The following is a 215,540-nucleotide window of genomic DNA, read 5'->3' on the forward strand; positions in this document are numbered from 1 at the left end:
GACTACATTTTAATGTTACGTTCACCATTTAAAATTAGATATCACATTAATATAATTATCGTAAAGTGTAATATTAATTAATGCATATTTTATTTCAGACATTATTGCCCAGGGGTCAAAACCCAAACCCAGTGAGAGAAAAAATATCCAGAGTTAACAAACTTCTTAAAGCATCACTAGACAGTCAATTTAAAATAGAACTGGTAACTATCGATAATGGATTTATTCGTACGGATGGAACGATTAGTCATCATGATATGTATGATTATTTATTGTTGACAAATTCTGGTTGCAAAAAAGCATTTGAACCAGTCCATGACCTCTTGTTGCAGCTATTAAGTGACGGTGAGCCAGAAAACGACCTTACCCCCTCAGAGTAAGAAAACTGCGATATTGTCAAATTGTTAGGCAAGAAAAATTACTTTCTTAAAATATATTTTTATAAACAAATAGATCTTTGAAGTTGAAGTTATAATACTGATTCATAGCATTCTGAAAACAAATGATTTTAGAAATAGTTTAATTTTGCAGCAAATTTTTGATCCATATACTGTCACCAGCCCTTATCGTTACTTAGAATCATAGTGGGTTGATACAACAGAGTACATTACACTTTATAAATCAAATTTCATTTTATAAATGCTAGGAAATCCTTACTGCATTTTTAGAATTGTTTGATTTTTTATTTAAGTATAGAGGGTGTTGTTATTTCTTGTTGAATTCGGATATATGTAAAGGTCTTTTTTATTAAAAAAATTATACATCCAATAAAGATAAGTGCCAACAAACTTCCATTCGACTCCAATTACTGCCCAGTGAGTGACTTTTTCAAATTTGAAAACAAAAAAAGTCGCATGGGCCCAAATCTGGAGAATACGGTGGATGAGGCAGCAGTTAGTAGCCATTATGAATGAATCCATTATTACAGAGCACCAGAAACAAAAAAAATTACTACTCTTCCCAAGAAATTATAAGACATCATAACAGTTAGCCCTCTTTCGTCCAGTGTATCTCACAAGATACATGACTTTATAATTGATTTTTTAAATGTTGCGGGCTCTTTTAAAAGTTCAAACCTTTGTTGTCACAATCAGCTGTTCTTACTCTATTACGTTGGCTATCTTTGTTTGATTTAAACATTTTAAAAGTATTAAGTTATGTTGATTTTATTTTCTTGTTCTTCGAGTGTGAGCATTTTTCAAGCCATCAACACAAGCGGTAAATTCAGTTTACCTACTGTTATTCACAAGTTTTAGGCACTAATATTTTCTGGTTTATTTGCAATATACTTTTATAAAATGTATCGTCCAGTACACATCGGGTGGTATATGTGGAAGGGGGGGAGGGGCGGAAATAATTTTAAATATGATTTTTGTTTAATTGGGCCCTTAAACAATAAAATGCAAAAAGGAAATTATCATGGGCTGAGGATTTCTTCGTTTGGGCAAAAGAGGGTTAAGAAGTGACACATATGTAAAGTAAACATGCTTGAAATACATACAAAGGTCGATTGAGCAGGGATCAAGAATTGAGAACGGAATTTTGTTGGTTCTTCCCCGGCAGCATACAAAATACATGGCTTTTTCGTTCATGCAATATTTTCTCTTTTTTTTTGTGACATTTGATCTGGTTTTGATATTTTCCTCTGTAGTCTTCAATTTGTAATATATATTCCTCTCCGGAGTTTTTTTCATCAGGCAGGGTTATTTCATGATCCATACACTACCACTTAGCCATACAGAAATATGTATAGGTACACCATAAAAACATAAATAGCTGCAAAACTTAAATCTATAACTGTAAATCATTTCCATGTTGAATCAGTCATTGATACTTAAAAATATATTTTAGAGAAAGTTATTATGGTCAGGTCAATATGATGCCTTGTACTTTTCTTTATATTTTCAAATATAAAAATGCAGGTACAAAGTTCAGAACCAAAAAATATGTGAGAAAAATGGTTATTGCAGATTGACGTATGTTTTTAAAATGGATTGTTGTTTTATCCGAATTATTAGCTTTTAAAAATCACCATTAATGTTGAAACTCATGATAAAATAATGTTTTCATTCTCCTTTTTACAAGTCGATAGTAAATAAATATATTAGGAAGTTACAATAAATAAAATAGGCATTTAAAATACGGGCATATTTTATTTTTGTGTAATATTCTTTTTCGTTTTACTTTTGCTACGATTCTCCTTTCTGTGATAAACATTTATTGTTCTTTTACTTTAACTGTTCTCCATTCGACACCATATGACTGATTTTAAAGTCATGTTACAGAATGTGCTTTTAAATCGTATTGGTATTTTTCGTAACATTTCACATACTTCGTACAATTTTAGGCATCCTACTATAACTATATAGGCGTGCGTCCGCTTTCTTATTGCTCAGTAATACTAATCTAGATGTCTAAATAAGGATTTCAATACCTAATAGGTTTCCGTCTGTTAAGAATGTGTGTCTATAGCGTATTTCAAACATGTAATGCAGTGTACAAGGATAGCCCCATGCGAATTGAATGAGAATTTTCTGACAACGTTGCCGCTCTTGACGACAGCGGCCGTGAAAGGTAGTATTAGGCAGGTACTTGTAGAGGATTATCGCTGTTAACTGCTTTGGAATACTAAAGGAGGATTTATTTATGATAATTTACAGAATGGCAAACCAGCTTGCAATATACAACGATACTGATTCTACCGTTTGAAATGGAGGCTAGTTTTTAATTTCTGCTCTAATTTTTCTATAACAGTTTCTGTCAAATCAACAGCATTTTCTTAAAGCCCTCTTTTTATCTGAACCAACCTACACTTTATTTAGTATTGTCAGAAATTTATAAACTCCAATAATATAGGGTGTCCCAAAAGTAGCGAGACGGTCGAATATCTCGCGAAATATACATCGGATCAAAAAACTGAAAAATACGTTTCCAATGTGTTTCAGAAATCTACCGAATGACACCAAACACGACACACTCCTCCACACCTTGGAGGTGGAGTGGGGGTAACTTTAAAATCTTAAATACGAACCCACTTTTTTATTGCAAATTCGGATTGCTTACGCAAAAATAAGCAACTTATTTTTTCAGACATTTTTTCGAATTGTGGATAGATGGCGCTATAATCGGAAAAAACTATTTATCCTGATACCCTAGGTAAATTATAGAAATAGTCTAATATATCGAGAAATACACTTCCAAATGAAAAACCAAAAAACACGTATTTAATATTTTTCAAAAACCTATCGAATAACACTAAACACGACCCCCATTCCATCTCATGGCAGTGGGGTGGGGATAACTTTAAAATCTTAAATTGTTTTTATTACAGATTTGAATACGTCATAAAAAAGTAAGTAACATTTATTCGAGACATTTTTTAGATTTGTTGATAAAAACGTGTTTTTTGGTTTTTTATTTGGAAGTGTATTTCTCGAGATATTAGACCGATTCTATAATTTACTGAGTGTATCAGAATAAATCGTTTTTTCCGATTATAGCGCCATCTATCCAAATTTCAAAAAAATGTCTCGAATAAAAGTTTCTTATTTTTACATAAAGAATTAAAATCTGTAGTTAAAAGTGTGCGTTCCTATTTAATATTTGAAATTACTCTCCACCCCACCTCCAGGGGCTGGAGGTGGGTCGTGTTTAGTGTTATTCCATTGATTTTTGAAAAATGAAGGGTCTGGTCGTAAATCTTGTTAAGTGACAAAATAAAAAAATTGATATATCACATTTTGAATCTAAAGACTAACAATATATTTTTTTTTTTGAAATCACCCGTCAAATAAAATATTTTAGAAATATAATGCTCTCATATTAAAATAAAAAGACATTGTTTTTTATCAAATTAAATTCTTTTTCAAATTTTAACAAGAAGAAATTTAGAAAAAAATGCTACTTAACAAGTTTTTTATGCGTCTTAGTTAAGGAAATAAAAATCTGTTAAGAAACTATAAAGACACTTAACAGGTTATTAATCACTGCGTCAAGTTAGCATAAAATTGTTTAGTTGATAACTTTATTTGAGCAAAGTTTATAAGAAAACAAGATATGAACAGAATTTAACAACAAATGAACATAAAAAATAATTTTAAACTGTTAAATCTTGGGATTTCAGTGAATAGTAGAAATAATGATGTACTGGTGGAATCCATTGGAGGCATGACATCACATGGCCTAGTTTTGACTCTTCTATGGGCAACGCTTCTGGATACTTTTGAGTCAAGTTTCTATTAAAATCTTCTTCCAGTGAGAGACTAGGTCTACGCCTTTTTCTTTTAAGACTAATGGATTGTGGAATTCCATTGTATGTGTCATAAGAAAGCATGACATAAGGATTATTAATATTAAACTCCATCTTCACGGAGTTGCTTATTCCAAAATTCGATTTGCTGAAATTTTCTCTTAATTCAGAAAAATTTTAAAAATCTTCTCGCTTAAGAGGTGTTACAATAAATGGCCTTTTCTTTTTGGCTCCTTTCAGAACTTCTTCCCATTCACTAGGAGACTACACTGCATTCTTAGTTTTTGCGAATTTTTTCACTAATGCAAAATCTCTATCACTAGGTAGCATAGTGTGCCCTACTTGTGGAAAAACGTGAATTATTTTTTAAACCTTTTAGATGCCAGGAGTTGTAGCCAAAATCCTACGATAGTCCAATTCTTGTTTAGGTGTAGGAAGGGTGGTAAATTTAGGTGTAGGAAGAGCTTGTTGCAGATCAAACGTTATCACATGTACGTCATTTTCCTTAGATTCTTCCACTGCTTTTTCAAGAACGTTCTTGCAGCTTTTGCTTTTCTTAAGTGTAACTCTTTAGAAGTTTCTAGTTCCTTAAGTTTTTCATTATTACCAATTTCTTTAGAATGGTTTATATTAATTTGGAACTCATCGCACTTTGCACAAGTGTCAGATTTAGGAGTTTTAAAAGAAATATCTCTGTATAAATTCTTCTGAACTTGTCTGAAGAAACAAATTAAAATTTTTGTGCTTGACGACTTTCTATGTACTTTTCATATAAAATTTCAATATTGTAAACAAGGCTCATATACTCTTTATCCGTTTTATCAGGTCGGCTGTAATGGCTTTCATATCGACGTAAAGAGTCTATGAAACGATGAACTGCGTCAATGTCGTTTTGCAAATACTTTCTTTTTTGGTTTCCATGTCTACATCTGCAGTCTTTTTCAGGAACAATAACACCCTTCTTAAGCTTACTCACAATATATTCCACTCGACCTCTACCGATTCCATGCAAAAAAATAAATGCATTTTTGCAAATTTTTAAACTTTTGTTGTTTGATTGAATAGAGTATTCAAAAGTAGAAGTGAGGTAGTGACATCTATGAGTCAAATACCCAATTTTGAAAATTGAAATCTGTAATATGGTTACTTAACAACTTTTTCATGCAAAAACATTTAAATCTTAGCTAATGTTACTTAACATGTTTTACGACCAGACCCTTCAAATATTGAACACGTCTTTTTACACCCTGTATATTATACATAATTATTTACGCGAAAAAGTTTTATTAATAATTTTTACCTGAAATGGAAAATCTGATGAACTGTTTTTTTCATCTAAGTTAATAATAACTGTTTGGACGATTTTTCCTTTAAAGTATCTAATTCTCATATTTTTTGCTCGTCATTAATAGTAACATATTCAATTCTACATTTCTGCCAATTCTCCGCAATGATTTCTCTAAGTATTTGTTCAAAATATTTCCTTATCACAGGACTGTAGGAGAATAGGATCAACATGGGTAGCTGGAAAACTGAGGGAAGTATTTCGATCAGATATTCACATGTGCTTGAAAAGAAAGGTCTTTGATCAGTGTGTGCTTCCGGTTCTGCTTGTGTAATCGTATTTGTTCATTTACAAGTTCATTTATACACTCTGGGGCAAAATTAACCGGCCTCCTTAAAAATAGGTCATTTTTGATGTCTCGAAGTTCCTAAACCTGATTTCCGATTTAAGTGATTTTTTAATATGTTAGATATAGTCTCATAGGCATAACAGAGGCCCCCGCAGCATGAAGCTTGCGGGGGGGGGGGGGCATCTTGTCGTCTAATATAATATGTAAAAATGTGTTATTGTGATGTTAGAATAATAAATAATACTATGTAATAATGTAATCATTTATTAATTTTTGTTCTATTTTATTCTACATCAATAAAGATGAAATATATAAGTTGTCATAAACAGTACTTGAATATACCTACTAATAGCAAAGTAAATGGCCGTTTTAGAGTGTAATTATTAGCGTCACGACGGATTTGCTTGACATTTTGGACTTATATTATTAGGTTCTACTTACCCTCCACTTCAAAGTTGGAATTGTGCTGTTCGTTGCTTTTACTTAATAGGTGAGAGTTACCCCTTGTCGGGGGTAAAACACATACGTTAAAATGAGTCCATGTGCCCAAGTTCCGTTATCCGCAAATGGATAAATTGACTAATTATAAGCAACTTTTATCGTATAGAGTTTCTTTATCTATGTCAATACTTTTTGAGTTATTTTCAAGTGAAATTGTTTATTTTTCAACAAAAAAAAAACAAACACGTCTTTTGGCAGTTTTTCGATAATAACTCAACAAATAAGTATTTTATCGAAATAAATATTAGGTATCGAAAAATTATCGAAAAAATATTTTTAGCAAAAATGTCATGAAGTCTATCGACACAGTAAAAGCAAAGTTGAAGCTCATGAAAAACTGTTCTTATTACAGTACTATTCTTCTTTATAGTAAAAAGTTTTTTTATTTTGGAAAAATACCCTTTCTTTCAAAATACCTAATAAGTTAAAACGTATTAGTGATACGAAAAATCTCAAATAGTAAAGAAATGTAGGTTTTGTTTTGTAAGATATGACTGTTCAAAGTTTGGATACACTCGTGATCAGTGGCTCGTTCAAGCCCTTTCAACTATAACTCTTTTAAAAATAAGCACTTGAACCGGTGAAACTTACAAGTCAAATAAAAAAAGTTAAGTAATTTGTAAAGCGGTAATGATTAGTTTCATTTGAGGTGCTGAAAAGGGGAAGATTTTCATGATTTTTTTTACAAAAAAAAGGGGTTAATGTTAATTCGAGCGTAACTCGCTTAGTTTTGACGCTAGAAATTTTTATAACAAATAAAAATAAAGCTTTGTTTAAACACTTTAAAAAAGTTTTAATGAGTTTCCCTCGAAAAGTACTTAATTTTTTGGTTATTTCACGTTTAAATATTTGATTTCGAATTTGACGAATAAGAACAATTATTGTTCATGAGCTACAACTTTGCTTTTGCTGGGTCGATATATTTCATATTTTTTTCATTTTTCTATTAGACGATCAAATAATTACTTTTTGAGTTATTTGCGAAAAACTACCTGACAGCGTGCTTTTTTTGTTGAAGTTGAACAATAAACAGTTTCTCACTCGCAAATAACTCGAAAAGTATGACCACTTCGGTGGTGACACTGAAAATTACTTGGCCGTATTTCACGTTCACTTACTGGGCTATGCTATAACATACAAGTTTTTGTTACACACGTCGCATTTAGTAATTTTTTAAAGGGGGCACCATTTCCATTTCTGCGGGGGGCCCCCGCAGCAATATTCTAGCATTTATAAAATATTGAAATTAAAACACAACTATAGCCTCATGTTTTTTCAACATCCTGTTTTTTTACTCATTCGCTTTTGCTGGGCCATAAAAAGTTAGGTACTTTACCAACTAGCCATGCTTTTCATCAATACAGGGTATTTTTAAATAAGTATGACAAACTTTAAGGGGTAATTCTGCATGAAAAAATAACGACAGTTTACTTTATAAACGTATATCTGCAAATACTTCGATTCAGAGATAGGAGTTGAAATTTTTTTTACAAACAGACTATTTATTTATGGCTTAAAACCGGTTGAGATATGCAAATGAAATTTGGTGGGTTTTAAGACGTAGTTATTGCACATTTTTTGCATACAATTAAGAATTTAATATTCACCATTGGCGCCCATATAAGTAATATGACACGTATATGCGAATGAATAAAAAAAAACAGAATGTTAAGAAAACCTTAGTTAAGAAAACCTGAGGCTATAGTTGTGTTTTAATTTCAGTATTTTATAAATGCTCTATAGAATATTGCAGACGGTGTGGTGAACTTTGAGAAAAAACACCGTTTGATTCGTACACCCGGTATACAATGAAAATTTACCTGTTTAGCAACAATATTATTACAGCGATATTGTTAAAGAATAAGGCTATAACATATTGAAAAAATCATTTAAATCGGACAACAAGTTTAGGAAATTCGAAACATCAAAATGGCCCATTTTTAAGATGAGCAGTTAATTTTGCCCCAGAGTGTATGTGGTCTAATGTTTCTATCGGTGTTTTTGACCTTTTTTGAAGCAATTTGAAGATACAGAAAAACGAAAATACTTCAATTAATATGTACTGATAATAATTATTGCCTTCACGTATTTAATGAAACATTATGAAACTGAGTATGTCAAATATTTTATAATATTTTTATCTCGCAACCATTTTTCTTTCATCCTTAATATGTACTTGCAAAGTTAGTTTCGTTTTATTGATCTCTTTATACTTGAATTTCAGTCTATAAAACATATGTCAGATTAGTGGCGGATCTAGATATTTGCCTTGGGGGGGGGGGGGGGACTTCCAATGAAACACCAACCAAAAGACCAAGAAGATAAACCCAAACTACATAAAAGACAAATAATATCTTATACGCATTAAGTTCCCGTAATTTTCCTAACTTCTTCTTCTTTTTGTGTAGACATGATCCTCTGTTTTTCAATGTGCCTCCAGTAAGTTGTCATTCCATCATTTTCGTGGCCTTCCCACTGATCGTTTTCCTATTGGGAAACCGTCTCTCGCCGTCCTTACTATTCTATTTGTTGTCATTCGGCTTATGTGGTCATACCATTCTACTCTTCTGTTTTTCACCCAGTTATTAATATTGTCCACCTTGCAGCTCTGTCGTATATCTGCACTTCTAGCTCTATCCCATAGTGTCTTACCATCGATTTTCCGAAGTGTTTTTATCTCTGCTGTTTCTAGCATTCTTTTTGTCCTTTCTATATCAGGCCCTGTCTGCCGCGTGTGTCATTATTGGTCTGATGACTGTTTTGTAAATTCTGCCTTTCACTTCTTTTCCGATATTTTTATTTCTCCATATTGTGTCATTCAGGCAGCCTTTTACTAACTAGCGGGTTTATTCGGTTGAATTTGGCTGTTACGCCAGTCAATGGGAGCAAGAATAGGATATTACCTCCGAATTGTATCCTATTGCATGGATTTTAATGAAATTTTGGGCCTAGCCTCTACTTATCTCCTAATTCAAAGTCTACCCTATGCCGATGTGTGCTTTTTATCTTGGGGGGTTGTTCCCAATCGTTCTCAAGGGTGGACAATTTTTTTTGTATAAATTATCACGGAATTCGCTAGAGAACCTAATTCTAAGCAAAAACTGTTCTATAATTTTTTGTTGAAAACTCAATACTTTTTGAGATATTCGTGGTTGAAAATTGGCCATTTTCATTGAAACATAGTACCTTTTCGAACGGTTTTTGGCGAATACCTTAAAAACTATGCATCTAACTAAAAAACTATATTCAACATTTTTGTAAGTTATAAAAAAAAACAGAGACACTTGCCTCCATAACTCTACTAGTTATTATACAAAAAGAGATATGGTAGGTGAAAATAGTTTGTTTTGTGGTACATTCTCAAATTGGTGTATTCAACTTGAAATAACAGAGAAACAGTCGATTTTAGGTGTATATTGCTACCAATACCTTTTGTAGTGCTTGAAAAGACTAAAACTAAGCAAGATATGTTGCAAACAAAATTGATAACTAATGTGTTTTAAGAAAAAATGAGAAGTAATTTAACCTCCATCCACCAAAATGTAAATGCATCGTTTTCCTTCTACAATACCTTTTACTAGAGTGTTATTTCTATGTTCAGAAAGTTAGACGGGTTTAAAATTAATGGTTTTTGAAAAAAATTGAGTTGGAAACATATGGGAAACTTTTTTATTATTAATTTTACGAAAAAAAGTTATTCTTTATAAAAAGTTCTGCATGCCCCAAAACCTAAGATTCAATTATCAGATATCAAATTTTCTCAATATTATACGAGGTATGTCAAAAAATATGAATTTCGGCTAAGGGTAAAGTACCTTTATTTCTCTCAATATCGAAAATTCTTATGATAAAAAGTTGTTTGGAATTAAAAACTAAGATGAAATATGCAATTACATGCTTCTTATTGAAAAAAAAAAATATTTTTCTCAAATTTATGGATACCCAACATCGTTTTTAATTATTACAAATATCATAACTCGTTTATTATTCATTTTACGAAAAAAAGTTATTCTTCATAAAAAACTTTGCATGGTCTAAAATCTAAGACACAACCATGATATATCAACTTTTATTAATTTTATACGAGGTGTGTCAAAAAATATGAAATTCGCTCAATATTATAGCATCTTTATATTTCACAGTATTTCAATTAGAAGGATGTAATTGCATATTGACACATAGTTTTTAATTCTAAACAACTTTTTTAATAACCGTTTTCAATATTGTGAAAAATAAAGGTACTTTACTCTTGAGTGAAATTCATATTTTTTGACATAACTCGTATAAAATTAATAAAATGTCATATCTGTTGGTTGAATCTTCGGTCTTAGGACATACAGAGATTTTTATAAAGAATACCTTTTTTTCGTAAAAGTAATAATAAAAGAGTTATCGTATGTGTAATGAATAAAAACGAAGCTAGTATCAATAAATTTGAGAAAAATTTGGAAAATATTTTTTTCCAATTAGAAGCATGTAGTTACATATTTGAGCTTGGTTTTTATTTCCAAACAACTTTTCATAATAAGAATTTTCGATATTGAGAGAAATAAAGGTACTTTACCCTTAGCCGAAATTCATATTTTTTGACATACCTCGTATAATATTGAGAAAATTTGATATCTGATAATTGAATCTTAGGTTTTGGGGCATGCAGAACTTTTTATAAAGAATAACTTTTTTTCGTAAAATTAATAATAAAAAAGTTTCCCATATGTTTCCAACTCAAGTAGACACGCTGTAGAGAGCATTTTTAAATTTTCTTAAAAATCTTCCTTTTTCTCCATGTAACTTGAAAATGATAAGAGATACAGTAATGAAAAATAAAAAGGATATTTTTATCTGAAAATACCCTACATTTTTGTGTGTTATCTTTTTTTCGTATCTCTTATCATTTTCGAGTTACATGGAGAAAATGGAAGATTTTTAAGAAAATTTAAAAATGCGCTCTATAATTTGATCTTATTTTTTCAAAAACCATTCATTTTAAACTAGTCCAACTTTTTGAACATATAAATAACACTATAATAAAAAGTATTCTAGAAGGAAAACGATGTATTTAAATTCTGATGGATGAGGAGTTAAATATACTTCTCATTTCATCCTAAAATAGTCATCAACTTTTTTGCAGAATATCTCGCTTAGTTTGAATGTAATCGACATTTGGTATTGCTCGTTTTAAAGGTCTTTTTAAGCACTTTAAAAGTTGTAAGTATCATTATACACCTAAAATCGACTGTTTCTCTGTTATTTCAAGTTGAATACACCGATTTGAGTATGTAGCAAAAAAACAAACTCTTCTTACCTACCATATCCCTCTTTCTATTTTAACTAGAAGATTTATGAAGGAGCGAATTCCTTTGTTTTTTTTATAACCTACAGAAATATTTTATATAGTTTTTTTGGTAGATGCATAGTTTTTAAGGTATTCACGAAAATCCGTCAGAAAAGGTGTCATTTTTCAATGAAAATGGCCAATTTTCAACCACGAATAACTCAAAAAGTATTGAATGTTAAAAAAAAAAATTAGAACAGTTTATGTTTAAAATTAGATTCTCTAGCCTCTTCCGTGGCTATTTTAACGAAAACATTTTTCACTCCCGAGAAGGGTTGGGAACCACCCCCAAGATAAAAGCGCACATCGGCATAGGGTAGACTTTGTTTCTTGAGCTATTCCCTACTTACTGTGAAAATATCAAGTAAATCGATGTAGTAGGATGGAATTCGGAGCCAAATAACCTCATTGACTGCCGTAGGTCTATGGTTTAAGTTTCTTATCAGCTAATATATTTTTATATTTCAACAATTTTTTGTTTAATTTTTGACCTTGTGGGAGAAAATTTCCCCTACCCCCCACGTAGATCTGCCACTGTGTCAAATAGTCAGTGGCGTATAAATGAAAATAAGTAAGAAATGTTAATTTGTAATAAAATGTGTTTTAAGCAATTTACAATGATACAGTTTACTGTATCATTGTTAGAGATATATGTAAAATATTATCGAAAACTAACAAAACCTTGATAATATAATGTGATTATTTGTCAAAAGGTGACTTATGAAGAAAACTCGAGTTCAAATGTAAAAGTACTTGAATCATTAATAATAATTGTGATATATGTACTACCAGAGTTGTACGCTGCTGACCTCTTTAGTACGATTACATAACTTATAACTGATTTAAGAATCCGTAGCAAACACCAAACCATCATTATAGTTGAGTCCCTGAATCTTTACCCGTGGATCATCATTTAAAGCATACGAAATAAGTCGATGATAAGTCGGAAATTGAAATTTACTAAACGCAACAGCAAGTCATTTACTGTCACTTGCTGTTGCGTTTAGTGAATTTCAATCTCCGACTTATCATCCCACTTTAAATGATGACCACGGGTAAAGATTCAGTGACTCAACTGTAAACATGTCAATTTAATTAATACAGATTGTTTAATGTTTGATTGGATATACACCAATGAAGGAAGCGCTAAAATCGGCAACATGGCTTATGAGAATGAGTTGCATTGCCACTGTAGAATGACTGAATGAATTCGGCGCGAATCAGGTGTGGGAAGCTGGGAAGCACTGTTGCCACGTATAGAGTGTACTCGTATATCTAATTTAAAAATAAACAGTCTGTATAAGGTTTGTAAAGATGTGAAAGAATGAATAACATTTGAAACAAGATATGCTAGGAAGCAATTCCGTTGCTTACTTTTCAATTTTAATGTCATCTAGCAACTATGTTTAGATTTACGTGGTAGCTATCTATGAATGAATACACTTGCACTTTTTTTTGAAAACTTCGAAATCTATGGTTTCAAATCCTGTTCAAAATTATAACGTCACAAATACTAATAGTATATTTGCGTTATTGTAATTATTTTTAGCGATTTGAGGATAATGTGAATGGGGATAAGAAAGACAACACATTTTAGCGATAAAATTTTAATATTAATCTTATATAGGTAATCTAACACAGGTCTTGCATTATCTTAAATAAATATATACATTGTTTTCGAGAAAACCTGACAAAAAAAAGTCGAAGGGCGTAAGGTCTGATGATCTAGCTGACCACTCAATACCTTTTCCTCCAATCCATTTATTGGGGAGGATCTCTTTCGAAAAAATCAAATTTTTACCAATTAAGGTATTTTTGACATTAAAGCAAGTTGTTGCCCCATCCTGTTGGAACTAGACATTCTTATTCGCTAGGCTCGGATCTATTGCTTTAGGATATTAATTGGCCAACGTAGGAACAACTTCGTCTGTAATTATGCTTAAATATTTTTCGGCTGTCACATTTCAATCTACAAATATAGGACCAATATTATGATCACTTATATCTGCCCAAAAGTTCACTTTTTGAGGATACTGAATATGCCTGTCACGCATTCAATGAAGATTTTCCGCTGACCAATCATCATCATCAGTGGAGCTGAAGCCCTATAAAAGAGCCTCGATCTTAACTCTATTAGGCCAGTCAATTCTATCCATTGCCAACTGTTGCCAGTTTGCTGCGTCTATTTTTTCTACTATCCTCATCTACACCATCCTTCCATCTGAGTTTGGCCTACCTCTATTTCTACTTCCCACAGGTCGTGATAAGAATTCTTTTAGGAGGGTCGTTCTGCTGTGATCTTGCTAGTTGGCCTGCCCATCTTAGTCTTTCTATTTTTACCACCAAATATATGTTTATATCTGTGGTGTATCTCGTAGTTGTACCTAGGCCCCGGGCTTAGGTGACTGGCGCCCTGGGCAAATGGTCTACTGTCTATTACTATAATGTAAAAGCAAATAATCTATGTTACTTATATTTTATGAAGTAAAGTAAATAACAAGAAAACACGTCTTTCATAGACAAAACTGTAGACATTTATTTCTACATAATTCACACTTCCAGCAAAGATTACAACTTAAAATTATATTTTTAAGATCCTACTTTGTACAAAGCATTTTAAGTGACAGATTTTTTCTAGCCTTCAATTTGGCAAACTTGTTTACTACATCAGAAAAATCTGTGCTTAGGGTTAAGTCTTTTTCACAACACAGTAACATGAGACAATTTAACTTGCTGTCTGAAAGAGCAGGTCTCTTAACATTCTTCAGAAGATTCAAAGCGGAAGATCCTCTCTCTGCAGAGCAGTTGGTGACAGGTAAGGTCAGAAAAATTCTAACAGCTAGTTCAAGATTTGGGAAAGTACTCTTCAATTCATTTTTATTATGTATTCATACACGTCATCTTAACTTATCATTATTATGTTTCTTACTATTTTTATTTTACATTTCCGGTAGCCTGTATTATATTTACTTGTTCTGTTCTATATATTTTTGAAAATTTTGTGTCAGATATTTTTTAGTGGGCAATTTGTTTCTCTAAATTTTGGCGCCCTGGGTAAATGCCCAATCTGCCCATTTATAGCCTAGGGCCCAGTTGTACCTCCTCCTACGAACGCCATTTTCACAGATGCCACCGACTATTCCTCTCAGGATCCTTCGTTCAAATACATATAAGCAGACGGTTTTCATCTGCCTTGTAGATGGTTCATATTTCCGATCCATATGTCAACACTGGGTGTATAAGGATTTTGTATATGGTTATTTTTGTTTTTTGGCTCAAGTTTCTGCTTTTCATATGTTTACTCAGTCCAAATTAGCATTTATTTGCTAGAATTATCCTTCGCTTGATTTCTTCCGTCATGCCGTTCTTCTTGGTGATCAGGGAGCCTAAGTATATGAATTTGCCCACCACGTCAAAGGTAGAGTTATCAACCGTGAATTGGTGATCGATGTTTATGGCTCTATTATAGAGTGTTGATCCCATCATCTTAGTTTTCTCCTCATTTACTTGCAGGTCCATATTTTGAGGCATTTGAGAAGGTGGTATACATTTCTTCTAGCTTGCATGTTGTGCAGGCAACTAGGTTCACATAATCTGCATATGCCAAAATTTGGGATGATTTATTAAAAATATTTCCTTTGTTGTCTATTCGGGCATCTCTGGCCGCCTTTTTCACAGCTATGTTGAAAAGGAGACACGCCAGCGCATCTCCCTGTCGCAGCCCAACATGCGTTTCATAACTTTACGCATTGTAGTCCTAACCAATCTTATCAGTTTATTGGAGATGTGGAATTCATCCATGGAGGACACTATCATAGGCCGATTTAAAATCTACGAAAAGATGGTATGTGTCGATATCGAATTCATTGGTCAGCTCTGCTGAGCAATATCTACAGTATTGTCGGTTTACCAACCCGTTCAATGTGAAACTATTAGGGATATCTGTAAAAACAAAACTCATGATTTAGAATCAGTTATAGGTTATGCAAATCTAATATTTTCTGTGAAACATAATGGTACAAGAGACTTAATTTATATTGTTCCGCTAAGTTTACATTCCATTTAATTTATTTTAGATTAAGTTATTTAAAATAAATTTATACAGTGAGATTATGGTTACTTTTAGTTTTATAGATACAAAACATAACTTTCTTTATTTCTAGAATGTATACTTTTAGAATTTCTCCTAGTCCATTATTCTTTTGTACTTTTTTTAGGTAGTAAGTTTGTAGCATTGCAAATATATTAAGGTAATTAATTAATAAAAAAAAGCTTGTCAGCTTACGTTTCGAGACACATGCTCATTGTATATGTCAAATATTAAAGTTTGTAATTTTGAGTTTGCATTTTATTTCTCGGTTAAATTGTGGTATGTACTACACTTGAGAGCAAAAAAAGTCGACCCACTCGATGAATTGTAGTTTATGCATAGTAATTTCGTGTTCTCTATGTTTAGATCTCTACGAGTTTGCCGGTGGTCGTCTCAGTCGATTTTCAAACGTTGACCTGTGTGTACACTCGAAGTGCAGTAAGTAAATATTTTACAAAATGAATACTTCACCAGTAAAGGCGGTCCAGGGAATTGAAAAATTACTAGAGGGATATAGTCAGAGGACTGTCGCCCGTCGCCTCCTTGTCTGCAGTCTCAAGGGCTTACCGTCGATACCAGGAGACCGACCAGACTCAGGTCGGCGACGTGTAATGACAGAGGGTTGATCGATTTATTGTCCCGAGTGCCTTACGGAATCAGCACGTGACAGGAGTTGAGCTTAAATAATCCTTGAGGAATGTTCGAGGTTTCACCGTCTCCCAGTGGATAGTTAGGAGAAGGCTTAAGACTGCCACTTTAACTCCCAGACGAGCTAACACACGGCCCAATTTGAACGCACGTCAAAACAAGCTCGACTTCAGTTAGCCCGAGAACACGTCAATTGGGACCTTGGACAATGATGCAGAGTTTTATTCTCTGATAAGAGTCGAATGTGCTTATAAAGCAATCAAAGAAGACGACATGTCTATCGGAGGCCCGGAGAACGATTTGCCCAGTGCTGTAGTGTCGAAACAGTGGGCTATGGATGTGGTGTGTGTATATTTTGGGGTACTTAATCTTTAGAAGGAAAAACAGAGCTTATGTACGTGCCCGGTGCTGGTCGCGGATGGATTTTGTGCTTGTTGTTTTTTGCGGTTCAAAACTAACAAAACAGTGTAGCGTGTGTAAAAAATTTATGGGGAGGCTAAGCCTCCTTTGACGAGCAGCCACTGACGTCCATAAGAAATACGTAGCCCTACCTATGGGCAGGGGGCGCGAATTTACAAAACCTATACCATTTCAGTCATTTGGGCGACTGAATTCGAGTAGGTTTTGTATGCAGAATATTAGTTACATATTCTATTCTATTTCGGTCCAGAAATTAACTGTATTTGTGTAGGATTTGTAAGCGAAATTTTTAATTATTATTGGGCAAACGTCTATACTGTTTCAGTCATGTAAGTAAAACTAATAAAATATTTACCAAGTGGATTTATTATTATATCATAAAATTTAGATATGTTTTGAAAATTAAAAAATGAATAATATAATATTGGATATGATTAAAAATTAAGAACAAATGAATAACTACTAATGTACAAGTATAACTAAGTATACAGTATGTCCCTGTAAGTTGGAACTATATGGAAAACTTTTTTATTATTGATTTTACGAAAAAAAGTTATTCTTCATAAAAGGTTCTGCATGGTCTAAAACCTAAGATGCAATCATCTGATATTAATTTTTATCAATAGCATATGAGAGATGTCAAAAAATATGAATTTCTGTCAAGAGTAAAGTATCTTTATATATGTAGGTACTTCACAAGATTGAAAATTGTTATCACGAAAATTTATTCGGACTTAAAAATAATGTTCTAATATGCCACTACATTCTTCGAGTTGAAAAAAAAATCGAATTGAAAATTTTTCTAAAATTATCTCAAATTAATTTTCCCGATATTATTAGTTTTACGAAAAAAAAGTTATTCTTTATAAAAAGTTTTGCATGGTCTAGAAACTAAGATACAACCATAATTTATCAAATTTTATACGAGGTTTGTCAAAAAAAAAGTGAATTTTGTTCAAGAGTAAAATACCTTTATAGTAGTATACTCATACATGTTTTTGAATTCTGAACCACTTTTCATAATAACACTTTTCAATATTGTGCAAAATAAAGGTACTTTTTTTCGTAAAACTAATAATATCGGAGTTATCATAAATAAAAATGATGTTGGGTATCTGTAATTTGAGAAAATATTTAATTTTTTTTTCAATTAGAAGAATGTAGTTGCATATTAGAACATTATTTTTAAGTCCAAACAAATTTTCGTAATAACAATTTTCAATCTTGTGAAATATACAGGGTGTCCCGAAAAGAATGGTCATAAATTATACCACACATTCTGGGGTCAAAAATAGTTCGATTGAACCTAACTTACCTTAGTACAAATGTGCTCACAAAAAAAGTTACAGCCCTTTGAAGTTACAAAATGAAAATCGATTTTTTTCAATATATCGAAAACTATTAGAGATTTTTTATTGAAAATGGACATGTATAATTCTTATGTCAGGAACATCTTAAAACAAAATTATAGTGAAATTTGTCCACCCTATAAAAAATTTATGGGGATTTTGTTCCCTTAAACCCCCCCAAACTTTTGTGTACGTTCCAATTAATTCATTATTGTGGTACCATTAGTTAAACACAACGTTTTTAAAACTCTTTTGCCTCTTAGTATTTTTTCGATGAGCCAGTTTTTATTGAGATGCGGCTTCTTTTTCAATATATTTACGTAAAAATTTTATGGGGGTTTTGTTCCTTTAAACCCCCCTAATGTTTGTGTACGTTCCGATTAAACTATTATTGTGGTACCATTAGTTAAACACAGTGTTTTTAAAATTTTTGTCTCTTAGTCTTTTGTTCATAAGTCACCTTTTATCGAGATGTAGCTTCTTTTTCAAAATATACCTAAAAATGTAAATTATAAATACATTTTCAGATTATTAACAGGTCTCTATAACCGTACTTAACCATATACAAATATGTGGTGGATTCGACAAATATTCAAAATATCTCGATAAACACTGGCTTATCGAAAAAGTACTAAGAGGCAAAAAAGTTTTAAAAATAATGTGTTTAACTAATAGTGCCACAATAATAATTTAATTGGAACGTACACAAAAGTTTGGGGGGGTTTAAGGTAACAAAACCCCCATAAAATTTGTATGGGGTGCACAAATTTTACTTAATTTTGTTCTTTTAAGATATTGCTGTCGTAAAAATGCCACATGTCAATTGTCAATAAAAAATCTCTGAGAGTTTTCGATATATGAAAAAAAATCGATTTTCATTTTGTAACTTCAAAGGGCTGTAACTTTTTTTGTGTGCACTATTGTATATAGGTAAGTGAGGTTCAATCAACCTATTTTTGACCCCAGAATCTGTGGTATAATTTATGACCAATCTTTTCGGGACACCCTGTATAAAGGTACTTTACTCTTGAGACAAAATCTTCATAAAAAGTTTTGCATGGTCTAGAAACTAAGATACAACCATCTTCTTCTTCTTAGCCTTCTATCGTCCACGTTTGGACATAGGCCTCTCCCAACTCCTTCCATCGGTCTCTATCCTGAGCAACATATTTCCAATTCGTTCCGGCTACTCTTTTAATATCATCAACCCATCTCATCTGTAGTCTTCCTCTCGGTCGTTTACTTTGGTAAGGTCTCCAATGTTGTATCGTTATACAACCATAATTTATCAAATTTTATACGAGGTTTGTCAAAAAATATGAATTTTGTTCAAGAGTAAAATACCTTTATAGTAGTATACTCATACATGTTTTTGAATTCTGAACAACTTTTCATAATAAAATTTTTCAATATTGTGCAAAATAAAGATACTTTTTTTGTAAAACTAATAATATCCGAGTTATCATAAATAAAAATGATGTTGGGTATCTGTAATTTGAGAAAAGATTTAATTTTTTTTCAATTAGAAGAATGTAGTTGCATATTAGAACATTATTTTTAAGTCCAAACAAATTTTCGTAATAACAATTTTCAATCTTGTGAAATATATAAAGGTACTTTACCTACTCTCGAGACAAAATCATATTTTTTGACATCCCTCGTATACTATTGATAAAACTTGATATCAGATGACTGCATCTTTGGTTTAGACCATGCAGAACTTTTTATGAAGAATAACTTTTTTTTTGTAAAATCAATAATAAAAAAGTTTTCCATATGGTTCCAACTTACAGGGACATACTGTATATACTCGTACATTAGTAATTATTCATTTGTTTTTAATATTATCAAAATATAATATATTATTCATTTTAATTTTCAAAACCTATCTAAATTTTATGATATAATAATAAATCCACTTAAGTAAATATTTGATTAGTTTTACTTACATGACTGAAACAGTATAGACATTTGCTCAATAATAATCAAAAATTTCGCTTACAAATCCTACACCAATACAGTTAATTTCTGGACCGAAATAGAATAGAATATGTAAGTAATATTCTGCATACAAAACCTACTCGAATTCAGTCGCTCCCATGACTGAAATAGTATAGCTTTTGTAAATTCGCGGGGGGGTGGGGGGGGGGGTCACGGCCTAGCTTTTCAGGTGCTGTAAACTATATATATGGTTATCCAAAGTATACAAAATACAGGTCATAAATTAAATCACATATTTTGGGACCAAAAATAGTTTGATTAAACCTAACTTACCTTAGTACAAATGTGCACAGAAAAACTAAACTATTTTAAATAATTATTACAAAATAATGTCACATTTGACGTTATATTTATGCAGACATTTATTGTAAAATAAAACAGTTGTAACATCTATAATTTAATTTCTATTCGATAATTAAGTAAAATAATTGTCTTACAGGTTATATTTGTCTACACTTTAACCACAGATGTAAACAGAATATACAGGGTGTAACAAAAATACAGGCCATAAATTTATCCACATACTCTGGGACCAGAAATAGTTCGATTGAACCTAACTTACCTTAGTACAAATGTGCACATAAAAAAAGTTACAGGCCTTTGAAGTTAAAAAATGAAAATCGATTTTTTCCAATATATCGAAAACTATTAGAGATTTTTTATTGAAAATGGACATGTGGTATTGTTATGGCAGTAGAATCTTAAGAAAAAGTTATAGTGAAATTTGGACCGCCCATAAACATTTTATGGGAGTTTTGTTTCTTTAAACCCCCCCGAACTTTTGTGTACGTTCCAATTAAATTATTATTGTAGTACCATTAGTTACACACACTGTTTGTTAAACTTTTTTGCCTCTTAGTACTTTTTCGAAAAGTCAGTTTTTATCGAAATATTTTGAATATTTGTCAAATCCACCACATATTCGTAATATGGTTAAGTACGATTATGGAGACTTGGCAATAATATGAAAATTTATGTATTTAGGTATATTTTGAATCATATTAAAAAAGAAGCCACATCTCAATAAAAGGTGCCTTCGCGAAAAAAATACAAAGAGGCAAAATAGTTTTAAAAACGCTGTGTTTAACTAATGGTACAGCAGTAATATTTTAATTGGAACGTACACAACAATTTGGGGGGGTTTAAAAGGACAAAACCCCCATAAAATTTTTATGTAAACATATTAAAAAATAAGCCTCAACTCGATAAAAACTGCCTTATCGAAAAAATACTAAGAGGCAAGAAAGTTTTAAGAATATTGAATTTAACTAATGGTACCAAAATAATAATTTAATTGAGACATACACAAAAGTTTGGGGGGTTTAAGGGAACAAAACCGCCATAAAATTTTTATGGGGTGCACAAATTTCACTATAATTTTTTTTAAGATGGTCCTGCCATAAGAATGCCACATGTTCATTTTCAATAAAAAATCTCTAATAGTTTTCGATATATTCGAAAAAATCGATTTTCATTTTGTAACTTCAAAGGGCTGTAACTTTTTTTGTGCATATTTGTACTAAGGTAAGTTAGGTTCATTCGAACTACTTTTGGTCCCAGAATATGTGATTTAATTTATGAACTGTATTTTTGTTACACCCTGTATAATGTGCAACATCGTCACATCTGGCCCACTCCTGAAAATTTTTATATGGGCGCCCGTGGCTACCTTTGTAACGTTCCTCGTATATTTCCCCAATAAATGCTTTTCTCCAAATACTTCCTCAGTTTAGCAGCAACAGAGGACATGTCTGTGGAATAAAATATAGACTACATTTTAAAGAAATGAAACTACGTTTTGTATCATTTAATATTATAATACATAGTGCTTTAACAGTAAAATTTATAATATTTGTAAACGATTGTTGTTTAATAGAATAACATTTTTGCTTAATATAAAAGCACAGCACGACATATAAAGCTGTACTATCAGTTAGCACCTAATTTACTTCAAAATATCTTACGGCACAGACTTAAATATAGAATTCATAAAGATTAAGGGCGTTCGCAAACACAGCCACTTGTGGTCGCCACCGACTTCAAGTAGCGAGAACCGGCCACTGTCATAGCTCGAAAACTACCGGGAACGCAGTGTGTGCGCCGAGTCATTTAAAATGCATACAAACCTTAGTTACCAGCCACCGGTGGCGACCACAAGTGGTTGTGTTCGCGAGCGCCCTAAAATGTCACATGTAATAATTATGGTATAACTCGGTTAGCTGATCCCAGTCCCAACTGTCTATAACTTATAGTAAAAGTAATTATTTTTTGCTACGTTGGTTAAAGTTTGACGAACTGGCAGTGACTTGAATTTACTGTACAACCAAGCATAGATGCTTGCTTAGAGCCAATTTTTAAACAATAGCTATTTGTATAACAAGGGAGAAAAGTGCTACTTTTCCTCCCGAGAATGAAGTTTACTGCCCGACGCGTATCGAGGGCAGTAATCATTCGAGGGAGGAAAAGGCACTTTACTCCCATGTTATACATATGATTTTTCCACCTTCCTCAAATATCAAGTAATTTTATCATTTTTAAATAGTTTATTTATGTAACTGACAAAATTTATTAGAGCACTAAAACTAACAAGTAGGTACAGTATAACTGTCAAATATAAGTCAAATTATTAATGTAAACATTGTTAAATCAAAATAACAATTTACTGTTTTTACCATTCTGCAAAATACAGGGTGCTCTATAAATAAACGTTAAAATGTACAGATACTTACGTAATAGATAATAGACTATTGTATAGGGCGTCAATAAGTTATTTCATCAATGACATACCATATGACGTCCATATGAGTTTATTAACAGAATAAAACTATATCAATTAGTAAAATGTTAATTTTTGAAATTTCATAGTGGTTTATAGATTAGTTTTTGCAAATAGAAAGTTTTTAATGCAAATTAATTAACCCTTTGAATGCTGATGATGTCTAAAGACGTTATATCGGTACTACAGTCAGGTGCGCATGACAGCTTCAGGCGTCATATGCCAATATGCATAACATTCGTTTAGAGGTTAGTATTTGTTTGACTTTGACTGAAACGAGTTGTCTTTATGTTGAGTACAATCCGACAAGGGAGAGCTGGCGGGTGACCTGCTCGTATTGTGTATTTTCGCGCAAGGTCACCCGTCAGCTCTCGCTTGTCGGATTGTACGTAGATTTATATAAAAGTGTTTTTATAACGTCAGTTTAGATTCATGTTATATATGAAGCTAGTGCTGTTTTTGTGAGGTACGCGCCGGTACGCCGGCGCTTGCAAATATTTGCAAGAATACATGTTTCTTTCTCGAAAAGACAGTCCTGGAATGTTTTATGAGCAAGCTGAGACCTCTGGTCAACAACAAAAGTTTTATGGGAATCGAACTGTATGTGAAATCTAAAGAAGACCCCATCAATGTTCGTGTGTTTTATGACCACCTTGTTCAATCAATCGAGAAAAGATCATGATCAGTTGGGAAGATGCAGTGTTGGCCAATTCTCCCCACATAGATGCCAAAAGCACTTGGCCGGCCCAAAAACATTAAAGACAATACTTTTGGAGAAAAAGACATTGAAGCGCTCGCAGTTCGTCTACAAGTGAGCAAACGAGAGGTAATTAAATCCTTCAGAGGATATGTTTTTGACAAATGAACAAATATGAGGGAGGGGGAATTGTGAAAACAAAAGCTACCCAGAAAATTTACTACCATTGACAATAGCTTTAAAGACAATTAAAATATCTTCCAGTGAGTTTGAAAGGGAATTTTCCCAAATGGACCTGATAATCACTGATGGCAGAGCTTCCCTACTCACAAAAACGGTTTCTTCATTAATGGTTGTGAAGTTAAACGGCTTACCTCTTATTCGCTTTGAACCCTCGAAGTACGGGAATTCGTGGCTGCTTCGGGGACCAGAGCCTATTTTACTTCAAATCAGGCCCGAGGCAATACACAATTTTCGGGCCCCTAAATATATTTAATAATAATAATAACTTTTTTCTTCTTCTTCTTTCTCGAAACTCCTTATGCCCCTCAGACGCGTCGGAGGGTTTATTCATCGTCTTTCCATATCTTCCATTTCTTGCGGTCCTTTGCTAACTCTTTCATTTTTGTTGATGTGTTTTTCCTTTTTTCTGTCCAATTTCTCTAATCTGATCGATCCATATTTTTATTGTCCTCCCTTCCCTTCTTTTACCATATCTTTTTGATTTCATCACCTGCTTTGGTAGTCTTCCCTGGTTCATTCTGTTGATGTGTCCATACCATTTTAATTTTCTTTTTTGGATCTTTGTTAGTATCGATTCCTGTTTCAGTCTTTGTCTAATATCCTCATTCCTTATTCTGTCCAATTTCGTTTTTCCTGCTATTTTTCTCAACTGCTTCATCTGTGCTGCATTTATTGTACTGTTTATTTTTGCATTGTTTACCCATGTCTCACTTGCATATATTAATTTGCATTTAAAGAGCATTGAAGCCGAAAGTTTGCGCCTATCCACTTAATATAAACTCTTATGTTTATCATTTATCATTGCCTGTTCGTAAAATGAAAGAATTTTGAAAATTTGTTTTGTTATTGTAATAAAACATGTTTTGTTTGGTGATCTTTCCGGGCCCCATTCAAATATGGGCCCGAGGCGGGTGCCTCACGGGCCTAGTGGTAAAATAGGCTCTGTCGGGGACGGCACTCAGCATTGGACACAAACAGCAAAGAAGACAGAGAAGAGACTTACGACAAAAACTTCTTCAAGTTTGGATAGTTTTATAAACTGTAAGTTATCAAATTTATTGCTTTTTCTTGTAAAATCTAGCCATATAAAAACTTACACTGATTACCTTACCTTCCATTTTTGCAACAAACTGTTATTTGGAAAATTATGCGATAAAACATGTAAACTAGGATTTTGTGCGCTTTTTATAATATGTATGCCCTTGAAATCTGTACAATATTGAATTTCTACAGTAAGCTAGTTAGTTAGCAAATACAGTTTTTTCCAGTAAAAGCAGACATAACTTTTAAGAATCCACAAATTTCATAGTAAAAAATTTCAAACTTTTTCAGACAAATAATATTTGTATCAATGGTGTATATAATCTTATCAATGATGTAGCCAAGTAAGGATGGTCTTAGATTTTTTCTAGTGTTAAGGACAAATTATACGCAAATTTATGAATTTTTTCCTTGTTCCCAAATAAGTAGCTTTAAAACACCTTTTTTGAGGCTAAATTTAAAAAGTTTTCCCGGGGGCGGACCATTGCGTACCGGAACCTATATGGTTACAAAAACAGCACTGTATGAAGCAATTCCAGGGCTATCTCAACCAAACCACTACAATGTAAATGCAGCAAAAATCGAATTAGTACTCAGGTCACGTTAGGCATATTTAGTCAGCAATGAAAGGGTTATTATATAGGTAGGCACATACAGTGATGAGCGCGCTAATAACCGGCAGAATAACGCAAAAGATGGAAAACATATTAAGTTGTGTAATATAATGTAAATTTATAGGTTTTTATCGCCAAATTTCACACCTCTATTTACTAGTTTCATTTCTTTTTATCTCACAACTTAATATGCTTTCCATCTTTTGCGGTATTTTGCCGGTTATTATAGCGCGGCCATCACTTATAATCCCATTATTCATCAATATTCTTTTTTTTTATGAAAAATGCTGCAACAGTGCCCAAGTTTATTTGAGCTAGAATTATAGATATTGGGCGCACACTTAAAACATTATTAATACCTCCCTCATGACATGAGACTTTTTTACCTGACGCTTTTAGCTAATAAACTTATTTTATCATTTAGTTAGGTGCATACAAGCAAGGCACATACATATTCATAAAAACATGTAATGGTAGGGGAGCCCAAGCGGGAATTTTTGCAGTTACTCGAGCGCGTCAGATTATTACATGGGGAGAAACCTTGTACCCTGAAAATGTGCCTCTACCATATATTGGCTCTTAATGCAGGGAGTTCGTTAAGTGGGGGCCGAAAAAAAAATTTATCCTTACAAAAACTCAAAATCGTCAGATTAAGATAATAGTCTAGAGCCGAAAAATCATCGTCATAAGTAATATGGAGTTTGGCATGTGAAATGTGTCTATTGTATATTGATAATTATGGCCCCTTTCAGGCTGACACCTCAGTGGATACAGGAAGTAGCAATAAGGGATGAAAAGGGAAAGTTAGTGCAGCCATTAAAGCTTTTCACCTCCTATTTTGTTAAACCTCCATCGATTTGCATGAAAATTGGTGACTAGTCAGTTGGAGCATACCTCAAGAAATAAAACTGATTTAGTGGCAACTTGCACTTTTACCCTGGGGGTGGATACCACCCCTTCTGGGGGGTGAAAATTATTTTATTAAAAATAACCCCACAAATTGATAGAGGGAAAATTATAAGTAAAATTTGTTATATCATGTTATTAAAATAAATCAATACTTTTTGAGTTATTAAAGATCAAAGATTTGTCTGTTTAAGAGCACATGTATGAAGTTACGGATGATAACAAGAACATATTAATTAATTGTATGTTACTAAAATATTATTTCGATATTATAAATTTAGCAAAAATGTATTCGAATATGTCAAATGTACCCATTATTGGACACCCCCAGTTTCTGGACATATTCAGTTTATATTGATAGAAAAAATTCAATTAAATATCGAAATAATATAAAAATTATATTTTACTAACATACAATTAATTAATATGTTCTTTTTATCATCCGTAACTTCACGCATATACTCTTAAATAGACAAATTTTTAATCTTTAATAACTCAAAAAGTATTGATTTATTTTAATAACATGATATAACAAATTTTACTTAAAATTTGTCCCTCTATCGACTTGTGCGGTTACTTTTAATAAAATTGTTTTCACCCGCGGGAAGGGGTGGTATTCACCACCAGGGTAAAAATGCAAGTTGGCACCAAATCAGTTTTATTTCTTGAGGTATGCTCTAACTGACTAGTCACCAATTTTCTGCGCCAACTTTCCCCTTTCATCCCTTATTGCTACTTCCTGTATCCACTGAGGTGTCAGCCTGAAAGGGGTCATAATTGTCAATATACAATGGACACATTTCACAGGAAAAACTCCATATTACTTATGACGATGATTTTTCGCCTCTAGCTCTCCGTCTATAAGGTAAGTTAAGTAAATGCAAAACAGTGTATATTTCAAATATCTGACGATTTGAGCGGGGCGTAAGGAAATGGGTGAGTCCCAAAGTTTCACAAGAAAAATGCGAATATTTCGCGAAATGTATGACAGATTGAAAAACTAAAAAAATACGTGCTCAATATTTTTCAAAAATCTATCGAATGGCACCAAACACGATCCCCCACGGAGATGTGGAGGGGGGTGGGGTTACTTTAAAATCTTAAATGGGAGCCCCCATTTTTTATTGCAGATTTGGATTCCTTACGTAAGGGTCGCCCAGGTTTTCCCAACGGTCATCAATACGACTAACTTCACGCGTAACTTTGATACGAGAATTATAAAAAAAAAGAAAGTGTGTGTACTTTGTACACACGTAAGAAGTTATACTTCTATTATATGATTATATGATTATAAACGAAATTAATATACTTTTTATTTATATTTTATTTAAATATTAAATTAATTTATACTTACTACTTCTCAAACATTTTTATTAAAACAGTGCCAAAAAACACATTAAAAATGCCACAAATGATTTCTGAACATTAATTGTCGGAAAAATTTTTAACTAAATACGTATTTTCTGAAAATAAAATCATATAATAAATATACTTACAATCATAAAATGTATATAAAAAAATAAAAGTTTCTATCGGGATTCGAACCAACTTACCACGCGGCTGGTATTTGCGTTGTATTGGGATTCACCCGCATTAAAACTTCGCCACAGAGACAGCTTGTCATTATGTGCGAAGATCGTCTAACTAAACAGATTAACCTTTTGACATTTTTAACTTATGTAAATCAAATTATTTTGATTTTGAATTGAAATGATTTAGAATTGAAAAAATACAACAAAACATAGAGTAAGAAGACAATATATTAGGTGAATATTGATAGAAATTTTGATGGTAATCAAATTATGTAAATAAAAGTATTACATACTACTTATGTATTTTGGTAGGTTCAAGGTAGGTATCGGAGCCCGTATAACGACTAATAAATTTCGCAATCACTTGCGTCGTGCAAAGTGGCTATGTTCAAATATCATAACAAAATTTGATCAACTATTTATAAAACACTTACCAGTGAAAGATTCTTTAGCTTTGAATAAGCGAGATCTGCGGCACTCATACTAGGCACAGTTTGATGAGCTTTCACATTGGCATGCAACAATCATCTCTTCTATGTAAATAAGTCCAAAAATATAATATGATATATATATATATCCGGGGTGTCATATCGGCTGACGCCGCATCCCCACACCTAACCGCCATCTATTTCTATCCTGGGCATCTTCCTCTTCCAAATCTCGGTGTTCCATGGCCTTCCTTATCGTGTCATTCCAGGATAGTCTTGGTCTTCCCCTTTTCTTCCTACCTGGGGGTTTCCATTTCAGGAGTTTCTTTGGCCATCGTTGGTCGTCCATTCTAAGTAAGTGACCGAACCATTTTAGGCTTCTTCTCTCGAGCCTGTCTACCGCTGTATCGTGTGCCTGCATCCTTCTTCTTATTTCTTCGTTACGTATTCTGTCCAATCGGGAGATTCCAGCGCTTCTACGTATGTAGTCCATTTCCACAGCATTGATCCTTCTTCTGGACTCTGCTGTTAATGTCCAGACTTCGCTTCCATACATGAGTACCGATTCCACAAATGTCTTCCCTATTCTTAATTTTGTAGTTCTGGATATATTTTTATCCCACCACACGGAATTCAAGCAACCTACTACCTTCCTACTTTGTTCAACTCGCCTTTGAATTTCTTTGTTGCCTAGGCCTTCTCTGTTTATTACAGCTCCCAGATATTTGAATTCTTCAACCTGTTTAATTGATGTGTTCTCTGTAATTAGGATTTCAAAGTGGGCGTCAGAATTCACGACTAGATATTCTGTTTTTTCTATATTTATATTTAATCCCCATTTTTTGTAGGTTGAATACAGGCGGGTTAACATGAATTCCATGTCATACGAATCTTGTGCCAGTACTGCTTGATCGTCAGCAAAGTGGATGTTAAACAGGCAGTCATCTCTGATCATGATTCCCATTAGTCCACATATAATATGAAAACTATTTAAAAAGGCAGTATAACCATTAACTAACTTTTTGTTTGTTGTTTCTCTTCCTACAAATTTTAAAACGCAACAAGCATACATTATAACCAAACCATGCACAGTCCCACAGCTGTGCCACAGCTGCCATATTGGATAATTTTTGTCATGTCATTTGAACATCCAATCAGAACAAAGTTATAATGCGCATGCGCCCGGTCGCTAGGTTTTCCCATATAAAATTTCACCGTCATTACGCCCGTAAAGAAGTATAACTTCAAAAATATGCATTGAAATCCAGATCCTGTAATTTTTTGAGCGTTATAAAGTGAGTATAAAGACATACATATTTCTTTTTTTGTAATTACAGCTTCAATTTACCGTACACTTCTCGTAGACTCTGTCGATAAGGTAGAGTCGTGTTGGGGAAACCTGGCGTGCCCCTTACGTAAAAATAAGTAACTTTTATTCGAGACATTTTTTCGAATTATGGATAGATGGCGCTATAATGTAAAAAAACGATCGTTGGAAATGAAAAATTAAATTAAAAATGGAAAGTCCCCATTAAAATGGAAAACTTTTAACTTTTTTTGGTTTTAGGACCTACTCTTCACAACTCAATAGGTCCCTATAACGCTCGAGTGACTGCACATTTAGCATACTTTGCTCCCCTACCATAATAAGTAAAGTACATAGGGGATGGCCCGTTTCGGCGCCGGCGATTCGGCGTCGGCGTTTCGGCGCCTGCCGGTTCGGCGCCCGCCGATTCGGCGCCGGCTGATTCGGCGACAGATACTTTGGCAAAGTGAGAGAGAAAAAAAATAGTTGTTAATGTATGATAGTCTGAAATTTTCTTTAACAAAAAATGTAGAGTCAGGAGAACAATTTTCGACATTTTAATTTTAGAAGATGTAAAATAATACCCGAAAGTTAGGTTTGGACCGAAGGGTTAGGTCTTCCTCCTTTGAAAATTGTACTGTATAATATATAATATATATAATATATTAATTTTTTAATTAATTATGTGCAATTAAATAGCTTACATTTACAAAAGTTGGAAAAAATAACATTTAATATATTTTTTTAGTGTGGTATAGATATAAATCAAGAGCCTCTTAAATTTCTAAAAAAGTAACGTAGGTATAATCTGGCGCCAAAACAGCCGACGCCGAATCGGCCGGCGCCGAACCGGCCGGCGCCGAACCGGCCGAAGCCGAATCGGCGGCGCCGAACCGGCCGCGCCGAACCGGCGGCGCCGAATAGTACTAGACCCAAGTACATAGTAAAATTGGCATCTGAAGTAAAATAATTATTGTCAAGCATGACGCAACAAATTTAAATAATTTTAATATAAATACATTCATAATACGAGGCATTATTTTGAATGGTAATTCGTTTGACCCATTTGATAAATCAAAAGTATGTCTTAAAAGTCTAGCAATAAAATTTGATAAAGAAAAGTCGTCAAAGTTAAATTTTTTCTTAATAATTTATTAGAGGGCGTCGAAGTTTTTTGATATCATCAATAAAAAATAAAAATCAATAGTGGGTTATTGTTTCATACATCTTTCAGTAGCATAAATATCAGATAAGTTTAATAAACCGGTATTTTCAACATACATACCTACATACACTGACCGGCACAAAAACGGCCACCCCATAAAATGGGTCATTTTTTATGTCTCGAATTTCCTAAACCTGTTGTCCGATTTAAGTGATTTTTTAATATGTTATAGCCTTATTCTTTAAGGGGTCATATACGTTTCTCGAGCTTAAAAAGTAGTCTAAATGTAATGATAAATTGTACGAAAACTATTGGGCTAATTGATTTCATTTTTTTTTTATTTTAAAGGTGGACATAAAACATATGTTAAAAGTTAAAAAATAATTAAAAACATGGCGGCTGCGTCCAGTGGCGTAAAACGTGTTTTTTTTTTCAGGTCAAACGGTGGGCATGATAACTGCTTAACCGTTCGTCCGATTAACTTCATTTTTGACATACATATTCTAAATTAGATTCACTATCGTGTGACGAGTGCTTTTTTGATAAAATTTAACCATTTTCGAATAGCAATAAAAAAATAGACTATTTTTTGGTGAGAATTACGACTTTTTTTTTAAATTTCGACCATTTCCGTAATCTTTTTTTTGAAGTTATACTTTTTTACGGGCGTAATGACGGTGACATTTTATATGGGAAAACCTAGCGACCGGGCGCATGCGCATTATAACTTTGTTCTGATTGGATGTTCAAATGACATGACAAAAATTATCCAATATGGCAGCTGTGGCACAGCTGTGGGACTGTGCATGGTTTCGTTATAATGTATGCTTGTTGCGTTTTAAAATTTGTAGGAAGAGAAACAACAAACAAAAAGTTAGTTAATGGTTATACTGCCTTTTTAAATAGTTTTCATATTATATTTTTGGACTTATTTACATAGAAGAGATGATTGTTGCATGCCAATGTGAAAGCTCATCAAACTGTGCCTAGTATGAGTGCCGCAGATCTCGCTTATTCAAAGCTAAAGAATCTTTCACTGGTAAGTGTTTTATAAATAGTTGATCAAATTTTGTTATGATATTTGAACATAGCCACTTTGCACGACGCAAGTGATTGCGAAATTTATTAGTCGTTATACGGGCTCCGATACCTACCTTGAACCTACCAAAATACATAAGTAGTATGTAATACTTTTATTTACATAATTTGATTACCATCAAAATTTCTATCAATATTCACCTAATATATTGTCTTCTTGCTCTATGTTTTGTTGTATTTTTTCAATTCTAAATCATTTCAATTCAAAATCAAAATAATTTGATTAACATAAGTTAAAAATGTCAAAAGGTTAATCTGTTTAGTTAGACGATCTTCGCACATAATGACAAGCTGTCTCTGTGGCGAAGTTTTAATGCGGGTGAATCCCAATACAACGCAAATACCATCCGCGTGGTAAGTTGGTTCGAATCCCAATAGAAACTTTTATTTTTTTATTTTTTTTTTATACATTTTATGATTGTAAGTATATTTATTATATAATTTTATTTTCAGAAAATACGTATTTAGTTAAAAAATTTTCCGACAATTAATGTTCAGAAATCATTTGTGGCATTTTTAATGTGTTTTTTGGCACTGTTTTAATAAAAATGTGTGAGAAGTAGTAAGTATAAATTAATTTAATATTTAAATAAAATATAAATAAAAAGTATATTAATTTCGTTTATAATCACATATAATCATATAATAGAAGTATAACTTCTTACGTGCGTACAAAGTACACACACATTCTTTTTTTTTCTTAAATTCCTCTCGTCACACGAGAACTATTACTCTAAAAAATGATAACAAATAAACAATTTTTGTTTCAGATAAATATTACGAGCTGAATCATGCCCACCGTTTGGCCTGAAAAAAAAACACGTTCTACGCCACTGGACGCAGCCGCCATGTTTTTAATTATTTTTTAACTTTTAACATATGTTTTATGCTCCTTAAGAGTCCACCTTTAAAATTAAAAAAAAAATTAAATCAATTAGCCCAATAGTTTTCGTACAATTTATCAATACATTTAGACTACTTTTCAAGCTCGAGAAACGTGTATGACCCCTTAACAATATCGCTGTAAGAATATTGTTGCCAGACAGGTAAATTATCATTGTATACCAGATGTACCAATCAAACTGTGTTTTTTTCCTGAAAGTTCACGACACCCTGTGGAATATTCTAGCATTTATAAAATTAAAACCCAACTAAAGCCTCGGGTTTTCTTAACATTCTGTTTTTTGATTCATTCGCTTATGTTGGATAATAAAAAAGTTAGGTACTTTAACAACTAGCCTTGTTCTTCATCAATACAGGGTGTTTCTAAGTAAGTGCGATAAACTTTAAGGGGTAATTTTGCATGAAAAAATAATGACCGTTTGCTTTATAAACATACCTATGTCCGCAAATGCTTCGTTTCTGAGATACGGGATGTTGAATTTTTTCTTACAAACTGACGATTTATTTATTGCTCTAAAAAGCCGGTTGAGATATGCAAATGAAATTTGGTTGTTTTTGGCTATTTTTTTTACTTCGCTACATTTAAATTTTCTGATGTTATGTTTTTTTACAGTTTTTCCGAATACTTTCTTTAACTTGGTTCTATACTTACCCACTAAAGGATTGTGATTATATTGAATATCAGTATCTGGGTAGGTTTTAACACTGTTGAAACAATTTCTGAGAGCATGCCTGCAGAGACCCGTTTGTGCAGGTAAGATTGTGTGTATGGACGGCAAGACGGTATCGTGCGCAGGCCTCTAAGCGCGGCCTGTAGTCTCGTCGACATGCTGAAGATTTTACCTGTGCAGTTTTAGGTTCTACAGTTTTACTTGAACGTGTGGCCGGCAGTTCAGTCCGTTCTTCAGTTCCGCAAAAGTTTTCAAGGTGGATAGACCAAAACCAGACGAAATGAGCGACAGAAGAAGTGTTTCAAAACAATTATTCTTAATTGAATTTATAGACTTATACAAATCTTTTCCGGCATTATGGAAGGTGAAGAGTAGAGAATATTCCGACAGGAATAAGAAAAATGAAGCATATGCTTTAATGACTGAAAAATTAAGAGGTAATATTTTACCACTTACTTCTGCAGCGTCGTTGATTTTTTATTAATAAACAATACAATAACGCTTCCATTAAAAAAACCTCTTCCGTGTCGCTCATCGTGTCGAGTTCTCGAAGGACTGTTTTTAGGCTGTCTTCACGTGTAGACAACGTACGGTGTACCGTCTTTTTGTTCCGTCATACCTGCAGAGTCTTGAACTGCACAGGCAAGACGTAGTGTGTAGCCGGGCTATTATAATATCGTCTTCTCCGTTATCTCTAGGTGATTTCCATGTATACAGGCATCTAGTTGGTAGTCTGTATGTAGGATGTGTTTAGCACGATCAGCTACAAATATACTCACTGTTTCTCCTCGTTGATTTCTCTCTCCTACTCCATGATGACTAATATGTGGTTCTTTTTTTCTGTTGCCTATTTTTGAATTGAAATCACCCGTGATTATAAGGAATGCGTGTCTCGGTATATCTCTTAAAATATTTACCAAAATAATCTCAAACTTCCAGATATCTATTGCTACTTCCAAAAGACCCAGATCGTGCATTTGTTAATACAATATTAAACAGTAAATCATCGAATTATAGGTAATCCATATTCTATAAAAATGTATCGAACCTAATATACCCTATTCCACGAACATACGCCTGTTTTGGATTACTTCGACAACGAATATTTTACTGTGTAAAATAAGAAGAACGAAAGTAAATTGCAAATTACATTGTTGTTTATTGGAATAATTATTAGCGTTATTTACTTTCGTACTTCTTATGTTGCACAGTAAAATATTCGTTGTCGAAGTAATCCAAAACAGGCGTATGTTCGTGGAATGGCCCATAGTACAGGATCCGAATAGGAGGTCGAAATGTACCCATCTGCTTGCCGGATGAAACATTTTTTTTATTAAGGCTATGGGTACATAATTCGCAAATATTTTACGTGTATCCCTACTTTTTCTGTCTTTACACGGCAAATTACGTGTAGTAAAATTCACACTTGTGTGGATATGTAAACATTACTAGAATGTCATTCTACTTGAAAATGTCATAATTAATTTAAAGAGATGGCTTTTGAATGTTCTTGGATAACTGTTATTTTTATAATTGCAAATTATTAATTCAGTTAATAAATGTGACAATTATTTCACTAACTATGTTTTCAGTGATTGTAATAATTTATTTGTACAACAAAAACTAATAATCAATCGAGAAAAGAGGAAAAGTGTTAAAGTGATTTTTTAATATGTTGTTATTTTGGAACGCTTACAATTTTGAACATCTCTAACAACAAAATACTTGGATCACAGGATATATCTGATGTATTCTCTGCTTGGATCTTCCACAAATAATACACAATAAATAACTTTTTATTAAGTTCACGTCTTAAATCAATTATTTATCAAATACACTATATATCAATAATATTTAATCAATTTCTCAAAATATTCCCGATGCAATGTCAAATATTTAAAATTGTCACTGATTGTCAGTGTCTGACTGACAATATATGCTGACAATATTATATTCGGTTGAGTGCGTTGTAAGACAAAGACAGATTTGGAAAATATTACCACGGCATTGTGTTCATTTTTTTCAAATCCTGAAAAAACCAATAAATATTTTTGAAAAATTTAAACGCAGAATAAAAGACTAAATTATTACCGAGGGCCGAAAGTCCCTTAGAATAAATAAAAAGTTTATTTTGAATGAGAGATTTGAAATTAAAATCACACTAAATTTTCTCTTAGTTTTTTCACCCCTGTAACTTATTAAAATAAACAATATAGAAGTTCTCAGGGACTTTCGGCCCTCGCTAATAACGTAATCTTTCATTCTGCGTTTAAATTTTTCAAAAATACTTATTAGTTTTCTCAGGATTCGAAAAAAATGAATCCCCATTTGAATAGCATTGCAGCCGAAAATACGTACCGATCCTCTTAAATTTCATACATAGACAAACACGACCAGCATGGGTTGCCTATCAAAATCGTGTCATAGCTATCCTTAAGGGGGGGGGGCGTAGGGGTTGAAATCAACATTTTAAGCACATTTTTGTGAATTTTTTTTTGAAAGTACATATGAGAGAATAATTTTATTTTTAAATTAAATAAGCATATTAAGTATAATTCAAAGAATATTAAAAAAAATTCAAGAAAAAATATGGAAAAATAAGCCAACGGTAGCAAATTTTTAAAGACACCTCAACAAAACAATGAATTTTGCGGTGGATATCAGAATTTATCATTGGATCATGGTAGACAAAAAATTCAAAAAGATTTTATTAGCTTATGAGTTTCTCGAGGAAACGCTGTCAAGTGTCTTTTAGTTTTAATGATCTTTGACTTTTTAGTATCACTCGTCGGTCAAAACAACGAAATTTTTTACAGAAAAAAGGGTGAAAATCAACATATTTATTATTGTTAAACAAAATATAAGCATAAAACAAAAAATATCTCGACAGTGTTACCTCAAGGAATGTCTAAAGAAAATATGTACAAAATGCCAGGTGAGTTGGTCAAGTAGTTTTTGAGTTACAATGTCTACAGGCTTTGAAAAAAGCAGCTTTGAGAAAAACGCTTTTAAAGTATTGTCAACTTTTATTTTCAATTTTTTTTTGTCTGTCAAATCGTAAAGTGATGCACACCGGAATATGTTTTTGAATGGCGGGGAAATTTACAAAAGAAAATGAGAACAGCTGTTGACCGTTTCTCACTACGATCAAGCGCGCGAAGATGCTGCAAAGCGAGTCGAAGGTAGGGAGATATTGTTCCCTATCTTCGACTCGCTTTGCAGCAGCTTCGCGTCAGCACGCTTGAACGTAATGAACAACGGTCAACAGCTGTTCTCATTTTCTTTTGTAAATTACTCCGCAATTCGAAAAGATATTCCGGTGTGTATCTTTTTACGATTTGACAGACAAACTGAAAATAAAACAGAAATTGAAAATAAAAGTTAACAATACTTTAAACGCTTTTTCCTCAAAACCGCTTTTTTCAAAGGCTGTAGACATTGTAACTCAAAAACTACTTGTCCGACCCACCTGGAATTTTGTATATATATTCTTTGAGGTAACGCTGTCGATATATTTTTTGTTTTATGCTTATTTTTTATTTAACCATAATAAATATGTTGATTTTCGCCCTTTTTGTGCAAAAAATTTCGTTGTTGTGATTTCTGAGCTGAGTGATACCAAAAAGTCAAAAACCGTTATAACTAAAAAAACTCGACAGAGTTATCTCGATAAACATATAGGGGAAAGGCGGGCAAAATGGGGTACTTAAGGTTTAAATTGGAATTTAAAAAAAAATCTGTAACTTTTAAGGTTTTAAAATAAGACAAATATGATTATTATAGTAGTAACTATTTATTAATATAATTTAAATTTAAAAAAAGTTAAAGTTTTTTTATTATATGAAAAAACAGAAACTAATGTAAATTGCCCCATTATGCCCGTCGTATAGGGTAAAATGGGGTACCAAATTGAAACCAAGAAAAGCCTATTGACAAAATTCGCATACAAGTACTACTTCATCATCCTCATCTTCTACACCTGCACATTAATTTTTAGCTCATTTAAGGCAACTGGATCAGCTTATTCATCCTTCTGTGGAACTTTTTTCGAACTGTCACTATTTTCACCTTCTGAATCTGACTCTACTTTTTTAGTTTTATTCAATTGCGATTTCTTACTCGTCTGTGATTTGGTTTGATCATCGGCTATCTTACTTGGTATGGTAGAAACGGTAAAGACTACCAATAGGTATGGTAAAAAGGGTACCCCATTTTACCCTACCTATTGGTACCCCATTTTGCCCAAAGAGCAGATTTTGAGATTATGACCTGTTTAAATTATTACAAGTTTTTATTTTTTAACATAATGACAAACGAATACTCTAGAACACATTGACTGTTAGTTGGAAGTAATGACATTAAATAAAAAATTGTTTTAGTAATACTAACGATGAATTATTTTTCGGCCGATATTATAACTTGGTTACCTAAAAACGCACATGTACTCTTCACAACAATCGACTAACAGTTACTTAAATCTGCTTTATGTCAGAAGGCGTAAACAGGCGTCTATAATATAATTTCATTAACGCCGTATAGATGGAGCGAGTGATATTTAAAAAAAAGGGGGTACCCCGTTTTAGGCAGCTACCCCGTTTTGCCCGCCTTTCCCCTAAGCTAATAAAATCTTTTTGAATTTTTTGTTTACCATGATCAAATGATAAGTTCGGATGTCCACCGCAAAATCGGGTACATTTCGTCCTCCTATTCGGATCTTAGACTATAATGGGCTTTAACTCTCGAGATGGTAGGATCCGAGTAAAAATCTTTATTTCTATTTAAAATTCAACATTTACTTGAAAATATACCAAAACTGTATTACTTACATCATTCTACATGCTCAAGTTAGTTGATAATTATTATACATGGCCTGCTGTAGTTAGGTCGCGATTCGGATATGATCTCAAAACTCGTTCAGATATGGCAAATAATCATCACCATTTTTTTTTAGATTTCCAAGTGAATAAGCGCCATCGTTTTAACGCAACGTTTTTAATTTTATGTGAACAAAGCCTTAATGGCATATAAAAATTTATAGTAACAGATGGTTCATGTATCTACAACAATGCTTATACATGGAAATAACATATGAAAATGTTCAGTTATAACAAAAAAAAATATACAAAATATCACCAGAGCTGCATTTTTTCCAAAAAAATAGAGCTATGGTTGAGGTCCATGTTGATTTACAAAGGTAGGCGGTACTACAATAGACTAGCCGGAAGCCTCTTAGTATGTTCTCTGTATTTTTTAAATAATGTTTTTATAATTAAATACAGTTTTATAATTAAATACAGTTTTATAATTAAATCATCGATTTACATTATTTAGGTACCTACCTATTTATTTTAAGAATTTTTTGTACATTCGAAAGTACATAAAACCACTGTTAGTTAATATCATTGGTATAGATTTTAATAAAATTGAGAACGTTTACATGTTATACAGTATGTCCCTGTAAGTTGTATCCATACGGAAAACTTTTTTATTATTAATTTTACGAAAAAAAGTTATTCTTTATAAAAAGCTCTGCATGATCCAAAACCTAAGATTTAACCATCAAATATCAAATTTTTTAAATATTATACGAGGTATGTCAAAAAGTTTGAATTTCACTCAAGAGAAGTAGCTTTATTTTTCACAATATTGAAAATTGCTATTATGAAAAGTTGTTTGGAATTAAAAACTGTATTCTAGTATGCAATTACATCCTTCTAATTGAATTTTTTTTTGAAAAATTATGGATAACTAACATTATTTTCAGTTATTTTAATTCAGATAACTCTTTTATTATTAATTTTACGAAAAAAAGTAATTCTTAATAAAAAGTTCTGCATGGTCTAAAATCTAAAATACAACCATCTTATGTCAAATTTTATCAATTTTATACGAGGTATGTCAAAAAATATGAATTTCGCTCAAGAGTAATTTCGCACAATATCGAAAATTGTTATTATGAAAAGTTATTTAGAATTAAAAACTATGTTTCAGTATGTAATTAAATCCTTCTAATTGAAATATTCTGAACTATAAAGGTACTTTATTTTGATCTACATTTATCTTTTTGACATACCGCGTATAAAATTGATAAAATTTGATATAATATGGTTGTATTTTAAGTTTTAGACCATCCAGAACTTTTTATTAAGAATCACTTTTTTTCGTAAAATTAATAATAAAAGAGTTATCAGAATTGAAATAACTGAAAAAATAATTAGTTATCCATAATTTTTCAAAAAAAATTTTTTTCAATTAGAAGGATGTAATTGCATATTAGAATATAGTTTTTAATTCCAAACAACTTTTCATAATAGCAATTTCCAATATTACGAAAAATAAACCTACTTTACTCTTGAGTGAAATTCATACTTTTTGACATACCTCGTATAATATTCAAAAAATTTGATATTTGATGGTTAAATCTTAGGTTTTGGACCATGCAGAGCTTTTTATAAAGAATAACTTTTTTTCGTAAAATTAATAATAAAAAAGTTTTCCATATGGATACAACTTACAGGGACATACTGTATAACGGACTCCCTGCGTCGCGTAAATGAACTCTTTCAATTATGTCGTAACGATTGCTCCATCATTTTTCTACAGAGAAAATTAATACAACACCAGTATAGAAGCTTCGATTCAAAAAGCGAGAATATGGTGATAAAAGGTAATGATCAGGCCTTTGAAAAAGCATTGTTACCAAATAAATATTACTTTTAAATAGTTAATAATATTTATATTAATAAAAAAATGACAAATACAAATAATACAGATTACCGCTAATTCTCAATATAAAGCTATACTCTTAATTACTTCTGCAAATGTTAGAATACGCAATACTTTAACAATGCATATACCATTCATAAATAAATCCTTAACATATCAATATTTTGAACAACGTACAGGGTTGCGAAGACGTCTAACAGCACGGTAATTTCTCGGAAACCGCTAAAACGATTTATATAGATTTTGGTGGGTATGGGTCTTCTAATACGGCCGATATTAGAGTGGTAATTGCATTGTTGTCAAATCTTCCGTTTTTCTGGAAATCTACTGAACTTTCTTATTTCAAATACAACACCCTGTATATTTTTGGCGTTTTGAAGTCCTTAAGAAATATCTATTATTTTTCATGTTATATTTACTATACCTAAATGCCATAATTACGGAGTTATTGCTACATTTATTAAAAAAAAAATTTTTAAACAAATTATGAAAATCAATTTTTTTGGCCCGGATAGACAATATTTTAGGTTCTTTGGATCACTGGGAACAAAAAAGATCCTTTGTAATTATTTTCCTATAAAGTTAATCGTTTCTGAGTTATAAACAATTTAAAACTGAAAAAAATCGAAAAATAACGATTTTCTAGGTTCAAAAACACAAGTAAAAAATATTATTTTTAAAACTACGAAGTGCCTAAATTCAAGTTCAAACCTTATTTTATCAGATACTGATAAGAAATTTGATCCTATTTCATTTTAAAGTATTGTTTTTTAGTTGTCAATGCAGCCCGATTGCCCGTCCTCTCATATGCGCTTCATTAATAATTAAAAAAACAATGATTTAGGATAAAACGTGAAAAAAATTCTTAAAGGTAGCTGATAGATGAAGATTCAGGCTTGAATTTAGGAACTTAAACCTTAAAAATCGTCATTTTCCGTTTTTTTTTGTATATAACTCGAAAACTATTAACTTTAGAGAAAAATTACAACAGACCTTTTTTGTTCCCAATGATGCAAAGAACCTAAAATAATGTCTACACGGGCCGAAAAAATTGAGTTTTATAATTTGTTTAAATTTTTTTTAATAAATGTATCATTAACTCCGAAATTATGGCATTTAGGTATAGGGAATATAACATGAAAAATAATCAGTATTTCTTAAGGACTTCAAAACGCAAAATATATACAGCGTGTTCCATTTGAAATAAGATAGTTCATTAGATTTCCAGAAAAACGGAAGACTTGACAACAATGTAATTGACACTATAATATCGGCCGCATTAGAAGACCCTTACCCACCAAAATCTATAAAAATCCTTCTAGCGGTTTCGGAGAAATAACCGTGTTGCCAGACTTTTTCGCAACCCTGTATAATAAAAACACTTAAAACACTTTGAGTAAATATATCTTTTTGAGGTACATGTTACAAGCTTCCAATTTTTGAACACTTGGTTTAAACATCAATTGGTTTGTTGGCTCCACCCATATCTTTCAAGGGGACAGAAACACTGGAACCGGATGGTTGTGACCAACCAGCTTCTTTATCGTGCTGTCTTCTCTTCTGGTCTTCCCTTCTCTTGTACTCTTCAAGTTCGAAATAGTATCTAAGTAGAGAAACAAAAACAAAACTTAACAAAATGTAATTTTAAACAGCAAAATATTTGGAGAAAAATGTTTTTTTAATGTTGTTCAACAGAAGATATATGTATAAAAAATCCTTTATGATAAAAAAAATATGTATGTCTTTAGTTTTCTGAAAGGGGATTTTTTTGAAAGTCGTTCGTTGTTACAAGTACATATTTCATTCTTGTAGCCTTCTGGCTAAAGCTTTACCACAGTATAATACTAACGAATCAGCAGGTTCACTCCTCGAAAGATCCACAGATCGCACAGTCAAAATTTTGTCTCAGGAGTGGATTGCAAAATTCTTCTTCTTCTTCTACGGCACTATAGCCCAAATTGAGCCTTGGCCTCCTTTATTTTTTGCCTCCACCCTTGCTTGTCTGCGGCTGCTCTTCTCCATACACGGACTCCTAAAAGGGCTTGTGCATCACTGTTTACTGTGTCTTCCCAGCGCTTTCTTGGCTTTCCAACCAGTCTCTTTCCCTGCATTCTAGCATTCAGTGCTCTTTTTGGTAGCCTATCCTCTCCCATTCTTATCACATGTCCGGCCCATTGCAATCTTTGTATTCTAATGAAGTCTGACAGGGGTGCTTCCTTATAAAGTTGATAAAGTTCGTTGTTGTATTGACTTCTGAAGATTCCGTTTTCCCTCACAGGTCTTAGTATTCTTCTCAGTTCTCCACACTTTCCTTTCAAATGTGTCGAGTTTGTTTTTGGATGTTTCTCTCAGGACCCAGGCTTCACTGCCATAGTATGTTATTGGTCGAATTAAAGTTTTATAGATTCTCATCTTTGTATTTCGGTGGACACTTTTAGACCGAAATATATGGGAGAGGGCAAAATAAGCTCTGTTTGCCTGCGTTATTCTCTTCCGTATTTCTCCATCTTCTGATCAGTCGGCATATATTTCTACTCCCAGGTATGTAAACTTTCCAACCGTTTCAATGTCATCTTCATGTATAATGTTTTGTGGGACTATATTTCTTCTCGTCTGAGTCATTATTTTTGTTTTTTCTTTGTTAATTTCCAGACCTAGCATTTTTGTTTGTGTTTTTACCCTGCGTATGTTTCTTGTGCTCCCGTTGATGTTTTACTCATAATATTAATATCATCGGCATAAGCAGCCAGTTGAACCGTTCGGTTGGTCAGTAGGTTTCCTCGTCCAGTTTGCATTTGCCTAACTGCATACTCCAGTGCCAGGTTAAACAATGTTGGGACCAGCCCATCTCCCTGCTTTAGTCTCTGCAAAATTGAAACTATCAAAATTCGAGAGTAAGCTAACTGATTTTTATCATTAAACTGTGGCTTTACTATTAACGCTTAATTCGTAGGGACTGATTGCTGTATGTGCCCATCCGAAGCATGATAGCCACTGTTAAATTAGAAATTTAAAAATTTCTCATGTATACTGAAATCGAACCTGGGTCATCTGGCTTGGTAAGTCAGTACCTATCCACTGAGCTATGGTCACCACTCCTGAAAGGGCTAACTAAAGAGTTGCTTTTACCATGGTCTCTCCAGTTATATTGGACTAGTATCATTTGAATATCCAAAGAGAGAGGTTCGTAAAAGAAGCTCTCTTATCTCCAGTGTTTTTGTTTACATTATCATTAGTATTTTTTGTTTTCATTAGTTCCTTATTATAATTATTAATGATGTGAACTTTTGTTTGGACTACGTTTACACAGTAAATTTAAATCTGTAAATAAATTAAATGAGTACAATGTTTCCAACCGAAAATGGGCCCGGACAAAATGTGAACTTACAACACTTGCCCACAACGCAATCTACAAACTCAGTACAGATGTCACAGATTTATAAATGTCAAATGAGCCAACAAAATTCGAATACACATCTACCAGTAATGCAACAAGGTCAACTACTAGGCTATTACCAACTACAAAACCATAAACCAGTGCCCTCATTGTATATATACAAACCAAAATTCTAGTTCCAGCCAACTCATGCAATATGACTACTATGAATTTAACGATTCTGAAGAACGGAGTTCCAATGAAGAAACTGATGATAACAATGCTAGCAAAACTCGCTCATGGCAAATTGTAGGTAACAAACGAAAAAGATTACGGTGTCAAACTTCTAAAGGAGAATCCAGAAAAAATCAAAATATCAGTCAAATTTGGTAATACCAAAATATTACAGTCATTTCAGTCCAAGACACTTCATATGATATCTGGAGCACTTTGGTATGTAACAAATCTAACCTTACATACCAATCTAAAAATCTCATTAATAAAAGATGAAATATCGTCTAGACTCTAGACTGAATAAATACAAAGAACAAACATCAGGTCATGACAATCTGTTCATAAGAAACCTATTCGATCAGCCCTTAGAAGATAGGAGATTGAAACGAATCTGGCCAAAAGACCTACTAAAGTAACTGCATGGAGAGCCATTGCTGAATGGTACCTGGCACATGCACACTACAAAATATAAAGTATTTACTTATTACTCTAAATGTTAGTGTGTAGTAGACTGTAAATTTGCAATTAAATAAATAAAAATAAAAAAGAATATTGGACTAACTTCCTCAATTTATATTGAAGTTTGATTTGATTCTCAAGAAGTGAATATAGAGAGCAAACTGAAGAGTTACACATGTCATGTTATATTACATTTTGACATCTGGGGTGCTGGGTAAAAGAAGTATAAGTCAATTTAGACAACTTTTCAAGAGTGGCAAAAAAATTGGCATATCTACTAACAACTGTATCTACAATCAAATAATTTTATTTATTTTATATTACCATATTGACTTGCTGTATTGGTATTAAGGTAAAGATATAGTCATTTTGGACTTATACTCTTTTTACCAAGCACCCTAGATTTATTATGTTACATACCTTGGAGTGGTAATGCCAAAAAGTGACGCAAGAAATTCTCCTGCCGTATCCATAGCGCCTAAAGTTGTATTTCCTGCACGCCAAGCCTTATACCAAAACCAAGGTCCCCATGTCAAGGTAGACTGTTAACAGAAAACACATAAAATAAATCAATTAAACTTGAATTAAATACAATTAACACATTCACTGCCACTTATATTCAGTCACTTTTGTATGGAGCCAATACAAAAAGAACCCTATTTAATTCCACAGGTCATAAATGCCAAAAGACATCAGTGGCAGTGAAATGTGTTATCACGTTGCGGACCGTTCAAGTATTACGTAATGCAGGTTGGGGGGGGGGGGGGGTCAAAAATCTTCAAAAATTGTGTTATGCAATAGTTAAACTCCCATAAGAGTGCGTTACGTAGGGAGGGGGGGGGGGGGTTAAAAATCTTCAAAAATCGCGTTACGTAATACTTGAACACTCCCTTGACTGGCAGAATACTCCGATTGGAGTGTGCTGGCCTCTTTCAGCAATGCTGACTACTCTGAACGGAGTAGCAATCACACAATCGAAGTAAGGCTCACGGAATAGTCAGTTAAAAGTGTTAGTGTGTAAAAAAATTCTAGACTACAATGAAAATTTAATAGCTTGTATGAGGCAGTAAAAATGTAAAATATATGTAATATATAAAAAACACATATCTCTTTTGTTGTAACTCTTATTCGAAAAAAAAATGTTCACAATCATGTTGATATTTTTATAATACATTTAAGTGAATATGTCGAATAATGTGTTAAATTTGCCTTCTAATACCGGAGAGAGATTGATTGAATGTACCCTTGTGTTTTTTAATTTCCCTTTCTTCTTGTTCTAATATAGCAAACAAGAAAAACAATTCTTCCAAATCCTCAGAGCCATTTTTCTTTTCACACTGTGGCTATCAAAAAATGTGACTTTCTACATAGACTGCCACGAGCCAACGATTGCCAAATATGAATAGGTACTTAAGTGCGAGACTGTAACTGTCTTGTTCGCGACTCTCTAATTCGTTTCCGCCTTTAGTAGCCTAAAAGAGCCTTGTCACACAAACATTCTGATTATTTGTTGCAAGTGCCCCATTGTGCTTTATATTTCATACTACTATTTCATATCTATATTATTTAATACAATACTTACTGGATCAACAAGAGGTTGATTTTTTATACTATCAGTGTTGTCTTCTTCATCTGTGCTGTATTCCTCTAAGATTCCATCTGAAAAATGCAAAATCCTTTTCGGAGCTTTTACTCTAACTGCAGCGACTTGTCCTTCTGCTTCGCTAGAGATCTGATTTTCTTCTGGGCGAATTAATACCATTTTGAAGTTGTTGATTTTAACTACAAAAATGTATAAACTAAATTGACTGACTTCTTTTTTTCATTCACTTTACAATTTTGACACTGACAGTGTAATCGTGACAGTGACAATGACAGTTCTTCCTGTATTTTGACGTATAATATATTCTATGACCCGCTGTTCTACCACAGAATAAACAATTCTATGCTTTCACTTAAAAAAATTCTTCTTTAACATTACTCATCTTCTTATCTATTTTGAATTAATTCATGCATTGTGCTAGAAATCCGCTGTCCGCTTACCATACTTGGCACATGAAGCGACAAGAATCTACAGGTCGAGCAAGTCTCGTAAATTTCACGATTGCGAGCCACGCTTCACGCAACCGTGTTTGCGTACTTGTGTTTCAAGTTGCGTGGTCGTACGGAGTTATATTTACCAAATTTAAATATAATCGTTTTCAAAATTAAATCAATATGTCAATATGGCTACTGGGTGTAAAAGATAAATCTTATTCTATCTGTTCTTAATGAGTTTTAGATAATTTTAGTTGTATTTCTTTGTAATTTTGTGTTGTACAAAGATTAATTTAACATTTTCTCTGGAAGTATTAATTTAGAAAGATAATATGCTTCATTGGTGTTGTGTTTTGAAGTGTGAAATGTGATAAGTCAAGATAAAGTTCACTTTTAAACTGAACTAAATAAGGTATCTGAGAGACAACAATGGTTAAATGCAATACAATGTACAGGTTTTACTAGCGAAATGAAAATTTTCCTGTCCTGTCTGCTGTAATCATTTTATATCTGGTAAGTTACAATTACAACAGTAACGATTTTTGAAGATGTTAACATTTTAATCTTATAGGAAAACCAGCCGACTTAATAGATAATAACAATCTCCAGATTGGGTTCCTTCAATAAATATGGTCTATAAACACAATGAAATAAGTTCCCCAAAATCTAAAATGGAGTGGTATCAAAGGAGAATTAAAGGGAAAAATATTCATATTGAAATTATTTATAAGGCACTGGACTGTCTTAAATTCTACAATAATACTAGGTGGGTAAATGATTTTAGACATTTTTCATTAAGAGTAGATTAAGATTAAGTAGATTTTCATTCAGTAGATTTAAGACTTGTTTACACGGGTAGAGTAATGATGCAAGTACTTGATAGAGTAGAGTAACTCTACCTGTAAAAATGCTCAGCACAGTAGAATAGCTGGTAGAGTGTATAGTTGGAGTTAAAGTAGAGTGACTAGCAACCTATGGCAAAGTAACTACTCTATGACCACCACTACTGCCAAAATGTCTACTCGGCTGCACACTCTACCCATGGAACACGCTCAATTATGGCAGAATAGAGTAGGTAGGAGAGTACATGGGGGCGCTGTCATTCTGGCTGGAATTGTGTTTTGTGTAAATAGTGAAAATGAAGTTCACCGAAGATGAAACTTTAAAACTTGTAGAGCTATAATACAGCGAATACCAGTGTTTATGGAATTTAGGTAGTGTATACTACAGAAATAAAAGTTTGCAGCAAGCTGCGGAGGATGAAATCGTCGAAAGAATGGCAAAGGGGGCTTTGGAGTAAACAAGCTTAAGCAAAAAATTAAGAATTTAAGGTGCACTTATAATCAAGAGTGTTTAAAAATACAAAAATCGGTTTCACTATACTAGCATCAGTACTATACTTGTACTCTCCTCACGTGAATGGTATCAAGCCATTTTTGGTAGAGTACTACCACTACTCTACTCTCCTCAAAACTCTACCCATGTAAACAAGTCTTTAGAAACAGTGGAAAATGAGGTAGCTAGTAGAGTAGTAGTAGAGTAAAATATACTGGTTTAGCAAATTGCAATGTTTTAAGGTAATACAGTAGCGATAAACAGGTAGCCAAAACGTGTTCCAAGATTGTCACTGTAATTTTGAATATTTTTTCGAGGCATTTGGCACACGTATTCGTAAAATAATAAAGAATGGCGGTACAGAGCCCAATTTGAAAAATATATTAATATGTGGAAATTACTCTGTAATTATACAATATTTAAAAAATGAGCCTGTACCGCCATTAAGAAGAACAAAAAAATACACTTTCTTCAAATAAACTTTTTTATCCGATGCCTAGATTTTGTGTAATTTTGGAACTACTAATGAAATAAAAAATTTTAGTAGTTCCAAAATAACACAAAATCGGATAAAAAAGTTGTATTTGAAAAAAGTGTATTTTTTTGTTCTTCTTAATGGCGGTACAAGCTCGTTTTTTTTTATATTGTATTTAATTACAGAGTAATTTCCACATATTAATATATTTTTCAAATTGGGCTCTGTACCGCCATTCTTTATTATATTACGAATATGTGTGCCAAATATCTTGAAAAAATATTCAAAATTACAGCCGCAATCTTGGAACACATTTTCGCTACCTGTTGATCTATACTGTTTCCTCTTAAGATAGTTTTAATAGTTATTTATGATATAAGTATTAAATTTTAAGACGCGCATGTGAAAGTTAACTTGAAAAAATAATTTTATTAATGTTTTGACTTCCACATCAGATGTCATTGTCAAAATACAAAATATTCATTATTATTAGGTTTGTTCTAGCAAACGGTCAAACTAGTCAAAAACCATCAGCAAACAGTTGGTCAGTAAAAGAACATAATACAGTCACCAGTGCGATCCCCTCTACTCGCGCTGGTCCACTATTCGCTGATGGTTTCAAACTGATGCTAGAACAAACCTATTATTATTATACATATCATTATCTGTAAATAATATTTCTTCTGATTGTTAATTGTAAAGGATAGAAAAATTACCATTTATTTTATTTTTTTTAGAATCAGCTGAGAGAAGTGGTCTACAAAAAAAACCAGGAAGGAAACGGAATATGTGGCTACGAAAGGCAAAAGAAAGGTTTACAAAGCAAATGTGACACATTTTTTTGAAATATTTAGGAATATCAGTAAATTGCATTAAAAAAATGTATGAAAAGATTTTGTTCAATAAAAATGTTTATATTTATCAAGGATGTATTATTTGGTATGGCCACATATCGTCAGTGATGTAATAATACATCCTATCTGTTTTTTCATGAGTTTTGTAAGAGAGACTAAAAACTTGTCTTAGGGTCACCTCCTGTTTTCATATGATATTTTTTTACTTGTTTTGTAGTAAATTAAACTATCTATGAACTACAAAACAAGTCAAAACTTACATATGAACACAGGAGGTGACCTTAAAACATGTTTTTCCATCTCTCATACAAAACTCATGAAAAAACAGATAGGAGGTATTGTCACATCAGCAAGGATGTACAGTGATGAGTGCCCTAATAACCGGCAAAATATTTAGTTGTGAGATAAAAAGAAATGAAACTAGTCGAGCTGGGAAATTTAGCGAAATTAACCTTTAAATTTACGTTATATTGATCCCACCTTTACACATATCGGAGGAGTATGTCAACTAAAACTGTCACTGTGACAGTGGTAGTTTCCAAACTCGTCTGATACGTCTGAAGGTGGTACACAATCAATACAATCTAAATGTATAAGTTAATATCGCTAAATTTCCCAGCTCGACTAGTTTCATGTCTTTTTATCTCACTACTTAATACATCTTTTGTGCTATTTTGCCGGTTATTAGAGCGCTCATCACTGTATTTCTGGTATATCCAGGGAATGTCTACAAAATATATTTTGAATGTCCAGAGAACATTCGTGGACATTCATGGAATGTTCCAATAAGACATTCAGGTAATGTTTAAAATGCTGACACAGGATTTTCCTGGGATGTTCTCAGAGAACATGTTTTCGGGGATATTCCAGGAATTTTTCAATGTCTGTGTACCTTCTATGGACCTATATGGAATATTTTGGTGTTATTACCGCCGCACTCCACTTGCGATTTGTAATCAGGAAGATTGAACACATTGTTTCAAATACAAGTCAATCCATTTGTGACTAAATAATCATGGATTGACTTCTATTTGAAAGAATGTGTTCAATCTTCACAACTACAAATCGCAAGTGGAGTCCGGCGCTTAGGGCTACTTCCTCTTCGGTATTATGTATTATACTACAGAAATCAGGAACTTTCCGTCTAAATATATGTATGCATCTTGGCCATCAAACATATTCTTCCAAACATTTTTTTAAGGGGTCTTGTGGGTAAAAAAAGTGACTTTTTAAAAAAATTATATCTCGAAAACTAAAATTTATTTTTATTTATAATTGGAACATGTAAAAGTATAGTACTTAAGGTAGTCTCAAAAAAAGTTTCAGCCAAAAATATTCATTTTTGTAGAGTTTAAGTTTTTTTGCGTTGGCAGCATAACTAAGTCCAGTCTCATCTGAAATCAAAAAGTTTCTTGTAGTTTATACCTCTGGCTAGAATATGAACGAAGGAATTAAAAAAAAATGAAATTTGAAGATTTTACATAAGTTTAAACACATTTTTGACCCCAATTTTTCTCATTTTTAAAGTAGTTTTTTTTTATAAAACAAAAATGACCTCATCTAATAAAAAATCCTTTGTTGATTCACTAGCCAGAGGTATAAACTACAAGAAACTTTGATTTCAGATGAGACTGGACTTGTTATGCTGCTCAGGGCAAAAAAGGGCTGTTGTCGAAAAATTGCAGTCAACTCTACAAAAATGAATATTTTTGGCTGAAATTTTTTTGAGAGTACTATACTTTTACATGTTTCAATTATAAATAAAAATAATTTTTAGTTTCCAAGATATAATTTTTTAAAAAGTCACTTTTTTTACCTGCAAGCATTGATTATAAATATTCCTCTGCAAGACAACAACTTAACAAATTGTTGATTTCAAATTGTAACAGTTGTTTTGCAAAGTATGCTGCCCTCTTGTATTTTCTGTGTTATCTTCATCATACAATTACTTCATCTAAAAACTTTCTGCGATATATTCGCAACAACAAACATAGAAAAAAGTGTTGTGTGATTTGGTAGAATGCGATCTTACCCTTCAAAAAATATGTCACGTATTTCAGCACCCTGGAAAATTGGAAGGATACTACAAATCTGGCCTCCACATAAGTGGTCTGTAGCTTCAACATGATAGGTGTGAAATTTTAAACGTTCTTGCTGTTGATTGGATAGGAAGGGTAGCGTTATCTAGCCTCCACGCTAGGTACACCATAGCCTCCATACGGTACTTCCAATATTTAATATTATTTTATTCAAGTGGACAATAAAGGTAAAACACAAACAACTTTTGTTTCTTAATTATTTATTTATACAATAATGTGACATTTTACATAGAAATATGAGTATTTAATTTCGATTAAATATATGTTTACTTGTTGAATTTATCGGCTGCACACAACAGCTGATCGGCCATTAGACCCAACAACAAAACGCGAAATAAAATGTGTATTTTAAAACTGTTGGATAAACAGTACCTACAATCAGAAAAACTTACCTTTAAAAAGGTACTCGATTATGAAATAACAAAAATATCAAAAAACACGACTGAATATCAGCTTTTTATGGTGACAAACTAAACACAAACACCAAACCAACACATCACATAACCGACCATATAAAATAAGTGAACGACAACGAACGAACGAACACGAACACAGATTCACAGATAGCCCAAGATTTGTCAAAAGTCATGTTCCACCAATCACAATGCCGACATCAGCGCCTCTGACTAAACGGAAGGAAAATAAATACGATTACATGTTTTTTATTAGAGTTAGCGGGGCATGACAACAAAAACAAACAAAACAAAAAAAAATAAAACAAAAGTTTAACCACCTTCACACCACAGAATCAAGCAATCAAGTTACACAAATTTTCAAACACCTCACCTGACACAGCGTCTCAAGTACGATTGCGCGAATTGGTAAATATAACTCTGCACGACCACGCAACTCGAAACACAAGTACGCAAACACGGTTGCGTGAAGCGTGGCTCGCAATCGTGAAATTTACGAGACTTGCTCGACCTGTAGATTCTTGTCATGAAGCGTTTTTGCGGAGTATCAATTCGTTGGCAACAGTGGTAACTGTTTCCTGTCTGTTTACAATCGGTGGCATGTAAACAATTTGTACTAAAATAAAGGGGCGATATTAAGGTGTGGTTGGTTTTTAAAAATGTTATAAAAATGACCAATTCGGACGTTGTTAAATTGTATTTTAGTACATATAAAGTGTGTGTTATGTGATTTTATTGTGTATGTGTTTTTTTGTTTGCTTTATAATCGGTTTAAATGTCAGAAAGTTTAGGTTATGCTCCAGTGATCATCCTAGCACTGCTAAAAGTCCCTTTTTTCTTGAAATGAGCAATTGGGCAGCTAGAATGCATCGGCGAGCTGCCACTTTCGGTAACGTTGTCACATCTTGTGGTCACCCTACTGGACATTTCCCAAGAAGACTCGAAAAAGTGAAGTTTGGTGTTTCTCTAGAAGAAGTCTGTAAAAACGATATTCCGGGACCACTTTTGGTAAGTTTTTGACGATGCCAATGTATTATGTATATATAGACATCTGTGTTTCTATATAAGTATCACCCTTTAACATTTAAATTACCTTGTGAACTCCTCTGCTATGCACTGACCTATTTTTATGTTTTAAGTATTGTAGTAATTTTAGGTTGGTTTTTTGACTGAAACTAATTAAGATACTAATTTATTTATTTTTCAAATGAAGTGATTTACATATCATTAAGGAACATATGCTATTAAAATAAATTTTAATTCAATATTTTTGACCTAGTAATTTTGTTGTGTAACAATTGCCAAAAATTATCTATACCTATATAATTACTGTTCCCAACTTTTTTCATTCAGATTATCTAAGTAGATACAAATAACAGTTTCTATATTTAATTTTTTTTAACCTATTTTTGTACTGAACTTGGAGTAATTTCTACTTCAACATAAGATAGGACTGCAAAAAGAGTCTTAAGTGCTTTCATTGATGAATCATGAGTAGGTAATTAGGACTATTATGTAGACAGATGCCACATTTTAACTTTCATCTTTACTTTTCTTTCTTTAAGTTTCTTATCCAAAATATCGGATGGTTAGTTTTTTATTTTTATTAAAAGTGCCATTTGTATCTGATTAGATACAAATAACTTTGATCATTTTTGGCCACTTGTATCCAAACAGATACAAAGGAATACTTTCACTTTAGGCTAGCTGTATTCAAAAGAATGCAGATTTTGTATTTAATTGATTGGGGGACTTATAAAGCATAGCTGGTTGGTCCAACATTTGTTTTTGGCCAACGATTTTTTTTACAAGTTGATAATTAAACACATTTTGTTAAAAATAAAATATAATTAATTTAATTTAAATAAAAAAAGTAACACATTTCTTCTTAATAGCTATTAATAAAAACTCTTTTAATGTATGTTATTACATTAATAATTCGGATTAATGAGAAATAAAAAAACATTTGAGAAAATAAAATATTTTACGAACACTACATTTGTGGCGAGTTTGTGGTTTAGGCATATTTCCAATTGTGGTTGTTTGTTAGCCTTTCATAGCAAGCATACAATACTCGCGACCAACAAAATCTGATAGGAACAAACGTGTTTATAACGCTGAATCCAAATTGATACAAGTGGCCAACCGTCAATTTATGAAATGGGCCACTTTTATCCATTTCTGTACAATATACAACAATGTTTTTATGAGAAAATAACATTATAACATAAATTATAAAAGATACAGTTAAAATGGGCATTTTTGATACATATTTATGAATTTTACACGGTGGCCACCAGAACTGTGTTTTTTTTAACATGTTGGCGCTTAATGTGTTAATGGAATTACAAAAGTACTAATTTTCTTTCTGATTGAAATTACAGTAAAATAATAAAAATAATCCTCTCATATACAGCTTCTATTGTTGAAGATTTGTGAGTTATCATGAACAACTTTATTCCTAATTAAATAGGGAATATCCCCTATAAAATTTTGTATGGTCCTTAGCCATGGCATAACTTCTTAAAACACCATTGTGTTTATAGCATGGTTTACCTTTTACCACAATTATACATAAGTCTATAATTGTGAACCTGGTATACACTTTTATTTCTTGTATTACTTTTAGAAACCAAATAATTACCACTCATTGATTATACTTGAAAATAGTAAATCATTTTTATCAGGGTACACTAGTGCTGCACAATATGACAGTGAGATATTTAAGTACTCCATTCATAAATGAGGTGTCCAGAACAACAGTAGCCTAACCCACAATCCATAATTTTACCAAAACACAAATATAGAAAAATAATACTTAGTGGTTACTAGTATTATCAGCTAAAAATAGAGTTACTGAAATAAACTGAACTTAAAGAGCAAATAAAAAGACTTTGATTACTTGATGTTTTGTTCTAAAGATCTGCATTTTCATAATAGACAGAAACAAAATATAAATAGTAAGATTCAAGAATAAGAATACCTTAAGCGCTTTGTGTATAAAATATATACACACTAGTCGGGTCCAGGGCGCTGTATTCACAGGGCATAGCTGTATTATAGACCATCATTTTTACAGGGCGACGGACCTAATCACAAAATATAGTTCAGCGCTTAACATGTTAAATATTGTACCTTCCTTGTAATTTTTTAGTGTGCTGTTTTCTAAACTAAACAACACAAGTTTTCTCAAAAAAAAAACAAAGATTAATAAACTCACAGATTTATCTGGATGAATATGTCCTCGGCTGAATGCAATAGTGGCACAATTCAAAACTGAATAAGTTTAGACAACAAGCAATTAAAGTTTGAATATCACGAATATTATTAAATTTATTTTATTTCTAGTACCTACTAGGATTGTCATCTTAGAATCTACAAAACAGTAATTAGACCAGTGGTCACACATAGATGTGAAACGTGGACCATCTCAACCACTGATGAAAATCAACTGAGAATATTTGAGCACAAAATACTAAGGAAGATATTTGGACCAACATGAAATCATGAAATGATATCATTGAAAATGATAATAAAATCGAAAATAACATTGACATTGCAAACCATTTTAATAAGTTTTTTACTGAAATAGGATTAAAAATGACCAATAAAATTAAAAAACCGCATACTCCATTCCACATGAATTACTCCTCTCAGACATCAATGTATCTTAGACCAGTCACAAATAACGAAATAATAAAATATATAAATTCCCTTAAAAATAATTCAGCACCAGGTAAAGATGCCATCTCTTCTAAAATTATAAAAACTCTTCACATCAATCTGATTGATCCTCTTGTTCATATAATAAACCTTATTTTTAAAACTGGTGATATTCCAAGTCATTTTAAAGTTTCAGTAGTGAGCCCTGTTTATAAATCAGGTAATAAATTTAATATGGAAAATTATAGACCAATAAGTATCATATCAAATCTAGGTAAAATCTTTGAAAAATGCTTAAAAGATAGATTAGTGTCTTATTTAACTGAAAATAAAACATTATCTCCTAATCAGTTTGGTTTTACTCCTGGTCTAAGTACAGTAGATGCTATGAATGAAGTTGTGCAAGATATAACTATGCATCTTGATAAAGGGCAAAAATGTATTGCAGTGTTCCTTGACTTATCCAAGGCATTTGACACAGTTTCACACACTAAATTATTGGATATTCTAGATAAATATGGCGTAAGGGGTATTGGGCAAAAAATTTTTACTAACTATCTTTGTGAAAGAATACAATATACAAAAATAAATGATGCTATCAGCGAACCAAGAACTATTAAAATTGGAGTGCCACACAGTACAGTTTTAGGCCCAATACTTTTTAATATATATATAAACTCAATATTTAAACTTACGATCAAAGGTAAAATCGTGTGATATGCCGATGATACAGTCATAATTTTTTCTGCATCTACATGGGAAGAAGCAAAACAGAAACTTCAACAAGATCTATTTTATATCAAAAACTTTCTGGATACATTTAAACTTCTTCTAAATGCTAAAAAAACTAAATATGTAAGTAGCCTTTTCTATAAATGATACAAATCGTCCAAACTTTGAAAACATTAACATACAAAACATTGAAGATCCTATTGAACAAGTAAATGCATAAAATACCTAGGAGTATATTTAGATAAAAATCTTAAATGGGAACACCACATAACATACTTAACAAAAAAAATTAGGCACTTATGCATAAATTTTATCTGCTAAGGGAGTTTCTTGCAAAAAAACTGATCACTATGATTTATCAATCCTTAATTGAGCCTTTACTAAGGTATGGAATTTTATTGCGGGGTGGAGCATATGAAAACAACATAAGAAATCCCAAAGTAGCTCAAAATTCAGTTATTAAAATAATGTCAAAAAAAAACCTAAACTTTTCTCTACAAATGAATTATATAATAATAAAATCTGTGACTTGAAAACACTCTATATTTCAACATGTTGCACATATATTCACAAAAATTTCTCCAAACAGACACTAATAGAACATAATTACCAAACTAGAGGTAACATCAAAAAGGACCTAGTCTTACCACAGTTAAGTCGAGGATTAAGCCAGCATTCTGTGATTTTTAGGGCACCCAAGTATTATAACTTACTACCAAACAAAATAAAAGAAATCAAATCAATAAAAAAGTTTAATAAAAAAGTAGTTGATTGTATTACTGGAAAACAAACAATTTGAATTGTAAATCCTGAATTTTTTTTTTATTATTTGGAATTGTTAATACCTATATGTTGTTTTTTTTTGAAGTTATACTTCTTTAGGCACGAGGGTAAAAAATTTGATTTTACTGGGCGCATGCGCACACCGACAGTATGGTATAAACGTTATACGGGATCTGATTGGGTGTTAAAATCATCTGTCAATAATTCTTCAATATGGAGATTTTGGATAAACAAATTAATGTTGTGTAAATTCATATTAGTTTCTATTATTGTGATGGCAGAGAAAAAAGTTTATAATTGTAGTGACTTTTTAAATAGTTTTTAAAAGCGACAGGTACGTAATAATTGTAAATATTTCAGTATCATAATAAAAAATTTCATAGGTACCAAAAAGAACCTACCAAAATAGTATGTAATGCTTTGATTTACATAATTTGATTACCATCGAAATTTCTATCAATATTCACCTAATATATTGTTTTCTTACTCTATGTTTTGTTGTATTTAATATTTCAATTCTAAATAATTTCAATTCAAAATCAAAATAATTTGATTTAATTCAGAACTGTCAAAAGTTTAATCCGTTTAGTTAGTTGATCTTCGCACATGATGATGCATGGTCTCCGTTTGTAAACGTTTAAGGTGAATGAATTTCAATACTAAATGCGCAATAGAAACTTTTATTTTCTTATTTTTTTTATACATTTTATGATTGTAAGTATATTTATTATATAATTTTTTTTTTCAGAAAATACGTATTTAGTTAAAAAATTGTCCGACAATTATTGTTCAGAAATCATTTGTGGCATTTTTCAATGTATTGAAACAGACTGCATGACTTGTACATACTTCTAAATAGGTCAAACCGGCAAACAGGTGTATGTTCTCAAAGAAATTGAAAGTGTGTAAAAAATTTTTTAATAATCAGCTAAGTACTTTCAACACATAACGTGCCATCATCAGAGATTCGTCCTCTTATAAATCCTTCATAGAAGAGCAATTGTTAAAATTCACATGATAAATCATGGATACTGGGCAAAAGCCACAGATATCGGGTATAAAACCCTTAAAATTAAAAGTTTAGCACATCTAAATTCTTTTTTAGTTTAAAATTACAACATGGCTGCGTCAAACCATTGTGAGTTCACGTGAACAGCTGAGCGCTGTCATTCATTAAAATGATATTCCTATGTTTATACTTGACGCAGCCATGTTGTAATTTTAAACTAAAAAATAATTTAGATGTGATAAACTTTTAATTTTAAGGGTTTTATACCCGATATCTGTGGCTTTTGCCCAGTATCCATGATTTATCATGTGAATTTTAACAATTGCTCTTCTATGAAGGATTTATAAGAGGACGAAGCTCTGATGATGGCACGTTATGTGTTGAAAGTACTTAGCTGATTATTAAAAAAAAATTTTTTACACACTTTCAATTTCTTTGAGACTTACAGTCTGTTTTTAATTTGTTTTGTATGTAATTTATATTATTTATGTTAACTCTATTTTAACTATTATATTTTATGTGTAATATATATATGACTTATATTTAGTATACTAAATTGTTCCAAAATTTGTAAACAATTGTAACTTTATTGGGCTTGTCCCGTGGAAATAAAAAAACAAAACAAAACATACACCTGTTTGCCGGTTTGACCTACTTTCAATGTATTTGTGTGTGTTTTATTCTTTTATTATTTTAATTTTTGACACTGTTTTAATAAATTTTTTTGAGAAATAGTAAGTATAATTTTAATATTTAAATAAACTGTTTAAAGTACATACATTAATTTCGTTGAAATCATATCATAGAAGTATAACTTCTTGCGTGCGTACAAAGTACACACACATTCTTTTTTTACATATTATTAGATATGTTTACTTAGTTTTAAGTTAAATTCATAATAATTTTGATTCTCAAATATTTTTTATAACTAATTATAACTAATGTTATGTTTGTTTATAACTAATGATTTATATTTACTTAGGATTTTTCTATAGACACACACAGGTGTTTTCACATCTAGGTGTCTTTCTGTACAATATTATTATACCTAGTTAAAATTGTAAAATTTTGCTTAGTAAATTGAATTGAATTGAATTGAACACATTGTGATGGTTTGTGAAGAATTAAAATGAACCACGAGCTGGATGAACTAATGCAGAGCGCAGATATTGTTAGATTTGTAAAGTCTCAAAGACTAAGCTGGCTTAGTCACTTAAAAAGAATGCCAGATAATCGAGCTGTGAAAGTAATCCAGGGATGGAAGCCCCAAGGAAATAGAACAAGAGGAAGGCCCCGTACGTAAAAGATGGATAGATGACGTAGAGGGGGATATTAAAACCATGAACATCAGGCAGTGGCAAAGGAAAGTATCTGACAGGGCAGAATGGAAGGACATTCTTAAGCAGGCCAAGACTCACATAGGGTTGTAACGCCATTAGAAGAAGAAGAAGACTAGGATTGTCATCAAAAATGATTTTTGTGATATTCAATCTCTAATCACTTGTTGTCTAAATTTATACAGTTTTAAGTTGTGCCACTCTTGCATGCAGCCAACAATATGTGAACTAAAGTTAAAGAAGTTAAATATTCATTTCATTGTAAGTAGGTATATATATCATCGTCATCCAACGGTAAAACTCACTACGTCCACTTTTGACAAAATTGAGTTAAGTATCCTGATTGATTCACAATAGGTATCAATTTTCATAGTTAAGCAGAAATATCATCCTAGAAAGTACGTAGAGATGGTTGCCTAAGTCACTGAATATGCATAAGTCCAAAATTACATAAGTCCATTTTATTGTCAGGCAGAAGTCACTAAATGTTCAGTTTCTCAGATCTGTTATTTTGGACTTAGTGACTTTTGTCGAGATGACAACGATATACACAATATTTCATGATAATTATAGATAAAGTGTTTTTGTGTCTTAAATATTTTATGTGGATTGTAATAAAATTAACATATCAGAACACAACAAGGTATTAATATTTTAATCCTAAAATAAAAACCTAATTATTATAATAGAAAACTATCTGGTAGTGTAAATTTCTAAAAGTTACTAAATATTGATAATAAAAAATCTTTTGTTTGCTTTTTTCACTTGTAGTAGGAACAGTAGAATGATATATCAATATTTTCCTTTCAGTAATTCATTCTTCTCATAAAATATACCTATACCTATACCTACATAAAAATGAGTCATTAAGTATTACAATTCATGGTAAAAAATGATTATTCATGCCTTATAAAAACTTTTATACAAAAGAAAGTAAATATTCATATAAGATAAATAATATTGACATACAACAACAAACAAACTTAAAATTACACAATTTAAAGAGGTAGAGATATTTTTACTTTATTTATTAGCAGTCAAAACAGATTTTTTTAAGGTAATTTGTAGGTGTCACAGCAGGTCACTTCATAAGCTATTTATCAGGTCTTCCCAAATCATCATCAAGAAGTGATCAAAACAGTTTTATTTGTTTTAGTTCACGACAGTACACTTCAATTAGGCATTCCAAATCACGTGATATAATATGGCTGCTGGATGGCGAAACTGTCATCCATAGGCGTATCCAATGTTTAAACCACTTCATATTTAATTTGCTATCACAATTTCACAAATTTCGCTACACAATTAACAAAAAAACAAAACCAAACAGGATATTCTTTACAAATTTGTCAATATTCAATGTAAACATTAGATACGCCATGACCACCCCCCTTAACTATGTCTATGGGCATGTCAGTTTAGCCATCCACCGACCACCACTGACAGTTCATTGGAATCCCTAATTTCAACTGATAATTCTGACAGGCACCATTATTTTTCTGTTTGAGACAGATTCTTAAACACAAAATGTATAATTGTATATAGTCGAGGAAATGAAGCTGGAAAAATGGCAAAACCTCGCAATTTTTTTCGCCCAGCCTCGATTTGTACAAAAATTTGGGATTAGGTTCATTTCACCCTCTAGTTCATTTTCTATATTGAGCCGTTGTACGCTTTTGGTTTTTTAAGGATGAAAACCACCCCTAATTGTAAAAAATTATAAAATAACATTTTAAACTTTAATATTGTCAACACTTGCTTCTTATTAGTACATAATGATTGTTTTGTGCTTTAAGATATTTTCAACCCTTAAAACCACCCTTGTTGGAGCTATATATGAAAAGTTTGCTTATCCTAAAAGAATAATTTCGGCTTGCATCAATTTACATAAAAATTTGGGGTTAGGATCATCTTACCCTGTACTTCATATTCTATATCATGCTCAAGGGCGTTGATTATTTTTAGGGGTGTAAACTACCCTTATTGTCAAAAATTATATAAAACCATTGTAAACTTTATTATAGGTAAAATTTGGTTTTGACTGGTTAAATAATGATTGTTTTATGCATTAGGATATAATATAATATTTCAACCCTTAAAAACCACCCTTAATAAATTGCAATTTTTATAAGTAGACAATTTAATGGATCTATACAGAAAAAAAAGTAGAATTAAAGAATTACAAAAACATTTACACAAAAATACGAATTTACAAATATATAAAAATACACATACAAATAGTTTTTTAGTCATCCAGTATGCGAACCGGCTCTGTGGTATTATATAGGTACATTGAAAATGCTCTATAAGGGGACTATTCGAATTTAAAAAAAAAAATCGTTTTATAAACATAGCTCCTTCATTGTTGGAGATAAAAAGTTTTTTGAATAATAGTTTTGTAGGATTTTTGAAGAGTAATAAGACTGTTTAAATTAAATTCCTTAAGATATCTTAATTTTTAATTGAGGTGGGTTTAAAGGGCTCGAATAAGGCCCCTTATTAAGGGAATGTTTGCTCGTAAATAGATGTTTTAAACAGCTATATCTCGCTAACTGTTCACTGTAATGAAAATATATGCATAAGGAAATTTTAGCTATTAAAAAAGCTACAATTTAGTAGTCTATCATTTTTTTCGTATCTCCAGTATTTTCGGAGATATTTTGAAGAAAATGATAAACAATGCAAAATTGCAAAAAATCAATTTTTCTTTAAACTCAAATTTTTCTAAAATTCGGACTTTTAAATAATTTAAACTTCTTGGGTGTATTGACAATATAAATATAAAAGGAATTACAGAAAGGCGAAGACCAATTTTTAGTTACAAGGGTAGTTAGGGGGTTGTTTTCACTGTTTTTTTCGTAGAGAAAAACAGGTACTGAGTTTTTTTTTGATCATAAGTTGCTTAATTTTTATGCTAGAAACTTTTTATTATTTTTTTTGAAAGATCTTATTGTGTGCTTGAAAAAACATCATGTAACTTTTCCTGGAAAAATGCAAAGTTTTCCCGTTATTTGTATTTGTATTTGTAAAAACGCTAACTTTTAACATGCCGTATCTCGGTTTGTATTGGTCGTAAAAATATTATAGAAAAACAGTTTCGTTTGTGTTACTAAAAGGTACAATTTTGATATCTACAGTTTTTTTTATTAAATGCATATTTTTCTAGTTATTCTCAAAAAACCCTCTAAAAAAGTCTATTTTTCCGTAGAAAAACTGTTACTTTCAACCACGAATAACTCAAAAAATATTAGTTTTACGAAGAAAATGTAAAAAACATTTTTTTCTTAAAATTACTGTTTACATCGATTTACATGGTTAAAATGTAATAAAAAAATCCCACCACCCGAGATGGGGTGGCAACTACCCCCAAGGTTTTAGCGTACATCAGTATGATATAGAAAATGGTTCTTGGACTATTTCCTACCTTCTGTGAAAATTTCAAGTAAATCCATGCTGGACGAAAAAATTGCGAGCCAAAATGCTTCATTTCCTTGACTAATAAGGAGATATGATAAATTTAAATAGAATAATGATACTCATCCTACAAAAATTGACCTAAAGTAGTATCTATATATATCAAATTTCAAATTAAAAATAAAATTAAATCTACTGACTATTTTTTATGGCCATAAATTCTTACAAGACTTGGCCGGCCCAGGCATTCTATATTAAAAAAAACAAATGTGTGTGTACTTTGTATGCAAGTAAGAAGTTATACTTCTGTTATACGATTTCAACGAAATTAATATACTTTATTTATATTTTATTTAAATATTAAATTAATTTTAATACTTACTACTTTTCAAAATTTTTTATTAAAACAATACCAAAAATTAAAAAAATAAAAGAATAAAACACACACAAACACATTGAAATGCCACAAAGAAATGATTTCTGAACAATAACTGTTGGCAAAAATTTTAACTAAATACGCATTTTCTGAAAAAAATTATTTAATAAATATGGTCATAAAATGTATAAAACAAAAGTTCGCATTGGGGATCGAACCCGCGTATATTAGCGATGCGATGCGATGGGCGAAGCGATGGTCAAAGAGATGGTCGATGCGATGCTCGAAGCGATGGTCGATGCGATACAATGGGCGAAGCGATGATCGAAACGATGGTCGATGCAATGCAATGGGCGAAGCGATGCTCGATGCGAAGCTTAAAGCGATGGGAGAAGCAATGGTCGATGCGATTCTTGAAGCGATGCTCGATGCAATGCTTAATGCGATGCTCGATGCGATGGTCGATGCGACGGTCGAAGCGATGCTCGATGCAATGCTCAATGCGATGCTCGAAGCGATGGTCGATATAACATGTAAAGAAAAATGCAAAAATTGCAAAGTGTAGAGATAATTGTGGTTTATCCCTAAAGCAATATTTGATAAAAAAAAACAAAAACTACATAAAAAACAGTTTTTTTTGTTAATTAATGTATTGGTAAAATATTCATTGTTGATAATCTGAACTAAAAACTACAGTATGATATTTTTTAGGCACTCATTCTAAAGTTAAACAAAGAGGCACATTAACTTTAGAATGAGTACATAAAAAATATCACACTGTAGTTTTAGTTGGTGATAAACACCACTCTGATTTTTGTATGAGAGTTTAATGAAATGGTAACAAATCAATTGGAAGTTCTGTCCGACAAAATACATGGAACGTTTTCGTAGTCTGATGTTCCAAATTTTTCCCCTGTTCCAGTGTTCCCATACATCAAAGTTTGTCCGACTAGACACTGTTAAGCTATTAACAAATTTTCAGCTTCCTATTAATTAACTTTTTTTCGGTACACGGGATCCAAGTCTATATCTATAACTAGAGGCAGACATATAACATGTAAAAAAAATGCAAAAATTGCAAAGTGTAGAGATAATTGTGGTTTATCCCTAAAGCAATATTTGATAAAAACTACATAAAAAACAGTTTCTTTTTGTTAATTAAAGTATTGGTAAAATATTCATTGTTGATAATCTGAACTAAAAACTACAGTGTGATATTTTTTAGGTACTCATTCTAAAGTTAAACAAAGAGGCACCTTACAGAAAAGATGTATTCAGGGCTCCTGGTAACCAGGGTGCGATGAAAAAACTTATACATTTTCTACAGACTGGAAGACTGGTTAATATGGACAATTTTAGTGTATACACAATAGCAAGTGTTCTCAAAAAATTTCTTAGAAAAGTACCAGGAGGTGTGTTCGGTAAAGACATTGAAAATAAGATTTTCCAAATTATAGATGTTATGGATTTTCAAGTACAACAAGAAGAGATTCATAAGTAAGTACTTTTACTTAGTATCTACATTAGACTCTTAGATTTAGATTCATTTCCATTCGAAAAAGTTAAAAATATTTTCGTAATTTGACTAATATTGGAAATAATTGAAAGAGAAGAATCTTTATAACTGAAGACATTGTTTCTAGTGTAAAATACTCCTTCCGAACAATTCCGAAAATTTCAGCCGATATCACTATATTCACGGCTGATTTCCTAGCACCTAATAGGTATGATCTTTTTCGGACTTATCACTATACAGTGCATACCTACAGTGTTTATTCGGTAGTTTAGGACCCAGCCTGGAGATAAATTTTACCATTCGATTGATTAAGTAGTAAGCGTAGATATGTACTTCTTCTTCTTCTTCTTCTTCTGCGGCGCTACAGCCCAAATTGAGCTTTGGCCTCCTTTATTTTTTGCCTCCACCCTTGTTTGTCTATGTGGCTGCTCTTCACCGTACAAGGACTCTTAGAAGTGCGTAGCTGCTTACTAGGTCTTCCCAGTGCTTTTTTGACTTTCCAACCAGTTTCTTGTACTTTCAACTCCTAATTGTACCAAAATCGGAGATCTAACTCATGTCAATTTAAATGTCATTTACAAATAAATAATATAAACGACCTTTATAAGGAATTAAAAAATTTTAAATGTTTTTCCCAATAAACCTTAATACTTTAATATTTATAAATGATATGGACCTTCTTCATCTTATTTATAAACATGTTAAATTATGTAAATACAAGGTGTAAATGTAATATATACCTACTAACTAGGCCTAATTTGTTAATGTGGTTTGAAAAAATTAAAAAAAAAGAAAAAAATATATATAAAAAACACATAGTAAAATAATAACAAAAAAAAAAATAAAAAAAATTAAACAAAAATAAAAAGAAACGAAAAATAAAAAAAAGAAACTAAAAAAAAAGTGTTTAGCACAAATTAAAATATATATTAAAAAAAACACAGTAATATAATTAAAAAAAAACAAAATAAAAAAAGCAACACAATGTACCTATGTATCTAAAAATAATATTGTAGTGTGTACTTATATTATGAAATAAGAAATTTATGACTATGAATCTGCAATCAATCACAAACAAGTCTGGCTAATTGGCTCTGCCAAAGCCATTTTTCAAAAAAAAAACAGTTTCTTCCCTGCATTCTAGTGTTCAGTGCTCTTTTTAGTAGCCTATCCTCTACCATTCTTATCACATGTTGGCGTAGGAATATGGGTTAGAAATGGTGTCAAATCAAACAAAATCGATGTTCACGAGTTTTGTATTAATAAACATTCAGAGTTTTGTTGCATTTCATATAAAGACTGATTAAATAACATAGTTATAATATTAAACTGTTATAGATCCCCCTCTGGCAATATTAATACTTTTTTAGAAAATCTTGAGTCGGTTTTAAATTTCGTTTTTAAATCTAATACCTATATTATTGTATGCAGTGATTTTAATGTTGATACAAGATATTTAAATTATGATGTTATCAAACTACAAAATGTCCTTTCTTCTTTTAATCTAAATTTTAATCTCGTAAAATGGCCCACTAGGGTCACGGATACCAGCATTACGACGATTGATAATGTCTTTGTTAATTTTTCAAACTCTTCTGTTACTTGTGTAAACGACAATACTGTTTCCGACCATCGAACTGCACTGATTGAGTTTGATTTTGGGGCGGGTGAGTCGAGTGTTTTCTATCAAAAAAGAAATTTTAATGACATTACTATAAACAAATTTATAAATGACACCTCAAGTGAGGACTGGAATCAAATATATGGTATCCTAGATACAAATATTGCTTTTAATACCTTTTTTAATATTTTTATGTATCATTTTAACATAAATTTTCCTATTATAAATAAAAAGTCCAAATTAAAAAGTAATAAATGGGTTAATAATGAGGTAAGACAATCAAGTTATCAATTGAAAAATTTGCATGCATTATCTAGGGCATTTCCAGAGTTGCGTGATTATTATAGACATAAAAAAAGAGAGTATCAAAAGCTTCTAAATTTAACCAAAAAAATGCCATTACCAAAATATAATAAACACCTCAGATAATCCTTCTAAAAGTGCTTGGAAAATTATATCTGATTTTTCAAAAGGTAAAAAAAATGAGAGTAACATAACACTTTCAAACTAGCATTCTTTTTGTCCTTTCTGTATCAGGTCGTGTTTCTGCCGCGTATGTTATTATTGGTCTGATGACTGTTTTGTACATTCTGCCTTTCACTTCTTTTCCGATATTTTTATTTCTCCATATTGTTTCATTCAGGCAACCTGCGGCTCTGTTTGCTTTATTCACCTGGTCTTCCATTTCCGTTTCGAGCTTTCCTTAGCTAGATAGTGTGATGCCTAGATATTTATATAAACTCCATGACTTGTTGTATTATCTAACCCCCCAGCTCTAATTTACACCTTATTAGATATGCTATTATAACCATGCATTTAATATTTTTTGGGGAAATTAACATGTTAAATTTTCTAGAGGTTATATTAAATTGGTGCAGCATACGTTGTAAATCATCTTCACTTTAAGATATTAGTATTGCATCGTTCGCATAGCAGATTATTTTAAGTTGTTTTTCTCCCATTTTGTATCCTTGTTTATTGCGTCGTTTGCATAGCAGATTATTTTAAGTTGTTTGTCTCCTATTTGGTATCATTTTTTGTTCTTACTTTTTTTATTGCCAATGTTGTGTTGTTTAATGCCAATTTTGAATCAGTGTTTCAAATAGCGTTACATATAACCCGGTCTATATAGACATTTCAAATAACAAAAATTGCCGGAGAGCCAAATTTTGGTGGAGAGCTAGAGTATACCATAACAAATAAAGTTTAAAAAGTCCCCATCGATCCCATGTGTGCGTCAAAAGTTATTCGGGGTCAAAGGTCAAAATTTGAGATTTTTTGGATTTTTTTCGAAAACGATAAGTTTTACCAAAAAAAAAAACCTTAAACCAAAGTTGTAGATCTTAAAATTCTCTACAAAAATAGTCCTTACTATTTTTTTCCTAAGAGTTGCCATTCATGAGATATCGCGATTCAAAGAGTCACATTATACATGATATGCACACGTTTCCACACCACTTGTGAGGTAGTGTACTCGGCGCGTATTTTAACGTGGTTTCCCCTGTAGGCCTACTCCACTAACTGTTTTGACAATTTTGGGATAATTTAAGGAAACAATGCCGGTCAAGTTCTAGATATTACCTTATTATTGATATTGATTATTGATATTGCTATTGATTTTTAGGTTAACTATTGTTTTGATTTCTTTAGATATTTTAATCAGATTCATATTCTTGAAAGTCTACTTCAACAGTCAAGTCTTCTTCGATTTCATCTTCTTCCTCTTCCTCTTGCTGGATGTTCAAAAATTGTTCAAATGTGACTAAGTCATTGGTCTCTTCATTAAAATCACAGGAGCCTTCCTCTGTTGTACTAAACTGGACATTTGAGCAAGACTGACCTTGGCAGTTGGTACACACTAGAGAACACAGCAACCCGACCTTTTTACATCCACATTTGGCACTACAACCTTTTTTGCAATTGCAAAAAATAGTGTTAAGGAGTTTTTCTGGAGCAGGTGGGAGTAAGGTTTTAATCGGTTCCAGAGTATTATCTATTAATTTCCAACCCCAGTCTTCTGGATTCAGTTCATTGCCTAGCCATGTTTGAACTTGATAATATACTCGATACAAATGTTGAAAAGCAGATGCTGATGTTGGAGGAAGACATGATAGTTGTACTTGTTTCTTGTTTCGCGTATTTTTTACAAAAGTTAAGTAGGTATTTATCAAGACAAATAATTTTTTTTGGACATCCATAAACCGCAAGAAGAAAGCTGAAAGAAAGCTGAAATGTAAACTGACAAATTAACAGCTGCGAATATTGAAGTGAAACAAGCTAAAAATGACGCAGATGTCCTTATAATTGAGACAGCAATTGAAAAATTTAAGGCAACAAACACAACAATTGTAGATGGTGAAGGTGTTGATTTGTTGGTACTGATTACTGCAAGGACTCCAGTACATAAAGTTATTTATTTTCTGAAACCTGGAAGGGTTCAACAGCGAACAGAGATATATTCTTTGAATAGTTTATCGGCTTATCCCAAATGCCAAAAGTACATTTTATTTTTGCATGCGATAACCGGCTGCGACACTACGTCCGCAATGTACAGAAGGGGCAAAACGTCAGTACTTAAATTATTCGAAAAAAAAGATTTGACTGACTGCTGTAAAGTTTTTACAGAACTTGATTCTACACCGCAAACAATAATTACGGAAGGAATTCGCTTTCTTCTTGCGGTTTATGGAGCTCCAAAAAAAGTTATTTGTCTTGATAAATACCGATACTTAACTTTTGTAAAAAAATACGCGAAACAAGAAACAAGTACAACTATCATGTCTTCCTCCAACATCAGCATCTGCTTTTCAACATTTGTATCGAGTATATTGTCAAGTTCAAACATGGCTAGGCAATGAACTGAATCCAGAAGACTGGGGTTGGAAATTAATAGATAATACTCTGGAACCGTTTAAAACCTTACTCCCATTTGCCAAATTTGCCAAATTTGGAAGCCAAATGGAAATATTTTATATTAGTATTACTCCTATAGAGTAACTAGGTCCATTTTCCGTTGGAACTTTACCACGCTGCAGACGGGGGTTGTGAATTGCATAGTGTAGAATTCCTTCCCTTTAGTCTTCACTGCAGCATCCATTTGGCTTGCATATTGTACCTTGGAGGTTGTCACCAGGAAATGGGCCAATAAAGTTTTTCAATTAAAAATCTTTTAAAAATATTTAATTTACAAATATTTTTATTAGGTTGAAAAACTTAGTCTTTTATTTAGCAGATGCCGCTAGGCACCTACTACCATCTCGTCAGTTGCGGTGGGAGATGGATATGTCGAAGATTTTTACCTGGGCCAGAGAAATGCAGCCTATGCAGTCTCTGATGAACCTCTGACAAGAGGTGAAATCGTCGATAAGAGTGCTGGCTGCACTCTCTGATCTGAGTAAAAATTAAGACAGTTTTGGTTTCGCACCGCAACTGAATGAATAAAAATGGTATACATTTTTATTTTTATATTAGTATTACTCCTATAGAGTAACTAGGTCCATTTTCCGTTGGAACTTTACCACGCTGCAGACGGGGGTTGTGAATTGCATAGTGTAGAATTCCTTCCCTTTAGTCTTCACTGCAGCATCCATTTGGCTTGCATATTGTAGAAGCCTTGGAGGTTGTCACCAGGAAATGGGCCAATAAAGTTTTTCAATTAAAAATCTTTTAAAAATATTTAATTTACAAATATTTTTATTAGGTTGAAAAACTTAGTCTTTTATTTAGCAGATGCCGCTAGGCACCTACTACCATCTCGTCAGTTGCGGTGGGAGATGGATATGTCGAAGATTTTTACCTGGGCCAGAGAAATGCAGCCTATGCAGTCTCTGATGAACCTCTAACAAGAGGTGAAATCGTCGATAAGAGTGCTGGCTGCACTCTCTGATCTGAGTAAAAATTAAGACAGTTTTGGTTTCGCACCGCAACTGAATGAATAAAAATGGTATACATTTTTATTTTTATATTAGTATTACTCCTATAGAGTAACTAGGTCCATTTTCCATTGGAACTTTACCACGCTGCAGACGGGGGTTGTGAATTGCATAGTGTAGAATTCCTTCCCTTTAGTCTTCACTGCAGCATCCATTTGGCTTGCATATTGTAGAAGCCTTGGAGGTTGTCACCAGGAAATGGGCCAATAAAGTTTTTCAATTAAAAATCTTTTAAAAATATTTAATTTACAAATATTTTTATTAGGTTGAAAAACTTAGTCTTTTTTTTTTGTTTTAAAATACCTTAAATGGATACCACCGTAATGGCAGACAGTTTAGAAGAGCTTTATACTCTGTTAAACGCAGTAAATAACGAATGCAATGAAAAGGGCTTAACCAACGTAGAGGAAACGAAATGGGTGGTCGTCAGAAAAATTATTATTGAAGACTCGTTACTAAAACTAGATAACAAAACTTTAGACAAATTGTAACACTTTAGATAACTGGGCATCTAGACTGCAGGGTTAAGAACGATGAAGAAATTTAAAACAGAATAAAACTGGCACGCAAAAGTTGTCATCTGTATTATGTAACAGAAGTCTCTGTAAACACGCGTCTAAGAGTGCTAAAGTATTACGTCTGGTCTGGTTTATAGATGTGAAACCAGGAAAATACAAAGTTAAAAATCTAAATATGTACATACATATTAGAAGTGTATGAGTGGTGGTGTTACTAGTGTTGGAAAATTCTCGAGAATGAAAAATCGGAGAATATTCTCGAGAATATTAATATTCTCGATGTGGAGAATTTTCTGAGAATGAACCCCATGACGCACTTAAGGATATTGTTGAAGATGAAAATTAGGGTTTTAAAAATCATGATCATATATACAAAATTATGAGACGAAACAATAGTGTTCTTTGTATATAAAAAAATACAAAAACAACAGAAAAGACAAAATTTCTTTGATAAAAAAATGAAATTTTCTTCTTAACAGCAAAATAATCGATGTGGTATGATAAAAGATGAGACCTCAGATTCAGAATCTATTTCTATCATTAGCTCATCCTAGTCAATCTACAATCTGCATTTCAACCTACTGATGAGTTGTGGGATTTTGTTTTTCACGAGTGGCCAGCTCAGTCATGGATTGGTCTACGTCTAATAATTTTAAAGTGTGAGCAATAAAAGTTACCTTACGAGCCCGTTCAGCAGTGAGCCGGTTTCTTTTAGAGGAGTGGATAAAAAAACCATAAGTACTGAAACTTCTTTCAGTCGCTGCACTGGATGAAGGCATGCTTAATCAACTACTATTTTAGTTTATTTTGTTCCGAAACATGTACCTTTTCACCATATGATTAAGTCTAGTTTTTCAATTGATTTTACAACGTATGGTTTTACAAAAAATCCCTCCTTAGACCGATAAAGTACCAAATCTGCAATTATTTCAGCCGACTCATCACCATATTTTAAAGTTGCTAAATTATCTACAAACTCAGTTTCCTCAACTTGTTCTTCCCTGCTTAAATGAACGCCATTCTAAATATTTGCACGTTAATATTGCACCAAAACAATAAATTAATATTGACACTGTAAACACTCTTGCTAGTGGTTCATGGGATTGGCAAAAACAATATACCTACATATTTTTTAAATTATAATAATTTGACCCGTATCTAGTTTTTATTTTTGTTTCGGTTTTTGAAAATACATATAGAAAATTTTTGCCGAGAATATTCTCGAGAGAATTTTCTGGCCGAGAATATTCTCGAGAATATTCTCTTGAGAATATTCTCTTCTAACATCACTAGGTGTTACCGTCGCATGATCAAAATCCCGTGGACAGCAGATATATCCAATGAACATGTGCTACAAACCATGCACAAAGAGCGAAAATTGGTCAACACCATCACAATGAGAAAGGTCCAACACTTTGGTCATAATAATGAAGGGACCTAAATATCACTTACTCCGGTTGATTATTTAGGGCAAATTAGAAGGAAAACGTTGGGTCGAAAGAAAATAACTGGCCTGGGCGTAACATTAGACAATGAACAGGGGGAACAGTCGAGAAATTGTTTCCTATAGCTACCAACCGAGAAGCATTCCAGCAGCTTTGCATGTAGCATGACGGTAGTCAATGCCTGAAAACAAGCATGGCACACAAAGAAGGACATGTATGGTTTCAAACATTAAGAAATGTATGGTTTCAAACATTAAGAAATGCTTTCTTCTTCTAAATGTGCCTATCTTCTAGAGATGTTGGCGACCACATTGACCGATCTTATTCCATTCACAGCAGCTCGAAATAGATCAGTTGACGTTAGAGCAGCCAACTTCCTAAGATTGGCCAGCCAGGATGTACGTCTACGTCCAGGGCCTCTCTTGCCCTCAATCTTGCTTTGTAGAATCAACTGTAGTAGTCTGTATTTATCATTACGCACAATGTGGAAGAATGAAGGCAATTTTCTGTTCTTTACGGTGTTAATTATTTCTTTGTCTTTTCTTAGCCTCTGGAGAATAGTTAAGTATGTTAGTTGTAGGGTGTATATGAGAGCCTCAACACATACGTCGGTAGCACCACATTTCAAACGCCTCTCCGCTTTATGGCATTTTCTGTTAGACTCCAGCTTTCTACTCCGTAAAGGAGGGCACTAAAAAATGCTTTAAAACCAAAAAAATATTAAAGACAGTTAATAGGCATCGTGTTAAACAAAAAATATAATAGACAGACGCGGTGACAACTAATTTTAATATTCATTTAACTTGGAAGATTAGTTATTATTATACCATTGTTGTGTGGTTGATGTGGTCAGTAGAATGCGTGGTTAAATGAATAAACAGTTTCCTTGTTGTATCGTATGATATTGTGGTTAAATGATATATTTGTGGTTGATCTGAATTGATATGCTAATTAGTGATTATTGATAGCATCTTATAATATTTCTTGAGGGTTTTATTTATTTCCTTTGATCTTTTATTTTATCATCATAACAAATTGTGGATTAACTAACTACAAAAACATTTTTTTTATCATAACCTTCTCTGATAGGATAATAGTTTATTTTTCTAATCCACGTTTAATTTTTTCTAATTCAATGCATTGCCTTTAAATTACTGTGTAATTAAGTTGAAATATAAATAACTTAATTATTCGATTTATAATAGATGTTAATACTTGTTAATTTTTTACAGCAACAACTTCCAATGTTACTTAATTTTTATAATTTATATACTCATGGTCACATTTATCATTAGTCCAATCAACAGCCATTTTCTCGTGGAATTTTGGAAACCAAGATCAATTTCCTTAAAAATTTGGATTTAGGTAGTAATTATAACCTTTGTCAAAATCTACCCTATGCGGAACTGCGCTTTTTAAATAAAAATTGAGTCATACTTCTGAGCTCGGTAACTTTTGAACGGTATAACCGATTTTCAAAATTAGACATGCGTGGAAAGGTAATGATCGGTACTATCACAAGCCGCAAAGGTCGGACTTAAATTTTTGAAATTTTTGGGAGTTTTGGGGAAGAGAACGAAAAAGAGACCCTAAATGGGAAGGGCCGTAAAATCCACACCCTTGGACCAAAATGAATATGGATGGACGAGTATTCCAATTGTCAATTCAGTCAGATTTAGAAAATCGAAAATTTCGTGTATACAGGGTGATTGATTAGTAGGATAAAGCTCAATAGCTGCACTATAGTAATAGATAGCAATAAAAGTTAATAACAAAAATTTTAGCCACCTTTGAGCTTCACATTACAAAATTAGTAAGAATGTTACAGGGTGTTCGATAACACAGTGGCAGACCAAACTTATGTTTTTTTTTTAATGGAACACCCTATACTTTATTTTATATTCGAAATCCTGTTAACTTCTCCATCACAAAAATATAAAGGTTTGTTATGTTATACAGGGTATTTACAAAGTTATAACCAATTTTATATGAAAATCGTAACAAGTTCAACTCCCTGTATAAATAAAAATAAACAAAACAACAATGGTTAGCTCATTCAACAATGGTTAAGTAGCTCATTCAATGATCGTTTTTAGGCGTACATAAATGTGTTAGGAGATAATTTTGAACACCTTATGTAATTAAATATTAAAAATATTTTATTAAAAGTAGCTTCTAATTTTTTCAAACATGTTTTTTTGCAAAATGTATTACTGATAAATTATGTTTCGTTCCTTATTTGTTACATTGTTACATTGACATACAAAAGTAGTGTTTAATTGTCTTCACAAAATATTTTATTTTGTGTTTTTGTGTTTTTTGTAAAATTTATTACTAATTTTCTTTGTTTATTTGTTGCATTTACATAAAAAGATAGTTTTTAATTGTTTCAAAAATGATGTTGCATATGTAGTGGTTGTGTTTTTGTTTGTAAAATGTATTACTAATAAATTATTTTTATTTCTTTATTTGCTACATTGTTACATTGATTACCGGATTGATAATCCGTAATCTTCAATTGTCAATTCAGTCATGGCTTACTTAAAATTTAGATAAATTTAAACACCTAAAATAATTTGCTCTGAAAAATGAAAATATCTCGAAAACTAATAAATTTGGGCATAGGGAATGTTATATAAAAATTAAAGTACATTAATGTTACTTTTCAATAATAATATAAAATACAGGGTGTTCCATTTAACATTACTGAGAAAATAATGTACTTGCGTTTTGACTCACCCTGTATTTGATATAAAGAAAAGTAGCAATATCAATAATTCTTTAAAATTTTGACAATAAATAAAAAAATACGGCATTAATAAACCACTGCTGTTGTGCTTATTTTTATTTATACAGGGAGTTGAACTTGTTACGATTTTCATACAACATTGGTTATAACTTTGTAAATACCCTGTATAACATTACAAACCTTTATATTTTTGTGATGGAGAAGTTAACAGGATTTCGAATATAAAATAAAATGTAGGGTATTCCATTTAAAAAAAACATAAGTTAGGTCTGCCACTGTGTTATCGAACACCCTGTAACATTCTAACTAATTTTGTAATGTGAAGCTCAAAGGTGGCTAAAAGTTTTGTTATTAACTTTTATTGCTATCTATTACTATAGCGGAGCTATTGAGCTTTACCCTACTAATCAATCACCCTGTATATAGTGTCTCATGTAGGGGTATTGTGCGCCACCGGCGAGAACTGCCGTTATCTGGTAATTTGTTCTAGCTAGCATATAAGGTAAAAACAATAAAGATTCACAGAACCGAAAGCAAAACCTCGGATATTGGACGGATAAGCAAGAAGACGAATCCAGCTATGAAAATGGTCTATTATAACAAGAGAAGAGAGATCGAACAAATTTAGGACACATAACAAGAGAAGAGAGATCGAACAAATTTAGGACACGACGTAAAATGGAGAGATCAATGCTTGGAATAAGTTTGAGAAATATAATTAGTTCGTCTACCAACTTCCTCGCAACATGTCGCAATAGGGTCAATCCAAGCCAAGTGGTCCTAAGGTGGTTGCTTGATTATTTTTAATATTTTTTATTTTTCTACCTTTTAAACTTCAGTCTATGGAGAGTACAAAATTCCATTCATTTTATTTTTTTAAAATTTAGTTTGCCGTTGACGGCCATTTTTGTTAAAGCGTGTCGATCATTTTCACGGAAAACATGGCTTCGCTCTTTAGCCAATATTTTTACTGAGGTTTGTCCTAGCCTAGAACAATAAATCAAAAACCAAACTTTTTAGAAAAGTATGCTCTAAAAAAATTGCCTGTAGCAATATTCAATTCCAAACTACCCTTAAGGCCTTAAATGAACCTCAAAGTTTGAAAAGGTAAACTGATAAAATTCCATTTTTAGCATTTTTTTAACAGCATAAGGCAAGCCGATAATGGTTTGTAATTTTTTTTCTGGAAAAGACATACGTACATACATACTTTAAATAAAAAAAGTTTGAGCTTTGAGACTTCGGTAAATTAAAAAAAAAATCTCAAAAATGTAATTTTTTGAAAAATCTGAAAGTTTGACCCCTTATATCCTTGATGGGCACGGATGAAAAAAAATTGAAATTTGGCTGAATGTTAGCCCCTAGCAAGTAGAATAAGAAGTAAAAATTTGGAGTTGCAGACTTACGTCATATAGGAGTTACAGGCCTGAAAAAATGGTCAGAAATCGAAATGGTCAAAATTTGAGCGTTTGCTTGCAGGGTAATTAAAATTCAAATAAACTGTCTAATGAAGTAAAAATTAATGTATTTTCACCAGATTTTACAACGAATACAAATGTATACAGGGTGGGCCAAAGAAAAGAGTCCACCTCGATATTTGGCAATAGTTACCTATTAGATTTTAAGGAAATGCTGAAATAGGTCCATTTTTATTATATTGCAACTTTTTGGGATATATTTCATACTACGTGACGTCATCCATCAGAGCGTGATGATTTTAAATGGGAATAGGGGTCTTGTGGCAACTAAAAATACATTGTACTGCTATCAGAAAATAGAAAAAATGTTTATTTCACAAATAAACATTTCTTTTCGCTTAAATTAAATCACAAACAGCCTCCCACCTACCTCTTGACAGTTTGAACAATTAATTTAAGTGAAAAGCAATGTTTATTTGCCAAATAATAATTTTGTTTTTTTATTTTATGACAGCAATAAAATGTCTTTTGAGTTAAATAAATTACATACATTCTTCTTTTTTTGTCAATTTAATTCAAAAATTATTTTTTGGCCACCCTGTATAAATAATTATATTATTGTTTATACTGCTGAACAGAGAACTGAACACTCTTTCAAATGGGATAACATACGACCCCCTATTCTCATTAAAAAAATCATCGATTACGTCATCACGCCCAGATGGATGACGTCACTGACGATGACACGTCATGGAGACGTATGAAATATATATATATAAAAAAATTGTCATTTAAAAATAAAAATCGACCTGTTTCGGCATTCCCTTAAAATGTAATAACTGCCGAATATCAAAGTGAATTCTTTTCTTTGGCCCACCCTGTATAAATTTGTATTTATTGTAAAATCTGGTGAAAATAGATTAATTTTTATTTCATTAGACAGTTATTTGAATTTTAATTACCCTGCCTGCAAAATCTCAAATTTTGACCATTTTGATTTTTGACCATTTTTTAGGCCTGTAACTCCTATATTAGTGCAGTCACTGAAGGTTTTCACCTCCGATTTCGTTGAACCTCCATCGATTTTCATGAAAATTGGTGAGTAATTAGAGGATACCTCAAGGAACAAAGGTGACATGATGCCAACTTGCGCTTTTACCCTGGGGGTGGATGCTACCCCTTCTCGGGTGTGAAAATTATTTTATTAAAAATAATACCATAAGTCGATAGAGGGACAAATTATAAGCAAAATTTGTTTTATAAAGTTATTAAAATAAATCAACACTTTTTGAGTTTTACCAAAGATGAGATTTGAGACCAAAGATTTTATTTTTTCGTAAAAAAGTGCATGTTTTAAATCGGTTTTTCACGTATAAATCAAAAACTATAAGCTTTTACAAAAAAGTTATTATTACTGAAATTCAAGATAATAAAAAACTGAATACATTCCTCACATAAAGAACTAAACTAATGTTCAAAGTGAGTTATTGGCAATTGAATGTGTATTTTTTTCGACGAGTACTCAAATCTAAGTATTCAAGCTTAAATAACGGCAAAACGATGCAATGTATAAAATATTCCTGCTAAACATTTGCCAAAGTACTTCGGAATACCTATCAAATGAGCTTCAGAACAAGGTAATAACGTCAAAATTAAGCAAGTTATAATGAAAATAAGAGAACCGTTTCGAATTTTGTAGGAAAAAGTGAAAAATAAAACATACGCCATTTCCAGAAAAATTTAAATTTATAGTAATCCTTAAAAGAACTTCTTTATATTAGCATAAGTAATGTGTTCGATAAGACCGGTTTAGAATGCACGTTTTTGAAAAAAAGATATAATTTAAAAAAATCATAATTTTTAAAATTATTTTAATTCTGATATTCTATTGATAATAACTCCAAAAATACTCAATATACGTAAAAAATTATATATAACCAAATCTTAGTCTTTTCTGTGCCAAATATTTTACCTGTTTTACTATTTTTATAGGGTAAAAAATAACCGAGATAGAAACGTTTAAATCTTAAATTTTGCTGTGGGAACCATGCAACCGAGGTCATTTAACCTTTTATTTTTAAAAAAGTAAGGGGTTTTAAAGATTATGTTCAGCGTGCTTAAATAGCACTTAAAATTTACTTTCAAACTATTTTTAGATGAACCTGATATCTTAAACACGAACGGATTTATTAAAAAAAAAAACAATAACAATTTTTGGAAAAATTTTTAAAAGATAAATATTGAAAAAATTTTGGAGCGTAAATTTTAACGCTATCAAAATGTTTGGGGGCTCAATTAATAGATATTTTTAAGTACTTTGGCAAATGTTTAATAAGTTTATGTTATAAAATGCATCAATTTCCCGTTATTTCAGCTTGAATACTTAGAGTTTTTTACTCGCCGAAAAAAATATACATTCAATTACCTATAACTCACTTTTAGTTAACACTAAAAGGTTTTTGTAGTAAGGGGTTTATTTCATTTTTTATTAGCTTATTTTGATGATTATAACTTTTTTGCAAAAACTTACACTTTTTGAGTTATTGATGAAAAATTGATTAAAAACATGCATTTTTCTCAAGAAAAATAAAAATCTTTGATCTTTAATAACTCAAAAAGTTTTGATTTATTATAATAACTTTATATAACAAATTTTGCTTGAAATTTGCCTCTCTATGGAATTATGGGGTTATTTTTAATAAAATAATTTTCACCCCCGAAAAGGGGTGGCATCCACCCCCAGGGTAAAAGCGCAAGTTGGCACTATGTCACCTTTGTTCCTTGAGATATCCTCTAACCACTCACCAATTTTCATGCAAATCGATGGAGGTTCAACGAAATCGGAGGTAATAGCTCATATCCACCTTCAGTGACTCCACTATATGAGGTAAGTCTGCAACTAAAAATTTTTACTCCTTATTCTACTTGCTAGGGGCTAACATTCAGCCAAATTTCAAATTTTTTCATCCGTGCCCATCAGAGATATAAGGGGTCAAACTTTGAGATTTTTCCAAAAATTACATTTTTGAAATTTTTTTTCAAAAAATTTACTCAAGTCTCAAAGCTCAAACTTTTTTTAGTTAAAGTATATACGTATGTCTTTTGCAGAAAAAAATTACAAACCATTATCGGCTTGCCTTATGCTGTTAAAAAAAATGCTAAAAATGGAATTTTATTATCAGTTTACCTTTTCAAACTTTGAGGTTCGTTTAAGGCCTTAAGGGTAGTTTGAAATTGAATATTGCTACAGGCAATTTTTTTAGAGCAGACTTTTCTAAAAAGTTTGGTTTTTGATTTATTGTTCTAGGACAAACCTCAGTGAAAATATTGGCTAAAGAGCGAAGCCATGTTTTCCGTGAAAATGTCATGGCAAACTAATTTTTTTTAAAATAAAATAAATAGGTAGAAAGTTTAAAAGGTAGAAAAATAAAAAAATATTAAAAATAGTCAAGAAACCAACTTATATTGGACCACTTGGCAATTGGCATGGATTGACCCAATAATGAAAGACGACAGACGGACAAAAACATTTCTTGAGTGGAGACCACGGGAAAACAAGCGAAGCCGGGGAAGATGGTAGATTGACCAAAGACTTCAAAAGTGAGTTGTTATGACCAAAAAATTCAGAAGTATTCACTTACTCAATTATTTTTATTTCTGCGGTAATCATCTTTTACTTCCTGAATAAGGACAGGTTTTGTTTTATAAACGATGGTGTATAAATTATACCATCACATCGTGGATCTCACATGAATTAGTCTAAAGGAGTCATGTCGGGTGATCGCGGGGCCCATTCGATAAAACCACGCCTTCCAATCTATTTTCTGGGAAACACATTATATAGGTATTGTCTCAACTATAGTGATGTTGAAAAAGTAACTATTCGTTACAAAGTACTCGTTACTTATGGATACCGAAAGTAACGATTACTATACAGAGAGGCAAATCGCTACTTTGATTACTATGATTACTCCGTTACTTCGTATCAATCGTATCAGAGCGAGTAACGACTATTGTATTTACTTTGATTACTCTGATTACTTCGTACCAATCGTATTAGAGCGAGTAACGACTATTGTATCTACTTTGATTACTTCGTACCAATCGTATTAGAGCGAGTAACGACTATTGTATCTACAACCAGTACACTTGATTACTTTCTATAAAAAGATGCCAATCGTATCCCAGCGAGTAACGGACGGGACCGGTATTTTATGAGTTTTATCGAATATCGTTATCGGTATGAAACGTTTTAAGGGTGTGACGGAATACCTATACACAATACCTACCTACTGAGAGATACGATTCTCGATATGATTACCGTTACTCAAATACAAAAGTAATCATAGTAACCAAATAATTTTTATTCCTTAAACAGATCGGTGTAAAACCTATACAAAATACCTACCTACTGAGAAATACCATTCTCGATATGATTCCCGGTACTCAAATACAAAAGTAACAAAATTAATCATAGTAATCAAAGTAACGAATACTGTATATGATTACTTTATACAAAATTAACGATTTATCCCTTAAACAGATCAGTGAAGGTCGTTGTTATATCGGAATACCTATACAAAATATCTACCTACTGATAAATACGCTTCTCGATATGATTACCGGTACTCAAATACAAAAGTATCAAGTAATCATAGTAACCAAAGTAACGAATACTGTAAGTAAGATCGGTGAAGGTCGTTGTTAGGTATATCGGAATACCTATACAAAATACCTACCTACTGAGAAATGCGATTCTCGATATGATTACCGGTACTCAAACACAAAAGTAATCATATTAATCAAAGTAACGAATACTGTAAATGATTACTTTATACAAAAGTAACTATTTATCCCTTAAACAGATCAGTGAAGGTCGTGGTTATATCGGAATACCTATACAAATTATCTACCTACTGAGAAATACGATTCTCGATATGATTACCGGTACTCAAATACAAAAGTAATCATAGTAATCAAAGTAACGAATACTGTAAATGATTACTTTATACAAAAGTAACGATTTGTAACGAATACTCGAAAGTAACTATAATCAACATCACTACTCAACTCACACGCATAGTGAGTTGGAGCACCATCTTGTTGTAGCCAAATATTGTCGTTTTGATATTGTTATTCCGTAACCGAGCCAATTCAAGTACCAACTCAAGACCATTTAAGTTTCCCTCAATGAAAAAGGGACTAATTATTTTGTCGCCTATTGTTCTAGCCCATACATTAAGTATTTCTGGATCCGTGTGTGGCATTTACGCATCCAACGAGGATTGTTACATGACCAGTAGGTATCTACAATAATTATGCAGATTTACTTTGCCTTTAAGTAATATTTTTCCGTCAGTATGTCTGCAAACTCTTCACGTATATCGAGATCATCATTTGACAACTCTTGAACTAAGCTAATTTTGTATGGATGGAATTTATTTTCACGTAAAATTTTCATTACGGATGTTTGGATCGAGTTCTAATAGGATACAAACATTGAAAGATTTGTTTTCAGTTGATACAGCTTTTCTACGCCCTGATTTGAATACTTTTTGTACTGCACCAGTCTTTGTTAAATTTAATCTTGTGGGATTTCGGTTGTTAGCATATTAATTATTAAAGATATTACACGTTTCTTGATGACTACGAATTTCACCATATCAGAATATCAATAAATTCTTCTTTAAGTGCCATCTCCGCGGCGGAGGTCGGCAATCATCAAAGCTATTCGGGTTTTAGTGACGGCTGCTCTGAAAAGTTCATTTGATATACATCTGTACCATTTTCTCAGGTTGCACAGCCTCGATATTCTCCGTCTCCCTATGCTTCTCTTTCCTTGAATCTTTCCCTGCATAATCAATTGGAGCAAGCTGTATCTCCCTCCACGTGTAATATGTCCGAGATATTCCAATTTTCTTGTTTTGATGGTATTTAGGATTTCCATTTCTTTATTCAACTTTCTCAGAACCTCTTTGTTTGTGACGTGTTCTGTCCACGATATTTTCAGAATTCTTCTGTACACCAACAGCTCGAATGATTCTAGTTTTTTCATTGATGCAGTATTCAAAGTCCAAGCTTCCATTTCATAAAACAAAGTCGAGAAAACGTAGCACCTAGCCAACCTAACTCTTAGCTCCAACTTCAAATCTCTTGTGCAGAACACTTTTCTCATTTTGTTAAAATTTGCTCTAGCCTTTTCTATTCTAATTTTGATTTCCTATAACTAATGACCTGTGGAGTTGATCATTGTTCCAAGATATGCATATTAGTCGACTCGTTCGATATTGGATCCGTGTATTAAGAGATTCTCGTTATTTCTTTGAGTTTTCAAAATTCTCATAAACTTTGTCTTCCTGACGTTCATTGTGAGATCGTATTCTTGTTCAAACTCCGCTATTCTGGTTACCAGCCTCTGAAAATCCCAAATATTTAATGTTGTTAATGGGAACTCCATTTACCTTTATTCCAGCGGTTTCACCCTCAAGAGCTTTTTTCAAGATCTCTTCCGAGTAGGCATTAAAAATAATTGGCGACAACACGCATCCCTGTCTCACTCCACGTCTGATGTCAATTTCCTCTGACAGCTGATCGTTAACACGTACTTTTACTCGTTGCTTATAGTATAAATTCGATATAATGTGGATTTAATCACCACAAATTGATCACCACAATACTAATTTATTGAAACGCCACAGTTGTTATTTGTTGAAATTGTGGCATTTAGGTCTAGGGAAAATTACAGCAAAAATAAGCAGTATTTCTTAACGACTTCAAAAGGTAAAAAAATACAGAATGAACCATTTGAAATAAGAAAGTACATTAGATTTCCAGAAAAACTAAAGATCTGACAACAATGTAATGTATCACTATAATATCCGCCGCATCGCATACTTCAAAATCTATAAAAATCGTGCAAGCTATTTCTGAGATAATTGAGGCATTCCATACATAAAACTCACTCTGTAGATTGAGAATGAAGAGAAAAACAAAAGCATTATTTTCAAACTAGACATAAAAATGGGCCTTTATTTTTGTTTTTTAAAAAGGTTTGTATGTACTAGTTTTTTTTAACAGATTCTACAGTGAGTTTAAGTCACAACATTTTACACTCCAAAATTACTATTATTTCGCTTATTCAATTTTTGAAAGTTCGCAAAAAAGACATAATTACCCTCGTATGTTTTAAGTATTAAAGGACAAAAAAATGGTCCTAACAGTGTGCTCTTAAATTTCAAAATCAATGTTTTTGGCAAAAAAAAGTGCATATTTTCTATGGAAATCGACATACATAATATGTATCTACTATTAAAATACATTTGAATTTGGAAACTGAAACCACTCAAAAATAAATTTTGCACAAATGTACACCAGGATACACGTATCCATAAAGAAAATTCTTGGGTCATTAAAATGAATTGGTTATTACTGTTTAATAACAGTAAAACCTAATTGTGCACTGGTGCGTTTCTAATATGATGATCAACCAACAATAGACTATTGAAAAGTGCCAAGCATGTGTATTCCATTGACAAGTTTTACTAATGGAGTTTGACAAATCCGCACACGTGTTAATATAAAAAATATAATTGGCTATAGTATGAATTCAAAGTTTTACAATTTTAACGGAAAAAATAATTATTAGAAAAACATATTACAAATTTACATTTCTAAGCAATTATTGCACACATTAAACATGTAAGTACACTAAGTGCCAAAATTAACGGACCACCTTAAAAATGGGACATTTTTAATGTCTGATATTTCCTAAACCTGTTGTAGAGGTAAGAGGTAGGTTGTAAGAGGTAGTTACTGCGCATTTTTTGACGTACAACTAAGAATTTTATATTCACCATTGGCGTGCATACGGGTCATATTACCCGTATGCACGCCAATGGTGAATATAAAATTCTTAATTGTATGCCAAAAATGACCAATAACTACCTCTTAAAACCTACCAAATTTCGTTTGCATATCTCAACCGGTTTTAGAGCAATAAATAAATCGTCAGTTTGTACGAAAAAATTCAACATCCCGTATCTCGGAAACGAAGCATTTGCGGACATATGTTTATAACGCAAACGGTCATTATTTTTCATGGAGAATTACCCCTTAAAGTTTGTCGCACTTATTTAGAAACACCCTGTATTGATGAAAAACGTTGCTAGTTGTTAAAGTACCTAACTTTTTTATTATCCAACATAAGCGAATGAATCAAAAAGCAAAATGTTAAGATAGCTTAAGGTTACAGTTGAGTTTTAATTTCAATATTTTATATACGCTAGAATATTCCACAGGGTGTTCCAAACTTTGAGGAAAAAACACACTATCATTGTTACACCCGGTATACAATGATACTTATCTGTTTAGCAACAATATTATTACATCGATATTCTTGAAGAATAAAGCTATAACATATTTAAAAAATCACTAAAATCGGACAACAGGTTTAGGAAATATGAGACATTAAAAATGTCCCATTTTTAAGGTGGTGCGTTAATTTTGGCGCTTAGTGTAGGTACGTCGCTACCAGTTATGAGCAAACGTATGTACAGTTGAGTTCAGGGTTTTTTACCCTTGCGTCATCATTTAAAGCATACGAAATAAGTCGGAAATTTACTAAATGCAACAGTAACTGACAGAAAGAGGCTACTACTCCGATCACGGGTTATATTATAAAATTTGACGTTATCAAATAAATAAAATGACAAATGTAAGTTTTGTTTTAAAATTTTGGTGCAGAATTACAGCTAGATTATGATAAATTATTTTAATATCATTAGTGATTAATAAATCAATAAACAATTTATAAAAAAAATCAACAATGTATTTTCTTTTTGTCATTTTATTCATTTTGGCGGAAACTTAAACACCACCTTTCCTTAACTGCGTGAATGAGGTTAGCTTTGTATGTTGTAAAAATTAATGGCAAAATAAAATACACTTACCATAAAATTTCAAACTCCAATATAAAGTTAGTTGTGAAAACAACTGTTTGTGTAATATAAAAAACTTCTAAATGTCAAAAATTCGACAAATAAACAGCAAAAAATTCAACAGACTGTACACAAAAGTAAACAAACCAGAATCGTGACAAATTGTACTTAAAATCTGAAAGCGTCTTTTTTGTACCTATCTTTTTACAATGTACTGAGTCTAGAGGGTTCATAAAAATAACATGTGTTTTTACTTAATAAGTTTATGTAATAATAATATGTCTTTAGTTTCATACGTGGAAGAGAATGATGCTAGATAAAAAGTATGTGTTTTATCTCGCCATTTATTAATGACGCACAAGTAAAGAATCGTGGACTCAACTGTAATACACTGCCGGGCAAAAAATTTAGGTCACTAGATGAATTATACACTTTGATGCGTTCAATTTCCTAAACCTGTTGTCGGATTTGAGTGATTTTTTAGTATCTTACAGATTTATTATTTAAGAATCTCAATGTAGACCGGGCAGTATCGTCGCCCCCGCTAGCGCAATTATTCCGATTCCGATAAACAAATTCACAAAAATAATTTTTTCATTTCCGACAATTTTTTTTTTTAGATAATTTGGGTCATTGTGAGTAAAAAAGGTCTCCGGTTATTTTTCTCTAAACTTAACTGTTGTCGAGTTATACGCGATTAAAAATTTGAAAATTGCGAAAATGGCCATTTTCAAGGCTTCATAACTCTATTAAAAATTATTATTATGAAATTCAAAACGTGACAAAATCAAGATTCAAATATCTTCTTCAACGTCTTGAAGAGATTTTTGGCATTATTTTATTACAAAGCTGTTACTTTTAGTTATTAACAATTGGCGCTATAGTCCAACTGTATCGTCACCCCCGTTAGCGGAACTATTTCGATTAGATTTTTTTGCACACATTTACTCAAAAAGAGGTCCTTATAACATATCCACAGGGTGCCGGCCGGTGCCGTGGTCTAAAAATTGTTTAAACAATTTTTTGACCACCGGCCGGCACTCTGTGGATATGTTATAAGGACCTATTTTTGAGTAAGTTTGTGCAAAAAAATCTAATCGAAATAGTTCCGCTAACGGGGGTGACGATACAGTTGGACTATAGCGCCAATTGTTAATAACTAAAAGTAACAGCTTTGTAATAAAATAATGACAAAAATCTCTTCAGGACGCTGAAGAAGGTATTTCAATCTTGATTTTGTCACTTTTTGAATTTCATAATAATCATTTTTAATCGAGTTATGAAGCCTTGAAATGGCCATTTTCGCATTTTTCAAATTTTTAATCGCATATAACTCGACAACAATCAATTTTAGAGAAAAATTACAAGAGACCTTTTTTGCTCAGAATGACCCAAGTTATCTAAAAAAAAATTGTTGGAAATGAAAAAATTATTTTTGTGAATTTGTTTAAAAAAAATTGTTTAAACAATTTTTCGACCACGGCACCGCAAGGCACCCTGTGGATATGTTATGAGGACCCCTTTTTGAGTAAGTTTGTGCAAAAAAATCTGATCGAAATTGTTCCGCTAACGGGGGCGATGATACAGTTAGACTATAGCGCTAATTGTTAATAACTAAAAATAACAGCTTTGTAATAAATTAATGACAAAAATCTCTTCAGAACGCTGAAGAAGGTATTTGAATCTTGATTTTGTCACTTTTTGAATTTTATAATAATCATTTTTAATCGAGTTATGAAGCCTTGAAATGGCCATATTCGCATTTTTCAAATTTTTAATCGCATATAACTCGACAACAATCAATTTTAGAGAAAAATTACAACAGACCTTTTTTGCTCAGAATGACCCAAGTTATCTAAAAAAAAATTGTTGGAAATGAAAAAACTATTTTTGGGAATTTGTTTAAAAAAAATTGTTTAAAAAATTTTTCGACCACGGCACTGCAAGGCGCCCTGTGGATATGTTATGAGGACCCCTTTTTGAGTAAGTTTGTGCAAAAAAATCTGATCGAAATTGTTCCGCTAACGGGGGCGACGATACAGTTAGACTATAGCGCTAATTGTTAATAACTAAAAATAACAGCTTTGCAATAAATTAATGACAAAAATCTCTTCAGAACGCTGAAGAAGGTATTTGAATCTTTATTTTTTCACTTTTTGAATTTCATAATAATCATTTTTGATCGAGTTATGAAGCCTTGAAAATGGCCATTTTCGCATTTTTCAAATTTTTAATCGCGTATAACTCGACAACAGTAAATTTTAGAGAAAGATGACTAGAGACCTTTTTTGCTCAGAATGACCCAAATTATCTAAAAAAAAATTTTGGAAATAAAAAAATTATTTTTGTGAATTTGTTTAAAAAAATTGTTTAAAAAATTTTTCGACCACGGCACCGCCCGGCACCCTGTGGATATGTTATAAGGACCTCTTTTTGAGTAAGTTTGTGCAAAAAAATCGAATCGGAATAATTGCGCTAGCGGGGGCGACGATACTGCCCGGTCTAATGTGTTAATATTGTTGCTAGACATGTACATCTCACTTTATACGGGGTGTAACAATCATACTGTGTTTTTTCCTTAAAGTTCGGAACACTCTGTGGAATATTATATCATAGATAAAATAATGAAATTAAAACTCAATTGTAGCCTTAGTCTTTCTTAACATTTTCTTTTTTGATTCATTTGCTTATGTTGGATAATAAAAAAGTTAGGTAATTTAACAACTAGCCATGTTCTTCATCAGTACAGGGTGTTTCTAAATATGTGCGACAGACTTTATGGGGTAATTCTGCATAAAAAATAATGACTATTTGCTTTATAAACATATGTCCACAAATGCATCGTTTCCGAGACACGGGATGTTGAATTTTTTGTTACAAACTGACAGTTTATTTGTTGCTCTAAAACAGGTTGAGATATACAAATGAAATTTGGTAGGTTTTAACAGGTAGTTATTGCGCATTTTTTGACATACAATTGAGAATTTTATATTCACCATTGGCGTGCATACGGGATGTATCTAAAATATTTATACCCGTATGCACGCCAATGGTGAAAATAAAATTCTTATTTGTATGGCAAAAAATGCGCAATAACTACCTCTTAAAACCTACCAAATTTCATTTGCATATAGCAACCAGTTTTAGAGCAACAAATAAACTGTCAGTTTCTAAGAAAAAAATCAACATCCCGTATCTCGGAAACGAAGCATTTGTGGACATATGTTTATAAAGCAAACAGTCATTATTTTTTAATGCAGAATTACCCCATAAAGTTTGTCGCCCTTATTTAGAAACACCCTGTATTGATAAAGAACATGGCTAATTGTTAAAGTACCTAACTTTTTTATCATCTAGCATAAAAAAATGAATGAAAAAAGAAAATGTTAAGAAAGCCTAAGGCTATAATTGAGTTTTAATTTCAATATTTTATCTATGCTATAATATTCCAGAGAGTGTTCCGAACTTTAAGGGAAAAAAACACAGTATGATTGTGACACCCGGTATAAAATGATGTTTACCTGTCTAGCAACAATATTAATATGTACATTGATATTCTTAACTAATAAAGCTATAAGATACTAAAAAAATCACTCAAATCGAACAACAGGTGTAGAAAATTCGAGGCATCAAACGTGTATAATTCATCTAGTGACCTAAATTTTTTGCCCGCCAGTGTAGTAGGCATGGTCCTTTTCATGGGCATTTTTCAGTGCTACCAAAAAAATGTTATTAACGTTTCGACGCCTAAGTCGGGTGTCGTTGTCAAAATACAAAATAATAATATTTTGACAACGACACCCGACTTGGGCGTCGAATCGTTAATAAAATCTTTTTTTTTTTGGTAAAATTGTCGCTTATTTCCCATTGAAAATAGTTGATTATAAAAATGCCACAAGGAAATAGCTTCAGAACAACATTTTTCAGTGCGTCACAAATGATAGAAAAAAGGTAAGTCCGTGATAATATACATTTATAACATTTATTCTAACATGACATTTTAGTTAAATCTGACAGTTGTCACATTTTATTTGCAATTTGGCATAAAAACAAATCAATTGTGTTTATTGCATTTATAAAATGGCATTTTCTTTGATTTGTATAGTCTTATAAATTATACAGATTATATTCGTAGATATATTATATATTATAATTGATGGATAACTATGTGACTACAGCGGTTTCGGCAGAATGCCTTTCTCAAGTGAAGTAAACTAAATCACTTGAGATAGGCATTCTGCCGAAACAGCTGTAGTCACATAGTTATAATAAATTTTGTGGAAGTATAGAAAACAAACGTTTTCAGTGTTTTATTGTTAGATGTATTATATAATTCGTAAATAATTTTTTTTTTCGATTATAGCGCCATCTATCGACAACTAGAATAAATGTTATAAATGTCTGTAATCACCGACGTGCCTTTTTTTCTGTCACATACAATTTAATGCGTTAGAAAGAAATCGAAAAACTGTGACGCACTGAAAGATTCCTATGAGAAAAAGATTAAGACAAGTATGCTAAATTTGCAATTATTCGAGCGTTATGGGGACCTATCGGGTTGTGAAGATTAGGTCCTAAAACCAAAAAAAATCAGTTTTCCATTTTAGTTGGGACTTTCCATTTCCATTTCAGTTTTCCATTTCCAAAGAAATCCAATCTGCAATAAAAAATGGGGACTCCTATTTAAGATTTTAAAGAAACCCACCCCCTCCCCACCCGCAAATTCTGAGAACTGGAATTGACGAACAAGACTAGCGCATTACAGAACTTAGTTCAGATAAATAAGGGAAAAAAATAGCCTGTTGGTGACACAACCCCCTCCAGGCCGAAACTAAATTTTTTGAGTAATATGGACATCTATAATAATAACCTATATATTTCCTGCAACCGATTTTGATGATATACATAGTTATAAACAAATGAAGATCAAAAAACGGTAAATTTTCGCTTTTTTCGTCTATTACTAACAAAATAGGAATTTTAAACAAATTTGAGAGTAAGAAACTCATAAACGGTATAAAAAACTTCAATATGGCGTTTGCTTAATATGTCTATCCTTATTGGTTGCTTAAAAAATTGCAAAATAAATCATAAATTTTGAGTTTTTATAAATATTTATAACTTATGTAAAAATTAACTTAGAACCTTCTTATTACACGGAATGCTGAGACTTATGGTGCTTAATTCGTACCCTAAATTTCGAAGAAATTGGTCAAATAGTTTAAAAGTTATTTAATTTGTTTATCCCAAATTTATTTTTTTTGCAACACTGTAAGTCAGAAAATGATGAAGCTACACTAATACTTTGGATAGTTTATGGAAGAAGAAAATTTACAGTATTAATTTAATTAAAAAAAATACAAAAAATAATTATAAGTATTGCAAAATTATTTTGCAAAAACATGTGAATTAAAAAAATGGGGGGGGGGCTAACTTTGTCCCTAATTGTCCTAGGACAGTTGTTTTTCTTTCTAAATGTGTATAAAAATTCAGTCTTTCTAAATATGAAAAAATAATTTTTCTACAGGTAACGGTTAAAAAGTTATTCTAATTGTTTATAAGTAAGCAAAAAATCGACATGTTTTTTCAAAATAATTTTACACTGTTTAAAATTATTTTTTGTCATTTATTTTTAATAATGGTAATAGTATAAATGTTCTTCTTTCATAAACTGTCCGAAGTATGATTGTAGCCTCATAATTTTCTGACTTGTAGTGTTGCAAAAAAAATGAATTTGGGATAAACAAATTAAATAACTTTTAAACTATTTGACCAACTGCTTTGAAATTTAAAATATACTTTAAGTACAAGAAGTATCAGCATTCCGTGTAATAAGAAGGTTCTAAGTTAATTTTTACATAAGTTATGAATATTTTTAAAAACTCAAAATTTATTATTTATTTTGCAATTTTCTAAGCAACCAATAAGGATGGACATATTCAGCGAACGCCATATTGAATTTTTTTATACGATTTATGAGTTTCTTACACTCAAATTTGTTTAAAGTGCTTAACTTTTCGGTAATAGACGAAAAAAGCGAAAATTTAGCGTTTTTTGATCTTCATTTGTTTATAACTATGTATATCATCAAAATCGGCTGCAGGAAACATATAGGTTATTAATGTAGATGTCCATACTACTCAAAAAAATTGGTTTCGGCCTGGAGGGGGATGTGTCACGAGAAAAATCTTATTTCTCTGGACTAACTATATTTGCAACTAACGCTAACAATTGAAATAAGCACATAACCAGACGAGGAGTGCGACAGAGTTGCATCTTATCACCGCTATTATTGTAATCTATATTCGGAATCTACATTCAGAGAGACATTCGACGAGGTCCAAGGTGGAATCAAGATTAACGGAACCAGCATAGACAACATCAGGTACGTCGATGATACCGCCCTAATAGCAAGCAACGAACAAGAACTACAAAATATAATTCGTTTCCAAAACTAAAATTTCAGTATTTTCAAAGATAATCAATAAATGTATTATGCCAAAGGACAATAATAGAACAGGTAACTTCCATAAAATATTTGAAAGCAAATATCAACAGCAACTATAACAAAAAAAAAGAAATCTATGGAAATCGGATAACATGAGTGCAACTGAACTGCAGTAAACAAAGTAGTCCAGAAAGCCACTGCGCATCCGCTAGGAAAAATATTCTAATTCAGATTTTTTGCACAATCTTACTCAAAAAGGACTCCTTTTAACAAATTTGCATGTTGCCAGGACCAAAAGGTGGTCAAAAATTTTTTAAACGTTTTTTTTTGTTTTTTTCCTAAAATTATTTTTTTTGCATGGAAAAAAGTTTTTTTTAGGTTTTTTGGATCATTCCAAACAGAAAAGGTCTTTAGTGACTTTTCTCTAAAGTTGATAGTTTTTGACATTAAGCGATTAAAAATTGAAAAATTGCGAAATCGGCCATTTTTAACCCTCAAAAACTATGTGAAAAATTGAAAATTTGAATGTTGTCAAGGTAGGTAGATATTCTTTAAACATCTATTGATGAAATCCCGAAGAGTTTTTTGCAATACAATATTCAAAACTCCTATTTTTTTTAATTGCTAATCAAGCGTGCTCGACACTATTTTCCACCGACAGTATGATGCAAATGAAAGGAATAAATTCGTTATTTCGTAAACTGGCGACTTTAAGGAAAAATCCCGAACCAGGTCGATTTTTATTTTTAAGTTATGATATTGTGGCATATATGGTATACTAGTGACGTCATCCGTCTGGGCGTGATGACGTAATCGATGATTTTTTTAAATGAGAATAGGGATCGTGTGGTAACTCATTTGAAAGGTTCTTCAATTCTCTATTCAGTAATGTAAACATTTACATAATTATTTATACAGGGTGTCCTACTTCTTTTTTTGTCAAATAATTTAATTTAAAAAATTTTTTTTGGACACCCTGTATAAATAATTATGTAAATGTTTATATTACTGAATAGAGAATTGAAGAACCTTTCAAATGAGCTAGCACTCGACCCCTATTCTTATTTAAAAAAATCATCGATTACGTCATCACGTCCAGATGGATGACGTCACTAGTATATCATATATGCCACAATATCACAACTTAAAAATAAAAATCGACCTGTTTCGGGATTTTTCCTTAAAGTCGCCTGTTTACGAAATAACGAATTCATTCCTTTCATTTGCACCATACTGTCGGTGGAAAATAGTGTCGCGCACGCTTGATTAGCAATTAAAAAAACAAAGAAGTTTTGAATATTTTATTGCAAAAAACTCTTAGGGATTTCATCAATCGATGTTTAAAGAATATCTACCTACCTTGGCAACATTCAAATTTTCAGTTTTTCACATAGTTTTTGAGGACTAAAAATGGCCGATTTCGCAATTTTTCAATTTTTATTCGCTTCTATGTCAAAAACTATCATTTTTAGAGAAAAGTCACTAAAGACCTTTTCTGTTTGGAATGATCCAAAAAACCTAAAAAAACTTTTTTCCATGCAAAAAAAATAATTTTAGGAAAAAAACAAAAAAAAACGTTTAAAAATTTTTTGACCACCTTTTGGTCCTGGCAACATGGAAATTTGTTAAAAGGAGTCCTTTTTGAGTAAGATTGTGCAAAAAATACGAATTAGAATATTTTCCCTAGCGGATGCGCAGTGGCTTTCTGGACTAAAGCCAAAACAAAACTGCACATTATTTACATAAACTTATAGTAGACAAAAACATCTCACAGCAGGGACTGAGCCGATTAAAATTTTTTTTAACTCCTTTATTCTGCAATCTATCAGTAATGACAATAAGCGTCTTTGTTGATAAATGATTATGACATGTACATGATGCTCCATTAAGCACTCTGTTTTATAATGTAGGTATTGCGAACTTTGTGGCATTACCTCTACTATTTACAATATTTTACTATTTACAAAAAATGTATATTACAAATTACTTAAACCTATTAATTAAGTCTCCTGGTTTGAATTTTTTTAATCTTTTTTCTTTATGTTCATGTAAGTCTTCAAACAACCGCTTGGCTAACTCGTTAGGATGTACAGACACTCTTTCGCGATATGTTGCACTATATTCACTGTTGCACTTCTTGCACTGTTGGAATTGCTAAGTCTCTTTGGATCACGTAGTTGGGTAATACGTAGTACGGAGCATCAAGAATCTCTTGTTTTGGAACCTCTGTATTATATTTATGTTGCTATTAGAAGCTGCTCCCCAGAGCTGGATACCGGGTCTAAATGGGCTTTATAATGGCTTTGTAGGTAGACCAGTAGTTTGTTTTCTAGAGACAACTTGAAGTTTCTGCCGGTAATCCAGTATAGACGGCTTAGCTTTAGTCCTAACTGTTTGCGTTTAGTGAAAATATGTTTTCGCCATGTTAGTCTTCTGTCTAGGTGGATTCCCAAGCATTTTACATCTTCGGCTTGAGGTAAATTGTTGTTCTTAAGTTGTACTGGTGGGCAAGTTTCTTTACGGAGTGTAAATGTTACATATGTAGATTTTAGTTAATTTGCTTTCATGCGCCATTTCGACAGCCATTTTTGTATCTTGTTAAGGCAGAGTTGAAGTTGTCTTGATGCCATCTTTGGGTCTTCGTGTGAAGAGAGAGCAGCTGTATCGTCCGCAAATGTGGCTATTGTAACCATCGATGTAGTAGAAAGATCACTTGTGTACAACAAATACAGGATAGGTCCGAGTACACTGCCCTGTGGTACCCCTGATTTAATGGCGTTCAGAGAAGAGTATTCTTGGTTTTGCCTGACAAGGAAGTGTCTATTGGTTAGGTATGATTTTGGTAACAGGAAGTGGGGATATGGAAGTAGCTTATTAATTTTGTAGAAGAGTCCAATATGCCAAACTTTATCGAATGCTGGTTACATATCAATAAATGCAGCAGAACAATAACGTTTTTGTTGGAAGTCATCGTTAATCTTGTTAACTATAATTAATTAAGTTATTCTATGTACATATTCGATAGTGCCATGTCTGTTTCGGAATCCAAATTGGTAGTCTGGAATTAAGTGCATCATTTTTGTTATCGACTTCAGCTTTTTGACGTATATTTTCTCGAATATTTTTGAGTGTTTACCGATTAAAATTAAGTGCCCAATCTGTGTTCCGGGTAGAAGTGAGAGGCAAGAGTTATTCATATGTAATTGTTTTTAAATTCATATAATCAATAGATACGACGCTAGAGGAAGAAGCGTGGAAATTTCAGAAGCGACATCTAGTGATCTTTTGTAAAAACTTTCATTATAAATCATTATACCTGAATACCACGCAGGAGCGTCATTTGAAATTTTGTTTGGGGGGGGGGCAAGCACTATATATACAATACATTATATATGATGTTATGATGAATATTGATGTATTTTTTGTAAATTTCAGTCATTTTTTAGGGCCAGGGGGGGGCAAATGCCCCCCCCCTGGACGCCCAAATGACGCCCCTGATACCACGAGAATGTGGTTGATGTACTAACCACTTATACTTACTGTATTGTTTTTTAATTATGGTATTAATTAACATATCAATATTGGTACTGAAAGAGCAATCATTATTTATGCATATATTTAAAATATATGCGTTCTTTGTTTCTAAGAGGAAGAGTGGCGTTGTTGATGCATGGTATTGAATCATGTAAAAGGTGGACGTGACTTCTATCCTGTACACAAATAATTTTAATAAAAATTTTTGTGTTGTTAGTTCAGTAAAAAACAACAGATACTGTTTGTTGAATGTTATTTGTCTAGATGTGTCATACATCGGAATATGTTGTGTCTACCTTTCGATATTGTGTAATTGATTACTCACTTCTGGAAATCATTGTTTAGATATCTGTTCTAGCAATTTTTTCATTAAATTCACCCAACAAAGAATTTGCCCTAAAAAACAACTTATTGGTAATTATAAAAATAGAATGCTAGGAAAGGAAATAACAGAAGAAGCAATTCTTTTACATTAAATTACACAAGTTGCGAGTAAAACAGAACTCTTACTAGCTTTTAGTATCGTATATGTCGTTTCCTTTAACATTAATCACATCATTTAATAGGGCTTTTCATTAACAGTCATTTGTTTTGAGCTTCTAACATATTATTATGTCTTATAATCCGTGTATACAGGGTGAGTCATGAGGAACTGTACATAATCCTACCTCGTATAGAGCCTCCTATGGGGAATAACAAATGACCATTAAAAAGTGTCTGCTCCCCTTGTTTAATAATATATACAGGCCGAGTTTCGCATTTTGACAGAAATTTATATTCGTCATAATTATTGAACGGTCAAAACGATGTGTCTCTTATTTTGGTCAATCGTTACACTATTACCACCTAATCAACTGATTTATTCAAACTAAAAAAAATCAGGTCCGGCTTTAAAAAATTAGTTCGTTTGGGTCTTAGAAAAAATTTCACCGTGTATACGCTTTTTAAAAACTCTAATATGAATTTTACAAATTAGACAAATAGGCAATTAAAATGACATATTTATTTTTTTCCCCACACGATTACTTAATTTTTTATAAAAAAATCAAATTTGACTATGAATTAAAAATTTGGTAAAGTAAACCATAGATTTAAAAAAATTTACTTTTATTACAAAAATTAATTTTTTTTAACAAATATTTGATTTATGTTACCACCCAATCAACTGATTTATTCAAACTAAAAAAAATCAGGTCCGGCTTTAAAAAATTAGTTCGTTTGGGTCTTAGAAAAAATTTCACCCTGTATACGCTTTTTGAAAACTCTAATATGAATTTTACAAATAAGACAAATAGGCAATTAAAATGCCATATTTATTTTTCCCCCACATGATTACTTAATTTTTTATAAAAAAAATTAAATTTTACTATTAATAATTAAAAGTTTGGTAAAGTGAACCATAGATTAAAAAAAAATACTTTTATTACAAAAATTAATTTTTTTTGAAAAAATATTTAATTTATGTTACCACCCAATCAACTGATTTATTCAAACTAGAAAAAAATCAAGCCCGGATTTAAAAAATTATTTCGTTTTGGTCTTAGAAAAAATTTCACCCTGTGTACGCTTTTTGAAAACTCTAATATGAATTTTACAAATTATACAAATGGGCAATTAAAATGGCATATTTATTTTTTCCCCACACGATTACTCAATTTTTTATTAAAAAATCAAATTTGTCAAAATCGGAATTTTAACCTAAAAATGAAAAAAAAAAAAGATGAAATCACGGTTTAACTCGCTACAACGTTCCATTTAAATTTTTTTTTTGAAATTTTTACAGCACATATCTCTTACCATTGTGAATACTATGACAATATTGTTGTAGACTTTCAGTCTTCTTCTCGTAAAAGTTATGAATTTAAAAAAATAAAAAGTGCAGCTTCGTGAATTGCAAAGTTAAATCGCAAAAATTAAGTGAAAAAATTTAAAATTTATCTATTTGATCACGTCTATGTTAAACTATAGAGTCCAAAGAGAAGTGTTATGGGGAGTATTAGATCTAGACGTGTTATAGAAAAAAAAAAAAATGGTGAAACTTTTAATTTTAAGAAAAACGTTGTTTATTTTTTTTTTATTTTTACGGTAAAATTGCGATTTTGACAAATTTGATTTTTTAATAAAAAATTAAGTAATCGTGTGGGGAAAAAATAAGTATGCCATTTTAATTGCCTATTTGTCTAATTTGTAAAATTCATATTAGAGTTTTCAAAAAGCGTATACAGGGTGAAATTTTTTCTAAGACCCAAACGAACTAATATTTTAAAGCCGGACCTGATTTTTTTCTAGTTTAAATAAGTCAGTTGATTGGGTGGTAACATAAATCAAATATTTGTTTAAAAAAATAAATTTTTGTAATAAAAGTTAATTTTTTTTAAATCTATGGTTCACTTTACCAAATTTTTATTTCATAGTCAAATTTGATTTTTTTATAAAAAATTAAGCAATCGTGTGGGGAAAAAATAAATCTGTCATTTTAATTGCCTATTTGTCTAATTTGTAAAATTAATATTAGAGTTTTCAAAAAGCGTATACAGGGTGAAATTTTTTCTAAGACCCAAACGAACTAATTTTTTAAAGCCGGACCTGATTTTTTTCTAGTTTGAATAAATCAGTTGATTAGGTGGTAATAGTGTAACGATTGACCAAAATAAGAGACATATCGATCTGACCGTTCAAAAATTATGACGAATATAAATTTCTGTCAAAATGCGAAACTCGCTCTGTATATTATTAAACAATGGGAGCAGACACTTTTTAATGGGCATTTGTTATTCCCCATAGGGGCCTCTATACGAGGTAGGAGTATGTACAGTTCCTCATGACTCACCCTGTATTAATATTATACACAGATTATGCAACATATGACAGGAGCTCGAAACAAATGACAATCGATGGAAAGCCCTATTGTTATGATACGAAGTTAATCAATTTCTCGGTACACGGCAACTCTGCTATACTGCATATTTTTTTGTGGAGAATTTTATGCTTATGCATGGTAATGCCAGGCCACACATTGCAAGAATTGATATCGTCAGAAGGTTGGCATTCCTGCCATAGTGAAATACATAATTGCATTTGCAGTGCATAAAATGCACCCAAAAGTGCATAAACGTGACAAAATCGGTATAAGGGACCGCTTTTGTTACTCGGGGGTTTTGAGGAGGTCACTGAACATGAATACGTCATCAAAACCGACTCCCTGGTGCCCAGGGTTACTGCTAAGGTACGTCATCTGAAGTTTCGAGGGGTTTCAGCACTAAATTGATGCAAACACATTACTAGTAGGGTTTTGAGGTTGATGAGCACAAATATGACATCAGAAGTGACCCTCGGAGCACCTGGAGCCCAGGGTGAATGCATGTACGCCCCGGGCATCAAAAGCGACCTCAAAAACCCCAGAGTATACTGTTTGCATTAATTTAGTCCCGAAAATCCTTGAAAGATAAGATGGTATGCCTTAAAACCATTAGATGATATGCCTTATCAGTGACTCTGGGCATCAGGTGCTCCGTGGGTCGGTTCTGATTGCGTATTTGTGTTAAGCAACCCCAAAAACCTGCAAGTTATCTGTTTGCATCAACTTTGGTGCCGAAAACCTTCAAAACTCCAGAAGATGACGTGTTTTAGCAGTGACCCTGGGCACCAGATACTCCGGGGATCCGTTGTGATAGCGTATTCATGTTCAGCGACCCCAAAAACCTCCGAGTAATAAAATCGGGCCCTTAATGAACTGATTTTGACAGGTTCCTGCACTTTTGAATGCATTTTATGCACTGTAAATGCATTTCAACCCATTTATCTATTGTAGACTTTTTTCCTGACATCATCCTGAACACATCGCAAAAGTCGATAAATCGATTTATTCCGGTATTTTTTGTTCTAAGTGTCCTGGTCTATTGCCGTGATTAATTTAGATATTTTGAGGTAAAAATAGATTTTTAATTTGCCGGTTTTTTAATACATTTATGGATTAAAAGAATAAATGTTAAAACAATAATTTATAATAGAATTTCCGTCTTAGACTACTTAAATGGATTAAAAATCCATCCATCCATGAATGATACATCCTCCTTTCCCTGTATTTCAAAATAATTTTAATTTATTACTTGCAATATACATTGAATATTTGGGGATACGTTTTTGTAATATTTCGGAATTGGACCTTGGGTTGGACAAGCTTCACAGAACTGATATACTGATTTTTTAATTTAAATGTTAGTTTTTTCCTTTTGTACAGAAAGTATATTTTGATAATGAAAGAAGCAATGCTATTGTGATTGTGGAGAGATCTCCATGTTGAAGGCAACCCGGTACCGTCTTTTTACAGGCATTACCTGTAAGATCGGACTACGGAAACTTCCCATGAATTTTGTCGGACATATTGATATTTTACCCTTTCATTAAACTTATCATCATCATCATCAGTGGGGTTACAGCTCTTTATGAGCCAAAGCTTTCTTCAGAACAATCCTCCATTCGTCCCTGTCTCTGGCAACTCTTCTCCATGCTCTAATTCCAATAGATTTCAAATCATTTTCTAGGTTGTCTTGGTACCTAAGTCTCGGTCCTCCTCTTGCTCGTTGCCCTATCGGCCCTCTTCGGTCAAAAACTTTTCTGACTATGGCATCTTCCTCTCGCCTGATTACATGCCCTATCCGTCTAAAGCGGGCTACCTTAATGAATTGTACGTCAGGTTCTCCAAAATTTCTATACAACTCAAAGTTGTAACGCCTGCGCCACAAACCTTGTTCTTTTATGCCACCATATATTCGTCTTAGAATTTTTCGCTCAAAACGTTTGAGCAGTTCTTGGTCATTCTGAGTAAGTGACCAAGTTTCTGAGCCATATATTAGCACTGGTTTTATTAGTGTTTTGTAGACAGTCAATTTAATTTTTCTAGGTAGTTTTGAGGCCATCTGTCTTCTTAAGCCATAGTAGCACTTATTGGCGAGCACTATTCTTCTTTTAATTTCTTCACTGACATTGTTGTCTTTAGTTAGCAGCGAGCCTAGGTATATGAAGGTGTCAACACCTTCCAGCTCTAGGTCGTCAATTATTATTCTTGTAGGTGTCGGGATGCTTGACCTAGTGCAACACATATATTTGGTCTTTTGAACATTTATATTTAGCCCCATTCTCTGTGCAGATGCTCTTAACGACCGAAATGCTTCAGTCAGAGATTCTTTAGATCTACCTATGATTTTATGTCATCTTTTTTTTTTTGGGAGGTGAGAATCTTCAAAAGACCGTCTGGGAAGGTGTCCCAGGTGTGTCGGATTCGATCCGTCACGCTTCACCGTGCCGAACCGCCTACCGACTAAACTCACCTCCTCTTCCTCCAGCCGACAGGTCTGGAACCGCTCTTGGCGAGCATGTCTGACCCGTCGACCTTACTCATAACTCCCCCCGGGCACCCTCTGCGTGCACTCCGTAGATTAAGCGGCCACCCAGCCGCCTCGTCCCGCACACACCCCGCACAAAGACCGGTCGGTGAAGACGACCGTCCCGTGCAGCCCATGTGCGGGTGGGGCGACCGGGGTGCCCCCAATCAAACATGAACTAGCAAAAGGATACCAGTCGACAGTTACGAGCAACTCCAAACATTCGTGCTTTCATCAATTCGCACTCACACTCATACCCATTCATTCTACAGTTAAAAAGGAAGCAGTCAGTGAGGTTGGGTGTAAAAATCCTCCCCCACTACCTGATACAAAACAAAAAACAGACTAAAAAAACAAGACAAAACAGAAAGTAAACAAAACAATAAAAAGGCGGTCAGCATGGGTTAGATGTAAAAGGTCCTCCCCCTGCTGACTACCGCTTACAACACGCAACACATTTGAGTAATAAAATTGATTTAAAATGATAAATATTGTATAAATAAGAGTGAAGAAGTAAATAAGGAGATAAAACAAGATAAAATAAATAAATAAGTAAAACTAGTTAAAATAAGACAGACAGCGCAGGTTGGATGTAAAGGATCCTCCCCCCACTGGCTGCCATCTGCGACACAAAAATAAAAACGTTAAAACATAAATAAATAGACGGTCATCCCGCTTGCAGTCGCCTCTCTTTCTCCTCTTTGTGCTTCATTGTTTTCGTGACAAAAGCAATGATCAGGTCGAAGTCTCTCTTGCTATTGATAGCTTTATCAATTAGCTCGTGAGGCTCGCCTAGAGGGGATCCCAGTCCCAGCTGCAGCTCGGTACGTCCCGCCTGGTATGCAGGGCACACGAAGACGACATGCTGCGCGTCATCCACTACTCCACACTCAGGGCATAGATCGTCCACGGTTTTCCCTATACGATGAGTAAACTTCCTGAACGATCCATGTCCCGTCAAAAATTGTGTGAAATAGTAGCTGACGCGCCGATGCCGGCACCTATGATTTTATATGTCATCTGCGTGTCCGACAATTTGTACTGATTTGTTAAAGATAGTACCATTCGTATTAATTTGGGAGTCTCGAATTATTTTTTCTAATGCCAGGTTAAATAAGAGACACGATAGATAGTCCATCACCCTGCCTTAGTCCATTTTTGCAATGGAAGGGTGCTGAGAAATCGTTCTGGATCTTTACCACGCTCTCTGCTCCTGTGAGCGTAAGTTCAGTTAATTGGACAAGATGAAGCAGTATTTTAAATTCTACCATAGCAAGTAGAAGTTTACCTCTATTAACTGAGTCGTATGCGGCTTTGAAGTCCACGAATATGTCGTGGGTGTCGACGCCGAACTCTAGAGTTTTTTCAAGGATCTGCCTCACTGTAAATATCTGGTCCGTTGTTGATTAATTAGGACGGAAACCGCACTGATATCTTCCTACTATTTCTTCAGCTACCTGTAAGATCGGACTACGAAAACTTCCCATGAATTTTGTCGCACAGAACTTCCAATTGATATTTTACCCTTTCAGGCTAAAACCTTTACCTAATCAGACTGCTATTTATCACCAACATAATTCCTGTCATTTGACATGTTCTACGTGTCGGACTTATTAAAATGCTCAACATTTTTGTCGGACAAACATTTTTTCATGTATTATACAGTGATGAGCGCGCTAATAACCGGCAAAATAACGCACAAGATGGAAAACATAATACATTGCGAAACAAAAAGAGATGAAACTAGTGGAGGTGGAAATTATCGTTATAAACATATAAATAAGTAACATTACATTACGTAGTTTCCCACCTTTAGATGTCTGTGACAGGAGTATTTTATAAAATTCTACTGTTACAGTGACAGTTGTCATACTCCTCTGATACGTTTAAAGATGGGAAACTGTGTAATGTTAATTTATACGTTTATAACGATAATTTCCACCTCCACTAGTTTCATCCCTTTTTGTTTCGCAATGTATTATGTTTTCCATCTTTTGCGTTATTTTGCCGGTTATTAGCACGCTCATCACTATGTATAACGTTATCTATTGAATAAACTTAAAAACAGCGTGCTAGTTTTCACAATCATAAACTCGTTAGGATGACACGTTTATCACGTTCCACAATTATTAAAGATTCCCCTGTTCCAGTGTTCCTATACATCAAAGTTTGTCCCGACTCGACACTGTTAAGCTATTAACAAATTTTCAGCTTCTATTAACGCCATCGGTACATAATTCGCAAATATTTTACGGCTATCCCTACTTGTTCTGTCTTTACACGGCAAATTACGTGTAGTAAAATTCACACTGGTATGGATATATAAACATTACTAGAATGTCATTCTACTTGACAATGTCATGATTAACTTTAAAGAGATGGCTTTTGAATGTTCTTGGATAACTGTTATTGGTATAATTGCAAATTATTAATTCAGTTAATAAAAGTGATAATTTTTTCACTAACTATGTATTCATTGATTGTAATAATTTATATGTACAACAAAAACTAATACTCAATCGAGAAAAGAGGAAAAGTGTTAAAGTGATTTTTTAATAATATACTGTTACTATGGAACGCTTACAATTTTGAACATCTTTAACAACAAAATACTTGGATCACAGAATATATTATCCTGATGTATTCTCTGCTTGGATCTTCCACAAATAATACACAATAAATAACTTTTTATTAAGTTCACGTCTTAAGAGGATGGGTACGTATTTTCGGCAGCAATGCTATTCAAATGGGGATTCATTTTTTTCGAATCCTGGAAAAACTAATAAGTATTTTTGAAAAATTTAAACACAAAATGAAAGATTACGTTATTAGTGAGGGCCGAAAGTCCCTGAGAACTTCTATAATGTTTATTTTAATAAGTTACAGAAGTGAAAAACTAAGAGAAAATTTAGTGTGATTTTTAAATTTCAAATATCTCATTCAAAATAAACTTTTTATTTATTCTAAGGGACTTTTGACCCTCGGTAATAATTTAGTCTTTCATTCTGCGTTTAAATTTTTTAAAAGTATTTATTAGTTTTTTCAGGATTCGAAATTCAGTCCGTTGTAATATTTTCCAAATCTATCTTTGTCTTACAACGCACCCAGTCGTTCCCAGTAATAGAATATTGTCAGCATATTGTCAGTCAGACCGTGACAATCAGTGACAATTTTAAATATTTGACGTGGCATCGGGAATATTTTGAGTTGTTGATTAAATAATATTTGATAAATAATTGATTTAAGACGTGAACTTAATAAAAAGTTATTTATTGTGTATTATTTGTGGAAAATCCAAGCAAATAATACATCAGTATAATATACAGTGATGAGCGCGCTAATAACCGGCAAAATAGCTCAAAAGATGGAAAATGTATTAAGTTGTGAGATAAAAAGAAATGCAGCTAGTGGAGGTGGGATTTTATCGGTATTAACTTATAATTTACATTACCATTATGGATAGTTTTCACCTTTATACCTTTAAACGTCAGCTAGTTAACTTCGGTCATAATTCTAATTCTACATAATGACGTTCCTTCAAACTCAGTTTTATCAAGTTATGTATGTCTTCTTTTTCTTTGGTTTATTGGCCTCTACCTGCATGGGTATTTTGGCCAGCTCATCCTGTCAGAATAAAAGAAAAATCCCATCATCTACAATTTAGAGTTAATAACTCAATAATTTCAAATTTTAATATTTAATTATTGCAAAAAAGTCACAAATGTGGGATTTGAAACAACCTTCGACAATTCTGTAGTGACATGAGTGAATGCGAGACGTCTAAAATCATGGTAGAAATTAAGTTAATTTTAGAATAAAAAATTACTACTAATTAAACTGTTTTTATTTTGCTTTATTGTCTTCAATTGATTTTTACTTTATGCGAAATCAAAAAAAAATGTTAATGTCATGTTAACGTCATACGTAGTTATGAGGAAAGTAAAATATTGGAAATGAATGGATAAAATAATAAATAATTTCAAATTCAAATAATGTCAAAAATTACATACGACTAGATAATTCAAATCTGGGTAAAATAACAATACAATCTTTTGTATAAACAGTCTGTAATCATCTGGGTTCTTCACTTTAACTAACCGATGCCACATTACGCAATCTTGTAATGATCTTCTTCTTCCTTTATTGTTGGCACTTGTCCCTGAGCTAGAAAGCTTTTTGCCTTTGTTGTATTTCTCCCATGACAATTCAAAATTGCCAATTAACTAAAGAACGAGAAGAAGAAGTAGAAGCAGATTGTGTAATGGTTGGCAGTTATCCCTGTATGAGAAAAGTTTTTACCTTTGTTGTACTTGTCCGATATCAACTCTACATTCTAGGTGAATAAGGGATTTTTCCTTTATTCCAAGACGATGGACTAGCCAATTACCCATGCAGGTAGAGGCCAATAAACAAAAGAAGAAGAAGACATACATAACTTAATAAAACTAGGTTTGAAAGAACGTTATACTTAGAATTATGACCGAAGTTAACTAGCTGACGTTTAAAGGTGTAAAGGTGGAAACTATCCATAATGGTAATGTAAATTATAATAGTATAAGAGCTGTGAGACATTTTTGAGTAGGTATTTTAGGCAACCTGAAAATTTTTCAGGTGACTTTTACATGATATCCTCATACAAAAATGCCGGTCTGGCTGGAGGGTAGCGGTTATTTTCCCCAAAAATCCCCCTCAAAGTTAAAAAAAGGGTAAAAATTGTTATTACAAAAAATATCATTGACGTGACTTTAAAGTAAATTTGAATATTCAAATATAAAAAAATAAACAGACCAGGCGATTTGAGGGCGATTTTAACTCTGCAAGATACTTGCATGGGCGTCCCAGCATTATTTTCAAGGGATGCATCTGAACTTCAGAAGAGTTCATCTGAATCTATACATACTATTAACGTATAAAATATACAACTATACATGCATAGCTATGTACATTCCTTCCGGGCAGGGAGGTGCAATTGTTATTTTAACAGGGTATTTTTTAATATTAAAAATAAATATTCTTAAAGACAGGTTTTTTTGGTGAAATTTTCCAACTGCCACGTGATCAAACAAATTACGCGTGCATTATAAATGAAGAGCGCTATAGGTAAGCACCAGTGTGAGAAAGAGCGTATACCGATAGCTGTTTGCGTCCTCTGTTGTAACTGAGCGAGTCCGTTCGCTCGAGAAAAATCACGTAACCTGGCGATACCCATGTTGTTGTAAGTAACTTTTTTTAATTAAAGGAAAATAATACGGACTATACAATAGATTTTGCAAATATTATAAGAAAAGACAAATTTATTATTATAAATATATAGGTAGAAAAGTATAAAACTATAAACTAAATTAATTCTGTGTCCGAATCTTGTACTTCTTCTTCAAACTCCTCATCTGAGCTTAAATATTCATTCTCTTTTTCTTCGTCAGACTCCCCTCGAGACTCAGATTCCTCTTCTACCTGATCTATAAATAGTTGTAATATGTATTTAGAGTTAAATAAAAATTAATTAGTGATTAATTAATTGAGTTGCTACGTATTCTTACTTATAATATAACCATTACTTAATCTATCTATACACCGTTCTTAGGCGTCAACGCCCTTCGGTAGGGATCTATGGAGGAGTATCACCAAGCCGGAAGCCCTTATCCCTTCCCGTACCGCTCCTCCATAGGCCGATCAGACGCCAGTTTATTCCAGACCAAGCCGTAGACTCTATTGAGTTTTATACTACGGCGTTGGCCTTTTATAAATTTCATGACCTAGCTGAGGCTCGAACCAGCGACCGCAAATCGCAAATCCACTAAACTTGTCGATCGACTGAGCCCCAGCTAACTGGACCGTCAAGACCGACACCATTACTTAATACTTTTCCTTATATAACCAATCACATCAGGTTTTTTATTTCTTAGTATATGACCAAAGTAGCTCGTTTTTTTCCTTCATACTGTTGAGTATTTCTTTTTCCTTTTTCATCTTTCTTAATGTTTCCGTGTTTGCTACATGTTGTGTCCATGATATTTTTTACATTATTCGATAACACCACATCTCAACAATGGCAAGTCTTTCTTCAGATGCGCCCGTGATTGTGCAGGCTTCGACTGACGAGTCTGAGGAAGAAGAAGAGAATGAATATTTAAGCTCAGATGAGGAGTTTGAAGAAGAAGTACAAGATTCGGACACCGAATTTATTTAGCTTATAGTTTTAAACTTTTTTACCTATATATTTATAATAATAAATTTGTCTTTTTCTATCATATTTGCAAAATCTATTGTATAGTACGTATTATTTTCTTTTGATTAAGAAAAAGTTACTTAAAAAACTGTAATATATAATAATTACTCTAACGTTTCGAGGCACAACAACATGGGTATCGCCAGGTCACGTGATTTTTCTCGAGCAAACGGACTCGCTCCGCTAGAACAGAGGACGCAAACAGCTATCGGTATACGCCCTTTCTCACAGTGCTGCTTACCTATAGCGCTTTTCATTTATATGCACGCGTAATTTGTTTGATGACATGGCAGTTGGAAAATTTCACCAAAAAAACCTGTCTTTTTAGAATATTTATTTTTAATATTAAAAAATACCCTGTCAAAATAACAATTGCACCTCCCTCTCCGGAAGAAATATACATAGCTATGTATGTATAGTTGTATATTTTATACTCGTTAATAGTATGTACAGATTCAGATGAAATCTTCTGAAGTTCAGATGCATCCCCTGAAAATAATCCTGTGACGCCCATGCAAGTATCTTGCAGAGTTAAAATCGCCCTCAAATCGCTTGGCTTGTTTATTTTCTTTATATTTGAATATTTAAATTTAGTTTAAAGTCACGTCACTGATATTTTTTGTAATAACAATTTTTACCCTTTTTTTTAACTTTGGGGGGGATTTTTGGGGAAAATAACCGCTACCCTCCAGCCAGACCGGCATTTTTGTATTAGGCTATCATGGAAGAGTCCCCTGAAAAATTTTCAGGTTGCCTAAAATACCTACTCAAAAATGTCTCACAGCTCTTGGACCATAAGTTAATACCGATAAAATCCCACCTCCACTAGTTGCATTTCTTTTTATCTCACAACTTAATACATTTTCCATCTTTTGAGCTATTTTGCCGGTTATTAGCGCGCTCATAACTGTATTCTGTGATCCAAGTATTTTGTTGTTAAAGATGTTCAAAATTGTAAGCGTTCCATAGTAACAGTATATTATTAAAAAATCACTTTAACACTTTTCCTCTTTTCTGGATTGAGTATTAGTTTTTCTTGTACATATAGATTATTACCATCACTGAATAGATAGTTAGTGAAAAAATTATCACATTTATTAACTGAATTAATAATTTGTAATTATACAATAAATAACAGTTATCCAAGAACATTCAAAAGCCATCTCTTTAAGTTAATGATGACATTTTCAAGTAGAATGACATTCTTTGGTTTGTTTTTTAACCAAGAGGAGTGATTCAAGTTTATCGCGTTGTAATGGTTGTTTGTAATTGGTCCAACCGCAGACAAGTTTACTCCATTGTTTTAAAATTTTGGCACTAATGACATTTATCAAATTTTGACACTAGTGACGTTTCATAGGTTAATTAAGTTATATAGGCGATTTTTGTGTTTTCTGTCTTATTCCTTTAATTTTTAGATTGTTAGTCTGCTTTTATATAAAAAGCAGTTGTTTTTTGAACTTTTTAGCGACGTATTAATTTAATATAATATTTATGGATTACCGTTGAGGGCCGACTAGATCAACCAAAAAGAAGATATATTTGGTTATTATTCTAATGACTTTCTTGGGTGTGAATCTGTCTTTTTAGTGTACTCCTGCTGGTTAAAAAATAAACTATAGTAATGTTTACATATCCATACCAGTGTGAATTTTACTACACGTAATTTGCCGTGTTAAGGCAGAAAAAGTAGGGATATTTGCGAATTATGTACCCAGGGCCTTATATCAATTATTTATCAAATATCTACACTATATGTATATCAATATTATTTAATCAACAACTCAAAATATTCCCGATGCCATGTCAAATATTTAAAATTGTCACTGTTTGACTGACAATACGCTGACAATATTCTATTCGACTGAGTGCGTTATAAGACAAAGATAGATTTGGAAAATATTACCACGGACATTGTGTCCATTTTTTTCGAATCCTGAAAAAACCAATAAATATTTTTGAAAAATTTAAATGCAGAATGAAATACTAAATTATTACCGAGGGCCGAAAGTCCCTTAGAATAAATAAAAAGTTTATTTTGAATGAGATATTTGAAATTAAAAATTCCACTAAATTTTCTCTTAGCTTTTCACCCCTGTAACTTATTAAAATAAACATTATAGAAGTTCTCAGGGACTTTCGGCCCTCGCTAATAACGTAATCTTTTATTCTGCGTTTAAATTTTTCAAAAATACTTATTAGTTTTTTCAGGATTCGAAAAAAATGAATCCCCATTTGAATAGCATTGCAGCCGAAAATACGTACCCATCTTCTTAATACTCTTTTATTTGTTACGCGGGATCCAGGACTATTTTCGATTATAATATTAATACCGATAATAACAGCGATGGCTTTGTTTATTTTTGCGTTGATGGAATATATTTTTTTATAGAACAAGTTAAAAAACATACGATAAGATTATTGCCTTAGTTGCATAATATTAACACAGTTATGATTCATTATACCAATATACCATAATATTGTTGATTTGGTGGTTGTGAACTATACTATTAAATACACCTTTTGTTCTTTATCTTGTTCTTATCGTTCCCTCTTTGTCGTCTTTTTTAGAAGTTTGACTGTCAGAAAATGCTCTAAGTAGTCGACTTTGTATACAGAATTCATTCTCTTAAATTTACATAGCTACAAATGATTAGTTCTTAAGGTTACGACATTTCTTTTGTTAAATACTTATAGGAACACATCTAATTATCCAGGGAAATCCGGAAGAAAAGAAAGGTAGAGAGCGATCAACATCCAGGTTCAGTAGGGACAACATAAAAGAGAAACGCGTAGAACTAATGTCAAAGGAGCAACAAGAACTCTGGATGAACGTCATCATAATTCGTTCTTAAGGTTAACAACCTACGGCATTTCTCTAGTTAAATATTTACAGGACCATGGCTAATTATCCAGGGAAATCCGGAAGGAAAGAAATATAGAGACCGATCAACATCCAGATGCAGTAGGAACAACATAAAAGAGAAACACGTAGAACTAATGTCAAAGGAGCAACAAGAATTATGGAAGAACGTCATCATAATCGTTATACATCTAACTAATATTGACAGAATAGAGGAAGCCTTCATGTTACTGTTTCTAAAAAGCTACCTCGTGCCAAGGTTGTACCTAAATCTAGGTTCTCGGATATTATCGTCTGATTCTATTTTGGTGATTCTATCAGATCTCTAAGTTGTCTATTTTAAACTATGTTATTTTTAGAAAAGCCGTGTTCTTAACCAATCTATTATGTAAATAAGGCTATCTATATTACAGTAGGCTGCCTCTATAACGAGAACTGAAATGGCGATTACCTCGTTATAAGCGGATCTCGTTATATCACACTACAATAATATTGAAATGTTTTGATGCCTCTTACGTAGTTTATTAGGTGTCGATGGTCGACCTGAACAATGAGAGATAAATTGTAAATTTCCTACAATATTCAATATCGGTAGATAAAGGAAGAAGTTTATTACAGGCGGTGAAGTTTATTACAGCACTGGTCTCGATAATAACACATGTGTTGGGCATTTCTATATACAGGTAGTTAGGGTATTTATTTATATCCATTACTGCGCTAAAAATAGGTAAAAAACAAATATTCTTCGATTTAATTTTTCCTCGTTATAACCAAATATGCCTCGTTATAGAGGTGTTATAGTTCAACAGGAATATCATGGGACATTTAGTGTACCTCGTTATAAGCGAAATCTCGTAATATCCGTGTTCGTTATAGAGAGAGTCCACTCTCTAGTAACTAGATTATGTAACTTTTACATATTTCTATTTGTTTTTAATATTATCTAAATTTCATCTACTTTGTTACAGAATCATTATTTCATTGCCAGTATATACACAAAGACTATTGGTACTGTTGTTTGGTACATTCAGGGTAATAGCTTCGAATAGCGAAAAGGCAGCTACTGGTATGACTAGCGAAGCTTTAGGAGTTAGTGTAGCACCAAGTTTTTTCCATTCCTGCGTGAGTGATGGGAAAACTGCCAGAATGGAAGACGTCACAAAATATAAGGTAAGAATTAGATATAAAGAAATTGTTCTTGTATCTCTTGTATTTTTATTTATCTTACGATTTTAAAATCATGCAAAAATTTTAACAGTCCCCAAGAAAGCATCTGTTAATATTGTAAAAGTCTCTATACGAGTAAGTGCAATACAACTTCGTAGAATTTTTGAAGTGTTTACCTTAATTTGATTGCTCCTATGGTTATTATAAGTTGTTTAATGATGTTATCACTTCTGTATTTTACGCACTTTACAGAAATAATTTTAGATTAGGTTGTTGTGAATTGCAATAATAGGCTAGTAAACAAGATTAACTACAGAAGAATTACAGAATTAAAAAATGTATGTAAAGCGGGATAGCTGAAGAGGAACAAAACACCTGGACCGCAAAATTGTTTAAGTATGAAACGAACAAATTATAGAATATCTTCGGCAACTAGTACAAGAATCCATACACACAAGCGAAATTTCTATGGAGAGATAAACATCATAACCTCAGTACTATTCATAAAAAAAGAGATAAAAGCAATTACGAAAATTGCAGTGCAAATGCAAATATTACAAGAAGCAAGAATTAACAACCACGATCTGAAAATAATTAGAAACCTTTAAGGGAATCAGACCACAAATCTCAGAGTTGAAGGTAAACACACTGAATATAATATGAAGATCATGCGTGGAGTGAGGCAATGCTGTATTTTGTCTCCTCTAAATTTCAATCTCTACTCTGAAAGAATATTTATCGAAGCTTTGCACGAATCTGAAAAAGGTATTCTACTATACTAAATTCACAATCAAGATGCAGTAGAAATAAATAAACCAAGACCCTTCAATGTTACAAGGAGCACTCCCAAATTATGATTTTCAATATAAACTTACGTGCATAGCAATCGGCCCACTTAAAAATTTGGTCATTTTTGATGTCTCATATTTAATAAACCTGTTGGCCGATTTAAGTGATTTTTTGAACTTGTTATAACCTGATTCTTTAACAATACCACTGTAATAATATTGTTGCTAAACAGGTACATTTTCATTGTATACCGGGTGTACCAATCAAACTGTGTTTTTTTTCTTAAAGTTTGCATCACCCTGTGGAATATTCTAACATTTATAAAATACTGAAATTAAAACCCAACTATAGCATCAGGTTTTCTTAACATTCTGCTTTTTGATTCATTCGTTTATGTTGGATAATAAAAAAGTTAGATAACAACTAGACATGTTCTTCATCAATACACGGTGTTTTTAAATAAGTGCGACAAACTTTAAGGGATAATTCTGCATGAAAAAATAATGACAGTTGGCTTTATAAACCTATGTCCGCAAATGTTTCGTTTCCGAGATATGGGATGTTGATTTTTTTCTTACAAACTGACGATTTATTTATTGCTTTAAAACCAGTTAAGATATCCAAATGAAATTTGGTAGGTTTTAAGAGCTAGTTATTTCGGATTTTTTGACATAAAATTAAGAATTTTATATTCACTATTAGCGTGCATACGGGTAATATGATCGGTCATATTACACGTATGCGCGCTAATGGTGAATATTAAATTTTTAATTGTATGTCAAAAATGTGCAATAACTACATATTAAAACCCACCAAATTTCGTTGGCATATCTCAGCTGGTTTTAAAGCAATAAAATAAATCGTCAGTTTGTAAGAAAAATTTAAGAAAAATTCAACATCCCGTATCTCGGAAACGAAACATTTGCGGACATACGCTTTATTTTTTCATGCAGAATTATCCCTTAAAATGTTTCGCACTTATTTAGAAACACCGTGTATCGATGAAGAACATGTCTAGTTGTTACAGTACCTAACTTTTTTATTATCCAACACAAACGAATGATTAAAAAAAACAGAATGTTAAGAAAACCTGATAGTCCAGGGCGCATCTGTTTTGAGATGGACGTTGAGAGGTGACTCAAATTTTTTTGCAGAAATTGCTTGAAAATAAATCAGATAATAATATTTGAGTTATCCTCCCTCTCAAAAAGGTCCGGAACATTGTTTAAATAATCAAAATGTCAAAAATGGAAGGAAAAATTCGATTTTTTTCTTCGTTTTTTGATTATAACTTTAAAAGTATTCATTTTCGAGAAAAGTTGTACTGACATAAAAGTTGCATAATTAAATTTCCTACAATATAGAATTGGTTAAAAATTTAAAAAATAGTCACCCTAATTGCAAAACAGCAAAAATTGCGAAAAAACCATACAAAAACAAGTATTCGCACTTTACGTTTTTCAACCATTTATGCTACACTTAGGACCTTCATATTTCACCCACAAAAACTTTATGATACAGTAAAACAATACTGTAAATTTCATTAAGATCGGTTCAGTAGATTTTGCAAAATAAATTTTGCAGTCCAGCTTTTGCAAAAAAAATTCATTTTTTCAAAATGTTATAGGACTGAAAATAAAGCAGATAGCAAGTTGAAATTTTTTTTGCTTATAGAAGTGTACTGTACCTTTAATATGCAATTTTCAAAATTAAAATCGATTAATTACCACGGCGTCAGAAAATTTTTGAAATAAAGAATAATTTTTGGTGCTACGCGCAGGACAGCGGTGTTCGATTCACACAAGTTGATTTCCACCAAAATTTCTTCCAATCTTTATCTAATATATTATTTTCTTACTCTATATTTTGTTGTATTTTAATATTTTAATTCCACAAAAAACAAACTAATTTTATTATTGTTTGTGAAATATTGTTTAAACAATTGCATATGTTTAAAAATAATAAACTTTTATTATTTAAGTTAAAACATATGAACAAAGAAAGTTTTTGCTAATAAAAGTGTTATTTCAAAGGATAGAGTATGTGTTTTTATTTTGCAATAAACAAATTTATTTATCTATATCGAAATGTAATAAAAATTAAAATGTATCAATCATTATCAAAGGTCATTGGAATGCCCAATCAGAGCAAACTATCCGCTGTCCTGCGCGTAGCACCAATAACTAATGTTTATTTAAAAAAATTCCTGACGTCGTGGTGTTAATCGATTTCAATTTTGCAAAATTGCAAATGAAAGGTACAGTACACTTTTATATGCAAAAAATTTTTAAACTTGCTATCTTCTTTATTTTCAGTCCTGTAACATTTTGAAAAAATGAATTTTTTTTACGAAAGCTGGATTGCAAAATTTATTTTGCAAAATCTATTAAGCCGATCTTAATGAACTTTACAGTATTGTTTTACTGTATCATAAAGTTTTTCAGGGTGAAATACGATGGTCCTAAGTGTAGCATAAATGGTTGAAAAACGTAAAATGCGAATACTTGTTTTTGTATGTTTTTTTCACAATTATTGCTATTTTGCAACAAGGGTGACTATTTTTTAAATTTTCAACCAATTCTACATTATAGGAAATTTAATTACGCAACTTTTATGTCAGTACAACTTTTCTCGGAAATGAATACTTTTAAAGTTATAATCAAAAAATCAAGAGAAAAATCGAATTTTTCCTTAATTTTTTGATATTTTGATTATTTAAACAATGTTCCGGACTTTTTTGAGTGGGAGGATAATTCAAATATTATTAATTGAGCTATTTTCAAGCAATTTCTGCAAAAAAATTTGAGTCACCTCTCAACGTCCAAATGTACTAATATTTTTACAGATGAGCCCTGGTCTATGAGGCTATAGTTGGGTTCTAGTTTCAGTATTTTATAAATGCTAGAATATTTCACAGGGTGATGCGAACTTTGAGAAAAAAACACAGTTTGATTGGAACACCCGGTATACAATGAAAATTTACCTGTTTAGCAACAATATTATTACAGTGGTATTGTTAAAGAATCAGGTTGTAACATGTTCAAAAAATCACTTAAATCGGCCAACACGTTTAGGAAAACGAGACATCAAAAATGACAAAATTTTTAAGTGGGCCGATTTCTATGCACGTAAGTTTATACACATTATGTAAATCTCAAATCATCATTTACAAAGTCTATACATTGTAAATCATGATTCGAGGGTTCTCCTCGTGACATTGAAGTGTCTTGGTTTGTTTATTTCTACTGCATCCTGATTGTGAATTTAGATTAAATGGGTACCGGCTAAACAACGTCAGATATGAAGATCACGTAGTATTTACGGACAACCTAGAACAGGGGTCACCAATTATATTTCCTGAGGGTCCGTTTCGAAAATCTATGACACTTCCGGGGTCCGGAGTTAACACTACCTGTCTGATTGTTCCAATTCGGTAAACAAATCAGAAGGGTGCAGTGCGAAATTTTTAGGCAGAAATTGTTTTTAACAGTTTTTTAATAAATCCAAAACATCACCTTTTTTGCTCACGAAAATATGTTTTTAGCATTTTTGGGTCATCTTAAACAAAAAAGATTTTCTGTCCTTTTTCTCAAAACTTTAAGTGATTTATAAACTGAAAAATGCGAAAATAAGCATTTTGGAAGCTTGAAAATTCATGTGTACATTATTATTTTTACGGTTGTTAAGTGCCTAAATTGAAGTTTAAACATTCGATTTCAAGATTCTGATGAGTTATCGGGGTTTATTTCAATTTCGACCATTTGTTTTTATTGGCGTACTTAATTAGCACATTGGCAATAATTAATTGAATAAATAAATCATTAAGAAAACAATATATTAATAATAAATTATAAAATTTTAAAAAGACTAAGTTTTCACTCTAATTGCATATAAAACAACTCTACATCCCACCAGAATGAAAACAATGGGAACCTTCTCTGGTTACACCTCCGAGGCTTCTACAATTTGCAAGCCATACGGATACTGAGACTAAGGAAGATGAGGGAATTCTACAATTTACAATTCACGTCCCATCTGCTCAGCGCGGTAAAGTTCCAACGAGAATGGTTCCCTTCATACTCCACACAGAGTAAATGTAAATCAAAAATGAATAACCATTTTCAATTTCGTTGCAAAACGAAAACACAGCCGAACCATATTCTAGTCCAATCAGAGAGTGCTGCAAGCACCCCTACCGGTTTCGAAACTTATTAGTCTCTCATCAGGAGGCACATATGCTGCTCTCCCCGATCCAACCAAAACAAACCCCAGCGTGCAGTCCCGAATCGCAACGAACGAAATGGCATAGATGCCCTAGCGGCAACTGCTAGCAAAAAGACTACGTTTTCACTCTAATGGCATATAAAACAACATAATGCTATTCTACATCCCACCAGAATGAAAACAATGGGAACCTTCTCTGGTTACACCTCCGAGGCTTCTTTTTTTTTTTATAAAATTTTAATAAATGTGGAGTATTTGTTGGGCATTTTTTGCATAAGTACGTATAATATGTATAATAAGTGCAACAGAGACGCACCATAAATTGCTATGGGCGGCGACTTGGTAGTTGAGTGGACTCGCATAATTAACAATTAAAAAACAACTGTCTATATTGAAGTAAGTCCCGATTATGTACTCGTTAGAATCTTGAAATTGAATTTATAAACTTCAATTTAGGCACTTGGCAACATGAAAACTAATAATTTACATATGAGTTTTCAAACCTCGAAAATGCGTAGGTATTTTCACAGTTTTCAGATTTTAAATCGCTTATAACTCGAAAACCATCAACTTCTGAAAAAAATGACAAGAGACAATTTTTAAATACAATTTTCGGGGCTAAAAGGTAATTTTGAATTTGTATAAAAAGATTGTTTTGCCCGGCATCCCGGGCCCCTTCTGATTTGTTCAAGGAGACATTTTTGAACAGGAATCCACAAAAAAAAAACCGAATCAGAAAATTCGTCATTCTTTACAAAATTAAATTATCAATGAGAAAAATGTCTGAAGTTTGGAGTGAGTTTGGTGCAATTGATTCTCATTGGGGAGTTGAGATATTCATCTGTTAGCTGAGATCTGTACCGATTTTTAATAAAGTTCATTCTTGATAAAGCGGCTTCGCACACATAAGTTGAGTCAAGCATAATATACAATTTCATGGCCAAACATTTTCAAAATTACCCAACGCCATGTTCTGAATTTAATGAGGGTCCGCACAAAAGTAGCTCACGGTCCGGATGCGGACCGCGGACCCCTGACCTAGAAGACCTACAAGTTCTTATGAACAAAATTACGTATTACAGTGTTAACAATATGGACTCGATATAAACGTAAAGAAGACAAAGCTTATGTTTATTAGCAAGAAAAAGATAACAGAGGTCAACTCTACGTCAACAAAAACGTGGAGTTAGTTGAGCAACTATTGCTCAACTAACCCCAACCAGACTATTTGAAACATAAGTGAGGTTATGAAAAAACTGTTAAAACTAGAACCAAATCTTTTAGTCCTGTCGCCAGTGGGGGTACAACGGCCTCCTTAATTCAGATGGACTTACCCAAGTTTTTTTTATGCATTTTGACCCGTAGAACACGAATTTTTTGGGTAACAGTTGATCCGGATGTCGATAAGATTGTTATAAACAAAGTACTTGAGGAATCACATAACAGCGATTTTTCGCAAAACAAAACATTGTTTTGTATTTTTTGGGTCATTCTAAGCAAAAAATGGTTTTACAAGTTTTTTCGCAGGATGCATAGTTTTCGACATAAACGCGGTTGAACTTTCAAAAAATCGAAAAATTGCAATTTTTGAACCAGAATAACTTTTGATTGAAAAATAAAATAGCAATTCTGCTTACCGCATTTGAAAGTTCAAGTCAAATTCTATCGGTTTTGATTACTTTCATTGCTAAAAATTAATTTTTTATTGTTAAACAAAGCTATAAACACATAGTGATTGAATGATGTTTTCAATGCATTTCCCATATGAAATCGAACGAGTAGGCGAGCATACAGAATTTCTACGTAGATTACGTACATTAAAACGCATGCATTGGGCACGGGAAACACTATGTGTTTATGGCTTTGTTTAACAAATAAAAACTTAATTTTTAGCAATGCAAATAATCAAAACCGATAGAATTTGACTTGAACTTTCAAATACAGTAAGCAGAATTGCTATTTTATTTTTTAATCAAAAGTTATTCGGGTTCAAAAATTGCACTTTTTCGATTTTTTGAAAGTTCAACCGCGTTTATCTCTAAAACTATGCATCCTACGAAAAAACTTGTAAGACCATTTTTTGCTGAGAATCACCCAAAAAATACAAAACAATGTTTTGTTTTGCGAAAAGTCGCTGTTGTGATTCCTCAAGTTCTTTGTTTATAACAATCTTATCGACATCCGGATCGACTGTTACCCAAAAAATTCGTGTTCTACTGGTCAAAATACATAAAAAAACTTGGGTAAGTCCATCTGAATTAAGGAGGCCGTTGTACCCCCACTGGCGACAGGACTATTTAGTAAATATCAAAAATACACTAACTTTATGAAACTGATACAGAAGAAATATTCGGAAACACAAATTTTTTACTTTTGAACCTCAACATATACAAAGCGTGCTTCTATCTCATTTTCTCTTTCAAAAGTTTTCTTTCTTTTCATATCAAAGTTTTCTTTAATATCTTCTTTAATACTATTTTTATATTATTACAATAATCTTGATTCAGGTTGCATCCAGAGTGATGAAACACCTGATTGAAGAATTTGCCAGTTCCAATCTCTTCGGGAGAGAAAATTACGAGTACTATGCCAGGGTTACAGGACGTGTATTGAGAATTCAAGGAGAATGGATCTGTTCCTTCCAATACCCACCACCTCCAACAAATGGATCTTTCCCTAACGAATATACGGCGCTAGAAAGATATTTGCTTGGTAAGTGATTACAGTTTTAGAAATATTTATGTTTGTTTTTATGTTTTGAGATTTACGCTTTTTTATCGCTAACACCAGCTTAGTTCAGAATTTATTAAGAAGTAGAAATTAAATTAGAGGGCGTGAGAATTTTTCTAAGCAGGTTCTAAAATTACAATCCTGGTCAAAAAAATCTGGACACCTTAAAATGGGTCATTTTTGATATCTCGAATTTCCTAAACCTGTTGTCCGATTTAAGCGATTTTTTAATATGTTATATATAGCCTTATTCTTTATCAATATTGCTGTAATAATATTGTTTATAGAGAGGTAAATTGTCATTGTATACCGGGTGTACCAATCAAACTGTGTTTTTTTCTCAAAGTTCGTTCCAAAGTTCGGAATATTCGAGCATTTATAAAATACTTAAATTAAAACCCAACTATAGCCTCAGGTTGTCTTAACTCTTAACATTGTTTTTTTATTCATTTGTTTATGTTTGATAATAAAAAAGTTAGGTACTTTCACAACTGGCCATGTTCTTAATCAATACAGGGTGTTTCTAAATAAGTGCGACAAATTTTAAGGGGTAATTCTGCATGAAAAAGTAATGGCTAATGTTTGCTTTATAAACATATGTTCCCAAATGCTTCGTTTTTGAGATAGAGATACCTACGGGATGTTGAATTTTTTCTTACAAACTGACGATTTATTTATTGCTCTAATACCGGTTGAGATATGCAAATGAAATTTGGTATGTTTTAAGAGGTAATTATTGCGCATTTTTTGACATACAATGGAGAATATAAAATTCTTAATTGAATGTCAAAAAATGCGCTTTTAAAACCTACCAAATTTCATTTGCATATCAACCGGTTTTAGAGCAATAAATAAATCGTCAGTTTGTAAGAAAAAATTCAACATCCCGTATCTCGGAAACGAAGCATTTGCGGACATATGTTTATAAATCAAACAGTCATTACTTTTTCATGCAGAATTACCCCTTTTAGTTTGTCGCACTTATATAGAAACACCCTGTATTGATGAAGAACATGGCTAGTTGATCAAGTACCTAACTTTTTTATTATCCAACATAAGCGAATGAATCAAAAACAGAATGTTAAGAAAACCGGAGGCTATAGTTGGGTTTTAAATTCAGTATTTTATAAATGCTAGAATATTCGACAGGGTTTGGAGAAAAAACACAGTTTGATTGATACATCAGGTACACAATGACAATTTACCTTTCTAATAACAATATTATTACAGCGATATTGTTAAAGAATAAGGATATAACATATTTAAAAAATCACTTTAATCGGATAACAGGTTTATGAAATTCGAGACATCAAAAATGATCCATTTTGTGGGTGGCCCGTTTTCTCTGACGCAATGTATGTTTTACAATTAGTTTACGAATTATACAGGGTACATTAAACGCGATGGAACAGAGCCCACAATAAATCGTTATAATTCCAATATACACCGAAAACATGTGTATTAGTAACGGTTACAAATTAAAATCGATTAGATTTAAAGGATGATTCATAAAGAACATGAGCTATTATTTTATGTGCAGATATTATAGCAAACTAGACCAGGGCGGATCTGTTGTCTGGAGTGTAAGAGGTCGTATTCTGATTATTGCAAAGAAAGTGGTGTTTTAACTTCAATAATAATAATTGACCTTCCCTCCCCTTCAAATATGTAGGTCGGGAATATTAATAAAAAATTTGAATATTTAAAATAATGCATTACCCTTGATGAAAAAATAGCAATAAATAAAAAGGGGGGTAAAATAATCCTTATCGTATTCAATGTTTTTAAACTACTTAGATTGCACTTAGGGCCTCCATCATTCGTACAGAAAATCTTTATAACGTAATAATACTGTTCACCAAATTTAATTAAAATCAATTCAATAGATTTGACATAATTTTACATAAAAGATAGAAATTCTTTAAAATCTTCCGCAACAAAATTTTATTCCATTAAAAATATTGAAATATAATATATTGTAATGAGTGCTTTACTTTATTATATTTTTAACACTTTATTTTAATTGAAAAAACTTAATTTATTAGTTTTCATTCTTAACTTATTTACACACGCTTATATAATTTATTACATTTACTATTTACAGTATCTATTTTATAACACAATTTAAAACGAGCACACTCTACATATCAAAATGAATGCCTATAACTCGATCTTCTATTTAAGTACTCCCCGACTTTGTTCTCCAATATTCTAGACAGGGCCTGGAACAAATAGAATAAAGAAAGTGGAAAAAAACTTTTGAAATTTTTAAATATTTTAATCATTTTATTAATATTCCTGAACTAAACTGCGCGTCATAGAAAACGGGCACCCTAAAAAATGGGTCATTTTTGATGTCGCGTATCTCCTAAACCTGTTGTACGATTTAAGTGATTTTTGAATATGTTATAGCCCTATTCTTTATAAATATCCCTGTAATAATATTTTTGCTAAACAGGTAAATTTTCATTGTATACCGGGTGTACGAATCAAACTGTGGTTTTTTCTCAAAATTCGCAACACCCTGTCGAATATTCTAGAATTTATAAAATACTGAAATCAAAATCCAACTATAGCCTCAGGTTTTCTTAACATTCTGTTTTTTGAATCATTCGCTTATGTTGGATAATACAAAAGTTATGTACTTTAACAACTAGGCATGCTCTTTATCAGTACAGGGTGTTTCTAAAGAAGTACGACAAACTTTAAGCGGTAATTCTGCATGAAAACATAATGACCGTTTGTTTATAAACATATGTCCGCAAATGCTTCGTTTCCGACATACAGGATGTTGATTTTTTTCTTACAAACTGACGATTTATTTATTGCCCTAAAACCGGTTGAGATATGCAAATGAAATTTGGTGGGTTTTAAGACGTAGTTACTAAACATTTTTTGACATACAATTAAGAATTTTTTATTCACCATTGGCGTGCATACGAATAATATGATCGGTCATATTACCCGTATGCGCTCCAATGGTGAATATAAAATTCTTAGTTGCATGTCAAAAAATGCGCAATAACCATCTCTTAAAACCTACCAAATTTCATTTGCATATCTCAACCGGTTTTAAAGCAATAAATAAATCATCAGTTTTTAAGAAAAAATTTACCATCCCGTATCTCGGAAACGAAGCATTTGCGGATATATGATTATAAAGCAAACTGTCATTATTTTTAATGCAGAATTACCCCTTAAAGTTTGTCGAACTTATTTAGTCCCTAAAACCCATTAGACTTATAACACCCTGTACTGATGAAGAACATGGCTAGTTGTTACATAACTTTTCTATTATCCAACATAAGCGAATGAATCAAAAAACAGAATGTTAAGAAAACTTGAGGCTATAGTTGGGTTTTAATTCCAGTATTTTATAAATTCTAGAATATTCCACAGGGTGTTGGGAACTTTGAGAAAAAAACACAGTTGGATTCGGACACCCGATATACAATGAAAATTTACCTGTTTAGCAAAAATATTATTACAGGGATATTGACAAAGAATAAGGCTATATCATATTCAAAAAATCACTTAAATCGGACAACAAGTTTAGGAGATACGCGACATCAAAAATGAACCATTTTTTAGGGTGCCCGTTTTCTATGACGCGCAGTGTATTTGAGAGGGACAATAAGTAAATTATTATTATTGAAGTTATCACACAACTTTTTCTGCAACTATCAAAATGCCACCTCTAAAACCTAAATGTAGTTGTTTTTTTTCAGATCCGCCCTGGTCTAAATATAATATTTTGCTTAATAGATATAAATACACTGTACACAGGTTATTAAATTTCTACGTATAGTCTTATAAACGACAAACATTCATATTGAAAACAACTTCATATTGAAAAATAATAAATTTTTATCAACCCTTACAACTTCACTACAGACAAAGCTGTTTTAATAAATAAGAAATAAGAAGCAGACAGTAGGCTTTAACATATACCTTACTTTTGTTCACGGGTGCATATTATTATCGCTTTATTATTTCCTATATTATTTTATCCACGTGTCAAACTAAATAGATATTGTTTACATCTACATTCTTTTTTCAATTAAGCAGCATAATGAAAGTTTAGTATAAAAACAACTTTTTTTTATTTACTTTAGGTAATATTTGTTTTTTCTTAAAAACGAAAAAATATGAAACGCGTATAGTCCGTTCGCTAAACTGACTCAACTGGCTAGTGATTTAAGCTAGTAATTTTGCCAATTTGATAAAATTGCCAAAAAAATTATTACTAAATAGTTAATAATTACTAAATATTTAGTAATTTTGCAAATTCTTTCAAAATTGGCAAACAACAAAAAAGTTAGGAACTAAAATATTTAGCCATTTGCGTCTGAGTTTAGCGAACCGACTATACAAGAACAAGTTTACTATTTGAGTCTCATTTAATTTTTGTTTTAATTTTCATTTTTCTTGCGAATTTAGGTAACATTTTCATTAACATTTCATACCAGGTATATTTGTTGAGTTACTAATGTCTTATCTTATCTACAATTATCTCTCATGTCAATAAAAAATAACTGTTAGTAAATATTCCTATTATTACTCTACAAAAACACTTTTGAAGGCTGAATTTTATTGTAGCAGATAAGCTCCATAGGTTAATCTGGAGTATTTTGACGAAATTTCTAAAGTAGGTTATACTTTTATTAGGATGGATTAGATTTTTAAGTTTCTGCGTATTAAAAAATTGATAATATATAGTAAATATTCCGGAAAGATGTAGGTATGTGTCACAAATTTGCATATACAGGGTGATTCATTAAGAATGTCCAATCTCTGAGTTGTAGATTCTAGACCTCAAAATATTAAGATTTAACCCAAATCACTTAAATAAAATGTATCTCTTTACTGAGGTATGTGTCACAAATTTGCATATACAGGGTGATTCATTAAGAATGTCCAATCTCTGAGTTGTAGATTCTAGACCTCAAAATATTAAGATTTAACCCAAATCACTTAAATAAAATGTATCTCTTTACTGAGTTACAGCGTGTTTTATTTAAAAATTTAATAACTATTTTTACCCAGTACTTTAAAACTATGTATTTGACATAACCTTGTCTTACTTTACTAAAGTATGATAAATAAACGTTTCTGGCTACTACCAGAGACGGGCGACAGGCGATAGTGAATGGTTTACCCTTCCCACATTCTACGCCACTGGCCGTAGTACTATTTTAGCGCAATTTTTCGATTCTCCAATACTTTCTATGTAAATAATATACTCTTCATTCGTAACGATAAAATCATTAGTTTTCGAGATATTTGAAGTTAAAAATGAAACGGCACAGCTATTTTGATGTATTGTGTACCTTCATTTTTAACTTCAAATATCTCGAAAACTAGGCCGGGGTAATAAGACAAAAATATACCCTGTTCGTGACACTCGAGCAGCCAGGGTACTGAAGCGTTTTTTCGACAAGTAATACCTATAGGAACAAATTGTAACTATTTCCTGCGTAGGATCTGGCGGCCATTTTTATTTATAAACAATTAACTGTCAAAAAATGGCATTTTTCCCTTTTTTTTCAAATCAATGGAAAACAGTGAAACTTATGATTTTTTTAGTACAAATATCTTTGAGATTATGGAAAAAGCTTTAAAATGACATATTACAAAGTTTGATATACTCATTTATTGTTAATATAATTGCGAAAAAAGGTTGGAATTGCAAAAAAAATATTTTTGCAATAACTGCTGTAAAAATTAGTGTACAGGTTTGAAATTTTTGTCAAATGAGGGTTCTTTGGTGCTTAATATATGATAAAAATTTCAAAGCGATTCATTCAATTGTTCAAATTTTATTCGAATTGTTTATCTCAGTGAGCATTTTTTTGCACTAACATAAGTCAGAAAAAAATGACGTTAGAACCATTCCACAGGTGTCAAATGGAAGAGCATGAACTATGTTTTCAACTTGGTTTAAAAAAAGCGAATAAAAAATGCATTTATTAGTAATAAATAATTGTGCAAAAGTATCGTAAATCTTTCCTTATAAACTTTTTGAATAACTTTTTCCAAAAAAATTTAACTTTTTTACCCTGTTTTAAGTGCACAACTACCAAGTAATGTTATTTATATCATAATTGATAAAAAATTGTAATAAATATATATAATTTTTTATATAACAAAATAAAAAGTTTATAAGGAAAAATTTACGATACTTTTGCATAATTATTTATTACTAATAAATGCATTTTTTATTCGCTTTTTTTAAACCAAGTTGAAAATATAGCTCATGCTCTTTCATTTGACACATGTGGAATGGTTCTAACGTCATTTTTTTCTGACTTATGTTATTGTAAAAAAAATGCTCTCTGGGATAAACAATTTGAATAAAATTGCAACAATTGAATGAATCGCTTTGAAATTTTTATCACATATTAAGCACCAAAGAACCCTTATATGATAAAAATTTCAAAGCTGTACACTAATTTTTACAATAGATATTGCGAAATTAATTTTTTTTGCAATTCCGAACTTTTTTCGCAAGTATATTAAAAATAAATGAGTATATCAAAGTTTGTAATACGTCATTTTAAAGCTTTTTTCATAATCTCAAAGATATTTGTACTAAAAAAACCATAAGTTTCACTGTTTTCCATTGATTTGAAAAAAAAGGGAAAAATGCCATTTTTGACAGTTAATTGTTTATAAATAAAAATGGCCGCCAGATCCTACGCAGGAAATAGTTACAATTTGCTCTTATAGGTATTACCTGTCGAAAAAACGCTTCAGTACCCTGGCTGCTCGAGTGTCATGGAAAAAACCTTATTACCCTGGACTAAACCAATGACTGTATCGTTACGAATGAAGAGTATATTACTTACATATAATGCATTGGACAATCGAAAAATTGCGCTTAAGTGGTACTTCCGCCAGTGGCGTAGAATTTGGGAAGGGTCAAACATTAAATTTCCCCTGTCGTACGCCTCCGGTAGTAGCCAGAAACGTTTAACATAATTTAGTACGGTGTACAGTACCTACACTTTTTGGTAAGTATGATAAGGATATGTCAAATACTTTTAAAGTACTGGGTACAAATAATTTTTAAATTTTTAAATCAAACATCCTGTAACTCAGTATGGAGCCACATTTTATTTAAGTGATTTGGGTTAAATATTAACTATTTGTATCCAGTATTCTAAAAGTATTTGACATATTATCCCTATCATACTTGACAGAAAGTGTAGGTACTGTACATCCCCTAGTAAATTATGTTAAATAAACGTTTCCGGATACTGCCAATGGCGTACGACAGGGGAAAGTGAATGGTTTACCCTTCCCATATTCTACGCCACTGGCCGAAGTACTATTTTAGTGCAATTTTTCGATTCTCCAATACATTCTATGTAAGTAATATTCGCTTTATTCGTAACGATAAAATCATTAGTTTTCGAGATATTTGAAGTTAAAAATGAAGGGACACAATATATTAATCAAAATAGCTTGGCCGTTTAATTTTCAACTTCAAAACTCGAAAATAATGACTTTATCGTTACGAATGAAGAGTATCTTATACAGCATGTCTACTTGAGTTGGAAACATATGGGAAACTTTTTTATTATTAATTTAACGAAAAAAAGTTATTCTTTATAAAAAGTTCTGCATGCCCCAAAACCTAAGATTCAATTATCAGATATCAAATTTTCTCAATATTATACGAGGTATGTAAAAAAATATGAATTTCGGCTAAGGGTAAAGTACCTTTATTTCTCTCAATATCGAAAATTCTTATTATGAAAAGTTGTTTGGAAATAAAAACCAAGCTCAAATATGTAATTACATGCTTCTAATTGGAAAAAAAATATTTTCCAAATTTTTCTCAAATTTATTGATACTAACTTCGTTTTTATTCATTACACATACGATAACTCTTTTATTATTACTTTTACGAAAAAAAGGTATTCTTTATAAAAATCTCTGTATGTCCTAAGACCGAAGATTCAACCAACAGATATGACATTTTATTAATTTTATACGAGTTATGTCAAAAAATATGAATTTCACTCAAGAGTAAAGTACCTTTATTTTTCACAATATTGAAAACGGTTATTAAAAAAGTTGTTTAGAATTAAAAACTATGTGTCAATATGCAATTACATCCTTCTAATTGAAATACTGTGAAATATAAAGGTGCTATAATATTGAGCGAATTTCATATTTTTTGACACACCTCGTATAAAATTAATAAAAGTTGATATATCATGGTTGTGTCTTAGATTTTAGACCATGCAAAGTTTTTTATGAAGAATAACTTTTTTTCGTAAAATGAATAATAAACGAGTTATGATATTTGTAATAATTAAAAACGATGTTGGGTATCCATAAATTTGAGAAAAATATTTTTTTTTTTTTTTTCAATAAGAAGCATGTAATTGCATATTTCATCTTAGTTTTTAATTCCAAACAACTTTTTATCATAAGAATTTTCGATATTGAGAGAAATAAAGGTACTTTACCCTTAGCCGAAATTCATATTTTTTGACATACCTCGTATAATATTGAGAAAAATTGATATCTGATAATTGAATCTTAGGTTTTGGGGCATGCAGAACTTTTTATAAAGAATAACTTTTTTTCGTAAAATTAATAATAAAAAAGTTTCCCATATGTTTCCAACTCAAGTAGACACGCTGTATACATAAAAAGTATTGGAGAATCTAAAAATTGCGCGTACTTTTCCCTAAGGTTGCGCAGGCATGATATTCTACGTCTCCTTATGCTTCTCTTTCCTTGTTTTGATTGTATTCACAATTTCCATTTCTTTGTTTACCATTCTCAGAACCTCTTTGTTTGTGATGTATTCTGCCCACGATATTTTCACATTTTTTCTATACACCCACAACTCAAATGATTCCATTTTTTTTTTTCATTGATTCTGCCTTTAAGGGTTACATATGTCTTGCAGGCAAAAAAGTGACTTTAAAAAAATTATATCTCGAAAACTAACACTTGTTTTTATTTATAATTACTAACATGTAAAAGTATAGTACTTAAGGTACTCTCAAAGAAATTTTCAGCCAAAAATATTCATTTTTGTAGAGTTGACTGCAATTTTTCGAGAACAGCCCTTTTTTGCGGTGGGCAGCATTACTAAGTCCAGTCTCATCTGAAATCAAAAAATCAAAAAGTTTTTTGTTAGTTTATACTTCTAGCTAGTGAATGAACGAAGGAATTAAAAAAAACTGAAATTTGAAGATTTTACATAAGTTTAAACACATTTTCGACCCCTATTTTTCTCATTTTTTCAAAAATGATCATTTTTAAAGTAGTTTTTTTTTATAAAACAAAAACAACTTCACCTAATAAAAATTACTTCGTTCATTCACTAGCCAGAGGTATAAACTACAAGAAACTTTTTGATTTTTTTGATTTCAGATGAGACTGGACTTAGTTTAGTTATGCTGCCCACCGCAAAACAGGGCTGTTGTCGAAAAATTGCAGTCAACTCTACAAAAATGAAAATTTTTGGCTGAAAATTTTTTTGAGAGTACCTTAAGTAGGTACTATACTTTTACATGTTCCAATTATAAATAAAAATAGTTTTTAGTTTTTGAGATATAATTTTTTTAAAGTAACTTTTTTTACCATCAAGACCTATGTAACTCCTTAAGGTACAAGCTTCTTCCTCATGTACCATGGTCTTTCAGAACGTTGGTTACCATCAAAGCTATCTTAATTTTATTCACTGCCACCCTAGACATGCTTGTATCATCACAATACCACAAGTTCTTCAACTATGAAGCCCTTCTTTGTCCTGGACTGCATTTTTTCTGCATTATTTCATAAAACCTAGTCGAGAAAACGTATCAGCAGAAAACAGAAAATCTGGTGAACTTTCGGGATGTAAACCATCATCAATCAGTCTTGATTTGTCCATTGTTGAACATAGTCCTTCTCCAGATATTTCCATCTTCTACTGTTCTGCGCCCGTGCTATCCAATTCATCATCACGTAGCGCTACAACCCTGGGTGGGTCCTGGCTGACTGTACAACTTTCTTCCAATTTGTTCCGTCTTCCATCAACCTACGGTCAAATGGAATGTTCATTTTTCGGAGATTGATTGGATGTTATCTCTCCATCGCATTCTGGGACGTCCGAGTGGTCTTTTGCCTGTATGAATCTCCTCCCATACCAGTTTTACAAGTCTCTCGTTATGAAGTCTGTGCACGTGGCCTGCCCATCTTAATCTCGTTGTGATTTAATTTCTTGGACAATATCGGTGTCATTGTAGAGTGCTTTTAATTCGATGTTGGTTCTGATCCTATACTGGTTTGTGTTAATATCGTGGTGAGGTCCGAAAATTTTTCTAAGTATTTTTCGTTCAAAACGTCTGAGCTTTTCTTCGTTTGATTTGGTAATGGTCCACGTTTCGCATCCATATGTTAGTACAGGTGTGACGATGGATTTATAGATTTTGATCTTGGAACTTCTTGTAAGATTTTTTGATTTTATAAGCTTATCCAGTGCGAATAGACAGCGATTTGCCGATTGGATTCTGTCTTTTATTTCTTCAGTAACATCGTTGTCACCTGTGATTACGGCCCCCAGATACTTAAGACGTTGTACTCTTTCGAAATTGAAGGTGTTGACCGTCACATTTTGTCCTATCCTGTCTCTTCGTGTCGTTCTATTTATACACATATATTTCGTCTTCTCTTCATTAATCCTCGGCCCTACTTATTCGCTTGTTGCTCCTTCCACCTTGTTGAAAATGGCTTTTGTGGATAAGATGGAGTCTCCAACGAGATCAATGTCATCTGCGTAAGCTAGTAATAACTTGGGACCTTGAACCGATAGCAGTTCTGTTTTTATTTCTGCCGACCTCATGGCTTTCTCTAATACAAGGTTAAAAAGTAGTGGAGATAACGCATCACCCTGTTTGAGTCCACTGTTTATTTCGAAGCTGTCAGTTTATTATTTACACGTACTTTTGATATTCCACCCTCCATACAGACTTTAGTCATCCGAATTAGTTTCTTTGGTATTGAGAACTCCGCCATGGCATTAAATACTTGGCTTCTTTCTACGCTATCATATGCCTGTCGAAAGTCTATGAAGAGATTGTGTATGGGTCTGTTATACTCCCATCCCTTTTCTAGAAGCTGTCTCAGCGTGAATAGTTGATCTATTGTGGATCTGTTTGCCCTAAAACCGGCTTGATATTCTCCTAGGACATTTTCAGCATAGGACAGCTATCCAATTGGTCACAATTATTTTGAGGTCGTCGGTCCCCGCGTTGGAGGTCTCCCGCAGCTTCGCTTGTTTGCCCGTGGTCTCCACTCAAGCAATTTTTTTTATCCATCTGTCGTCCTTCATTCTTGCAACATGTCCCGCCCATCTCCATTTTTGTAATACGTTTGATAATATCTTCGACTCCGGTTCGCTTACGAAATACCTCGATTCTTACTCTATTTCTTAAGCTTATTCCAAGCATTGAGCTCTCCATCTTTCGTTGTGTCCTCAATTTTTCAACTGATGTTTTTGTGAGAGTTAAGGTTTCTGCTCCGTATATGTGCAAACGGGTGTAAAGCAAGCTTTTAAAAATTTATTTATTCTTTTTGGTCAAGGTAAAGTTATTTGTTTTATAAGCTTTTCCACATTTCTTAAATGAACTGCAAACGTAATTGTAACTGGACAATTATCAATGTCGTTAACACTTTCGAAATTTAGACATTAGTATCAACATCAATCAATCTTCGCTTGTCCACTACTTGAAATAGATCTCTCTCATAATTTTCCATCTATTTTGATTTTGTGCCTCTTGCATCAAATTCCTGTGACAACGTTTTAGATCATCAGTCCAACGTGTTGATGGACGACCGCAAGGCATCATCTCTTGGTCTCCATTTCAGTATCCGCTTTGTCCATCTGTTATCTGTCATTCGAGCCACGTGCCCTGTCCAGTTCTATTTCAGTGTTGCTATTCTCTCTACTGCATCAGCATCAGCCATTCCTGATCTTTGTTATAGCTGGCGGTTTGGGATCTTGTCTCGTAGTGAAACGCCCAACATAGCACACTCCATCGCCCTTTGAGACACGGATCTTTTGCACTGTTCCCCTTGCCATTAGAGATGTTGAAAAAGTATCTATTCGTTAAAAAGTACTCGTTACTTTGATTACTTGGATTACTCTGATTACTTCGTACCAATCGTATCAGAGCGAGTAACGACTATTGTATCTACTTTGATTATTCCGATTACTTTGTTACTTCGTACCAATCATATCAGAGCGAGTAACGACTATAGGGCTTTTCATTCACAGTCATTTGTTTTGATCTCCTGTCATATGTTGTATAATCTGTGTATAATATTAATATACACGAATTTTACGACATATGACAGTAGCTCGAAACAAATGACTGTGATATGAAATGAAATACATCCAGTACACTTGATTACTTTTTACCAATCGCATCCCAGCGAGTAACGGACGGGACCGGTATTTTACGAGTGTTATCGAATATCGTTATCGGTATGAAGCGTTTTAAGGGTGTGAGAGTGAGGAGAAGGTAGAAGATGAAACAGAGGGAGGTATAATGGTATACGTAAAATATGTAATGGATGTCATTAACAAAGATCGAATGCGAGAACCCTATATTTTTATCTAGATCTACGCCGGTACTCAAATACAAAAGTAATCATAGTAATAAAAGTAGCAAATACTGTGTGTAAATGATTACTTTATACAAAAGTAACGATTTGTAACGAATACTCGAAAGTAACTATAATCAACATCACTACTTGTCATGGTCAACGTTTCCGCTCCGTAAGTCAACAGTGGCAAAACACACTGATTAAATATTTTTCTTTTAAGGCATATTGGTACCTATGTCAGACTATTTGAAAATGTGGTTCAGGCTGGCTAAGTCAGTTTTATACGATGGAGAAGCTCAACGGTTTGGTTATCTTTTCCTATGCGAATCTCATGACCTAGGTGTTTATAGGCCATTATCTGGTCTATAGATCTTGTTCCTACGCATATATCTTCTCTGACTACAAGATTTTCATCATCTGGGTTTTAGATATTATATTTATTTTCAGTCCCCTTCTAGCGAGAAGAGGTAGAGCTGATTTAAAAGTTCTTTGGCCTCATCTATCCTATCAGCTATTATAGACTATTGAATATGTTCAAAATAAGAGAGCTAAAAGGAACTACAACGTTAACGGGATTTTATTGTCCCATATAGTCAACGGACCTCTAAATTTGAAAAAACCGCGGAGTGCTACCATTTAAATGGGTGCGTTTTTAAGAAATTGGTGAATTAGTCCCTAGGCACAGAGTGAATTAGAGTGAGTGCTATGCACTTTTGGTACAAAGACGTCTACAGGAAAATTGTTTCAGGTTAAATTTACTATCGAAACATTACATTTTAAAGTCAAAAATATTTTTATTTACAAAAATATATTCAAAAGAAAAGCAAAAAAAGAACACCAAAGAAAGCAATTTTGTTTTTTGCCCCATAACTTTTTTCCACGCGGATATAGGTATAGACATTGCTTCAGCAAAAAATAACTTACATTCTTTCTCTTTAAAATGACGTTTAATAGAAGTCTCTAGGATTGATATCTTCCGAAATAGGATTTTTCAAAATTCGTTGCTTACAGCATTTTTGGGCCATTTTCTCCATTATTTCGCAAACATTGTTCTGTAACTTTTTTACGCATTTCTAGGTATATGCAATGGTACATTTATTAGAAAGAGGAGTCAATTACCTTTAAAATGGTCCATCGCATAAGGTTGCTTGACTATTTTGAAGCAAGTTCTGCTTTTTCAAGCTTTTATACTTTTAATGATTTTTGATATTTTTTATGATTATTTTTTAAATTTCTCATTATGACTTTTTTTCTTGTACATTTAGGGATATACATTGTATAATAGAAAACAACATATTTTCTTTACTTTAAAATGGTGTATTCCAAAAAAATCTAGGACTATTTTTAAACAAGATATCCGTAGGATATCCAAGAGTATCCGTAATTTAAAAAAAGAATGTGTGTGTACTTTGTACGCACGTAAAAAGTTATACTTGTATTATATTATGGTTTCAGCGAAATAAAATACACAGTTTATTTTTATTTTATTAAATATTAAACTGATTTCAATAATTACTTACTACTTTCCAAAAAAAAGGACAGCAATTGCCCGCATTTGAACCCGGGACCTCTCGATCCTTAGTCGAATGCTATACCAATGAGGCTACGAAGGCATTGTTTTGACTGTTTCTCGGACATTATGACAAACCACGGTAACAAATAGACGAAGTGAAATATTAAATAAAAATGTTTTAATATTACGTATTACCTTACTCCTGAGGAAGACAAATCCAAAGACACAAAAATTATAATAAATATATTTACTAAAAACGCTAATATATTTTTTCTACACCTTTTTTGGACTGATACATGTAACTTAAAATATTCAGCAACGATTAACATACTGTCTCTGTGCGCATGCGCGCAGAATAATAAAAATTCACTCCCTATCGCTCTTAAAGAAGTGTAACTTCAAAAATTTTAAAAAATTTTATTTTTTTTTTCAATTAGAAGAATATAATTGCATATTATAATATAATTTTTAATTCCAAATAATTTTTCTTAACACTTTTCGATATTGTGAAATATAAAGGTACTTTACTCCTGAGCAAATTCATATTTTTTAACATAAGTACCTCGTACACTATTAATAAAATTTTATATCTTATTATTGCATTTTAGGTTTCAGACTAGGCAGAGCATTTTATAAAGAATAACTTTTTTTCATAAAATTAATACTAAAAAAGTTTTCCATATGGTTCCAACTATTGCATGTGTATATTGTCACACTTTGAAAAAGCATATATGCAATCTGAAGATTGCATTTTAGGTTTCAGACTAGGCAGAGAATTTTATAAAGAATAACTTTTTTTCATAAAATTAATACTAAAAAAGTTTTTCATATGGTTCCAACTATTGCATGTGTATATTGTCACACTTTGAAAAGGCATATCTTGTTGAAAAATAGTCCTAGAATTTTTTACAGTACACCATTTTAAAGTAAAGAAAATGAGCTTTTTTTTTATTACACAATGTATATACCCAAATATACAATAAAAAAAGTTATAATGAGAAATTTAAAAATAATCGTAAAATATATCAAAAATCATTAAAAGTATAAAATTTTGAAAAACCATATCTTGCTTAAATATAGCCATATGGCCTTCTATGACAGAACATTTTAAAGGTAATTGACTTCTCTTTCTACTAAATGTAAGTACCATTGCGTATACCTAGAGATGCGTAGAAAAAAGTTACAGAACAATGTTTGCGAAGTAATAAGGAAAATATTCCAAAATCGCTGTGAGTGGCGAAATTTGAAAAATCATATTTTGGAAATTGTAAATCACAGGGACTTCTACCAAACGCCAGTTTAAAGAGGAAGAATGGAAGTTTTTTTCTGTGAAGCAATGCCTATACCTATATTCCCGTGGAAAAAAGTTATGGGGCAAAAACAAAATTGCTATCTTTCATGTTTTTTCTTGCTTTTCTTTTGGATATATTTTTGTAAAAAAACATGTTTTTGACTTTAAAATGTGATATTTCGATAGTAAATTTAACCTGGAACAATTTTCCTATAGACGTGTTTGCACTAAATGTGCATAGAACTCACTCCTAATTCGTACTGTGCCTAGGGACTAATTCAGCCCTTTCTCAAAAACGCACCCATTTAAATGGTAGCACTCCGCGGTTTTTTCAAATATAGAGGTCCATTGACTATATGAAACAATAAAACCCTGTTAACGTTGTAGTTCCTTTCTAAAATACATAATCAATAGCCCATTAGTTCAATATCATCTGCAAATCTCAAATGACTAAACTTTTTTCCGTTTATGTTTATGCCCTTGTCGGTCAAGTTTGCCATTTTACATATTATGTAGGTATTCCAAAAGCGTAGTGAACAGTTTCGGCGATATGGTGTCCCCCAGACCTACTCCACGTTGTATCGAAAATATCTGGGTTTGACGACCACCCGCTCTAACACTGGGTGTTGCGTTTTGGTATATGTGTTTACTTATTATATTTATATACCGATAGTCAATTCGGCATTCTATCACGGCTTCCATCATTCTTTGTTGATATATGGTGTCAAAGGCCTTTTCATTGTCCACAAATATTAAAGCTAGTGGTTTATTGTATTCAGTACATAAGACAGTAGTATGTAATTTTAAAAATTATGTGACTAGTTAATATGAGTTTTTCAGTTACAGATATGTTTTTGATATTTATCCAGTGTATTATAACTGATATAATAATGATAAAATTTCCATTGAGAATATCGACATTTTCGTCAATTAACAACTAGTTTATATTTCTTAAAGGGCAAATGAAACTGGGTAAAAAGACGTGGCTACAATGCGAATACTATGATCACTGGAACAGTAATTTCAATTTGGAAGGTAATGATGAGGATGATTTCATACGTACCAACAACACATTTTAACACATTAGTATTTTTTATGTATAAGTATTGTAATTTTGACCCTACTGTCTTTAGATGTTGCGATTGTTTCTGCGGATTTGTTAGATGTGAGAAAAAGAAACATTTTAGCGTCACATATATATTTTGTACGATAGATTCCAAAGATTAAAGCACAATAGTTCTCGATTGTGACATAAAATGTTTGATTTTCTTATAACTACAATTATTCCTTAAAACGCTACAATTTTATTGTACTACGTTAGTTGTTTTTTCAGGATTTCTTCAAAAATTTTTACAAGGTGGAAAAAGTGTTTATTTATGCAAGATATCCAGAATAATTAATACTAATATTAACATATCATCTTTCATACTTATAGAACAAATATCATATATATGAAGGAAGAATTAAGGTGACTTATATCTATCTATAGCCTATTTCGACCATTCTTGAACCAAAGCCTCCCCTTTTTCTCTCCAGGATTCTCTTTCCTGGGCTATACTCATCCATTTGGAACCAACCTTGTTTTTTGATGTCGTCGATCCATCTCATTTGAGGTCTTCCTCTTTGGTATCCCAGGGTCTCCAGTGTAGTATTTGGTTATTCCATCTACCGTCCTTTTGCCTTGCATTGTGCCCAGCGAATTTCCATTTCAGTTCTGCTATTTTTTCATTTACCTACATCTTTGACCTTAGTGATTTTTCTTATTCATTCGTTTCTTTTCTTATCCTTCAGATGTACTTGTAGCATTTTTCTTTCCATGGCCCTTTGTGTTTTTAATACCTTACCCATGTTATTTCTTATCAGTGTATGTTTGCACTATACAGAGAGCACGTAAAGGTTGGAATAAATTCATTTTCTCTAGAATGGACAACTTTGGAAAAAAATCGCGAAACAGGTCGATTTTTATTTTCAAATTACGACTTTTTGGCATATATATCATACTAGTGACGTCACCCATTTGGGCGTGATGACGTCATCGATAATTTTTTTAAATTAGAATAGGGGTCGTGTTATAGCTCATTTGAAAGGTAATTCAATTTTCTATTCAGTAATATAAACATTAACATAAATATTTATGCAGGGTGTCCAAAAATTTTTTTTTAATTAAATTTATTGGCCTAAAAAAAGAATCTGTGTAATGTATTTAATTCAAAATACATTTTACTGCTATCATAAAACAGGAAAAAATGTTTATTTGACAAATAAATATTGTTTTTTGCAAATTCAATATTAAAGCAGCCACCCACCTGCCTCTTGACAATTTGAGCATTTAATTTAGGCGAAAAGCAATGATTTTTTTTTTCAAATAAACATTTTTTTCTATTTTCTGAAAACAGTAAAATGTTTTTGAATTAAATAAATTACACATATTCTTCTTTTTATGTCAATAAATTTAATTCAAAAAAATTTTTTTTGACACCGTGTATAAATAATGATGTTAATGTTTATATTACTGAATAGATAATTGAATTACCTTTCAAATGAGCTATCACACGACCCCTATTCTCATTTAAAAAAATCATCGATGATGTCATCACGCCCAAATGGGTGACGTCACTGGTATGATATATATACCAAAAAGTCGTAATTTAAAAATAAAAATTGACCTGTTTCGGGATTTTTTTCCAAAATCGTCCATTTTTGAGAAAATGAATTTATTCCAACCTTTACGTGCTCACTGTATATGTCTATACCGGCAGTACACATTGGGTGTAGACTTTTGTTTTTAGGTATTGCGGGTATCTCTTATTTTTGAGAATGTAGCTGAACTTTCCAAACGCTACCCATGCCAATCTGATTCTCCTGATCACCTCCGATGTTTGGTTCTCCTTGCTAGGCCTAAATACTTGACCCGGATTATACTCTTGCACTTTTGGATTTCTTCATTTTGAATAGTTATTGTAACGTTTTCATTATTATTAATCATTATTTTTGTTTTCTGAAAGTTCATTTTTAACCCTGTATTTCTTGCTTCTGTATCTAGCTCTTTCAGCATTTTTTGGAGCTCATTTTTGTCTTCAGCTATCAGAGCAATGTCATCTGCGTGGCGAAGGAATTGTCCATTGATGTTAATTCCTGTTTTTTCCCATTTCAACTTATTAAACACGTCTTCCAGCGCTTGATTGAACAGTTTGTGGTGACATATACAGAGGTGACTTTATGACATTAGAGAAATGGTTGATTAAATCGATGCATTCCACACGTAGAACTTCTCTATATATTTTATATTCTAACTTGCAGTCCAGTTTTTAATTCTCGTTCCGATTAACCATATCTTTATTGTGGTTGAGAAAAACCATCATAATCTCATCCTAGCCGTGTCAGATGGGATTTATATCTACTAAAAATGTTCACCTGTTGAGGTCAACGCGATAAACAACCTGTGCGGTGTAGTTATCACGTCCACTTCACTCCTTCATTTCCCAGTCTTACGGAATTTCATTTTTTTGAGGCATTAAGTATCTTTGACATAAACTGCGTTACACTATTTTTTATGTACCTATATATATTATATCTATAACTACTTCTTTCTTTTGGTCTATGTTTTTAATTCCATAATACTACTTTCATATTTCTTATTATTCTTCTTACATCGTGAGATCTTTGTGCCAGACCTGTCCTTTCATTAAACTCTACATCCTCTAAAGTCATATACTCTGCATAAAAACCATCAACTTTCGTATGGAGAGTTTAACACCGGTTTTACCTGTGTATACCCGCCTTATTTCACATTATTATAGGCTGTGTAATCGTCCTTATATCTTGTTTGCTAAGATTCATTAGACTATACAGAAGCCTCTTGTCAATGTTACTAATGATTTTGTTTTTATATGGATTTGTGCCTGAAGGGGCTATTCATTTCTTGATATTGTATTGTTAGTGACTGTTTTCCAGCCAATTTTGAATTGGCTTTCACGATATTCCCAGTCTCCGTCTTCAAATCCTTTCTTTGATATGGCTTCGTCGACTTTATTTTTCCATGATCTTCTCGGTCATCCTCTCTTTCTTGTTCCTATTGAGCTCCATTTTGCAACCTTGTTTATCCATGCATTTCCATGCTTCTTTCATCTATGTATATAATGCAGGGCATCTTTTTCCACTTTCATTCTTCTCCTTATCTCTTCATGTGATATATTGTCTCTTCTGATCAAGCCAGAATGTTCGTTTGTTTTTTTTGTTTATGATCCAAATTTCTGCTGCATATGTCATAATACTTTGTACTATTGGTTGGTATACCATTTTGTTTTGTTTTTTCTTTGATGTTTTTATTCCAGATTGATTGATGGAGTTGTCTTATTCAAGATCCTGTTGCCCCAATCTGTTTTAATCTCTTCTATTGTTGCCTTTTTCGACATATATTAAATATTTAAATTTATTCGTCCCTTTTATTTCTATTTGTTCTTCTATTTCCAAAATTTTTATATCTTCTTCCGATATTGCTAAGTATTCCGTTTTCTTCATATTTATTTGCAGGCCCATCTTTCTGTATTCCACATTTAGCATTCTTACTAGTACTAGTTGTACTACTTACTATAACAATCAACCCATACTCCTCCTTGCGAGCATCAATTGGCAACGTGTGCTGATATGATCTCACCAACTGTATCATGCGACTCTTAAGAATGCATTATATATCCACCTGCAGTTTACTTCGTCTATTCATTTTACACGAATGGCTTTAATGATTACTTCAAATGGGGTATTGCTGAACGCTTCCTCCATGCCGAGAAAGGTTCCCAGCATCATCCCATTGTTTGTCAGGTGGCAGGTGTCAGGACATACTTCACCCTCTGTCCTCTGTACTAGATGAAGTGCTATTTCTGTTGATACTTCTGATCTATATGCATATTTGTCTTGGTGCATCGGTCTTTCAACTAGTATTCAGCCTCTAATATGTCTGCCGATCAGTTTTTATGTCTTCAGTACGAGACACATTAGGGCTTATTGGTTTAAGGATTTTGCCGATACCTGTCTGGTTTTGCCAGGTTTTGGTATGAATGCTACCCTTGTTGATCTCCATGCCTTTAGTATGTAGCCCAGTCCGATGCTTCGCCTGAAGTAACATACTCATTTGTTTGTACAAAGAGTCTGTTCCATTTCGTAACAATAAAATGATTCTTCAGTTATCAAAAATTCTATTGTTTCACTCGTGTTATTACCGATGATCCAATTCTGACATTGAAGTCATCTGGAAATTATTGCCAACTGCTTTTCTGTATCCATCACATCTTGCAGTTAATCGTACAACTTTTCTATCCCCGTTTTTCTGGCTTGCAATCTTCTGGGGCGTATAACTGTTCATTCTCATTTTGACTATTGCTATATTTGAAAATAATATTAAAATCACTATATTTGTGATATTCACTAATTGCTACTTCTGCTAATTCATTAACTGCATTTAAAAACATCTGCTAGATGTTAGGGCGAAAAAATATCTTTAATTGAATATGTTTTATAACAGAAAACTGTTAAATAACTTCAATTTCAAATATATTTTTATAGAATACAACAACTATTTGATGTCATCATTTAAACCGATCAAAACGAAAACATTATTAAAAGTTGCTTTAATCAATTCACAAAAAATCTCCATAATGTCTCTGAAACACTTTCGTTAATATTTTTAAAACACTTTTTCATCTCTTAATTTTTGGGATCTTCAAAACACAACTAATTGTGTGCATTTTGTAAATTTTTCAGTATTCAACTTGATTCAAAAATGTTTCCATTACATGTTTAAATGTTAAATACACTGTGATATTATAAGTATTTTCAATAATAAATTAGTCATTTTTTTATTGTTTGTCTTATTTTGTGTTTGTTTTTATTTATTTTTTGTTCAATATGTAGAAGAATATATACAGGGTGTCCAAAAGTAGCGGAACGGTCGAATATTTCGCGAAATGAACATCGGATCGAAAAACTGAAAAATACCTGTTCAATAATTTTCAAAAATCTATCGAATGACATCAAACACGACCCCCCACTGCCACCCCTGGAAGGTAGGTGTAGGGCTAACTTTAAAAATCCTAAATGGGATCCCCAGTTTGTATTGCAGATTTGGATGCCTTACGTAATAAATGTAAGCAACTTTTTCGAAAATCGTATTTTTCCGATTATAGCGCCATCTATCAACAATTCTAAAAAATGTCTCAAATAAATCTTACTTATTTTTTCATGAGGAATCCAAATCTACAATAAAAACTGGGGTTTGCTATTTAAGATTTTAAAGTTACCCCCATTCCTCCCCAGGGGGTAGAGTATGGGTCGTGTTTTGGGTTATTCGATAGATTTTTGTAAATATAATTATTGAACACGTATTTTTCAGTTTTTCGATCCAATGTTCATTTCGCGAAATATTCGACCATTCCGCTACTTTTGGGACACCCTGTATAACAATATGTTAACTGTTAATTATAGTCAGTTTCGAAACATTGATATTAGACAGAAATAACAGAAAAAGCAAAATACGTTTTTGTAGGTAAATACACAACAAAAACAAAGCTTACATGGAATCACCATGTATTTCAAATAATTGTTTCTTTTGAAAAAACTCGTTATTATTGCGAAAACTTAAGGTTTTTATTGAAAATTTAGGTTTTTATTGAAAACTTTAGCCTTTATGGATATGGAAAAGGCATTTGATAAAGTAAATAGAGCAACGATTTGGAAATGCTTAAAAAAGAAAAATGTAAATCAGAAACTAATAAGGGTAATACAAAATTTATATAAAGAAACAAATAACTGTGTAATAAGATATAATATGATATCAGAAAAATTTGCTACAAATGTAGGAGTTAGACAGGGAGGGGGATTGAGTCCGCTTCTATTCATAATATTTATGGATGAAATAATAAGAGAAAGTAAACAAGGAACTAAACCAATATACATAGGATATAGGAAATTAAAACAAATAGGGATAACAGAATGTGCAGTTGCGGATGATGTGGTTATTACAGCAGGAAACGAGAAAGACCTAAGAGAATGCTTGATAGTATGGAATGAGGTATTAACAAAATACGGTATGAAATTGAACAAGAGTAAAACAAAGACAATGGTAATAGATAGAAATAGGAAAAGGATAAATATGCAAATAGATGGGGTAGAAATAGAGCAAGTCGGTAAATATCAATACCTAGGTGTAATATTTGAAGAAAACGGAAAACAAGAAATAGATATGTAGGATTCGTTAAAGACAATCGTAATAAAAGTCCCTGTGATGTTTTCCATATTCCATAATTCCCTCAATTATATACTGCATTATGACTTCATTTTCGATGTTTCCTCTGCTACCGATTTCTCTTATTTTTAGTACATACTCCTGTTCGCTTTCACCTTGTTTCTTCTTTCTATTCATCAGCATTTTGTGTATTTCGGCACTACTTATTTTGTTCTCAAACTCTGCTGTCAGTTTTTTCTTCAGTAGCTTCCAGCTATTAACTCCTTTCTCTGACTGTATATACAGTTTAGCTATTCCTTTTAGAGATCGTTTAGCAAAAATTAGCATTTGCAAATCATTCCATCCCATCAGATTGGAAATTTCTTCAAAATCAGCGATCCATTTTCCTATGGGATAATCGTCTTTTCCGTCGAAATTTCGTATACTGTCCTCTACGTCTCTAAAAGTTAAGGCAAATGAATCATTCAGTCTACCTCTCGTCATTTTGTTTGATTTTGATCTATTCCTCGTATATAAATCCGTCGTCCTTTTATCCTCCATATGGTCATCATTACTATCGTCGTCGGTAACTAACGTCTTTACCTTCTTATTCGTGATAAGCGTCTATCACTATTAACGTCGTTATCCTCATTGTCGCCATCGTCTTCGGTAACGTCTTTACCGTTTTCCTTGTGATAAACGTCTTTATCACCGTCATCGTCGCTAGCGTCTTCGTCCTCATCGTCATTCTCGTCTTCAAAATTGAAGTCGTTCAAAAATGAACAAATACGTTCAATCGCGTCGTCCTCTGAACCAGCGTAGTTCAGATCAAAACGTTGCAAACTGCTACTAAGTCCGGCATGCTTAGTTTAGTTTTCACGTCGTCTAATTTTGTAGAATATTCCTCGAATTCTTTATCCCACGCAAAATTTGTAAAATTCCGCAAGTTCTTCCTAGTTTGTCGTGGCAACCCTTTATCACCGTATGCAACAACATGCAAGGCCTTAACAGCACTTAATGCCGAATTTCTAAGATTTAAACTAATTTTTGGAAAATCGTTAAGAGCTTGTTTAGACTGCATTTTAAAAAGGTATATAATAAAAAAAATAAAAAGTTAGATTATCTTTTAACTAAAAAGTTAGATTATTTTTTCCCGTATGCAAATTGTATTTGCATACTTTTGCAAATTATATTTTGCAAAAGCCCGTGTGATGTTTAACAGTTTTAATTAATAAAATAGATAACTAAATTATTGATACTATTAAATTGACGAAATGTAAAAGTGTTTGTGTAATTGCGACTAAAATTTTACGAGTTCTTGTTTTTACAAAAAGAAATGTATTTAGAGATAATTGCGTCTAAACAATATTATAACCGGCTTGTCATAATATAAGTACGTCTTAAAGCGTCTTTTTACGTATTATCCCCAAGAACACGACTATCGCGGTTCTCATCTTAAAATCGACTGACTATACAACTCCCACGCTAAAACAAATTCTCTTAAATACCTCCAATCTCCCTTTTCTGTTTTCCCATGAGAGAAAAAATTATAAAGAATTTTTTGGCTTATAAACAAATAGAATATCTCGGTAAATATTAAACTAAATTAAATTGTAAAAACGGTATTTGAAAAACAACCGCAGGACGCTTCTTTTAAAAGAAAAAACGTTTAATTATGATAAGTAGTTCCTGAGATACAACCGGTCAAAGTTGACCGGAATTTACGACAAAGATATAAACAATAGGATGATAATTTTCAATCCATCACCTTTTTATTTTTGTCCTCTTTCTCCACACCAATTTTCATATCCTTAAAATACTCATAACATACATTATTATAATAAAAACTATCGATAATACGTGTGAAAATTGCCAAAAATAGCAAAATTTCAATCAAAAATTAGGTTGGAGAAAATGTAACACTCAAAGTTCAAAATCGGTATACGTTAAAAAAATGCATTTTCTCGGCTTCCCATGGAGCAATTTCCTTCATTCTTTTTTTGTTCTCAAGTAACTCGAGTAGAGCCATCGAAATAACGCATTCTTAAATGTCAAACTTGCTTTTGTTTTGTTATAATAAATTAATTTTTTTATTATAACACAAAATTTTAATTTGTTTAAATAAAAATTGTTTAAATAAGTATACAGCTTTCAAATGAGAATATTTATGTTTTTAACTTTCAAAGGTACACTTGTAGCAAGTTTATCTAAAAAAAAGCCTACAACTGGAAAAAATATGTAGTTTTCTGTTCTTATAAATAAATTGAATCTATTATAACAAAACGAAAGCAAGTTTGACATTTAATAATGCGTTAGTTCGATGGCTCTACTCGAGTTATTAGGGAACAAAAAAAGAATGAAGGAAATTGCTCCATGGGAAGCCGAGAAAATGCATTTTTTTAACGTATACCGGTTTTGAACTTTGAGGGCTACATTTTCTCCAACGTAATTTTTTATTGGAATTTTACTATTTTTGGCAATTTTCACACGTATTATCGATAGTTTTTATTGTAATAATATATGTTATAAGTATTTTAAAGATATGAAAATTGGTGTGGAGAAAGAGGACAAAAATAAAAAGGTGATGGTTTGAAAATTATGATCCTATTGTTTATATCTTTGCCGTAAATTCCGGTCAAATTTGACCGGTTGTATCTCAGGAACCACTCGTAATAATTAGTTTTTTCTTTTAAAAGAAGCGTCCTGCCGCTGATTTTCGAATGCCGTTTTCATAATTTAATTTAGTTTAATATTTCCCTATTTGTTTATAAGCCAAAAAGTTGTTTATAATTTTAAAATATTCCTGAGGCCGCTTAAGTATTTTAATTTTAATTCTGTAAAGTACATTAGATAGGTATAGTGTATTTTATGAAAAAAATCATAGTTATTCTTATGCACCATAATTATTGTCGTTATTATAGCGACCGTAAATTTTTAATTAACAATTCAATTGTTGCTAAACGGTTCATTCAATTTCCATCGGATTCTGGAATTATAATCTATACGAAAAGGGCTTTTACATTACCAAGTTATTTAATTATTGATTAACAATTACTTATCTAAAATTTTAGTTGAAAATTAAAGATTTTGTTGGAAAAACCCGCTTTTTCCGGGGAAAGTTTTCGTGGAAATGAATCAGGAAAAACACGTCTCTATGCAGAATTTAATTGCGGTGAATTTTTATTTGGGTGTTTTTGGTGTAAAATTAAAATCTTTGGAGTTATAGAGCAAAAATTGAAAAAAACACGATTTTCGGGCGCCATTTTGTTTATAAAAAAAGTAGCACACTATCTGCGGACTTTGCATACCTATATTATTAATACATACAATAATAAGATTCGATTCCAGCAATAAAATTGCTGGTAAATAACTTTTCCTTGTATTTTGCTAATTAGCCCAGAGTACAAGTCAAAATACAATCTCTATAGGCTATGTCTCTAGACGGCCTCGGAAGGAACAATTGCAGTGGTTTAAGATGATCTCCTCGAAATCACCCTTAGTTATAAAGTTATATAACTCCAAATTAAAATGGTAGTTTCCAAGTAATAAAATTTAAAATAGGACAACGGTCGTGAAACTATTTTTATCGATAATCAATTAATTCAACGAATATATCTATGATTCAATGATCAATTCGATTTTAAAAAATAATTGGCTGCAGTATTACATAACATATTTTGCTTTGCTGCACTTTGTGATTAACATTTATGTAATATTAGACCAGGGCGCATCTGTAAAAATATTAGTACATTTGGACGTTGAGAGGTGACTCAAATTTTTTTGCAGAAATTGCTTGAAAATAAATCAAATAATAATATTTGAGTTATCCTCCCTCTCAAAAAGGTCCGGAACATTGTTTAAATAATCAAAATGTCAAAAAATTAAGGAAAAATTCGATTTTTTTCTTGGTTTTTTGATTATAACTTTAAAAGTATTCATTTCCGAGAAAAGTTGTACTGACATAAAAGTTGCGTAATTAAATTTCCTACAATATAGAATTGGTTAAAAATTTAAAAAATAGTCACCCTTGTTGCAAAATAGCAATAATTGTGAAAAAAACCATACAAAAACAAGTATTCGCATTTTACGATTTTCAACCATTTATGCTACACTTAGGACCTTCATATTTCACCCTGAAAAACTTTATGATACAGTAAAACAATACTTTAAATTTCATTAAGATCGGTTCAATAGATTTTTAAGTAAAGATTTTTATGCAAAAACACATACTCTATCCTTTGAAATAACACTTTTATTAGCAAAAGCTTTCTTTGTTCATATATTTCAACTTAAATAATAAAATTTTATTATTTTTAAACATATGCAATTGTTTAAACAATATTTCACAAACAATAATAAAATTAGTTTGATTTTTGTGGAATTAAAATATTAAAATACAACAAAATATAGAGTAAAATAATATATTAGATAATGATTGGAAGAAAATTTGGTGGAAATCAACTTGTGTGAATCGAACACCGCTGTCATGCGCGTAGCACCAAAAATTATTGTTTATTTCAAAAATTTTCTGACGCCGTGGTAATTAATCGATTTTAAATTTGAAAATTGCAAATGAAAGGTACAGTACACTTCTATAAGCAAAAAAAAATTCAACTTGCTATCTGCTTTATTTTCAGTCCTGTAACATTTTGAAAAAATGAATTTTTTTTGCGAAAGCTGGATTGCAAAATTTATTTTGCAAAATTTATTGAACCGATCTTAATGAAATTTACAGTATTGTTTTACTGTATCATGAAGTTTTTCTGGGTGAAATATGAAGGTCCTAAGTGTAGCATAAATGGTTGAAAAACGTAAAATGCGAATACTTGTTTTTGTATGGTTTTTTCGCAATTATTGCTATTTTGCAACTAGGGTGACTATTTTTTAAATTCTTAACCAATTCTATGTTATAGGAAATTTAATTACGCAACTTTTATATCAGTACAACTTTTCTCGGAAATGAATGCTTTTAAAGTTATAATCAAAAAACGAAGAAAAAAATCGAATTTTTCCTTCAATTTTTGACATTTTGATTATTTAAACAATGTTCCGGACCTTTTTGAGAGGGAGGATAACTCAAATATTATTATTTGATTTATTTTCAAGCAATTTCTGCAAAAAAAATTTGAGTCACCTCTCAACGTCCATCTCAAAACAGATGCGCCCTGGACTATATATTGACTTTTATTAACACTCAAAATGTGGAGTTGAACAAAAATTTGTAAATTTCTAGTGAAATTTCTGGCGTATTTGTTATACAGGACGATTTATTTTTTTAATTATTATATTAGGTTAGAACAAAGATATCCATAATCAAGATCATTTGTAATTTGAACAGATGTAACCCATTTGATAGGCAGCAAAGGTGTGGGGTTTTTATTATAAACTGTTTATAGAAGGAAGTCATAACAGGTGAGTTCTACAAAATTGGTATATTACTGGGATTTATCATTGGTTATTTTATTGCGTAATTTACACTTTGGAAATTGGTACACTTGGTATATACCCTCTCACATCGACAAAATCGTAAAATTTTACATACACCTACGTCACACTTTCCAAAAAAAAACAGAACCTTCTGTGGCAATAGGAACTAAAGTAGTATTTTTTCTTGAAATCATATTTAAAAGCAAAAAAATTGAACTGATTCTAAATGAAGACATAAATTTTATGATCCAACTTATAGATGGCATATACAGTGAAGGTGAAAAAAGTTATAATTCTAAAGTGATGGTACACGCAAAATACCTCCACGGAAGAGTGGAGGGGAGAACTGTCTGAGCTCGTTTTTTTTTAGTCTGAAACTCAAATTGGAGCGCGTTGGCAAAATTTGCAATATCTCGGCTTCTATGGAATTTTTGAAGTTATACTTCTTTAGGGGCGATTGAGAGTAAAATTTCATAATACTGCGCGCATGCGCACACAGACGGTATGGCGTTTAGTTGCTAAATCTTTCATGTATAAATATATCAGTGGAAGAAAAGGTGTGAAAAGAATGTATTAGTGCTTTTAGTAAATATATTTATTATAATTTTTGTGTCTTTGGATTTGTCTTCCTCAGGAGTAAGATGAGTATTATTAAAACATTTTATTGTATATTTATTATAATTCACCTTGTCTGTTTGTTACCGTGAATTGTCATTAGGTACGTCCGAACCGATACAGACACAGTCCTCGTAGCGTATTTGGTATAGCGTTCGGCCAGAGATCGAGAGGTCTTGAGTTCGAATCCGGAGCAATCCTATACTTTTTTTTATTTTTTTGAAAGCGGTAAGCACAAAATTAGTTTGGTGTTTAAAAAAAATTAAAACAAACCGTTTAAAGTATATTTATTTTTAAGAAATCATATAATACAAGTATAACTTCTTACGTGCGTACAAAGTACACACACATTCTTTTTTAATTGAGTTACTCAACAATAATAATAGGAATTGTGCGATTTTTACCTGTCCGAAAAATTGGAAAATTCTGGAAAAAAAGTTGATTAAATTTTTCCGGAAAAAGTTATTACATTTTACTATTAATTCGCAAGAAATATATGTCCATACATACATACATATATATGTACATACTAAATCGAAAACCTCTTTTATACAAATTTACGCCACTCTTTTCTGTATCTAGCTAGTTCCTTCGCCTCACTCCATGTCTTCCCTCTTTCTTCGAGAATCTCGCTAATGGTATTGTTCCATGTTTTTCTTGGTCGTCCTCTACGGGTTTCCCTATTTTTCTCGCTTCCCATATCTTCTTCACCTGTTTAGTTTCATTCATTCTGATAATGTGTCCCTACCATTTCAGTTTCTTTTCTTCTGCTTTGTCCTTTAGTGATTTCGCAAGAAATGTAAATATATAATACATAATTATTATAAATTAATACAATACATTTTAATTCTTTTATTTAATTTTATAGTTTTTTTTTTCAATATAATAATTCATTTTATTTGCATCTAATGAAGCTATTATTATTTCTGAAAGTAAGTAGCTAATAAGTACCTATAAATAATATTTTTGTACTATTCCATAGTCTAATTTTACTAAACTTTAAACTTCAATAATTATTAAAACAAAATGAGAATAAACGGTTTCGTTTCGATTCAGATCGGGTCCCTTGCCATCCCGCGACACGTGTTTCTAGATCTACCCGTTATCAAGAGGGCTTTGCAAGAAGATCGATCTGAATCGAAACGTCCGTTCTGCTCGGTATAAATATTGAATGTAATATGATTTTTGAGTATGGCTAGAACGACCTCTAACGGGGAACGAGGAAATGAATGTCGACAACGAATCAACTAATCTGTTAACCCAGGTACTAAAATACCAACGGGCGACGATAGGAAAATATTCCAACAATGCATTTCAGATTTTATCATTTTTGTACTCAGAGTACTCAGAATACAGAGTATGGTATAAAACAAATGGAAAATAAACGGTTTCGTTTTGATTCAAATCGGGTTCGTTGCCATCCCTCGATACGTGTTCCTAGGTCTACCCGTTATCAAGAGAAGGCTTTGCAAGAAGACCCCGCAAGTGGTCTTTTGCAAGGGCTTTATCGTTCCCCGTTAGAGGTCGTTGTAACCATACTCCGGTATAAGGCCCGGCGCAAATTGAACCTAAGCCAGACACAACCTGCGCCGCACAGTGTTCAAAATTGGTCAAAACGTGATCGAAACTAAATTTGTTTAAACTGGAAAAGTTATATCACTGAAAACTTGGAATATTTGAGGTATTATACCGTATAACGAGTATATATATAATATGGGTCGTTTTTTTAGTTTTCATCCCTTCATTAGGGGGTGAATTACTTAAAAAATATCGTTATACAAGGTGTTTCATTAAGAATGTCCAATCTTTGAGTTGTAGATTCTAGACCTTAAAATATTAGGATTTAACCCAAATCACTTAAATAAAATGTGGCTCCTTACAGAGTTACGAAGTGTTTTATTTAAAAATTTAAAAACTATTTTTGCTCAGTGGTTTAAAACTTTTCGACGTATCCTTTTCATACTTCGCACAAAGTGTAGGTATTGTACGCCCTATAAAATTATGTTAAACAAACGTTTCAGGCTATTACCAGAGGCGTACGACAGGGGACAGTGAATGGTTGACCCTTCCCAAATTCTACGCCACTGGCGGAAATGCCATTTTAGCGCAATTTTTCGATTCTCCAATACTCTCTATGTAAATAACATACACTTCATTCGCAACGATAAAGTCATTAGTTTTCGAGATATTTGAAGTTAAACATGTAACGGCACAGATATTAATGTATTGTGCCGCTTAATTTTAAACTTCAAATACACATCTCTAAAATCAATGATTTTATCGTTAAGACTGAAGAGTATATTATTCATTCATAATGATAAAATCATAAGTTTTCGAGATATTTGAAATTAAAAATTCAGCAGCACAATACATTAATCAAAATATCTGTGTCGTTACCTACTTGTTTAAGTTCAAATATCTCGAAAACTAATGATTTTATCGTTAGGAGTGAGGAGTATGTTATTTACATAGAGAGTCTATTCTCTATTGAGGAATAGCACTACTTCATCAAAACTAAAATCTCTTTTCGTAACCCTAACAAATAACATGTGTTTGACATACATGTAAACAATACGTACGAGTGCAATTATTAATTCAGACCAAATGCGCGCGGCACTCGATGCAAACTTATGCGCAATGTACTCAGTTGCGCACCTCTGCGCAGTTTGTCTTATATATTTTTTTATTCCTTACATTGTAATCTTTCATTTAGTGAAGGATTTATTGTGGCACAAGATGGCACAATAAACGTAATACGCTGTCAAACATTAATTTTGTCAAAAATTGTATAGGTTTTTAGACAGCCGATTATATCAAAATCACCTTTCCGTGAAGGTAACTATGCTATTTTAATCTCTAAAGTATGTACTTTTATTTAGCTATCCACATAAATGAAGTAATATTCTTGTTCTCATGATCATTTTTCAGTGCGTCATTAATTATGACGTCATATACTGTATTGGGTGTGTCGAGACTTATTTCATGTAATTATTGACGAATCTGACAGATGCTAGAATCGTACTTAGCCATAGGTGAAAAGCTGGTGGAATTAAACTAATTAGTAATTTAGTATATTTGATTTTTACACAATATGTTAACATGTAGGTATTTTTTATAAAGGGGAATAAAATTAAAAAGTAAACAATATTGTTAATTAAATTTATAAATATGGAAACATTAAAAAATGACACAAAACTATCCATTAATTGTGATTTTATCTCCTTCTCTAGGTGCTGTCTCCGCTTCAAAAGTTGGCAGTCATCAGAGCGATCTTTATTTCTGAAACCGCGGCTCTAAATAATTCATTGTTATTACATCCAAACCAGTTCCTAAGGTTCTTCAGCCATGAGTTACGTCTCCTTACTATAGATCTTTTTCTTGCATAATGACCTGGAGTATTAGATATACATCTCTCATCACATGTCCCATATATCTCAGTTTTCTTCTTATTTGTTAGTTTTCTCGTTCCTTATGCGTAAGTCTCATTACCTCCACGTTGGCTATTCTATCTACTCATGAGATATTTAGCACTCTTCGGTACATCTCAAATGTCTCTAGTCTCCTCACGCCAATGACTAACTTTTAACGAACTAAATTCTAAACCAAAACACACAAAAATGCACAAAGACGTTGTGAAACACAAGGGAAGTCGAATTAGAAATTTCAAAATGACAGGCACACAAAATACTGACCTGAATAATAACCGTCACTTGACTCTTTGACACTCCTAAAAAATGGCCAAAATGAACGAAGTTTTCGTCAAATGTTCGTAATACGTGTATTTGATTGGCTAGAAAAAACGCGCATTCTAAATATCAACGAATCAAACGTAGGTTAGGAATAGACATCTTATGTATATAACCATTGTAATGCTGCATTATTTTTGTGTTTAATCACGGAGCTACCGCTTTTTCCGTCTCATCTAACTTAATGCATTAGAGAGAAATCGAAAAACTGTGACGCACTGAAAAATGATCATGAGAACAAGAATAACCAAAGTAAAAGGCAGCCTCTTAGGATTTAAATTTGATGTATAAAATTATATTGAATTTTGTACTTTTGATCATTAATACATCTGGCCCCAACAAACATAAAAAATCAATTTTTGCTAAGAAGTTGCATCATGAGTAGTACAAACAAACCCCTTAATTTCGGCATTCTCAGATTTATTTTTTTTGTACTTACCATCACGTTTCCTTCAATTTTGAACACTGTGCGCCGGCGGGACGGGTGACCCGTTCATTTATTTTTCTAGCGTGCCGCGTATTGAACACAGCCCAACCGTTGGCTATCGACGTGGCGAATAGAGACGGGCAAAATCAGTGCGGACATGTAACGGTTACTTTAGATACCGGTTCTCAGTGGTACTGAGTACAAATACTGATTACAAAAGTCTGATGTATCTGATCCATGTACTGAATTGAGTAGGCAACTTAAAATCGGTATTTCCGTACTTGTAACTAGTAACGTTTTAAAAATCTCTATACGTCCCTATTAGTCGTAGCGGTATGACTTCCGAAAACATCGAATTTGTTCATAAGCGGGTGCATAAAAAGATATCTTACACGGAGTATTTTATTTCTGCAAATAATACCTACATATTTAAAATAATCTCTCCCCTACTGCTCGGTCACAACTCATATTCCTCAATTTACTGCTCGGATCACAATCATTTACAATTACTGCAGGATCGCAATCATTTACAATTACTGCAGGTTACAATTCACAATCCCTCCGCGACTGATCGGTCATAAAAAATAACACTATCTGCATATTTCGTTTTTAATTTTTAAGCATAAAAAATGTAATATGTAATAAACAAAAATGTAATATGCCGACAAGTTGAATTTGAGGCTAATAGGTACAATATTTTTATCGATTACGGTTTTAAGTAACATGAATAATTTTTCACCTTATTTTTCTAATAATGTGTTTTTGTAAAGGCATAACTTTGATTATTAATTTCGTATCGCCGCTTATTTAGTCTAGCAAAAGTTATCAGAATTTAATGACAAAGACAACGCAGTTTTCACTCGGGGTGTTGAGTATGCTATATTTTTATTTATCATAATAAATTGTACTTAGGTACCATCCGTATTCATTTCAGATAAGTCCATCTCACAAACAAAAACAAGTAAAAATAAACATCTGGCGGCGAGTCACGCATCCAACGGCCCAAGAAAACTGTACGTCGATGACAAACGTTCCCAAGCGAGACCTGCGAACGAATGTACTGATAGTAGGATGCGCAAAACTGTACGCAGTTAGCCGGTGCAGGTTGCGTCTCGCTTAGGTTCAATTTGCGCCGGGTCTAAAGATTTCATTATTTATACTGAGCAGAACGGACGTTTTGATTCAGATCAGTCTTCTTGCAAAGTCTTCTTGATAACGGGTAGACCTAGAAACAAGTGTCGGGGGATAATAAGGGACCCGATTTGAATCAGAACGAAACCGTTTATTTTTATTTTGTTTTATACCCTATTCTATATTAGAGTACAAAAATGATAACGTTTCAGATGGGTAATCTGAGATGCATTGTTGGAATATTTTCTTAGCGTCACCCGTTGGTATTTTAGTACCTGGGTTAATAGATTACTTGATTCGTGGTCGACATTCATTTTACTCATTTCAACAATTATTCTTACATCCAGTTAAAAAAAATAAAGTTCTACCTGTCATAGAAGCCGAGATATTGCAGCTTACAGTTCTCTCCTCCACTTTTCCGTGACGGTATTTTATGAATAGGTCCCATCACGTAAACGGGTTATAACTTTTTACTCCTTTACTGTACATGCCATCTATAACTTGGATCATAAGCTTGAGATCTTCATTTAGAATCCGTTCAATTTTCAGCTCTTAATGTTAATAAACAATGAAAATATGGTTTTAAGAAAAAATCCGCCTTTTTTCGTTTCCTATTGGCCATAGAAGGTTCTGTTTCTTGAAAAGTGTTTTTTTTTAGTAGTTATATCACCAGTGGCGTAGCGTGAGTGTCGGCTGCCCCGGGGCGGAAGACAATTTTGCCGCCCTCTTATTTAGGTATTTTAATTTAATGTATACTATACATTATATACATTAATTATAGAGAACTTTTCGGCGAGAACAGTCATCATTATTTTGCATTATACAGGTTAGATTTTAAATAAAAAAGTTTATCCAAGTTTTACAATCCAGTTTATTAATACAAAAATTCTTTTACTTTAAACAATTAGATACATTGGTATAACGTAGGTACTTATCACTTGAGATTAGGTTAGGTATACCTTGACGATCGACAAGATTAAATAAAATCAATTTTTAATTAGAACTAGAACGATACTAAAATGTTATATTTTTATTTTTATTGAAAAGTAATATGAGTATTTGTTAGAATTAAAAACAAAACTTCCGTCTTCAATTAAAAATTTATACGTCTACTTTTTTTAAGAGCAAAGTCTTTTATTGCACCTTCAATGTCTATCGCATCACACACCTCTTGCTCAATAGACAAAATAGCCAAATTAGTTAGTCATAGAGTACTCATTGTCGATCTTAAATAATTTTTAATCAACTTCAATTTTGAAAACTTCTCTCACAGCTGGCAGTGCTTATAGCAACTGTGAAAAATATTCGGAACATTATTAAAATATAGGCCAGAGTATCTTCCAGCTTGGATTTTCCAGCAACGAAAATCCGCAGTCATAGTCGTTCCAGCTTGAAATCCTGCTCGTCAATTTCGTCAGATGCGTAGTCTAGATTACATTCAGTGTTGTCTGGATCTAATAATATAGCCGGCTTTAGATATGCAAACTTATCCGTTAAATTCTGTAGCTGTTGAAAACGCTCACGAATTTGTACAATAACTATCTAACGAAGAAAACAGCTTTCGTCTCAACTCATTTTCACAAGACAAGTTAGCATCTCTAGTTCCGTCATCAAAAATATGCTTTCTTGTTATGCGCCTCGGAGGATTTATGGAAATTCCAAGTTCTTCACACATATTTTTTGCATAACCTCTCCTTTCTTTGTCAATATCATCTGCAAAGCATTTATTTTCTAAGCGCACAATCTTATGTTAAGTCCCCTTGTTTGCAAATATTTTTGTGCATCATTCACTTCATGTAGCACCGGTTGCCACAGGCGCAAAAAAAACAAAGAAAGAAAAATGACTGCATCGAAACTATTAATAAAGCACCTGCATATGTCCTAGTGTTTAAGCTTTCACCTGCCTCTGTCAGTTTTCCCAAAGTGACGAGAATGTCTTTGTAATGATGCCGTGTCACATTTACGGCATCGCCTTTTTGCACTCCACCGCGTGTGTTGAACCCATTTTAAGCTTTTGCCTGTAGCTGCTATCAGAACTTCCCAACGGTGTGTTGATGAGGAAAAAAAGGAATAGCAACGTTCTAAAGTGCCGAAAAAAGTTACTGAATCCACCTCTACTGAGGCGTGTAAACAAACTAGGTTTAACGAATGATTTGAGCAAGGTAAGAATTCAGCTATAGGGTTTATTTCTTGAATACTTTCCAGCCATAACAGCAGCATTATCATATTCTTGGCCTCTACAGTTGCTTATATCTAGGCCATCAGCTGGAATATTGTCCAAAATCATATTTGAAATTCCTTCAGTAGCTTTGTCTTTAGTTTCAATGAAATCTATAAAAGATTCCATTACTTTTACTTTCTGATTTTCAATTACTACGTATTTTAATACCCGACTTGTTTGATCTTTATGAGAAAGATTTTTAGTGCTGTCGAAATTGAATAATACTTAGCCTTTTTTATTTGTCTGATCATATGTTGGCGAATGTTGGTTAAATTTTGCCGCCCTTTAAAAAGTGCCGCCCCCACTACACTACGCCACTGTATATCACATATTATCATTATACAAAACAAAGGCATTAACATTTATAAAGTACTACAAAAATAAAGGGTTTTTTTTTGCAATTATCTGGCTCAATTTTTTATGTATTTTAATTTTGAAAATTTTTCATCAGCTATCTCTCACATACCTTTTAGAACTTTCAAACATCTGTAGTATAACATTTTTACTTGAAATCAATGATTTTTCACAGATAGACCGGTCTAACACGAAAATATCTTATCGTATAGAAATTAACGGTTGAATGGCGGTAAATTAATGGTCTGTATGTAATATTGTTGGTTAATTGTTAGCCACATTTCAAAATATTAGAAACGAGTAAGTATCTGTCTAATGAGTTCCGGAAATAATCCACATTCTTTTGAAACTGTTACTTTACAAATAGAAATTATAGTAAAAAGTCGACAGGAAATAGTTTCGTTTTATCGTAACATACCTGACAATGCTTTAAATAAAGTAGTGTAATGGGTTAATTTAAATATGAAAACAGGATATGATATGATATGATAATAGGACAAGAATTTACGAAAAAATAATCCTTTCTAACAGAGCTATACTGATGGTATAGATAGATAATTTTGCGGTATTGAATGTACTCGTCACTATATGCCTAGATGCCCTTGGCTTCGATAGTCTTGACTAAATTCTTCCACTTTTTCCGGTCCTTCACTTGTTCTCTCCAGTCTCTTGTACCCATTTCTTCTGTCAGTCCGACGGCATCCAACCACTTCCTTTGTGGTCTCCCTCTTCTTTTCTTCCCTTGTTCTGCTCCTAACAAAATTCTTAGGACGTTTCTTTCTTGATGCATTTTCACAATTTTTACTGACTGTTGTTACTACCGTCTCATCAAGGTGGTATATTCTTTCCGCAGGAAATTGAAAGCGATCCAAAACTCTTTAAGGTTGTCAAAAAACTGATCTACTTTATACTTACTAAAAGCTGTACTTCTGCTGAGGCTCGTGCTTTCTGTGGAGTTCCATAAACCCTCTTCTCCATCCTTCTTTAGCCTGTCTTGATTGGTGCCATTCCTGAGGAATTTGACAATAAGGTAAAGCACTTGCATATTCATAAGCTAGTTTTTTAACCTGAAAATAATTTAGACTTAGACCATAGTTAATGTCGGAACACTTTTTAATGTACTTCTCCAACTCGGCTTCCTCTTCCACAGTAAAAACCTGTCTATTAGTATATTTGTTACCATACTTTGGTGGGTCGTCATCCAAATCGCTGTCATGTCCCGAGTCATCCTGACTCTGCCATTGCCTCCTTTAAGTATTGTTCTTTGGTGGTCTTGGATAAAAAAATTTTCACTCGGCTTTGCAAAGTTGACCTTTTGATTCCGCTTACTCTAGCTGCTTCTCGTTCGGAGCAAGTACCATTAAAATGAGATTTTATCGCTTGTGTTATTGTATTTTCATCCAACGAGTTTCTCTCTGTTTTTAGAACTCGTTTTCGTGGCATCTGAAAGTCAAAAAACAGAAATAAATCTCAATTTGAAAAGACTATTTATGTGTGGACGAATGCTCCCCAGCATACAAAATATTTAAAAACGTCGTGAATATCCACAAGTGCTATTTATAGGCTAGAACACCACAGAGGAATTAAAACAGCAATATATAAGCATCTTCTTCCAAAATATAGAACTTAAATATTGTACATGTCAAACAGAGAATGCACTGTCCCATTCAGAAAAAAATCTTAACCTTATACCTCGTTTTTATCCGTTCTTCATTTAAATTCACTTCATACACAAAGCACTTTCACAATGTTAGTCAGGATGTGAACAACCACGTTACCGATCCTGTTTCCTTTGATTTATGCGGGAAATTTAAATAAATTTTAAAATAAATCAGATGGCTGAATGCTCCCCGTGGCCGAATGCACCCCTATCTCCCCTACTTTAATACAGAGTATGGTGTAAAACAAAATAAAAAATAAACGGTTTCGTTTTGATTCAGATCGAGTCTCTTGCCATCGTCTGGCACGTGTTTCTAGGTTTACCAGTTATCAAAGAGGCTTTGCAAGAAGACTGATCTGAACCAAAACGCACCGACTACTCGGTATAATAAAAAAACAATATTTTTTAAATTAGTCTAGGCGCCAAATAGAGGTCACCGTGTCCTTTTCAATTCTGATGGACAAACTCAACGGTTTCTTATGGATTTTTAGCTGCTGAATACGAATTTCGAGAGTGGAATTCGATCCGAGTGGTCAAAAAATTGTTATAAACAATTTAATTGTTTATAAATTGTTTATAAGGATCTGGCTCATAAACTAAAACAGATAAAAAAGAATGTTTTAAATAAAATTTGTTCATTAATAAAAAACGAAGAAAAAAACGTTTACTTAACTTAATCCAACAATTAGAACTCAAGATATTGTAAAATTAGTGCACAATGCAAATTTCAAATTAGTGCACAATGCAAATTTCAAATTACAAAATAAGTATTTTTCGAAGCTTTATCGATCGTAACTCAGCTTCTACGCATGCAAATGAGCCTTAGAAGGTCTCATTTTTTAAGTTTAATAAATATGCTTTCAAGCAAAGTTTGCTAAATTACTTTGTCTTCATTTGTTTTAAAGTTATATCCGATTGAAATTAAAATTTGCTTAAAAAATTGTACATTAATTTGTTTATAAGGGTTTCAAGCAAATTTGAGCTATGAACATTTATACTTTAATTAATAATAATGATAGAAGGACTCAATAGGAATATTTTGAGCTTAAAAAAATGCCCATATGTTTATTTTTGGCCAAGATATCCATTTTAATAGCGCGCTCTGAGGCGCGAGATTGGCTCCCCGCGCAAAGGTTCACGCGCTAACTGCTCGATGCAAATTATAATATCTATGTATATACAGTGCGTCCATAAAGTAACGCATAAATTCATTTTTAGCTAAATAAACAACACTATAAAAAATTCCCAAAACAGGTCAATTTTTATTTTTAAATTACGATTTTTTGACATATATATCATACTAGTGACGTCATCCATTTGGGCGTGATGACGTAATCGACAATTTTTTTAAATTGGAATAGGGGTCATTTGATTGCTTATTTGAAAGGGTATTTAATTATTTATCCAGTAATATAGACCTTAACATAATTATTTATACAAGGTGTCCAAAAATATAAGTACAAGGTATTTTTTTAATTAAATTAATTACATAATAAATACATTTTACTACTGTCAGAAATTAGAAAAAAAATTTATTTGAAAAATAAACATTAATTTTCTCTTAAATGAAATGTTCAAACAGGTGGGTGGCAGCCTTAACATTGAATTTAAGCGAAAAACAATATTATTTATTTGTCAAATAGATATGTTTTTCCTGTTTTTTGACAATAGTAAAACGTATTTTGAATTTAAATTACTTACAATCTGCTTTTTGTCTCAATTAATTTAATAAAAAAAAAATGTTTTGGACACCCTGTACAAATAAGAATATTAATGTTTATATCACATGACCCCTATTCCCATTTAAAAGAATAAGTCAGTGATTACGTCATCACTCCCAGATGGATGACGTCACTAGTATGATGTATATGCACAAAAATCATAATTTAAAAATAAAAATCGACCTGTTTCGGGAATTTCTAATAATATTGTTTATTTAGCTAATAATGAATTTATGCGTTACTTTATGGACGCACTGTATACGTTATGTATGTTCATTTTTCATTTTTGAAGATCCTAATAAAATTTTATCATATAATTCTTATAGTTAAATCATCATACTGTACCTAGTATCACCTTTCATTCTATTTACTTTGTCTTCTATTTTTTGTACTAAATGAGAAAAAAAAACATTAAAAACTAATATTTCAGAAATATAACTAAACATTAAGTTAATATTATTTATTAATACTATTTTTACAAACATTATCTTTCATGCATCTTCATCGAGATATACAGAGAATCTCAGCATTTTTACTTCTGCATAAGTTCTTAGAGCAATTTTTACAGTTACATGGTGGTACTAAGTCTGTTCTTATAGGTAGTAAAACTAAAACTTTCTGGGGCCTCAGAGTCTAATCTATAATGATGTCCATATAAAGTGGATCTAGTTCTTTTGCAACATCATCAAGGCACGCCAATTGTGTGTATGCCGCCATAACATAAATGCTCGTCTTATATGCAATGATGATGCTATAAAAGAACTCGATTCATTTTTATATAGATATTACATATTGGCTCATTTGCATGCGTAGAAGCCGAGTTACGATCGATAAAGCGTCGAAAAATACTTACATACTTGACTGTGAGCCGATTTTGCGCCTCTAGCGCGCCATTAAAATATCGATATCTTGACCAAAAATAAACTTACGAACATTTTAAAAAGCTCAAAATATTCCTTTTGAGTTTTTCTATCATTATTGTTAATTAAAGTATAAATGTTTACAGCTCAAATTTACTTGAAACCCTTATAAACAAATTAATGGACAATTTTTTTAAGTAAATTATAATTTCAAACTGGTATAACTTTAAAACAAATAAAGATAAAGTAATTTAACAAACTATGTTTGGAAGCCTATTAACGAAGCTTTAAAATAAGACCTACTAGGGCTCATTTGCATACGTAGAAACTGAGTTACGATCGATAAAGCTTCGATAAATACTTATTTTGCAATTTGCATTGTGCACTAATTTTAAAATATCTTGAGTTCTAACTGTTGGATTTAAGTTTAGTAAACGTTTTTTTCTTCGTTTTTATTAACGAACAAATTTTATTTGAAACATTCTTTTTTATCTCTTTTAGTTTATGAGCCAGAGCCTTATAAACAATTTATAAACAATTAAATTGTTTATAACAATTTTTTGACCACTCGGATCGAAATCCACCCTCGAAATTCGTAATCAGCAGCCAAAAATCCATAAGAAACTGTTGAGTTTGTCCATCAGAATTGAAAATGACACGGTGACCCCTCTGGCGCCTAGACTAAATATAATGTGTTAAATATGTAAAAAATTTCAAAGTAAATAAAAACTGATGACACTGACCAATCATTACTGCATTTGATTTCTACTTTCAATACAATTTCCAAAGTGTAAGGTTTTTCGCTAAAAACATATTTGGGTTTCATCTTGCTTTTAAAGTTAGCACATATTAACGCAAACATTTGGTGGTCGGTATATTGGAATCATCTTTGCTAATATGTCTCCAGATTGCTAAAATTGGAAGTTTTACCCTTTTTTTTGTTAGGTTTGATTATATTTTAAAAACAAACATAAAAATATCACTCCTATAGTATGAAACTGTATGTGAAAATATAATCTTAAACCATTACTCCCGATTAAACCAAAGAAGTGAAAGATTGGTCGAATTCTGTTAAGAAGTTGGTCTTTTTGTAACAAACAGCTGGTTGCAACTCCCAGAGAGACGCCTATATACGTGGAAGTCACCCAAGATGAACGCCAAAATAGAGTAATCGGAGCAAAGTATGTACACCCTGTTTTAATAAATCACCGGTTCGGGAATAATATTAGAAGATGAAGAATAATCCAGGTATGGACTTATACTCAAACCATAATTATTTACTCTGCGTTAAGTTGTAAATCAAGCTTATGATACTTACAAAGCCATTTAAACCGAATATGCTTTAGTTCCCTTACAAACTATTAACTCGGGAATACAGAAAACAAAGAGAGCATTAATTGAAAACAGAACCATTAATGACATTCAAAAACTGATTTTGCAGCAAATGTCTTCATTTTGCGCAAAATCATCCTTGAAACCCGCTAAACTCCTAGCAAAAGAGAAACGGTTGACGCAAGAAATTCTGGATCTGGTCAATCTACGAAAAAGCTATATACATTGATGAGCGCGAATAACCCGCAAAATAACACAAAAAAAAAAAGAAAAACATATTAGGTTGTGAGATAAAAAGAAATGTAACTAGTAGAGGCGAAAAATTTAGCGATATAAACATATATATTTACATTATATTGATTGTTTCCCACCTTGAGACGTATCGGACGAGTTTGGCAACTACCACTTTGAAAGTGACAGTTTTAGGTGACATACTCTTCTGATACATATAAAGGTAGAAAACAATCAATATAATGTAAATTTATAGGTTTCTATCGCTAAATTTCCCACCTCTACTAGTTTCATCTCCTTTTTATCTCACAACTTAATATGTTTTCCATCTTGTGCGTTATTTTTTCAGTTATTAGCGCGCTCATCACTGTAGACAGGAATACGAATAAATACTATATCAATAAAACCATAAAAATGAACATTAAAAGAATTTTGGCTCAAAAAAGATTGTAAAGAAATCGAAGACCTCCAATATTTGTAGACCCAAAACTGTGAGACCCAAAACATGCTTACCTACATTAGGATGCCAACGGAAAAAATCTTGACCATGAACAACATCGTAAAGAATGGGAAAATATGTCACTTGTCTTTTCCAAGATGACAGCCGAGAACATTTGTCATACACTAATTTGTAACAACGAGATAGGTAGAATCCCCAGTATATTGGAATCAGTCAAAAGAGCAATAAAACAAGCAAAAAATAACAAAGCAACTGCATCCGACAAATCCCCTCCGAAATGTTTAAACGCTGGACGAAGAGAGTATCGCCTATTAATAGTCCATTCTTTCACGGTTTTTGCTCTAAATTTTAAAGAACCGCTTGGATTGACATGAAATTTGGCATACGCATAGCTTACATGTCACAGAAAAAAAAGTGATATTGTGCCGATGTGTGCTTTTGCTCTGGGGGTGACTTTCACCCCCTTTTGTGGGTGAAAAAATATATGTCCAAAACAAGTCCGGAAATGGGTAAACTGACTAATTTTAAGTAACTTTTGTTCTATAGAGCTTTTTCGCTAAGTCAACACTTTTCGAGTTATTTGCGAGTGAATATGTTCATTTTTCAACAAAATAACCACATTTTTAGACGGTTTTTCGCAAGTAACTCAAAAAGTAAGTATTTTGTCGAAAAAAACGTTCTCAGCAAAAATATAGCCTATAAAAAAGTAAAAAAATGGTGTACGCGTTAGGTCTCTGGATCTCGTAGAACCAGAGTTATAGCCAATGAAAAATAGATTCATATTCACCAAATTTCAAATAGAATATTTCGACGTGAAATATCCAAAAAATTAAGCACTTTTTGGGGAAAACCCCTTATAACTTTTTTAAAGTGTTTAAAAAAATTTGCAAAAAACCTTCCCTTCAAAAAAATTTCCCCTTTGTTTTTGCAAAAAAAAATCGGGAAAACCACCCCCTAATTAGCAACTTAAATGAAATTAATCGTTACCGCTCCACAAATTATTTTACTTATGTTGTGTTTATATGATCTGTAAGTTTCATCGATTCAAAGTAAATTTTGAAAAATGTGCTTTTTTTAAATAACTTAAAAATTGTTAGAGATACCAAAAATCCCGGAAAACAAAAAAAGTCAGATTTGCTTTTCTGAATATTATGTATTTTTTTGTTTTTCTGTTAGACAAAAATTGATCAAGATTTGGTGTTTCTAAATTTGCATACATTCGTGATCAGCGACTCGTTCAACCCCTTTTAACTACAGCCCTTTCAATAATAAGGACTTTGAACCGATGAAACTTACAGATCGTATAAACAATATATACACGAGTCAAGAAACTTGTGAAGTCGTAACGATTAAGTTCATTTAAGATATTAATTAGGGGGTGATTTTCTCGATTTTTTTACCAAAACCAAAAGGGACTAACTTTATTTTGAGCGTAACTTGTTTAATTTTGATGCTTGAAATTTTTTAAACAAAAAAACAATTTTGTTTTATAAAACAAAAATGAAGCTTTTTTAAACACTTGTAAGTTGTAATGAGTTTTCCCCGAAATGTGCTTCATTTTTGGTTATTTCACGTTAAAGTATTCCATTTGGAATTTGACGAATACGAACCTATTTTTCATTAGCTATAACTCTGCTTCTACTAGGTAAAAAGACGTGATATATTCACCATTTTTTTAAATTTTTTATAGGCTATATTTTTGCGAAGAATGTTTTTTCGACAAAATACTTACTATTTGAGTTATTTGCGAAAAACCGTCTAAAAGCGTAGTTATTTTGTTGAAAAAATGAACATATTCACTGCCAAGTAACACGAAAAGTATTGACTTAGTGAAAAAACTCCATAGAACAAAATTTACTTAAAATTAGCCAGTTTACCCATTTCCTGACTTTCTTTGGACGAATATTTTTTCACCCCCAAGAGGGGTGAAAACCACCCCCAGAGCAAAAGCACATATCGGCACTACATCACTTTTTTTCTTTTACTTGTTAGCAATGTGTATGCCAAATTGCATGTCATTTCAAGCGGTTCTTTAAAATTTAGAGGTTTTGCAATATTTTACCGTTAAAGAACGGACTATAATCACCTTCTTCAATAAAATCATGGGTAAGTTTATAATCAATGATAAAATCTACAGTGAATGGAAAATAACAGAGTATTGGATCTTCATAACATTGCCAAAGAAGAGTAAACCTACGATATGCGATGAATTTTGACTTATTACTCTGATAGTGATAACAGTTTGTTTTTAGAAATGGCTTAGGAACAAAACAGATCTTAAAATATAAAGGAAAAGATTCCTCTCATTGGCTGTATTCCATAATAAAAAACTTACTAAGGAAGTAAAACTTCACTTGTAGGTAGATGGTAAATAAATGTATTAAAAATTTTTATCTAAAAAGATCCAAATTGGATTGAAGTGGGTACACAACTAGTACAAAAAACACAAACGTTTTCGGACCGATCAGTCCATCATCAGGTTGAAAACCTAAAATAAGTAAACCACTGTATAAAAAGGCCAAGTTGAAATTTTGACTGTTAGAAAGTTAGGAAAAATTAAAACATGTGGTTACTTACTTCAGATCCAAAGTAGTTGGAACTAGCTACATACAGTTAGGTCGAAAGACCTTAGTATTACAAGAATTGGGCCATTTCGGCTACAACAATGTCGACAATAAGTCGATGTTAAAAGAATATAAAAAAGTGAATATAAAAGTCGACTTATTGTCGTGTAGCCGAAATGGCCTAATTCTTGTAATACTAAGGTCTTTCGACCTAACTATGTAGCTAGTTCCAACTACTTTGGATCTGAAGTAAGTAACCACATGTTTTAATTTTTCCTAACTTTCTAACAGTCAAAATCTCAACTTGGCCTTTTTATACAGTGGTTTACTTATTTTAGGTTTTCAACCTGATGATGGACTGATTGGTCCGAAAACGTTTGTGTTTTTTGTACTAGTGATGTACCCACTTCAATACAATTTGGATCGTTTTAGATAAAAATTTTTAATAAATTTATACAGGGTGTTTCAGAAAAAGGTAACCCCGTCTCTAGGGTAGGTAAAAAACTGAAAAATAATTGGGGTTTGCTTAGTAAAAAATTTTTGTAACGCCATCCGTTTTCAAGATATTGGGCGTTGAAGAAAAAAAAATTTACGCATTTTTGAAAATTGAAAAATTGAAACAAGGTTTAAAAACTCTAATTATTGTTGATTTATCGTAATAACAATCAATAAATGTCATATTTCCATGGCACACTTGGAGAAAATAGAGGTATACCTATTAGAACTTTATCATTACTACCAGCATCAATTATTACTTCATAATTTTCAAATCAAAATATTCCGAAAACGGTACACAGTATCGAGTTTTACCAAGAGTACCTTTTTCGTGTAAAATTGAATGGTGTTTAAGTTTACTTGAAATTTTGATTAATAATTATACTCTTAAAAAAGTTATATTGACTAATACTTAGTACGATCCGTGTAACTAGCGCGCTCTATGAGAATCAGATATAAAAACAAATTCATGGGATGTATCAGCTTCCAAAACATATTCGTATAAAATTTCATTACAATGTTGCCAGTAGTTTCGGCAAAATCGTAAAAAATGCGTAATTTTTTTTTCTTCAACGCCCTGTATCTTGAAAATGAATGGCGTTACAAAAATTTTTTACTAAGCAAACCCCAATTATTTTTCAGTTTTTTACCTACCCTAGAGACGGGGTTACCTTTTTTTTGAAACACCCTGTATACCATCTACCTACAAGTAAAGTTTTACTTCCTTAGTAAGACAGATCTTATTATGTGTGTTCTCATAAAAAAAATGTGAATGTCGCTAGAATGTCTAAATCTGCTTCATTGACAACATAAAGGAATTTTATTGAGTTCAACTAGACCTACTTTTTAAATGCGGGGAAAGGACAGTATTGGATAACTATTATTTAATACTACTAAAATATCTATATTAAAACCAAGTAGGTAGCATCTGTCCAAACTGAAGACAGCTGTACCAAGAAACTTCCCATACAACGTGGAGTATGACAAGGCTGTGTATTACCTATCGCCAAATCTTTTTAATTTATAATCCGAGGAAATAATGAAGAAAGTCTTGGATAGCAGACACGAAGGAATAATAAAAATTGGTGCCGAAACAATAATATCAGATATAAATTGCTGATTAGAAGACTTTTATATAATATATGATCAGAAGACCTTCAAATGTTATTAAAATTGACAAATGAAGCACGTTTAATGAAGAAAACAAAGAGGATGGGAGTTGGCAAAATAAATATAGCTCACCAATAAATAAGGATAGATGGACAGAAAGTAGAACGTGTCACTAATTTTAAATATCTAGGCAGCTGGTTAAACACAATTGCAGACTCTGATGATGAGATAATATAATATGGGTTGAAGTATGACGTAAGGCATTTACCATAAACCATAGACATATACAATATGGTGCAAATGAAAGGAATAAATTTGTTATTTCGTAAACCGGCGCTTTTACGGAAAAATCCCGAAACAGGTCGATTTTTGTTTTTAAATTATGATATTTTGGCATATATGTCACACAAGTGACTTCATTCATATGGGCGTGATGACGTGATCGATGATTTTTTTAAATAAGAATAGGTAGTGTGTGCTAGCTCATTTGAAAGGTTATTTAATTCTCTATTCAGTAATGTAAACATTAACATAATTAATTATACAGGGTGTCCAAAAACAATTTTTTAAATTAAATTAATTGACAAAAAGAGAAGAATGTATGTAATTTACTTAATTCAAAATGCATTTACTACTGTCAGAAAACAGGAAAAAAATGTTAATTCGAAAAATTAACGTTGATTTTCGTTTAAATTAATTGTTCAAACTTCCAAAAAGCAGGTGCCTAGCAGGAGCTGGCTTGAACATTGAATTTAACCGAAAAAGCAATGTTTATTTTTCAAATAATATTTTTTTTTCTGTTTTCTGATAATAGTAAAAAGTATTTTGTATTAAATAAATTAGGTACATACATTCTTCTCTTTTTGTCAATTAATTTAATTTAAAAAATTGTTTTTGGACACCCTGTATAATTAATTATGTTAATGTTTACATTACTGAATAGAGAATTGAATAACCTTTCAAATGAGCTAGCATACGACCCCTATTCTCATTTAAAAAATGATCGATTACGTCATCACGCCCAGATAGATGAAGTCACGCGTGTGATATATATGCTAAAATATCATAATCTAAAAATAAAAATCGACCTGTTTCGGGATTTTTCTTTAAACTTGCCGGTTTACAAAATAACGAATTTATTCCTTTCATTTGCACCATACTGTATATTATCATAGACTGAGTCTGCCCTACGCGCTTCCTGACGACAAGATCTCTTGGACAGATTTGCGGTATCTCTTTCTAGCACATTGTATCGAGAATCTAACATGAAACTGAATGGGGGTATAGGCACGGAAAGGGAGGACTATTGTCGCAGCTTTACTATGCGTTAAAAAACCATAGACATATACATTATCATAGACTGAGTCGGCCCTACGCGCTTCCTGACGACAAGATCTCTTGGACAGATTTGCGGTATCTCTTTCTAGCACATTTTATCGAGAATCTAACATGAAACTGAGTGGGGGTATAGGCACGGAAAGGGAGGACTACTGTTGCAGCTCTACTATGCGTAAGAGTGAAACAGCACTGAGCCACAAAAAAGGATGGTGTCGTCACTTCGCTCAACATGACATTCTGTCTATGATAATATGTCTACGTTTTAAAACACATTGAAAATTTTGACAGGCGACATTTTGCGCCTTTCCCTTAAGAGTTATTTATATTTTTTTAAGTAATTTTTCTGTTGGGTATTTATTTTTCGTTGATGATATCACAGAAATATTTAAAATTAAGAAAAGCAAATTTTAAACGTTGCATGATACCCAAGCTTTTTTAATGCGTAATTATTAAAATCTTCAAGACAATTTAGGTGCCAATAAAACAGTCCTACAAGAATATAGTAGGATAACCTCAAACACGAATGGCATTTATAACTTTTTCAATCAAATTTGCATTTTATAACAATAAAAACTTCTTTATTAGGTGTTTTATCTCATAAAATTTTTAGGTACTGTTGTTGACGAAAAGTTACAACAAATGTCAAGTTAATAGACGTATTTTGCAAGTAATTATGAGACAGTTCTTATTTGCAAGCAACAATATTCCCTTATAGACACATTTTTTGTATATTTGAACCTTACAATTAACTATCCGTGTACCATGATGAGCATGTAAAATCGAAGCCAGAAACATATGTTCTTTAACAACTATTATTAGTCTCTGATAATAGCCTTTCATGCATTTTTTATCCATAACTCATACTCTAACTGTATCTATTAAAACACAAAATATAAGAAGAAATGAGAAGTCCCAGATCCATAGATCTGAAACCTCTCTTGGAACCAATTTCTGGTTATATCATTTTTCTCTGTCTTTTACAATTTATAAGGCAAGAAAACGACGAATAAAGCAGACGAAAGAGACAATATATGCAGTCACATGCCGTCTATTTGTCTAGGAAAAATTCCAAAGAAAGTTGTAGTCCAAGCAATGAAGCTTAAAATAGGACAAAACCTCGCAATTTTTACAGAATAGATCGATTTGCTTGAAAATTTGAGAATAAGTAGTAGATAGTCCAAGGATCAAAATCTATATAAGGCCGAAAGGCGCTTTTACCATGGGGGTGGTTGCCATCCCATCTCGGACTCAGGGGGTGGAAATTTTTTATCACATTTTTACCGCAAAAGTTGGTAAAAACATTCATTCTAAGCAAAAAATGTTCTATACATTTTTTTGATAAAATTAATAGTTTTCGATTTATTCGCTGTCGAAAGTGTTAGTTTTATATCTAAAAAATCAATGTTTTTCGATGGTATATGTTTTTAATCAGTTTTCTGCTAATAACTCAAAAAGTTTTCGTTTTATCAAAACAACTTTACTTAACAAAAATGTACCTTTTGAAAAAATAAACAAAACTTTTTTTTTTATTTTCTTGAAGACCAATAGTAATCGAGCTATACTTTATTATATGTTGGCTCTTCTTCGTCAAATGCTAAATATTGTAGTTTCAAAGTCAAAGGACGGGAAAACTATGCATTTTTCGAGGATAACTTGTTGAAACTAATTTAAAGTATTCAAAAATATGTATCTCCAGAAATAAAAAAATCTCAAGCTAAAAAAATTAAGTGACTTACTTATAATGAAAAGAATGTCAGCCCCTATTTTTTTCAGCAAAAAAATCGTCGTAAACAACCCCCTAATCACCGTCCTAATTAAAATTTGTCATCGACCTGATTTGGTTTTATTGATTTATGTATTCTTAATAGGTTCTAGAAGTTTGATCGGCTTAGAATTAGTTTAAAAAAAATGGAGTTAAAAGCGAATAACGCGTTTTTGTAGTTTGGTAAAAAATTCCTTTTTCTTCAGAATAGAAAGATTAGCATCAGAGATACGAAAAAATATTTAAATATGAAATTGTAGCTTATTTAATTCCCAAGAAACTGGTTTGCAAAAATTTTTTTTACGGCAAAAATTGAGTAAGCTATTGACAATGAAAACTTGTAATATCATGCAAAAACCACCTTTCAATGCCACCTTTTTTTGTGACTGAGCATTTTAAAATGATTTAATATTAATAGCCTTATAGATCTTGTACAAACCTACAAAATTCTTTTTTAACGAACTTTCTAAGATAAAAAATTAAAAAATTACGGTTAAAAAATCAATATATTTTTTTGAAAAATAAAGGAGAAATCCAATTGGAAGCATAATAATGTAAGTTAGCGGTGTTTTTAGTCATTGGCCTTATTTATTCTTCTTTATTTATGTATTATTAATAGATTCTAGAAGTTTGACTGGCTTAGAATGATTAGCGAAGTTTAAAGCGAATAACGAATGTTTGCAATTTGGTAAAAAATGCCATTTTCTTCAGAATAGAAAGATTAGCATCAAAGATACGAAAAAATGTGAAATTGTAGTTAATTTAATTCCCAAGAACTTGGTTTGATACAATTTGTTCTACGGCAAAAATTGAGTGAATCGTAAATGAGTATACCATCGAAAAACATTGATTTTTTAGATATAAAACTAACACTTTCGATAGCGAATAAATCAAAAACTATTAATTTTATCAAAAAAATGTATAGAACATTTTTTGCTTAGAATTAATGTTTTTATTAACTTTGCGGTCAAAATATAATACCAAATTTCCACCCCCGAGATGGGGTGGCAACCACCCCCATGCTAAAAGCGCCTGTCGGCATCATATAGATTTTGATTCATGGACTATCCACTACTTATTCTCAAGTTTTCAAGCAAATTGATCCATTCTGTAAAAATTGCGAGGTGAAAAGCTATTTAGGGCTATGAGGACTATTATTGCTTCATTTAGTACCTAGGTATTGTCCTTTTCATGATCATTTTTCAGTGCGTAACAAATGATAGGAAAAAGGGTAAGTCCGTGATAATACACATTTATGACATTTATTCTAACATGACATTTTAGTTAAATCTGACAGTTGTCACATTTTATTTTCAATTTGGAATAAAAGCAAATCAAATGTGTTTCTTGCATTTATAAAATGGTATTTTCTTTTATTTGTATAGTCTTATAAATTATACAGATCATATTTGTAATATTATTATCTAATTAAAAAAAATTATTTTTTTATTATGGCGCCATCTATCGACAACTAGAATAACTAGAATAAATGTTATAAAAACGTCACCGACGAAATGTAATCACCGACGTGCCTTTTTTTCTGTCACATACAATTTAATGCGTTAGAAAGAAATCGAAAAACTGTGACGCACTGAAAGATGATCATGAGAAATACTGTATATATTATCTTAGAGCTCTGTCATATCTCAGTTCCTATTGGTAATCTGTCATCTGTCCTTACTATATGACTACGTTATTTTATCAAATATTCCTCGTATCTTTTGCAGTAATTATATTCTTAGAACATGAATGACATTGTAAATTTAATTTCATTCTTATAACTTTAATCTCCAAAAGTGATAAGATGTACCTACAGATTATTTCTCAATATGTTGATGATAAACAAATTATATTACAGTTAAGAAAACACTTGTAAAACAAAACATATATATATAAAGTGACATATTAACTTTTCATAGTAATTCTGGACATTGTTTCCTCGTTGTACCGGGTGTCCCAATAAGAATGGCTCTCGGCCATATCTCAGGAACCGTTTATAGTACAGCTTTGAGAAAAAAATATTTATAACAAAAGTTGCCTCGGGAAAAACCTGGAAATTATTTTCATAATTGTGGGACCACCGCTAGAGGGCGTAATTGAATATCAAAAATTAAAAAATCTAAATTTTACAAAATTTTCCTAATGAAGGGGCACTGGAAATCCGATCGTCGTATTCTTCATAAAATTCTACGCATATTTGATTTGACAAGTTTAGGTCTACCTTTGGAAATAAGAGGTGGGGGTGAGTGGGAACCTTGTTATGAAAAACTGGCTGTGAGTCCGGTTCTGCTTAATCAAATTTTGCAAACTTGGTCTTGCTGAAGACAGATCTTTTTCATCAATGTAAATGTTATGATTTCGAACCAACTTACTGAGTAATATGCCAGCTAGAAGGCGTTATTTAATTTTTTTCAGAAATCTAGTGTTCCTTGGAAAATATTAAATACAAACATGCATTTTTAATACCATATTACAAAATTAGACAAAATTAGCAACAGAATAGCGAAAACCGTATGTTAATACCTTTTTTCTATCTCGAGATATCTTACAAAACGTGTAAATTTAAAAACATAACTGTTACTGTCACCGGTAAACGAAATAATTCATTAAAAGTAGTGTGCTATGGAAACAACAAAGAAACATTTTCCAGCTGTCAACGTATATTAGGTCCACGAGGAAAATAAACTTCCTGTAGCTGGCTGTATACCATAAATCACAAAAATGCCAAGTTTCTTGTAAAAGGTATATATTAAAATACCCTAAATAAGGGTCAAAATACAAAACGTTTTCGGATTAAGGAATCCATCATCAGTGTTTAAAAGCCAAAATTTGCATGCCTGAGCCACCAAAATGTAGTTGGCCATTGAAATCCAATATGTGAGGTTTTCACCAAAAAAAAAGTTCCAACTACGTGGGGAGAGTCCTGTGTTGCCCTGGGTAACATCCAGGTTTATCTATTACATCCGATGAATTTTATATAAATATGTAAAACATCTTTATTATTTACATTTAAAGGGTTTTTACCCTATACATTTTGGTGGCTCAGGCATGCAAATTTTGGCTTTTAAACACTGATGATGGATTCCTTAATCCGAAAACGTTTTGTATTTTGACCCTTATTTAGGGTATTTTAATATATACCTTTTACAAGAAACTTGGCATTTTTGTATATTAGGTCTTTTCAACGCTTCTCATTTGTTTCGAGCCTCGTTCATATCTCGTATATTAATATTATACACGGATTATACGGCATATGATAGAGGCTCGAAACAAATGAGAAGCGTTGAAAAGCCCTATTACAAAGAAATAAAAACAACTATTTAATGATGACATAAACGTTCAAATTTTTGCCCATCATTTTCGTTGCAAACATTTACTCTTTCAAGAGTAGATTGAACAGCAGTCTCAATTTCTGCTCTCGATATGCTTTGAATGGCTTTTAGTATTCTCTGGATAATGTATTCTAGAGTAGTGTATGATGGGCAACAATTTGAATATTTAGGTCGTCACTAAGTAGTTCTTTTTTTCCCTCGCTCCAAAAAGAGTCAGGTGAATACACTCAGAATGGTGAAGACACCCTGAAAGAGCTTTTCAGGGTGCACTTTCCTGAGTCTGAGACAAAACTGATACCACTAGACACATGGCAAACCGGACTGGATATCATGAATTATGGTTCTAGGGAAAACTGGCATGTGGCAAAAGAAGTTATAAACCAGGACAAAATCAAATGGGCAATAAACTCATTCGAGCCATATAAATCACCGGGTCCGGACGGGATTTATCCAATACTTCTACAGAAGGGAAACGACCTTCTTTTTAAAAAATTGTGTAAGATACTGCAGGCTAGTTTAGGGCTGGGGTACATACCAAAAGCATGGAGGCTGATAAGGGTGGCTTTTATACCCAAACCTGGCAAAATCGGACAGGAAAGGGCCAAGTCTCTGCGGCCATTAAGTCTGATGTCATTCGTACTGAAGACCTTAGAAAAACTGCTCGATAGGCATATCAGGGATGGTGTATTGGTTGAAAGTCCGATACATCGGGGACAATATGCATATCGAGCGGGAGTCTCCACAGAAACGGCACTGCACCATCTTGTACAGAGAGTGGAGTACGTTCTAGAAAACCAAGAGGTGATGTTGGGTGCATTTCTCGATATTGAGGGAGCATTTGACAACACCTCTTACGAAGCGATCACAAGGGCGATCCGTCTAAAAGGAATAGACGAAACAAGCTGTAGATGGATAGACTGCATGCTGAGAAGCCGTGTGATATATGCTACGTTGCTAGGGGATACAGTGTCAGCTCAGGTAGCCAGAGGCTGCCCACAGGGGGGAGTCTTATCTCCTCTATTGTGGAATCTGGTCATGGATGGCCTGATAGCTAGACTCGACAACGATAGGCATCACGTCCTGGGCTATGCGGATGACCTAGTCATCTTAGCCCACGGAAAATTTAATGGTACAGTCAGAGATCGAATGCAACAGGCTCTGACAGTAGTTACAGAATGGACTTCAAATGTAGGGCTTAACATCAGTCCTCTAAAGTCCAAAATCATGAAATTTACTAAAAGAAGGAATTCAGAGGAATTGGGTCCTCTAAGTCTAAATGGTATACATTTAAATCTGGTGAGTGAAGTAAAGTATCTCGGGATAATATTAGACTCACGACTTACTTGGAATCAGCAGATAGAAAGAATAACGAAGAGAGCGGTATCTACGTTAATGGTAGCCAGACGTACTCATGGAAAAATGTGGGGTTTGAGACCAGACATGGTATATTGGACTTATAACATGGTAGTAAAACCCACAATTACATATGCATCAGTGGTATGGTGGCCAAAAGTGCAGCAAAAAAGTGCCATCATCAAATTAAGCAAGGTGCAAAGACTTGCTTGTCTCGGGATCACGGGGGCTATGAGGGGCACACCTACGGCAGCTATGGAGGCACTACTGGATCTCCCTCCTTTACATATAACAATAAGAGGTGAGGCGAGAATGGGCTATTATAGACTGCGAGAAAACCTGAGCAACGTACCAGTTAAATCAGGACATAGTAAAATAACGAATGAAATTAATGATGCCGAATGGATGATGATTTCTGACCATATGACATCAAGATATATGCCTGAAGTACCTTTTCAAGTGGACATTTGCCCACGAGACGAATGGGACAGAGGAAACTCTCGACCCAGACTGCAGGGTTGCACCTGGTATACGGACGGGTCTAAAACTGCAGACGGTTCGGGCGCAGGAATATTCTATAGTGGTGGAAATTTCAACATTTCTATTCCACTGGGAGAATGTACCTCCGTATTTCAGACAGAGATTTTTGCAATCTTGCAGTGTGCAAGAGAAAACAACCTGAGGGCATTCGAACTGCAGCGGGTTAACATATGCACAGATAGCCAAGCAGCCATTGGGGCTCTTATAAGCCCTAAGGTGAACTCTAGGCTGGTGTGGGAATGTCGACAAGAACTTGATAGACTGGCACAACATAACAGTGTTATACTGGTATGGGTTCCAGGTCATCGGGGCATATACGGCAATGAAAGAGCTGATGCACTTGCCAAGAGAGCATCAGCTACAAAATACCTGGGTCCAGAGCCGGCCGTGGGAGTGCCAAAAAGCACCGTCCGCCAACGAAAAAAAGCCTGGATCCGAAGCCAACACAACTCACACTGGGAGAGTGTACCCGGTCAAACACATGGCAAGATGTATATCGGACGGACATGTGCTAGTAGAGCTGAGTTACTGCTGAAAACAAGCAGGAATCAGCTCAGAGTCATAACAGGTTTCCTCACTGGACATGCGCCAGTTAAGGGTCACCTGCATACAATGGGGCTGTTTCATGGAGACTTGAGCTGCAGACTCTGTAACAGAGAACCTGAAACAGTCAACCATATTTTGCATGACTGTGAGACATTGGATCGGAGGCGGCAAACACTTTTCGGAGACATCGAAATGACTCCAAAATTATATGGCACCCACCCACTAGACCTGTACAAGCTGGTACAGGGTTCCAGAATTCTGGAATGGGTTTCATAAACAATGGAAGATGTACAATAAGCCAAGTGGCTGCAGTACAACCGGTTCACAACAGACGGCTTCCAGGGAAAAAAAAAGTAGTTCTTTTTGTTCTGTGTTAAATTTAAAATATCGTTTCTCTTTATATTGTTTTTTAATTAATTATATTTTTATACGTTGACATCTGGAAAATGTTATTTTGTTTTTTTCCACAGCACACTACTTTTCATTAACTTAGTTTACCGGTGATAGTAACAGTTATGTATAAAATTTACACGTTTCTCGAGATATCTTGAGATAGACAAAAGGTATCGACATGCGGTTTTCGCTATTCTATTGCTAATTTAATCTAATTTTATAAAGTATGATTAAAAATGCATACTTGTATTTAATATTTTCCAAAGAAAACTAGATTTCTGAAAAAAATTAAATAACGCCTCCCAGCTGGCTTATTGCTCATTAGGATGGTTCAAAATTATCACGCTTACATTGAAGAAAAAGATCTGTCTTCAACAAGACCCAGTTTTCAAAATTTGATTTAGCAGAACCGGACTTACAGCCATTTTTTCATAACAAGGTTCCCACTCACCCCCACCTCTTATTTGCAAAGGTAGAGTTAAACTTGTTAAATTAAATATGCGCAGAATTTGATGGAGAATACAATAATCGGATTTCCAGTGCCCCTTCATTAGGAAAATTTTGTAAAATTTAGATTTTTTTATTTTTGATATTCAATTACGCCCTCTAGCGGTGGACCCACAATTATGAAAATAAGTTCCAGGCTTTTCCTGAGGCAACTTTTGTTATAAAATTTTTTATTTCAAAGCTCTACTATAAACCGTTCCTGAGATATGGCCGAGAGCCATTCTTATTGGGACACCCGGTACAATATAGTCATGTACCGGGTGTCCCAATAAGAATGGCTCTCGGCCATATCTCAGGAACCGTTTATAGTATAGCTTTGAGAAAAAAATTTTTATAACAAAAGTTGTCTCGGGAAAAGCCTGGAAATTATTTTCATAATTGTAGGTTCACCGCTAGAGGGCGTAGTTGAATATCAAAAATTAAAAAATCTAAATTTTACAAAATTTGCCTAATGAAAGTGTACTGGAAATCCGACCATCGTATTCTTCATAAAATTCTGCGCATATTTGATTTCACAAGTTTAAGTCTACCCTTGCAAATAAGAGGTAGGGGTGAAAAAACCCTTGTTATGAAAAAATGGCTGTAAGTCCGGTTCTGCTAAATCGAATTTTGCAAACTTGGTCTTGTTGAAATCAAATCTTTCTCGTCAATGTAAGAGTTATAATTTCGAACCAGCCTAATAAGTAATATGACAGCTAGGAGGCGTTATTTAATTTTTTTCAGAAATCTAGTTTTCTTTGGAAAATATTAAATACCAGTATGCATTTTTAATCCTGTATTATAAAATTGGATTAAATTAGCAATAGAATAGCTAAAACCGCATGTCGATACCTCTTTTCTATCTCGAGATATCAGAAACGTGTAAATTTTAAACATAACTGTTACTGTCACCGGTAAACTAAGTTAAGGAAAAGTAGTGTGCTATGGAAAATACAAAGAAACATTTTCCAGATGTTAACGTATATATTTATAATTAATTAAAACAACAATCAGAGAAACAACACAAAATATAACAAAGAAATAAACACAGCTACTTAGTGACGACCTAAATGTTCAAATTGTTGCCCATCATTTTCGATGCAAGCATTTAAATACTACATTACTCGAGATATCATTTCGAGAGTAGAAATTGAGACCTATGTTCAATCTACCCTAGAAAGAGTAAATGCTTGCATCAAAAATGATGGGCAACAATTTGAACATTTAGGTCATCACTAAATAGTTGTTGTTATTTCTTTGTTATATTTTATAGTGTTGTTTGTCTTATTGTTGCTTTAATTAATAGGGTTTTTCAACGCTTCTCATTTGTTTCAAGTCTCTGTCATAATATCGTATAATTCGTGTATAATATTGATCGTGTATACATATGACATCGTGTATACATATGACATCGTGTATACATATGACAGAGGTTCGAAATAAATGAGAAGCGTTGGAAAGCCCTATTATATACGTTGATATCTGGAAAATGTTCCTTTGTTTTTTCCATAGCACACTACTTTTCCTTAACTACATTTGCCGGTGACAGTAACAGTTACAATTTTAAATTTACACGTTTCGTAAGATATCTCGAGATAAAAAAAAGCTATTAACATGCGGTTTTCGCTATTCTGTTGCTAATTTGGTCTATTTTGGTAATATAGGATTAAAAATGCATACTTGTATTTAATATTTTGCAAAGAAAACTAGATTTCTGAAAAAAATTAAATAACGCCTCCTAGCTGGCATATTACTTAGTAAGCTGGTTCGAAATTATAACTTTTACATTGACGAAAAAGAGCTGTTTTCAACAAGACTAAGTTTGCAAAATTCGATTTAGCAGAACCGGACTTACAGCCATTTATTCATAACAAGGTTCCCACTCACCCCTACCTCTTATTTGAAAAGGTAGACTTAAACTAGTGAAATAAAATATGCGCAGAATTTTATGAAGAATACAATGATCGGATTTCCAGTGCACTTTCATTAGGCAAATTTTGTAAAATTTTGATTTTTTAATTTTTAATATGTAATTACGCCCTCTAGCGGTGAGCCTACAATTATGAAAATAATTTCCAGGCTTTTCCCGAGACAACTTTTGTTATAAAAATGTTTTTCTCAAAGCTGTACTACAAACGGCTCCTGAGATATCGCCGAGAGCTATTCTTATTGGGACACCCGGTACATATGGAATTCTTCTTCTTCTTCGTCAACCTGTTTTGCATCCACTCCAGGACAAAGGCCTCCCCGTGAGTTCTCCACTCTTCTCTGTTTTGTGCTATTTGGTGCCAGTTTCTTCCCATTTTTGCCAAGATATGAAATTATTACAGTAGACTCCCTCTATAACGAGAACTGAAATGGCGGACTAATTACTTCGTTATAAGCGGATCTCGTTATATCAGACAACAATAATATTGAAATGTTTTGATGCCTCTTACATAGTTTATTAGGTGTCGATGGTCGACCTGAACAATGACACTTCGCTATTTTAAATTGTAAATTTCGGTTTAGGCGGTTTAGTTTATAACAGCACTGGCCTCGATAATAACACAGCTGTTGGGCCTTTCTATATACAGACAGTTGAGCTATTTATTTATAGCGATTACCGCGCTAAAAACAGGTAAAGAAACATATTCTTCGATTTCATTTTTCCTCGTTATAACCAAATATGCCTCGTTATAGAGGTGTTATAGTTCAATAGGAATTTCATGGGACATCTAGTGTCCTCGTTATAAGCGAAACCTCGTAATATCCGTGTTCATTATAGAGATATTCCACTGTAATATAATTTCAAGGGTGTGGACTGTATGTCGAGGTTGCTGGTTTAAGTGAAATTAACAGAGAGTTATGATAAACAGACAATATTATAAAAGTTTATAAAAATCTTACCCTATAAATTATAGGTATATTTAAAATCTATTAAAAGCTACAGTTAAATTTACAAAATTCTTTTTTTTCCTAGGATTGATTTAATACTTTTGTTAGTGGACATTTCAATTTCTGGTTTCGATTTGCTTTATACAAGGTGTTTTTAACTTTATTAATTTAAATCTCAATCTCAGGTACAATCATGAATTTATTTTGAAATTTAGTTTTATTATATAACATGAAACTGAAATATATTAATACCTTGTATACCTGTATTTTGTTAGTAGTACCATTATTTTTGAATGATTGTCTTTTTATCTAAAACCCCTTGTATTTTGTTACTGTGATGTCCTTCTTGGATAGGTAGATAATCATATCATATTTTAATAATCACATTTTCGACGTTTTGCATCAAGATGGCTCATCCAACACTTCAACAGCATGGGGATGGAATACCTGTGTATAACTCGAAGCATTTTTGAGAATATTTTAAAGGTTAAGTGCAAATTAAGAGTTACCCTTAAACTATGGAGTTTAAAAATATTTAGTAGTGATATTATACAGGGTGTCCCAAAAGCAGCGGGACGGTCGAATATTTCGCGAAAGGGACATCGGATCGAAAAACTGAAAAATATGTGTTCAATATTTTTCAAAAATCTTTCGAATCTTTCAATTTACGGAATTGGTTTAAATGTAGTTTATTAGAACCCTTCAGAGCAGCGGTAGATAGAGTAAAGATAGTGATGATGATATCCAATAGGGTGGGTCGAAAAAAAAATGATTCATTTTTTAATCGCTATACCGCGGAAAACTTGCCTTTGGGGTACGAGGGTCGTTTTTTTTTCAACCTCCGTTTGTCCATAAAAAATTCCCGTGAAGCGTTTCGCTATTTCGGTGCGCAGTGGGCGACAGCGCATCTCCCCCGCTACACTCTACATTAATCCGACTTCCAGGCATCAGTCTGTACTGTGCTACACACGAAACAACATGACCGCGACAATTAGTTCTACCGCCAAGTGTGAATTACGCGCTGTCATTCGCTTTTTGCAGGCAGAAGGCAATAGTGCAGCTGCAATTCATCGAAGGATGTGTCAAGTGTACGGAGAAGGGTTTATGAGTGATGGAGTTGTGCGTGAATGGTGCCGAAAATCAAAGAAGGACGAAATGATGTGCATGACGAAGGGGGTCAAGCTCGTAATTCTGTAGTTACAGATGAGCTTGTTCAACGTGTTGATGAAGCGGTGAGAAACAACCGTCGCTTCACTTTAACATCGTTGGCAATGGAATTTCCACAAGTTTCATTTGACACATCCTTGATGTGTCAAGTGTGTGTGTCAAATGAAAGCGAATGACAGCGCGTAATTCACACTTGGCGGGAGAACTAATTGTCGCGGCCATGTTGTTTCGTGTGTAACACAGTACAGACTGATTCCTGGAAGTCGGGATTAATGTAGAGTGTAGCGGGGGAGATGCGCTGTCGCCCACTGCGCACCGCAATGGCGAAACGTTTCACGGGAATTTTTTATGGACAAACGGAGGTTGAAAAAAAACGACCCTCGTATATAAGTAAAATGCAAAGTAAAATAAAGTTATATATTGAACCCCCAGCTAGCGCATCATACTTAAAATTTAGTTTTTTCAGAAATCAACACATTTTTCAATTATTTTTACAATCTTTAGCCAATAATATTTGACGTGCTATAGTGAAAACTGTTTAGTTATTAGTTTAAAAATTGGAAATAAATTTGAAACAGACAATATCTTTTAATTTGCGGTAGCGCAAAATACTCAAAAATTGGTAAAATTCACATAGTAGCACCTTAAAAGAAGGTGTGGTCTAGTATGTTGTGTTGGGTGTTAATAGCACAATCCATATTTTGTTCTTTTACTTTACACTCTATTTAATTGGAACAGAATTATTATAGTCCGTTTAAAGTTATAAAGGATATAAATGGTTTGGTTCGTTCTATTGAAGAAAACGTAAAAAGACCCCTGCAGTGGGTAATATGCCTTTTGCATTTCAACGAGTTGCCGTTCCGGCATTTATTTCAAACCCTTGATATTGAAACGACTGGGCCAAAGTCATTTAGTGGCCAATTGGCAACCAGCTTAGTAAGTGTGAAAAACTTCCAATTGTTGATTTTGTAAGTGTTTACTGTGAATTACCGGACATTAATCGCAATCTTTTGAGTAAAGATCAACAGTATCTTCTAGACATAAGTTGTGCGATAAAGTCAGGCAACTGCCTTGTGGACTTCTGTTCGAGAACCGGGTACACTTTCCCACTCTCGATGGTTGACTACAGCTAACAGAGTTTTGAGACTGTATGTAAGTGTGGAAACGCCTTCAGTTGAACATAAATTTTTAGTATCCTTCATTCTTAAATCATACATGCCTGTATGGTTCAAAATAAAGAACAGCAAATACATAACAGATGGATCTGAACACGTTTTTGAGGCTATCAAATCAACCAGATTTTTACCAGAGAATTTGATTAAAGTAGTTGATCCTGTAATCGAAAGAAATGCATTTTTTCCCACCCCCCAGAAAATTTGCTACTGAGGATGATAGTTGATCAAAGGAAGCACATAAGAGAATTAGGATTCCGAAGAATAATCAAAGCAAGGATGTTAGCTACAAAAACAGAAACAATTAGGGTTTTTCGACCTCCAAAAATCAACTTTCATGTGACTGACTATACTGAATTAATTGATTGGAACACCACTGAAATTACACCACCACCACTGTTACGAAGAAGTCTCTGATGATGAAGTTTGGGCTAAAATCACTGCTGGTGAATCACCCGAGGATTGGAACTTTGGAAAATTTCCATGTCATACTCAAGCCGTGGAACTTTGCGTCAAGTTAGTGACTGAAGCATCTAAAAAAGTCGTCGGTCCTAAGGAACGAGATAGTTTCATAAGATCTGCCGTAGCATCCAGAGCTTCGATGCCAAAGTTTGACAGCAAGCGCAGCTTCAACGTACCCACTCAGAAATAGTGAGTAAAAGACTCTTTCTAAAGTCAAAATTTCATTTAATTTGTTTACATTGTTTGGATACAATTTGGTTTCTTTTTTGTTTCAATTAAACATGTTATTAAAATTATAAGTTTTTTTATTTATATCCTTTATAACTTTAAACACACTATAATACTTCTATTCCAATTAAATGGAGTGTAAAGTAAAAGAACAAAAAATGGATTGTGCTATTAACACCCAACACAACATACTAGACCACACCTTCTTTTAAGGTGCTAATATGTGAATTTTATCAATTTTTGAGTATTTTGCGCTACATCATATTAAAAGATATTATCTGTTTCAAATTTATTTCCTATTTTTTAAACTATTAACTAAACAGTTTTCACTATAGCACGTTTAAATATTATTGGCTAAAGAATGTAAAAATAATTGAAAAATGTCTTGATTTCTGAAAAAAACTAAATTTTAAGTATGATGCGCTAGCTGGGGGTTCAATATATAACTTTATTTTACTTTGCATTTTACTTATATACCCCAAAGGCAAGTTTTCCGCGGTATAGCGATTAAAAAATGAATCATTATTTTTTTTCGACCCACCCTAATATCCAACCTTCGATTGGGAGACAGCATTTTATTCTATGGTTTTTTCAATAGGGCTTTTCATCGATTGTCATTTGTTTCGAGCTTCTGTCATGTGTCACATAATATTAATATAGCTACGTCATACGTCTGGTTTGTATCATTGGTAGATACCTTGTAGATACCAATAACGTATGACGTAGATATATTAATATTATGTGACACATGATAGAAGCTCGAAACAAATGACTGTGAATGAAAAGCCCTATTAACGACTTGATTGAAACTGATCATTTGTTACATATCCAGCTCGAAATCCTACTGGCTCACAAGGTTGATAGGTGTCTAGTTTTGGTGTCAATGTATTAGTTATTATCTTCATATAACTTATAAACAAGCTAATAGGTCTATAGTTTTTTAGCTTCGTTATATCTCCCATTTTGTGCATGACTACTCTTACAGCTTTATTTCACTAAGACTGTGTACCTTCTTTTGAAATGCATGAGCTATATAATTGTGCCAATGCTTTTAATATTATCTTTTCTCTTGCTTTAACAATCTCATTAACGATTTGGTCATGACCAGCTGCTTTATTGTTTCTCATGTGATTTAATGACTTTGAGACTTCTTCAATTGTTATTTATGGAATGTCTTCTTTATATTTTGCTCTATATAGTTCTGTGTAAAATTCTTCAACTTCTTCAACTTAATAATCTTCTCTTTATCTGTTATTATTTGTCCATTCTGATGTACCGGGTGTTCCAATAAGAATGGCTCTCGGCCATATCTCAGGAACCGTTTATAGTACAACTTTAAGAAAAAAATATTTATAACAAAAGTTGCCTCGGGAAAAGCCTGGAAATTATTTTCATAATTGTAGGTTCACCGCTAGAGGGCGTAATTGAATATCAAAAATTAAAAAATCAAAATTTTACAAAATTTGCCTAACAAAAGGGCACTGGAAATCCGATCATCGTATTCTTCATAAAATTCTGCACATTTTTAATTTTCACAAGTTTAAGTCTACCTTTGCAAATAAGAGGTGGGGGTGAGTGGGAACCTTGTTATGAAAAAATGGCTATATAAGTCCGGTTCTGTTAAATAGAATTTGGCAAACTTGGTCTTGTTAAAAACAGCTCTTTTTCGTCAATGTAAGAGTTATAATTTCGAAATAGCCTATTAAGTAATATGCCAGCTAGGATTATTTTCAGAAATCTAGTTTTCTTTGGAAAATATTAAATACAAGTATGCATTTTTAATCCTGTATTACAAAATTAGATTAAATTAGCAACAGAATAGCGAAAACTGCATGTCGATACCTTTTTTCTATCTCGAGATATCTTAACAAACATGTAAATTTTAAACATAACTGTTATTGTCACCGGTAAACGAAGTTAAGGAAAGGTAGTGTGCTGTGGAAAAAACAAAGAAACATTTTTTAGATCTCAACGTGTATTACTTTCAACAATAGGACAAACAACGCTATAAAATATAACAAAGAAATAAAAACAACTACTTAGTGACGACTTATGACTTAGTGTTCAAATTATGGCCCATAATTTTCGATGCAAGTATTTAATCTTTAAGAGTATATTGAATAGCAGTCTCAATTTCTGCTCTCGCAATGCTTTGCATGGCGTTTCCTACTCTCTGGGTCATGTTTTCTCGAGTAGTAGACCTAGCAGCAAAAACAAGGTCTTTAATCTGCCCCCATAAATAAAAGCCTAAAACAGTTAAATCTTGTGATCTGGCTAGCCAAAAAATAGGCTTCCACGTCCTTTCCATCTATCAGCGAATGATTCATCTAAAAAATCTCTTGCTACTCTGGAAAAATGCGCGGGACAATCATCGTGCCGAACAACATGGACCTACGAATTGCTAGCGGTACATCTTACAGAAGAAGAGGCAATTCATTCCTTAAAAAAATTAGATAGCGTTCACCAATAATAGCATTATCGAAAAGAAAAGGTCTAATTATCTGACTATCACCAGATTTGACTGTTTGGTGTGGGGACGGTTTGGTATTTCACTTTTATTTAGGTATGAGGACGAATTAAAGACCTTGTTTTTGCAGCTAGGCCTACTCGAGAAAAAATGATCCAGAGAATACGAAACCCCGTTCAATAATTTGAACATTTAAGTCGTCACTAAGTAGTTGTTTTTATTTCTTTGTTATATTTTATAGTGTTTGTCTTATTGTTGTTTTAATTAATTATATACGTTGAGATCTGGAAAATGTTTCTTTGTTTTTTCCACACCACACTACCTTTCCTTAACTTCGTTTACCGGTGACAGTAACCAGTAACGGTTAGGTTTAAAATTTACACGTTTCTTAAGATATCTCGAGACAGAAAAAAGGTATCGACATGCGGTTTTCGCTATTCTGTTGCTAATTTGATCTAATTTTGTAATACAGGATTAAAAATGCATACTTGTATTTAATATTTTCCAAAGAAAACTAGATTTCTGAAAATAATTAAATAACGCCTTCTAGCTGACATATTACTTAATAGGCTGTTTCGAAATTATAACTCTTACATTGACGAAAAAGAGCAGTTTTCAACAAGATCAAGTTTGCAAAATTCGATTTAGCAGAACCGGACTTACAGCCATTTTTTCATAACAAGATTCCCACTCACTCCCACCTCTTATTTGGAAAGATAGACTTAATCTAGTGAAATCAAATATGCGCAGAATTTTATGAAGAATACGTTGATCGGATTTACAGTGCCCTTTCGTTAGGCAAATTTTGTAAAATTTTGATTTTTTAAATTTTGATATTGAATTACGCCCTCTAGCGGTGAACATTCAATTATGAAAATAATTTCCAGGCTTTTCCCGGGGGAACTTCTGTTATAAACATTTTTTTCTCAAAGCTGTAATATAAAGGGTTCCTGAGATATGGCCGAGAGCCATTCTTATTGGGACACCCGGTACATACTAACTTAACAATATTTTTCTTACCTGGAGCTTGACTTCTCTTCAGTACACTTTAACTTCTATTTTTCCTCGGCAATCGTTGTAATCTGTTTGGCGTAATATCGTCTTAAGTCCTTTATCATTGTTTTATATCTTTATTAAGCTGTCGCAGTAGGCGTGCGCTCTTATGGTATTTGTTCGTAAGTTCTCTTCGTGTCTCCATAAGTCTTTTTCTTCTTCTTCTTTAGGTGCCTTGTCCTCCCAGAACAATGACGATCAATTGAATGATTTTTACTTTGTCCACAGCTGACTTAATAGTGTTGTGGTTCCTAAGCCAGGATGTTTTTCTGCGCCGGGACGGCGCTTTCCCTCTTATCTTTCCTTGAATAATTTCATGTATTTCCGATTTTTCATCACGTGGGCAAAGTACTCTAGTTTTCTTCTTTTTATGATATTCAGTATTTCTCTTTCTTTGTTTTGCCGCTGCATTTCCGCTTGATTTGTTACTCTGTTCATCCACGATATCCCCAATATTCTGCGGTAAGCCCACATTTCAAAAGCCTCAATCATCTTGTACAAGTTACCGTGCAGCTCAACAAACGTTTTTGTCTCCCATAAAAGAGATTTATATTACAGTTACTTGTATAATCGCGGTATAAAATGATATTCGCTCCGTGCGTGATCACGGTGGGGATACACAAAACTATGCCAGCGTCCGTAGCGACGAAATATGACAATTTTGGCGAGTTTTTGTAATGTCAGTGTCATTATGTTTATTTGCGGACCCTGTCGGTGACTTTTAGTCCACGACAATGCATGCGCACTTTAATTCCATAAAATGTATTATCGTTTATTGATAAATATACCAGTATACTAATAATTAATAATTAATTCATATAAAATTAATGGAAAAATCCCAATAGTTGGCTGTATACCATAGTTTTAAAAAACTCATACAGAAGTAAAAACTTCAAGTTGTATACTGGTATAAAATCGTTTATTAAAAAACTTCATAAAATGTCGTGCAAAACGATTTCGTTATAATTCAGAACATCTTCAGTGCATTCTGCTAAGTAATTGTAACTAGCACACTATTCAAAGTGGTAACTTCATAATATATGGTTTACATGTTAAATTTTATGAAAATATGGTGACTACCAGTCGATGTTATAAGATTATATTAAGTACATGCTTAAAGGGCAACATGGACTTTCAATAGACAAAGAGTGACATGACAAGACAAGATAAAGTCAATTTTTGGTTAAGAACTTCAAAAAGTGTTTGAATTTTAAAAAGTTACAATTTTGGATTTTAATTAAAATGTAATGGTTGTTAATAACTGTTTGAAAATGTAATTAAAATTGTTTAAAAATTAGAATCTATTGTAAAGTCTAAATTAGCAACTCTCTATTCCAGAAAAAACTTATTGAACTGGCAAGTACATAGTGTTTTTTCGAGCAGGGAAGCATGTTGCCCTTTAAGCATGTACTTAATTTAATCTTATAACATCGACTGGTAGTCACCATATTTTCATAAAAGGGCCTAACCGGGTAAGATGATGAAAAGTGCCCCCAACTCGATTCGAATTCCATATAGGTCACCGTTTAGCATATATAGTGGAACTAACTTTCTGAAATTTTTAGCCCCCTAGGTGGTCATGTGACCCACCTAGAGCCTAATTAGGGTTTTTATGTTTTCATTTTTTATCTCAGCCGCATCGAGAACTAGCGAAAAACTTTAAATAAAAAAGTTGTAAGCTTTAAATTTTTTTTTATTTTTGGCGGGAAATTTAAATTTTAGAACGATTTTAAAATTTTAAATGAGTATAAAAAATAACTAAGACATTCGTTTTCACGAAAAAAAAATATATAACGTGTATTTTTGCATAATATTTCACCCTGAATTTTTTCAAATTTTTAAAATTGGTGAAACGCACCCTTAAACATAAAAAACCGTATTTTTTCGGTTTTTTTTTTCGTTTTTGATACAATTTTATACATATTTTTAAAAAAAAGGTAACACCGTCACTAGAATAATTAAAAAACTGAAAAACAATTGGGGTTTGCTTAATAAAAAATTTTTGTAATGCCATCCATTTTCAAGATACAGGGCGTTGAAGAAAACAAAATTTTACACATTTTTTACGATTTTGCCGAAACTACTGGCAACATTGTAATAAAATTTGGCGAATTTTAAGAGATAGTTGTTGTGCATTTTTTGACATACAACTAAGAATTTTATATTTATCATTGGCGCGCATAGGGGTAATAGTCTGAACTTTTTGAAGAAAAAAGATAGTACGCCACTGACATATTTCAAATTAACAATCGTTTTTGAATTCCTCGTTCAATTTGTGACAAAAAATCTATCTTCCTATTTTTTCATACGACGCGTCATTTTTATTCAAAAAATAAAATATCTTAACCCTTACAAAGCATTCGAACTTCTAGTATAGTATTTTTACTACAAAAGCGGTATTACGTAGGTCAAAATTTTTGACGTAAGAGAACTGTCAAAACATTAGAATGTGACTTTTCATTATTGCCATGTTTATTATAAACATGGCAATAATGAAAAGTCACATTCTAAGGTTTTGACAGTTGTCTTACGTCAAAAATTTTGACCATAAACATGGCAATAATGAAAAGTCACATTCTAATGTTTTGACAGTTATCTTACGTCAAAAATTTTGACCTACGTATAATAAACATGGCAATAATGAAAAGTCACATTCTAATGTTTTGACAGTTCTCTTACGTCAAAAATTTTGACCTACGTAATATCGCTTTTGTAGTAAAAATACTAGTTTCTACATCTACATCTACATAAACTCGTACATCCATTATAAAAACTAATTCGAATACTTTGGAAGCGTTAAGATATTTTATTTTTTGCAGCAAAACGGCGCGTCGTATGAAAAAGTGAGAAAATAGTTTTTTATCGCAAATTGAATGAGGAATTCAAAAATGATTGTTGATTTGAAATATGTCAGTGGCGTACTATCTTTTTTTCTTTGAAAAGTTCAGACCATTACCCTATGCACGCCAATGATGAATATCAAATCCTTAATTGTATGTCAAAACATGCACAATAACTACCTCTTAAAACCCGCCAAATTTTATTACAATGTTGCCAGTAGTTTCGGCAAAATCGTAAAAAATGTGTAAAATTTTGTTTTCTTCAACGCCCTTGAAAATGGATGGCGTTACAAAAAATTTTTATTAGGCAAACCCCAATTAATTTTTAGTTTTTTACCTATTCTAGTGACGGTGTTACCTTTTTTGAAAAATATGTATAAAATTGTATCAAAAAACGAAAAAAAACCCGAAAAAATGCAGTTTTTTGTTATTTTTAAAGGTGCGTTTCACCAATTTTAAAAATTTGAAAAAATTCAGGGTGAAACATTATCCAAAAATACACGTTATATATATTTTTCGTGAAAACGAATGTCTTAGTTATTTTGTTATACTCATTTAAAATTTTAAAATCGTTCTAAAATTTAAATTTCCCGCCAAAAATTAAAAATAAAATTCGGACAGAACTTTTTAAAGCTTACAACTTTTTTATTTAAAGTTTTTCGCTAGTTCTCGATGCGGCTGAGATAAAAAATAAAAACCCTAATTAGGCTCTAGGTGGGTCACATGACCACCTAGGGAGCTAAAAATTTCAGAAAGTTAGTTTCACTATATATGCTAAACGGTGACCTACATGGAATTCTAATCGAATTGGGGGCACTTTTCATCATCTTATCCGGCTAGGCCCTTTAACATGTAAACCATATATTATGAAGTTACCACTTTGAATAGTGTGCTAGTTACAATTACTTAGCAGAATGCACTGAAGATGTTCTGAATTAGAACGAAAACGTTTTGCACAACATTTTATGAAGTTTTTTAATAAACGATTTTATACCAGTATACAACTTGAAGTTTTTACTTCTGTATGAGTTAATTAATAGTAAATATACTTTGTATATTTATTTATCAACGGTATTATTCATATTATTTTAAAGTGCGCATGCTCCACTTGTCGTGGACTAGTCCCTGACTGTCTCCGCGAACACACTTATTGTTTGTATAACAAATTTTATCAAAAATAGTAAATAATTATTACATCTTAACGTCAAATATGTCATGTGTATCATACGTTTAACGTAAAATTGTGCTCGCCAAAAATGTCAGGCGACTAGCTAGCTGTTGCGTCAGTCATGCACGGAGCGAATATGGTATCTGAGTTTTCTCATTCTGGAAAAAATAGGCAAACCTCTTTAATATGTACACATAATAGATAAACTCCATGGTTTAACGTAATTTCTTATTTCTGTACTTTTAATATTTTTGGCGGTTTAAGAAATGAAGTTATATTCCATGTGTTAATTATTAATCTATTTACAGCCATGTCCCAAATGGACGAATGTCAGTCGACGCCAACTTTGTTAGAATCTGGACTGCAACCACAAGTTAGCCTGACATCGTTGGGGATTATAGTTGGGCACGAGTTACTAGAGTCCTGTACACGACTTTCGGTGTCTTTAGAGCAAAACGGATTGTTTCAGGTAATTTTCGAAAGACTTACTTTGGCAAAACTATTAGAGCTAGATAAATATGTATACCACGTATTTTTATTGTATACTGTATAATTTAAGGCCGGATAAAGTACGTCAATGTTTACAAAACAGGTTATACTCAAGGCATAGTAAGATGAAAATCTTAAATCGTATGTATTTTTAAAATTATAAAAATACTATCTGCTATATCTAATAGGAGTAATAAAATCACAAACAAATAAAAGTACAACGAAGAAATCGAGGGTATACCAGCAGAACCCACTAAGTCAATTTTTTTAGTTATTCAACTATTCATGCACTTGTATATAAAAAGGTATGCTCTATATTCTGCAAAAACACACTAAGTCGTACTTATTATAATAACAGATAGAAATTTAATACTAAGTTTGACTGTTTCATTTACTAGCAGAATGCATTAAGTACTCTTAATGCACTCTGCTTGTACTATTTTTGCGAAAACCGAACATACAACACTGCATTAACTTTGACTTAGAACATTCTGGTTTTACAATCTGTATACCTATCGTTAGGTTTAAATCAATAGGTTAATGTACGAAAAAGAGAAACCTTTTACCTTATTAAAGGGCCATAAATGTGACAACCCGTAGATCAAGCCGTGCTGTGCTAATCAACTATTTTTAATGTCGAAAATTTTCCAAAATTGTACTCTACGCCGATTAACATTAGTTGTGCCAAAAAGAATGAGTTAATGCAGTTATGCGAGAAGAAAGTAATACCAGAAGCCAGAATTATTTCACAGGTGGTACAAAGATTTGCCGTTTGATGAAAAAATTATCAATGTTCTGCCGGAACCTGATGTCTATGATTCAGATTAGATCTTTTATCATTAAAATCACCGGAGTAAATAGATTTTAAATACAGCACCTAGAGACTTGCAACTTTTTACATTGTGTTCAGGATGATGTCGGGAAAAAGTTTACAATAGAAAAATGGGTGTAAATGTATAATTCCTTTTTAAAATGCATCAAAAAGTGCATAGACATGTCAAGATAATTAAGGGCCAGATTTTGTCACTCGGAGGCTTTTGAGGTCGCTGAATACGAATTCGCCATCAGCACCGACCCTCGGGGTACCTAGGGCACTGTGTCACTGCTAGGGAACATCATCTTCTGGAGTTTAGAGGGTTTTCGGCATTAAATTGATGCAAACAGATTACTCAGGGAGTGTTTGGGTGTGCTGAAGGCGAATACACCTTCAGAACGGACACCTGGTGTCTAGAGTCACGCCATCTTCGAAGTTTCGAGGGATTTAGGCACTTAATGCATGCACTAGGCGGTTTTTGGGGTCACTTAGTACGAATACGCCATCAGAAACGAACCCGGACCACCTGGTGCCCAAGGTCACTGCTAAGGCATGTTACCTTATAGAGTTTGGAGGGTGTTTATGCATCGGGGGTCGTTCTGATGTCGTATTCTTATTCAGCGGTCCCAAAAACCCTCGAGTAATCTGTTTGCATCAATTTACCGAAAATCCACGAAACTCCAGATCATGTGTCTTAGCAGTGAACCTGGGCATCAGGTGCTCCGGTGGTCGGTTCTGATGGTGTCAGCGATCAATATAACTATCGAGTGACAAAATCTGGCCCTCAATACACTTATTTGGATATATTTATGCACCTTTGGATGCATTCTTTGCACTTTTAAAATTCAAGTATGCATTTCCATCCATTTTTCTATTGTAGACTTTTTTCCGACATCATCTTGAATACAATTCAAAAAGTTACAAGTTTCTATGTGCAGTTTTTAAAAATCCTAAATGCCCAGGTCTAGATAAAGAAGACTAATCATCTATTTGCTTTTTGTATTTTTTTGTATCTAATAATTAAATTTCTGAAAATTTCTATTGTCCTTTTTTATTTTTATTTTTCAAAAGGATAAGATTAGCTAATATTATAGGATAAAACATTATAATGATAAAATTGATACAACTAAAATTAACATTAAAAAAGGATTAGTTGTGTGTCTACTTGTGTAAAATAGTAACATTATGAACAAGCAGAATGCACTAAGTCAGTTCATTATTTATTAAAAAAATAATTACTAATTAACCAAAAACAATAACTGTTGTTGTAATATACCACATTCTTTAAAATACCATTATTATTTCTATACCAGTAATAAAATTACACTAAAAGTAATACTTTTTGTGTAATTTTGATTTATATTTAAGAATTTTACTAAAACTTGATTTTCTCAAAACAGTGATTTTTGACTTAGTGCAATCTGCTCGTATACCCTCGAAATTTTTATAAAGAAACGTAATATAACACTTATGCGCGCCAATGGAGAATATAAAATTCTTAATTGCATGTCAAAAAATGCGCAATAACTGTCTCATAAAACCTACCAAATTTCATTTGCTTATATCAACCGGTTTTAGAGCAATAAATAAATCATCAGTTTGTAAGAAAAAATTCAACATCCCGTATCTCGGAAACGAATCATTTGCGGCCATATGTTTATAAAGCAAACGGTCATTATTTTTTCATGCAGAATTACCCTTTAAAGTTGGTCGCACTTATTTAGAAACACCTTGTATTGATGAACATGGCTAGTTGTTAAAGTACCTAACTTTTTATTATCGAACATAAGCGAATGAATCAAAAAACAGAATGTTAGAAAACCCGAGGCTACAGTTGGGTTTTAATTTCAGTATTTTATAAATACTAGAATATTCCATAGGGTGTGGTAATTCCACTTTGAGAAAAAACACAGTTTGATTGGTAAAAAATAATAATAATATCGTATGGCTTTTTGCCGGGCAGATCCTTTCGGACAGGTTCCGGCGCCATTTACATATTTAACCCTGTTTCAAGTAACTAGTGTCGATGTTACACTAGCCCAGGGGGACCGACGCGACGCGACGGCTTTAACGTACTCTCCGAGGCACGGTGAACAGCTCGTATCATTTTTAGAAATGAAAATGGATTGTCTGTGCCGGGGCTCGAACCCGGGCGCTCTGGCTTATGAGTTGATTGGTACACTCAGTATACAATGACAATTTACCTCTCTAACAACAATATTATTACAGCGATATTGTTAAAGAATAATATGTTAAACATATTAAAAAAATCGCTTAAATTGGACAACAGGTTAAGGAAATTCGAGACATCAAAATGATGAGGTCATTTTCCCTGAGGCGCAGTGTATTTGCTTCCTGATAATAATTATTCTCGAAAGTTTTCCCGTGAACGCGTAGGGGAGCAAAGTATGCTAAATGTGCAGTCACTCGAGCGTTATGGGGACCTATTGGGTTGTGAAGAGTAGGTCCTAAAACCAAAAAAAGTTGAGTAAAGTTTTCAATTTTAGTGGGGACTTTCCATTTTAATTTAATTTTCCGTTTCCAACCATCGTTAATAATAAATAAATAAAAATGTATATACAGGGTGGGGCATTAGTATGACAAAGTCCAATTACTCGTTTGTCGTAATAGATACGAAAAAAAGTTATTTAGATAAAAGTTGGGGCACTGATAGGACCATAATTTAAAAATATTTTCAAATATACAGGGGCGTACCTACGTATTGACAGGGTGACACAAACTTAAGTTTTTTTTTAAATAGAACACCCTGTATATTCTTACATTTTTGGATTTTCCTCAATGTTTCCTTAAAATATATGGTTTTGTAATATTATACGAGGTAGTTTAAAAGATAATTACGTTTTTTTGTTAATTTCGTAGCAACATTTACACCCTGTAGAATTGTAGTGATTTGACATCAAATTTTTATTTTATGTTCAAACAATTTTTAATATATTCTACTATTGTTAAACATTAACAGTATAGCGAAATGTTAAATTTTAGTATACAGGGTTGGTCGAAACTCGGAATGAGTATTTTCTTAGTTTTCTTAAATGGAACACCCTATATTTTAGTATTGTACTGAAATGATATTTTATGGTACTTTTTTATTTCTTAAGCATTCCCTATACCTAAGTGCTTTAATTTGTAAGTTATTCGTGAGTCTTTAAGCCAAACATTAATTGCAAGAAAAATTACGTGAATTTTTATTAGGTGGCCGTGAAAATATTCAATCAAAAATAATTTTTGGAAAAAAAATACATAATAATCTAGCCTGATCCTTAATTTATTAATATTGGATGAGATATCCAAATAAATTCGTAGTTAAGATTGTTGGTGCGCAAAATATTAATAAAAACATACAATATTCTACATAGTCGGCTATGACACTAAATTTCCTTAAACATTTGCCATTATACTATTTTTATAGTTCCAGTTGCTTTGTTACCATTACTAATATGAATTTTTCTAATGAGGAACTGATAAGATTTTTGTGCTAATGGTGTATAACAAAAATGTGCTATTAGCAATAAGAATTTTTCATCAGAAATTCCCTGATAGACGACAACTAAGAAGAGAAACGTTTAAAAATATACTAGAACGATTTTAACGGACTGGACACTTGACGGACTGGACACGATGATAAATCTGATCGAACAAAAACTATTGTAAGTGAAGAAAACAGGAATTAAATGTAATCCTTAGTGTCACTGAGGATCTGCATGCTAGTACAACCGTTCTTACAATCTAAGTATCTAGTCTGTTGAAACCGTTTTAGTATACTTTCAAAAGTTTCTCTTTTTGGTTGTCGTCTATCAGGGAATTGATGATGATAAATTTTTATTGCAAGTAGCTCAATTTTGTTATACTCTCCTAGCACAAAGCCATTTTAATCCGTTCCTCATTTGAAAAATTAATATTAGTGATGGTAACAAATCAACTGGAACTATATAAATAGTATATTGTCAAATGTTCAAACATATTTTGTGTCATGGGGAGAACATGTGCCAACTAGGGAGAATTTTGTATGCTTGATTCATTTTTTAAGCACCAACAAACTTAACTACGAATGTATTTGGATATCTCATCCAATATTAATAAATTAAGGATCAGGTTAGATTATTATGTACTTTTTTTTCGAAAAATTATTTTTGATTGGATATATTCACGGCCACCCAATAAAATTTCACGTAATTTTTGTTGCAATTAATGTTTGGCTTAAAGAATCACGAATAACTTACAAATTAAAGCACTTAGGTATAGGGAATGCTTAAGAAATAAAAAAGTAACATAAAGTATCATTTCATTACAATACTAAAATACAGGGTGTTCCATGTAAGAAAACTAAGAAAATACTCATTCCGAATTTCGACCAACCACCCTGTATACTAGAATGTAACATTTCGCTATACTGTTAATGATTAACAGTAGTGGACTATATTAAAAATCGTTTGAATATTAATAGGGAATTTAATGTCAAATTATTACAATTCTACAGGGTGTAGATGTTGCTACGAAATTAACAAAAAAACGTAATTAACTTTTAAACTACCTCGTATAATATTACAAAATTATATATTTTTAAAAAGGAAACATTGAGGAGAATCCAAAAATGTAAAAATATACAGGGTGTTCCATTTAAAAAAACAAGTTTGTGTCACCCTGTCAATACGTACGCCCCTGTATATTTGAAAATATTTTTAAGTTATGGTACTATGTGTGCCCCAACTTTTACCTAAATACCTTTTTTTTGTATCTCCTACGACAAATGAGTAATTGGACTTTGTCACACTAATGCCCCACCCTGTATGTGATGTGTCTATATATTATATGATATATGAAAATGTGTAACATATTGTAATTTAACTTGTGAAATTGCGTTAATACCAAACCAGACTGGCTAATTGGCTATGCCAAGGCCATAAAAAAAATAAAACAAAAAAAAAACAATCGTTTTTCTATATTTCTATATTTTCGCATAGACTAATATGATACAATTTAAGGTTCTCATTTAACTGTGCCAGTAATTTCTGTTTGAACATAAATTTCACAATGCTTTTATATTTGTGTACTTTATAACACTAAGTATTTGTAACTGCTGTTAACAACTATCTTGTAGTTGCCACTTCGTTATTATATTTGGGTATATGAAACATACAAATTAGTAATTCTCCTTTAATCAGAAAATTAAAAATAAACTTATAGTTTTTCATTTTTTTATTTAATTGCTATAATACAGCATGAGAGTGCAAAATAATCTCTTTTCGCTATTTACAGCAAAGCTATTTTTGAAGCGAGTGTCGACTACGAATCAAGTAACTTGATTCGTCAAATTCGCATCATTTCATCGTTCCCCATTAGAGGTTGTTCTAACCATACTCCGGTATAAATATTTCATTATTTATACCGACAGAACGGGCGTTTTGATTCAGATCGGTCTTCTTGCAAAGCCCTCTTGATAACGGGTAGACTTAGAAACACGTATCGGCGGATGGCAAGGGACCCGATTTGAATCAAAACGAAACCGTTTATTTTTTTTTTTGTTTAAAGCTATTTTTGCTTGATATTACTACCATTGATATTAATAAAATTTAAAAACAAAAAAGATTAGTCTTCGATATGTTTTCATATGCCCTTTCTCGCTTTTAGAATAACGCTTCTCGTTCTTTGAGCGCAAGTCAGTCTTCTAGACTTAGTCAGAACTATTCTGGATTAAAAATGACTTTAGACGAACTTAAGGCTGTCAATAAGTATGCAGAAAGTACAAGAAGTTTAAGCTATTTGTTGCAAGTAAGTAGAAAAACGATTTGGAATAAAAGATAATTATTAGGCTAGCTGGTAAATGTTATTTTTAATAAAATTCCACCTTTACAAATTAAAATTACAATTTTGTTTGACCTTGTATCATTTTGAATGCAAATAGATCTACTATTCTGTACATTTTTCAGTTTTCGAGAATGTTATGCCATTTTGATGTCCGTTACTTTAAGATGGCAGCAAATAATATTTCTCCAGCTTGACAAGTATTATCATTAAAAAAATCTTCATCGTGTAGCTTTTCACAGCAGTTGGTTTTTTTAACAGCCTTTTAACTCTGGAGTTAGTCCTTGACCATAGGATTCCTCAATGAATATTTACCCTGGAACAGTTCTCGAGGTGTTTATGAATACATCATAATTTTCAAATGTTGGACGAATTTCACTAATCTTTAATACTACTGGGCACCCCTATATTTAGCAGGCCTGATAGCTCAGTCTGACTTTCACGTAGGCAGGCTGGGGATTTAATCCCAGCGCCGGCGAGAACATCTAGACATTTTTAAAAATGTCTATAGGCCTCAGGTCGACTCAGCCTGAATAGAATGAGTACCTTGGGTAAAACCAGGGGTAATAATAGAGCTAATAGAGGTAACAGGGGTAGCACTGGCTCTGTTACCTTCGTTTTATACCGTAGGCCCTAGACATAGCAGACTACCACGCTGTAATCTCAAAGCCGTGTTAGCTGTATAAAACGGGAGACTATTATTATTACTACCCCTATATTTTCTATATTCATCCACACTATCCCTTACGATGCTATCATACGCTTGCCGAAAATCTAAAAACAACTGGCGTACTTCATTGAAATCCCAATTCGTTTCCAGTAGTTGCCCGATTCTAAAAATCTGTGCTATTGTTGATTTCCCCGATCAAAAACCCCTTTGTTACTCCCCGAGGTTCTCTTCTGCATATGGGGTTATTCTACTTCTCAATATACACTGATCAAAACGAAAAAGGAAGATGTTAGTAGTTTTGAACTAATTCTGTTTATGATTAGATTATTTTTATTTAATTACATCTAAGGTCTATTTAATTAGTCGTCTAAGTTTGAGCTTGTGCTTTCTTAATGATACATCCCCCTAGATTATTTGAGACATTTTTACAAAATCAGTCACCCCCATTGTGATCTCTTTTTAAACTTACACAAATTCCAACAGCTACCAATAAGCTAAATAAATTGATAACTTTAAATCCACACAAAATTGCCTTTTTAAATCTTAGGTCTCTAGACAACAAGATTTGTTTACTGACTTTAGTTCTCGAATACAAACATTATACACATTCTTGCACTGTGTGTGGCCTAAATATTTCAGTCCTCTACAAATAGTTTCTGATGTCTTTTGATGTAGAATAATTAGGGAAGCAGGAATTCAACAGTTTAGAATTTTACATTGAGTTTCCTATGGCCCGTTTTCCAATTCATCACCCTGTATATGTCTACTGGGTGGACGTACATGTAAGTTCCCACCTAATGCAATAAACAATTTACATTAAAATTAATTTAATGGCTCCTTTTCCATTTTGATCAGTGTATTTGATAGTTCTTGTATCTTTTATTTAGCAGCCTTGTATGTTATAAAAGCAATCACATGGCACCTCTTTCTAAAAATATGATTATTCATACAATTTTTTATTACTTTAGGTGCACGAAAGACAAACCGAAAGAATGAAAACGAGATCTCAATGGTTTTTGGGCCCATCCGGAGACTGCGCCAGTTGTCGCAATTCTTTGGATTTTCCATTGAACGAGATGGATGTGTCCGCTTTAACTAATGCATTTTTACGAAAATCTTCGTCGGGGACCATAGGTAAAAGATATGACAATCTTAGTAAGTAGTTACACTATATCTAAGCTATAATAGATAATGTACTTACAGAAATATAACTTTATTCACAACAAATAATATTTGTGATTCATTAACAGTTTTGCATTCGATAAATTTAAAAAGAGTAAAATTATACTAAACCATAATATTGATATCCGATTTTAAAAGATTCTTATCTTCATTAATATATTCTTATATCATCATCAGCTGACGCTACAGCCCTTCGTGAGCATTGACCTACCTCAAAATATTCTTACATCCTTCTCTGTCGATTGCCTGTCTTCTAAATCCCCTTACTTTAATCTCCCTTAAATATTTCTGCACATCATCCGGATATCTGACTTTTATATCACCCCCTTCTTCTTCCGACCGGCCTATTAGTGTAGGAAACAGAGGTTGAACCTCGCAAAATGGACGCAAGTCCGGTTTTATTTTTTTTTTCTGGTATATCAAGGGGTGCTTATTATAAGACTAACTTCGCCCCGGAACCCCCCTTTTCATCCCTTTAAAGGGGGTAATTTGTGGTTTTTGCGAAACGTAGCCCTTCCTGTACGTTTTGCAAAAAATTTATTAAATAGTAAAATAAATTATATAGTAAAATAAAAAAGTAAAATTAAATAGTAAAATAAAGTAATTAAATAAAGTAATAGTAAAAAAAATATTTCCTACTATTTATTTCCCGACAGCATATCTTTATTAACCACCACCGTTTAGCGGGGGTGGCGCCCTAAAGTTGATAAGTTTTTAAAGAAGATGTTTTAAAACAATTTTTTTCCCTAACTGTAATGAAAATTAAGAAAAAACCCTGGGGAGATTAATCACAAATAAGTGGCTGATTTTTTGGTATAGGTTTCATTTAACGACGTTCTACACCTTCGTTGCGGAGTATGCTTCTCAGAGGAAAGGGGGGGAAACTTATATGCAAGCGAAAGTTGGTAACAATGCATTTATAGCAGAATACTCAAATCATGTCTGCTCGCCGGCGTAGTGCTCGCCCGCTCACCGGTGTGGGCAGTATGGAGATAAAAACGTACATGCATAACCTAAAAAAAGAATGTGTGTGTACTTTGTACGCACGTAAGAAGTTATACTTCTATTATATAATTTTAACGAAGTAATTGTATTCAATTCAAATATTAAACTAACTTTCTTATCTACCACTTTCAAAAAAATTTTATTAAAACCACCAAAAAAGAAAATGAATCGTAGAGGATTGGAACCCGTAACCTTTCGATCTCTGACCGAACGCTCAACAACTAGACCACCGAGTCTCCTTTGATTGACACGTAAGTTTCGGATATAACTACGAGTGCAGCTGATCTCACTACTACCAACTTTGTTAAATTTCGAAACAGTAATTTCACTTTTATTTAATAATGGTACGGTAAACAATCCTCATTTTTTAATATGTTATTCCTTACACAAAAACCTTTAATTTAAGCACAAATAATTAAAAATCGTAAATTTGGGTCAAAAGTTATTAACTTTTTAAGAATTCCCATAAGATCCCATGTTAAAACTTAACTTTGACCCTTAATAGTAATTAAACGGCACGGTAAAACATTTGTTAAAAAATCAAGTCTTAGTTTTTTTAAGTAAACTATAACATACTAAAATTTCATGCAAATCCTTAATTCTTTGCCGAAGGTGTAGAACGTCGTTAAGGCAATTGTCCATTTTTTTAATTACAGGGTGTTACATTTTTAAAAACCCCCTTTTTATACCATCTGAACCGTCTATGCTAGAGTAAAAAAACTTTCAGCGATTATCCATGTACTGGTGTTATTTACAAATTTCTATAATGCACCCCCATTTTTTTCCGGAACCAACCCAAAAAAAAGGAGAATGAATAAAGAGAGTGATTTTATTGGAATCATTCACACACCATGCCCTTTATTAAAATGCTTCATATAACATTTTGTGCACGTTCTTATTACCCATGCATGGACACCAAAAGCGATTTCTTAATGCAACCCCTGTAGCAAAAAAAATAAATAAAGGGGGGTTGAAAAAAATTTTTTTTTTGCTTTTGACCCATAAATATATATGATTATTGCAACATCCCTGCGGAAACTACCCCTATCCTTGAAAATAAACTGCAGAAACTACCCCTATCCCTTGGAGAGCATGTTTTGACGATTTTCTCATTACCTATGCATTTTTTTTAAACAAAACTTATACAGAATTAAAGACCACTATCTTCTCTACAAATAAGGTCCTATGCATATTTTTCGCATAAGCAACCGTTACGGCACAGTTGCGCCGTAAACCTCAGAAATGCTTTGGCGGGCTCCAGTTTTTGTTTTTTTTTTCGTCACCTATTCATTTTATGGATAACGTACTTATGGAAAATAAAAGAACACACTGTCTGCTACACATTATGACCTATGCATATTTTATTTTCTTTGCACCCCTAAAGCCACAGTGGTGGCCCAAAATAAATTTTTGATTATTTTCTTTATTAATTCTCCTTTTTTTTGGGTGGTTCCGGGGATAATATGGGGGTGCATTATACAAATTTGTAAATAACACTAGTACATGGATAATCGCTGAAAGTTTTTTTACTCTAGCATAGGCGGTTCAGATGGTATAAAAAGAGGTTTTTTAAAATGTAACACCCTGTAATTAAGAAATTTGCAATTGCCCTTAAATGAAACCTATACCAAAAAATCAGCCACTTATTTGTGATTAATTGCCGCAGGGTTTTTTTCTTAATTTTCATTACAGTTAGGGAAAAATAATTTTTTTAAAAACATCTTTTTTAAAAATTTGTCAACTTTGGGGCGCCACCCCCGCTAAACGGTGGGTGATAGACATATCTGTCGGGAAATAAATAGTAGGCAATATAGTCCTCTTGATTTTACTGTTAGTAATTTTTTTACAAAACGTACAGGAAAGGGTACATTTCGCCAAAAACCACAAATTACCCCCTTTAAAGGGGTGGAACGGGGGGGGGGGTTCCGGGGTGAAATTTTTTAAGAAAAAGTTAGTCTCATAATAAGCACCCCTTGATATACCATATCAGAAAAAAATAAAACCGGACGTGTGTCCATTTTGCAAGGTTCAACCTCTGTTTCCTACACCAGGGGTTCTCAATCTGTGGTATATGTACCACTGGTGGTACATATCATTATTTGCGGTGGTACATAAAACACAAAAACAGCCAAAATCCAGCATATTTGTAATTAATTAGATTACCTAACTATTAACTAATTAGCGGAACTAAGTGATGAAATCTCTCTAAATGGAAGAATAGTAAATAACCTAAGATTCGCTGATGACACCGTTATAATGACAGACACCCTGGAATCGCTAGGAGAATTGTTAAATAGAATTAACGATTATTGCATTCGATATGGACTAAAAGTAAACAAGAAAAAAACTAAATGTATGATTGTCTCAAAAACGCAACATGGAAATGAAAGGTTAATGTTAGACCAAACCCAAATAGAAAATGTAAATACATACAAAAATCTGGGAACCTGGGTTGATGACAAAAATGACCAAAGCAAAGAAATTAAAGTCCGAATTGAAACTACAAGGCAAGCATTTACAAAAATGAAGACACTGCTTACAAACAAAGACCTTCAGTTTCCTCTCAGATTGAGCGCTCTAAGATGCTACATTATTTCTATATTACTATACGGAATGGAAGCTTGGACATTGAAGAGACAACACATAAAAAGCATAGAAGCGTTCGAAATGTGGTGTTACAGAAGAATATTGAAAATTCAGTTCTGGTTCAAAGGATCACCAATGTTGAAGTGCTACGACGTTTAAATAAGGTGTTAGAAATTATGAACAGTATAAAAACAAGAAAACTGGAATATTTGGGTCACGTTACCAGAGGAGAAAAATATGAGTTGGTGAGAATTGTTATGCAAGGAAGGATCCAAGGAAGAAGACGCATCTCCTGGTTGAGGAACCTTAGAGAATGGTTTAACTGTAGTTCATTACAACTCTTGAGAGCAGCAGCCAACAAAATGACCATAGCCATTATGATATCCAACCTCCGATAGGAGATGGAACTTTAAGAAGAAGACCTAACTTAATAGGTATTTCAGGTAGGTGGTACCAAAAATAATTCAAAGAATTTTCTGGTACATAACTCAAAAAGGTTGAAAACCACTGTCCTACACTATACATATATGCATAGTTATTTTAACAGGATCGCTTTCATTCATCCTGATAACATGGCTCATCCATATTTTGATGGATTTCATGATATTTTGATCACCAAAGAGTCTCGAGTTCGAAATTATGTCGTCTTCTCCATACCTGTTCTTTAACTCCGCCATATAGGTATTCCCTCAATAAATTTTCTTTCAAAGATTCGTTGTAAATCTTCATCTCGTCGTCATTGCTTATGTTTCCGATCCGTAAGTGAGCACTGGGCGTATTATTGTTTTATTAAATTATTAAATTTTGCACTTGTTGCTCTTGACATACTTTTCGCTCTTAGTTGAGCGCCTAGGCAAAAAAAAACAAAGGTTAGCTACGCATATGCTTTTTCTTATGTCTTTGGATGAATTTGGTTTTGTTGTTACAGTTCATTAGTGACCCTAAGTAGCAGAATTTTTCCACCGTTTTTATAGTTATCTCAGTTATTTTGTTGTATTTTTGATAATAGTCATTTCAAAAATCTGTAAATGATGTTTTATCTTTACTTAACTGCATTTTAAATATGGTTTTTGCTTGATCATACTAAACATTTTTATAGATACTAATTCTTTATACAGTATGACACAAAAGTATGGAATAAATTCATTACTTCAGAAACAGACGACGTTAAAAAAATATTAACACACGTTAATTTTAATTTTTAAATTGCCATCAGTTGCTATACGTCATATGTGTTGGACACTTCATTAGTATTCCCGTAATGCCGTAATCGACGATTTATTTAAATACAAACTGAGGTCATGAGACACTTTCATTTGAAAGGTCTCCTAATCACCTCGGCAAAAATGCAATTATTTGAATATTTATTTATGCAAGGTTAATCCAAACCCGTTGGTTTATAATATACAATAAAATTATAAGAAATATTGAAATTGAAGACCTTCAGCAATGATGCAATAAAGAAGACTGGCAGTAAATTCTTTGCTAACGTAATTTAGTCCAGTGAATGAGTGTTTATTGCAATTCCATCTTACTTAACTATAATTTTTAGAAAGAATCATTCGAATTATAGATTGTCACAAAGCTGATTAGGAGACCTTTCAAACGAGGTATCCCGTGAACTCGGTTTGTATTTTAAAAAATTCGTCGATTGAGTCATTACGCCAACACTGATGACGTAATGTCCAACACATGTATCAATTGATGGTCATTCAAACTTTGTTTTAAGTCTATTTTAGAAGGTTTCTGAAATAATGAATATGTGTGCTTACGCTTAAATGTTTGTTTATATTTGTATTATGTTATTTTGTTGATATTAATTTGACACTGGTGAAGACGATTGTATTGTTTTCAGCTCGGTATCCTTTAATTCTACGTAAATAATCTAGTCGCAATTTATGTATATCGCACTTTTCTATTAAAATGTGACAATTGATTCTGGTTTTATTCCATGAATTTCTTTCATCGACATTTCGATATTCTCCAAATAACAACATTGTTCAGTATTTTTTTTATTGGTACCCGATTTTGCTTATTTAAAGTCCGCATCAGCGTATTTAAATTCAACTTTCAAAAACGCGCTAGTTTTAAAGTTACCTTGTCACCATCAACTATTTTAAATAATTTTCGAAATTTCGAATCTCTAGTCCACATAGTCGACGGCTTGTACTGAAAGTAAGCAAGAACAACTCGTTCATCTGTATCTGTTACCTTTTGCTCTTTTATACATGTAATGAACTTGTATGCATTACTTTTTATAAGCGTCTTCCGATTTTTGCAGTATTAACCGTGATTCTGCTTTTAGGTCTGAATCCTGCATAAGAAAAAAAGTTGATTAATAGCAAGCTGAAAATTTGTTAATAGTTTAAGGGTGTCTAGTCGGACAAACTTTGATATATGGAAACACTGGACAGGGGAAGTTTTAATGATGGAACAGTTTAAAAATTTGGAACGTCAGACTACGAAAACGTCAGATGTATTTTGTCGGACAAAACTTCCAATTGATTTGTTGCCCTTTCATTAAACTCTCATGCAAAAATCAGACTGGTATTTATCACCAACTGCGCATTTTAATGAGTGGAACACGAAGAACATGTCAAATGACAGGAATCATGTTGGTTAGTAATAGCTGCCTAATTTTTGCATGAGAGTTTAATGAAAGGGCAACAAATCAATTGGAAGTTCTGTCCGACAAAATACATCTGACGTTTTCGTAGTCTGACGTTCCAAATTTTTAACCTGTTCCACTATTAAAACTTCCCCTGTTCCAGTGTTCCCATATATTAAAGTTTGTCCGACTAAACACCGTTAAGCTATTAACACATTTTCAGTTTGCTATTAATCAACTTTTTTTTCTTATGCGGGATCCAGACCTATTTTTTAAGCAATATACAACCAGCAATAACAATTAGTCTTATGTGACATATTGCAAATTAATTTTTGTTTTTCTCATTTCCATTACAACGAAAGGTATACTGATGTACGGCACAAATTCAACCATTGTATATTATTAGCTCTTATTTCAATTTTATGTAGTAATAATACATGATTTCAAAGTGTACCAATAAAAAAATAGCTTAAAGTATTCGTGGATATCTGGTTTTTAATATACTTGCTCGAAAAATCGCGCGTTTTTTAAAGACCTCAATATCCACTTATATTTTAATATACTTACTATTTTTTATGTAAGCGATTAACTATCGGTGCTTTTTCTTCGTTATGTGAATAAGTATATAAGAATAGTGCTAATAATTGGCGAATAGATTTAGTGTCCGCAGTCATATAAACCCAAACAAACAACAACAATAGTGCTAATAAGTAAATTTTCATCAAATGCATCCATTTAAATTTTTGATGTCCTTGATCCATTTAAATTTTTGATGTCCTTGTTTATTTTGGCGGATTAGAAAACACTTTTTCTGCTTCATTTTTTTTTAATTCTTGTGAATCTTGTAAACTTTTTAATCAGCACTTTACGGTGCTGGTTAGAAAACGGTATACATTACTTCCTGCTTTTCATGACTTAGAACTGTTATGTTTTCGCACATTTTCCATATTTATATCACGTTAAAACACTGCACAACAGTAACGGGTAACCTGTCCCCCCATTTTGAATTTCCACAACTCACGTATCTTCACCATCTTATGCTAGTGTATTAATTAAATTATAGCTACCTATATAATATAAGCACATAAACTAATTTAGTTTCTTTTTTTTTCAGTCGGTATTGCCGGTTTATCGATAAGTGCAGAATCTGTCCAAAAGAGACCAAGTGTCAAACGCGCAAATTCCAGAGACAAAAGGCTTCTTCATAGAACGACGAGTAGACGAAATAAAGAAAATAATCCTCGTCCTAATAACTAAATATAGTCTAAGAGCTAGCAACGTTTTCGAGAAAGCGTAATACAGCTGATTCTTTAATATATTATTCCCTATGCTCCCTCGAACACCGTACCGGCCATCTGGCTACTGATACAGGTTGCGTGCATTACTACGCAGCACACCCGTAGAGGTGTGCTGCAAAATATATTGAATTTAAAATTATTTTTTCTATAACCGTGTTAAAATTGCAATTTTTAGCACTCTAGGAGCGTAAAAAATGCTACTTTAAGGCACTAGTGCTTTAAAATTTTTAAGGCACTGCAGTTAAAAGTGAATTGTCAAATTGGGAAACGTCAAAATATTTATATTTTCTTTATTAACATTAATATTAATAGTACAACTTGCGCAATTTGATAAAGGTGGTTTAAAAGGTTTTTTAAAATTTAATTTAAACTGTAATATTGCATTTTTAACACGTTTGTAGAAAAAAACTATTAAAATTTGTTAGAATATACAACAATAAAAGTAGATGTTATTCTATAGTTGTTATGATTTATGTATTGACATATAGGCAGTTTAGTTGTAATGTCAAGAAAAATATAAAAATGGAATGTCAGTCAAGTTCAAGTAAAAGTTTTTGTAGGCATTGTCCTGTAATTGAGAATGAATAAATTATAATTGTTGGTATATAAGACGTTCGTAGAAAAAATATTGTATGATATACGTGTTAAAAAGCACACTTTTAAGGCACTCATGTGAATTGCAGAATTCGCTTCGCTCATTCTGCAAACTTTCACATGCGTGCCTTAAAATTGTACTTTTAACACTTACATCATAAATAACTATTAAGACGAAATTTTTTTGTCGATACTTTTAGAACATTATTAGAAATATGAATTATAATTGCCGGTCATTTCTGTGATTGCTAAATATGCGCCAGACGCTATTTTTTATAAATAATAATAGGAAAATTAAATCATTTTAGTATGTCTGTAATTTTAATATTATATTATTTACAAATAAGTAAATGCAAAATAAATTTGCCATACATTAATTCGGTTGCAGTCACCAGCAAGATCGATTTAATGTTGTAGGGTATCCCAATAATATGTTAGTTGTCACAGAGATGTAGCGGTAGAGTAGACTGGCGGAAAAGAGACAGGAGTACAACTACGGTATTTAAAGCAATTTTTATTTATCTGAAACTAGTTGATAATGACCGAATTAAATAAAATATTAATAAATAAAAATTATTGCCCAAATTTTCAACAAAATAATAAAAAATACCGGGATAAATTATTTTTGAGTTATGAAATCATTGTTTTTTATTTAAATTATTCAAATCAATTTTTTTAATTAACTAATTTATTAATTAATGATAAAAAATTAAACTCTTTGAGGCTTTAATATCATTAATCTTTTGTAAAAACTCTTGATTTTGTAATTTTGTTACCCACTCTGTTATTTTGTCATATACCTTAACATCATTACAGGAATGTAAAATTGGTTTCTTGTATTTTGTGTAATTTGTTTTCGATCTTTTCCACACATTCTTCCACATATTCTTTATTACCTGTGTATGTTGACTGATGATCATCGATCGGCGGGATTTCAGGACAAAAGTTAGTTGCTTGGACATCTGAACTAGTACATGAACTTGAAGAAGCATCACCATATGCCACTGTTTCACGTACACTAACTGAAGTCTTTGATAATAATGTCTTGAGAACTATATGTACTAGGAAAATCTGTCGACGATAAATTGGAAAATTCATCACTACCTAATACAGTCTCACTTACGCTTGACAGCGAAGAACTTGATGTATTAGAAAATTTTTTTAAATCTAAATTAATGTCAGATATGTTACGATACTTAGCCATTAAGGCTATAAAAGAACTGTAATATTTTCTATGGTATCCGTCAGTGGTATTAACTTGGTGCGGTAGCTGTACATTATTATATTTTAAATTGTTTTTACTTTACACTTTAACTGTTTTTCATCCACAAAAGTTATTATATTCGCATTTTTTCCCTTGCGGAACACACATTGTATTTTACTAGCCATTATATTGTATTAAAATTATTTTACTAAATAGCAACACGACAAGAATCATAAACACACTGTGATTCTAATAATGTTTAAAAATGACAAAAAAAAATTTGTCTTAAAATAATTTTAAATTCGATGTAATGAACGCAACCTGTATCAGTAGCCAGATGACCGGTACGGTGTTCGAGGAAGCATAGGGAATACAGTTGACCCTTGATAATACGACAGGTATGGGACCAAAGGGGTGTGGGGTGTCGGATTACCGAAAGTGATTATATATTTGGCATTGTTTAGCTAGCAGTAGCCTACAATATTCTTAAATTTTGTGAGTAAAATGCTACCCAGATTACTATGCAAATGAAACATCCATTTCGGCTAACTAAACCATGTTAATTAAAAGAAATATGGAGGCTAATATATTTAATTCATGTCGCGACAGGTTTCAGTACAAGCAGACACGGCGGCGACCTTGAGGGGAACTGCGTCGGACTACCGAGCGTGTCGGATTGCAAAACGTCGGAGTATCAAGTGTGTACTGTAATATATTAAAGAATCAGCTTTCTTAAAATCTTTTTTTTTTTCTGACATTGCTAGCTGTTGGTCCAATAGATACGACTAAATTTTTTATAATTCCATTTTAAATTATTAATGTAATAATTGGTATATTTGTGGTTTATGGGATGCTATAGAATTTTAAGACTTTTGTATGTAATATATTTATATTAAATATTAAATGGAACATGTCTGAATTTTATAATCTGGTAATATTTAACTACCAGTTAACTATCTGTGATATAGTTTTTAAGAAATTGATGTATTATCTATAATATATAACTTAAAATACCAGTGTGTTCAATGTCTATTTTCCTTGTTTCAAGGTTCTTTTAATTATAAAATAAAATGGCATTTATTTATCCTTGTGTTATTTTCTTTTATTACGTTAAGGGGTGCTTAAAATAATGGGACATAAGCAGACGGATATAAATATATTATATAAATATAATAAGGTAGTGTCCAAACGAAAATCTGTTCTGCATGTATATAGTTAGCTAAAACGCCAAACAAAGAAAATGAAACGAAAAAAGTCGTAAGGCAGAGCCAAAAATAAAACATATACAGGGTGTTTGGTAAAGAATGGGCCATAGTTTAACAGTAGATTCCTGAGGTTAAAATAGGTCGATTTAAGCTAACTTACCTTAGTACAAAAGTTGATAACAACCGAAATACAGGGTGTCAAAGTTAAACTTTTATTTTATTTATTTTTGAATATTTACTGACAGGCATGGGGCAACAACAGGAAATTTGGTAAGTGGTGCTGGTATTGTACAATCTACTAAATTATGTTAAACAAACGTTTCTGGCTATTACCAGAGGCGTACGACGGGGGAACGTAAATGGTTGACCCTTCCCAAATTATACGACATTGGCGGAATTTATATTTTAGTGCAATTTTTTGATTCTCCAATACTTTCGATGTAAATAACATACTCTTCATTTCTAACGATATAGCCATTAGTTTTCGAGATATTTGAAGCTAAAATCGAAGGAGCATAATACATTAATCAAAATAAGTGTGCCTTTTCATTTTTAACTTCAAATATCTCGAAAACTAATGACTTTATCGTTACGCATAAAGAGTACATTATTTGCATAGAAACTATTGGAGAATCTAAAAATTATGCTAAAATAGCAGTTTCATCAGTGGCGTAGAATTTGGGAAGGGTAAACCATTCACTTTCTCCTGTCGTGCGCCTTTGGTATTAACCACAAACGATTATTTAACATAATTTAGTAGGGTGTACAGTACCTACACTTTCTGCCAAGTACCATAAGGATATGTCAAATAGTTTTATAGTACCGGGCACACATAGTTCTTAAAGTTTAAAACAAAGAATAAATTATTTAAAAAAAGAATACTTTAAAATAATTTGACATATATGTGTGATACTTGACAGAAAGTGTGAGCACTGTACACCCTACTAAATTATGTGAAATAATCGTTTCTGGCTACTACCAGAGGCGTACGACAGGGGAAATTGAATAGTTGACCCTTCCCAAATTCTACGCCACTGAGGAAACTGCTACTTTAGCATAATTTTTAGATTCTCCAATACTTTCTATGCAAATAATATACTCTTCATTCGTAACGTTAAAGGCATTAGTTTTCGAGATATTTGAAGTTAAAAATGAAAAGGCACACTTATTTTGATTAATGTATTATGCTCCTTCGTTTTTAGCTTCAAATATATCGAAAACTAATGGCTTAATCGTTACGAATGAAGAGTATGTTTTTTACATAGAGAGTATTGGAGAATCAAAAAATTGAACTAAAATAGCAATTCCGCCAGTGGCGTAGAATTTGGGAAGGGTCAACCATTCACGTTCCCCGTCGTACGCCTCTGGTAGTAGCCAGAAACGTTTGTTTAACATAATTTAGTAGATTGTACAATACCAGCACCACTTACCAAATTCCGTGTTGTTGTCCCATGCCTGTCAGGAAATATCCAAAAATAAATAAAATAAAAGTTTAACTTTGACACCCTGTATTTCAGTTATTATCAACTTTTGTACTAAGGTAAGTTAGCTTAAATTGACCTATTTTAAGCTTAGGAATCTAAGGTTAAGCTATGGCCCATTCTTTACCAAACACCCTGTACATAGTATATTATACCAAACACAAAATACTTTGGACATGACGTAGGTTCTGTTACAAAACATGGGGTCTGAAACAACAACACTACAAAAGGCAGGACAGTTTCAAAAAATGCAAAAACACGCTTGTGTAGGAAACATGGGTGCAATGCAATCATCATTCACTAGAGGTAATGTTGTACCTGCTTCCCCTGCACATACATGTAAGGAGGATCCTCTAGAAAATGCCTGGTTGATCGAGCTTCGCTCATATTAGATTTTTTTTTTATTTTAGGGCGAACAAGTTCCAAAAAATGCTGTTTCGACATTCCTAACAAATTCTTAAAATCAGTAGGGTATTTGGAGATGTCTTTAATTAAATTAGTATGAATTCTTTGTAGAGTCCCCTCCATTTTACAATCATCTTTTCAATCGTCTTTTCTTCCCTCTCCTTGCCAAATTTTTCGAAATCCTGTCTACTATAATTCCACCCATAACCTGATGTGCCACCAAGTACTACACATTTGCCACTAAAGCAAATATTTTCCGTTTAAACTCTGTTCACGAACAAGGAATGGCCGCAGTCGTGAAATTATTAAGATTCAGGCCACCACAAATGTGGCTCTCATTAGTAATTCAGAACCCACGTCATCGCGCCTTATAGTCTTAAGAGTTAGTGAACCCTCCTAGTAACGGTCTTCCTGTAAGGCTTGAAATTTGTATAGTGCTAACTCATAGCACACCAAGGCTAAAAACCATGACCTGGCAGGCATCAGCCCTGCACGTGTATCTACCAGGTGAATCGAAAAGTGCATAGTGTAAGGGAAAAATAAACTTTCCCCTGTAAAGTTTAACGCTTTTTTTCTTGCTTTCTTGATGGCACAATGATCTAGGAGTAGGCGGTGGAGGAAAGGTAACAAGGAATCCTTGACTCATATTTCTTTTGATATTCTCACTTCGTGACCAAAATCTCTGGTATGGTGGAGGAATTCATCAGGACTAAGAAAGGCGAAATACTTCATTACAAAACATAGGCCTAGATTTAAGCAAAAATAGGAAACGGCCAAAGCCATAGTAGCTCTGCTAACAGGGCACTGTCAGTGGCGTAGCTGACAGACCCGCAAGGCCGGGGGCCCCGACGTTAGGAGGGGCCCCTTAAAGCCTTCAAGCTTAATACTTACTTTCTTTAAATTGGGGACCAAAACATATTTTTCTAATAAGCATCAAAATAGGGAATTTGGAAGGAAGTAATGAAACGGGTAATTGACAGAGACATGTAAAAGGATAGACGTGGCTAGGGATATGCCACTCCATGCATCGAGGTGTAAGGTCGACATAGGATTGAGTGGTCTAGCCACCTTTGTCGGTCACATGCGCGTGGTCGCTTGGTTAAAAGAGATAGATAGACCACCGATCGACTTTTTCCATGCTGTTTCCGCGTTACGCTTTTTTGGTGAGTATGCCGAGTCTACACTTAATATGTCAATGGTAATTGACGTAACTCTTACTCTCTCCGGGTGCAATTTAGCGTTTCGTGGACATGTTGGTAGATTAGATGAAAGTGAGTTCCAAAAAGGTAATTTTTTGTCGGTGGTTCTTTTACTAGCTAAATATGATCCTGTTTTAGCTAAATTAATCGATAAAAATAATATCTTAAAAACAAATTACTTGAGCACGCAAATACAAAACGAAGTTATAAATTTGCTGGCTCAAGAAATTGAAAATAAATAAATTAATTTAATGAAAAAAAAGTTGTTTTTATTCAATAATAATTCTTGATACCGCTCAAGATATTTCAAAATGCAATCAGCTTAGTTTATTTTTAGGTATGTAAAAATAACTTGCGATGAAAACAATTTACCTTCCAAAACAGAAGTTGTTGAAAGTTTTTTGGGATTTATTCGCATATTAGACCAAAGTGCAGAAGGTCTTGTAAATTAAAATTTATACAATCAAAGTACCTTTCCGTACACAACTGCAGAGGAAAAGGGGTATGATGGGACAAGCGTTATGAGTGTAGTATATTCACGCGACAAAGGCGCATAACTGACATTGAAAAAACCTTAGACAAGGAAAGAGAGAGGACGAGTAATCCTATGACCAAAAGTGAAGCCAAACCGACACCAGAGATTTTGATCATCGACGTATCTTTGGGGTATTGTTATGCATTGAGTATTTAAAATAAAAACATGAAATGTATTTAAAATGAAGAATTTGTGTACGGTAAATGTTTTATTAAGTTGCTCATATTACGTACATATGTTTCAATACATACATATGTTTTTATTACGAATTTTAGATGATGATTTACTTTATTTTTTATGAAATTTTAACCTTCAACGAACACCCACCACTGGCAACCCATTGTTATTTTTGACGTGACCGCCATGTTTCTGGTGACAAACAAACCAAAAACTGGCTTCACTTTTGGAACGTGTGTGTTAAATGGGTGTTACCCGTCCTCTCTTTTTTCCTTGTCTAAGGAAAAAACAGCTTCCTATGTTCATTGTGCATCCCATAACCTAGTGCTGAATGATGCCGTTGCCGGTATACAGGAGTTGTTTTTTTACGATATAATTAAGAGATTATTTGATTTTTTTAGTGCAAGTATTAAAAGATGGGATTTACTATGTACTATTACGACTTTGGATTCATCGCGTTTGCCAATATTTAAAACCCGTGGTTATGTGCAACCGGGTTGTCATCCAGACATGATGCTGTTATGGCTTTGCGTCGAGCTCTCCGACAAGTAATGAAATCTTTAACGAAAATTTCATTGCTATCTAAAAAACTATGCAAAATTAGAAGCTAATACATTATCAGAGCATATGAATAATTTTGAATTTGCCGTTCACATTACTATTAAATAGTATTAAATTTTAATCTAAACTACTTAACTTTATTAATCTAACATCAAAATTTTTGCAATATGAAACGACGGAGTTAACGGTCGCCCTTCAACTTTTTGAAAAAACTCGTGATAATCTTCGAGAAATGAGAAATTCGTTTTCCGAAACTTTTGTAGAAGCAACAGGAATAGCAGAACAGTGGGGTATTATACCGGAATTTACAAATAAACAGATAAAACGTATAAAAAATTTTACGATGAGCCCGGCTGCGACGAAAAAGTAACAGTTTTGAAGTTAATGTTTTCAATGATAATTTAGATATAATAGTGCAACAACTTACTAATAGATTTGTCGGATTAAGAGACAAGTAAATATAATTGGTTTTAATATCTACTTCCAAAAAATCTATTAACACTAACTGATGAAGACTTATTAAAGAAAGGTCAATATTTAATATTGTCATTTACACATCTTTTAGTAATTATACTGATATTAGTTGTCGTTATGTTTATAATACGGGGGCCCACAAAAATTGTCGCGGGGGAGCCCCCCAATTTTCAGCTACGCCACTGGGCGCTGTAAGATGAACAGGCAATTGAAGCCGATGGGATTGGTAGATGAAGACCTATGCAGATTCTGCCACCTAGAGGAAGAAACAGCAGAGAACATTTTATGTCAGAGTGGCAAATGTGGGATTCTTTGAGAATTAGGCTAAGCAAAGCCAGCAGCAAAGAGCTACATGGTGTAACGTTCAGTCACAATTCACAGTGTAGTGTTGACAGTAACAATAATTCATTGTGATAGCAGTTTGGAACTTTCATGGTGTTAATATAACTAAAATTGTAACCTCCACCCAGTGTTAAACTTGAGATAGTGACCAGTGATGTGAAATAGACGTTTTCCTAAAGAATTAGGACTCAGGTATCCGACAAGAACAAAAAGGTATTTAAAATTGTAAACATCTATTTTTTGTAACAACTAAATTTCATGTTCTTTTGATAATGTCAATAAAATCGACTAATTTGTTAACTAAACTTACGTGCATAGAAATCGACCAACTTAAAAATTTGGTCATTTTCGATGACTCATATTTTCTAAACCTGTTAGCCGATTTAAGTGATTTTTTGAACTGTTTTAGCCTGATTCTTTAACAATACCACTGTAATAATATTGTTGCTAAACAGATAAATTTTCATTGTATACCAGGTGTACCAATCAAACTGTGTTTTTTTCTCAAAATTCGCATCACCCTGTTATTCCAGCATATATAAAACACTGAAATTAAACCTATAAAACTATAGCCTCAGGTTTTTCTAACATTCTGTTTTTTGATTCATTCGTTTATGTTGGATAATAAAAAAGTTAGGTACTTTAACAACTAGAGATGTTCTTCATCAATACACGGTGTTTCTAAATAAGTGCGACAAACTTTAAGGGGTACTTCTGCATGAAAAAATAATGACAGTTGGCTTGATAAACGTTTGTCCGCAAATGTTTCGTTTCCAAGATACGGGATGTTGAATTTTTTCTTATAAACTGATGATTTATTTATTGCTTTTAAAGTAGTTGAGATATGCAAAGGAAATTTGGTAGGTTTTAAGAGATAGTTATTGCGGATTATTTGACATAAAATTAAGAATTTAATATTCACCATTGGCACGTATACGGGTAATATGACCGATCATATTACCCGTATGTACGCCAATGGCGAATATTCTTAATTTTATGTCAAAAAATCCTCAATAACTACCTCTTAAAACCTACCAAATTTCATTTGCATATCTCAACTGGTTTTAAAGCAATAAATAAATCGTCAGTTTGTAAGAAAAAATTAAACATCCCGTATTTCGGAAACGAAACATTTGCGGACATACGTTTATCAAGCCAGATGTCATTATTTTTCATGCAGAATTACCTCTTAAAGTTTGTCGTACTTATTTAGAAACACCGTGTATTGATGAAGAACATGTCTAGTTTGTTAAAGTCCCTAACTTTTTTATTATCCAACATAAACGAATGAATCAAAAAACAGAATGTTAAGAAAACCTGAGGCTATAGTTGGGTTTTAATTTCAGTATTTTATAAATGCTAGAATATTCCACAGGTTGATGCGAACTTTGAGAAAAAAACAGAGTTTGATTGGTACACCCGGTATACAATAAAAATTTACCTGTTTAGCAACAATATTATTACCGTGGTATTGTTAAAAAATCAGGCTATAACATGTTCAAAAAATCACTTAAATTTATTGGCCAACAGCTTTAAAAAATATGAGACATCAAAAATGATCAAATTTTTAAGTAGGCCGATTTCTATGCACGTAAGTTTATATTGATTTTCATAATGAGGTAAATCCTTTCCTTTTTTATGTTTCAATAATAGAGAGTTAACAAGGGTAAGTAAGAGTAAATTTATTAGTTTCCTTTTTATTTAAAAATACACTCCTGGCCAAAAAGCGGGACACCTTAAAAATGGTTCATTTTTGATTTCTCGAATCTCCTGAACCCGTTGTCCGTTTTTAGTGATTTTTTTAATATGTTAGCCTTATTCTCTAAGAATATCTATGTAGTAATAGTGTTGCTGAACAGGTAAATGCCATTGTATACCGGGTGTAACAATAATACTGTGTTTTTTCCTGAAAGTTCGTAACATCCTGTGGAATATTCTAGAATTTAAAAAATATTGAAATTAAAACTCAATTGTAGCCTTAGCCTTTCTTAACATTCTACTTTTTGACTCATTCACTTATGTTAAATAATGAAAAAGTTAGGTACCTTGACAACTAGCCATGTTCTTCATCAATACAGGGTATTTCTAAATAAGTGCGACAAAACTTTAAGGGTTAATTTTCCATGGAAAAATAATAACAGTTTGCTTTATAAACATAATATGTCCGCAAATGCTTCGTTTCCGAGATACGGGATGTTGAATTTTGTCTTACAAACTGACGATTTATTTATTGCTCTAAAACCGGTTGAGATATGTGAATTAAATTTGGTAGGTTTT

The 215,540-nt window shown here is 32.4% G+C and overlaps 3 protein-coding genes and 1 long non-coding RNA gene across 8 annotated transcripts in view; 3 read left to right on the forward strand and 1 right to left on the reverse strand.

The window, feature by feature from the left end:
* Positions 1-1,409, forward strand: part of LOC114325507 (platelet-activating factor acetylhydrolase IB subunit beta homolog) — an 8,200-nt gene extending 6,791 nt beyond the window's left edge. The window contains exon 4 of the mRNA XM_028273569.2: positions 99-1,409. Within this exon, the coding sequence (XP_028129370.1) occupies positions 99-380 (282 nt within the window). The 3' untranslated portion in view covers positions 381-1,409. The remainder of the gene's footprint in view (positions 1-98) is intronic.
* Positions 1,410-40,321: 38,912 nt separating this feature from the next.
* LOC114325506 (protein FAM177A1) lies at positions 40,322-46,271 on the reverse strand. The gene is made up of 3 exons (XM_028273567.2): positions 45,985-46,271; positions 44,823-44,944; positions 40,322-41,936 (listed from the first exon to the last, which is right to left on the reverse strand). Exons 1-3 carry the CDS (start codon positions 46,162-46,164, stop codon positions 41,786-41,788), a joined length of 453 nt encoding a protein of 150 aa, XP_028129368.1. The 5' UTR covers positions 46,165-46,271; the 3' UTR covers positions 40,322-41,785.
* A 94-nt stretch (positions 46,272-46,365) lies between these two features.
* On the forward strand, positions 46,366-49,170 carry LOC114325496 (uncharacterized). Its single transcript, XR_007697456.1, has 3 exons — positions 46,366-46,952; positions 47,011-47,205; positions 48,987-49,170. It is a non-coding gene; the product is annotated as an uncharacterized LOC114325496 (long non-coding RNA).
* A 2,748-nt stretch (positions 49,171-51,918) lies between these two features.
* Positions 51,919-206,553, forward strand: LOC114325503 (uncharacterized). Of its 5 annotated transcripts, XM_050648168.1 has the most exons (10): positions 51,919-52,623; positions 64,155-64,426; positions 110,491-110,692; positions 118,210-118,414; positions 134,812-134,889; positions 157,735-157,749; positions 188,920-189,080; positions 195,564-195,704; positions 197,376-197,541; positions 204,903-206,553. In XM_050648168.1, exons 1-10 carry the CDS (start codon positions 52,357-52,359, stop codon positions 205,043-205,045), a joined length of 1,650 nt encoding a protein of 549 aa, XP_050504125.1. In that variant the 5' UTR covers positions 51,919-52,356; the 3' UTR covers positions 205,046-206,553. The 5 variants fall into 5 exon arrangements, with proteins under 5 accessions (XP_050504125.1, XP_028129362.1, XP_028129363.1 ...); XM_028273561.2 differs by lacking the exons at positions 134,812-134,889; positions 157,735-157,749 and having other exon boundaries at positions 197,376-197,562; XM_028273562.2 differs by lacking the exons at positions 134,812-134,889; positions 157,735-157,749 and having other exon boundaries at positions 51,920-52,623.
* Positions 206,554-215,540: the final 8,987 nt, after the last annotated feature.

Source organism: Diabrotica virgifera, chromosome 4, assembly GCF_917563875.1.
Source record: "Diabrotica virgifera virgifera chromosome 4, PGI_DIABVI_V3a".
In the NCBI taxonomy this organism is placed as follows: domain Eukaryota; kingdom Metazoa; phylum Arthropoda; class Insecta; order Coleoptera; family Chrysomelidae; genus Diabrotica; species Diabrotica virgifera.

Bases quoted from the DNA above. Each gene is read 5' to 3' on its own strand.
- LOC114325506 (XM_028273567.2), bottom strand. From the start codon at position 46,164: ATGGTATTAATTCGCCCAGAAGAAAATCAGATCTCTAGCGAAGCAGAA. The intron at 44,945-45,984 runs GTAAGTATTGTA...TTCTGTTAACAG, and splicing joins ATCAACCTCTTGTTGATCCA to TCTACCTTGACATGGGGACC. The intron at 41,937-44,822 runs GTATGTAACATA...TTCTCTACTTAG, and splicing joins TTTGGCATTACCACTCCAAG to ATACTATTTCGAACTTGAAG.
- LOC114325503 (XM_050648168.1), top strand. From the start codon at position 52,357: ATGTGTTTTTTTGTTTGCTTTATAATCGGTTTAAATGTCAGAAAGTTT. The intron at 52,624-64,154 runs GTAAGTTTTTGA...GATATTTTTTAG, and splicing joins ATATTCCGGGACCACTTTTG to GTACTCATTCTAAAGTTAAA. The intron at 64,427-110,490 runs GTAAGTACTTTT...ACTTTGTTACAG, and splicing joins CAACAAGAAGAGATTCATAA to AATCATTATTTCATTGCCAG.